This window comes from Symphodus melops, assembly GCF_947650265.1.
Source record: "Symphodus melops genome assembly, chromosome: 5".
NCBI classification, from domain to species: Eukaryota; Metazoa; Chordata; class Actinopteri; order Labriformes; family Labridae; genus Symphodus; species Symphodus melops.
Genome location: NC_136695.1, coordinates 9,334,178 through 9,581,900, shown reverse-complemented (window position 1 = coordinate 9,581,900; position 247,723 = coordinate 9,334,178). Strand labels below are relative to the sequence as shown.

The 247,723-nt window shown below is 39.0% G+C and overlaps 2 protein-coding genes and 2 long non-coding RNA genes across 12 annotated transcripts; 3 read left to right on the top strand and 1 right to left on the bottom strand.

Annotated features, from left to right (window-relative positions):
• Positions 1-22,266: 22,266 nt before the first annotated feature.
• Positions 22,267-127,468, top strand: oxr1a (oxidation resistance 1a). Of its 6 annotated transcripts, none has more exons than XM_079343449.1 (16): positions 22,267-22,377; positions 58,285-58,478; positions 78,078-78,160; positions 91,126-91,233; positions 91,545-91,658; positions 105,799-105,951; positions 106,968-107,152; positions 108,404-109,059; positions 111,793-111,949; positions 114,030-114,192; positions 116,961-117,041; positions 118,613-118,738; positions 120,726-120,878; positions 125,069-125,164; positions 125,854-125,927; positions 126,172-127,468. In XM_079343449.1, the coding sequence occupies exons 1-16, from the start codon at positions 22,361-22,363 to the stop codon at positions 126,305-126,307; spliced, it is 2,496 nt and encodes an 831-aa protein (XP_079199575.1). In that variant the 5' UTR covers positions 22,267-22,360; the 3' UTR covers positions 126,308-127,468. The 6 variants fall into 6 exon arrangements, with proteins under 6 accessions (XP_079199575.1, XP_079199574.1, XP_079199577.1 ...); XM_079343448.1 differs by lacking the exons at positions 22,267-22,377; positions 58,285-58,478 and adding exons at positions 72,956-73,287; positions 76,563-76,622; XM_079343451.1 differs by lacking the exons at positions 22,267-22,377; positions 58,285-58,478; positions 116,961-117,041 and adding exons at positions 72,956-73,287; positions 76,563-76,622.
• Positions 127,469-133,684: 6,216 nt separating this feature from the next.
• sqlea (squalene epoxidase a) lies at positions 133,685-143,882 on the top strand. Of its 4 annotated transcripts, XM_079343467.1 has the most exons (12): positions 133,686-134,065; positions 134,129-134,173; positions 134,855-135,113; positions 137,786-137,963; positions 138,256-138,352; positions 138,467-138,580; positions 138,770-138,941; positions 139,382-139,477; positions 141,038-141,180; positions 141,404-141,500; positions 141,648-141,735; positions 143,162-143,882. In XM_079343467.1, exons 1-12 carry the CDS (start codon positions 133,895-133,897, stop codon positions 143,352-143,354), a joined length of 1,653 nt encoding a protein of 550 aa, XP_079199593.1. In that variant the 5' UTR covers positions 133,686-133,894; the 3' UTR covers positions 143,355-143,882. The 4 variants fall into 4 exon arrangements, with proteins under 4 accessions (XP_079199594.1, XP_079199593.1, XP_079199595.1 ...); XM_079343468.1 differs by having other exon boundaries at positions 133,685-134,173; positions 138,842-138,941; XM_079343469.1 differs by lacking the exon at positions 134,129-134,173 and having other exon boundaries at positions 133,687-134,065.
• Positions 143,883-149,724: 5,842 nt separating this feature from the next.
• LOC306823908 lies at positions 149,725-151,003 on the top strand. The gene is made up of 3 exons (XR_013779070.1): positions 149,725-150,014; positions 150,246-150,365; positions 150,689-151,003. It is a non-coding gene; the product is annotated as an uncharacterized lncRNA (long non-coding RNA).
• Positions 151,004-158,356: 7,353 nt separating this feature from the next.
• On the bottom strand, positions 158,357-159,551 carry LOC306824533. Its single transcript, XR_013779153.1, has 2 exons — positions 159,493-159,551; positions 158,357-159,397 (listed from the first exon to the last, which is right to left on the bottom strand). It is a non-coding gene; the product is annotated as an uncharacterized lncRNA (long non-coding RNA).
• Positions 159,552-247,723: the final 88,172 nt, after the last annotated feature.

The following is a 247,723-nucleotide window of genomic DNA, read 5'->3' as shown; positions in this document are numbered from 1 at the left end:
ATACACACTCATGCACAAACAGGGTTCTAGTGACATGCATTAATGGAGAGGTCTCAGAGTGAGGGGGCTGCCCACAGCGAGCGCTCCAGAGCAGTTTTTTTGGGGTTCGGTGCCTTGCTCAGGGGCACCTCGGCAGTGCTCAGGAAAATGGACTGGCACCTCTCCAGCTACCAGACCAATTTCCGGACTTGGTCCGTGCCGGGACTTGAACCGGCGACCCTCCGGTTCCCAACCCAAGTCCCTACAGACTGAGCTACTGCCGCCCCACTAAGCTGTAAAGCGGGGTCTCCTGAGATGAGACGTGAAGTAAAAAAAACAACATGAAAGTCGCAGACAAAGTAACAGAGTCCGCGACAAGACGCTATAATGACAATATTTACCTTCATATTAATGCTACGTGTAGTTTAACAGAATGACAACATCAACAAAACGCCTGGGAGGGGTGCTGGATGGTACTCCGACTGCGGACTCCATTGTTTTACTGTGAGACTTCAACGCTCACGTGGGCAACGACAGTGAAACTTAGAGGGTGGCGATTGGGATGAACGGCCTCCCCGATCTGAACCCGACCGTTTTTCTGTTATTGGACTTCTGTGCCAGTCACAATTTGTCCATAACGAACACAACAAACACCATGTTCGAGCACAGGGTTGTCCATCAGTGCACGTGGCACCAGGACACCTTAGATAGACTTTGTGGTCGCTTCACCAACACTGTTTATAGTGGAGGTGGGGAGCTGCTGACCTCAACTAGGGATGTAGTTGGGCAGTGGAAAGAATACTTCAAGGATCTCCTCAATCCCACCATCACCGTTTTGAACACATACAACCCCTTAGCAAAACACTGGATTCACGCATGAGAAGGTGTACAAGAGAACACTGGCATCTTTGGACATTAATATTCACCACAAGGATGACGGCAGCAATAAAATGGCTATTTACAGGAAGCCCACCCGATCAGTACCTGCTCTGGATTTCAGAACACCCATCAATACAAAAACTCTCAGTAGTCAGAACACTATATGAAAGGACCAGTCTTATCACGGTAGAGGAGTTCAGACAACAGGAGGAGCAATACCTCCAACAGGCACTCACATGCTGCCAGTACCCCAAGTTGGCCATCAACAGAGGAAAACAAGAGCGCAAAAACAAACAGAACGTAACAAAAAAACAAAAGACAAAGAAAGCATTAGAAGTCCAGGACAGCAACAAAACTCTACCATACATCCGAGGGATCACAAAACCAATACAACGCATCATCAAAAACATTGGCTCTGCAGTAAAACCACACACAAAACTACAACTTCTGGTACAGCCGGAAGACTAAAACGTGGGGGAAGACAAGTGCAATGTCACCTACCATGCAAGTCTTACAATAACACATACATCGGGGAGACAGGAAGACCATTTCACACAAGAAAAAAAGAACATCAGAAGGAAGGCAAAAAGAAAACAGCAACGCGACTCACAAGATCACAAACCGACACAGCACTACAGAAAAATCTCAAATCTGCAATATCTGACCACTGTAAAAGAAACATACACGTTACGGACTGTGATGGGGTAAGGATCATCGGGACAGAAGAAAATAAATACAAACGTTGGATCAAGGAGGCAATAGAGATCAGGAAGTGTGTGAAGAAGGCCAGGGGCGAGGGGGGGTATGCCTGGGACACCCTGCTCCAGAAGAAATAGTTGGGGGTGCGGTACGCCTGGCGGGGCAGTCGGGTCTATTGGGCTCGCCATGACATGCCATTTTAGTGTGGGCGTGGCTGGCCTGGTGGATCTGACAGCTCGACTGTCAAAATCTGCCAACTGATTCGTCACATGCTGTCAGAGATGAGACGTCTACCCTTACACCTATGTCTGAACAAAAAAACGTCTGCAGTAGTAAGAAGACATGATTAAAATTTTTGAGCCACACATACAGCTCTTCCTGCAAATATCAGGGTTTTTTGAGGATTTTTCAGCAAGTGTCAAAGCTCTATATATGTTACTATTTGTTGAAAAGGATTTCTCACTTAAATGACGGAGATTTATTGTATGATAAGATAGGCACTCAAATTACATTCATGGAATACCCCTTAGTGTTATATTTTTTATCTTTTCTGTTTTATTTTGTATTTCCCTTCCTTGTGTTTCTGAATTTCTGTTTGCATTTCCCTGGGCTTGTTTTTCATGTTGGACTTTTGACTGATTATGAGTTTAAACTAGAAAAGTAAGCTTTTTAAGGTCTTTTTGTACCTTCAATAGTTTTGTCAACAACTCTCGGGTCCTCTTTTTTTTATGGACATAACAGAATAGACTGACCATAAAATAAAACTAGCAGGTTTTTGTAATTATGACTCAAATTTAACCTCTTGACCTCTGTTCAAATGAAGATTAAAAAGTTTCTTGGCAAGACAAAGAAATTGACCCCAAATTAAAATATGTGTTCTTGTTAGCTCCATGTTAGCATTCTGCATGTTTGGCTTGCTATACATCCACCCACATTAACGATATGGTATGATAAATTATTATCAAATGTACTTTCATACTGTTATCAAATATATTGCAGGGAACATTGAATGAGTTTGTAAATAAGTGGTACCCTCTTAGCTTTTATTTGGTAGTGAGTGGTCAACAATGTGAATAGAATAGCTTATATGCTAATGAACCTATATTTATTTTCCATTTACACATTTGTCCTAATTGTGTGTTTTGGTTCTTTGTAATCTATGTTGTGTTTTTATGTTTCATTTATTTATGCTTTGATAGCAGTTAGGAGGATCATTCAAAAATAAAAAATAAAAACATTTTAAATAATATTTATTAGTAAAGATTTGTTATGTTCTATATATTCTTGGAAGCAAGCAGGAAATTTCCTGTCTCTTTATTTATTTATGAGTACGCTTCGGGTTGTTCTGGTGGGTAAGCATTACAGGCATCAGTCTTCCATCCTCAGACTTAAGACTCCATGAGGCGCTCATTGATTTTAGCCCTTCGCTGTTGAAGTGCACCATCAATCAATACAGTAACAAGTCTTCATTTAGACTTGAGAAATGCTGTTTCCAACTCAATGGTCACAGACTCCTGATGTTGGAAATGGAGCTGTGAGACAGGCAATGGTATGCATTTGGCACTAGGCTTGATCTAACCAACAAGAAATTACACATTACTCTACCACCATCTTGACATTATCGGAACACTAAGATACAGTACACATCTTAAATGCTAGCAAAATAATGAACAGCACCTTTTCAAAATGCATGCATGTCCTTAAGGGGTCTCAGTACTGAACTTGTTCATGTCAACACTATGGGTCTTCTTCTGTGCACCAGCAATGACAACTTTATGTGGGAGGGTAATCTCTTGAAAAAGAAGCAGTGGTTTACAGGATGTGCTGCCACAAGGCAACAAAAGCAGTGCTTTTCCAAACTGTGCCTTGTGAAATTTAGGTATCTTTGTTGAGGCTTTATTATCTGTAAAATAGTTACCCCAGTAAATAGACTAATACATACTAGACTAAATAATCTTTACATTAAATCACTTTGGACATGCACTATACCTTAATATATAAGCCTGGATATTTTAAATACCTTTTAATGTTCAAAAATATACACCAAAACATTTTTTTTAACTGAAAATGTATGCTCCTAGGCTATTTGAAGTAAATGTGTTTAGTGGATATAGAAATGTTTAATAAATGCTGTTGATTATTGTGTTTGCAAACAAAATATAATTTGGAAATTAATTTGCACAATATGTTTGGTATTTTAAACATATTTACAAAGTATTGTTACCGTTTGTTCAGGTAGGTATAATAATAACGTGAAAATACACATACTAGAATTATTTACCTTGAATGGTGGATAATGTTAAAATTATTATAATAATCTATAGGGTTAAAAGTTCCTTAAAATCTTATATGGAGTCAGCAGCTTTGTTTCACTTCATTTCATACATGAGTTCACACACAGTTAAAAAAAAAATCATCATAAATAACATTAATGGTTTAAACATGTAAGCCCTTTACCTTTCTTGTTAAATCCTATTGGAATGTACCATGTGTGACAATTGGGTTTTCGATGATTACTGTTTTTACATCTTTTACAAAGAGATGCAAATAGCCTAGATTTCAGACCTCAGCATTTGTGTATGGGTATATCATGCTTTTTATTGATATACTCTTAAATCTCCCACTGGAACAAATTTTGCACGAGATTTTTTTATTATCATGACATAAATTATATGACACAGTAGAAACATTTAAACTGAATAAAATTGATAATTTAATTGCTGCGAAACTTGTTTTGCATTCTGTTACATCTTATCCTATGTTTTTGTCATATTTTGTTTTCACATTCATCGCCACACTTTACTGCAAAAGCGGTGCCGTGTTGCTGTCACCCGATTGGTACATCCAGGGATAACAGCTCTCACTTCTCCCTCCCCTCCCCCCTACACTCGGTGAAAAGCCTTCTTGGTATGATCGGCTCCTCCCCTCTCTACGTCTCAGTGATGGTAGTTTGTTTCCACAGCGAAAAGGTCAAATGACTCCGCATGTCTGCTGTTGTGTGCGCCCTGTGATGGTGCGCGTTTGATGAAGAAACGCTTATATACCAGACCATTTTCCTGAACTGGCTATTTTCGGGCATCCGAAGCGGCTTCTCGAATTGTGTTCTTGTGAAAGTAAGTACCAATATGCAATGACGTGTTTGTTATTCTCGAAACGATTAACCCAGTTTATGTTTTGATACAGCCGGATTAGTCGTTGATTTCTAAAGGTTTAATGTTTGTGAAGTGTTGTGTTTCATTGTAGCTGGTGCTGCACAGGAGCAAGTGTGTTTAAATACTGCTTTTTAGGATGATGATTGTTGAGATGTTTTCTAACCAGTGCAGGTGCAATTTAGGTGTAGGTCTTAAACTGGCCATGACATTTTTTTCTCATATATTTGACTATGTATTTGACTAAACCATCAGTTGTGCCATGCATATCAGTTTTTCCCTGTCCTTTGAAACAATTTAGTCGCTAAAGCACATCATATGCAGGCGGAGACTAAGCACATGAATATTATAGCAACATTCAGAGGCCCCATGTGAGAAACACGATGGCATTAAGGTCACTAAGGAGTCCCTAAAGGCATCAAGATTATAATTTCAGTACAGATCCAAATAAGGCTTCTTTTCACTCGTAAATTTTTTTTGTTTTTGTTTTTTTTAAAGTAATTGTTCTTAATCTCGGTTTTGTCAGCTGATAATGTATAGGCCCACCATCTACATTTAGCATTAACTCTATTTTTTATGGCACTTGAGCAGCGTTGTGGGGGAGTGGAAAGTTCTATGTACAGCAGCTAAGCTCTGAGGATAGGAGAATTATTAAAATGAGTCATCAGAGCCATCCCATAACTCCCCCCTTCATAGTAGCATGGACTAGATCTTAACCTATCCCACTGTTACATGCATGATGCATTAAGGTACAACTCCAAAAGGTATATGAGCAGCCTTTAGGAAAGTGGGTGGGCTACCTAACCTCTTATGAAACATCCTCATAAAACATTCCGGTCCTGAGCAGTTCAGATACTGTATCACTGCCTAGGGATGCACTGTGTTTTGCTGTAGCATTGTGTACTCTATACAAGGTCAGTTAGCTGTGCAAGGTCAGTTTAAAACCCATGGCGAAGTGGAGGAGTGGCAGAGTTGAAAAGGGTAATACTATTGAAAAGTAGGGATTGGCATTTTAGTCCATTTTAAAAGGCAAGTACTCTCAATATCTTATGGATGAGTAATGGATTACTTGCAAATTATATATTATTTTACTTTTGAAAAAAGTCATAAATGGGCCTTGCAAATAAACTTTTCATCAGCTGCTTTGATGTTTTACACTAAGTTTTCTGTACTGAAATGCTCATCAGTACTGTATTCTTGTGTGACAGTGGTATCCAAATACAAGTCCTGACTAAAATGGCAATTGATGCTAACTTGGGAGTTGGTTGTGAGAGCTATTTGCAAAACTGTAGTAACAACCATTTTGTCAGCATGTTGCCAATCAGCCCTCAATTCTGCAGTGCTTTCCTGACAGATCTTTTCCACTCTTGTAGCTGTTGTTTGTTGTGATAGTGGTTGTTCTACGATTCTGCAAATGCCATCAACTCCCCAAAACTTTCCCCTTTAGAGTTTACATGCTGTGTGTTGAAGCATGTAAAGGGAAATTCCGATATATTTTTTTTTCCACATTGCCTCTGCGATCATTAAATACAAATCTGAACTAATTTAATGAGACATAAGTTCACTTGTGTCTCAAAACACATCATGTTAGGGATAACAAGAACCGTCTTCTAAAGACTTTGAGACTTTCTCCAGACATCCCCGACGAAAGTCATCACTGTTCTTGAACTGTTTGGACTACAAGCATAAATAAGGTCTGTTTAGAAAGCTAAGACTCTGCAGATTCAGAATGTGTTAAAATAATCCTCAGAAATATAAAAACACGCAAACTACTGTTGAAATAAGATAGAGACGCTCCTATCTGCAGATTACAGTTCTCTATCACTACAATGGATTTCTGTCAGTTTCACAATCGTGAAACCGAAAAAAGTGGAGGACAAATGAGTCTCAAAATGCTCCAAAAAGCTTAATTTACATGTTACAAAGGTTATTTTGCACATGAAAACTTCTGCCTGAAAGCAGTCGAGAGAATTCATGATTTGGTTGGCTTATCATTCTTTTTGCTTTTTCCGCTACTTGTTCCTCCCAGATTTTACCCAACTCCCTCTGGTGAGCTCCAATAATTTTGGATCAGACTAAGATGGTGCTGTTAAGGCTGATCTTGCCTTTCATAGAAAGCCCATTATATCAGTAGATGAAGGTTTTCAATAAAAAAAAATGGTGAAACGTTGTAAAAAAAATTAAAAAAGTAAAATTGTGTCACAGACATTAAAATAATATAGCTTCCACATTAAATAAATTCTTTGTTGACCCCGTTTGGCAGTCAGCTCAATGGTGACGTTGAATTTATACATACACAGTGTCAATTTATTTTTAGGAGTCAACAATTTCAACCTTTTTCATTATGAATGATGCCTTCTTCTGGCATATCAATGTTCTGCCAAAAATCAATGTTTAATGCCTCACTTTTTAGTATATTTAAATCCAAGATTAAATGATAATCTTACATGATAAGATTAAATCTTCTCACCATTTCACAAAAGCAGGTAAGGACTGACCGTAATCAGAGTCTTGACCTTGAAGAAGACATTTTACAATATAGCTGCCTTCCTGTGATGTTCTACAGTTGTCTATGTATATAATAAAAAGCCTAAAGGTGACAGGTAGGGATGTAAAGAGTAATCATGAGGCTGTTAGAAATCGATTCAAAGTTGCCACAGTTCACACTGATACTTTAAAAAAGGAATCACAGTACCACGTGAGGCAGTTAAAAATCAATTCCAAGTTGCCATGGTTCACGTTGATACTTTAAAACATGAATCGCAGTACCAGTGTCCGAAATCAACACCAGCCAGTCTAATGTTGTCAAAGATCAATCAAGAGAGAACTTGTTTTTTTGGAATAATTTATTATTCTCTAATGGGTTTCACTCTGTACTGTTCAGAAGGGAGCAGCTGGGTCTGGGAACTACCGATTTTAATAAATAAAGCAGGGATTAAAGTTTTCCGTCTACATGACGGAATTCCGTCAAATTAAAATTATGAGACGGAACAAAAATTTGCATAGACTGGTGTGAATGTACAGGCTGCCGAAATTCGCAAGCATTCGTTTGCAGTGCCTGGTCTCCGTGAGTTTCTAGCTCCCTCTATCAGCTGTTATATAGTCTATGGCTTACAAACCAATGTAGCTCCTTTCCTCTTTGATTTTAAACTTTTAATGTTTGTTTTTAAAGCTCTTAATGGCCTCGCCCCATCCTATTTATCAGAGCTTTTAAATGTCCGTGATCCTGGTAGATCATTAAGGACAACTGACCAACTGCTGCTGGAGGTACCCAGGTCAAAATATAAGCACTGGGGTGACCAAGCATTCTCTGTTGCTGCTTCCAGGCTCTGGAATCGGCTTCCAGCTGAAATGCGCCTCATTTCTGAGCAAAGGCTTTTTAAATCCAGGCTGAAAACGTATTTATTTCATATGGCTTTTAATACCCAGTAGCATGGTGACACTTTTATCTTTTACCTTGTTTGACTTGGCTGTATTTTATTACTTTTATTCAACTTTGTTTTTATTGGATTTTTATTTTATTTTATTTAATTTTCGACTTGTTGTAAAGCACTTTGGTTCGCCGAAAGGATTGTTATAAAGGGCTGTATAAATAAAGTACATTGACATTTACATTTTAGCAACTTATCAGAAACAGAGTCCACCCCTGTGAGAACGGTGCGCTGAACGTCAAGCGTTTAGTTGTTTACATCGTGATATATGGCAGTAAATCTGTTGTAGGCCTAACTCAAAAGCAATAGCTGTGTGGATACAGACTAGAGCTGAAACGATTCCTTGAATAATTCGATTACAAAAATTAATTGAGGAATTTTTGCTGTCTCGAGGCCTCGTAAAGTTCTGGGGTTTTTTGCGTCCTCAAAACTATGCTTTGAGTATAAATCACGTTTAATGTAGCTGCAACTACTTGCTCCTCTCTCTGCTGCACGCTAAGTCTGACACACAGACACTTCAGCGCTAACGCATGCACGCACACACATCCACATACGAGCGCGGTGCACCCCTTTTAACTCTTAGTCAGCACACAGCTGATCCGTGATCCTTATGACCAAGTCGTAACATAACAATAGCAACGTTCTCTCACAGTCTCTGTCATAGACATGTCTATGGTCACTGTAGTTTCTGTAGTCTGTGAGCGCGCTGAATGCACGCGCTGCAGGAGCAGACAGAGATACGCACACTTTTAGTAATAAACAGGCTGATTATATTTAATGTCTAATGTTGTTAAAACCAAATCAAAAGAGAACTTGTTTTGTGGAATAATAATTTATTATTCTCTGATGGATTTTAGTTTTTAGTCTGCAATGTTAATGCGGGCGGGGGGGGGGGGGGGGGGGGTCGAAACGATTCTGTGATTGACTCAACATGACATAATGCTTTCTCGATTAAACGCACTGTAACAGATGTGTAGGCTACACAAAAACAATATTTGTTATTTCAGCCATTACAACATGTAATGGCCTGTATTTTTAATTTATCTGCCACCTTGACCAGTGAATCAAAAAGTTAAATTGTTACCCTGTTAGTAATATGGTGAGTGTCAGCAGCTGTAGAGCGGAGGTGGTTGGTTGTAACTATGGTTGTAACAAGCAGGCGTTACCATGGTAGCTGCAAAGAAGCAGGTTTGTAGGGACAACCCGAGACGAGTTAAACCTTAATCAAGCAAAAGTATGATATATTCGATTACTTGATTAATCGATCGAGATATTCGATAGAATACTCGATTACTAAAATATTTGATAGCTACAGCTCTAATACAGACCTGATATGGTTATGGATATGGTTGGGCCATGGATAAAGATCAGTTTGTAGGGTAAGTTAAAAAATGTCCTGCTTTTCATGTTGACATTTTGTCGTTCTGCAGTAGCCTAGTAGGCAGTGGTAGCAGGCTAAGCAGTTGAATGTGTAATCTCCAGTGTAGCAGTAGACATTTCGCTATTCTACCGTAATGTTTACGGTAGAATATTGTGCGGCCTTTCTCGTTTTGATTTGTTGTTTGTTTGGATTCAGCACGCGTAGTTCGTAAAACTTTCCCAGCTAACTTAAATGACTGAGCCGAATGACAGCATGGAGTCGTTTTTTGCTGAAGAGGGTGCTGACACTGGCCAAATCGACAGGACGATAAAAAACAAATGGAGATGGGCTTGGTTAGACAAAGCGGGGGAGGATGGAAAGCCATTTCGCACATGGTGCAAAAAGATGACTTTGTCAGGTTGTGTATGTGCGTGATTTGCCATTTAAAAAAAAAAAAAAAAAAAAAAAAAAAAGCCTTATGGCGACAATTGCAAGAAATTGTAAATTTCTCCGCTCGTGAGATGAATAAAGGATTATCTTATCTTAAATGGTAGCACACCACAGATGCTAAACACAAGGCTGCTAATTTACCAATGTAAATTAGTAGGAGAAAACAATGGTGCTTGTTGACAGTGAATTGATCCGTTCTCACCAACCTGAAAATGTTTTTGTTTCTGTCATTGATGCTGAAGTTTAGGCAATTGGTTCTGTGAGCTGAAAGATCTCCTAATAGTCATTCTGATTTATAGGTGTGTGCAGGTGCCTATGTGGCAACCGCTTGAGCCGGGAAAGCACTTTGGATGTAGAGGGCTACTGTTAAAGCACTATATAATGCACACCATGTGGGTTGGGCATGCCGAATCTTTTTTCAGTCAAAACATTTTTTTTTAACTTTAATCCCTGATAAAGGCAAGCAAATGTATTTTTTAAATTTCTCAAATTTCCTGATCTGATGAAATTATTGAATCTTAAATCTGTGATAGACAGAACATAATGCTTTCTCAATTAAATGTAGAGCAACAGATGTGTAGGCGAGAGAAAACACTTTTGTTCTGTTTGTTCTGTATTTTTCATCTACCTGCCACCTTGGCCAGTGAGTCAAAAGGTTAATTTGGGACACTGTCAGTAATACAGGTAAAAGCCAGTAAATTAGAATATTTTGAAAAACTTGATTTATTTCAGTAATTGCATTCAAAAGGTGTAACTTGTACATTATATTTATTCATTGCACACAGACTGATGCATTCAAATGTTTATTTCATTTAATTTTGATGATTTGAAGTGGCAACAAATGAAAATCCAAAATTCCGTGTGTCACAAAATTAGAATATTGTGTTAGGGTTACATTTTGAAGATACCTGGTGCCACAAACTAATCAGCTGATTAACTCAAAACACCTGCAAAGGGCTTTAAATGGTCTCTCAGTCCAGTTCTGAAGCCTACACAAACATGGGGAAGACTTCAGATTTGACAGCTGTCCAAAAGGCGACCATCGACACATTGCACAAGGAGGGAAAGACACAAAAGGTTATTGCTGAAGAGGCTGGCTGTTCTCAGAGCTCTGTGTCCAAACACATTAATGGAGAGGCAAAGGGAAGGAAAAACCGTGGTCAGAAAAAGTGTACAAGCAATAGGGACCACCGCGCCCTGGTCAAGATTGTGAAAAAAAACCCATTCAAAAATGTGGGGGAGATTCACAAGGAGTGGACAGCTGCTGGAGTCAGTGCTTCAAGATCCACCACCAAGAGACGCTTGAAAGACATGGGTTTCAACTGCCGCATACCTCGTGTCAAGCCACTGTTGACCAAGAAACAGCGCGAAAAGCGTCTCACCTGGGCTAAGGAAAAAAAGAGCTGGACTGCTGCTGAGTGGTCCAAAGTCATGTTTTCTGACGAAAGCAAATTTTGCATTTCCTTTGGAAATCGAGGTCCCAGAGTCTGGAGGAGGACAGGAGAGGCACAGGATCCACGTTGCCTGAAGTCTAGTGTAAAGTTTCCACCATCAGTGATGGTTTGGGGTGCCATGTCATCTGCTGGTGTCGGTCCACTCTGTTTCCTGAGATCCAGGGTCAACGCAGCCGTATACCAGCAAGTTTTAGAGCACTTCATGCTTCCTGCTGCTGACCTGCTCTATGGAGATGGAGATTTCAAGTTCCAACAGGACTTGGCGCCTGCACACACCGCAAAATCTACCCGTGCCTGGTTTACGGACCATGGTATTTCTGTTCTAAATTGGCCAGCCAACTCCCCTGACCTTAGCCCCATAGAAAATCTGTGGGGTATTGTGAAAAGGAAGATGCAGAATGCCAGACCCAAAAACGCAGAAGAGTTGAAGGCCACTATCAGAGCAACCTGGGCTCTCATAACACCTGAGCAGTGCCAGAAACTCATGGACTCCATGCCACGCCGCATTAACACAGTAATTGAGGCAAAAGGAGCTCCAACCAAGTATTGAGTATTGTACATGCTCACATTTTTCATTTTCATACTTTTCAGTTGGCCAACATTTCTAAAAATCCCTTTTTTGTATCAGCCTTAAGTAATATTCTAATTTTGTGACACACGGAATTTTGGATTTTCATTTGTTGCCACTTCAAATCATCAAAATTAAATGAAATAAACATTTGAATGCATCAGTCTGTGTGCAATGAATAAATATAATGTACAAGTTACACCTTTTGAATGCAATTACTGAAATAAATCAAGTTTTTCAAAATATTCTAATTTACTGGCTTTTACCTGTATGTTGAGCATCAGCAGCTGTAGAGCAGAGGTGGTTGGTTGTAACAAGCAGGCGTTACCATGGTAGCTGTGAAGACTGCAAAAAGGTTTTAGTCCTGCTCACCCAAACAAGTTTAAAAGTCAGAGATTATGTGGTGCATAGGTGTTTTCATAAAAAATTAAAGGAATCGGTGGTGCCGATAGCGCAGCGGCAGCGCGCGCGCACCATGTTGCGAGGCTTTGCTCCTCGCGCGGGCGGCCCAGGTTCGCGTCCGGCCTGTGGCCACTTTCCTGCATGTCTCTCCCCACTCTCTCCCTGTTTCCTACTCTATCCACTGTCCTATCAATAAAGGCAAAAAGGCCAAAAATAAACCTTAAAAAAAAAAAAATAATAATTAAAGGAATCTTTTTTTGATTCTAATTTTTTTTTTTACACATTTTTGAAAAAAAATCGTGAACGAATTGTATCGGGAACCCAATTTCGTGAATCATATCGCATCGCGAGTTGAGTGAAACGTTACATCCCTTGTGACAGGACACCCTGGGGTGATCCTGAAAGCCTGGTGCTGAACATTTGTCCGTTTATCCACACTTGCTGGATTCTGTTTGTGGAAAATTCTAAAACACTAATAACGGTGCAGGTGATATAAAATAAATGCATGGTGGTCAATTAAAATCTGGGGTTGTATCTTCTTAAAAGCAGAAGAGAAGTCAGCGTATAGAACCCTTACATGGGACTTTGGTTTTGGTGCTTTGGATCAACTAGTTCTTCGTGATTTTGATTTATGTATTTTTTTTAGTCTGCCTTTCCATAGTCCTGGTGGGATGTAGTTTACATGGTAGCAGGGCTTGTTTTGTCTTGGCCAATGATAGCTTTACCTATGTGAAATAAACAGTGCCATGGGATTGTTTTAAGGATTACAAAGGATTTTCTATGCTAAGCCACAGAAACCCAACCCAGTGACCCCCTCATGTCTCTTCTCTCTTGAGCACAGCAACAAGCACCTTATTTCTGTCTTTTCCTTGTCTACCTGTCCCATGATGCACCGGGTGTTGTCACGTTACCCAAATCATTGATTATTATGAGTGACAAATCTGCCACTTATTACCTGTGATTAACCTATGTTTATCCCTGCTAGGGGTTAAAAATAACTCAATGTATTTTCTCTTTTTTTTTTTTTGGGTTGGTGGTTAGATGCCTAAAAAAAAAGGTATTAAAGTTAACACAACCATTAGAGATGAGGGTGCAAAGATAGATCAGCATGTGACCAGACCTCACAAGTATAGCAGATTTAGTGCCCATCAGCCTTACGCTTAGCCAGCCATACCCCGCACATTGACACAAACATCAACATAACTGCACACAATGAGCCAACATGTCGGCAGTGTAGACGTAAGGGGCCCATCAGCAGACAAGAAAATCGTTTGAAATACAGGAGTAGAAAACCATGGCCGATCCGCACACCTGCGCTTTCCTGTATGTATGTGCTCAGGCAGGGGTTGTGCGTCAATTAACATATTTAATTAATATTCCCTTAATATTGTTTTGTAACGAAGGAAAACAAAGTGTATGAGCACCTTATTAAAAAAGTGGTGTGAGTGGGGCGGTGGTGGCGCAGCGGCAGTGCACGCGTCCCATGTAGCGAGGCTGCAGTCCTCGCGCGGGCGGCCCGGGTTCGCGTCCGGCCTGTGGCTCCTTTCCTGCATGTCTCTCCCTGCTCTCTCCCTGATTTCCGCAACTATCCACCTTCCTCTCTCTATCATAATAAAGGCGAAAGGCCAAAAAAAAAAAAAAAAGTGGTGTGAGCAGTATCACTTAACAGGAAATATTATTGATCAATATTGATAATTAACGGATATAAACTCCTTGCAAACATAAGTATACCATTTACAGAGGCAGTGAGAGATAGGATAGGATAGTACTTTATTGGTCCCCAATGGGGAAATTCGGGCGTTACAACAGCAGCATCAGCAGTGCAGAATCAAAACAAAAACTCAAAAAAAAAAAACCTGAATAAAAATAACAACATAAATACAATTCCAGGTAGTAAGGGGGGGATACAGAGGACTATAGTGTGGTGGACTCGGCAGGACAATGAAAAAGATAGTAATAATACTGTGCAGTGGATGGCATGTTAAAGTGACCAGTGAAGAATTTAAAGTGACATTTGTGATCAGATAGAGGCAGACAGGTAAAAGTGTGTAGGTGAGGATTTCTTTAGGAGTCGGGGAGAATTCTGCTGAAGAGCGAGAAGGAAATAGAGGGTTTGACTCTCAAAATGTTCGAGTGGAGATCAATTTGAGTAAGAATTAGAGTCAGACATGTATACTTTGGCAATTTTAAAGATTCTAACAGTCATACGAAGCTGGTTATCGTCATATCTAACAAACAATGAATAAATTATGTTAATAATATAAAGACGTTTGGGGTCGCTGGTGGCGCAGCGGCAGTGCGCGCGACCCCACGTAATGAGGCTCAGTCCTCGCGCGCGGGCGGCCCGGGTTCGTGTCCGGCCTGTGGCCCATCTCCCGCATGTCTCTCCCCACTCTCTCCCCCCCTTCCGACTCTATCCACCTTCCTCCCTCTATCATTAAAGGCAAAAAGGCCAAAAAGAAATCTTTAAAAAAAAGACGTTTAAGAAAAAACTGCCGGCTCCCAAATTCTAAAACTACAACACTGCAGAATAAAATACAGGAAGAACAATGGATAGCCTACAAGAATCTGCAATGTGCAAACTTATTATACTTTCTTCCAATCATCAGTTCACCTTCGAACTGACTATAACTCCTGTTTTTTATCTGAACTGAATGTGTTGCTCTGACTCTTTCATGCTGGGTGCATAACAGTTTGAGAAGTTGTCAGCTGCAAAAACACGATCTGACGATCACAAACGGAGCAGCATGGTGACACGAAACATTAATATGAAGATATCATTCAAAGTCATAAGAAGCTATTTGTGATTTTACTTCTATAAAACATAACTCATAGGCTCCAATGGCTTTTAATCTAGCTGAAGGATGAAGGATGATATAATGTACATCAGTGAAAAATCATTATTAGTTGATCAATTGTGCAATAGTTGATGACTCGTCCACAATCAAAATAGCCGTAACTTGCAGGCCTATTAAACAAGCAACTCAGGAAGATATGATATGCCTGATATTTTCATGACATTTCCAGGAGTGCTTATGTGAAAACAGCTTGTGTGGCTAGACAAACTGTGTGATAAAAGTAGAAGGGGGTTTACATAAAAAATGGAATAAAAACTGAAGTTAAAAGGATAATTGAAAGACTGAAATGAATTTGATGTAGATTACTTAGAAACACACTGCAATATTGTGAATAGACCTGGCTGATTAAATGATAACAATAATTATTGCGATACAATTTTGTCAATATATTTATAACAAAAGTTTGAAAAAAGTTCCATAGATTTAAACCTGCAATTACATCATCCAACAACTGGGGAAATGCAATTGCACCTTGAACACAAGCCAATCATGTTGCAGGGATATGGGTAAGGCTTGGAGTGGAATGGAATCACAGCTAAAATGAGTGACAGCAAAGAAAACGCTGAGTGTACCTGCTCAAAGCAGGAGAAAACATTGTTGACAAGGTGACAAGGTATGAGGTTCAGCAACAGGAGTATAGAGATATCTTGGCTATTTAAAGTCCAACAAAAAAAGAGTAAAGTGCTCCGTAAACTGTGCCGAAGACAAGTGTAGCTAAATCAGGCAATGCCAACCTTTTACCTATTTGAAACAATGCTACCCATATAAAACACTGAAAGAAAGAAATGTTCAAACTTCCCAACTGAGTGTAATTTTGGATCGTGTTGTACACAATATGTACGATATATGGTGTGGACCTCCAGTAGACTCCCCAGCAGCAAACTGTCATGTCAGCAGTTTCCAGCTATGTACGCTGAAATGCTCCTCTGTTTAATTATAGTCGATCATGTTCGATAAAGAATAATTAAACCATAATTAGCCATCTAGTTCTTCAACTGTTACTTGGGAGCAAAATTCAGCTTTTAAATAAATAAATAATAATTGACAATTATTATGATAATTATCAATATTGACTGATTACGACAAAATGTTTTATCATGATAACATTTATTGTCATATCACTCAGGCCTAATTCTGAAGCTCTCGCAATAACTTTAAAACACTTTGTTTTACTGTAATTCACTTCTTTTTTTTGTTATGCAGTAAAATCAGAGTCCTTAGCTTTTCTTACCTACACTACAAGGTAGATTGACCTAATGTTTTGAAAATTATGGTCATTTTACGAATCCCTAATAATAAATGCATCCTTTACAAATCACTTTTGTTATGTTTGTCCCAGCATTTGATTTTATCTGAGTTATGAATCATGCATTAATAAAACATCATATAATGTTTGCTACAACATCGTTGCTGTCAGTAAATTAAACTGATTTAGTTATATCAGTTTATTTGGGGGAACATTGCTTTTGGCTCCATTTAGTGACAGCTTGAAAGCTTATTTAGTCAAAGCAAGGGGAGGAGGTTACTTTACTGACACTCCATAGACATTTGTCTCTGTCAGCACAATATCATGCAGTAAAGTGACTCAGCACAGAGCAGTCCCTGATTCAACTATGTTGCCTTAACTCAAACTGACAGTGTTCTAGCTCCTGTACCTTGCCAATGGCTACTCTTTCATGAAGCCAGAAAGCCTTTTTATACCACCAATGTCATCTTCATGTATTGCCTCAATGCACTTAGAAACCTCAGGAGCTCTATAAAGGGCCTTTCAGACAGGACACGGTGGGCGCTGTGTGCTGCTGTCCAACCCACTTATTGTATGTTGTGTTGCTCTGTTGCATTGCTCCTCACCACCGAGTTGAGCACAGCGCAGGGTCATGCTTGCCGTTCTTGCACGCTGCACGAAAGATAAAACATTTTCTTCTTGAGTGCGGTGCTCCCTTTCAGCATCCAATAGGAGGGTAGCTCAGAACATAACAAAAGGTGTCTCACTTTCTGAGCTATAGTTTATACACCTACCAGGACATAGGCAAGAAAACTCTTGTTTGGAAAGATATTTCCAACAGTTTGGGCGTACCAGGTATGTATAAAACAGCAGCAGTAATGTGTGTCATGTTTGTGAAGCGGTCGTTTCAGCGCTGGAGCTCCTGGACAAGCCTAAACTCTTCCACATCCTGATATGTCCTGAGGATTTCACAAATACAAACCCTTTTTTTCTTTGCTGCTTGTTTCACCCTCAACAGCATAAGAAAAGTTTTGGATTTTTCTCAATAGTGGATAGTAGGTCTGCATTTTGCTGTAGCAAAAGCTATTTTCCCAACTAATTTCAGTTACCTAGCAATGCACACCGTTGAACTGTAGTCTCAGTTTCCTGTTCCTAGCTAACAGAAGTGGCCCCCGTTGGGGTCTTTTGCTGCTGTAGCCCATCTGCTTCGAGGTTTGATGTATTGAGTGTTCCTAGATGCTCACCTAGGTTGTAACAAGTGGTTATTTGAATAACTGCCATGTTTCTATCAGCTCAAACCAGTCTAGCCATTCTTCTTGGACGTCTGGCATCAACAAGACATTTGCATCAAGATAACTGCCGCTTGCTGGAGGCTTGAACCTAAATTGATGGTTTTATTTACATGCCTTTGCATTGACTTGCTGTCATGTGAAAAGAATGAGAAAATGAAATTGTGTTATGTGGCTTCATAATCATGGCTCTGAGGGAGGAGACAGAGAGAAATGTGGGGTTCATTGAAGAGAACAAGCTCCAAATGAGGTTCGGTTCACAGACTCTGTCGTCATAGTAACTGAATCAAAGCTAAAGTTACCTCGCTCTCTGGAATGGGCCTCTTTCTTGGGTTTCAGTGACCTCCCGGAAAATCAATAATTTTTTTGTGGAGCCTGAAGGTCTTGGCGGCCCCCGTGGACAAACTACTGTTGAACAACCAAGTGTCAACATGTGGTCTTGGAAAAATTAAGCCGATGCCAAAATGCAAAATTCTGCATTGACCAGAGGTCTTTTTAATGAAGTCAACTATGACGATGATGAGACTTATCTCTGCTTTTTGACCATTTTGTAAATATTACTTCATCATGTAATTGACAAAAATGTGACGAACAGAAAACTACATCACAAGTGATTGTCACATCCTTGATTAATAATTGTTGAACTGACGCAGCTGTTCTGAAGTCATTGTAAATCATGGCCTGCTACATCAAAGGTGTGGGTGCGAAATTGTGTGCCTGGAGCCTCTGGTCTAATGCCCCCTTGATCGTTCCTACTAATTTGTTTTTGGACTACAGGGTTACGGCAATCATATCATACTATTGAATTAATCTGCAATCAAAAAAATTCCACAGATGAGCAGATTTTAGTTCTGATTACATTTTATTGACCTATAGATAGAAGTATAGGTTGATACTTTATTGATCCCGAGGGAAATTCAAAGCATCAAGTAACAGCTTACAAAGAAGCAAATGTGTCATGAAACATTTCTTATCAAAATCTTTATTGTGATCTAAAATAATGCGTAACCTACAGGCTTATTGTTCCACTTTACAGTAAGTTAGTTACTTTACAAGATCATTTAGTGGAAATAGTAATTTAGGATTCATTTATAATCTTTTGGTATCTGTGCATCATTGCTGTGGTATTCCTATTGCCATAGTGGCGGTGATATTACACTTTAGTTTGCAATAAAATACATACATTTTGGAAAACAGCCTAAACTGAGTCTCTTAACACTGTGAAAAATAAATCAAAGATCTGTGGCACACTTAATTACAAATATTATGGTGCAGAGGAAGCTACAGGTGAAAAGCTTTTTTTTGCTCACAATAAAGTTTCAGTAAAGTAATTTTCAGTGTGCCATGAAGTTTTTATTTATTTTTCATGGCATGTTCACACCTAATAACTTATAGGCTGTGCATGCAGTACCCTGTTAATCATTTAGATTTCTCTTAATACTGTATTAGACATGGGGTCAGAATACACTTTGAAAACTGAATTTGATTTCTTTCTATAAACCACTATGTGTAAAATGTATCCTCTATTTTTCGTATTTTACTGTATATTTATATAACTTTGTCAGTCAAACATTCTATCTATTCTCTATATCTATCTATATCTTTATCCAAAAGCCGAATTGCCCTTCGGGGTAAATAAATGTGGCTGAATCTGAATTGTAATGTCTGGATAGGATGGGTATTATAAATGAATATAATTAGTTAGATAAGGTTTAATGACCTCGAACTTATTGCAGATTTCCTCTGGGATATGCATGTAAGATTACCCGAAGCAGAGAAAGACAGAGCATTTCAACAGGTCAACCACAATATGACTCCCGCAAATGACAGACAGGGTGTACATTTCTTGACAGGTCATTGACTGACTATTGTCTATTGTTGTGTGTCAACCTACTGCAATTAGATTGTCTCTGTTGCCAGACCAGGGTTGGAAATTAGCACCAGTTGCCCGCCAAATATGGGTAATTTTTTTCCAGGGACGGGTGAATTTGTCCAACCTACTGGGTGCTTTGTGACAACGGACGTTGTTAAATTAATCCTTGCGTCCGCTCTGTCTTTATGAGAAGTGTCCAGCAGTCTTTTGTAAGGCCCACACGGCTCCTCTCAGTGTTTACAATGATAGGCTATTGGTATAAATGGCTTGACTCAGTGTCTCTGTAGCCAAGCACAGAGCGGATTAGCCATTTCAATTTCAGCTGGTCTACCTGCTGAAGGTGTGTTTAAACGGATGCGAAAAGAAGTGGGCCGTATCAATGACAAGTGGTTAAACGAGTAGCTTTCAGTACTTTGACTCCTAACAGTCAGACTTATTGATAATCATAGCTCCACTGACACGGCTTCCACTAGATAATAAATACATTCTATATCCTACAAGGTCTGTACAATAACATTTTGTTGTTTAAATGTCGATGACAGACTTTTATTGTCAAACAGCAATATCAGGAAATGGGGTCTTTTCAGTGCTCTATACAATTTTGATGTCTTAAATACAAATGCAGGAGTGAAACAAAACCTTAAACATCAGATTCAGTTAGAAGCTATAATGTCCTGAGAAGTGAGCACAGTGATTAAATGACTTTCCTAATACAATTCTTTCCAGCAGAAACCTTTGATGATTGTGATGACTCTCCTCTTATAAACTATTCTTTTTAAAAAACAAATTGATTATCTTGCCTATCAGCTAAGCTTAGGTGCAGCGAAATTCAACATTTTTCAGTTTACAAGTAAGGTGAAGAGGCTGCCATTACTTTCTTTAATAGTTGAAGGAAATTCCCTTTTATAAAAAAATTTAAATTATTTGAATAAGCTTTGATTTGATATTATTCACCATGAAATTTTACTGCCAGTAATAAAGTACCAAATAAAAAAATTAGTGATCGGTAGATTTTTTAATCCACCAGTCACTGTGGCAGGTAAGCAAAAAACTTAATTTCCAACCCTGTGCCAGACACAGCTTGGGAATTAAATTGGGAAGAGAGGTGAGAGAGTATAAATGGTGAGTTGCAGCCAGTGTTCAAAAAATAAAGGGGAAAGGAGTGGAAAACGGTCGGGAGGATGACTCATATCATTGCAGCAAACAGGATCCTGTTTGAAATACCACTGCAGCTAGAGGACTTTGGATAAACTAATTTGGATTACAAATTCTATTAATCTTAGAATCATTTTGTTGTTTTAGACACTCACTGAGTGAGTGTTGGCCATTGTCTTCATTGTCTTATTTGGAATCCAAATTAAATAAAAAAACATTTTGCAGAACATTGATATGACAGTTAATAAGAATGACAAATACTGTGTATATGCTTCAACAAAGATATCTGAAAATTGAAGGCTTGATGTTATCTTCACAGAAATTAAAGCAACCTAGCATTAAACAAAAACAACTGAAGATTAATACTGGTATTAAAACCAGACATTTATCGTGACATTTAGAACAAGGGGCCTTGCTGTAAAAACTGAGACTTCCTAAATACCTGTAATTATAGGGGAGGCGGTTTATATTCTTATTTTGGGAAACTAAAAACTGATAAATACTGTCCTATCAGACTGATGGTGAAGTACTTCAAAATTGTTTTTTCATCCAACACACAACAAAAGACCACATATTTTTATGAATTGGCGCTATACAAATAAAGATGGATTGAGTGAATCTCATTACTCTAAACCAAAAAGATGTACACCAACAAATGTAAGGCCAAATCATCACAGAAATTAGAACATCCTCTATTTGCATGTCAACTGAATGAACAACTAGATGGTTAAACTGCTCGCTTTTCAGCTCTTTCAGACATGAAACATATTTCAAGTGCTATAAATGAGAGGTACATTGTATGTGTATGTAAATGATTGCACATCTAACCAATGGAGTACAAAGGAGGACGATTTGGCCGACCTATAGGTGCTTTAATCACCCTGCTCTCCTTCCATTGCCTACTTCCCTCCCTCGAGCTGTCCACTCATCTCATTAAAAACAGGACAGGATGATGGGTTGGGCCTGCATAGACCTTGGTATTAATTATTGAACCCTATCTTCTTTTACCCCCAGCCTCTCGTCCAGTCTCTGATAACCAATGCATAAAAGAGCAGAGACTAACTCCCAGTCATTACATAGTGTGGTTGCTATAGCACATCAATATTAAGACTCAATTTGTTGTTTTGTCATTCAGAGACTGTTTTACTTAATCCCTGAATGTGAACTGTTTTCCGACACAAAAAAATACTTTACTTTTCTTCCTGTTACTAAAGTAGAATCGAGTGCTTTTCAATTTCATGTTTTTTAAATTGGTTCTCTTCAACATGGTAAAGCAAACTATTCTCATAACTGGATTTGACTAAATGTATTGTCCTTAATGTTGGCTGAAATATGCTTTGCAATCAACTGGAATTGGGAAATAGAAGACAAACTCACAAAGGGTTGTTAAAGTCAATGGTCAAAGTATCCAAATTAGGGGTGACTTGACTTTGAAGATTATAATCTCACTGCTACCCTTTTTCTGTCCCCTTTGTTTTTTCTTGCATGCAGGTGTGTCTGCGTGTGCATGCTGCCTACAGGTTTGAAAAGTCAACATCAAACCTCAAGCTTCCAAAGCCTTCAAGCAGAAGAAAGAAGACACTGTCAGGATGTTTAGCACAAAAAGGTCAGCACAATGTCACTTTTGATCTACTTTTATTAAAACCATAAACAGAAAAAGGCAAAGTTTAAGGCAGTTTAAAATGTCCTGTGTTGTTGGAAAACATTTCTGATCAGCCATGTTCCACAGATGACTTGACATGTGAAATAAATTTACGGTATGTGACCGTTAACTTCAGGTTACATCACAAATAAAATGTCATTATATGTACACTTGTATTTCTTTGAAGTATATAACTTTGGATGCATTATCTTTACTATTATCAGTAAAGATAATGCATCCAAAATTATATACTTCAAAGAAGCAATGCCTGTCACACAAGAAGCAATGGTTATTAAAAAAGACATGGCTTCAAACTCAGATTAAGCCAGTATGTTTTGTCATTTTCCTGGTTGCTGTACTTATTGGAATATGTATGCAAAACTACTCTAATTTGAATACTAGCCAGTAGATCTGATTATATTGAGTTATTCTATGTTAGAGCTGAAAGATTAAAATCACATTTCCTGTGGTCCGAAGCAATTACCTGAGGTTTAGTTAGCACTGAGGATTCTCTACTTCACTATTTTCAGTGCACAGCTGTTTTTTTAATTTTTTTAAACTTTTTATTTAGTTTTTTTTTTTTATATAGAGACAGCAGGAACAAATAAACTATATAACATAAAGCAATACAAAAAGGGGGGGCATACAAATTCTCAGTCAGTTGAGTAAACATTGTCCTTGTTTTTGAATAACGTCCATTTCCTCCATTTTTGTGCAAAGTCACCCGCTTTGATTCGCAGATGAAAAGTCATTTTCTCCATTGCATAGATCTCCTCCATGATGACCATCCAGTGCCCTGTTTTTGGAGCATCACTTTTTAACCAGTTCCTTGTAATGGCCTTCTTATAGGCAACAATCATTATTTTGAAGAGGTGCCTGTCTTTTTTCATAATAACTCCTTCTGGGATCAAACCCAGATACAGAACCCATGGGTCCCTGGGAACCTTATATTTTAGGATGTCCTCCAAGAGTCCAATACTGTCGTCCCTGAAAGGTTGTAGTTTGGCGCATGACCAGAAAATATGACTGTGATTGGCATTATAGTTTCCACATTGTCTCCAACATTTTTGCTGTAATCCAGTCTGTTTGCTTTTAATTTGCGGAGTGACAAAGAAACGGGTCAGATTTTTCCAGCCGAACTCTCTCCAGCGTTTAGAGCTCGTAGAGCTGTGTTGTGTCTTGCATAATAAACGCCAATCACACTCTGAAATTTCGGTCTGTAGTTCGTCTTCCCATTTAGATTTTATATACAGAGAGTTATTACCATTAAATTTCTGTAGACATGCATATAGTTTAGAGACAGCTTTGGAAGGCATTTCCTCATAGGCATCCATCATCATTTTAACCAGCACATTGCTTTCTGATGATAAACCTGTTTTTACCTGTGTATCAAAAAAGTGTCTTAGTTGTAAGTAACGAAACAAGTCTTTATTTTCTAGTTTAAATTCATTTTTTACCCTTTCAAAAGACTTGAAAATGTTCCCTTCTGTCAGTGTGCATATGGCTGTAATACCTCTATCTATCCATGTTGTAAAGGTTTTGTCAATTTGTCCTGGTATGAAAAGAGTTGTCTGCGAGGGCCATAGCAATAACCTACAGTCTCCTTCAATTTTATATTTTCTAACTATATCCGTCCAGGTTTTTAGTGTTTCAGAGACAATAAAGTTGTCGTCTTCCTGGTGTCTGTAGTGCTTGTCTCCTAGTTTGGTCTGAGGTAGATTTCTGCTCTGGGTGAGCTCTATTTTCTTCCATTTGGCATAATATTCTGGAGAACACCAACATGCCATGTATTTCAACTGAGCAGCATAAAAGTATTCTCTTAAATTGGGCAATGCAAGGCCTCCCCTTTGTTTCTCCAGTTGAAGTGTTTTGAATTTGACTCTGGGCCTTTTGCCTCCCCAAATTAATCGTGATATTTGCTTATCCCATGCTGTAAATTGGGAGTCTGGGAGTGCACAGCTGTTTTACATGTTTTATTTTCAAGATTTTCAATTGATCCTTACCTGTGCCGTGTTTGCGCTTGACCCTTTGTTTTGTAAGACTCACATATACTGTACATACATTTACAGCACACACTAGCTAAGTTGTTACCTCTTGCTAAGCCCTTATGTAATAGAGCTTTATAATGATCTCAACTGGATCGACAGTATAAGAACATCATAGGCAGATTAGACTGAGATTTACCTTTCATGTCCTGATTTACATTAACACAGAGGACTCGCCACTGCATTAGGAACATATTTATTGCTCCTGATCTCGAGGCTCCATGTTGTTGCAGAGATTAAGGCAAAGAGAGGTTGACGAGAAGTAAAATAGATTTTTTTCACAGTTGGAAGTTCCTCTGTGTAAAAATTAGGTATACAATATGGTTAGGATATCATAAGTAATGAAAGGTGATTTCTGTTACAATGCTTCATACATCCATCCGTCTCTTTGCTGTGTGTGTGATCATCCGACTGTGGAGGGCGAGAGGATGATTAAACCCAGCCTGCTCTCCATCTCCAGGGAGCTGCGTCAGCACAGTTGGTGACATGGATCTGTTCATCGGCTATCTTGAAATTCAAGGAATCCAAAAGCTCATTGATTTTTTTGCAGAACACAGAACAAGTCATTTTTCTCCTTCCATACAACTTAATGGACATACATTAAAATTGAAAAGGAAACCAGTGCATCTGACAGTATTACAGTGTAATGTTGTTGCCGTGGGTTGGATTTACTCCAACCCATGAGTTCTCCTAAATTAAACACCCAAGTACAGGAAAAGTGTTGCAGTCACTGTATCAGTGTCTTAAGATAGTAGCTTACCTTTGTTTTACATTGAATTAAGTTTGTACTAAATGAGCAGTTAATCAATGACATTTTATGTGCATTGTGTGCTTTTTACTCTGTCCTGTGCGGTCTGTGTTTATTTGAACTTTCACTATGATACATTAACTAAGAATGTGTGTATCGAGTCTGATTGTTTTTGTCTACAGATAGTGATGAAGTGATGTGAAGGTGTTGGAACATACCTAGTAATAGCTTTAAAATGACCAAAATATTAAATCGATGAATAAATGAAAAAACAGATGAGAAGCCTGAAGAGTGTAGTTTACCCGATGCCAATGCTTTTACACATTTGGTCCTCACAGAACTGATGTGCAAGGTATCTTTACTACTAAGTTATAAACTTGTGTGTCATAATGTAGCACGCTTATCAATACAGCTATCAACTTGCTATATAATCCTCACGGTAGTTAAGCTTGTCATAAAACATAAGTACTTACAGTTGTAACAAAATATATGTTGCATCATATGTTAATTAATTAAGATTGTATCCCACTTATCCTGACCTTCACAAGGGGATATCTCTGTCTGCACTTCTGAGCTGCTGATCGACATCACTGGGCCTTGCACTTGATTACTTATGTATGCGAATGGTGTCTAGGGAGTAGAGTGCATTGCTGGGATGTGTTAACCCCCTGTAAAGCCTTGCAGATCCAATCATGATGAACAGGCTGCCCTCCACATGCATATTTTCTTTGGAGTAACCTTGACGGGTGTTGCAACATTGTGGCTGTGACTGAGTGCATAAAACCCACATATTCACAGACATCTTTCACTCGAAGAACTTTATTTACCTTTGAGTTGGGCTGTACATGATTAAAGTAGTTGGATAATAAAGGATCTTAGGCCTTTAATTACATTTTAAATTGGCAAAAAATGTACACTATCAGCATCAACAGATTTTTGAGAATTTTGAAATGCATTTATCAGTTGCAAAAGACAGTTTCCCTTGAGCTACGGATAGATGCTTTATAACTCTTTTGATTCCACATATTTCAAACAATGCAATCTATTGACATACTAGTTACTGATTATTTCAATGCATTTATGTTCTGAAGCATAAAGGAACATGTCCATAACCCCACATAAGATAAAGATTTTTTTTTTAATGCAGCACAAGTAAGTTGCTTTGTGCTCAACCCTATGTCAAACGCTCTTTATGGGGCGGCTGTGGCCTTCTCTCACGTCAGGGGTTCATCCCCAGTTCTTGCAGTTACCGTACATGACCAATGTGCCCTTGGGCAAAACACCTGATCATAAGTTGTTCCTGCTGCTTCGTCGGCAGTGTATGAATGTGTATGAATGAGATGAACTTCCACTTTACACTGCAACTGCATTGTGGATGTCATCATATGTGAATCAAGTGTTGCAAACGAGAAGGATTGAATTAGCGGCCACTTGAGTAGAAACTGGGGTAATAGCCTGTGTCTGGTTTGAAGATGATGGCTCTTTGTATCCAGACACAGGTTTATTTAAGCAAACTGCTTTGTGTCGCCATGATTTTGGTATGTAGTTTAACCTGGCCTACATTAGGAGGAAGGCATTTTAACAGGAACATTCCTCCTCTTTCTGTGGAATCTACGGGCTAAAGTGAAAGTGGAGGGGCTGCTCCAACAGCATTTTGCAGAAAAAGTGATAACCCTTATTTTACCAGATAATACTTACTCTTTTAATAGGGAAAACAGTACCATATACAATTAGAGGACATGCATTTAAAGCAGTGGTGTCCAAACTTTTTTTCTTGCGGGCCAAAATTGTCGCGTTAGAATCACATTTTTTTTTTGTTTGTTTTTTTTTTAAATATTGGAAGGAACTTTTTGTATTTTCACCTCTTCAAAAAATAATGTAAATACACAATAACTAATTGCAGTGGGAAACTGTTGTGTTCTAATTTTTTGGAAAGAATAGTCAGGCTTTTATAGGTCTCCCTCGCTAACATGAAAAAGAAAAAAAGAACGAAATATGCCATCTGATGAGGCCTGGGGCCAAAATCTTCAGATTCTTCGATTTGAAGTCAAGGGCCACAAAAAATCCACTCAAGGGCCACAAATGGCCCCCGGGCCGCACTTTGGACACCCCTGATTTAAAGCATCAAGTTTTTGTTATTGGTCAGTGCAGATGAAAGTGTTTATTTTTAATGGTGAAATACTCAGCTCATAAACCAATTACAACTATTAAAACTAAAAAAATGTTTGGCCCAACCAAAAACGAAGCCTTCTGATTAGGTGGGCCTGAATGCCAAGAAGATCTGCCCCTGTAGTGGTCTATACTTTATGCTGTGTCATGCTTATATCCGATTTTATATTAATATCAATATGGATCTTTTTATATTTCTGAAAATTATTTCTCACATCAGGTGCATGAAGTGGCTCATGTGCGAGTAAAATTGGCACTGAAACAGCTTGATTTTTGAGGACCGGATGGTCACATCTGCAGATTCTGGGCACATGCTGATCTATCGGTACTACTTCGCTACTTATTATTGTAGTAATATTTCAGCCATCTTTTTTTTGGACAGTTATAGATGATCATTCACTTTCTGGTTAGTATTCTGTAGTTTATGCCCAGAGTTTTCATAAATTCATGGTAAGTAAAGAGTCAAACATACATTAGGTGTAAGGTGATGTAGGAACCTCTCCAAAAATAAAATTAAACAGTTACAGGTTGCCTTTTTGGCATACTTTTTTCAATTTGTTTAATGTTATCATGGGCTCAGTGTGGGTAATGATAGCATTAAACGGCTCGTGGCCAATTGGGGACCACTGAGCATGATTGAATGTCTTGGATTGCTATTTTTGCTGCTGCAGCCATAGTCCTGATGAGCTATGTTGCCAAGAACACATCCATTGTGGCAGGATGTGCCTGCAGGAAAAAAATGTGATGTATTCGGTGTCACAGCTAAGAATGTTTAAATTAGTCTGTACCAACACAGCTTAGTTTAATAATGCACACCGCAGCAGCTTTTCGATCAGGCAGCCTTCGATGCAGCAGGTTCTGGACATTGTAAGTCAGCATAAGTAATGAAGCTTGGGAACTGCTAGACATTGCTGGAAAGTGATGGGGCTTTCTGCTGACAAAGGAATGAGGAAGGTATCAATTGTCAACAGTGCTGATTTTTTTTTCTTGGTCCTAAGTAGAGTAAGAGTAGATACAAATTCAGGGAAAGTTCGTTTTGTGTACTAAGACATGTGCATGTTCTCAATGTGTTAAATATCACAGAAATTGGTCCTGGGCCTTTTAAATATAGTTATAGTAAAGAAGTCATATCAAACTGCTGCTATTTTATTCTCATTGACAAGTGCATGTAGTTGTAATAATATCCCACTTTACCACTCCTCGGGATTAGTTATTGCCTATGATAGGTAATAACTAAACTTTACCATGTTATAAGACCACAGCTTTCGCTAGGCTGTCATTTACCATGACATCTGTCCAGTTGTCTGATATTTAAAGGGGCTGTATGTAACTTTCAAAAATACTCTGTGTAGCAATACTGCATGGCCGTAGAACTGCCTAAATTATTAAGTTGTTAATTGATTTTAAATCTTAGATGAGAACAATCTCCATTTTTACATGACATTTACATTTTTACCATCTCTTATATTATATCAGGCCAGAGTTAATTGGTTGCCACTTTTCTTACTACATTTTAAACAATGGATGTCTTTATCAAAAATGGTAATTTATATTCCATTTACTTACTAAACTAACTGAGAACCTATTGGCTTTGCAAGATTGAAGCTTTACAGGCAAAAATAAATTAAAAGAGCCTTATTAAGGACTTTCTCCAGCTACAATTCAAGTAACTTCTTCTATTTCCTGTAACATGGCTTAGGTTTAGGAACTTGTGGTGTAGTTGGGAGAGATGGCTTTTTATGACGTGATTAATACATTTGAATCAATTTTGAGAAAACAAATGCAGCTTTTTAACAGGAGTAATGTTTATTGACTTAGAAGCAAAATTGAAAAAGAATTGTATAATCCAGAGCAAGTGTCAATCACAACTCAAGCCAGAACATTGTGCAATATGTAACAATCACAGAGAAATCTAATAATTTAAACTACTGTCAAAGTGAGTACATGGGTGTTTTAAAGAATTCTTTGTATACAACAGAATAGTTGTTTGGACAGTAGGCCTATTGATTGTAAAAAAACAAAAAACAAACAAACCACAAGGACATGATATTTTGAACTAATGCACTGGTTTTATTGTTATCTCAGTTAAATAAAAAACATTGAATCACCTTTAAAGAAGAGATGCACAACCTTAATTTAAATCAACTGCTGCTGGTAATTGTCCATCAAGGCCCTTTAAACAGTTCTTAACAGATTTCACACTGCGAATGTGAGGAATTAATCTAAGTGTAAAAACTCATGTTAAAAAAAAAAAAAAAAAAGTACAAAATAAAGAGCTGTAATGCCAGCAGAATGTTAGTCAGGAAATGCACTCTTTGGGGACTACAATTTTCTGAATATCAGCGAAGGCATATTGTCATTGTTAATCACTGGTATATGTGAACATCTTGACAAGATAACAAAAAGCGAGTTTTAGATTTGCGTGGGCATGAGTGTTTAGTATTAGAGATCATGAAACAGCTTATTTGTCCCATTGAATATACAACAACCATCAGCTGTAATGAGCTCTGTTCTTCATGGAAAGAAGACTGCTCTGGAAAAAAAAGTGGTCAGACAAAGCTGTCTACTGATCTGCTACAAAAAACATAGGATAGTCTTATCTATGACTCTCAATGTTAAATTTTATTTCACTAAAGAGTGTTGCTCTGCTTCTTGTGTTTTAAATGAGTATGCTACTGTAAGTTGATTGCTTTTGTTCATAAGAATTCTTGTTGATCATAATGTAAGGATTAGGCACCAGAGAAAACTGCTGAAAAAATCAAATTATCCTAATTTGTCACGTAATATTATAATACCTTGTACCGATGTTAATTTCTTTTAAACGTGGGCCAGGCCAGCCCCTCCCGTACTGCACAATGTGTATTTTGTATAGGTAAAATGATAAAGCACATGCTCAGAGTAGTGGTGTATTTAATGTAAAACCCAGAAGACAAGGGGGGCTCACTTCTCATAGTTCCCTGGCCCAGTAAAAGGTTATGCATTCTTTCAAAATTGATTGACTAATTATTCAGTGTGGATTGGCTGAACAGTCTGCCTGTGACTATTATCAATGAATTAATCGACAAGAAGTGAGAGGTTTTGAAAAGCAAACACAGTTGTGAAAATGAATGAAGTAGATTTCTTTACCAAGCACAGCTTTGAAGCCTTGCATTTGCAGGAGAAGTTTGAGTTAGTGCTTTGGCTGACATCTTTCTGAGAGGATAACAAAACTTGAGAGCAGCGGGAGTCTTCTGGACCATGTGGTGAAATTGGGCTTACTTGGAAAAGTAAAAGTCGCTGCACAAATTGAGAGCGCTTTACAGGCTATCTAATGAGCAGCATAACAGACAGGTGGAGGAAAACAGGTACGTGCTCAGTTGGATTATATCTCGTATTAAACTATAAAAATTGTAAACCAGCTCTACAGGGCCACTATGAGTTGATGGACTTTCTTTACCCAGGGATATTCAGGTGCATTTTTGAGACTGAGTGAGGGCAAATAAAGGCTGCAGTGGCACTATGATGCCACTCCATCTTCAACGGCACATGCCACTCCATCATACAAAACAAACTTGTAGCCTGTATGTATGGAGTGTATAGGGCGGAGATGGCCAAACAAGTGGGCGAGACATCATTTGTCACCATACAAGCTGACGAGAAAACTGATGACAAATGGTGGTTGTGCTACGTGCCACTGAAGCTAGAAGATAAGCCAATCGACTCGACATATGACGTGTGCAGCTGTGAGGAGTGGAAACTCCCATGGTGTGTAGACTTTGCTGAGAGAAAAATACCTACATGCACAGTTTGTTCTTTGCTTTGCCCACCAGATCAACCTGACCTAACAGCAGCTATATTCAGTGAGGATTAATGTCCTAAGGCTCTTTTCGGCAGATTGAACTGCTCTTTTCACCAAAACGTGTTGCCTAAAGATGCAACATAAAGACATGTATTAAAAGGCCAACAGCAGTCAGGTGGAACTATAAGATCAGCTCAATTGTTTTGGTCTGAGTTGCCACCGATGGGACAAGCATGCAGGAGCCCTTGTTAAACTTACGCACTGCGCTCTGGTCCATTCATCTGGTGAAAGGTCCGCTCCCTGGCCAACAAACAGACTTTTACAGAAATGTCGCCCTGTTTTTCACTGAAACCCGGCTCAGTGAACACATCCCAGACAGCTCACTTCACCTACTAGACTTTTAGCTTATTAGAGCGGACTGCAGACTTTCTGGGATGACGAGGGGAGGCAGAATATGCTTCGACTTAAACAAAGGTTAGTGTACAGTCACAGTGAACATGAAGCCCTAATCTGGAGACTCTCTTCATAAAGTAACTTTTTATTCACCACGAGAGTTTTCCCTCATTTTGGTTGGTGTTTATATCCTTACTCAGGCTTGAGTAATAGCATACCAGAACCTGGCAGAACGGTTTACAGACATGGAGAAAAAACGTCCTGACTCCGTGCTCATCATTCTTGTGGACACACTGGATCACTGCTACGCAGTTTTAAAGGGCTCGTATTACTCCGTGCAGCTTTAGGACACTGTCTGATTCACCTCCTCCCGACCCATTGGCAGAAGTTGCTAAGAAAACTGCTAAGCCTGTAGTAAGGACTGTACAAAAGTAGAAAGGAATTACAGGCCTGCTTTGATTGCACTGATTTAAGTGTTTTTGAAGCTGCCTCTGCAAACCTCAACAAACTCACTGACACTGTGACATCTTGCATCAATCAATCAATCAATCTTTATTTGTATAGCGTCAATTCATAACAGGCGTTATCTCGAGACACTTTACAAAAGCAGATAAAGGACCTTACTGTTTGTCTGTTAACATTAACAAAAGAGCAGGTAACAAGACCATGCTCATTGTTATGTTTACAAAAAGCAGGTAAAGGACCTTACTTATGGCTATATTACAAGAGCCCAGCTGAATCCGTCATAGCGTGGCAAGAAAAAACTTCCTTTTAACAGGCAGAAATCTTCAGCAGACCCGGGCTCATGACGGAACAGCCATCTGCTAAACTGTGCTGGGCTTGAAAATGGGATGGGGGAGATGGGACAAGATGCAGAAAGAAGGATAGGATAGGTTGGGGGGGGGGGGGCAGGCCATCCTCACCAACAGTCCCAATGAACCTAAGAGAGCTCAGGGAGCTCAGGAGCTCCCAGAAAAAGGAGAGGTTAGAATATAAAGATAGTGACAAGCAGTAATAAGATATGAAAGCAGGGAGAGAAAGAGGGAGAGAGAGATAAGAGATCCTGGTGCCAGTTCCCCCGGTAGTCTCGGCCTATAGCAGCATAACTATGAGCTGGTCCTAAGCCAGCCCTAACTATAAGATTTATCAAAAAGAAAAGTTTTAAGTCTATTCTTAAAAGTACCTAGTGTGTCTGCCTCCCGGACCCCGACTGGTAGACGATTCCAAAGGAGCGGTGCCTGATAACTAAAGGCTCTACCTCCCATAGTACTTTTAGAGACTATGGGCACCACGAGCAGGCCTGCATTCTGGGAACGTAATGTTCTAGATGGATAGTACGGTACAATTAACTCTTTAAGCATCAGCTTCTATGAGGACATTTGTGCACACACAACACAACAAGCCTTTGTTTACACCTCATTTAAGGAGTCTGCGCCAGGTCAGGGAGGAAGCCTACAGGAGTGGGGACCAGGACCTTTACAAGGAGTTACACTGAGAAGCTAAAGCAAAACTATGAGCAGACAGACCCTACAGCAGACCATCCCCCAACCTGCACTTAACAATAGACTGGCTGAAGACCTGAACAGCTTCTACTGCAGGTTACTCGCAGGTGTTACAGTTCACTGTATTTCAATACAACTCGACATAGGAACCATTTATTCCCCCAGGCTTTCAGTCTGATGAATGCTAAACAGTCACAGCGTCAGACCTGTTGCTTTAAAATACAGGTGACAGCACTCTCTGTGATTGTGCATAATACTATTTATAATTTATTTTCACTATTTTAATCATGTGTATACTTTGATATTAATCAAATCAAATCATATCATAATCATCCCAGATTCTGAATCAACTATTGTATTAAGATGTGGTACAATGGTATGTCCTCTCAGGGAAGTCATGTTAAAATTTAATTTAGGCCAGAGTATCTTGTGTATTTTGTGTTTCCTTGGATATGAAGTTCAATAAAGGGGGCACTTCTCTGGAGATGTTATCTTTGACATTTTTGACATTTGACAATAACAGAGTTCCATGAGGTCATCCCAGTTACATAATATTTCCTTTTATGCGGAAAGCCGAAGGACATATGGCCACCATTATCATGAAAGGTCATTTGGTGTAGCAGATAAACAAGCATACACTGCATACATAATTCAAATGGCTGAAGGACACATAGGCACAATACCAGCAAACTTTTTCTCAAGGTAGACAAGGCTGGCCCTGAGGTTTTGAAACATCCCATTTGTTCTTGTACTACCCATTGCCTGTACTTACTGTTTTACAACCCTTGTCAAGGAAAAGCATAATTTTGACATAACCCGCACTATATTGAGAACAAAACCACACACACTTTAAGCACACATGAACCACACATTTGATATACTTTCTTCAAATAGAATTTTGTCTAGTTTTATATATAAAGTTATGTATGATCTGCATTTTGGGGTATACTGGGATGAAAGGCCATAATGTAAGCTGTCAAAAACCTGTTTATGTCAGTCCACTTAATTTATTCTAGGGGTCATTGTGAAGAGAATGAACATAGGACTTGTAAATGTTGACTTTTTGGTACTGATGCTGATACAAGCATGTGTTTTGTACATGCACACTGTAAAGTATTAACCTCGTTTGACATCACGATTTAATCCTTTCTAAATTTAAATCTACCGGGATTAAAATCTGGTCTGATAATGAATTTATATTCAGTGTAAAACTATTTATATAATTTCCCCCCCAGCCCACCTTTTATCCTTTACAGGCTTGGTCTTTCTGATAAATGCCAGCTGCAAACTTGTCACAGGCTTTGCTGAGTATCAGTAGTTGTCAATGGAGGTTTATTTTTTTCTGTTTACATATGATGCTCTCAAGTTGTTAAATATTGTCCAATTTGTTTTATTCCATTGCTTAATAAAGAGGAGAACACAAATACAAACACTAAATAACAAAGTATTAAGAGTAAGAAAAATGAATAAGTTGGCATTTAAATAACATCATTTACTTTGTTATGTTTTCCATGAAGGCATAAGGATGAACTTTGCAACTTTGGGCTGAAAGCAGAAAGAATGAATGTGTTATACTGTGCGACTGCTGTTGTGGCAGTTTTGACTTTACTAAACCAGTGAAGATGTAGACTGAAATAGTGATGGCCTATTTTTGTCAGCCAACCCGTAAGTAGCTTTGCCATAGGTTCGATCAAGAATTCGCCTATGGGATTTTTGCATTGGAGTTTTGATCACTGCACAAAATAAGCTTTGTTGCAAACACATGGTTCTGAAGCATAGCTGTTTTGTTCAGCTGTTCATTTTTACAGATGAACACCACTTATGAAATGTGAAGCTTTGATGCAGCTGAGAGAAGTAAAATGCCATTTTTATATTTCAAGCAAACTGCACTGTGGTCGATTTTTGATATTATGACAGTTATGCTTCAGCGATCTATTCAGTGGTTTTGTCAAGATAGCGAAACCGTAGCTTAATAAGTTGCTTATAAATCTAATATTTACAAGAGCACTGAAAAACATGACTAGAGGCTGTACGAAGAATTAGTGAGAGAGTTCCCAGCGTGATGACGCTTAATGTCTCTGACAACCACTGTAGTCTCATTTAGCCACTTGTTAGCAACAGCCATTTACAGTATGTGTACAAACTTTGAAATTCACAAGTGGGGGTCTTAGCTAACACAGTTTATTTCATCTAACAAAAGATCAACATGTCTTAAGCTTGTGATAACCACAGACCATATTTCAGGCGTCAAACCACAAATCCATTCAAAATCGGATAGGACAGCAAAGTCTGAAAGTAGAGGCTTGGCGTCGGGCAGTAGTTGAGGGAAGACAAAGTCAGATTGTGGTCACTGGGCGTCAGGCGATGGTTATGCAACAACATAAGTCAGGGAAGTCAGAGGGTAGTAGTGCCAGATCACCCTTTTGTTGATTCATCGTTAATTCATGGAGTTACAAATGAACTTACAATTGTGGCTTTACACAATCATGATGAGATAATTAGGGTCAAACGATTACTGTGCCACATGTCATGTTGCGCCTGTTTTGTCCATGGGATTTGTCATGTGCGGTAAATGTTTCAACATGGAATACGTTTATTTTTATTTATAAAATTAAATTTATATATATGTTTATTCTTGTCTTTCCAGGTTTTCCGAATGGTGAAGTGGTAAAAAAATGATGATGATAATAATAATTTAATATATGCATGTTCCAGATGTTGTAAAATCAAGAGGTTTAATTATTGTGATCTTAAAAGACATCAAAGTTAATATTGATAATGCTTTTTTAAATTATTGAGCCAAGCTAATTATCGAACAAACGCAGAGGTCTCAGCAACTTCACAGCAACTGTAGATCAAGGGGGTTTGATCTCCAGCTCAAGCCCCAGCTCCTGCGAGCAACATGTCCGAAGTGTCCTTGGGCACTCTGTAATTTTAGAGACTTTTAATTAAATGTTTATAGAGTATGACAGCAACAAACGTAAAACAGAACATGTAAGGTGCATGATACTGGCAAAAATCTTCCAAAACAGTTCTATGACAGGGTGCTACACTGAGTTACTCTACAAGGCCCAGTATAAACAACTGCATGTTTCCAAATGCAAGTACACGTACAATTAAAGAGAAGAAAAACGTGCCAAATGAAATAGTTCTGTTATGGTAAGAAGGTTTCAATGGCTTACTCCTCTTCCAGAAAAGAGAGAAAACTACTCCAAATCCTATCAAAGGTAGAATATTTACCCTTGCTTGCAAAAGTAAGTTTTTCAAGAGCAAGAGAGTTTGACAATCCAGCAAGCTGTTATTTTAGAGACTTGCTTCTCACACACACAGACCTGAATCACAAACATGCACACGCTTCCTCCCAAAAAAGCCCAGTGAGTCAGCTCAAATTTGGGTATAAAAAGGGGAATTCAGTTTGAAATTGGGTTCATATAGCAAGAAGACAATGAGCCCTAGCATACTTAAAAGCTTTGCAAAAAAACTATTTGAACAAGAAAAGGGAATCTGGAACACTGGAATTGATGGACTGGCCAAGTCAAAGTCCAGATTTGTTGTGTTTTCTAACTTGTCGTGCTTTGTACTTCAGGGCCACCCCACCATGAATTTCAATGTGTGAAAGGACACCATGACACACACGCTTACTGTAAGAAAAACTTAATGATGCAATCTCTTGCCCAGTCAAAGCAAACAAGAGCAGAGACAGGGTGACTCATCGCCAGATGGCTAAGTGTGGCAGCTCTCCGCCACCAGGAACCCTTATGCTTGTATGCGTTCACTGTCTTTGTGCCGAGCAAAGACCAGGCAAAATATTTCACACAACACTAGTTCATCTAATGTTCAAAAAGTCTGTATCTTTTCCCTCATTCGTTTCATGGCAACTTCTGCCTTTGCTTGCTTTTTCTATCTGATAGCTTTGAGAACTTTCCCATCCTTGTCTCGTCTGTCCTGTTAATCTCAATGTTTTCCTCTATCATCCCGTTCCTACTCACATGCACACATTTCCTCTTCCTCCTCCCACCCCTCAGGTCTTGGCTCAGCCATCAAAAACAGGATAAAATCGGCTTGCCTCACTCTGCTCCCTCCTACTGCTCCACTTTCTGTCTGTGTTTCTCTGCTTGTCTGGGATATATCGGGTAAATACATTAGCACAGTATCCCTCTCTCCTAATGAGGACACGGTCACATGACAGGCCTTTTCCTATGCTTAAGTTAAGCAGTTTGAGGGATCGATGCTATAATCTCCTTTGCAGTCGAGTCAATGGAACCTGTTCAGAAACATGCTGGGTACGTACAATCTGCTCCTTTTACTTGATACGTCTGTTTCCTAACTAAATTCCCTAGCCTGATAATGTTATATAGAAGTTTCTTTGAAATGGAGAGCTGTTTCAAATTTAGAAAAAAACCCAAGAGTAAGCCTAATCAGCATTATCTGCTTTGCTACCGACAACACTGTTGAAAGAAAATAGTTTAGTAACCCATATTGTATTTGGATTTTCTTTACGAAAATCAAAGGAAACTAATGTCAGGCGTACATTTTGAACCATTTAACTACAAACATTTTAACCTGTTTGATTATGGTCTAAGGACAGCTGTGCATCACTTTACACAACAGCTTTTTTTACAGACGCATCATCTATTTGCAATAATATTTCTCAGCTATTCTGTGATTTAAAAAAAAAACAAAAAAACATCTAGCTAATGTTAAGTTTCGGTGCGGCAACCCCAGCGTCAGAAGGAATAGTTTAAGACCATGGAGGTTACAAAATTCAGACACAGTTGTTTAAAAGGCATATGATGGCATACAATGAATAAAGCAGATTTATACCTATAGTGTCAGTAATAGAGACATGAATGTCCTTCACTTTTTTGGCAATTACTGTACCAGACACAGTCAGTATCCTTGTGACAATTTGCAACTTACAGTACCTTGGGATACATTTAAGAATATGGATCTTTCACAAGAACCCACATGAGAATGATATAGAAGAGACTTGATGAGATTTAAACTATTTGTTACAAACAATACAATAAGAAACCATGATTTGTTGTGCTGCATAAAGTTTGGTAATTTTGAACTGAATTTAGACTACCAACAAAAATGCACTGACCACCTTCAATGATAAGTTTTATCTAGAGAGAGGATAATGTTCAGAGTTTTTTTTTTTTCTCTACGTCCATTTGATTTGTTAATGTGTGAATGTCAAAGTTAACTACAGTCCTATTTATTCTTAGAAATTTGGTCGAAGACTGTTTATCTATGTCCATCTACATCAAGGAGCATATCAATAATGATCTGTATTTTATAAACACAGCTGGATTGTCTTGGAATACTGAAGATTATTTATTAAGTTCTAAATTATAGGGAAAACCGAACACAACATTTTACAAACACAAAGATGATCAATGGTCAATCAATATGAAACTTTATTTACATAAATAACTAATGTAAGGAGTGTTTATTTTACCTTTATTTAACCATACAGGTCTTTAAATACAAATTCTTATTTACAACGACGGACTGGAGACAAGTATTTTGAGGGGGAAGGGGGTGGGGGCTGACAGACACTGAGTTTTAAAGATAGACTCCCTCTCTGTCAGCCTGTCATTTTCATCATAATACATTAAAATGGGCAGTGTGAGTGTTCATGAAAAAAAAAGTGACACTGTACTGTGTGTCTGCAGCCTTTAAAGTCAACTTACCACCGCAACCATAGATAGATAGATAATTTTTTGACAACTTATCTATTTGGATTTTATGAAGGATCAACATTATTTAAAATGAAGGGCGTAGCTGACCGGATTGACAGGGTGGCGCAATTATACAGTTTGTCAAGGTGCTTAAAACCTGACTCAGCTTCAGTTTTTGACCTGTAACTGATAATTAATACTTTCTTCTTTCCTACTGTCTTGCCGACCCCTTTTGTGTTCTCTTGCAATAATAATAATGAAAAAAAAAACATTCACTGAACACGTGCTGATAAACAACAATACTTGGAACATGTCTTTGATTTTGCACTATCACAAGCCCACAGTTGCATGACGTTGCACCCAATACTTCTCCTGACCAATCATGTTGCTTCCTGATGCTGGCTGCAGCAAATGAGAGCAGGAGAGCAGGACAGAGGCTAGCAACAAGAAGGAGGAGAGCAGTGAAAGACTGCAGTAACAGAGAGGTGGACATGTTGCCAGAGGCTGTTTATGATTGAGCTTCTATTTCTGATGACAAAGAAAGTCCTTTTTTCAATTCATTTACCAGACTATATTATCCAATTGGATACAGATGCTGACAATCATTGCACAGACGGAGCACTTTTTTTGTTGGTATGATTTAACTTAATATGTCCTCATCAATAATGTCAAGATGGGAGACCAAACCTCCTCATTACCAGCGCTCAGTGACTTGTACATTGGCTTATCCAGAGGGGAGCCAACTATATTATAAAAGACCCTCCGTACTCTCTCTTCTTCCTCCCTCCCCTCTGTAAGGAAAGAGAGGACACTAAAAAAACAATAACAGACTGGGAAAATGTTTTTCAATATGCAGTCAAATTACCGTAAATTCCGGACTATAAGCCGCTACTTTTTTCTCACACTTCGAGCACTGCGGCTTCTACTCCGGTGCGGCTAATGCATGGATTTTTTATGGGGGACAATGAGCTTCTGCCGCAAAAACATTTGACTTCGTCACGTCGGATCTTAATATCAGTCATTTTGCGCTTCATGCACGCACCCTCATGATGGAAAACACACGGAGAAATACATATGATGCAGCTTTCAAGTTAAAGGCGATCGAGCTGGCTGTCAAAGAAGCTAACAGAGCTGCTGCACGTTAAGATGACACTGACAGCGACAACAGAGACTGAGGAAGTGAGTAATGAAGTCATTCTGAGGCAGTGAATGGATGGACTTTTTCTTGTGAAATATATTACGGTCATCTTTTTCATCAGCCGTGTTACAGACACCGTCGGCTAGGCTTCGTATTGTAATGGTTCATGTTGTAAAGTCAGTAGTTGATAATGTGTTCATAATTCCGATTATGTGGAGAGTCAGTGAATGCACCAGCGAGAACGTGTTGAGTGGCTGTATGAGAGAACGCTGGGGGAGAGAGTTGGATTGTTACGGCAAGTTATGTGTTGCTCTCGGCTGTAAACGGCGTGGTCACGGCCGACAGTGATCGGGTTATTAAAAGTTATTATTTGAACGCTCTCGTCGTCCTTTAACGTCCGTACGGACGCTACAGTATTTGCGGATGTTACCGGTAGCCTACGTCTGTGTAAATAGCTCTTGTTATAACGTGGACACCTGCGGCTTATAATCAAGTGCGGCTTATATATGTACAAATACATTTATTTACTTATTTTTAGCCGGTGCGGCTTATATCCAGGTGCGCTCAATAGTACGGAATTTACGGTATTTTTCTTAAGGGTGAAAAGGGTCAATGCAGATCTATTTGAGTTTGATATTTCGTTCCTCCGGATTGTATGAAGAATCTAGCTGGAGACTAAGGGCATGGTCAAACTTGCAATCCATACCTTGCCATACTCGAGCACAATTGGCCCCCTGCTGCGCCATTACCCAACTGGCCAGCATAGCCAGTGGGGGAATGCAGCAGGACTCGTCGTGCCTGAGCTATTATGAAGCGTGTACGGTTTACAAATGGAAAACAAAATTAAACATTGGAGAACAGAGCATCACAGCAACTTTACTGACCTCGCGGCTTATTTTGAGGAGTTTTAATCAGCTACTGCCATAAATTAATTAACACAATAAAGGAGATGTCAAGTCTGCATTTGCAAATCGGAGAAAAATCTGGCAAACTTGACAGCTAATTTATCACTTTTTTGTGATTTATTTTGAGTCATTTAGGTCAGATACGGCCTTAAAACTCTGGATTTCTCCTTAATGAAGGCTGTCAGTGGTGTGTACTTGCTCGTGCACAAAGTGTACTGTGGCGAATCCCACCCCTCTGAAGTGTGCCAAAGCCAAGGAAGCAGACAGTCACACTGACCAAACAAACTGCACTATTGGATTGAAGTGTGCTTGGGAACGGTACAGATGACCAATGTGACCGCGCCCTGATGGTTGGATTAGATGCCTTTCATTGGCAGGGCTTAGCGGATGTTAGGGAGTTTACACCTGGATGATAGAGTTTAGGCAAAGAGGAGCTGTTTTTTGTTGGTGTCCTGAAAATACTTTTTTAATTTGAGTGACATCTTGTTTTTGGTATGTTGAAGACCAGTCACGCTGCTGCATTTGGGATCATCTGCATTCAGAAAGGAGTTGCCATAGGCCTGTGGTCCTTAATATGCTTAATCCGAACTGTTATTCCTTCACTGTGTTTTGGTTGGGTCATGTGGCACGTATAAGGATAATGGGGGAAATTTGTATATAGGGACTGTTCTCCATGACAACAACTATACATGGATAGACTGTTACTGGGTCACTCACTGCTGTAAGCGCAGTTTTAACTTTCAGTTTTGTTTTTGGAGCAGTTGGCATATTGACGTTTTGCTGGCTGTAAGGGCCTGATTTACTGAAACGCCAATTAAAGATTAACCATCTAAATTGCGTGTTCACTCCAAAAGATGTTTGGTTTGTGGGTGTTTTACAGGTGATCTAAGAAAACTTGCTTGAATGATGATGATCTGTGTCCTCTGGGGCACAGACGCTCAGTCGCGTCACTCGGGCCATTGTTGCGCAACATCAGCTGGCCAGTGCAGTGTGAGACCGGCTAGATAAGCCCTTGAAAGAGGTATTAGCAGTGGTGAGGTCCCCCAATCCAAGCGTCTTACAGCATCAATGCAGCAGGCCAGGTAGAGAGAGGAGACGAGCATGATGGATAGAGAAGCGCACCAGACAGGATGAGATGGTGAGAGACGTGCAACACAAGAAAAAGGAAATGTCAAGTTTAAAATGTCATGTTGTATTAGCTTCATGAGCTGTGTCCCATTCCAGAGGTTGCAGCGGAGGGCGTGGCCTTCGCGGTCCACGAAGGTACGTCCTCCGTGGACCGCGAAGGCTGATCCACGCGGTCTCCGAAATGAGACGGTCTGGTCTTCCTACTTGCGTCACCAACTGTTCGGTCTCCTAGCAACCCTGAGAGTGTCCGTTTTTTTATTGCACCGTTTTATCAACACAACTCAACCGCAAACACCTAATTTTTATATTTATTTTATATTTACAATGGAGCCACGAGATATAATGAATTTATTTATTTTGATAGTACAGTTTTTTATGATTCTGAAAAAGAGAGAGAGGGAGAATTATATGCGCCGACGTGTGCTTTACGTGTGCTTTTCATCATCATACTTTATCACCATTTAACATTCAAACATGGGTGTCGTTAACTATTGGACAGAAATAAAACCCAATACTTGCATTTAAAAGTAAAATTCGTATCAGCTGCGGAGGTCTGGGTTGGGTCTGCCGTGGATGCCATTGTTGTTTACCGTTGTGCGCAATGCATCTTGGGAAGGGAAGGCTGCAAAGGATCCAACCATTGAAGCCTCAAAAATCGGGGAAAGGTAGGCTGCATTTCTCGGCTGCATTCGAAGGAGCCGCTGAATTGGGACAGCACTTGTCGCGCCGGTGTGACGTAATCGGTCTTAAAATGCAGCCCACGAAGGCTGCAACCTCTGGAATGGGACACAGGTATGGTGTTTTTCTTTGTTCACTATTATTGAAAAACAAATAAAAATAAATGTGCATCATTTAAGTTTAAGTTTCTATCATTCAAAACATATTAACCTGTGAGGGGCAAAACATTATCTTTACCCTTCATTTATTGTGCCTTTGTCTTCTCCTAACTGCAGCCTGTTGGCCGTAACACTGGGCTCCTGAATTAGCACGTTCTTTTCAAAGGTGTCAAATTCAGATCCCGTCATAATCACTGCAGTTTTTGCCATGCCTGGTAAATCACTATGCGTGCACTTCTTCTTTGCATTTTCTCCTCCCAGTATTTTGGACACTGGGGCAGAAACACCCCATATTGCATATTCATTAAGGCAAACGTACTAATGGACAATACATGCTTCACTGCACGCTGTTTGTCGATCAGTTGGCATACATAAGACACGCAAACCTTTAATTAATCAGGCCCATATGATACAACAAAAATGGAAATAACATTTTATTTTAGTATTTTTGTTGTTTTGAATGAAAATGACATTTTGTTTTTAATATTATAGTGTTATTGCAAGTGGCCTGATCAGCCTTAATAAATGGCCCTTTGAGTCATTGAAAAAATCTTTGTGCTCTGACAGGTACAGGGCAAATAGACCTGACAGGGCAATCAAGGTCACTTGAAGGTTAAATGTTAGCTGATGTTCAGTCGTGATACATAGGTTCCAGGCAGACTTCTGAGGTTGAGCTGAAGGTGGCGTTCATGCTTCCATGTCAGCAAGGCAGAATTCTTGCTGAGACTGTACTGTCATTGATTTGATTTATAGGACTTTATCATCAGACAGTAAAGTTTCAGACAAAGTCTGAAATTTGACATCTGTCGGAAATGACAAAGAGTTTGGTATCATAAGCATCGCAGTTGTAGAGTATGAGGTAAAAGGTATTTTGTCTGGAGATGTCAATACTGCTAGGGAAGGCAAGAGAGATATAAAATCTGGCCCTAACTATTAACAAACCATCAGTGCATGACCCTATTGTTCTTTAGGATGCAGTAAAGGGGTTTATTAGGGACAAAACAATAGGATTCTCTTCTTATTTACATCTAAATTGAAACATACTCATGAACTGGAAAGGGAAACTTGTACCATCGAGACTTGCATGGTTTTGAATCCTACCACTGATTTAGCTATGGAAATGCAATTATTGAATAAAGAACTGAACCAAGCTCTGAGATTCAGGGCAGACTTCCTTATCCATAGGAGCAGTGAAGAACAGAGTTAAGCCATTGCTGTCTCTTTCTTTTTCTTATTCTGTCGGTCCGTCTTTCTTTCTAGCCTTTCACAGCTACTCTTACCACTTTGATCCACAGCACTTAAAGCCTCATTTGCCAGTGACACATTAACCATTGACTAAGAATTGCTGCTCTGACATTTAGCAAGGGCAATGTAAGGCTCCTATTGTCTGAAAGAAGGCAGAGAGTGGTAAGGCCCAGCCCTTTTTACTCAGCTTCTGTATGCATTGAAGAACCTCATTTACTTGCATAAACACAGGTCGTTGCAGTGGCATAGCTACTGGTGTGCCGGTGCCACCCAAAGTAGCAGCTGGCACACCCCAAAAAAATTATATTCATTTTTTTTTTTTTTTTTAGCCCCACACTCACCTGGCCGACAGCCAATCTGTTCCACCTGACGGCAAATGTTTTTTTAGCCTACCTACTGTACTGCACCCAAATATTAAAAATAATGACTAATTTTAACGCTACAGCAACAAAACAGCAGAAATAACTCTTGTGTGCTGCTGTCAAAGGTGCAGATCCTGCAGCTAGAGCAAAAATACTGCCGACGGGTCTGTTTTCCCCCCATTGTACAGCAGAGGGAAGATCTGCTAAATTAACTCTTATTTTCCAACTGATGTTTTGTCTCTTGACATTTATTAAGTCCTGGTTTGAGGTTCAAGCCGTGTATCACTCAAACTCTCTATGCCTTAAAGCAAATAGTCTGGTACTTTTTAAACAGTTTGTTATGACTATCACTGTGTCCACCTAGCATTTTTCCCAGGCAGAAAAGGGCTGGCTGTGCACTCTGAAGTGTTTGCAAAAAAGCGGTTGTTAGCTGAGAAGACAAGCACTGCACGTCCATCCTGTCTCTATGACAACAGTGTGTTGACAAAAGCCACTGTTTGACAGACACTGGTCTTTTACTTTTTACTCGGTTTTATATATTATACATGTTAAAAATAAGTGTCCTATTTATATTAGAAACACATGGAAAATGTGATGTACCTTCACCTAAAACCTATCCCATGGCTCTATTTTGGTTTCACTCTCTATGAGCAGTTCTATGCTTCACTTACTACTTTCTGAGCTGCTTGTGGAAAACAGTTGATTTAAAATGTATTGCTATGTTCAGTTTCCTCAACTGTTAAAAGGATGAGCACAGATTTTTTTATTTATTTATTTTTCAGAAGAACGTCTGTGACATTAAAAATCTCTATTACAATAGCGTCCTGACCAAGAGGGGCAGCAGCACGATAAACAAGTCACAGACATAAAACACAGATCTACATGTCCTGAGCCACAAAGATGTCTAGCTCCTGTTGTGGAATTGTTTCCATTACCAAAGAGTGAAAATAAAGAGTGAGAAGATCTATTCAAAAAAGAACCCCAAGATCGATCTGGTCTCAATGAACATTTATTCGAAGGCAAGATAAGCGTTTGAAGACCCCTCTCTCACACGGTGAGGAGAGAAAGAGGCCCAGAGAAAAGGTAAACATGAAAACTTATACTGTACACTTCCATCACACTACCCAGAGCACTTCCCCATCACGCCACATAGAGCCACTGCCCACCTGGCAGGGCACAATCTATCCCCTAGTGTGAGAAAAGAGACTACATGACTATTTACCATCTCCCAAGGCAGAGAAGGAGATGGAGTCCAGTGAAAGAGTCTGGGTGACTCTTCCCACATGTACAGAGTGTGAGAAACAGAATAAAGGGAACAAAATGATGGAAAATAAAACACCCAATAGGCTGAGCATGTAGTATTCTAAGACATTTCAGATGCATTTTATATGACAGATTCTATGAGACCTTCGTACAACGCATATAGTACACATAAAATTTTCCATAACACTCCCCAGACATAGATCAACCTGCAGGAGATTCAAAGCCACGAGAGCACCTGAAATTCCTTATCCCTTTTCAAGATGCACTTCGGGAAATTATAACTACTAGTTTTGTGACTGTGTTGCAGAGCAAAAACTGTGCGTTTCAATTCTTGTGTGAATACAATCACACAAGTATGAGGTAAACAAACTAAGTATAGCCTTATAAATAAGAACAAGCTAGACTTTGTCTGCACAATGCAAGCCAGCCAGCTTAATCAAACCGTATACAATGATGAGTCAGGGCCTTAAGATTTGTTATGAACCATAGTGATGATCTCCAGCATCCAAAGATTTTGTTAAGAAAAAAACATTACTGTAATCAATCAGGGGCATGATAGTTTTTGGGGTTTTTTTGTAGTAAAAGCAAATGACACTTTATAAAAGAGGAATATAAAACCTAGCTGGAATATGATTTTTGAAAGACAGAGAATCATCAAATAAGAATCCAAGGTATTTAAAAGATGATGCAGACCTAATCACACCACCTTGAGATGTAACAATAGAAGGGTGGATTAGTGGCTTTTTCTTTGAAATGGAAAACATCATGAGTTCAGTTTTTTGTCAGGATTCAAAATAATTTTTAACTCTTGAAGAGTGACCTATACAGGGTAATAGGCCTCTTGTAACTGACAGAGAGCCTGATGCTGTGTAGAAGCGGAGCAATAAATAACAGCATTGTTTGCATACTGACCAATACTGTTAATATAAAATGTAAATAACAGGGCCCCAAGAGTGAACTATGTGGCACACCATTTTATTCTTTAAAAGGTCTGTAAGTAATGCCTTTTAACCTGCACACATTTTAATGTTTGATAAATAACATACAAATCAACATATACATTGATTAGACAGTCAAAGTGTGCAGTCTACATTTCATTATTGCATGGTCAACAGTATCGAAGACCTTCAACAAGTCGATAAAAAGGGCTGCTTGGTTTTCCTTATTGTCCAAGAAATCAACATAATCGCTGACTACTTTAAGAGTCACTGTTGTTGTATAGTGTTTTTATTTGACTGAAATATTTCAACAGAAACTCTTTAAGTTGGTCACTCACAAGACACATAGAGTCTAGCCAAGACGAAAAGTTTTTAAATCTGCCAGTTGTCTTTTAACAAGGAGAAAAGGGCAGATTTCCAAACCCAAGACCTTTTATTGGAGACCCAGGAAAGATTACAATGATAAGTTCAGGCTGGTTCACACACGGCAGGATAATTAGGCCAATTTTGGACCAGATTCTCCCCTTCAGATAATCTTAAAGACGCCCCGATCATCATAAAATAATCCTGCCATATGTGGTTTGTTTAGACTGCTCTCATCTGTTCCGAAGGATGTCGGGACCGTTCCAATCTCAAATCAGAGCTATTCAACATACTGGATTGTTTTGGCCCGATTTCTCATTGTGTATGGTGTCCCCCGAGGTTAAAATGAGCACAAGCCTGTTGACTGTTATGCGGAGCCAATCGGAAAGCGAGGTGACGTAAAGGCGAGGAAGTGCCGGGAGAATCCAAAAATCAAAACACGTTTGATCTCCAGAGGTTTTGCGAGATTTCCCTTCTGATCGGTGGATGGTCGCGAGTGAAATCTGTTCGTGTGGTGTGTTGATGTTGCTGAGTGGCCACACACCACACACTTTACGACCAAAACTGTCAAACCTCTGATTTATCGCCATGTGTGGTCTATAAGGTTGGTTAAATCAGCTGACAATGTTAAAATCCTGCCATGTGAACCAGCCTTTGAAGGTGATTCAATAAAATCAACAGCTAACTTTCAAAAATAAGGTTCAAAATTTCTTCTGCCTGCTTTTTGCTTTAGCAAATCTTGTTTCTGACTCTGACAATAGCACAGTGGTCACTGCTATCGTTGCAAAGATGGCCCCAGGAAATTATTTATGAGGAACATTAGTTAAAATAAGATCAAGCAATGATGATTTATCAAGACATTTTAGATTGGGTTGAGTTGGCTTATCAACAATCTGGGAAAAAAATAATTGAGTGACATTGTGCCTTACAGTCATCAGACACTAACAAAAGTCATCCAATAACAAATAACTAGTGTGATTAAAATAAGTTACAACGGTTTCATTATTATTTAAGTTTGATATGCGGTTTATTCAGGAAGGAAGTGCATCACTGACTGCTGAAGAAGTTTTAGAAGCCTACAACAGTAATTGTGTAAGCCTTTTTTGAAACCTCAAGATCAAGAGCCAGTAATCTAAATTGCTGACTCAGTGATTGGAGACAAAGACTTTCACAGGAAACTTACTTTTAACAAAAATGGCAAGACCTCATTCCCTACAAGGTTGATCAGTCCTAGACATTATAACCCTCAATTCCAATAATTCCAATTGTGATCAACAAGAAGCAAAGCAGAGAGTATAACAGAAAAGTAATTCAAAGTACCTCTTATCTGCCATCTTCTCCCCTGAACATCGACCCCAGGACGTGGACAAGTTGGCGGTGACTCATTGCTTCCCAGGAGGGAAGGCTACTGGTATTATTGCATAGCTTCCCAGTTTGTTTACACTCCACAATTGTTGTGCATGCTGGTACTGTTGTCATACCACGTAAACATCTACACTTGTGACCGATGGTCAACAGGGACTGTGAGAGTTTTAGCAGACTACACCAGGCTGTAATCACAATGCACTCATCTAAACTGTGTTTTATTGACAATTTTAACCTCTTCTGGGAACAGTCTTCTCTTTTAAGACTTGATGGTCTCCATCCTTATTAGAACGGCACACAAATGCTGTATGTAGTATATTTTACACCGTGACTTCTTAATCCCATGCTTCCAGTTTTCAAAATCAATCACTGATTGATGTCCCATGGGGTGAAGTGCCAATAATTCTGGTTCCAGTTTAATTTCAGAGCATTAAACTGTCTTAGTCCATTACACTATATTTCCTCGTATGATCTCACCCATATCAATATTCCACTTGTAATCAGGAAAGGCCCTAAGATGGTAAAAAAACACTAACCAAGCTCAACATGATATGCCACTCCTTATGTAAAAACTTCAAATAAAGTAATGACTCCCTTGCTGCCTTGTACTGCCTCTCCTGTTCCTTTTCCAAGACTCCCACTTAATCCAGACAACTTCAAAGGCAGAAAAGGCCTACGAAAATTTAATTTGAATATTAGGAGCCAAATGCAGATATTTGATTGCGGTGGCGTTTCTGTGTGTGAAAAATTGGTGGGGCACAACCGCTTTATGATAAGATAAACAAGGAAATTGACATTACTCTCTGGACTGATGGACCTTTTTTAATTTCACACATGTCAATGGGTCATTTATGGTCTAAAAAAAAAAACTATGCCGAGTGCCTTTTCAAATCTTACATTCCTACACAAACACACTCTCACACACACACACACACACACACACACACACACACCCTCATATACACACTCTTTCTCTGACACATCTCATCAGTTGTCTCGTCAGTCTGTACAGCACAAAGGATGTCTCGCCCATTTGTTTGACTATCTCCTCCCTGTACACTTAATACATGCAGTGTAACAGTTTATTTTGAATGGTGCTGGATGTCCCTTTAAATATGGGCTGAGCATCATTCTGCCTCTGAAGCCTCCAATTGCCCTCACTCATGGTCTCAAAAATACAACGGAAAAGGCCTGTCCGCCAACTCGTCATGGCCCCACAATGTACAAAGTTTAATACATGTGATTATCCGACTGAGCACATACCTGTTCTCCTCCACCTTTCGTTATGCTGCTCAAAGGATCGCCTGTCAACGCTGTCAAAAGCCACTGTCTGACAGACACTGGTCTTTTACTTTTTACTCTGTGTTTTATATATTATACATGTTAAAAATAAGTGTCCTATTTATATTAGAAACACATGGAAAATGTGATGTAGCTTCACCTAAAACCTATCCCATGGCTCTATTTTGGTTTCACTTTCTATGAGCAGTTCTATGCTTCACTTACTACTTTCTGAGCTGCTTATGGAAAACAGTTGGTTGTGGAAAACGCTGTACTGTTCCAAGTAATCCCAGTTTCACTCCCGCTGCTCTCATGTTTTGAGATCCTTTCAGAAAGATGTTTCAAATCTTTGAACTCCATCCTCGCCGAATAGCAAACACGAAAAACAGAAGAGTGCCTTCTTCTCGGTGGTAACTGTTAGCCACTTTTCCTTTGAGAACCAATCCACATTAAATCCGCAATTTGTTTTACCGGCAGTTTCGGTGATGACAATATCCATTGGTTGGAACGCTCCATTACACTTTACCTCCAACTTCTCCTGCATTCACGGTTTCAAAACTGTGCTCCAATAAGTAAAACCACTTTATTTATCTTCACAACTTTGCTAGCTTTTAAATCCTCCCGCTTGCGGAGTAATTCGTCGATACAGTCACAGACAGACAGCCAATCAGCCAGTCCCTTCTGAATAATCAGCCAATAAAATCTAAAAGAACGCAAGACGTTTCAGTGGGGCTACGATCTGTAAGCCCCACTTGTCATATTTTTAATCAGATTTACATTACATAGACAAACACTCTGCGCATGCGTATTAGCACTTTCCCCCGTGCAATACACATTGCACTGTGCCGGACGGGCTGGCCCGAGTTTGCCCCTCCGGCCAGCGTAGTTCGACTGCAGACACAAACCGGAGTATTTAAACTTTATTTTTAGTTAAAAATGAAATAAAGAAAAAATCCGATGCAAATGACGAACATGCTTATCATAGCTAATAACTTATGACATATGTAACAAATAATGATAACTTGATTTGTTTGCACAGTTCTTTCTGACGCTAATAGGTGGGGCTGAGCTTTACAATACAATCCTGACATGTTTGTTTTAAGTGAAACATGGCTAAAGAAAAGACTGTAATGTGCCTGTGATAGGCTACACTTTGTTTAGAGTGGACCGAGTTGGGAGAGGAGGTAGAACAGTTTATGTAAAAACTGGCTCATCTCTTTTGGATTTGGTCAACAGGCCTAAATGTTCTGAATGTAATGTTTTAAAGTTCTTGTTGGGGCCATCCTCTTTGGTGGTGATAGGTGTGTATAGACCTCCATAATTTAAAAAAAAATTGTTAAATAGCACCTTTTAACAGGTACTTTTATTTCTTTGTAGATAAATATGCTCCTGTGAAGAGACACATAAAAGATAGGATCATACCCTGGTTTTCACAAGAGCTGTTAGCTTTGTTCAGTGACTGGAGCAGAGCCTGGTCTTGTGCTAGGCGATCAGGAGACTGTCAACACTGACTGTACTATTTAGGAATAAATGTATATCAGCTATTAGAAGAACTAAATCAAAGTACTGTTTAGATTGTATCACTCGCTCCTCTTCAAAAGCAGAAATATTCTGGAGAACTCACATAGAAACAAGACTTCTAATTTGCTGCCCATTAACAGTTGATTCTGTACTTTCAAATCAATATGAAATCTGCTATGCCTTAAAAAAAAGCCTCAGATAGACAGACAGACAGATAGATTGAGTAGATACAATAGATAGAGTAGATAGATTGATATTGATCCCAGACTGGGGAATTGTTGTATTACAGCAGCAAGTTATCAGAGAAAATAAAACATGAATAAATACAAGGTTCTAAATCTAATTGATTCTAAGTGTGTTATTTCATTTGTTTTACTGTGCATGTAATCTGAATGGCATTGGAAATTAGTGAAAATCAACCATTCAATAGATGGTGAGCTACTTCACGAGTTTACATTCTTCTCTTAATTTTTGATCTATGAATGGCATATAAAAATCCCCATCCCTCCTTCAGCATTGTAAAAAAAATGCACAGAACCGCCAAAGTAAAGGACCTAAAACAGAACTCAGACAGTCAGTCTAACTATGCCATCAGTGTGTGAATGGGTAGGCGTGACATACGATGTCAAAGTGCTTTGAGTCGTCAGAAGACTAGAAAAGCGCTAAATAAGCTCAAGTCCATCTACTTGACTGTACCATCTACTGTAAAGGAAAATATGCAGCGGGATTGATGGTTAAGGTCTTGAAATCACCAATTATATGATTATCTCTTTCTTAAAGGGAACATATGAAAACTCGACTTTTACTGTGTTTTTGATTTATTGATTATTTGGATAATCTGAGTGCCTATCTATCGAACTATACAACTTAAAATAATCCATCCTGGTCTTTGTTTGTGGTCTGCATAAGTCTTACAACACTGAGTCCGTTTACATGGACGTGAGTATCCCGGTTTTTATTGGGGGTTTTGGTATTTGTGCATTTAAACATCATGTCCTGATTTCAGAAACGGTTTTGAGAAACCCAATTTTGCTACCTGGAGAACTCCGAAAGAAAACGGGATACGATGGCATGTATACGCATTACCCTGGGTTCGGACAGCTGCCAACACCTGCGCAGGCACAGACTCAGCCAAGTGACGTAAAACAAAAATGACGGCACCAACGAGAGCGTCTCATTCTGGAGAGAAGAATACATTTTAATGTTTCGCTAATAAAACATAACAAATAATTGAAGGTAGATAGATGGATAGATAGACACTTTATCCCAAGGGAAATTCAAAGCATCCAGCAGCAGTATGCAAGACATGCAGGACACAAGATATTAGTTATAATACACAACCGCTCCCTTCTGTATACAACAAGCCCGAAACGAGATTTAGCAGCCCCCTATGTGACTGAGAGTAAACCTCGTCAACATAATTACAGATTAAACCTGTGCAATTAAAACTAGACTTATGCTTATGTAACATAAATGTACATACCTGTGAAGGAGAGAACACGTGCTAATTAAAAGAGAACCGTAAACAGTTAAAGAGCCGCAGAACCAAAGTGCTAACCTTCTAGAAGTTTGTGTTGTTTGTGCATGGACAGTGGTGTTTGAGGTGGAGATAGTGCCAGAGGTGTGAGAACAGACATTAAACAGTCAATGCATACAGTTAGGGATGCAGATTAAAGTGCAGGTTGGGTCATTAGAGTAACCAGCAAAATAAATGAGCAATGATTAGCATTGCGTATCAAAAATAATAAGGTGAGACCAGCATTAAGTGTCCAAAACAACAAGGTGAAACAAGGAGTGATTAAGGTGATAATCTTTAAAGTGCCCAACTGTTAAAGGAGCAGATTAGCATTAAGTGTCAAAGACAATAGACTGAAACCAGACCTGATTAGGGTGATCATGTCAACCAATAAAGGTGGACCATAACAATACAATAGGGTGAAATCAGACATAATTATGGTGATTATCATAAAAGTGACCAGTGCTAAGTGAGGTGACTATCAGTATGCATTAAAGTGTCCAACTGGAGGCTGACTCTTAGGTCAGCAGTGCAATGAGAGGTGAGAAAAAAATAAGATAAAAATTAGTCCAGGATTCACTGTGTGCTTCTCACCTGCCGTGACAGTGAGGTGTTGTACAGTCTTATGGCCAGGAGGACAAAAAAGTTCTTAGGTTTGTCCGTGGAAGACGACTGTGACGGCAGTCTGTCACTGAATATGCTCCTCTGCCCAGTGAAGGTGCTGTGCAGGGGGTGGTGGGTGTTATCCATGATGCAGAGTATTTTGTCCAGAGTCCTCTTCTCTATCACTGTCACCAGTGAGTCCAGCTCTTTACCCACCACAGAGCCAGCCTTCCTCACCAGTCTGTCCAGGCGTGCCTCTTCTTGCAGCTACCTCCCGAGCACACCACGGCATAGAAGAGGACACTGGACACCACAGACTGGTAGAACATCTGCAGCAGCTTTTTGCAGATGTTGAAGGACCCCAGCTTTCTGAGGAAGTACAGACGGCTCTGTCCCTTCCTCCACGAATCTTGATATTTTACCTTTGTATCCGTCCCCTTCATTTAAGTTTCAAACAGTTTATGTAGTCCCAATAATACATAATGGAAGCTGCAGTGTAGCTTCCATTATGTTCTAAATCCTCTCCTCCGGCTACATGATCTGTTTTTCGACTTAAGTTATTCTGTTGTTTGCTAATTTTTAATCCTCCTTGATTTCTTAAGGCTTTCTGAATTTTAACAGTGATAGTCCATTAACTCTTTCAAAATAACCTCCAAGTTGGCCATGCTCCAGACGGTCCAGACCTCGTCCTCGCCTTGGCTGTCCGGGCTGGTCTTTCCCACTAGCCCAAATGGTTCTGACTCGGCTGGCTCCACACGTTTAGTTACCTCTGGTGTATAGCTTGTATAGCAGGCCTTTAATCGATGTTTAAAGGCATGGTTGTTAATTTTTGAAAAACTAGCATGATTTTGAAAGTGACATTTGCTCAGTGCTCCATCTGCAGCCCTCCCCTCCTCTCTGCGTTCCCTCAAAAGCCACGCTCCTCACTTACATCACACAAGCGCCATTGGTACAGAGGCTCATGCTTTGAGTGTGGGCTTGTGGATGCATAGGGTAGAGAATGATAAGGGAGACAGATGCATGATATATTCATTTTTGGTACATTGTAATTGGTACCTTGTGGCAGACATTTACCGAAGTGTTTACAATGCTTTCAACTTACAGATGACACATTTTCTTTGTTCCTTTTTCAGAGCAAATGAATTATAAATGTCTGTCAGGACCTAAAGATCCAAATTTTCTTTTTATTCCCCTAGGCACGCTCATCACCCCTTTGTTAGATTAATAACACGACACAAACTTTGAAACCCTGATTTATAGAGGCCTTTTATATCACATTGTGGTGGAGCCTTTTTTTTTTTAAAGTGAAATGAGTCATTCAAACGCCAAAGTGGTCAAACCTAAGACAGTGATTTTTGGAAGTCTCTTCTTCATCTCCAGATTGGCCAAACATACTTGTTGGTATTTTTCTTTGGCTAAAAGTGCATACTGTGCCCAGATGTTATTTTACTGAAGTTAACTAACTGCTCTTGTATATGAAAGTGCTGCAAATAGTTATAACAAATGCAATTAACAGCTCACAACAATAGGGAAATGTGAAATTAAACCAGCACTTTTTATGCAATTTACATCAGTACCTCAATAATCATGTACAGTACTCACTTTGCCCTTTAATATTTCAGCACTTTACATCCTGTTGCAGGCACTTTAAGCGCTTTATGCTCTTTTGTGTTGTATAACATTGCTCAGCCACTTGATATCATTGTAACAAAGTGCCTCTATTACCTAATGAACAGTTTATGTTGTTGTTTAATGATTAATGGTTGTTTGTTTTGTTTTTGCTTGCCATTGTGATTATGTACATTTGTATGAGTGACAACCAGCACCTGCAAAAGGACTGCAAATGGAAATTTGCCTATTGCTACAATCTGTTATATACGTTATACATTTTTATATTAATTAATGAGCATTTGTATTTTTTTTGATAAATAGATTAAATGACTACATAAACGATGCAAAGTTAAAAAAAAAATACAAACCAAGAAAATACATTTAAGAGAAAAACTCTGAATGTGCTAAAGAAGTAGCTGTGTACAATGTTTTGAAGAACTGCATTTATTGTTCTGGCAACTTGTACAGCTATATAGAAATAAACTTAGTATTACATGATTAAGGTTAACTGTTACTCGTTTTTTAATTAACTTATAGGACATTAGTGTCCCTTTACTTATTTGTTGCTCCACTAAAACCAAAGACAATCAGAAGTTGCTAAACATTGTATCTAAAGTTCACAGAGAAAATTGAAGCTTGAGGGTTAGCTGACTAAGTGTACACAGGGAAATTAGAAAGTTCAATACTGTTAACTCGTCTGAGCATGGTCCCACTTTTGGGCACAAGTGAACTTGTGACGGTGTTTGAAATAAAAAATAAGGGACACATTTGTATATTCTTGTTCTGGAGTTCATCAGTGCGGCGTAACATATGAGCTCACACAGCTGAACCTTGACAGCTAGGCTAGGACATTGTTACCACAGTACAGAGCCTGAGGCAGCCGAAATGTATGCATCACACAGCTTGTAAACAAAGGACAATGCTGATTTTACAATACTTAAATATACTGCAGCAATATCTTAAAACACAAGAGCATAAACTTTTAAGTTGAAAGAAGACAACATTGTTAAGCTTTAAAATGGCAGATAGACAGACATCGTCCTTCGAATATTCATCAGCAAAATCTGAAATATAAAGCGAAATGTACCTTTGTTGAGCTTTGTAACATTTCTACTACATGCAGCATTTAAAAGAAAAAATAACTGAGTGGAAATTTAAAATTCATATTTTTCCAAATAGAATGCTGTCCATTTAAACATGTTTAGTTTAAGTGTATATTTGTAGACATTTAAGGAAACATTTCTGTAAAGCAGTACATTAGTTCCCCTGGTATGTTTTGATTCACAGATTGGCCTTGGCAAGGAAAATCTGCCTTTAAGAGTAAGGTCTTCCTTTAATAAGTACCTTACTTACCTGCTTTTTGTAAACATAACAATGAGCATGGTCTTGTTACCTGCTCTTTTGTTAATGTTAACACACTAAGAGTAAGGTCCTTTACCTGCTTTTTGTAAAGTGTCTCGAGATAACATCTGCTATGAATTGACGCTATACAAATAAAGATTGATTGATTGAAGAGGCAGAAACCTCGAGCAGAACAAGACTCATGTTGCACAGCCATCTGCCAAAACTGTGTTGGGGTTTGTTATGGAAAATTTGACTCTGTGTACTATATGCGTTGTACAAAGGTCTCATATAATCTGTAATATAAAATGTATCTGAAATGTCTTGGAATACTACATGCACAGCCTATCCGGTGTTTTGTTTTCCATCATTTCTCACCCTTTATTCTATTTCTCACTGTCTGTACATGTGGGAATAGTCACCCAGGCTCTTTCTCACTAGATTCCATCGCCTTCTCAGCCTTGGGAGATGGTAAATAGTCATGTAGGGTCTTTTTCTCACACAAGGAGATAGAATGTGCCCTGCCAAGTGGGCAGTGGCCCTATGTGGTGGTGGGGAGTGCCCTGTGTAGTGTGATGGAAATGTATAAGTATTCAAGTTTGCCTTTTCTCAGGGCCTCTTTCTCTCCTCACAGTATGAGAGAGGGGTCTTCGAACGCTGATTCTGCCTTCGAATAAATGTTTATTGTTCATTGTTCTTTTTTGAATAGGTCTTCACACTCTTTTTCACTCTTTGGTATTGGAAAAAATTCCACAACCGGTTCAAATTGAGATAGATGGAGATTCAGGAAAGATAAGGATAAAAAGCATTATTCATTTATTCATTGGCAGGCAGCTGTGGCTCAGTTGGTAGAGTTTAGAGCTGCAGCTATCGAATATTTTAGTAATCGAGTATTCTATCGAATATCCTGTCGATTAATCGAGTAATCGAATAAATAATACTTTTGCTTAATTAAGTTTTAACTCGTCTTGGGTCATCCCTACAAACCTGCTTCTTTGCAGTTACCGTGGTAACGCCTGCTTGTTACAGCCAACCACCTCTGCTCTACAGCTGCTGACACTCACCATATTACTGACAGGGTCCCAAATAAACTTTTTGATTCACTGGTCAAGGCGGCAGGTAAATTAAAAATACAGGCCAAACATGTTTTAATGGCTGAAATAACAAATAGTGTTTTGTGTAGCCTACACATCTGTTACAGTACATTTAATTGAGAAAGCATTATGTTCTGTTGAATCAATCACAGAATCAATCATTATGTCAGATCAGGAGATTGAGAAACTATAAATATATATTTGCTAAATTATTATTCCACAAACAAGTTATCTCTTGATTTAGCTTTGAAGACATCAGACATTTCATATAATCAGCCTGTATATTATTAAAAATGTATCTCTGTCTGCTCCTGCAGCGCGTGCATTCAGCACGCTCACAGACTACAGAGACCATAGACGCGTCTATGACAGAGACTGTGAGGACGTTGCTATCGTTATGTTAGCTGCAAACACGGAGAGAGTGAACGGAGAAAAGCCGACGGTTTGACCGGATCACGTGTTCCCGACTCGGTCGTATGGATCACGGATCAACTGTGTGCTGACTAAAAGTTAAAAGGGGCGCGCCGCGTGTGTGTGTGTGCTCGCTCGCGTGTGCGTGTTGAAGTGTCTGTGTGTCAGAGAGAGGAGCAGGTAGCTGCAGCTACATTAAACGTGTTTTATACTCATACCAAAGTTTTGATGACGCAAAAAAAAAAAAACTTAACGAAGCCTCGAGGCAGCGAAAATTCCTCGATGAATTTTTGTAATCGAATTATTCGAGTTATTCGAGGAATCGTTTCAGCTCTAGTAGAGTTAGTCGTCTCCCAACCGGAAGGTTGGTGGTTTGATCCCAAGCCCCTGCAGCAACATGTCCGATGTGTCCTTGGGCAAGAAATTTAACCCAGAATTGCTCCTTTTGCTTTTTCGGCAGCATATGAGTGTGTTTAAATGGGAGTAGTTGGGAGTTGTCACTTTACATAGCAACTTTTGCTATGTACTTTTAGGGACATTTGCAGTGCGTTTCAGCCTTTGCATTTGTTTTGGGATTTTGCATTTATCAGTAATGTGTTCTGCTTTTGTGACTTGTTTTCCCCCACAGGCTGAAGAAGAAGTCTCAGTCTGTGGATATTGCCAGTCAAGGTTTTTCCCCAACTCTGGTGCCAGCCTCACCCCTTAACAAGACTGCTGATCCTGTTGCCAAGACAACCAACATTCTTGCCGTGCAGGAAAAAAACACTACCAACTCCCACCGGAGCCCCAAGTGTGGTGAGCTGAAGAGAGGCTATACCATAGGTAAATAACACAACTGGATACTAAAATGTCTTGTCTTTATGACTTAAAGACAAGTCCATGGAAAAACGTGAAGGTCATCGCATAAAGTTTGTGTAATCATAAGTTCGTCAGACAGAGCAGCGTCTGCATTCATCGAGACATGGGCTCTTTTTCTGTGGTCACTAATTGTCTACACTACTTGCCATACGCTCCTTGAATCATGCTGCTGGAACTGTGATTCCACTTTGTCCCTGTACCTCCGCTTAGCATCCTTTACTTCTCATTTCAGTTTGTAAGATGCCGCTTTGTATGCCTCCGTCCTGCCAGTGAGAAGCGATGAGTTGTATGAAGCTGTCCATTCGTTAACAGCAGTGTGAATAGATTTATCCACCTTTGGCTTCTGGTTCGGGAAAATCCTGACAGACACCATGGGAATGATGTTGTCTGCTAGCGTTACTATGAAGTCTGTCACAACTTCCGTAAACTCGTCTACGTCACTCGAGCTGGATTGGAACATGTCTCAGTCGACGTCATCCAGAGCATGAACCTGTGACTGACATCTCTTGGTATTTGCTGCTTCTGTCGGCAGATAAGATGGAATTTCACTATCAATATTTTTCATACATTCTGTTTTTTTGTTGTTGTTTTTTTTAAAAGGAGAGAGAAGGAATATTTTCAGTTGAATCTTGCTTGGTAAACCCCACCAGAGCAGAGTTTCTCTGGGGCTATGCCCTTACTGCCTATTGTGCAAAAACATGACTTTATAACATGTACAAAAAAACCACACAACTTTTAGAAATGCCCGGCTGCAGTATGGTTGCCAGGCATGAGTAAGGGACTTCAGACCACCAGGATTTTGAACTTGTCAGGCCCTGGGCAGGGGGTTCTTGGTGGGTAAAATTTGTTTGATGACTGAGAGTTATGTTAAATTGTAGCAAAGAGATAAACAGCCAGTTCAACGTGAGCTTTATCAACGGGGATGGTGAAAGCATGATGTTTGAGAGATTGTAGCTGGAGCTCATATGCCCCGGAGCTAGCACTTAGATCCAGGCATCCCGTAGCTTCAGCCAATTAACCCACACTGGACAGTCTAATCCCTGATGTCAAAATCTTGGTCAGGCTGGCTTTAACCTTCGTGTTTCTTTATCACTGATGTTTTTCTGTGTCTTTCAACAATACAACTTCCCTATCTAAACGTAACTCTTTACCTAGCTGTCTCTTGTACTCTGTAAATGAACGGTTCCACAGAGCACCCCTGAAGCCTGGAGCTCTTCAGATAAAGGCTACACTTGCAGCCTCTTCGCAGCGCGTTTTTTTCTTCAGCACCGTTTTCATATTTGCAGTGCATTTCAGCCTTTGCATTTGTTTTGGGATTTTGCATTTATCATTGAATTAGCAGCGACTCTAAATGTTTGCTGTTTCAGCAGTTGTTAAGCATATGAACCGTACCGGCCTAAAATGGATTAATTCTTATGATTGACTGTGAGACTGGCAGTCTACTGACAGTCGATGCTTCGACAAACAAATCATCAAGTAATCGACTACAATCACCTCTGAATTATATTATATACTGACTCTGCTCATTGCAAATATTTTTCATAAATAAAGAAAAATATGAAAAAACCTTTTTTATCGTTACTTTCTCTAAAAAAGCTTTTTCTTTGGATTTAGGTGAAATTGGGGATTAACAGTTGAATGGGTTTGACATTCAAAAAGTAAAGGTGACGCGATTCTCCAGACCATGTGTAGGAATAACTAAAGTGGGAAGGAATTTATGACACCTGTTATACTGTATATAATGGCTCCACTATGATCATTAAATTTAATATCTTTCAGCCTGCACAGAGTCTCAGTGTTGTCTGTTAGATTAGAACCACAGCTGTGATATGCTGCGTTAATATTATCCAGTCTGTCTATATTCAGATTTAGGGACATTTATAGGGACATTCAACCCATCAAGTAATCTTTCCTTTTCATGAAACACTACACACAGCAGTCATCTACTTTCTATTGTTAATCAATGAAGGTATTTGTAAAGCAAAACACGCTGATTTGCATAATTATCCAGGGACTTCATACAGAAGGGGAAATGCTGGCAACTAGGGCCGTAGGAACTATTTAGTACCTTGAAGAGAAGTTGTCCACTGGATCAAAAAGTTTGTGGGACATTTTGTCCAAAATGGGCTGAAAAGGAGGGAATGTAGCTTTAGTCTCTTTGGGCACGGTCACACTGGCAGTCAGTACCATGTCCAAGCATGCTTCAGCCCTAAAGTCCAGTTTGTTCTGCAACTGTGACTGCTTCGTTCCGTGCTTGGGTACACAACACTGACAGTCTTCATTATGAAGAAATCCAGAGTTTTATGGTGTTATCTGACTAAAAAGACTCAAAATAAGTCAGTAAAGTAGCTGTCATGCTTTCTGTTTTCTTCTCCGATGTTGAGACGTATTCAACTGTGGCCTCCCTTTTTATATTTTTCTCAAGTCTGCCTGTTTGTAAACTGAGCATGCTTCATAATAACAAAGGTATGCATGTGCTGTATTACGATGTTATGTGCAAGAGGTAATCGTACTCGGGCACGGTTAGTTCGGGTGCAGTGTGACCGCAGGCCCTGCTGGCCAGTTGTGGGGTGGCAATCGTGTTTGAGTACGGCATGGTGCGGATCGTCACTCTCAATTCAATTAAATTCCAAAAGGGGACTTCCCCTAAAATCCTCCTGATATTCTGAGGTTCACACATGCGCCTCATAGCGGGAGATTTATCCTGTCGGACAGAAGGGGGGGCAGGGGGTCTCCTGAGGCAAGACAAAAAGAACATGGCTGTGCTGCATGTACTGTATGTCCTTCCCTCTGGGTTTGTGTCCGTCTAATCATGTCCCATCCACAACACTTTCTTGTTGGTTATTCTCACATCAGCTCACTGGGAGGAACAGAGTAAAACATATTCAACGCTGTTTGCATTCACACATGCAGCTCCCTTTGGACGCACTCACTAATGAAGTTTTCCCGTAATGTGCTTAAGCACAATTCCCCCCCTCCCCCCCAATGGCCTGCACTCAGGCCCCGTTTACACGGAGACGCTGTGACAGAAATGCATCAAAATGACTCCACTCCGGATTCGAAGCACAGACCGTCTACACGGCAGTCTTGCCTGAGTGAAAACGATGTAGTTCTCATGCCCGGCCAGTAGTGGGCAGTGGAACTTTACAACGCGGCACTCACCAGTACAACCACTTCCTCCACAACATCCTCTTTAGCAGCTAGTTCTCCCAAGTCTTACCCAAATGCGTATGGTCGCCCTGTGCTTGGGTTAAGGTTGAACAATTTGCCGCAAGTGTTCGATGCTCTTTTGGCGGCGACATACACAGTGTATCATATAAAGGTTCTGTTTATACAACGCGAATAGCTGCTGAAGTACATAGCACAAGCGAATCTGCCGCCATTGTTGTTTGTTTGTCCTCGACTCCTGCGCATGTCCAAATGTATGAGGGGAGTTGTGGTGAGGTCATTGCAGCCAGAGAGTTCGCTCTGTTTCGTTCACATGGCTGCGATACGCCCCCCATATTCGTTTCGCTCCACTCTGGAAGTCGAATTCAAAAGCTTGCATTTTCACCCCTGTGAAACACCGACGCCGTGTGAACAAAAGGCCAATCCGATACTCAACTGTTTCGTTTACTGTCACAGCGTCTCCGTGTAAACAGGGCCTCAAACTGCTCCAGGACAAACGGGGCTTATCCACAGAGACCACATAAAATACCATGTCTATTTATATTACTTGATAGGAATGTAAAAAATAATGTATCAGTTAAAAATTGATTCAAAGGTCTCCAGTTACACTAATATACACAAAATAAAAACTTGCCAAGTGCCAAATGTGGGTTGATTTTCTGTTTGGTGAGTACATCCGCCACAGTGCGGGTAAATGTTTAACTATAAAGTAATAAAACTATGCGATGAGTATTCAGCTTGTTTTATGGAGCTGCAGCTATACTGCTCCTCTCTCTACTGTCATGACTGTGAGCATTGTACGGTGAGACACACAAACATACATTTCATTACAAGCACACTGTAGCACCAGCCGCCACATGCATCATGCCCCTTTTAACTTACAGTGCATCAGCACAGTTTATCAGTACGGACCATGTCAGTAACATGTGATCTGGTCTGTAGGTTGACAGTTCAAACAGGAGCCACACACCACCAGGAAACAGATTTTTAGTTCAGTTGAATCCTTTTATTTGTAAAATAAATTGCGCTTCATAGATGTACTGTTGATTGCCATGGTTCTAAAGAAAGAAAGAATTCATTACAGTATTTATTCAAACAAATCATATGCACAATCTTCAAATTAAGTAGTTCAATTGTTCAAATAATAATAAATGACATTTCTTTAAATATAATCCAAAAGTAGAAAGAAATCTTTAACTCACATTGGTGGTCATTCAAAAGACACATTTTTGATTCTGTTTCTCACACTCTGTACATGTGGCAAGAGTCACCCAGACTCTTTCACTGGACTCCATCTCCTTCTCAGCCTTGGGAGATGGTGAATAGTCATGTAGTCTCTTTTCTCACACTAGGGGATAGATTGTGCCCTGCCAGGTGGGCAGTGGCTCTATGTGGCGTGATGGGGAAGTGCTCTGGGTAGTGTGATGGAAATGTATAAGTTTTCATGTTTACCTTTTCTCGGGGCCTCTTTCTCTCCTCACCGTGTGAGAGAGGGGTCTTCGAACGCTTATCTTGCCTTCGAATAAATGTTCATTGAGACCAGATCGATCTTGGGTTTCCTTTTTGAATAGATCTTCTCACTCTTTATCTTCACTCTTTGGTAATGGGAAAAATTCCACAACAACTTTTTTGCCCATCCTATGTAGTTTACAATGTGGCTCACAGAGGAACATTTTGTTTTGTTTTTTCTCGATTTTTCTATATGTCCAGCACATGTTGAAAAATTCACAATAAAAATGACCTTGGCATTATTTACATCAAAACTGTTCAAGAATGAACATATTACTTTTTCCTTAATGGAATTATCACTTCTATTTTCTCTGTAATTGAAATTGAAAGCTGTAAAAGTGTTTCAGGGTTTATGGTATTACCCAACCTTCTAGCGAGAGGACAAGATTTCACCACATGGGTCATTGCTTTGGACATTTACTGGATGGCAGAGCTCTGGAAAACTGCCACTAAGAAGCCTAGTGGCAGAAGGGCTAGGGTTGGGGCTTGGCTTGTAGTGAAGGAGAGACAGCCTGCGAGAGTGGCACTTTGTGGTGTGGGTGCAAATGCAGCCTTGTTAACTGAGCATAAAATGTCATACTCACTGTATTCCTGTTTTTATAGTTTTATATTTCCTCCTCTTGCTCTTCACTTCGCTCAATTCAAACAACCACACCTACATAGCTAATCCAGGGTTTGTCCATCAGTATTAAACTTAGTAGCACATGGAAAGCATGCAGTACACTACCCACCTGAGCAGTGTGCTTCTATTGCAGACCTTTGTACTTTCATTTTTGCATTAATGTATGGGCGCTGGAGCGTTCCTACTTCCAAGGTAACGAGCTTCGCTCAAGCACTTCGGCAGTGCAACATATTATGGACATTACATCTCACGGGTCATGTATAATGAAAAGAGGCAAATTAGTGGGGTGAAATCATTCCACATGTGATACAGCGTCAGAGGTATACTAACAGAGGTGGAATTAGGGAAAGTTGGTGGCAATGTGTAATGTCTGCAAACAAACTGTGCCCCTTACATTTCAGCAATACCAATATTACGGATCCATGTTTAAGTACAAAGACATAATGACAGCTAAACTTTGTTACTGGGCTGTTGTGATCCAAGCCTGTAAAGGGCTTGTGAAAATTAAATATAGATAACTCAAGACAGCATGTGCCACACTAACAGACTGTGTGAATCAGCCTTTACCCTATTAGGGATTAGCGATATTGACTTTGCTTTAATTTCCAATTCCTCCCTACCATACAGTCAAATGTCATAGGCCCAGGAACATAAAACGATGAGCCCTCCAACACATAGATGTTTTTTTTTTCCGAAGCAATGGTCATTGGTTCATGGGGCCACCCAGCTTCCTTGGACAGTCTCAGACAGCCTGGCGTGGATAGAGGATGGATGATCTTAGGGGGTAGTGGAAGGGTTGCTAATAATAGCCTGCTCGGACACCACTGGTCATTGATCACAACTAGCCAACTTGTACAACTCTCCTGAGAGTGATGTCCTAGCATCAAACACTGCTGCAACAATTCAACCCCCAATAAGGGGGGTTGAATTGTTGCAGCAGTGTTTTACTGTCAGACCAAACGTCAAAACACCACCATAAAGCACCTGCCATAGTCCACTTGCTGTCTGTCTTTTTCAGTATCTCAAGCTACTGTTAAAATGAAAGAAGAAAAAAAAAAAAAATAATTATTGTTAATGCCTCTTTTGACCTACAAAAACAAACCATGAGTTTGAGTTTTTGACAAAAGGAAAGAAAAATAGTGTAACTTACTATAAATTATGAGTGTCTCTAATGACGTTTCCTGCTTGATGCTTATTTTTCCAATAGAAGGATAACGTTTATTGGTACATGGCCTTCACTTTTAAGAAGTATTTCTTCTCTTTAAATCAATTAAAGAGCCACAGCCACCCCTGTTGTAATTGATGGGTCAGTATTCTTTCTCTCTTAATTGACAGAATTTGATGCAAGATTTCAGCCAACCTTCTGCAGAGTGGATGATCCACTGCTGCCTCCATTTTTCCTTTGTTGTGGTTGCAGTGTACTAGTCTGTGATGGAGAGGATGGACTCAATGACGGCAGTGTAGAAGTGTTCCATCATGGTCTTTGGTAGTTTCATTTATTCAGCTGCTGCAGGAAATACATACTATGATGTCCTGTCTTGATGAGGGAGCTGATGTTGAGCTCAAACTTGAGGTCCAGGGTGATGGTGATCTCCAGGAAGCGGAAAGACTCCACAGTAGACTCAGTGGAATCACTGATGTGATGGATCTCCACTGTCTTAAGAGCATTAAACTCTAGGTTATCCTGCAGGCAGACTTGTCCCCACCAGAGATAAGTCCAATGTGGGTAGTGTCATCTGTGAACTTCAGGAGCTTGACAGACTGTAACTGGAGGTGCAGCTGTTAGTGTACATGGAGAGGTAAAATAACAGCCTTGGGGGAGTCAGTACTGATGGTCTTACTGTCTGAGACATGTTTCCACATCTTTACCTACTGTCTACTGTATGACAGGAAGTCTGTGATCCACCGGCAGGTGGAGTCAGGCACTTTCAGCTGGGAGAGCTTGTTCTGGAGCAGGGATGGGATTATTGTATTTAAAATAGAGTTGAAATCCACAAACAGGATCCTGGCATAGGTTCCTGCTGAGTCAGAGCGCAACACAACAATGTAGCGGATAAAAAAAAAGCATGACTGGAAGTCAAACACCGATATTATAAATTTTTATTTTTAGAATAAAACTGTTCAGAAAATTGACAGTATGTGTCTTTGTTTATGTGTTTATAAGGTTTATATAGAGTTTTATGCCACATACATAGTATTATCTTGTCGCGAGTGAATCTGTAAAATTATCGCGGGATTTCCTTCTTTCTGCACTCCAGCTTTTATCTCCATGCTACGAATGGAGAACGCAGCTGGTGAGTGTCATGCAACAGAGCGGTCCCGCAATGCACACGGATCTGGTGGAGGTTCAGGGTCAGCCCCTGGTGTGATGGTGAGTTGTGGAGGAATGCTTCCTGGGGTGTCTTCGTGTCTTTCAAAGTGAAAGTAGAACTCTTACAGGTTGTTGGCCAGGTGCATGTCAATCACAGAGTGGGGTGTTTTAGGCTCGTCGCTGTCTGCTACCCTCCCAGACTAAGCCAGCATCTTTCTTTGAAAGCTGTTGTGGTATTTTGTGAGATTAATGCCCGAAATATGCTCAACGTTAGATACGCAGCCGACAACGCAGGATACGCACTTGCGTACCTGGCGTTGGTGGTTGCACCAAAATGTGCGAGGTACAACTACGCGTCCGCAAGTTGCAGTATCGTCAGTCCCGCTAGAGGCGCTTGTGGGCTTAATATATACAGGTATATGGTTTCCCCGGACGTTTGGCAGTTGACGTGCATATAGGAGGCGTTTCTTGAAAATGACGGAACAGGACACTATGTTTGAGGAACATTTGATGGATATGGTTCGTGATTATAACCATCTTTATGATATCCGTTTCCGGACCACACAAACGGTAGACAAACTGAGCTCTATATGGCTGCCTGCCCCCTATAGGAGGCCTCCAGTAAGAAACGTACGTTACGTTTGGACTTTGCGAGTATAAGCAAAGACAACACGAGTGACAATCAGAATGCGTTCGTGTTTGGTACTAACGTTGAATATATTTCGGGCCTAAAGATGCTTGGCTTTTCTCACTGCTCTGCTGAAGGTGTATTTAGCCTCTTTAAACTCTCCCTGTCCCCACTCCGAAATGCCTCCTCCTTTTTCACACCGTAGTGCTTGATGTTACACACAAGTTCTGGCAGAAGCCAATGTATGATGTCACAGCCCCTGTTCACTCATGCAGACTGTTTGAGGCATTCCTAAGAGTATCCCAGTCAGTAGAATCTAAGCATAGCTTCACTGGTCCACTGCTTTCAAGACCTCACAACAGGTTTGCAGAGCTTTCATTTTTGCTTGTATGCAGGAATCAAATAGAACATGAGGTGGTCAGAGTGGGCCAGTGCAGCAAGGGGGGACGGTATGATAAGCGTTGCTGGTGGTGTAACAGCGGCGCCCACTTATCGGAGAACAACAGGGAGAACATGACAGCTACTTTGTAGCTTATTTTAAGTGATGTTTAGTCAGATACAGCCATAAAACTCCAGGATTTCTCCATAATGAAGGCTGCCAACATTGCATACCCACATCTTTATGCTTGTGCATAAACTGTTCCTTGCCGAAGCACACCCTTTCCAAGCATGCCAGGTCCAAGAAGGTTTTGTGTGCTTGAGCATGGTATACAGAGCAATCACACTGATCAAAAAGTATGGATTAGATAGATAGATAGATAGATAGATAGATAGATAGATAGATAGATAGATAGATAGATAGATAGATAGATACTTTATTGATCCCGAGGGAAATTCAGGGCATCCAGTAGCAGTATACAGACAGGCAGGACACAAGACAATACACGTTACAATACACACCCGCTGTCCCCCCTCCCCCCTGTATACAATAATCCCCCAAACAAGATTTAGCAGCCCCTATGTGACTGTGATTATCAGTGTGATCACGCCCTTAGGAACTTTTTACCCCATAATACTCCCCAACCTGCCATACTGGACTCATCTGAAGCAGCTCATTGGTTGGCTGATGCTGTTATCATGAAAGCTATTAGTTCAGTACGTATAGCCATACATACATACATATAGTAATTTACACTGGAGGTTGCCACTGCGATTAGAGGGGTACTGTCTTCTCTTAAGACAGAAATCCAAAGCGCCATCCTGGCCTTATAATATATCAAGTTATCTACACGGCTCGAACATATATTGACAGACTAATTATTAATGGACAAAGCATGAAGGATGCCACACATCTGTTACTGCTGGAAGTTTTTGGAAGCCAATTGATGGTAGTTGTCATACTGGAAATGATGTCTCACCCTAACTTTCAGCCACCTTATCTGGCTAAGAGCTGAAGCTGAGACAGATTTTTAGCCTCTTGACAATTGTTACATCACACCCACCTTTCAATCAGTTCAGCTACAGGACTTATTGTGAATATGGCTTATCCTTATAGACGACTTATCAAAAATTCCTCTCACAGTGTGTGCTAATCAAGACGCGCTATCGATTTTTAATACATGTTCATTTCATTGGGGCGGCAGTAGCTCAGTCTGTAGGGACTTGGGTTGGGAACCGGAGGGTCGCCGGTTCAAGTCCCGGCACGGACCAAGTTCGGAAATTGGTCTGGTAGCTGGAGAGGTGCCAGTCGATTTCCTGAGCACTGCCGAGGTGCCCCTGAGCAAGGCACCGAACCCCAAAAAAAACTGCTCTGGAGTGCTCGCTGTGGGCAGCCCCCTCACTCTGAGACCTCTCCATTAATGCATGTCACTGGAACCCTGTTTGTGCATGAGTGTGTATCTCGGCCTATGTGTGTGTCATTAGACAGAGTGTAAAAAACCGAATTTCCCCTCGTGGGATTAATAAAGTGTAACTTCTTCTTCTGCTCTAAAAACTTTTTTGAATGGCATGCATGTGACTTCCAGTGCATCTGAAGCTACTTCAAGCAGTGATTGAGGAACTGCAGGATTTGGGGTCATCAACATAAACCATCTCTCTATTACCAGTCACAGACAGTCACCTGTATTATATTTAAACATCTTTCGACGATCAAAGTTCTGTGCTATGAGAGAAGGGATGCTTTAGATAAGAATGTTCCATCTGGTAATTATTTGCTTTTTCCCATTATCACTTTTTCTTTAAGTTTGGGCAAGAAAAAAGCCTGATAGCTGCCACATAGACTGCCATGTGACTGTGCCATTTGTTGTTGTGTCCACTGCGTCAACACAAAGCACACAAAATCTGATTTAAAAAGCCTAAGAGAGACAGTTTTTTTATTAAAAAGGTTGTTTGACATCTGGGATAGCTTTCATCGGTTAGAACAGCTCACTGGTTTTTTGGTTGTTATCTTGGTTACATATATACATATATACGATACATAATAGACAGAGGAACACATTTAAGAAAAGAAAACATGCTCAGTTCTCTAAATTGAGTCCACCTCAAGAGATGCTTGAAAAATGATGTGATATTTTTAACTTCTGAGGAAATACCCTAACCTATATTTTAAGCTATATTAATTAATTTTCCCAGTAACCACATACTGATCCTGATTGTCTTTGTGTCTCATGAGTTTACTACAGTAATAGACATAGTGATGGAAAATATCTTGTACAAAAGAGCAGAGTCTGTTTACTGTATGTGTGCTGCATGTGGATGCCCGCTCACATGCTAATGCAGTCATGTGCACAATTGCGGGTGCTGCAGCTTTGCTTATGTAATGTGTTTATGTAGTCTGTCAGTTGACAGAGGAACAGTGGCAGCTTTCCTTTGGCCTTCATGTTGTTTGTTGTTCTGTAATGAAAGTAATTCTCTTTTTACAATCACACTGAAGTCTAAACTGTAAAAAAAAAAGTAAATGGACTTGAGCTTTCAGTGGTATTGCACTTTTCTAGTCTTCTGACCACTCAAAGCGCTTTTACACCGCAGGTTACACCTACCCAGTCACACACTGATGGCAGAGGTTGCTATATAGTGAGATCATCAGAAGTAGCTTATCCCATTCATTCGTTTTCATATGCCACGACAATGCAGCAAAAGCAACTTAGGGCTAAGTGTCTTGCTCAAGGACACACCACACATGTAGCTGGAGAAGCTGGGAATCAATCACCACCTTCCTGTTGACAGACGACGACTCTACCACTGACGGATACTGACAAATTATGGTAAATAACCATACAACAAAATTACATTTAATAAACTGAAAAAAATACAAATACAATTGCTACGGTCTCATTTCATCAAATAACAGTAAGTTATTGTTGATTGATTAGAAAAATATATACTGTATATAATGTCAAAATATATAAAACAAATTAGAGCTGCAGCTATCAAATATTTGTGTGTGTGTGTGTGTGTGTGTGTGTGTGTGTGTGTGTGTGTGTGTGTGTGTGTGTGTGTGTGTGTGTGTGTGTGTGTGTGTGTGTGTGTGTGTGTGTGTGTGTGTGTGTGTGTGTGTGTGTGTGTGTGTGTGTGTGTGTGTGTGTGTGTGTGTGTGTGTGTGTGTGTGTGTGTGTGTGTGTGTGTGTGTGTGTGTGTTAGCGCTAAAGTGTCGGTGTCAGAGAGAGGAGCAGGTAGCTGCAGATACATTAAACGGGTTTTATACACAGCAAAGTTTTGAGACGCAAAAAAAAAACAAAAAACTTAACTAAGCCTCGAGGCAGCAAAAATTCCTCGATGAATTTTTGTAATCGAATTATTCGAATTATTCGAGGAATCGTTTCAGCTCTAAAACAAATACAGGTATCTTTCAGGTAAATGTCTGTGAATTTAGGGCATTTTTTTAAGACTGCCCTGTAAATTAACAGTATTTTTCATTGTCACATGTAATTAAGAATGAATGTATTAAACACACAATCAATTATTTAAACTAAAAGTTTAAATAAATGGAAGGTGTGAATCTGTACACTAACCTTTGCACCCAGCTGTAACCATTACCGTGTACATGCAAATCACAGAAAATTGTTCCTTGAATTATAATAGAATTAATGCGTGGGCGGCATGCTATTTGTTTCATACTGTACATGCACACCGAATGTACACCCGAATGTACATTGTGCAAGTAGAACATGCAGCCTGACTAAAAGAGGGACATTGCTTTTTGGGGGTTCATTTTGTTTTCATTCACTTCAGGCGCTGTTATCTGTTTGAACAGGATGTTTTTGGTCAGTGTTCCACAGAGTTATTGGTGTAGAACAGTCCTATTAGAATGGTGGCCCGCATGCCAAATGCAGCCCAGGAGTAACCCCTTATTGGCCCAGTCCCTGGTCCAGCCACAAAAGCTGAGAAAACCCAAGAAAAATACATTTCACCAACCCTGTACAGCATACAGACAATGAACACGCTGCGTATAATCATCTTACAACTAGAGCTGCACTGTACCACAATGGTGCGGTCATGCACAGCCCAAGAGACAGCTACAGTAGCTTCCTTCTGTAGTAGCTTGGCAAAGAAAAAAAGACAAACTCTAACTGAAACTGTGAAAAACTGCATGCTGACTGTTGTGAATAAGGTGAAAAAAAATTAAACAAGTGTGACATTTGTTTTTATAAATATGACGTGTTTGAAATGCTGTTAGAGGAACTAAAGAAAGTTCATGTCTACATTATTAGATGAGACCATAGACAAAACTGATCTTGTGTATATGTCCTTTTTTTTTTTTTTTTTTACGTCAAAGGCTTCCGAGAGGAATTGCTTGAATTAGTGCCGTTAGAAGAAAACACTGCAAGCATGATAGTCTTTGAGGGGACTTTTCAAAGACAATGGTCTGGATATGGAGCATGTGTGCGTGCTTGTAACTGACATGGGCTCCATCCATGGTAGAGAAAGTAAGTTGTTTGGCTGCCCACTGTTGCACCTCAGATTACTTCCTGACACAGCATTGTGCGTCAGATGGTGTATGCAAAAGTGGGGTGCCTAAAGCGACAATGGAAGACATGATTGCTTTAATTAATTTTATTTGCAACACATCAACACATCGCTTTCTTCTCAAGCTGCTGTGAGAAATGTCAGCTACATTTTCTCCCCTAGTCATCTCTGCTCTCAAGCTGCAATCAAAAAGTTTCTTCCCCTCCCCTCCATTTTCAGGCATTGTCTGTTGTAGGGGAGGGGTTTAGGTTAAAGTGAAGAGATGAAGGATTGTGTGAAAGAATATAACCAATCTTCCTGCTTGAACTTACTCTGAGCTCCATTACAATCACACGTGGTGAAATATATGTTCTCTTCCTGCGCAGGAGGAGACGTAGTATTCATGTATGTTAGTTGGGAATGTATGTAAACTCGGGAATATAACAGTAGAAATAATAATTAATAGTACAAATTAGCCTTTTTATAGTGACTGAAATATAAATAAATTAGAAATACTTAGAATTCAAGCAACATCACTGGAATTATGCACAGGGAATTCATAGATACAAAGATAGGGACATTATAAAACAGGAAATTATAATAATATACTGAGATAAATCAACTGCGAATTTGAAAAAGCAGAAAATAAATGTGGGGTGTGGGGTATCAGAGTATTGAAGAATTCATGACATGATCAACAGATTATAAGATGATGTAAATAGTTGCTGCCTTTTGGTTTGAAAAGACGGTCACATTTTAATAACAATTAGTCATTGGGAATAGCAAGTTGACATGTTTAATACAACATAGATTCATTGTATATTATTTTATTCTTTAGGAATATATTTAATTATAAAATCTTAATATACAGTTTAGGATTGCTCCTGTTACTACTTTCCCCTTAACTTTAACTATTTCAAATGGAGCGACTGATACATGCACTACCCAATAAATCCAGCAGATGGAGCACATTAAGAAAGGATAAAACACAATGTGAAACTGGTTTATTGTACTCACAGCTCCCTTTTATCAGACATATCGATATCAGCACCATCCCCCCCCCCCCCAAACATTTTTCATATTGTGTTTCCAAATGTGATTCAAATGGTTTAAATAAACATAATAAGACCAGTACAGAAAAAAAAAAAAAAGATTGGGTCTCAGAAAAGTGCCTCAGATATTGTCTTGCCATGCATACAGGCTACTGTCTTGCTTGCAATGAACTAACTATCAACATTTAAAAAAATAAATAAATCTCCATTAATTTTGGAAATTAGAGTGGAGGAATTTGCATAAATGTTTGCCTTGCCCCCCAGTTGTCAGTTCCTGTTTTGGAATGTGTTTAGTACGTTACAATGCTAGACTCTTCACGTCACGAGAACTATTTTGTTTGCTAACACTACGCTTTGGGCAATGACTGCGGTCTTTAACAACTATCGGAAAGCTTTGTTTTTAGGCTTAATTCGCTTGGGCTTGCTGCAGTGAGTTGACGCTATGGACTTTATACTATCTGTTACGGGCAGCAGCGCAAGAGTTGTCCGGGAGGCTATTGGACAGAGGCTGTGGCCTGGACCCGGACAAGAGACAATTCAAAATCAACAGCCCCGTGCTAGGACATTAACGTTTAATGACATTGTCGGCTCCCAGACAGGTAAATTGCATATTTAACTTCGTTAATTTGTTATTTTGGGAATACATGCGAACTCGACAGGTTTTGACAGGAAAACAAATCTCAAACGCTCGCATGCTTTACTTCCGAGTCGAATGCCAAAGTCCCTTTTTAAACTTACTGAATTTAAAGGAACTGCAGTTTGTTCATACACGTTAGAACGATTGGTGGCCATAAACTCGGTCAAGATACTCAATTGAGATTGAATTTGTTTAATTAGGCTGTAGTTTATTTTTTGTTTAGCCTACTTTCGGACTTTATATTCGATGCTGTACGTGACTTGACGCAAACTATCAAGTGTTTTAGTTGAAGGCTCCACTCTCCCATCAGGATGGGAAGTGACGAAATAAATGGCAAAATATAATCGAGAGGGCGCCTCTAGACATAGATATAAACATGTTTATATATGCATGGCCTCAATATTTACAGGCCAGATAACAAAGAGTCACGTGATGGATGTTGAATCAACGTTAGAATTTTAAGTTGATTCAGTGTTGTTTTACACCCTCAAACTATATTGAAACAACATTAAAATCATAACTAAAGCAATGGTAGGCTCACTTAAACGGCATTTCAACTGTTTTTGAACCGTAACAAACTATAACCGTAGTACTCCTAATATATTTGGTTCTATATAGGCTACAGCTTGGATAAACGTTATCAAATCTAGCAAACTCTTTATTAAATATTAGGCTTTTAAATAATGAAGACATGACAGCATAGGACTATATATAAGATTCTAAAAAATGTGTTGATTTACATCATTTTTATCAACATTTTACTTTATACTTTATAAATATATTCCTGTTCTGTCTTGTGTTTATCCTCACACTCAGTCTGGAGTATTTAAGGGAGTCATTTCTTCACCACCTGGGCAAAGACAACTTAATAAACTGTCCAAGCTGCCATGATTTATTAAGTCTGATCATCACAACATAAAACAGAAACTAAAAATCTTAGTTTATTATCTTTCTGTATGCACATTTACTTTAACCTGAGCTGGGACAGCAGGGAGAGAGTTTAGTGTTACAACCAAAGTGTGTGTCCCTTTCAGGCCATTGACAGACTAAATGGAAAAAATGGACATTATGCAATGAGAATAGGTTTATGACGTGTCGACTGTCTTGCCAGCTGAATTAGTGCTTTGGCCTAATTTCTTTTTCAGTGTCTTGAAAACATGGAATTTAATTTCACAGGTTTTGTTATTTGAAATTGCACACCCAAAACTGAAGCCAGTAGATACAGATGAATTATTAAACATATAAACACAATTACACTGTAAATACAGACTTAGGTCATTCATTTGAACATGGGCTGACAAAACTTGCCGGCAAATAAAAGGGTAGACTGTCTTGATAGTGCAATTGAACAATCTCTGTATTTCTCTCCCTGTGTTACTGTATGTAATGTTAAAACCAGTATATTTAATTGTTTAATATAACAATGGTTGAGGAAGTGGTTAAAATTATCATGTTAGTTATTCCCTTGTTCTCTGTTCCCATGTTCCCTCTGCTATATAAATGAGAGCTGTCTAACTCACTGTTTCCAAAGCGTCCACTCCCAATGTGGGTGAAAACACAGCAGTAAATAGGAAAACACAACAAGCACCGTGACTTCAAACTACTGCGTAGCATTTTGTTATTCAAACTAGGGGTCTATGGCAAACCTCCGGTATGGCATACCCCGCCATTAAACAAACACACTGGCTGTAGTTCACACAAGAGGCAACACCAACAGCTAACTACCAGCCACAGTGCTTTGTAAATAAAATTAACCTTAAATAGTGATTTGTGACAGATAACAGATGGAGTCCTCAGGTCCTCTGCATGCTTGACTCTATAGCAGTAGAGACCAAGTGGTCTCACATGCTCACTGATTTTTTTTTTGGAGACAAAGAGGAGGTGATTTTGGTGAAAGCTGTTGATGCTGTGACAGTGCTTTGCTTCATCACCAAGTTCTGTGTACTATCAGCTGTGTGACCATGAGGACAATGACTAATCAGAATCCTTGTTTTTGGTACCAGGCCATAAACATGTTAATGTTTTCTGTAAAAAACAGGCTTTTTTAAATTGGGGATGTATGTGATTTACGGGGCTGTTGAAACCAGCCTCAAGCGGACCCTTGACAAACTGCAGGTTTTTGCACTTGGGTATAGGCTTCATTTTTCATCAATGGAGGTTTCAAGTTGGATTTAGCAAAGCTTTTCTTATGTATGTTAAAGGGTTGTAACTGTTCAAAGGGGTAATGGTTGGCTTCATACCTCGGATTTGGGGTTACTATATGGTACAAATTCTGTTCAACAGGAACAAAGCAACAGAGTCCTGGATGCATATTTCTAGGTTTCTCAAAATTATTTTTAAATGGCAGTCATAAAAGTTACAGTTTCCTCCCACTAGTGTTCTTAAAAGTTATCTGTGATAGTTGGTACAGCCTTGTATTAAGCAATAAACAATACAAAAAAGACAAACATGCAACTATTTGAAAGAAGCAGACAGGTTCTCTTGCTCCATTGTGTCATTCTGCTAGTCTTCTTCTTAGTTTGTTGTTTTAATAGGGGTTAGCTAACAGTTATGTGCAGATTACCACCACCTGAATTGGGGTGTGAATAGAGCTATGTGTGATTGCCCTTTGTCTAAACCTAAACATATTCGCCGTGTGACTGCATGCACCTAACCATGATGTGGTATGGTACTGTTACGTATGCCTAGTAATGAACATCACACACAAGCAAATCCCTGTGTTGATGGACCTTGTTCTTCTTGCTGTCGGGAAGCATTTGGATATGATCACGACAAGCAGCCTTCTCACGCATTCTTTGGTTGCATAGATAGGAATGACCTCTCATGACTGTTTACGTCCCAGGTTAGTCATACAGCTTCTCTTGCAGTTGACCTACTTTAATTGTAATTCATCCTATTAACAAGTCTAGTTAAATGTTTATAAGTGTCGAACGACAACACTAAAATTGGCCTAAATGTTGTTAACTATTTAAATTAATAGCTTTTATAACTAATTTATCTTATGTACATAAGTATTGCCATAGTCTCTTCATCTCCACACATGATCTTTTGAGACCTGTTGCCTATTTACAACAAAAGGCCAGCATATTAATGCTTTGTCCCAGCCAAACCTCCCTTTGCATATTTGTTCATGTTTTATTTTTATTTTTTATTTTATTTTTTTAAATTATGAGAAAAAGACAACCCTCAGTTTCTTTGTCTCTCCATTTGTCAACCATGTTTGTTTTTTCTGCACAGATGGTCATCAGCTGTCAGAAACCAGGGTGTGCATGCAAGCTGTCTTTCTGATTGCTTCAGGTATAAAAAAAAAAAAAGAGGTGCAAAAAAAATCAAGATAAGATGTTTACATTTAAAAAACGAAAAGGGGATACTTGTCTAAAAATGAAATTAAAAAATAATCAAATAATTAATCATCCATGATGGATGAACCTGTCGACTGTAAATATTATGACCAAGCAAATTACATTAATACTGAAATATAGTGCTTTCCAGTTGGGGTCTAAATCCAAATTGCTTGTTGTTTAGCATAGGAATGGCTCCAATTTCCCCCGCCTTTTCAATTTCTATTAGACAGTCCTAAGCCCCAGAAATAGCAACACTGTTGTATGACTCATGTTTTCAGCTATCTGAGATACCGGATGAGAAAGACATGAAAAAGTTGTCACTAGTCATTTAGTCACACAAAGAAATGGATTTCAGGGAAACATCATAAGTCAATGGTTCAATGCATATCCAATATAAATTCTTCACTAAAACACCATAACCTCTACCAGAGGTCATTGGAGACAATCAGACCAAACAGGAAATTTTATCACTATTGTTTGTGTTTTCTTTGTTTGGTTTTGGGTCGAGATTGATGTGGAAAAGATTTAAATCCTTAAGAAGTTACCTTTTGTATTAGAGGAAAGTTGAGCTCTGTCCTTCTCTTGTTGCCCCTTTGAACAGATTCCCCTGTTCTGCTGCTGGCCAACATAACACAACGTGACACAGACTCTTTTTTTGTTCACCCTTTCTGTCCCCAATAAGCATATCTACTTCTAAAATTAAAGTGTCTAAATATTTTATGGTATAATTTTCAATTGTGTAAAGTAAATAAATAATAAAAAAACAAACAGGAAAAAATGAAATGTCTTTTTTTCTAACTTCTTTTTAAGTAATATATTAAGTTGAGATTAAAGTGGGCAAAAAGAGTGCCTCTCTGAATTGCCCTCCCCTTTGTACCACGATTGAGTGAGGAAACATAGGAATGATCCCTCCCTACTCTTCCATTCACCCGCTTGTTCAGCCCCAACCCCCTCCTTCTCCATCTCTGTCTTAAGCACCCCTGCTTACCACTAGAGGACAGCAGTACCCAGATGGAAGCCAACTTGGTATCTGTCTGTCAAGAAAGGCAAGAAGGCAAGGTGGACTGGTTTTAACAGATATTTTTGCGCTATATATGTATGTGAGGGCAGGGAAGAGGAGTGTTTGTGTGTGCATGTGTTTTTATTTGAGAGAGAGATAAATAGAGAGAGGGAGGACAGTGTGGTACAGGGAGTAAGGCAGGGGAGAAGAAGCTGAGTTAAGTAGAGAGAGGGAGAGAGAGAGAGAAAGAGAGAAATCTGTCCGACGCTCACAGCTCATACTGCTGGCTGGCTCCCTCGCTGTTGACGAATGAGCTGTCTACCCACAGGGCTGGGAAACAGCAGCTTGTGACAAGCTGGGGAGAGAGGAACATGAATGTAATGCGTACCTTGCCTCGCTTGCTTTCAGATACCGGCCAGAAGAAGACTCCAGAAAAGAAGGATGGGAGGCGCATGTCGTTCCAGAGACCCAAAGGGACTATTGAATATTCTGTGAGTAATATGCAAGCAACTGTGCTCGGTGTGCTTTAAGGATGTTATTTCTTTGAGATGCTGTTCACCAGTATACTGCTGCTGCCTGCGTGTTGTCTTGTGCTTTTGGTTATATTCCAGCTGTAGCTCTTCTGTTTGTGTGCAGTAAAGTCAGTATCTCACCATGCTCGGTAGCTCATTAGTGAGGAAAGAGGTATTTTGTTGTTGTTTTTTTTACCAGTGTACAAAGACATCAAAGGCAGCTGATAGAAAGCTTATGGTAACAACATGTCCTCAGTTAAAGGTTCTCTGTGTACTAGCTTCATTTTCTTACTTTAGAAAGGAGAGAGGAAATGTATCAGCCCTGTCGTTTTCTTCTTGCATTATGGCAGAACAAGCAAGAAGGTTAGGACAGGTAGGTTATGTATTTGTTATTCTATTTATTCTCTATGCCATAATAAGGAGCATTCCACCACAGAGCTTGCTGTGCTCACAAATGAATGACCTTCCAACTGCGTTGTCATTTCTATTGATTTAGCTTTTGTGTCGGAAAGTGGGAGGGGGAATGAGGAGAGAGAGAGAGAGATAGAGAGAGATGGTGAGAAGGGGGGAGGGACAGGGCTCTGGTTCCCTAGTGTGAGCTGAAAATGGAGCTCGCCTCTGCTATGCCTGGTTGTGTTCTTCAAATGACCCTCAAATCTGGAAGCAGTCAGACTGCTTCAGATCGCCTCTCTCCCTGGCAACATTAACACATTCGATTACAGTCACACAGTGCCTTCTAACTCCCTGTCTGCTGAAAAGAAAGAAGGCAGAGAGAAGAAAGGATAAGGAAAATGATGTTTGGTTTAGTTAGACCAGGGCTTCTGGCTTTTTACTGACCTACCCATTAATTTTTTAACCGCATTTTATATTTGTTATCCTTTTTTGGACATTGGATCATCAGTTTTCTCCAGCTGTTGCTCTCAGTTCCAGAAGCTGCTGGAGCTTTCACTGCAATTAGCTTCCTCTGTATCGTCCAAGACAGCCAACGACAACCTTTATTTTGCTCTGGATTTATTAACCAAAGCACTACGACAAAGAAAGTGAAAAGAATGGAAATACTAGTTGAATGGGAAAAAAATACTTTGAAATGGTTTTGTTAGGGAGAAAAAAATGCATTTGTTATTCACATATCCTACCAGTCTTGTTCTTGTTTACCGTTACTCTCTTTTGGTCATTCTCCTTAACTAGATTACTTCTAGGTTGAGCACTGCACATTTAACCCTAACCGTCTAGCAAGGTGGTATAACCATGTCTAATCTACACTGTAAGAGATGCATAGTCACCATTTATCCGTTTCTGAGAAGCAATTTTATTTTCTAATTCATTTTTCATGCTGGGGTTACAGCAGACATTGTGAACTTATTTCACTGTTCAGCTCACAGGTTTATCATCTCTTGGCCTTGACAGAAGAAATGATGGTTTCTTCCTGTGTAACCTTATCAATACAATCTCACTCTCATCCTCAACCACTGTGCCTCACACAGGCTTCTTTCACTGCCATTTTTGTACTGAGAAATAGCCCGAGCAGCTGCAATTAGTCAGCCTTTACACTGAAAATGTTATTCCATTCAACCAAGTCCAGCTGGCTGACCTGCAAGCAATCATAGAGCCAAAGAAAGAGACAACAGCATTACTTAATAATAAATAATTCTATTTCAGAATTATTTGTTTGACTTAGAATAAGATAAGACTTAGAATAAGAAAATGATGAACTGAGGTCATGAAATCTACAAATAAAAATGTAAGTTAAGGCACTCTGGTTTAATGCCACCTCTAGCATGTGCTTTGTTTGGTGTTTGTTGCTAAAAAATAAAGGAAAGAAAATTCAGATCTATTCTTGTCAGTTCGGGCCACCATTGCCGGATTGTGTTAGGAAAACATTGCCATGTCCAAAGGAAGTAAGGGTAACTGATCTTGTGACTAGGTTGCATGACTAAAAGAAGTCACATGGGGCATGAACCCATTTGAGTCAGATTATGAGACAGGTTGTTAGAATATTACAGTCACAGTTGAGGCAGATTTAGTTTTTTTTTGTTTGTTGGTTTTGTGGGCCAACCAAATGCATATGCGTAGATAATTACTCCCTACACAATATATTTTGCTCAAAGGCAGGAATAGTGGCTTGATTTTTTTTCAAAAGTTAATAGATACTTTTGATAGATAGTATACATTTGAAACATCCTAGTAGCCCATGAATTTGTAAAATGCTGAGCATAAAATAACAATATTTTCTTTCAGTCACTTCTTTTCTCTTTTTGCTTGAGCTATCTCTAAAAAAGTTTTTCATTATATTAACCTTGTCTTATTTGCTCAAGGGGATTTAAATTGAGTGTTTTTACTTCTCACCATACAATAAATATTGAAGATGAAGGAGCTTGCAGCAACTTTATTTATAATCACAAACCATTAATATAATGACAAAAAAAGGGTAGCAAACAATATAAGAGGGGTGGCTTTGGTTCAATTGGTAGAGTCTGTCTCTCAACCGAGGGTTTGATCCCCAGCTCCTGCAGCAGCATGTCTGATGTGTCCTTGGGTAAGACTCTTAACCCAGTATTTTTTTTAATTTAACCTATATTTGTCCAGGAAAAGTCCCATTTGAGGTTAAAAACCTCTTTTTCAAGGGAGTCCTGCAAAAACATGTAAACAAGTAATGCTGCCTCTGCTTCGTCACCAGTTTATGCATGCTAATGAATGGGATTAGTTACTTCTTTATAGCCTCACTACATAAACTACCGTACTTAAAGCCTGGTTCACACGGCAGGATAGTTACGCCGATTTTGGCCCCGATTCTCCCCTTCCGATAATCTTAAGGACGCCCCGATCATCATAAGATAATCTTATAAAATCATCCTGCCGTGTGTGGTGTGTTAAGACTGCTCTCGTCTGGTCGGAAGAATGTCGGGACCGCTCCGATCTCAAATCTGGGATATTCAACATGTTCCCCAAGGAGAAAACAAGCACGAGCCTGTTGAATAGCCAATCAGAAAGCGAGGTGACGTAGTAGCGAAAACACCGGGAGCAAAACAACAACTACTCACCTCCATATCATGTAGCAAGTACAGTTCATGCTCCCGTTGTCTCCACTCCTTTGACCGAACCCTCTTTTTAAAACGTGTTTTTCAGATACGAACAGCACAAATGATCCCTATTACATCCTCTTCGTCCGTTTGTTGACTCTGGAATCACGTTTGATCTCGAGAGGTTTTGCGAGATTTCCCGTCTGATCGGGGGATGTCCGCGAGTGAAATCGGTTCGTGTTTGGTGTGTTGATGTTGCCGTGTGGCCGCACACCACACACTGTACGACCAAAACTGTAAAACCTCAGATTATTTATCGCCATGTGTGTGGTCTCTAAAGTTTGGAAAATCGGCCGAAAATGTTAAAATCCTGCCGTGTGAACAAACCTTTAGCCCCGTTTCCACACAGCAGTCGGGTACGGATCGGTACAGTTTGGTTTGGTTCGATTTAAGCCTGATCCCATTTGCGTTTCCACAGCCACCCGTGCCCTATTTGGTAGGCGGCGTGTAAACCGGATGACGATAGCCCCTATGTAAATAGTGTCATATGATAGCGGCTAACCGCTAACTAATAAATTTAACAAAGGAGAAAAACGCTACTAAAACAAAACCAAGGCTGAAAGACATCCAGCAGCTCATCCACTTTGTCATTGGCATGTGACTCTTTATTACAAAAACTCAATCAAGCTTTGTTTCAGAGAAGGCTGTGTGGCTCTAGGAGAAATACAGACGTAAACAATCAGCTGTCTATTACAGTCAATGGTTTAACAACGGTGGAGTTTTGTTTGCCAACGTAACACAGGAAGTGACGATTCTTTCAACAAATCAACGGACTGCAGTGTTTAGCTACACCTTTTTGGGTCGGCTTCACATTCTTGGCACCCCAACAGAAGGGTCCCAAAAAGTAGGATGGTACGGATCGGTTATTTGGGAATCTTTCCCGTGATTAGTCTATGGAAACGCCGCAAAATGCGCGCCATACCGAGCCGGACCGCTTGGTGGAAACGGGGCTATAGCAACTTCTGCCATCAGTGAATTATGTGTGAATGGGTGGGTATGACAAGCGATGTAAAAGCACTTTATGTAGTCAGAATACTAGAAAAGTGCTATATAAGCTCGAGTCCATTTATCATTTATAAGAAGCATGTCTTTTGGCAGTGTAACAGAGATGTAGTAACAAGGGGGAACCACACTTGCACAGTGAGAACATGCAAACCCCCAACAGAAAGATTACTGTGCGCTCACAGTGCTCTGTAGCCAAAGTCATATTGATTTTAGTGAGTAAATAGTAAAATGTGTAAATGGACTTGAGCTTATATAGCGATGTTCTAGTCTTTTGGCTACTCAAATCGCTTCTACACTACATGTCACACCTACCCATTCACACACTGATGGCAGTGATTGCTATGTTATTGGATCTAGAGCTGAAACGATTCCTCGAATAACTCGAATAATTCGATTACAAAAATTCATCGAGGAATTTTCGCTGCCTCGAGGCTTCGTTAATTTTTTTCCCCACTTTTTGCTATGTGTATAAAACACGTTTAATGTAGCTGCAGCTACCTGCTCCTCTCTCTGACACACACACACACGAGCGCGGCGTGCCCCTTTTCACTTTTAGTCAGCACACAGTTGATCCGTGATCCATACGACCGAGTCGGGAACACGTGATCCGGTCAAACCGTCGGCTTTTCTCCGTTCGCTCTCTCCGTGTTTGCAGCTAACATAACGATAGCAACGTCCTCACAGTCTCTGTCATAGACGCGTCTATGGTCTCTGTAGTCTGTGAGCGCGCTGAATGCACGCGCTGCAGGAGCAGACAGAGATGCGCACACTTCTAATAATGAACAGGCTGATTATATTAAATGTCTGATGTCTTCAAAGCTAAATCAAGAGATAACTTGTTTGTGGAATAATAATTTAGCAAATATATATTTAAAGTTTCTCAATTTCCTTATCTGACATAATGATTGATTCAACAGAACATAATGCTTTCTCAATTAAATGTACTGTAACAGATGTGTAGGCTACACAAAACAGTATTTGTTATTTCAGCCATTAAAACATGTTTGGCCTGTATTTTTAATTTACCTGCCACATTGACCAGTGAATTAAAAAGTTTATTTGGGACCCTCTCAGTAATATGGTGAGTGTCAGCAGCTGTAGAGCAAAGGTGGTTGGTTGTAACAAGCAGGCGTTACCATGGTAGCTGTAGGGACGACCCGAGACGAGTTAAACCTTAATTAAGCAAAATTAGGATTTATTACTCGATTAATCGACAGGATATTCGATAGAATACTCGATTACTAAAATATTCGATAGCTGCAGCTCTAGTTGGATCCATTCAAAGTAACTAATCCCATACGCATTCATACTCCACTACCAAAGCAATGGGGGAGCAGTGTCGGGGTACGTTGCTGCTGGGGATCCAACCTTCAACCTTCCTGTTGAGAAAAATCAGTCAAATAGTTTTGTTTAATGGTAGTCAAAGAACATCCAAGAAGCCTGCCCCAGCCTTTCAGTAAGAGAAAGTCTAGTATTGTGTTACCTATATTTTAAACATGTAAACATGTATCCAGTTTGATTGGTGTCTGTTTTTTTTAGATGTATTTCTGGAGATATGATTGAAAACATTCGTCATAGGAAGATTAATTATTGAAAGTTACTTTTCAGATACTTTCCACAACCTCTATCTTCTTTCATTTGATATAACAGGTCATTAACCATTAAATCGAAACAATTTTTTTTGGTAACCAGCCCTATTACTATCTATTAAATGATCCCAGGGCACAGCGTGCCTCAAATTCACTCATGATTATATTATTAGATATATTTCTGGCTGAAATAAATTATTTTTTAAGATAAATGAGCATATTTTTATCAAGATAAAGGGTATAAATAGTTTATATCAATATTTACGTGCAGTTACACATTCCTTCCATAGCGCTGCCAGTTTGCTTATTTTTCCAGACATTTTCTCTCTCGTTCTCAGCTGGACCAAAAGAATGCCTTAATAACATTCAACAAACTGTGGTGTATTTGTTAAGCAGTAAAGGGAAAAACATTTTATATATGTATTTTATATTGCTTTTATTTCACAAAGGTTTATTTTTATGTCATGTTGACATTGTGCAGCTTGCCGTTGGCTGCCTAATGCCAAGTCTCTGTGTGACATTTGGCATTATGCCCATTAGGACTTTGTTTTTTTAACACGTTGAAGATAAAAATATTAAGCTATATATATATATATATATATATATATATATATATATATATTTTGCATCACCAGTAAGCTCAAGTATATCAAGATATAGGGGCTACAGGGGCTGAATTTTCAGTTCATGCCTAATGTAAGGAAGCCAAAGGCGAGTGGCCAGGGTTGGAATTTCTAACATGTGGCTCATTTCCCAGATGTTATTCCCCATTCTGTCCCCTCACTGTTCTGCCTGCCCAAAAACAAATATTATAAAAACATGTGAGGTATGATTTTGGGTCCATATTGCTCAGCCCTAGCCTCAAAAACAATGTAAACGCCTTCTTAGCATGCAAAGATATAACCGCAGCAATCACTGGGGCTGACTCTTGTTTTAAATTGAATTAATCAACTTTATTTAAAAGAAACACAGAATTTCAAGCACTAACGACTTATTTTAAGATCCCCGAGCAATTGAAATCAAATAATTATAAAAAATGTATTAATGACAAACTAAATATTGTCGTGCTTAACAAAATCAAATAACTAATAACAGTAGGAACCGGCTAATTTTTACAAAGCAAAACTTTAAAAAAGTATATGCCTAAAATAATTGTTTAATTGAAATCCAGTTAGAAAATATGTATTACTTCCTGAATTGGTCTGAGGAGAGGACTTCAAATAAGACCAGGATGAGAGGACTTGGTTGTAGGTGAGTTGTTTGACTTTTTCTGGAAATATGTGGGCAGCATTTAAAGTCATACTCCTGACCTCAGAGTCCTTCGGGGATATTTCTTCCAAGTCTGGATTGACATAACCCTTTCTCTCACTGAATAACCTTTGGATGTTATGTCTGACATAACATCAAGAGAAATAATGGTTCTTTCTTGAATCTTTTCTTCAGGTTTAGTGTTTGTTATAAAGAAGAAGTAGTCTGATGAAGGAATGACCATAATCTAAGTTTTTGCAGATTTTAATATTTCCATGAAAATGTGTTCCATTTTAGTTCAATGTTTATTCTCATCCTTTGAACCACTGTTCTAAAAGCCAATCAAGTTTTATCACTGAAATCCTGTTGACACCAATGGTTGAATGGTTATAATCATCATCAGTTTTTACTCCAAATGGTCTGATAACTAACGTTTTTTTTTCTCTCATAAGGTCCATTTCCCACACTACTTGTAACTGTCAGTGCCTTCGGAAAAGCTGAACCAATAAGCAACTTCACCTCAGTGTGTTTTAGATAAGTTAACACTGTTCAAAGGAGGTCACTGGTCAATACAGGCTTGATTAAATCTTGAAGCTTAATAGATTTTACCTTTGAGTCCAGGCAGTCTTCTAACTGTATTTTCCAGAGAGTTTTATATTTTTATATCCTATATTATATATATAATATATATATTTCTTGACTACTCCAACAACCTCCATGTCTGAACCAATGCAAGATTCAACTACTTTCTTTGACCCATAGTTTTAAGAAGAATGGTTGACGTTCTCTAAAGATGAAGCTTATTTATTAGTCCCACTTCGCAGAATGATGCTGTGCTGCCTGGGTCAAGTATGCACTGCTGTATTTCTTTTCCTAGCCTTATCTATTGCAAGCTTAGAGTTATTCTACCCAATTCCAATGACTCAATTGGTCTTAATTTCTGATTGTTCTTTGTTCTTTGTGAAAGTTTTGAAATGCTCTTTGAAACAGTGCTGCCGACAGAATTTAAAGCCATTTTATTTATGGAGGGCTCTCCATAAGTGCTTGCTGTTGGCCAAACAACCATCTAGTCACAGCCAGGGGCTTTTCTTGCATCGATGCAGTGACAAATCATAATCGAGTGTCGAGTGCATAGTGAAGTTACTTTTAGGTCTTCTAGCCCGAGATTAAATATTTGTATTTGCATCTGGTCCTTAATTTTTATGTTGTAAATGGAGCAGCTGCAATATAAGACACATTTCAGTTTTCAGAAAAACTTGTCTGATCAAAATTCCTGTCAATCAATTAATCAAGTTAGGTTTGTATAGGCCTGCGAGATATGGCTAAAAATATTATCACGATAAAGAAAAACATATCAGTATGAATTCATAATTATCATGACTAATGTCCAATTATTTCTTAATTGAAATGCTGATTCTTGCTCTTGAAAAAACAGATGGTTAATTGCGTTTTTGCCTTCTTTCCTGTCTAAACGTGATAAAGTACTGGAGGAACAGAGGAACATTTTTGATGCTTGATATGACAGTTTGCTGCTGGGCAGTAATGTAATACCGTATAATAACCATCAATAAAGGTTATATTTATATTTAATCAACCTTTAGTTAATAGTTATATTAATATTAAAACAATGACATTATAGTTAATGTTTGCCAATTATTTTTAATGCTATAATTTATATTATGTTTACAGTTTATTGTCGCACATAACATTTCATAGAATATAAAGCCTTTGTTCATGATTACCAAATGATTTGTAAACCTTTAAGAGATCATTAAATATCTATTTGATGGCCCAAAATATTTGCTAATGTCAATCATTGGTTTGTAAACATCTATTAACATTATTCAGATGGCTAATTAATACTTGGTAAAGTGTCTATAAACCTTTTTTGATAGATAATGATTTATCAATGATTAATAATTGTTTTGGAAACTATCTACAATCATTACCTGGATGGTTATTAAAAGTATGATAAGAAGGCTCAAGAGGCACATTTGAACATTTTTCTTTTTCTTGTTTTATGTTTTGCCAAAAGTATGTGAACTTGGGACAGTCCCTTAAAATATGGGTGTGGTCTTCTACCAGATGTTTCCAAATTTGGAAGTTTTAAGAGGGGTCTTAAAAGATCTCAGCTTAACTTTCTATTTGTACTTCTTCCATGTGGGGCTATCTGTTACTTTGTGTCCCTCTCTACATGACAAGACCCATTTTCCCACTATTTGTGTTTTTGTAAATAGTTTCAAAGCTTGTAGGTATCTGAAAAAATGATGAGCTAAGAAGACTGAGTTTATTTAAGCTGTTGAAAGGACATTAGATCTCTCCCACCAAACAACTGGCCCAATACAGTCAAACTTTCCCCTTTCTTTTCATTTTTTAAACCCTATATCTCGTTTTGCTTCGAGAAAATGTGAATTACATGCAATCTTCATTGCTCTGGATCTTGATCTTGGAAGCATTAATTTCTTTCTCACTGTGTTTTCTTAATGTTTTCAGTTGTATTTTTTTAGATGGCTAAATCCAGCCCCCCCGTATCCCATCTAATAAGATCTCATATAATAGTTTAAACCGCTGCAATGTGTAAGAAGTATTGACAATACTAAGCTATCTGAAACCACAATCTGCTATTTGTTGAAGTCAATTCCCAAAAAAACATAATTGCCTCAGATTTTGATTGATTAATTTTGGTAACCTGAGAGTTTGCCGTATCCTTTTATATTTCTTATTAATGCAGGAACAGAGGCAATTGGCTCATTTTCCTTGCCGCTAAAGGCTTACTTCCTGTCTGACTCATTTTTCCAGTCAAAAAAATAATTCTGAGCAGCAACTGCTTACCAATTCAACAAATTCTGGATCCTATAGCCTTCAAGGTTTAATGTAAAAAAAAAAAAAAGTGCCAACTCACAGTATCAAAGGCTTTCTGTGCGTCAAACATAGAATGTTGACTACTTTTCTTTGCACAGGAAATTATCTTTAGTATTCTCCTGATATTGAGTTTTAGCAGGGTCAGGAAATAATATCCGCCAATCGCCATATGCGGGTAGATTTTCCGTTTTGCGACATTTCAGAGGGCTATGCCCGCCTTAGTGAGGGTTAAATGTTTTACCAAAAAGTCATAAAAACTATGCTATGCAAGTATTAAGTGTGTTTTTTTTTGTTTTTTTTTGGTTTTTTTTAATATTTTCACAAAAATTATATTGCGATAATTATCATTATCGTTTTATTGCCCAGGCCTACCGGGGCTTTACAGAGTTGGAAGGCTAGTAAGCGACGAGCCCTGTTATATACAGGGTCATAAACTTTCTCTGGGGTTTGATTCATGTTTCATTTAGACCACGGGACTGTTTTGAAAAGGCGTATAGTATGTCCTCTTTTAAAGCTGTTTGCAATTACGACATTGTTTCCTTTTCTTTTAATCCATGCTTGTACTCACTCTACAGCACTTTGGACAAAAGCATCTGCTAAATGAGTTGTAGAATTACAGAACTGAAACATTGTTTGTGATTCATACAGTATTGTAGACATTATCTTTTTAGAACTAATGTTGGTCTGTTAAAGAATTTGTAATATTGGGTTAAACTAAATGCACTTATATACAATTAGGGTAAGTGCTGCTAAAGAGTTTTAAGCTACCAACAAATTATCATGAATTAACATACATTCCTGTTTTTTATTGTTTAGAATAGGATTTCAGTACTATACATCAGAAACATGCTTTTTGTTAACCAGTCCTCAATGAAAACTGGGATAGTAGCTGAAAATGCTTGTTTACTTTTTGTGGTTGCTGCTGAAAAAATATCTGTTGATATTAACATGTCCAATTTTACTTTTGCCTGACATCCATGAAACTATTACCTTGTCAACAGTGAGCCGACCCATTCAGTCCATACCACACAATGCATTCCTGCCGTGCTTGTTTATTGTTGTCCAAACACAATTGCACAAACTGCTGCATCAGGGTGATTGTATCCAACCAGAAAAAAATGTCTTGATCGTTTTTTGTGGTTTAGCGCCACAGTTTTACTCAATCTTTTCGTTATGGCATAATAGCATTTTTAAAAGTATGAGGGTTGTAAAGTCACTACCATTTTATGAACATAACAAATATTAGCTGACACATCATACAAAAAGACAAAGTTGCAAAACAAAATTCTGCATGGCTAACTTTATAAACATATGTGGTGAGTAACGGTGTTCTCCGGAGTCAAACGGAGCGTGTGCCTTTTTAAACTATAAGAAAACTACAAACTCATAAACCAAGCAAGACTTTGAACATGAACAGCGGATTCCAGTTTTATCTGTTGATACTCAAAACACTAGACACAATGAGCCAAAAAGAGAGACATTTTTGCGCACATTTAATTTACTCATTATTAAATTGTTAAAAGCTCACTATTAGGATTGAACATCAAAAATCTGTCAAAATCCTGGTCAGATTGCTTCAATCTCCGTGTTTATTGATGTTGTTCTGTGTCTTTTAACGTTATAACTTTCTCATCTAAATAAAACTTTGTGTACCGAGCTGTCTCTCTTAGTCTCTCCCGTAAATAAACATCCACAGAGCTCCCCTGCAGGCCTGGAGCACTTGCATTGTGGCTGAACTTGCAGCACATTTCTGTATTTGCTGTTGTTTTCTGAATGTTTGTGTTTTTGACTTTTCAAAAACAAAGTTTTGTTTATGTACTTGCAGCGTGTTTGTTTTGCAACGCGTATGTGTTTTTGCAGGGCATTTGTGTCTTTGCATTTGCATGTGAAGATCTGAATATTAGTAAGTGACAAAAGACTTCTGACCAAGACTTTTTCTTTGAACATACTATAAAGCCAAATCATCCATGACTGCTTTTTTCTGCTCTTGCTCTCCACAAATACTGTTTTCCTTTTATACAGAAAGTGCCCACTGAAATGCTAGTAGAAGTAGAAATAATAGTAATAGTAATAATAGCTAGTAGAAATAATCATAATTTACCTTTGCTAAATCTGTAATGTTAACTGTTATTTCATTTCACAAAAGATCTGCTTCACTTTACTAGAGTTGGGTAGTGAAGGTAAATAAAGGAGTTAATTGACTTTAGGCTTTTTTTCTGGAAAAATCAGAAGGAACAAATCAGATTGGATCTTTGGTAATTTAATGAGGAACCCTCAGGATGCGAATAAAATGATAATCTTAGTTTTGTTTTTTTCATATTTAGGTTTTTTTTAATAATTTAATATTAATAATTTAAAATTTAATAACTAATTATTTTAACTGCAATGTAGGGTTGTCCCGTTCCGATATTGATATCAGATATCGATCCAATGTCAGCCAGAAAACAAATATCGAATTTTATCAGACTGCATCTAAAATCTCCGATATAAGCACTCCAATAAGCAAACCATTTAACAGACTTTAAAAGTATAATTTGTTTTTATTGGATTTATTTAGATTGCTTTTCAGGGTCTTTTAGTTTATTTTTTATTTATTTTATTCAATTGTAGAATACTGTAGATATCTTGAAGGTTAAAATGTATGTGACCAATTGGTTAATAATAAATGGGTCCGTTTTTCTCATATTGGTTATGTTGCTGACTATTCTCTGTTTGACGTCACTTGTTCAAGCATCTTTTAACATTCCACTCTACAAAATAAGTAATAAAAGTATATATGATTGTTGCTGATATATCGGATCGGTATCGGCCAATCCTCAAGGCTGCAATATTGGTATTGTATCGGAGGAGAAAAAGTTGTACTGGGACATCCCACTGCAATGCAATGATTTCAATCCACAATAAAATAATTATACAGCTTTATTTGGTCTATTTGTGCAACACCTCTGGAAAATGTTGTGATAAATCTCTCTGTTGCAATAGTTTTAAAAATGTCTTACTCAGTTTGTATGGCTTCAAAGCTGTTTGTTGTACAGTCTAGTAGGCAATAATAGCTGTCATTGTCATAACATTCCAAAATCTGTTCTGACAAAGTAAGGAAAGTTCAAGTTATGTTACAGACATGTAATTCTTTCTCTTTTCTTTTTGTCTTTTGATGCAGGTGGAATCAAGGGACACGTTGAACAGCATTGCGCTCAAGTTTGACACCACACCCAACGAGCTGGTTCAGCTTAACAAGCTGTTCTCCAGAGCAGTGGTGCCTGGCCAGGTGACTTTTTGTCAACATCCTTATCATCTAGCGTTAATTGTCCCTTTGGGATACAAATCAATTGCTAAAGACATTTTTTGTTTCCAAAAAGGTTAAGTGATGTGTGTAACTCTGCTCTTCCATGGATACATTAATTCTGACTACTGCTTGTTCTGGTGTAACAAGTAAAAACATGAGCCAATTAACACATGTTTTTGCTTGTTACACCAGAAGTTGACGCAGGAGGTTTTCTCTTTTGTCTCTCCCTGGGTTTTATGCATGGTATTCAATTTGTGTTTGCTCAAGGCAATGTCTGTGGATTGTGTTTGCAGGTTCTGTATGTTCCTGATCCCGAGTACGCCTCCAGTGTCGGAAGCTCCCCTTCCCTCAGTCCTATCAGCCCACTGTCTCCCACCTGCTCAGAGACTGATTTAGAGAAAGTAACGGTATGATAACTCCTGATGTACAATTTCACACTCAAAATGTGCATATACTGTGTAAATATATATATCATATATTTTAGAATTTTATGTAAAGCTATATATGAAAGTGTCTTTTTGGTTCATGTGGATGAAAGATAACAACTTCCAGAATGCATAGCACTGCAGGCGACTCCAGCTGAAGTAGAGGATTTATGGTGCATTCACGTAGTATCGGACACATCAGGAAAAAAAGAGTTTCCGAGTTGTAAAATGCTCATGAAACACTTGCTCAAGTTGGTTTTGTGTTTTGTTAATTTTTACATAGCTTTTATTCATGCACGTGTTGCACATACATTTCGTGCTCAAGTATATAACTTTTGACAATAAGGTTTCTCCGGATTGGGAAGTCAGAGGAACAAAGTCCCTGCTCTGAAACTTGCAGGGACCACCTGAGCAGCACCTGAATGCAGCATTATTTACAGACATTTTCTACAACACATACAGAAGTTTCCTCAACTGATTCCGGTATTTCTTACAGAAGGAATTGACATCTTGGAATTTCCGGCCAGAAAACAGACTATGTCTGTGTCCATAGGTAAACAGTGAGAGCGCTGACACCCCAGTATGCCTCGGCTCTTTGTTTTCATAGCCGCCAACCTACCTGTCGCACATCCACCAAGTGTCTGCAGATGCCAGCTCGTCGCTATATTGCAGCTCGTATAAAGATCCACGAGCATCCGATTCGATGCAAGACCTTCAAAATCTCCTTCATGTATATCACTTTGAAGTTGAAATATACTTTTTTTGCCATTCTTGGTTCTCATCAGCTTTCTCCACAAAGCCTCTTAGCATAGCTATGGCAATGGCTATAGCAATATGGCAGATGTTAAATTTCAATTCTGGGAGTGAAGTCCCTCCCACCGATCTGTAATAGGTCTATAGCTTCAGTGGTTACAAATATGAGGAACTACCTATGTAGTTTCACCCCTGCCAACCATAACAGCCTCCAATTACGAAAAATGACAATTATTGCGTCATTGAATGCTCCTTTTCAGTAAGGTGCTTTCTCGTCTCAGGGGGAAATGAGGGCGGGATGCACGACCATTCAAAAATACTACCAGGTTTCTAATGATACAAAGTTCAATGCAAATGGGTGAAGTATCCCTTTTAACTTAATTAATAGATTAAGGTGGCCTAATCTATTCAGATTTTTTGAAAACCTCTTAGTTGCTACAGTATGTACAGAATTAAGTCAATTTCACAAAGACCTGTCACCTCTAGAAAAAGAAGAGGGTTAACCTGAAAAACCTTTTTTATTGATAGATGCAGGGTATAAATTAAAGATCAACAGGATCAATACATTGCTTTTATATATGACCAAATGTTTCACATTTATTCAACTTTTTCCTTTTAAGCCTAGTTTATACTTCTGTGTCGCGTCGACGGCGTGCCTACAGCATAGAGTATTCGTAGTTCTTCATCGTGGGAATGCGTTGCTCTGCAATTCACCACCAAGCCGCTAGTAGTTCATTGACCTCTTCATACATTCGGCGACCTACAGCCCCTTGTTTTTTGATCTTTCCCTCCAGGAATTATTCGCAATTTGGCAGTCGTTAATAGTGTTTTGAGGATGAGTTGAGAGGTGGTCGCATTTCCTGACCTCTTTGATTATTCGTGTTTTTGTGTTGTGACCGGAAAGTACTAGAACTTCCAGAAATTGTGTTCTGAGCAGACCAATCACAGTCCTTGCGGTTTGTGTTGATGCAATGCATAGTCAGGATTTTTTTGACATGCAGGTAGGGTCCGAGTAGGGGCCATGTGGACTGCGTAGCTATGCCGTCGATAAGACGCAGATGTAGGCTTTAGCCTATGTGTAGCACAGAGAAACTCAGACAACTGGAGCTTAGATGAATGGTTGCATCTATATTAAATTCAGGTTTGGTCTATCAACCATTACACACCCTGTCCTTACAGCAAGAAGACAGTATTGCATGTTATCCTCTTCTGGTACTATGTACAGATGAAGCCAAAAAATATTCTCACTTTTTCCTGCCACAGTCTGTGCACGTTCCTGCACAGGGCCGTGCAGTCGTGGAGATCCCCCGCAGTGACGTAGTCAATGACATTGGCGGACTTGTAACTCCCCTACGCGTCACTTGTAAAAAAATAAGTTGCAACCATTGATCTAACCACCAGGGGGAGCAGTGATTGTGGAAGCTAAAGTGATTACTGAATCTGAAAACAGCTGCGCGTAATACTGTATGCATCAGTCTATAGCACACCTCGATCTCTCTCTGAGAAAAAGTCCACTGTATCAACATCCTCATAAAGTAATCCTAAACTTGTATTTTGTCTGATTCTTTACTACAGAATCGTTTTTTCTCCTCATTCTCCCTTTGTCCCAGCACTCCTCCGTCCGCCCTGTGTTTTTTCCCTTTAAAGTGCATGTGGATATTTTTATATATGTTATAGGTTTGAGATCAATTTAACAATAATAATATATCCCCAACTTTTCAACTAGAGTTGCATAGCTCTGCAAAGCGGCGGTAAATTTACCCGATAAAGTGTGATTTTCACAGTATCCCCAGTACAGAAGGTCGTTGATTTGTCATTCTTAAAGCATCTTGTAACTACATTTAGTCTGCTTATTCATATATTTTTTTATTCCAGGTTTACGAATTTACCTCCCCACACACATAAAGACTTACACACACCACTAAAAGGCTCACGCTGTTCCAGAGTAAAATGAATGAATAAACTGCCAAGTCTCCCACTGTACATTTCCATGTATACTCAGAACGTGACTGACAATGTGCACATATCTTTACCTTTTGAGCCTCTCATTAACGTCTGAGTTAATCATTTTATGTGCACCCGATTTGATCCAAAACATAGCGCGTATTAAAGCTCTTCTTTGTCTTGGTCCACTCTGCGTTTGAATCAAACCAACAGAAACATTTCTTGTGTATTTAAGTTTGGAAAGTTTGAATAAAGGGATTTCTTGTGGCTCCTCCACTCCTCAACATTGATGAGCTTATAGAAGTGATTTCATTTTTTTTTTAAAAACCTTCTTCCACTGCAGAAGGAATCAAATCATAAACGTGATCAGCTTGTACTAAATGTATAGGCTGTGGGAAAAAAATATATGAAAGATATGAGACAGGAAGAAACCCTATTCATGTCCTGGTCCTGATGCCCTACCCCGAGTTACATAAAAAAATCGGCACTTGATTGATAACAGGAATCAAATTATTAGCATTACATTGTGTCTTTTGTTCAGACAGAATGGCCCATCACACCAAGCTCACCTCGCCTTTTGTCAAACATTATCAGTTGGCTGCAGAGTAAAAAAAAAACAAGACACTCGTAATCAAGCAGTACAGCACAATAACACTGCTTCATTCTTTCGTTAGGTTAAAATGTAACTCGGATGGGGCCGCCGGTGGCGCAGTGGCAGTGCGCGCGATCCCATGTATTGAGGCTCAGTCCTCGCACGGGTGGCCCGGGTTCGCGTCCGGCCTGTGGCCCATTTCACGCATCCGGAGAGAATCTCTCCCTGATTTCCGACTGTGTCCACTTTCCTCCCTCTATAATAAAGGCATAAAGGCCAAAAATAAATCTGACAAAAAAATGTAACTCGGATTTTGGATTTGATTAGGATTATGTTTTACATTTACAGTAAATACATAGTAGATTCAGTATCCTGTATTTAATTTCGAGACCCTCAGCGTGTCTGAGTGCCTGCAGATGCAGAATTGCACAAAGAAGGACCTGTGCCCTTGTTGCAAACCCAAAAAAAAAAAATCATAACTGACCCATGTAATAGATATTCGGATCACTCAGTCACACTATAAGGGCATACATTCAGCGCATAGAGACACGTGATCTGTGACAGAGATGTGACCCGTGCACAGATTATCCCCTTCTCAATGATAATTACAACTTTATGATGAAAATTGTAAAATAACTGAGCAGCTTTTTGCACCCCGACCACGGTCACTGCATCGCTGATCATGCGCCATGACGCAAGCTGGAGCCATGCCAAGTGCGCCACATAAAATAAACTGACTATACGGTTGTGTCATAATGTACAGTAATGTGTGAGAGCTTCACCTAAACGGTTTGAGATTAGGCTACCTGTGTTGACTGTGAGTTTACGGTCAGTAAAAGTGATAAGCGCGTTTTTCCCCAAAACAAAAACATATTTTAACAACATATTTTAAGGCCAATGCTCATCAAATAAGTACATGTGTAAAAGGTTTGCACATTAAAATTCTAGTTATTGCACAGTAGAGGAGTAATTAATACATTTAATGTCATAGAGAGAGTCATATAGAATATATTCAATATCACTTTGTGCAGCAGCTGATGTGATTCAGGATTCACTAATGTCTGAGTTACAATGACCTAAGTCAACTCAATGATACTATAAGACTGACGCGTTCTTGTGAGGTAAGCGCCATCTACTGGAGGCACCCTACAAGTAGATCTATACATAGATAGATAGATAGATAGATACTTTATTGATCCCGAGGGAAATTCAAGCGCGTTCATGGACGTGTTTACAGTGTGATATAGGCAAGGAGGGGGGCTCTCTATTTGCACGGGAAGTGCCTGGAAACCAGCTGACAGCTGACTGGCTACTGCCATGGAGGGGAAAATCCTGGTGGCTGGAACTGTATGCAGTGTCTGTGCAAACAATTCATTAAGCACTGCAATAAACCCAGTGGTCCATTTGTGAATATAATTCACAAATGGACCACTGAATTGCAGTTTGTTGGTCTCCGTGGCAACTTCACTCTTGTTTTTGCCATCTTGAATTATTCTGTCTTCGCCATCACTGTAACAGCTGCTACACTTAAGTTCAGATACCCTCCAACAACATTCATTTGCTCTCTCACTGACGACCATCACCACCGTCAAAAGAATAGCCCCTGTTAATTTCAAACCCATCTAATTAGGTTCTGCTTGAGAGAACAGTATATTCTTAATGGGTGAGGATCAGAGAGAGTAACTTTGACGGTGGAGAAATTAAGCCTTTAAAAGTAATCCTGTATCTGCTATCTAGAGCAAAAAATGTATGGAGCAGTTAATATTCCCATCACGCAAAGGAAAGATGCTTGGAAGGCAGAGAGGTAGAAAAATTACTTCATCTGATGTGGACTTGGTAGATGGACTTCAGCTTGAATTTCTACATGTGCCAACTCTGTATATGTTTGTCGAGGTGTTGCTTTGCAACTTTGTATCATTAGAAACTTGGGACGTTGCGCATCCAATCCTCATTTTTCCCAGAGTCAGGAAAACTCTGTACATCTTGTCTGAAAAGGAGCCTCCAATGACGCAAAAATTGTCTGTGACGGAGTGGCTCCATCACTGAGCGCAGGCGCATACGCTAACACACATAAACCGACCGACACACACAAAACTTTTCCCTCTGCCAATGCTTCTAACCACTCAATAAACCACACCATCCTCCTCCTTCCCCTTCCTGTTTCATAGTGCAACAAAGGGTGCACACTTGAGAGCTCTTTTTTTGTCTTGCATACATTTATATCCATTCATAGCGCTCTTACCGTTTGGGGCATTAGGTAAGGTAACAGTATCCAAATCAGCAGGCAAAAAACAAGTTAAACAAGAACTAACAGGATAAGAACAGGAAAGGCTCGACAAAAGAATGCTGGAACACTGATACGATGAACGAGGCGAACTGGTTTGACTCATGAGAAAATGTGTTTTGTTTAAAAATGTTTTGTAATTCATAACGCCCAGTGGGAGGAGCTTTTGGTTACTAAAGATGGCTGCCTTTCCTTCCTTTGTCGTGAATTTCAAGCAGTCTTACATAGCAGATAACATGTTGGAGATTTTTGTGGGAAATACTCGCGTTTTGTTTGTTATGCTGGCTCGCTCATTTGGGATTTTGCCTTTTTGGAAATGTTGCTTGTATATAGTTTAAAAAATATTTTTCCTGTTTTTGCTTTTTTTGTAAATATTATTCACTGCACTTTGGAAGACTAGTTAATATATAAACATCCATCAAATTCTGTGACTACGCCTGTATTTTTACAACTTTGGGGTGTTTGGAAAGAGAACCCCGTCACATCGTCATTTTGCTTTGGTTAGCAGGGGTGAAACTACATCACAGGTTCCCCATATTTTCAACCCACTGAAGCTACAGACCTATTACAGATCAGTGGGTGGGGCTTCACTGCCAGAATCTAAAAGCAACATCCGCCATCTTGCTAGGAAGCTATGCTTAAAGGCGCTGTGGAGAATGCTGAGAAGAACCTTCAAAAGGGAAAAAATTATATTTCAACTTCAAACTGATATATGGATGAAGGGCATTTGAAGGTCTTTCAAAAGGAATTGGCTTTAAACATTGTATCACACAGGTCTTTACACAATTCTTTCTTCAGTACCTCCCATTAGATTGTTTTTAGTTTCAGATTAAATTTAATAAGATGTATTTAATGATTTTATTGAGAAAGGGCTTTGACATAAGTTTTTCTGAATATTGTTTTGGGGGTTTTTTTGCTGAAAGAAATTTAGTTGCTAATTGCTAGTGGAGCTTGTTTTTGTTTTGATAACATGAATTTCCCGTTCTAAAGTAAGAAAGAAAAATAGTGAATATAGTGCTGTGTTGTTTAAAAAACTCAATACTATTTACTAGAATATATACTGTATACAAATCATGTGTCTTCAGGCTTTTGTTTCACAACACGTACCATGAAGGTGAAAGTTTTTCACTATCAATCCATATTGTTTCTGTAAAAGAGCTAAAGGCCTGCTGGTATTGGCATAAAAAGGGACACATCTTGTGAGGATAGATCCTGGCTTAGCTGTCTGAATGACCGTGTGCTTTCATGGGTTGCTAGCTGTCAGACTTTCTGTCATGTGGTCTTGTTTTTTATAAATTGGCAGCTACCATTTTGCCTGCAAAATTGCTCCCTGGTTTTCTGTCTGGGCAGTAACTCCTTAAGTAAACAGAACCAGTTTACATGTTAATGCACTGTTTCTTTAACCTGACATGATCAGCACATGGGCTCATCTAGCTGACTGCATAGCATGTGACTACATATGGGTTGATAGCAGTAGAGGCTGCTTTTGGCTGTGCTTTACTGGATGGGAAATTGCAACCAATTTGGCATTCCTCTTGCAGTAAGCAACCACGGCCACAAGGTGGAGCTTTAGATTGATTTTAATTGTAGAATGTGTGACTGTCAAGATCAAAGCTGAGTCTATATTAATATAGCACACTATGATCTGGTAGCAGCCATAGTTTAAATGAGTCTTATGCATAGGTTTTCCTCTTTTTCTTCAAACTAAGAGATAAGCTGGACACACACTAAAACAATATTAATTATTTTTGTAACACCAAAACTGTTTGACACTGTGCCAAACGTGTCAAATTGACTTAATAATAATGCCTGTCTTTTTGTCTTATAGATACTGACAATAATCCCCTGTTGTCCAAAAAAAGACAAGGGCCCATTTGTCAACAGAACAAAAGCATGGATGAGTGCATAAGAATATTCTCGTGTTAAGAGTGGAATTTATCAACTTGTCCTTTGACTTAGAAATGTGGTTAAATATAAATACAGCTATGCAGTGGCCAGTCAGGGTCACATGCTTGGCAACTGCAGAAACAACATCATTTTAAAATAAGTACAGCATATTCAGATACGCTGTACAATTAAAAAGTAAACTCAGAGAAAAACATGCTGCAAAAAGACAAAACGACTGCATTGACATTAAATTTATGTTAATAGAGATTCAAAGTAGACTAACACAAAAACCACAACGTTGATACAGATTATTGTACAGTAAGACACAGAGTGCCTAAAGACACAGTGGTGGCTCTTTCACACATTTCACTTTTTCATTACTCATCACATCTACATCACCTGCACATATTTAGTGTGTATATGAGTATATTAAGTGGAAATTAAGTCGGGGCATCTCCCACACGATCATTGGGCCTACAATATATATCCTCGTGATTAGTATGGGTACAGAGAATGTACCAAGATAAAAATGCAGCCAACGGTTTAAAATTCTTGTTCATTGATAACTCCTGAGTTATGGTTGCCTTTCTATTTTGGTGAACCTGTGCAAATTGTTGCCTCAGTTTCCTGTTCCCAGCTGACAGGAGTGGCACACGGTGTGGTCTTCTGCAGCTGTAACCCATCTTCTTCAAGGTTCGATGTGTTGTGCATTCAGAGATGCTTGTCAGCATATCTGGTTTGTAATGAGTGGTTATTTGAGTGACTGTTGCTTTTCTATCAGCTTGAACCAATTTGGCCATTCTCCTCTGACCTGTGGCATTTACAAGGCCTTTTCCTCCCATAGAACTGTCGCTCACTGGATATTTTCTCTTTTTCTGACTATTACTCACGACTACTACTATTCTCTGTAAACCTTTAAGATGGTTCTTCAAACTACTATCCACCGGAAGCCGTTACAGATCACTGTGTGTATAAACCACAGTATCTTTTGCACCACTCACCACTGCACTTTTTTCTTGTACATATTACTTTTTGTTTATTGTTGATATTTAATATTATGCCTTGTACATACAGAGAAAAGTTTGCCAAAGTTAAATTCCTTGTGTGTGTAAGCATACCTGGTTATTAAAGATGATTCTGGTTCGGCATGAAGATCCTAGTAGATTAGCAATTGATGAAATACTCAGACTAGCCCGGCACCAACAACCTTGACATGTTCAAAGTCACTTTAATTAACTTTTTTCCCAATTCTGGTGCTCGTTGTTGGTAAACTTCAGAAGATCATCCCAACTATTTCTACATGCTTAAAGGCACTGATTTTCCATGTTATAGGCTGATGATATATTTGCAGTAACAAGCAGTTGAACAGCTATATTAGCATCATCATTATTTGTAATGTTGGATGTAGGATGTTTTGGTACTGCAGAAGGATTGCATATATGCAGCTGCAGGAACAGGATGTTATTTTCAGTTTTTGCTGCTGCAACAAACAAACAATGTTTTCTGGATCAGAAAGTTGCATTGTCACTGCGATCCAGTGCTTGAAACTTGCCTGTTTATGATTTTTTATTAATGTGATACTTTGCATTGACCGTTCATGGTTGAATGTGAGCGTGGAGAGGGCAGTAAGTGGGGCTGATCTACATTTCCAGGTGGATCCTGATGTATAAAGAATACATTGCAGGTTTGAGTACAAATGTTATATATATATATTTTTATTTTTTTTTATTTTGGGCGCACAAAATTTCTAGGGTTTTTACACCAAAGTCTTTTAGTATGGCCTCTGCACACTGTTTTATAAATGATACTACTGTATATATATGCAGAAGTTTAGTTGACGAAAGAACACATCACAAGCAGCTGATATGAAGAAGAAGTAGCGAGTAGCACATGTAGTCAGTAAGAGAAGGAAAAAAGGGTTGTCATGAATATAGGATTTTAATTTTGGATCATGGGAAGACTTGAAAACTTAAAATGGCTGTTTAAGTATAACTAAAGAGAATAAAAGTATACCTATATGTTTGACATAAATAATTTATAAATGATTACAATACGTGTGGTGTGCGGTGTACTACACATCAATACACTAAACCAGTTTTACTCGCAAACACAGAAGGAAATCAGAAGGGAAATCTCGCAAAACCTCCCGAGATCAAACGTGTTTTGATTTTTGGATTCCCAACTATGGACACACGATCCCAACGATTTTCTCCCCACTATGTCACCTCGCTTTCTGATTGGCTACGCGTTACAGTCAACAGGCTCGTTTTTCCCTCAGGAGACACTACACATGATGAGAAATCAGGCCAAAAACAATCCAACATGTTGAATATCCCCGATTTGAGATCAGAGCGGTCCCGACATCCTCCCAAGCAGACGAGAGCGGTCTTAACAGACCACACATGGCATGATTATTTTATAAAATTATCTTAAATTAATCAGGGCGTACTTATTATTATAAGTAAGATTATCGGAAGGAGAGAATTGGGAATAAAATCTGCTTAATTATCCTGCCGTTTGAACAAGCCATAAGTCTTTGCAAGTGATCTATCCACACTACAGCAAAATGAATAAATATAATTGCAAAATGTATTTTATTTTCTTGCCTATGCAGTATTGTTAAACATTATATACGTCACCTAGTGTTGTTCTATGAGCAAAACAGCAATTATGTTTGTTTCCCACCACTCTCATGAGAAATATGAGAATGTGAAGTGTGGTTGGTGTCCTTTTGTTACAGATACAAAACATCCTTCTTCTGATGTGTCAGATTTAATTAAGGGGAATGGGAGACAGTGTTTATGATGCACTTCATTGACGGAGTACGTGTTTTGACATTTTTACAAACTAATATCGCAAGTGTGGTATTCTCATGTAGACAGCGTGTTTGATCCTTGTAAGAGGTGTATTGTAGTCCCTTTTAACTTTCCTTTTTTTTGTAAATGCTGCTGCTTTTTTGTATAGAACTATTTAAGCAAAGGAGAGGCTAAAGTAAGGCATTAAGGAGTCTCTGTTTGACAGGGAGGCTGTTAATTTAAGTTATGCCAAGATGTATATGGTTATGGAAAGATGTATTTTGTGAAAGTGGATAGCAAGTATACATTTCCAGCAAACTTACTAATACAGTATCGAATGACAATTTAACAAAAACAGATGCTCTCCAAAATCAGGGATCCTGCTTATTTCTGTAATGTATGTTCCTGGATGTATGTTCTTAATTGTGTAAATTGTGAATTCCTAGGTTTCTCACTGCTCTGCTGATTGAAAGATGACTCTTTTGGCTGTAGCAGATCTGGCCAGCCCCCTCAGCTGTTCCTGGCTGCCAGTGTCTGTGCTGCTTGTGTAGGTTTGGGTTGTTTATAAACTAAGTAAGAAAATTGGCACGAGGTGTCAGGAGGACGGCAGACAGTTGTCTGTGTAGGTTTTTAGGCATTCAGGTCATGGACAGTAAATCGAAGCTTGATCCAAAAGCAACTGGCTTAAATTCCTAGCTCTGTCCACCAGATAGTTTTTACACCCCTATAGTGGAAATAAAACAAATCTGAGAAGCAGCATTTACATCACTGAAAAAAAGAGAAGAAAAAAAAACCTCTCCATGCAGAAAAGATCCTACTCACCCAGCAGTGTGAACCTTAAACCACACTACATTACAGGAATAGGAAACAATGGATATTGCAGCTCTGGTATCAAATCCAGCCAGAAAAAAACAACCCTGCCAAATCTTAAATTATCCGAATTCCGAAAATCTAATAAACCATCACTCATTGCAGACAATATAAAACCACCCACCTTAGCTGAGCCACTAGTTTAGTACACAAATTCCCCCTAACCACAATCACCCACAACCTCATCAAGAACCTCTTCAAAAAACTCAACCTTCTTTTTTTTTCAATTTAGCAAGTACACCTTTTTCAAAATTGGACCCACAATATTCCCCTCTCTATACCTTCTGCTTGTTTTTCAGACTATGTCAATTAAAAACTGCACAAATACCCAGCATTCAATTCCAGCATATGAACGAGAGTAAGAAGGGAATCAAAACCCCAAACTATTGCTCTTATTGTAATATACCCCGTCCTGCTCGGTACGGTGCACATTTTCCGGTATTTCCATAGACTAATCCCAGGAAAGATCCCCAAATAACCGATCCGTACCGTCTTACTTTTTGGGACCCATCCGTTGGGGAAGAATATTGAGCTGACCCAAAAAGGTGGAGCTAAACACTGCAGTCCGTTGATTGGTTAAAAGAATCGTCACTTCCTGTGTAACTATACAGTAAACAAAACCCCGCCGTGTTTAAACCATACACAGTCGATTGTTTACGTCTGTGTTTCTCCTCGCTGCACACAGCCTTCTGTGAAACAAAGGTTGATTGACTTTTGTAATAAAAATCCACATGCCAGTGACAGAGCAGATGAACTGCTGGATGCCTTCCATCGTTGGTTTTGTTTGTGTAGCGTTTTTCTCTTTTTGTTGAGTTTATTAGTTAGCGGTTAATGGTTAGCTGTTAGCGGTTAGCTGCTATCATATGACGCTATTTACGTAGCGGATATCGTCATCCGGCTTACATGCCGCCTACCAAATAGGGCATGAGTGGCTGTGGAAACGCAATCAGGTTTAATCCAACCAAACTGTACTAATCCGTACCAGACTGTTGTGTGGAAACGGGGCTATAGACCACTTCAAAACCCCAAACATTTTATGATGCACCAACCCAATCATCAATGAAATCCAAAAACTAAAATCCCAAACCTAACACCAAAAACTGGTTTACATGAGAAAATGCAACATTCCGATTTTCCCCAAAAGCATCCCCTCTTGAACACTTCACTCCAGACGAAGCATTTTATTGGAGCATATTATCCCCTCACATATTTGGAAATTAAACAGGAACTTCAAAAACAAGGCATTTCCAAAATCCCCAGAATAATCTCTTGTTAGTGTATTATTATTAGTATTTACTTGGTTTTATTCTGTACATAGGGAATCTATTTGTACCTATTACAGATGGTACTAAATCTGGACCCAAAAGCACAACACAGAACACATGTAGGCAGAGTTAAATAGCTCCAGATTTGATGAACATAGGGATTAACAAGTGCAAAAGGGAGGCGTTGTGCGTTTTGCCAGGACCCACAAGACATTTGAGGTGACGAGTCACTTTGACAGTGTTCAGTGAATCTATGTGTGGAGTCCACTTCGTGGTTGGGGTCCATTTGACATGGCCTCTTACAAAGCAAAGGTACACAGGAAAGCAAGTAGCAGGAAGACAGGTAGTGAAGCAAGCACAAGGCAAGCTATCACAACGAAGAACATTCTGGCATCGAGTATAGGGAAATCCTCAATCCTAGTTTGAGTTTTGATTCAGGAAAAGACACACCCACCACACAACAACACAAACTGGAAAGAAACATGAGGATGAGACAGACAGAATGACATACACAAAAATAGGAAAGGGAATGCTGCCAAGATGTGCATCATCTAAATGTATTACCTTCTGTACTGCATACAACGATTGCTGTTGGTATTCATTTGTATCTCCTCTCTAGTAACTTCACAAACACACGAAGATGAGAGAGGAGGACTAGCTTCATTACTTAAACTTCTTCAATTGAAGGACAATGTCTTGTTTTCTTACCGGACATGCACATTTTATTATATCTCAAGTTTACACTCCAAAAAACATATAAATGGAATTAGTTAGCATCCTTTGCCATCACAAATGGAAAATGGAAATATGACATGTTTGATTTCTAACAAAATACAAAGTTGCTGTGAAAGCAGTGCATTTATCATATGTTTGCAGTTACAGATTGCTACACATTTGAGGTTGACATTTATTTGACATACATTTTACATGTACAGTAAAAATGCAATTCTTGTTTTTTTGTTCAATCATGTTGTTTTGAAAAAGAAGTAATTAACCTTAGGGCAACATTAACCTCTCATATAAAATGATTGTTGTAAAACATTTTAAATGGATGACAATGAATAAACTTTGTTCATCAGGAACTATCTTTAAGTACTTAGGTTTCAACACACACGGTCTCCTTCTTGAACCTTATAGGTTGTTACTCTGGAACTACCCTTGTGGGGATTAGAATACTCTACCTGTCCAATCCAGCTTCTTTAAAATTGCTAGGTCTATTTGTATGGCAATCTGTATTTATTAAAAAGAATTATGTCGGAACCAAGTAATTAGTCCTTTGGTATTTCAGCTGGTGAGCCAAATAGAGGCCAAAGCTCTAGAACCAGTTGCTAGCATAATATTTTTAAGTGGTACAACAAGTGGTGCTGGTCAAGATGATAAATTACCCATGTTCCGTTATTTCAGAAATAATATCAAAAGAAGAGTCTTGAAACATCATGCTGATCTCTCAAAACTGAACAGTTAAAGTAATAACAGCAAATGACAAAAAATGGTTCAGGCCTAAGGTAGATTCATATGCTCTCAAGGGCCAACTTTACTTCTGCTTTCAACAAATCCAGTGTGTGGGGAATATCACAGTTCACAGTTATGTTCTTCTTTAAGAGCCTGCTACAGTACATCTTACTTTTTTTATTTATTTACTATCTACATTGTTTATTATTGTCAAGTATCTTAAAAGGTGCACACTGAAAAACTATGTATATTTTTGCACCTCCACCCATCATACCTCCAGGACTCAGATGTCCAGTACAGACCAGAAGGTTTTAACCCTCCAGTGTTCTCCAACCTGCACCAGTCCAGAGTGGTGTCATCCACCTCCGAGGAGGAAGAGGCCCTTACAGAGAAGTTCCTCAAGATAAACTGCAAATACATCACTGAGGGCAAGGTAAGAGAAAGCATAAAATATCATTACCCAATCAGAAGGGTATTTGTGTAAGATATTTTTTCCCACACAGTCATTTAACCTACAGATTCCTGAAATAGCTGTGTAACCTAAAAATATTGATGGACTATTGTTATATTGATGGAACCAAAGAAAATATATGAATATACACTGGAGTTGCCGGATTACTCTTCAAATGTCAAAATATTTGGCCATGAATTTTAAATTCAAGTGCCTCTGTTGGATTTCAATTATCACACCAACATTCTATAATAATTCCGAAAGAATAAATAAGCAATAAACAAACAATTGTTCCACTATAGTGTCAATGATGACCCTTGTTTAACCATAATTGACCCTATTTTAATGGCTTAAAGCTTGCTGTCTTAAGCGATTTGCACCGGGCACTATCTGGGCACAAACCCCACAGTGTACAAAGAAGTTGGGTTAAGGCACTTGATTCTACATAGTTGGTTTTAACGTGGCTGGATTAGACAAAACCCCAGCCAGACCATTTATCTTCTTTCCCTTCACTGTGCCTCTGAAATCACACAGAACAAACAGACTCAATATAGTACTAAGGTTGATGAACGATACGTGCTATCCATAGTTGGAGCTGACCTAATTGACAGGTGGGTCCAATGTACCGGTTTGTTAGGAGGTCTTCTTTTGCTGCAGGTCTCAGAATGTTCGATTTTAGGTTGACTGAAAGTTAGGCTGACACAGAATTTCCAGCATGGTGGTTGCTTCCGATGAGCCTCCAGAGCCCCCTTCTGTAACAGATGGGTGACTTTACTCAGTCTTAGTCCATTAATATTTACAGTCTATGGTACCAAATGAAAACTCTGAAAGGTTTGACACTGACAGTCAGTGGCGCATTTGTAACAATTATTCATTTTGCCTACAATTCCTCTATGGTGGCAGTGCTTTTGATTATCTTCTGGTAAATAAACAAAGCTGTTAAGCTGATTTACAAATTGATTCTCTTCACTGTCCCTCTCCTTCCTTTGTTTACTCAGGGTGCAGTAAGTGGTGTGTTGCTGGTGACACCAAACAACATCATGTTTGACCCTCACCGGATGGACCCACTGGTTCAGGCCCATGGGTGCGAGGAGTATGGTATTATGTGCCCTCTGGAGGAAGTACAGTCTGCAGCCATCTACAAGGAGATCACTGACCCCAAGACCAGAGAGGCTTTGCCTGAGTAGGAGAAACATTTTCTTTGTCACTTTGTTGTAATAAGATCTGTTTTCACAGCATATCTGGCAACAAACATCCACATTTTTTACTGTGTCTTTATGTGACTCTGAATCACTGTAATGCAGAATTCACTCTGTAACCAATCCTTTTCACTACTGAACCCATTATTATTTTACATCAACCACTTGACTTTACTTCCTGCACCCCCACCATCACACAGACACACACATGAACATATAAAATGTCATCAAGTTAGCAAGTTTTCATCCAAAATTCTTGATGTTCAACTTTTCTTTGAAGCGGTCATGTCTTAACTTCCTCAAGGGTTTTCTCATTGTTTGTTTTTTTGTTTGTTTGTTTTTGGTTTAATTTTAATATTTCATGTTGTTAAAGAAATATGTATGAAACGACAAATTATTTGCTGCATAAGAATGTAGAGTTAAAGTGTGCTGTTTCTGTTGTGGAGACAGAGTGGCATGGTATTAAATTGGTTGACTTTTGTCCATGGAACAGTTATGGTGCTTGTAAAAGACTCGTTTTCAATTTATAGATGAGTGTTTTAAATGGCCCACATTTGATGTTTCATCCAATTTATTTATTACTATTTAAAATTAAAGTTATATATATTTATCATCTTTTATTCTTTATATGTTTAGCCATTTGCTGAATAAAGACTCTGGGACAAGATACTGTTAAATACACTGGCAACAGTAGTATTGTTTGGCTGTATTACTGTTATTATATCTCCTCAACCAGTTTGACAAAGTAACGACTTTGCCCACCATTTTGGCACAATACCAAATCGGAAAATGGTGTATTACTTCTGTGAATAAGGGTCTTTAGTCTTTAGTTTACATTTCCCATTTTTTTATATAACAATATAATAATAATCATTTTTATATTTCCCATAAAATAACAATATACATTTTGTCATGAGACCCTGGCTGAGTTATTGCATTTCTTTAAAAAGTTTCTTAAAACACAAGCTCAGCTTTAAAATAATTAAGGTTTTAATCCCAAGTAAAGTTCAGGGCAATCTTTTTTTTTTAACTTGAGACAGCTTCTCTCTGAGTTAACATATTTGTCAGACTAATAAAAGCTAACTATAAAAACTTGCCTCTGTGAAATTGTAAAGGGCCTTCATGTCCCTATGAAATACACATTCAGAATGCTATGCACACTTTTTGCTATACTCCTTTATTATTAATACAGTTGCATGTGTCTTATCACTTTTTTTTTTTTTTTACGTTACCAGTGATCTGGAGCCTCTTCCTGCTGAAAGACATCCCTCCCAGCAGAGGGACCCAGATCTGCACCTTAGGGAGCCAGGTCCACATGACAGCAGCAGTGCCATACCACGCAGCACAGAGGGTTCCATTTCAGAAGATGTTTTCACTGAGCCAGAGCTTTCCCCCATTCGGGAGGAGGAGCAACCATCTAATGAGGACCAACACCTTGATAAGGCTTCTGCTGCTTCCACAATGTCTGTGAAAACTGTCACCCAGATGGAGATTATCAGTGATACCTCCCCAGCCCCAGGCAACACACACGGTTCAACCAGCCAGTTGGAGGAGCTTTCAACTAAAAGAGCTGATAATCCACCAGACACTGACACAGAACATGATCGCCAGTTCACCGTGGGATCCAAGCAGCACAGCATAGAGCCACCAAGCACAATAACTACCACAAGTAGCAGCGTTAGCGAGGCCCAGGGTACTAGCAGCACCTCAAGCAATGGTTCCAGAAGCTTAGTCAACCCCGCCACAGATGTCACCTCTGTTTTAGCCAGTCCACAGGAAGATGCCAGTAATGGGACAGATATCTCAAAAACAGACTCTATGCAAAAAGGCAAGGAGGAAATAAAGGATGAAGAGCAGTCGCATAAGGAAGGCATGCTGAACTCGACAGATGGTACAAAAGCTTAGTAAAGTTAGTTGTTGTCACTGTTAAACAACATTACATTTCAGGTGATGCATCTGTCACCACAATGTCTTTAAGAAGCCACCACACATCATTAATTGTAGTCATAAATAGAACTTCTCCTATCCAATTTCTCTCCTCTCAAAGTTCCAAAATCCTGTCTCTTTTGTAGTTTTCTGATAACCTCTCCTTTTTCACTTTGCCCTGGTGTAGGTTTTTGCAATATAAAGGTAAAAGGAAATAGCAACATGTTTTTTGTTTTCAATTAGCTAAACTAGCAGGGCAATGGCTAGCAAAGGTTTTTTACCGTCTCTGTAGGACTCGACCAGTCCTGCAAAAGCCTAGCAAACACTTGGACATCAAAAACACTTGAACTTGCTCAACACTCATTCTGAAATTTTCGAGCAAGCTTTCGGAAGTGAACACAAACGGCCCAAGTCATTTGTACGTTTTCCAACTGAAATCAGGGTGCGCTTATGTGGAAATGCAGCATAAAGGGGTCTGGAGTTTTTCAAAGGGGAAAGAAACATAGGAGAAGATACAGAGAGTACTAGTACTTGTCTCCCAGTTGGCAGAACGCTCCCAGATAGCAGGAGGCCATTTGAGAGATGGCTCGGGTCATCCACGATGCTGGAGGCTTTGTGGGTGAGGCCTGTGTTGTAGATGTCCAGGAGGGAGGAGAGTGAGACTCATTTCTGCCTGAAATGAGTGCATATGTCAAAATTGCTCCAAATACCAAGGGGAACAGAAGGCATGATAAACCCAACGTCCAAGGGCCTTTTGAAACAGCATTCAAAGTGGTGTTATTATAGCTTGCATCGTTGTAATTTTAGTTTTTATTTTGACTTGGACTAATACTTTATTCCCTATATCCCAATTTTTTTTTTGTTCAATACATCCCAAATATTTGGTTTGGCCCAGTTTGACTTCAGAGACAAGACAAAAACCTTGATGCCTTCAAACCCAAAACATTGTTTTATACTCATGCATTAGGATTTATAGGGTAGACGTCTCAGGGATATTATTAATGTGCTTAGTTTAGCTTGTGTGATCCAGTATTAAATCTAGCTAATTTGTACTTCAAAGGGTTATTTTACTTAAAAACAACTTAAAACAAGCTTCACCAAACAGAAGCTACCTCGTAGAGAAATTAGCTACAGCAAACAGTAAAAGTAGCTACAACATAAAAGCTAACCAGTACTTTTATTTAGATCACTCATTACAAACAAATAACTGATAACTTTACATCACAGAGTATTATGGGCTTTCTTAAAATGTTATTAATTGACAAAAAGTATGTACAATTGCCAAGAAACAGTGGGTGTTGGCAGCAGCAACAGCAGCGGTTTGGTCAATTTACAGTATGTTAAGACAAAGGCGATTTTGGTTGCCAGGACAGCCACTCACTCAACTTGTTTAGCTGTCCCCTCAAGTTTCACCTCTGTTACAATTTCATTACCTCTTTTCCTCCTATATGTTCTGTAGGTATCAGTTAACAAGTGGCTACCTGGTATAGACTGTACAGTAAATGGTTTACTTTTTTTTTTTTTATCTTTTCTGTTAACTAATTTAAGGGAACACCTGCATGTACAGTCTGTCCCCGTTTGGTGAATTCATGCTTGTGTATCTGCACATTCACCTGTAGCAGGGACATCTCAAGCCTCATGTAAAGAACTATTCAGTGATGTCACTATTGCACTACAATAGATCATCCACGACAAAATAAGCTACTGAAAAAACTACTAGCGCCACTATTTGTAGTCTTGTAACTGCTCACTCAGAACTCACTGTTCTTTACCATATAGATTTAATGTACAAGAATGCTGTTCCTGTTGATGCAGTAATTTTTTTCTTTTGATGGACATTTTTGTAGCTTGCCAACAGAACAGTTTTATTGTAAACATATTACCAGTTTTACTTTACATTATTTTCTTCCAAGTTTTATTTTCCTTACAAAACAACTTGTTTGTTTCACTTCACACTGATGTGTATGTATAACCTGCTCTTGTTGGAATAATTGTGACTGGAAAAACATCCATCTATTATATTCTTATCCTGTTAATGGTGGTGGAGACTGAAGCCAATCCCAGTTGTAATTAGGCGAGGGGAGAGGTACAACCCGGACAGGTCTCCAGTCAGTCACTAGCAGGGCCAACATATAGGCACTATTCACTTATAAACTATGAGAGTGATTTCATTCAGCTTCCTAGGGCTGCAACCATATTGCCATTGGCAGAAGACTCAATGTCACTGACATTCACATTAAAATTTACTGTACTTATATAACCTTTAACCAGTCTACAGTACTGACATATCATTAAATGTCAGATTCAGTATTGTCCAACCCCATTCTTAGGTAGACCTAAGAGCTGGGATTAAACCACCAACCTTCTGATAACTTACTCTATCACTGCCACAGCAAAATCACTGACTGTAAAAAAAATAGCAAAGTACAGTAGGTAGCATATATAAAAAATTATTGGTTTTAAGATGTTAGGCATTGATGTTGGTACAACATGTGAAGGCTGGATGAAAAGAAAAGATTAATACTTTCATGGCTGTTTGATAACATAAAGTTACAGCCATCAACTTGACCAATTATGTGCTCATATATGTACAGATATCATGGATGTATTAATTGCCTTAGCATTCAAAAGTGAATATGAGCATAAACCAATAATTCAGACTTGAGGTACTTTAACCATGTGATGATTTCTCTTATAGGTACAGAGAGCCGAAAGCACTACTCCCATAAGTTCCTATGTCTGAGGGTTGGAAAGCCTATGAAGAAGACGTTTGTTTCTAATGCAAGCGCCTCCATGCAGCAATATGCCCAACAGGGCAAGAAACACGACTACTGGTTTGCTGTACCACATGAGAGGTCAGTACCTTTGTTGCACATTTGACTATTTCCTGAGCAGGATACATTTGAATAGTAAAATGTATTGGTTGCCTCAATAATTCAAAGCAAATCTCACTCTTCACTATAGTCACTGATAAGTCCATGTAAAGCATAAAGAGTTTTCATATGAAGGGAAGATGGAGTTATTTGACAAACTAAACACAACCCAATAGATAACTGAGTATCTGGGAAATCTCACTTCCAGTCCTTTTAAAATTTTAAACAAATTAAATACTCAAACTTTGTCAAGTTGGACTTTCATTCTGGCTTCTGCCCATCCCCTTGTAATGCCTCTGCTAGAGCGCAAATTGGGTTTATTATATATTTGCTCTTTAGAGAAGGGTGGAAGACATTCTCCATCAGGGATGATAGCTTCTTCATCATCCTCACCACCTCCACAGGGTCCAGGGGGCAGCCCAGGACAGAGCTGGCCTTCTTCACAAGTTTGTTTAGTCTGCAGCCGTGGTGCTGCTGCTCCAGCAGACCACTCCGTAAAAGATAGCTGACGCTACCACTGAGTCATAAAAAGTCTTAAGGAGTGCTCCCTGCACTCCGAAAGACCGGAGTCTCCTCAGCAGGTGAAGTCTGCTCTGGCCTTTCTTGTAGAGAGCCTGTGTTATCAGTCCAGTCCAGTTTATTGTTTAGGTCAACACCCAGGTACTTATAAGAGTCCACTATCACATTCCCTGGATGTTCACCGGTGTGGGGGGGAGTGGGTCTGTGTCTGCGTCCACCACCAGTTGAGTTCTCTGTTCTCCCCCTTGTCCCCTTGGGAATGAGGCCGACGATGGCAGAGTCATCAGAGAATTTCTGTAGCTGACAGTTGGTCATGTTGTGGAAGTCTGCAGTATACAGGGTGAAGAGGAAGGGAGCCAAGACGGTCCCTTGTGGGGCCCCTGTACTGCAGATGACGAGGTCAGAAACACAGTCCCGTGTCCTCACAAACTGTGGCCGGTTGGTCAGGTAATCCAGGAACCATAATGTGAGGTGCAGGTCGACTCCTGTGAGCTGCAGCTTGTCCCTCAGAAGCATGGGCTTTATGGTGTTAAAAGCACTGGAGAAATCATAGAACACTGAATGAAAACAATTTTGCAAATAGCAATTATATTTGAGGGTTTGATTTTACATCTGCATGCTATATTATGATGTGTATATTCATGGAGCCCTGCGTTAGTTTAGGTTGAACACGGTAGTTTGCCTGCAAGCGGCTATCAGCTGCCATTGCCAAATAATCATTATCACACTCTGACAACAATTTAAACCGTTCTGCCTCTCAATCCTCTTGCATCACATCCACTCTACTGCTAGACACTGCTGTGAAATTGTCCTTCCACCACCCCAACCTCCATCAGCTTCAGTGAGTTTTATATTCTAGGATGAATTGTTTGCTTGTTATGTTTGCAAGATGTCAGTATCATTACATGTCATTCAGGTTCTTCTCTACATGTCACTATGGGGGGAATTAACACTCAACAAAATCTGTGGCATGCTGCACAGAAGGTGCTGAGAGCAGAACCAATACAACTGTACAAACCATAAGTGCAATAAATGATTGAATTTATGACGAGAGTATTCCTGACTGAACTATCTTTTAGTGCAAGTGTTTGATTTTCTCTGATAGCCTGCAGCAGTAACACCTCTAGTTTCCACTTCATCGATCTATTTATCAATCTATCGCCCTCAAAACGGACTTCCTTCATAATTCACTTTCCATATCTTAATCGTTTAGGAACAGAGGGTGGCTGTGGCTTACTTGGTAGAGTCGTCGTTTCTTTACTGGAAGGTGGAGGGTTCGATCCCCAGCTTCTGCAGCAACATGTCCGATGTGTCCCTGGGCTTGTCACTTTACCCCAAATTGCTCCTATTGCTTTGTCGGCGTCGTATGAATGGAATTACTTCCATCTGATGGCCTCACTACACAGAAGCCTCTGCCATCAGTGTGCAAATGGGTAGTTGTGACATGCGGTGAAAAAAACGCTTTGCTCATTCAGAAGACTAGTCCATTTACTTTTTAACACATCTATTCTTGCATTGTTTTTTTCTGTGCTTTATCCTCTAGGTCAGATCACCTTTACCTGTTCTTTATGCAGTGGAGCCCAGACATGTATGGTGAGGGTGTCAGGGGCATGGGACAAGACCCTGGATTTATGGTTGTCAAGAAGAATGAGGAATCAGAAACATGTGATGAGCTCATCACTGACCTCAATAATAAGGAATGGGAGGTAAGGTCTACACAGATAAATTGTTTCGTAACCTCACTTAGGGTGCACTCGTTTAGTTTTCTGAATCCTTGCAGAAATGAATTAATAGTACTTGTAGTAAGCCATGTTTCATCCATACCCTGTGAAACAAGTATCTGCCATGCATTGAATGACATGTTTGTGTATTGTGTTGATTTGCTTTCATTATGCCTTGCATAGTGAATTTATTATTCTTATCTTAATTTTAAACCATCTAAACTGTTAAGTTTTCAAGCATTAGTTTTGTATTGTGCTTCTGTGTTTTGCATTTTGTGTACTGCTATGTATTTCTTGATTTGATGGTTAAAAAAATGAAACTTCCTGTCACAAGTAACTTGTGTGAACACTCTTTGCTTGGATATGCACTTCATTGAGCTTCCAACCAAAGTATTTTGCATGTTTGTGTAATTGTTTAGTCTACTCAGTCATTGACTTTAGCTTCATTACATGGCACATGTGGCAGTTGCTAGTGTTTGTCAGTATTTGGTAACTTTTTTGCTGAATGGCAAAAGGCTCACACCATGAGTTTCTTATGTTCAACATATTCACAGAATGTGAGATTGAGAAACTGAACTGCTGGTTATAAAATTCCAGAATTTCACATTTCAATGGAGTTTTTTTTAAATCTATCTTCACTTTTCATCTACTAAACTCCCAAAGTATCTTTCTACCACATTAACAAACTCGGCGTAATAAAAAGCTGAGGGATAGTTGAGATAATTATTAAGGTTTTCAGAACTGAGAGTTCATTGCTGGACCACATAGGTCACGGTGTGGATGGATTTAGCAAAAAAAATATTTTTTAGAAGCTAGTGAGTAGAATAACAACTGAATTCGTTGTATAAAGGAATTCATATAATTGAATAAATGATGCAGAAAACAAAGTGGACTAATTTGTGTGTCCCTGGACTGGCAAAAAGAGGCTTTAAGTATTCCCATATATAACATTAAAACTACTGTTTCTATTGAACTTAAAAGTGCATAAGGTGAGCCATGCTGAAAAGGAACTCCTTCCTTTTTTTAAGAGCATCAGTCAAAATCTACAGAAATGACAACACATGGGACAACAACTGTACTGTATCTTTAAATTCTGTGGGCTGTAGAGTGCGTCATTCTTTTTAACCAACGGGGAGCCACTTTACATCATTTCCTGTACTGTTATTGGATTTCAACGATGTCACGTAAACATGCTTTGGAGATACCCCAATCGGGGAAGAAATATTGTTTTACGGTATTTAGTCAAGCGAGCAGGCGTTCTACTGGCTTTGTCTGCTTGTCCAAGCCATAGAGAAGGGGACTTATACATCTGTAATGTAAAGTTCACAGCTTCGACCTCGCCCAGAAAGCAAGACAATGTTTTCTTGGAGGGCAAAACACCATAACAAACGGCTGAACCCTAAGTATTCATGTGTATGTTGCTAGCGCATTTTGTTCGTTGTTTTTGGTCAGCGGCGATACTTATTATTTTCCTGTTTAAGATCTTATCTGATGATATACCGGGCGAGCTCGCAAACGTAGCTTACGAGCCTACCAGCCCTTGAGTCGGTCTTTTCTTGTTCGGTGACCGATGTTGAACAAAGTAGCCGTTATCCAAACACTTGTGTTTATTGGCATTTAGGGTACTGCTCTCATCTCTGGTCTCGTCTCCTTATTGCAGAGTAGACTAGAATAATTGTGTTTCTCCAAGCTGCCAGTCGTAACAATGCAAGTCATGGTCATTCAGTAGTTTGTACAATCTTACTTTGGCAGGGTTTTTTTTTCCAGTGATATCCTTTTGAGTCCACGTACTAACTAGCCCTAGATTTTTCAGACACTGTTAATGTGAGTACATTTACCGTATGACATTATATTTAATATACTACTAAAATTTAAATGATGATTGTTTCCATTACTTAAGATACAAGGTGTGATTAACCTGAAGCACACACCCAGGCTATGACGCTGATAGTTTAACCCCTTTCAATGGATAAGTTCCTTGAGCCAGTGATGAAATGAGGCATCAATGTGCATTGTATGTGGTTTGCTGTTAACCAGCTGTTTTAACACCAATAATTGTAGGGTTGGTGAAAGTTCAGATGTAATCAAAATTGTCAATGATCTGACATCACTGCCAGACAATCCTAATCCTTTGTTTCTTTTATACATTTCTTTTGTTACACTAAGCAGACTTTCTAAAAAAACATCTCTTTTAAATGACAGAGACTGCAGCTCTGGAGTGAAAATTGTGATTTGTAACGGTTGGAATGTTGCCACAGCATTAATTTGCCTGGTCTTCTGTTTTGTTCAAAGTCGTTTCTGCCAAATAGATGATTGTATTGCGTTCTTGATGCCTCTGTTAATGGCAGAATTTTCAGTGTGCGTTCCAGCATCAAAATGTTGAAGCTTTCTGAAGAGCTTCGAAGAACCTTTTTTTTTTTTTTTTTTTTCTATTTTATTAGTTTATGGAATTATATATACAATACAAGGCTTCTGAAGTCAACGTTATGCAGTAGTGTTGTTTCCATTCTATGGTCTAAGATAACTAAGTACTTTTGAAGCGTCTTTGGGTGGTATTATTAAACATATTACACAAACATGCAAGACAGCTTAGTACATTTAACTGCTCACGTCGACCTTTAGATAAAATCAGTGTTTAGTTTGTTGGAAGCACGACTAAGTGCACATAATACGATATTACTATTTTCTTCCCATTGCCAGCGATAGATCTGGCAGCAATTTATGTTCCACTGTTCCTGTCTTTGTACTACCAGGTAGTGTCTCTGACGGAGTACCACCGTCGGATTGATGCACTTAAAAGTGAAGATCTGCGCTCACTCTGCAAACGACTCCAGGTGCCCTGACCAGCCCTGTCTGCCCCCTTCTCTCTGCTCTACCCAGCCCAGCTGCTGTCTGCACCAACATGGTCTCCCATAGCATATACTGCAGGATATAGCTAATGCTGATGTTGCATACTTACCTCAGATGTTCCTTTTTACATTATTTTTGATCGGTTGAGTATTATTTATGGGTTGTTGACATAAAACCTCTTCAAAACATGAAATACAAGTTATTCTGAGAGTGACGTGACTTTTCACTTCATCCTAAAATGTTGGCTTGTTTGTTGTGAGGAGGTCCCTAGTGAACACAGCACAGTTGTTTCCTCTTAAACTAAAGTGGTGGTTACTGGCTGTTTGTTGCTGGTTGTATTTAGAAATTGGACTGATCCAATCTAATATCAGTATCGGGTCCAATATTGAAACAATTAACACATCAGCTATTCGGACTGACAACACCGATCAAGAAAGCTGGTTGGGCACTTTAAATATTCTCAACTGGCACAGCCCTCCAATAATATCCATGACAACATTCAGAAGAGATGGAACAGCTCCTTCAATTCTTGCACCTCAGTTTAAAAGATGGAATTTAAAAAGCTGTCAGTTGTTGCTGCCTCCTTTTTTGTATGTGAATATAACACAAAGCAAAGCAATGTCGGGTTTACGACAGCGTAGCTTAGCTTCACACATATAAGCAACAATAACACTGTCGATTATGATAAAAAATATCTGTACGTGTATCAGAATCTGTTTAGATCGAAACTGAAAAAAGTGTATCAGTGCCTCTGTAGTCGTATGATTAAAGGCAGGGTTAGTAATTTTCGAAAACTAGCATGATTTTGAAAGTAGCATTCCCTCCATGCTCCGCCTTCACCCACCCCTCTCCTCTGTAGTCCCTCAAAAGCCACGCCCCTCACTTGCTCTAGCACTATTGGTCCAGAAGCTTATTTCAGCTCATGCTTTGATAGTGAGCGAATTGCATGCGGCAAGAGAGCGAACAATGAGAAAGGGAGGCATGAGTGTTTCTTAAGATGCATACTGAATGCAGACATTGGTCGAAGTTTGTACGTGTTTACAACTGCTACAGATGACAGATTCCCCCCCCCCCCCCCCCCCCCGTTTCTTTTTCAACCAAAATCTTCAAAAGTGTATCTAGAGGAAATTACCTACCCTGCCTTCAATACTTTTTTACCAAATGATCTGAGAGAGAGAGAGACATGAGAGCATTTCCAGCCACCTATTGTTAAGAACTCTATAATCAGCCCCTGTTATTAGGAACATAAATAACGCAAAATAATCTATTGGCTAAATGGACTACAATTATTGAAGAACTTCCTATTCACCTTGCTTTCTCCTCTCCCAGAAAGCATCTCTGCCCATTCTCCCAGCCAAATTATAGACATTTGAAGTTACAAAACATTTCCCCAATAACATCCGATGGACTATGGTTAAAGCCCATTTTCCTCATGTTTACACTATAAATGTTATCATTGAGCTGTTAAATTAGACCTGTGCAATTATATAGAGTGCTGTGCTTAAGTTTATTACTCTTTGTCAATGTTTTTGCTCACTTACATTTTCTCCTATAGATCACCACCAAGGAAGAGGTAAACTCCAAGCATTGCACATCTCTCAAGACGGAGCTGGAGCCAGAAACATTCAAACCCAACCTGAGAGAACCAAGTGATCTCTTGGAAGTCGACCAGATAGAGAAGGTAAAGCCTTTACCGTAAATTTTATTGTGTAAAAAAGTTCATGAAATCATCACTTCTGAGGGCTAAAGGAAATCATACCTGAATGGAGCACTAGCTCTCTGTCAGCCTGGCTACAGTCCTGAAAAAGTATTAACGATTGTGTTTATTTTCTTCAATTAGAGAGGAGTAGTTAACAACTCAAGTGTGGAGTAGAGTGATCATATATTAATTATGACTATCTTGCCAAAATAAACTAGATTTACGCAATGTTAGTTTGAGAATACAGGTTTTCTTAGTTCTACCATGGAGGTAGTCTCCTCTGTGTTAAGAGGGCAATAAAATGAAGAGTAACTCTCAGTGAATCCACTGCACTATCAACAAACTGAGAAGGACTAAAGTTATTGTAAGAGTTTTCAACTGGGTTAAAACATGGTACAAAATAAAAAGCAGTTTTAATAGCTTCGTTACATTTATTTACAACACTATCAGATAAACTTCTAGAGAGCACATTGTTATTCTGGTAATAAAAAGTCAAGTGTTATTAGAAAAGGATCTCATAGAAGAGGATTTTCTGGTAAAACTATTAAGTTGCTGATATCAACGTCATAAGCCAAAACAAGTTCCAGGGTATGATTAAAACAAGTACTAGGTTTGTTTACACCCTGGGTGATGCCAATAGAGTCTAATACTGACATGAATTTGTGTTATGGTGTTTTCACTTCCTGAGCTCTACCGTTTTTACCAACAGTTTGGTCTTTATTACACATTTTTAGTAAAGCTTTTTTTTTTCTTTCAATGGAAGTATAATTCAGCTTTGGTTAAAGGCAGGGTCGGTAATTTTCAAAAATAGCATGATTTTGAAAGTAGCATTCCCTCCGTTCTCGTATATATCCGGGGTGGATTCATTTAAACTCACATAATTATTCATCTTGACACAGCCAAAATCAAATTTTTTGTTTTAATTTTAATCAGATGTATAATATTTACGCCTTTTTTATTTATGTTTGAATTACTTGCGACCACAGGTCTGGACCGGGAGACAGACACAGTAGGCCTACTTATAGTATATGTATAATTATAGTTAGATTTACAGTCATAAGGAGAGCTATAGTGGCTGGGAAACGGATCTAAAGGAAGCCCAGATAAGCGTGTAAGACTGCGGCATTTCTTATATGTACCATTACCAGTACAGGAGGATGAGGAGTAACTAAACAGCTGACAAATAGAGCAGGAGAGGGAGAGGCAGAAAAAGAAGCCATTGTAAATTAAGTTAACTAAGTTACAATAAACAAAACTGTTTTGCAGATTAGTTCCTGCGTTTTTTTTTATATATATATAATTCTGTTTGACAAAAAGTACGGTGTTTTAGATACAACTGTTGTAAGAAACAAGGAAAATTGAACAATTAAGCTTTAGCTCTGTTGATCCACAGAACAATCACAGTAGCAGTGGAGAACAGGAAGATATGCAATACACTCACCGTGGAGGACATGTACAAGTCTCATAAGTTCCAGTTAGCATATTTACTAATATATTGACAGTCGTTAGATTCCTTTAATCATTGTAAAGATTATACAAAGAACTCAAGCCCAATTGACAACCACAGAAAATTCATACCAAGTTTGGATTCATCCAGCATGCTAATAGCATAGCTGCTTTAGCTCGACCACAAGAAGATGTATCGAACCGACAAGAAAAGATTAAAGAGGCTTATGAATTATTGGAGACTGATCAGAACATTTGACTTGGTCTCTACAGGGATAATGGTACAGTATATTAGAAAAGGGGTCGCTTTAATTACATGTACGTTGAGTGTCTTATTTATATGTCCGTTATCAACAAGGTAGCAGGCCTTTGGACTAAAGAGATGCAGAGCTCAACACTCCAGTCAGTGGTCACCATGGATGTACACGTAACTCAGAACTAGTGGCTGGGCATTTTTGTGTTTACTTCATTCGTCTTTTTACCTTATTAATGATTTCATTTTGCTAATTATTTCTTCCAACAGCTGGCAAGGAATCTCCCACCCAGGACCATTGGATATCCATGGACACTAGCTTTTGGTACATCCAAGCATGGCATGAGCATTAAATCACTATACAGAGCCATGCAGGGCCAAGACACCCCAGTTCTCCTGGTTATCAAAGACGGTGATGGCCAGGTAAGCTTCAAATGTCTAGTTATGGCATGTTTTGCTCTGGCAGCTCATATTTTTATGCAGAAGCAATGCAGTCCAGCTTCTTTAGTATTACGTGCACAAACTCCCTTTGTCTCAGCTGTTTTTGTTGCTACCCTTACAGTGCTCAGTTAGACATACTGTAGTTCAGCTTTAGGAACACTGCGTTGCTCATGAATGTCCTTTCTCCCTCACCAACTTATGTAAATCAAAATGGAAAGAAAGGAGACTCTGGAGTGTTTGTAAGTTTATGTAATGAAGGTGGTCTTTGTTGGTGAGAAACAAATTAAAAAATGTGAAAATAAAAAAAACAGAATCTTCTTCTGGAAAAGGTAAAAGCCTCTTTTTAATTGGCTATTTCACTATGAAATTACTTTAAAGAGATGTTAAAAAACAAGGTATGCTACAACCTATGTTGCACGAACAGCCTTCTTCAGGGTGTAGCTCTCGCATGGTCTTCCCTTTAGTACATGCTAGTTAATTACAAGCACCTGAGCAAATGGGAACAAATGCAATCATTAGAGTTTATGCAATCACTTTCAAAATGTGATCAAGAAAAAAAACATTTATGCGCAAAGCAAAAGAAACAGGAAATGGAGCCACACTTCATACACTAAAAACAACTACAGAAGGGGACTGAAGTCAATATCTTAATTTTAACTCTGGATAAACTGTAGCCTTGATGTGGTAAAACCCTTTTGAATTCTAATTATTTTCAATATTGCTGTCAATCGATTTAAAAATATCAAATTAATTACAGGCTTTGTAATCAATGAATAAAAGTTAGATTTACATATAACACTGTTTTCTACTTGGTTGGGGGGGAACAAGCCAGAGGCATCTAAGAGAGATCAGGAACTCCCAGGAAAAGATGTGGCTAGTAACTGAGATTTACAAATGGTCACATGCAGCAATATGATATGAATGCACACAGAAAGAGAGGGAGAGATAGGAGCTCAAGGTGCCACTTCCCCCTGTAGTCTAAGCCAATAGCGGCATAACTAGGAGCTGGTCTATATCAGCTCAAGCCCTAACCATAACATTGGAGATTGATCAGATAAAAAGGATTTAAACCAACTTAAAGCAGTCCCTGTCATGCCATTTGATGCTCAATCATGTCAAATGCAGCAAAAAGATTTAACAGGTGAAGCACAGAGAGAAGCCCCCTGTCTGACACTAGATGTAGATCATTCGTAACTTTAACTAGTGCAGTCTCAGTGCTTAGTTGGACTCTAAATCCTACAGGTAGCCAGTGTTTCAGATACACTGTTGTAAGAAACTGGGGAAAATTAACAATTAAGCTTTAGCTCTGTCAATCCCCACAGAACTATCACAGTAGCACCAGAGAACAGAACAGGAAATGATGCAATACGTTCACAATCGTACATAGTACCGTTATTTTGAGTCAATCCACCATTTAATTTAATCTGATCAAGTTGCTTCCCTTCAGTCCCCCCATCACACGCTTGCACTCTGGGTGTACCTGTGTTCTCTGCAGTTTTCTCTATAGTTTTTGTGTAAAAAGTTTAGTTTCAAAGTAACATAATATATTGATCAAAAAGAACATGATTCTTACCATCAAAAAAATTTACAAGCTTTTGAAACAGCGACAGATGTTGATATACAGTATATTAAACAGAACATATTGCATAATTATAGATGCATTCAAAGGCATCCTTTAAGTAGTATACCTCAACAAGTCTGTGTGCGTGCTTGTGTATTGAGCACTTGGATGGATAAATTTAATAACAATCAAAATCCCATTACATTTTTAGCATGTGTTTTCTAGTTCACTACGCTGCTCTAGACTGTTGTATAATCAGTAATATATTCAGAATCGTTTCTATTGCCAAGTACATTTACATATACTAGGAATTTGACTTGGTGTATTGGTGCGAAAGGAAAAAAAAAAACTATTACGTCAGAATTTAATTAATTTCCGATATTTTAATTTTTTTACACATATTTTTGTAATAAATTAGCAAAATCAATCAAAATATTTTGTAAAAGTGCTCTTCATCTGTGTACTGCCTGTCAGCACCTGTTTCCAAATTGGACCTAAAGCTGTTTGCTTTGGATTTCTGTTAATTTGGATCAAAGTGTCGGCTAAATGAATTGAAATTAAATTTCTGGACTGTTTCTAAAGCTGAAGGTGGTTTTCAGACATTGAATAACATATTATGGACGTCGTTAGAGTGATATCTTATATTGGTTACTGAACGTTTTAATTTTTTTTCAATAACTGGCTTTTTGAGCCCTAGATTGAAACCTAAGGAACTGGAGGTCTGCATCTCCACATTGGCTTCAATTTTCAGCATCAGAGGCTTGGTTGTTACTATGATTTTTTTTGTGTTTGTTTTATATTATGACACGTTTTTAGCAATTGTTTAATTACACAGCCAGTTGAATGTAGGCTTTTTAACTTTAACAGAAGTTTGCCATGATATTTTCACCTTATTAAAAAAAAAGAGAATGGGACTTTGATTATCAACAATGTGGCTCCCAAGTTCCCAACCTTTTCCTTCACACTGTTTGTCAGGCACTAACACTAATTTTTCAAGGGTACTGTTTCCAGCTCTAGAGCTGTTGTTAATTCCAGGACAAATTCATGTCATTGTTTTCTTTTTAAAGTTTATTTGAAAGCAAGTGGTTATTAATATACAAGTCATGCCTGAGCAGAGTGATCAATCATGAAGGTTTTTGTTTTTCATTTATTTTTATTTTATTTTATTCGTAAATTTTGAGAGGGACAGCCTATTAGTTGTACCAGAGTAAGATATGAGCTCATTTAAATATAGTGCCTGGGCATGAGACAAAGACAATGTGTCTGTTAAGAAACGGAACATCTTCACAAAAGTACACAAAAACAGCTTGTACAACATATATGTCCACATAAAGACATCAACGATACAGTAATGACACATCTATACACTACAACATTGTCAATCGTCATGTGTTTGTGTGATGAGGACAGGATTGAGATGATTTGAGCCATGAGTTAATCTTAGATTTAAATTCAGCAAAGATACAGCACCTTCTGATTTTACTTGGATATGGAGTTCCAAGAATGTGTAGGTCTAATATAGATGGCTGATTTGCCAAACTCAGAAGACCTGTGCTCTATTACCCAATCCCTGTTGTTATTCCTCTATCTGTACTAACTCTGTGAACTCTTTTAGCGGGGAAGGAGCCAGACCCTTGCTCACTTTTTACTCTAGAAAAGCATCAGCAAGACCCACAACATTTTTAAAGGTTGGGAGGTTGTCGGACATTAGACATTTACAATTTCAATTTCTAGACATAGAGACATAGAGAGACTAAGACTGAACTTTATTGATCACTTTGGGATGACTCCCTCAGGGAAATTTAGGTTTCCAGCGGCATTTAAGACATAATACAATGTAGCAGGTAACAAAAAAAGTGACAATATAAAGAATAAGATAAAATAAATAATAGAACACTCTCCGTTGCAAAAAAGCAAAATATACAAGATATGCATATAGATAGATAGATAGATAGATAGATAGATAGATAGATAGATAGATACTTTATTGATCCCGAGGGAAATTCAAGTAAAGCAAAGCAAAATATGGCTAAAACAATTATTATTATTGCACTTTGGTTGAGATTATTGCACATACAAGTGAAAGTGTCCATGTGTCCTCTGGTTACTGATGACATTGTGTAGAGGGTGGCTGGTATTATCCATAATATCCAGTAGTTTGTCCAGTGTCTTTCTCTCTGCCACCGTTACCAGAGAGTCCAGCTTCATGCCGACCACAGAGCCCGCCTGATCAGTTTGTCCAACAGCTGAGAATATGTTACAGACATATGGTATTTTGTATTCTTTCAGTGTAGAGATTTTTGTCTAAACTTCTGGACAATATCTTAAACAAAACCAAAATGAAACATTTAACACAGACAGTCATTCATTTTATGGCCATTATATCAAAGGGATGCTCAGTTTTAAGTGACCAGGATTTCAAAAGCAAGAAAGCAGCAGCCTGTGTCAGTACCACAACGGTAAGAGCTTAATAAGTACAGTAAATTACAGCTGTCATGTTCTGCACAGGAGAGCTGGTTGCTGTCTAAGTATTTTGAAAAAAAAAAATCAGTTTCATCACACTAAATAATTGAATGCTATTTTAATTATTTCTTTTGTTCTGTTTTTCCAGGTGTTTGGTGCATTAGCATCTGAGCCCTTTAAAATCAGCGATGGCTTTTATGGCACAGGAGAGACCTTCCTTTTCACATTTAATCCAGAGTTTGAGGTACTACCAGCCTCTGTTTGAGGGTGCCTGTTTAAATCCCAAATTCATATGTGCTGTTTTGTTTGCATGTAGTCTTTAAATCTGTTTATACCTTGTGTTAACATGCTTCTTAGATTTTACTATTACAAGTTGTGTCGTCAAGTCCCTTCAGGAATTAAAATATATATTTGCCTGCTTCTTGACCAATGATCCGCTCCTTATACAAACAAACACAAACTTCATTGCCCTAAAAGAGGTAATGGAAAATACAGTGCAGACTCAAAGCAGAGAGAGGAAGAAACAGACAGCTTATGTGGATGAGTGAGTAAAAATGGACAAGTGGTTGACACAACTTTCTATTCAGACTACAGATGTGGTTTAATCGTCTCCTTCAGACTTGAGTCTCTGTTAACACCTTTCTCTCAGATTTAGTTGCTGTCTCGCCTTGATCCCATTCATACACATTCATACGTCCCTGACACAGCAAGGGGAGCAATTATTATTTAATACCTAAATTACGCAGGGCAGGTTTAACAGAACAGAAACCTGGCATCTGTTAAACGCTGTGTTTAATAGCTGTAACTGAATCATAAGATATGAATTCTGGATCCTCCTGCTAAAGTTAATTTGGGTTCTCATTACATCACGCTGGAGGCTGTTGGGTAGAAATAAATCATTTTCTAATATATGCTTTATTTTGTATGCAAAAGGTGTACAAATGGACAGGTGACAACATGTTCTTCATCAAAGGAGATATGGACTCCTTAGCTTTTGGTGGTGGAAGGTGAGCCCTAGCTTTTTCTCATAGACACTGTCTAGCAGAAGTCTCTCAGTTGTAGCAAAACATGTTCAAATGCCTTCTGTTGATGAAGTGCCACACAAAGGTTAGCCAGTGTATGTGATTATTCCAGAGTTGATGGCTAATTTTCTTAATCTATGTTTAGTGTGTTTGAAAGACAATTTTTGACCAACACACCTAGAATAATAGTTTTTGGACCCCTGTTTAATATGTGTTTTGTTTTCTTTAGTGGGGAGTTTGGCCTGTGGCTGGATGGAGACCTCTACCATGGCAGGAGTCACTCCTGTAAAACGTTTGGGAATCCAATGCTCTCAAAAAAGGAGGATTTCTATGTACAAGACATAGAAATCTGGGCTTTTGAATAGCAAAACAGTGCACCAAAGGGGATAACAGCAAGTCCTGAAAAAGGTTCCTTTCGAACAATGGCAATGTCCCAAACTTCACATAACTGCACATAACCAGGGCTCCTCAGGCCAGAAGCCAGCTATCGGATGCTTGTTGTGCATTACTACTTCAATTATTATGGAGCTTTTTCTCTTTGTGAAAAATTTCCTTTATGTGTATCTTGTTACAGCCTTTCGCATTGTCTTTTCAAAGTAGGGGGAGTGTGTCAAGATGTCATAAAATGATGGATAGTTGGGAGTTATAACAGAAAGATGAAGCAAGCAAGGACAATGGGGCCTTTATGAGGAAAGGCCCATGAGAGATCCTTTACTGGAGAGCTGGTGGAGATGATGTCTGCTGAGGTTGGGTCTGCTGCAAGAATAAAGACCTGCACTACAGGCCCAGATTATTCATCTGAACTTTACAGAACCTCCCTGGCATGCTCATAAGCCCCCTTAGAATTTTGTTCATTTGGTTGGATGTTACTTAATATGCTGTTAGCCTTGATTGGTGGAAATCCAGATAGAGAAAAGGAAAATTAAACGAAAACTAAACGCATTCCATTCTTCGTGATGTGTCAAAACAAATTTTGGGGTTTTGGTAAACACCAATATACCAAACTCTGTAGCTGCTGAATACAATGACAGAACTCAGAGAAAAGTAACTATTTCCTGGGATATTTGATCTTTTTACAGTACCATTTTGGGTTGTCTTCTGATGCTAAACTATTGAATATTGTGATTTGTAGCCCTCTTGTTGTTCACTGTCAACTGTCATAGCACACCATCTGAAAGCACATACAGTAGCTATAATCAGATTATCCATTGTCATAATGTTCTGTTCACTGGGTGTATGTGTGAGTCCAGCTCATACTAGCTCCTCTTGCTAGATGCTGGTTTTACTGTTTTGTAGACAGTAACGTGTTGCAATAGATTTGTGGAATATGCAATTAACTGTCCTGTGACCTCAAATACCTTCAGGTCATGGTACTTTTGCCACTGCTTGGCATTCTTTGGAAAGACAAAATTGTAAAGCTTTTATGTCTTATTACAAAATTGCTTTCCCTGGTATCAGTTGAAGAGCCTGAGAAATTGTGAACAGTCTAACATGCTTATAAGAAAATTAAATATTGGTATATATGATTGTGTGTGTGTGTATATGTATGTATGTATATGTATATATATATATATATGTGTGTGTGTGTATATATATATATATATATATATATATATATATATATATATATTGCTGTTAAGTGTGGCAGTAATCTATATGTGCTGATATTTCAGCTGCTAAAATAATGTATATTACCCTGTAAATTAATGTTAAATTTTTAGATTTGTCAACCCCCCTTCCCAACACATGTATACATGTCATTATATAAATATATATTTAATTATATCCATATATATAATTCTATATAAATATATATATATATATATATATATATATATCTAAATATATATATGTAATTTTAGTAGTGTGGATTGGTTTGCTTCTAGCACTTTAATCTGGTGTATAAAAGTGTTAAGGCCAGGTTCTGATCTTCTATTAGCAGTAGCTGTACAGTATTTTTGTGGGGGTCAGATCATCAAGAAGGCAAGTGTTGATAGACAATTTGATGCTACAAATATCGATAAGGGTAATCACTAATGCTATGTGTGTAAAAAAGAATTACTCAAGGTAGGAAGGGGGGATGAAATGTGGCTGAACATGGCACCAGGGCTCTGTCTCTAAAGTGAGTCTTATTTGTAAAGGTTGGTAAAAAGTGACTGGCCTCTGACATAGGGACTGGGGGACTTGTATACAGTATGTAACCCTCTCTTAGGAAGTTTTCGTCCCCCCTTTCTGGTCTTCCACACCAGTATTTGTGTCCTTGTGGAGAGTCACAAAAAGTAATGGATATTTCTTTCAACTAGTTCACCAGAATAAGATGTGTCAGTGATGTTTAAATAACAATAAAGCTGAATAAAATGTAACTTCAGGTATGACTTAATTTTTTATGCATATATTTTTTTCTATTTTGTTACACATAATTTTATTTTATTTTTTTCATTTATAATTTTTCTGAAAGTGTATTGGAACTAACGGGACTAAAGACAGTGGCCTAAGAGGTAATTAAAACCGCAAGCTGTGATGAAGGGCCCGAAGCACCCCGTGCGTGTCGGTTGTGTGTGTTGCCCCCGCGAGAATGCGACCGCGGGAGTGCATCGCGACACGTGGCTAAGCAGCAGGCCTTACAGTTTATTTTGTGTAACAGTCAAAGTTCGGCGGTACGCCGTGGCCACGGCCTTTTGTGCAGCATTGTGTGGAGCATAACGGGAAATCTTCAGCTTGTCTAGAACACACTGACATTGAGTTTGTGATGATCTGATGAACAGGGTCTCGGAAAAGCATGCTCCAATAGGAAGCTTGAAAACGTAAAATTGGGTAATTTTTTTATATATTCAAAAGAAAAAATCCTGGACTTCCTGTTCCTATTTTGACTATGGATGTAAGAGGATTTTGTGTAGGTCCTTACATGGTCAACATACAAAAAAATTGTCATGCATGTCAAAGAAAAAAACCTGTATGGGGAGGCCTTTCGGAAAGGTGAAAAAGGGGTCCGTCGAGTCATCAAAGTTTGATGGTAAGCCGCAAATAACGTGCGGAGCGCAACAAGAGATCTTAAACATGTCTAGAACAAACAGTTTACGATGATTGGATTAACGCTTTTGTAGGAGTTCGTTCAAATAGGTAACCTGTGAGAAAGTAATTTCCGCCATTTTTGTTGCATTCAAAAAAATATTACAGACTTCCTGTTTGGTTAAGACTATGGGTGTAAGAGGATTTTACGTAGCTCCTGACATGACTAATGTGCTTAATAATTATCATGTAGGACAAAAAAACTCGATGGGGAGGCCTTTTTGAAAAATTCAAGGGGGCGCCACTGAGTCATTTAGCCACGCCCACTTTCTCTACCCTAATGACTAGTTTAATTTTTCTACTGGGATCATGTGTGTGATGTTTGATGACTCTACACCTATAATAAGCCCCTTAACAAACTACTACGTCAAAGAGGTGGACCGAAGAAAAAAAAAGGAGCAGAAAAATAATCCAAGCTTTGGTCCCTAATCATACAAAATACTATGTGTTAGTGCTGCATTGCAACAATGTTATCCTCTCTTTATTATTCCGCCCTTATCTTAGTGCCACTATGTGTTGAGATATGAAGCATTTTCTTTTCAATTCAAGTAAATCGCAAACTATAAACCATAGGAAAATAATATACACACATTAGTGGCCTTGGTTTACGTATCTACTCTGTCAATCTGATACATGGCCGTTCAATTCCTAAGAAATGCAGGGTATCTGATTTATGATGGAAACGTGTGTAGTTTCTTAAGTTCTCCTCCTTTGACGATGATGTGTAGATGATGAAGAAATATCCGCTGACACTGACTTGCTTGTAATGTAAGAAATTTATTTACAAAGACAAGAAACAGCATCAGTCCAGGTTAGCCATGGTACCTGGGAGAGTCACCAGCCAAATGTGAACCCTCCTGAACAAAGAAAGACACTAGTATTTATACAGCATTGGTCAAAGAAAACAGAAAACCATCCATGTCCTTATTTGGACTTAAGACAACAACTATTACCCTCCTTAAACTTACTCTGAATTTATGGGCTTAAGATTTACAATTCCATGCAGGGTTGACTTTTATTATCTCTTTCTCGGGATCAACACCTGTTTACTCCTGTTTAGACCCAAATGTTATCCTACTCAGTCTTAAGGAAACGACCCCTAATAAACCACTTCATGCTCTTTGGTGTTAAACCAAGCTCTTCTTGAGACCACTAATTGCTTTAACATAAGTTCACATAACTATTCATATCACATTGTGTTGCATCTATAATACACTTCACGTGTACCTGGTAAGAGAGTTTCAGTTTTTTTAACTTTCAGATTATAACATTTAACCCACAAGGGGCAATGTGGTAATCATGTCATCATAAACATGAATTTCTGAGTGATATATTAATATGCGATGAAAACACTTTCTAAATAAAGTCGCGTTTTTTTAAGGTGGTTTTAACTACTGTGTTTTTTGCCTTCTTGTGTTTCCTTTTTGTTTTCATTATTTTCAACTGGAATTGCCCGTCATTGCTCTGTTTCGATTATTTGTGCTTTATCTTTCAGCCACTGAGCCACTACGTTTAGAGGCTATGTACCCAGGGTGAGGTCCCTCCACTTGCATGCCAGTGTTGGGGTTTTCAGGAGTGAATACCTGACCAACGGTTAGGTTGGGTTTTGTAACGTAAAATTTTGATTGTCAAAATAAATTTAATAAGTTTATTTAATTATTAATATAAATCAATAATTGTTATTAAACTGAGTTTAATAAGACCTCGGTGCACCACCCTGTAAACAGGGAACAACCAAAATATTACAAATATCAGTCTCAAGTTGATTAATTAAATACTAATATCATTAATAATTAATAACCTGTATTTAATTGAAGGTGTGAAATCCGAACACAAAGCCCTTTCACCCAGCCCAAGTCACAATGCAAATACACAGTAATCACAAACAACTGCTCTTTAAATTATAACAGAATTTATTTAACAAAGAAACATCAAGTAACAAACATAAACAAACAAATCTCTGAGATATATATAAATATGCACCATTGACATCAATGGCCACCACGTTGCTAAATCGCTCTCCATTGTCTAACAGCGCGGGTAAGTCCTCTAGTGGTTATTATATCGATACATTTTTATTTGTCAAGCACCTTACATTCGCGAATCTCAATGTGCTACAGAGTTTAAAAGGATAAAAGGGTAGTTAAAACAAACATAAAACATTTAAAAACAAAATTAGGAGAAAGCTTTCCTAAATAGATGAGTCTTAAGGTTATTTTAAAAAGCAGCTGTAGTCTGTGGGGCCTTCAGTTGGTCAGGGAGAGCGTTCCACAGTCTTGGGCAGCAACAGAGAAAGCCCTATTGCCCATGGTGCAGAGCTTGGTCCTTGGTGGTGCAAGGGGTGTGGATGTTGAACGGAGGGTGCGTGAAGTGGTCTGGGGGTGAGGAGCTCCTGGAGGTAAGGGGGGGCAGATCCGTGGATGCACTGATGGGTGAGGAGGGAGACCTTATACTCAATTCTGAGTTTGACGGGGAGCCAGTGAATGGATTTGAGGATGGGGGTGATGTGTTCGTGTTTGTGCACCCTCATCAGGATCCTGGCAGCGCTGTTTTGAATATACTGGAGCTTCTGGATGCTCTTGCCAGGATGTGCATTGCAGTAGTCCAACCTGGAGGAGACAAAACCGTGGACGAGCTTCTCTGCATCTGCCAGGGTGAGTGAAGGGTGGAGTTTGGCACTGTTTTTGAGGTGGTAGAATGCGGTCTTGAGGAGGGGATTGATGTGGGTGTCGTAGTTTTAGCTGCTGGTCCATTTTAACACCCTATGGTTATTATGATCCCCTTGGCGTTTATTCTGATACTTTATAGCGTCACTTCCACATGCCTGCTGAAAAAAGAAAACTAAAATTTTCAATATTCAATCCAAAAAGGAGAAAAGGAATAACCAAGATTGAAAAAATTGGCACCAATAATGCTTTGTTTATTCAGACAGTAAAATGGTTAGCTTGTTATTCATTTAAAAACAAAAGATTTGGTTAATTTGTATTGGAGCACAAAATGACTTACGGGTTGCCCAATGATACCAGGACCTATGGTAGTCTAACCAGTAAGCTACTTTTCATCTGATTAATGTGGTAGGCATTTTTTTATTTATGTAGATTTTTGGCAAACTCACTGAATGACGTGTACTGCCCTTTCTGCACGTTCTGATGTACAGGGTTAGACAGCCAGATAACATTTAAAGCCCTCCAATAAAAAACACAAGGTTTGTCTTTTGTTGATTTTACTCGAGTTTCTTCATTGTTTGATTTAAGGTGAAACTGCAATGTTACAAAGGGAAAAACAATACAGTCAGTACAGATAACAAATACTGTATATGTTTACAAAGTCTGAGCATTCCTGTCTAACACAGAACAACATAAAAACTATTGCTAAATAAACACTAAGCTACATGCTAGGGAAGCAGAGAGAAAACTGTGAGACATGTCAGACTAAAACAACCAAAACTTTCTAACGTGACTTTTGTGTGTATGTCTCAACAGTTTTATCATGAATTAAACATAAAACTTACAGACAAATGGTCTCCAAGGCACAAGCGTGGAGGAAGACCCCTATGCAGCAACATAGATCCTCTGTCTGTCTTTCTGACTGCTCCACTGCGGCATATGAATTTCTAAACAATTACCAACATTGACCAGTAGATGGCAGTATGAATCATGAGGTAATGCAGAAAATGAAACTTCTTTAGTCTTTTAACTCTAGATTATTATGACCACCTTTTAAAACATTTTTAACATAAATTTTTAATGACTGACTTTAAATTACAGGCAGCACAACATGTAATATGATTAATTATCAGAAGCGATATGAAATAAATGTTTCTTTCCAGCATATTAGTTGGCTTGTGTCTTAATGAAATGAATTCATGTGAATGACTTCTTACTTTACAGGATAGAAAGTTTACTAAGTGTTATAAGATCTCATCACAACTCTTCTCCTGTTTGTAAGTATAGATGGTCCTATTTATATAACAAAAATAAAATATAGAATGTTTATTTATCCTACTTTCTAATCATTGATAATTCAAAATAAAAATCAGAATCTTAATTCACAATTGTAAATGAATATTGCCTGTAAAAGTTAACCATGAACATATTGGTTGGTTGCATGCTACTGTGTTTTGGTTTTATTTATTTTTTAAAACATGTTTTTTGAAAATGTTCAAGAAAATGTACAACTGACAAAAATAGGCATTGATTATTTTAAGCAAGTCAAATTTTCCAACAAATAAATAATACTTGATAATGTATTTCTATAGTTTTCTTTCTTCATTTGATATTGCTAATTGATTATTTTTCTCATAGTATGTTATATTACATTTTTACACTTGTACTTACATATTTTTGATGGGTGTGTGATGTAAAATATTGAACATATCTGTACATGTATTTGAATGGTTAAGATGTAAATGTTTTTGTAACTGAATAATGAATGAAATAAAGTTCAGCAAAAACTGTAGGAGGAGGAAGCAAGCAGAAGGCATATTTTCACTGACATCATATCATACTACGTTCCTGCCAACCGACTGTCCAATCAGCGGCCTCGAGAGATTCTAGTGTCGAAGAAGCTGTCCAGTGCGTGGATAGCGTGAGCTCTGCTCACCGCCATGGCACTCCTGATTGGAGAGTTGAACTGTTGAGGAGGCGGGATTTAAAACCATCGAATCTGAAGTGGTGTGTGTCTGCGTCCCATCCATTTGACTTTGAAAATGTTTTAATGGAATGAGCATTTTGGAAGAGTAGTTGACTTATTTCTGGACCACCTGAGAAACAATATCACAATATTTATAAGAAATAACAATAGCCTTATGAAAATTAAAAAACACTGTTCTTCAACAGTGCTTTCAGTCGGCTAACAAATTATTATTTTATTTTTCCTGAAACATGTGGACTTTCCTTGGAATTGCGAGCTTCACATATCTGTATAAAAAATCAAACCCGTTTTTGACTTACTCTAACACAGAACTCGTGATGGTTACAACCTTATTTCTCATTTCCGTGCTGCTGCTTCAATACATCAGGTGTTTTCATGGTCAGAAGCTCACCTTCTCTCAGGTAGTTAATTTTATTTTGCGCCTCTTGTCTCTATTACCCGTTATCAACAACTTAATTCCCCAGATGCCAACACAATGGAAAGACAGATCAGTGACAAACAGTGAAAAGGTAGGTCTATTGCTTATAGATGTACATTTCCTCTTTTATTTTGTAAAGCACACTTTACATTACGATTGCAAAGTTAGACACAGACAGATGCAAATAATGAAAACGTTTCTTTTTCGCAGATTTATTAACAAAAAAGTGCTAATAAAAAAAACAGAAGGTTGAATGCCTAGAACTGCAACCAAAGTTAGAGGGACACAGCTAATTGTTTGATAAAGTATAACACTTGTACACTTTCTACTGTTTGCCTTCAAGAGGGCTGCAAAAATGTAAAGACAAGCTTTTGGAAATATAAGGCAGCATTGGCACTGAATTTCACGTTGGACAAAATAAGCAATTTTTTCACATTAGGCTGCAAAATATGCTTAACAATTATTCAGTGCAAAATAAAATATGCACACAACTGTGATCACTGTACAAAAATACAACATTAAATGTCAACAATAAACATAAAATAAGCAAACACTATGAGACGTGATTAGACAATAATGAGTAGTGCAAACATTCTGAGATAACATGATAATGATGTATGTAAATATTTAACAGTGGTTAATTTACATGAGGTAGAAACTGTTTACAGTATTTTCATTAAGAGTATGCATAGTGCAACCTTGCAGTCTGTTTCATTCTACAGTTTAGACTTTGCACTTTGTATAATATAAGTATTCACTTCCTTGATTACAGAGCCAGAGAATGAGAAAAACAGTAAAAGAAGAGTCCTCTACCCCAGAGAGTGCCTCAGACAGATGCCCAACATTGGCCACAGAACCTGATGTGGTGATCGTTGGGGCCGGGGTGCTGGGCTCAGCTTTGGCAGCTGTCCTAGCCCGGGATGGGAGGAGGGTGACAGTGGTGGAGAGGGACCTGAAGGAGCCTGACAGGATAGTAGGAGAACTGCTGCAACCTGGAGGATATGAAGCCCTGAAAAAGCTAGGACTTGAAGGTTGGTGATAGAAACTGTTCCTTGCAGAGACAAGCAAGAACCATTCGTGTGAAAGTTCTCTTTACCTCCACTGCAATTTCAAAGCATGCAGCCTTTGTTTACATTTCCTATTGCAAATACTCCAAGTAAGTCATATGCGAGACTTTCTTTGTCACAATTCAAGACTACAGTTTTGGTTCAGAGAAAAGTGGTACCATTTTTTCCACAAGCGGCGCAAGAATAGACAAAATAAAGTCCCTCTTAGCTTTAAGAAAGCACTACAAATGAAAAGAATTTCTAGCTATCATATGTAAAGTTTCCATCTTAAAATAACATTTTCAAAGTCTATCCAATTGTCATGGTTGTTGTCTGGTTTTGTTTCTGTATTTCATCTTGTTTTAGTTTTTATTCTTTCCCTCGTGTTCTGTATATGTTAGTCTTTAGTGTGTTTCCCTGTGTCCTTGTGTCCTTCTATGTTATCTGTAAGTTTGTTTCCTGTGTCCATGAAAGACTACATGGCTGTTTTAAGGTTCTTAGTTTGGTGTTTAATGTTTCTTAGTCTATTCTCAAGTGTTTCCTGTTTTATTTTGTATTATCTGGTTTAGGTTGTGTTTTCAGTGTCAGGTTTTACTTTGTAGTTGTCATCAGTGTTCTGAGGCCTATACTACGAAGCAACTTCAACATATCCAGGGTCTCTTTGGGTTATCTTGCTTGACAAGCCCTGACATACGAGATCGTGATTATCACTCCTACGATGCCGGTTATCAACCTGATCCGTCAACCTCCGTTGCCAAGAGCGCGTTCACGTAAAAAGGGCAGAGTTAGCGTCATTTAACCTATCACAATCATCTGCCGTCAGCAGATCGTCATATCTACAAACATTAAATTTACACAAACTACAAACTGTATTAAAAATATAAATAAGTTAAGACAAACAGGCTTCCAAGAGACACAGCTGAAGTAACAAATGCAGATAGGACAAATGAAAAAGGAAAATCTGCGAGTAAAAACTGCAGCTTATATTTGTCCCATCGTTAGTTCACCTTAGAACTGACTATAATAACTTGTTTCTTCTCTGAACTGAATGTGTTGCTCTGACTCTTTAAAGCGGAGAGTAGAAAATATTTTAGATGTTATATTTAAACTGTAGCTTTGACCATCACAAACAGAGCAACTTTGAGAAATTCAACTTTAATGAAAACACAATTCAAAGCCACAAGAAAATATTTGTAATTGTACATCTTCAACTAAAATGTTACGATGCTTTCTTCAGTGTCTGTTGAAGGATATCAGTGAAACATAATCATTAACTAAACGGACTATAGTCTAATGTAAAATCATGCGGGACACATGAAGTGTCCTCCCCCCTCTCAATCAGCTCCGGGAGCTCAACGATCTAAAGATCTGATTGGTCAGTGGGCGGAGATTTTCAAAGTTTGATCTCTTGTCTCCAACATAACCTGCTCCGGAGCAGGTTAGGTGTGCAGCATAAGTTACTGTGGTGATATACCCAGGTAAAAAGTAATTGACCCTCATAGGACTGAAAACCCAGGGTTAACCCTGAAGTTACCTCGCTAAGCTCAAATCCTGCTTCGTAGTATAGGCCTTTGGTCTTGTGTTCTTTGCTCTCTGTTTCCCTCCTGTCTTGATTACCCTGATTGTCCTCAACTGTCTGATTAGTCTGACCTGTGTCTGATTACCCCATGTCTATTTAGTCTCTGTGTTTCTTCCTTCCTGTTGTCTGTTCATTGTAGATTGTTTGTAGTCTGTCATTTGTTCACTCTGCTCCCTGGATTTGTTTGGTTTTGGGTTTTTCTTCTCGTGCCTTTCTGGATGTTTTTGGATTTAATATTTTGAGTAAGTTTTTGTTTTGTCTTTTTGTTTAAATAAACCTTTTGTTTTTACTCCTCCCCTGTTTTCTGCCTACACCCCTGACACCAAATAGTACAACAACTGTCCACAGGGAGATTAGCGTCCCTCACATCTTTACAGATTGCCACAGTCACCTCCTTATAGCACTGTGTAAGTTTAGCTGCAGGTTGCATTTCTTTTTTGAGAAGTGCATACATCTTTACAATGCCAGAAACGTAGTCCATCTTTGTACTGTTCGATATAATGGCTCCAAAGAGGACAAAGACAGATGAGTCTAAGTAGAGGAAAAGAGAGAGTGAAAGAGAGAGAAGCATAGTGTACATCCCCCTGCAGATTTTATTCATAACAGTTTGCAACGTCAGGCTGTACCGTAGGCTGGACTGTAATTGGTGTCATTTTTATCAGTGTCTTCGTCATATTTAGCAGCTTCTCTGGTTGCAGAATGTCAACTAACCCAAGTTATGTCTCAGGATTGCAAACAAATAAGCAAATCAATCCATTTTACACTAAAAGTTGTCTGCAATGGACTGAGTGCTTTTTTTTGCTCTTAAAAACTGTGCCTTGTCAGTCGACATGGGTCTTTGACTTCTCACAACTCCTTTGTCAACACATTCATGTTGTCCATGAGGAGCAATATTGTGAGAGGCATAACAGCAGTGACCCTTTGTCAAAACCTTTGGTATACCCTGATCTCACTTTTTATCAAAATTCTAAATCCCGATTCAAGTGTTTTCTCCTCATTCATTTATCTTAAAAATAAATTTTTAACAAACGGTGTAAATTTTAACAAGATGGAACTTGTTACATGTCTTCGGCCTTAGGTTCAGTGGACGGTATAGATGCTCATCTGGTCAATGGCTATGTAATCCATGACATTGAAAGCAATACAGAGGTAGAGATCCCCTATCCTCAGAAGGAGGACAGCATTCAGTGTGGACGCGCCTTCCATCATGGTCGCTTCATCATGGGCCTCAGGAGAACCGCGCTGGCTGAGCAGAAGTGAGCACTCACCCAAACAAATTGTTGTTGTTTTTTTACTTCTTATTTCAAAACAGTGGATTAGTTGCACTTTTTCCCTGTCAAGCGTACACCAATTAGATGTGACTGTTTGAGAAAATAAATCTTACTGGTGTTGAACCAGGGTTTACTTTCCATGAAATTTTAATTGTATATCAATTGAATTAGAATGTAGAGAAATGTTTAATTTCAGACCTTAATTGTTCATGTTGTCCATGCTAAACTGGAATGTGGTTCTGATATCTCTACCGTAACTCTCTTACTGTAACCCCAGTGTTAAGTTCATAGAGGGCACAGTAACACGTTTGCAGGAACAGGACGGCTGTGTTACAGGCCTCCAATACAAGGACAAAGAAACTGGGGAGATCAAGGTGAGAACTCTGCTGTTAATATAGCCATTTAATTACCTTTACAGTACCCTCTGGATATATATAATGTATCATTTTTCATTGTGTATGATAACTGGGTGAAATTGTGATCTGTAGGAAATTTATGCAGCGCTAACTGTGGTGGCCGATGGCTGTTTTTCCAAATTCAGAAGAAGTCTTGTCTCTGTGAAAGCTCACGTCTCTTCTCACTTTGTTGGATGCCTTATGAAAGCAAGTACCAGAAAGTGTTTCTGTGGTTATGACCTGGCAATGATTATATTTAATGTATGTGTGTTATATGTGTGAGTATGGTGTCTCCCTGCCTGTACAGCTGTGAAAATAAATTTCCCCGGGGGGACAATTTATTTTCTCAGCAAGTCAGGAATTTAGTCATCGTCTTTTTTTCTTTTTTTTTTCAAGGATTGCCCCCAGTTTAGAGACAACCATGCTGAGCTTGTGCTTGCTCACCCAAGTCCTGTGCTCATCTACCAGATCTCCTCCTCACATACCAGAGTCCTTGTGGACATCAGAGGGGAGATGCCTCGCCATCTTCCAGACTACATGGCTGAGAAGATACACCCACAGCTGCCAGGTAAAAAATAGATCCGAACTTTTTTTTTTTTTTTTTTTTTTCTCTAAGGTGTAAGTTTTCTGATTCTTGCTTATCAAATTGACCTTTGACCCTGTAGATTGGTAAATGATACACGTTTGTAATATGTAATTTCCTTCACAAGTTTTACATCAGACTGTGATGTCAAATGTGATGTAAGCACTGTAGGTACATTTTCAGATTACTTTCTGTTGTTTGTGCAGCCATGGCAGCTACATTTGAAGGATTTTACCTGAATGAGGCATCCTATTTTTCAGCTTATTTATCAAACTCACGAGGTCCTTTACCTTGACAGAAATTTACATTAAATGGAGTCAGACTTACTTATAAATGTCCATTCAGACATCAAAAGAAAAAGTATTTGCTTTTGCACCTTTGGTTAACATCCAATAAGCCAGCTGTGCTGTCTTTTTGTACTTCAGAGCATTTAAAGGACCCTTTCATGTTCGCGCTGCAGAACGATCGACTAAGGTCCATGCCTGCCAGCTTTCTCCCTCCCTCTCCAATCAGTAAGCCAGGTACTTGAGTGATATTTACATTTACTTGATTTTCAAAATAGGACCGTCTTCTAAGGTGAAATTAATACACAGTATATTGTTTTAATTTTTTACAATTATATATACTGTCAAAAATGTTTTGGTAACACTGGTTGATGATAACCATCATTGATAAAGTGTAAATTGATAGTTAATTAACCTTTAGTTAATAGTTATTTTACAAACAATGAAATTAAGATGTTAATAATGTTTACTAATTATTTGTAATGCTATAACTTGTTTATTGTTGCATCTATCCAGGTGATATGTAAGGATGTTTTATTAAGGCTCTCTTAAAAAGGTTTAAAAATCATTTGGTTATCATTAACAAACACCTAATATAGGAACTGATTTACTAAAGAAATGCAAAAAATGCACTATATGATCTACTAAAGGCACGCAGTGAGGATTACATCGTTTATATGAGCAAAACAATTCATTTAGTACATCTGCCTTAATAAATATGCAATATGGGGCATTTCTGCCCTTCCGTGAAAAATACCGAGAGGAGATAATGCAAAGAAGTGAAGTCAGTACATGCATTGTGATTTACCAAACCTGGCATAAATTGCAGTGATTCTGACGGTTTCTGAATTTAACACCTTAGAAAGGAACGTTCTAATCCAAGAGCCCAGTGTTACACACAAGTTTGGAAGATGCATAGGCACAATAAAAGATGTTGTTTGATAATACTTAACAAAGAGAAAAACCATGATTAAACCAACATAACTGAACATTCACAGCCTCTGCATTCTAATGAATTTGAACATTGACATTTAGTCTTCCTATTCCCCTTTTTTCACCAACAATATTTTAAAATGTTTTTTCATTTCTTCTTATGTTGTTCATTTCAGTCATTAAGCCCATAAAACATCTCTGAACAAACAAGAAAATATATTAAGTTAACCTGTTTTTAACGTTTAGCTCGACTGAAATGATTGTTTCTCCTTAATAGCTGTATACCAGCTACAACCGGGTCTCCGGTTAGCGAGATATGCACAGAAGCAGAGGTTGGAATTCCACATGAACTTTATAGAAGCTTAGTATGCATTATAACAGCTTCTTAACACAGGAATTTATGCTTCTATGTATGGTATAATGGTCATTCCTTGGCAGTCCAATGTAATCCAATAAGAGATCTGTGAGCACAAATAAAAGACATCAGACCTTCCTGAGTTGTCCGTCTAATTGGGCTGGCCTGTCTAATTTCCCTCATTTTCCTGGCTATTACTGCCCCCCTGTGGGAATTTAAAACACTATTATTTAGCTAATTATACAGTTGGTGGGCGTGTATTGCAACCTTTAAACAGTACTAGGCCATCCGTTTTCCCCATTCCCAGTCTTGTTTTGAAGCTCAGGTGCTTCATTAATTATATAAGTACAATAACTACATTTAGGTATGTTGTGCACAGACTCATGTCTGTATCAAAAGCAAAATAAGTACATGAAGTAATCCTCCGCATGTCATGCCATTCACTATGATAAGATAAGCACTAGACGTGTATATTAAAAGGGATACAATGAATATTTTTTGTTTTGCAGGTGTGCTTTTGCTGGGTGATGCTTACAACATGAGGCATCCTCTCACAGGAGGAGGGATGAGTGTTGCTCTCAATGACATTCTCATTTGGAGGAGTCTGCTTAACAACATCCCTGATCTGCACAATGATCGGGAGATGTTGCAGGTAAGCACACTGCTAAAAATTGCACTGAACTGTTTACTTTCTCCAGCTCTTATTATTCTTAACAGGAAAGACAGTATTTATTATTCATTTTTAAAAAAAACAGTTTTAGGATAAACTAAATTAGACCTGGATACTGCATTATGTTTGTCTTGCCATTTATTTATTTCTTTGTTGTCTTGAGTGAAATGGTAAAACTCTGAAAAAACATTTTCCTTTCCTATAGGCTAAGAAAAAATTCCACTGGAAACGCAAGTTATCACATTCGTTTGTGGTTAATGTTTTAGCCCAGGCCCTGTATGAGCTGTTTGCAGCCACTGACGGTGAGTCACTATCTCCACTGCCATTTACATTGACAACAACAAAACTTTAGCAAACATAATGTTTTGCATTTAATAATTAAAAAATGCAAAAACGTCAATTACTAATGACCATTTTAATCTTCATCATATTTGTTCTGTGTTTACCAGATTCTCTTCAAGAGTTGAGAAAAGCCTGCTTTCAGTACTTCAAACTTGGCGGCGAGTGCATTGCTGGGCCGATTGGATTACTCTCTGTGTAAGCTTTAAACCATGTCCACATGAACTGAAATTAAAAGCCATTTGTTGGGTTTTTTAGTGGGTGGTAGACATTGTCCAAGATGCAACGTAACTTACTTAGCAGCCTCCCTCTGAAACCACCATCAGAAAGTCCAGTTCCACTCCGATAATGTCACTGGCCTTGCGTATCATTCTGTTTAGGCCATGGCATTCTTAGACCAGTCCATTTTATTTTCAAAGTACACTCCCAGGTACTTAGACGTAGACGTGGTTAAGCAGGAAGGTGATAGCGTCCTCGACTCCCATTCAGGCCTGGTTTTCTTTCTTTTTCTAAACAATAAAATGGTAAATCAATGAACAATAGTAAAGAAGAAGAAACTGTTCGTGAAAAAAACACCATGATAATTATATGAACAAGACCAAAAGCGTTTGAGAGCCAGAGCTAAAACAGTATTTTGTTTATCCTTAAGGTGAGAGCCACAGTTAATCTTTTACAAAACACCCAGTTAAGAACACTGACTTTTTGCTATTGGCCTTGACAACAAATTGTCGTAGTCAAAACCCATTTACAATATCATCAATAAAATGGGCAAGGCCATTACATTACGTAACAGGAAATGGACTGCTCTTAATTTTACCCTTTTAACATTAGTCTGTTAATTATGTGCCATGTAGGGCAACTAATCAACTGGTCATTCAGTCACTTATTCATACAGGATTTGCCTTAAGGTGCAATCAGGGTTTAGTATTTAATGCTAGTTCAATGTTTAATCCAGAAGGCAACTGGACTTGGTTGAAGCCCTCTAAAGTTTCATTAGAAAAGCGATGCAGAAAATAATAATACTACAGCAATACTTCAATTATTATTATTTTAGCTTTATAGCAGACCATCATTGCTCAATCGTATTGCTCAATAATAAAAGTAACTACAGCCAAACCAAAACTTTTAGAAAAATCAGGGGAGGGGAAACTGTATTCTTAAAGGCTGGAAACACATTCATTTCCAAAAATTGGCAAAAGCAAAGCAAATAAGCCTCTTTGGATTTCATATTGATAGTTAAGCACAGAGTTCCTCGCTTTTGTCAGGAATTGGTAGTTTATTATGCACTGAATGTGTGAGTTTTTACTCATGAACAGTATTTATATGTGTGCCTTGTGTGTTATTTGTATTGACAGTGTTGGATAAAAGTGAGCCCCGGCTATTTTTCCCTAAACCCTTTTATACTCTAGACAGAGATTATCTAACCAAATTATGCATTTTCAGATGTGTGGTTTCCTTCTTCTGATTGGCACAGCTTTCCAAATTATGCATCTTTGTATGTGTGGTTCCCATTCTCATTATGTGCATGTTGATTTGATATGTGCAAATGTTTAATCTATGTATGGAGTAATGGTAAAAGAACAAACATAAAAATAATATTTATTGAATGTATGTCTGTGACCAGGTTGTCTCCCAAACCTATGAGCCTTATTGGACACTTCTTTGCTGTGGCACTGTATGCGATCTACTTCAACTTCAAGTCTGAGTCTTGGAGCAAGAAACCCCGAGCTTTATTCAAGAGTGGAGCAATCCTGTACCGTGCTTGCACAGTCATGTTTCCCCTCATCTTTTCTGAACTCAAGTACATGGTGTACTAAAAGAGGCCTGCATCACAGGACAAAGAAGAACCAAACTGGTTAGATTAGAGATTACGATTGGAAATCATCTCTATAGCTTCCACGTAAGACTGCAGAGACAAAATTGTTGTTGTTTGAACTGATTGTAGTCCCAGTAGTTTCTTTCCACTGGAATTTAAATTTATTAGACATCGGCATGCAAATGCATAGTGTATATTCCCTTGGTCTTTGTCTCTCACATCAAACTCAAAGACTAGAACAACTAGATGGAATACACTTGCCCTTGCACAATTTTTACACATCATCAGCAGTCTACCTGTATAAATGTCGTCTGCAGATAATTAAAATGCATTGCACAGCCATATTTAGCTGTATCATGATGACCGCAATTCAGTCTACTATGGTTTCATAATATATTGCAACATGTGCATCCGTATCCCCAACAGAAAATGGGACAGAGCTAAATAATATAGTTTGGTCATTTTTAATGCAACGTTTTGACAATGTGTCTTGCTTCAGCTATTCTATCAATAAACCTTTATAATATGAGTGAGTGTGTTACTGTTGCGTTCACTTATCAGTGATATTCCTGGTAAAGACTTTTTTTCAATAAAATCCCATCCCATCTTTATATCTTTGATCACTTATGCTATGATTGCACAGAGCTGAGCACAGTAATAGAGTTTTAGGATGGGTTAATCTTTAAGTTCCTTTCTTTACTGACATAAACAAATGTAACCGGATTCTTGTTTTGCCAGATCGTTTTCGATTAATTCCATTTCTAAGGCACTGGAAAAAAAAAACAACCTCTTGGTAGAATACAAACAGACTATTCTGCCATAGCCTCCATGGGGCCCTAAGCAAAATTTGATTTTGGGGCCCTCTATTACTGCCAATAATATTTATTGTTGATCATTCACACACCTATTATAAACTCCTTGAGGAGTGTTGTTTACATTATCCTACTGTTTGCCTGGCATGTCTTTACATATGACATGTAATTTATAAAGACATTGGTGGTGGCCCAGTTGAGAACATAAATAGTACCATCTATCTATCTATGTATCTGTCGTATTGTTCAAAATGAAAAACATTCAGCTACAAGAGTGGCCTGGGGTTGAACGTTCCAAGTGATAAAGTTTTGTATTTACTGTAAAAGTCATCTTGTCTCATCAGTCTTGTACATATTAGTCTTAAATTACCTGTTTTTATTTTTAGCTAATTATTATTTAATGTTCACTTTGTTCATAGAGAGCACATTCTATCAAAGTTAAATTACTTTGGCATGAATATTTTGCTATTTGAACGTCCAGTTAATAGATACATTTTCCTTTTTTTTTTAAAAATGCATTCATTTAAGATTTATTTTTGGGTGTTTTACAGCCTTTATTGCAGAAAAGGGTTGGGAGATATGCAGGACAGACTGCCACGAGCCGGACGCGCGAAGACTATGATATAAATAGATACAGGAGTTGTTCTACTACGCCATCAGCGACCCTGAAACACATTTGTCGTTTTCAAATGAGCTGGCTAATTTGCCAATTACGGCTACACAAATTTCTTTCTACTTTCTTTTCTCCGCACCCGAAAGATATGTCCTTTTTTTTTTTTTTTTTGGAGGTTTTTTGACTCTACCTGCGCTTTGGACGTACAGTGAAAGTTGGGGGGCCCCTAGTGGCAAGTGCTTAGTTCGCTTATGCCTTAGGACGGCTCTGAGAAAGAGTGACAAAGGGGCCGTCTACTTTTTTTTAATTAGGGACCGAAGCACTGACCAGTGCGAAGGACCCTATTGTTTTTGGAATGATTATTTTTATTAGGGACCGAAGCACTGACCAGTCCGAAGGACCCTATTGTTTTTCGAATGATTATTAGGGACCGAAGCACTGACCAGTGCGAAGGACCCTATTGAAACCCAAATGATTATTTTTCTCCTTTTTAGGGACCGAAGCACTGACCAGTGCGAAGGACCCTATTGTTTTTCAAATTATTAGGGACCGAAGCACTGACCAGTGCGAAGGACCCTATTGTTTTTCGAATGATTATTAGGGACCGAAGCACTGACCAGTGCGAAGGACCCTATTGTTTTTCAAATGATTTTTAGGGACCGAAGCACTGACCAGTGCGAAGGACCCTATTGTTTTTTGAATTATTATTAAAAAAAAATTTCTTCCGTCGCGTTGGAGCCATTTTTGACGGCTTGAACGTGAATGAAAACTCATCGAAATCTCCAATGTCATCGGGTCTGGTGAAAAATTTGATATTCTCGTCATTTCGTAACAAAAATGCGCACAATGGGTGGCGCCGATAGCGCAGCGGCAGCGCGCGCACCATGTTGCGAGGCTTTGCTCCTCGCACGGGCGGCCCGGGTTCGCGTCCGGCCTGTGGCCACTTTCCCGCATGTCTCTCCCCACTCTCTCCCTGTTTCCTACTCTATCCACTGTCCTATCAATAAAGGCAAAAAAGGCCAAAAATAAACCTTTAAAAAAAAAAAATGCGCACAATGACTCAGTGGCGCCCCCTTCAAATTTTCAAAAGGGCCTCCTCATTGAGGTTTTTTCATCGTACGTGCACGACAATTTTTTTTTTTTTTGGACGTTTTTTGACTCTACCTGCGCTTTGGACGTACAGTGAAAGTTGGGGGGCCCCTAGTGGCAAGTGCTTAGTTCGCTTATGCCTTAGGACGGCTCTGAGAAAGAGTGACAAAGGGGCCGTCTACTTTTTTTTAATTAGGGACCGAAGCACTGACCAGTGCGAAGGACCCTATTGTTTTTCGAATGATTATTAGGGACCGAAGCACTGACCAGTGCGAAGGACCCTATTGAAACCCAAATGATTATTTTTCTCCTTTTTAGGGACCGAAGCACTGACCAGTGCGAAGGACCCTATTGTTTTTCAAATTATTAGGGACCGAAGCACTGACCAGTGCGAAGGACCCTATTGTAATCCTTATGATTATTAGGGACCGAAGCACTGACCAGTGCGAAGGACCCTATTGTATGGACGTACAGTGAAAGTTGGGGGGCCCCTAGTGGCAAGTGCTTAGTTCGCTTATGCCTTAGGACGGCTCTGAGAAAGAGTGACAAAGGGGCCGTCTGCTTTTTTTTAATTAGGGACCGAAGCACTGACCAGTGCGAAGGACCCTATTGTTTTTCGAATGATTATTAGGGACCGAAGCACTGACCAGTGCGAAGGACCCTATTGAAACCCAAATGATTATTTTTCTCCTTTTTAGGGACCGAAGCACTGACCAGTGCGAAGGACCCTATTGTTTTTCAAATTATTAGGGACCGAAGCACTGACCAGTGCGAAGGACCCTATTGTAATCCTTATGATTATTAGGGACCGAAGCACTGACCAGTGCGAAGGACCCTATTGTAATCCTTATGATTATTAGGGACCGAAGCACTGACCAGTGCGAAGGACCCTATTGTTTTTCGAATGATTATTAGGGACCGAAGCACTGACCAGTGCGAAGGACCCTATTGTTTTTCAAATGATTTTTAGGGACCGAAGCACTGACCAGTGCGAAGGACCCTATTGTTTTTCGAATGATTTTTTTTTTTTTTTTCATTTCGTAAAAAAAATACGCAAAATGACTCACTGGCGCCCCCTTCAAATTTTCAAAAGGGCCTCCCCATTGAGGTTTTTTCATCGTACGTGCACGAAAATTTTTAGGCACATTCACCATGCGAGATCTCACATAAAATCCTCTTACACCCATAGTCAAAACCAAACAGGAAGTCCGCCATATTTTTTTTTAATGGCGAAAATTCGCATTTCACAGGTTAGCTATTTGAACGAACTCCTCCAAAAGCAATTATCCCATTGACACAATGAGAATGTCAGTGTGTTCTCGACATGTTGAAGATCTCTCGTTGTGCTCTGCACGTCATTTCCTCAAAGGGTGTGGTCATACGGACGCGTTGTTCGTCACAAACAGGAAGTAGTTTGTTATGGGCCTTAATATAGTCATACATTCATCAAACATGACACACATGATCCCAGTGGAAAAATAAAACTAGACATGTTGGCACAAAAAGTGGGCGTGGCTAAATGAGGGGGGACCGACGACCACAGGATCGTCCCGTCTTTGGACAGGAACGTGCGTCCGACCGGGGGCGCCTCCGCTTCTTCTTCTTCCTCTTCTTGTTCTTCCTCGTCTTCTTCTTCTTCTTCTTCTTCTTCTTCTTCCTCCTCGTCCTCGACCTCGACCTCTCCCTCCTCACCTTCCTCCTCGTCCTCTCCCTCGACCTCTCCCTCCTCATCTTCCTCCTCGTCCTCTCCCTCGACCTCTCCCTCGACCTCTCCCTCGTCCTCTCCCACATCCTCGTCCTCTCCCTCGACCTCTCCCTCCTCTCCCTCGACCTGGACCTGGACCTCTCCCTCATCCTCTCCCTCGTCCTCGTCCTCGTCCTCGTCCTCTCCCTTGACCTCTCCCTTGACCTCTCCCTCCTCTCCCTCGACCTCTCCCTCCCCGTCCTCTCCCTCCCCGTCCTCTCCCTCCCGTCCTCTTCCCCACCGTCCTCACCCTCGAGGGCCGGGAGGTACCTGTCCCGGGTGTGGGCCGTGCTGGCGGTCTCACGGCGTGACGCGTTGCTTACGCGTCACGACGCTACTTGTTGTCTTGTTTTGGGGGATTTCTTTTTTTTTTATTTCCTTCATTTCATTGGATTTATTAGTATTTCTCATATATATATATATATATATATATATATATATATATATATATATATGTATATGTATATATGTATATATATATATATATATGCATATGTATATATGTATATATATATATATGTATATATGTATATGTATATATGTATGTATATATATGTATATACATATACCGTAAATTCCGGACTATAAGCCGCTACTTTTTTCTCACACTTCGAGCACTGCGGCTTCTACTCCGGTGCGGCTAATGCATGGATTTTTTATGGGGGACAATGAGCTTCTGCCGCAAAAACATTTGACTTCGTCACGTCGGATCTTAATATCAGTCATTTTGCGCTTCATGCACGCACCCTCATCATGGAAAACACACGGAGAAATACATATGATGCAGCTTTCAAGTTAAAGGCGATCGACCTGGCTGTCAAAGAAGCTAACAGAGCTGCTGCACGTTAAGATGACACTGACAGCGACAACAGAGACTGAGGAAGTGAGTAATGAAGTCATTCTGAGGCAGTGAATGGATGGACTTTTTCTTGTGAAATATATTACGGTCATCTTTTTCATCAGCCGTGTTACAGACACCGTCGGCTAGGCTTCGTATTGTAACGGTTCATGTTGTAAAGTCAGTAGTTGATAATGTGTTCATAATTCCGATTATGTGGAGAGTCAGTGAATGCACCAGCGCGAACGTGTTGAGTGGCTGTATGAGAGAACGCTGGGGGAGAGAGTTGGATTGTTACGGCAAGTTATGTGTTGCTCTCTGCTGTAAACGGCGTGGTCACGGCCGACAGTGATCGGGTTATTAAAAGTTATTATTTGAACGCTCTGGTCGTCCTTTAACGTCCGTACGGACGCTACAGTATTTGCGGATGTTACCGGTAGCCTACGTCTGTGTAAATAGCTCTTGTTATAGCGTGGACACCTGCGGCTTATAATCAAGTGCGGCTTATATATGTACAAATACATTTATTTACTTATTTTTAGCCGGTGCGGCTTATATCCAGGTGCGCTCAATAGTACGGAATTTACGGTACATATGCATATACATACACACACACACACACACACACACACACACACACACACATATATATATATAGTTACATTTTTTATGGTCAAAAAATAATATTTTTTCTTCAAAACAAGTGCAAAATGAGCCTTCTAGACAGCTGGGATAATATTCAGATGTTGATTCATTTCTAAACATCATATAAATATGATTTTTCAGACTGTCAGTCTAATACCCTGACCTGTAATTCTGTGTATGTGTGTAGCGTCCAAGCCCCAATTCTAGATTTTTTTTTCTCTAAACTTACACACACACACACAGGCTGTGTCCCATTCCAGGGGTTGCAGCCTTCGTGGGCTGCATTCTAAGACCGATTACGTCACACCGGCGCGACAAGTGCTGTCCCAATTCAGCGGCTCCTTCGAATGCAGCCGAGAAATGCAGCCTTCCTTTCCCCGATTTTGGAGGCTTCAACGGTTGGATCCTTTGCAGCCTTCCCTTCCCAAGATGCATTGCGCGCAAGGGACGTTCAACATTAATGTAAACAATGGCATCCTCAAGCCCGACCTGCGGAGCTGATCTGAATTTCACTATTAAATGCAAGTATTTGATTTTATTTCATTTAAATAGTTAAACATATCCATGTTTAAAGAGGAAGGCGACTGAAAAGCCTAATGTTTGTTGATTCCTGCTAGCGATAAGCTAGGCTAAAGTTACAACTCGACCTGATGTTTGTTGAGTTAACGTTAGTTTTTTTCTTACTTTACTTTGTTTTTAGTGGAGTTAACAGACTTTGCTACGCACACAAATGATCAAGTTAAAAACATTTCGACGGTTTGATATGACTCCAGCAGCCAAACAGAGTAAAGCATCATTTAACGTCACATTTCTTCAACATGTTTTGATTTTAGGGAGCAAACTGCTTAGATGGTCCAGCTGCAGGGGAAACATGATCATCTGTTCACAGGAATGAAGAACACAGCCAGCTTAGCTTGGAGGTAACATTAAGGAAAACAACCATATTATCCATATTATCACCATTTAACCATCTTGTACTTAAGGCTATAATTAGTTCTCATCCCATGTAAAGCCCACAATAATATGGATAATATAATGGATGCAAACTGACTTTCTGTTTTTTAAATCCAAAATAGGGCATCCAAATAGATCATTTTTTAGGCCTGTGTGTTATTTTTCACCCTGGTGTAAACCTGCTTTCCCTTTTCTAGTGTTTTCTCTGTAATAGGAACTATTCTGGAGTCATTGGGCTGGGCTGGAGGTCTGTCCAGGGCCAAAAAAAAGGGACAACCTTAAAAAGAAATACATGTCATCTGTGCATTCACTTGAATGTATATAAGTTATATTCACACGAATGAATAAACTGACTTTTTTTTTTTTTTTTTTTTTTTAAGATTTATTTTTGGCCTTTTTGCCTTTATTGATAGGACAGAGGATAGAGTCGGAAAGGGGGAGAGAGTGGGGAGAGACATGCGGGAAGGTGGCCACAGGCCGGACGCGAACCCGGGCCGCCCGCGCGAGGAGCAAAGCCTCACAACATGGTACGCGCGCTGTCGCTGCCGCTGAGCTATCGGCGCCCCCTTGAATAAACTGACTTTTGATAACATTTCTGTTGCTGTTGTCGTCAACTGTCATGATTAATTTCATCTGCAAGTGTCCAGGATCAGGAGAAGGTGCGAGTTTGGCCCTGGTTTGTCCTCATGGATGAGGTGTTGGAAAAGAGGCAGTCCACCTCAACCCCTGTCCTCATCGCCTCCATCCCTGAGGACAGACCAGGGTCCAGCGAGGCGGGGGACCAGGAGGAGGAGAGGTCAGGGAGAGCCAGGCAGGAGAAAAGAGAGGGACTTCGATAGGCAGCTGATGGACCCCCATCAAAGAGGACTTGAGGTTTAAGAGGGAGGCAGCAGAGACGAGGGCGCAGGAGAGCGAGGAGCTGATGGAGAAGAAGTTCTGCCTGCTGCAATGTTTAATAGAAAAACGATATAAATAAAAAATTCAAATAGAAATGATTTATTTTGTTACATATTTGTAATGTTTGCTATGTTTAATATTATTTTAATCTATGTTTTAATTTTATCTGGACTATGAATGCATGAAAGTGATTGAACAAGATAAGAATTGAATTGATAACTTGTAATTCATTGATTAACTCATTTAGAGAAAAGCAGCATGATTCACTACAGGTGCAAACTAAATCACAAGAAAATAATCTGAGCTTCCTCACTGTCACACACTGCTTTAATCCTCCAAGAAAATATTTAGATTGCACACTATTTACTGTACTGCCAGCTACCTAACTTAGAGAGCAGACAATAAGCAGACTTGTTTCAATATTTAAAATGATCAATAAAAGGATGTGACATAAAGCTTCAGTCCCAGTGATAAATAAGTATCAAGGAGTCGCTGCTCGTACTTTGCCTCAGGAAAACAAGGTAAGAATATCAGAAATACAAGAGCAGGTTGGAAGCATCTGAGTTTTCTCTTCTTCCAGTCCTCATAGCTTCCAGACTGTAAACAGTTAGCCTGGCACAATAGGGAAATGGAATTACGAAAAATGATAACCTAATGATAACAGTATGAAGAGAATTATTACAACCTTGCTTCACAGTATCCTGTCTATTGTGGAGATTATCAACATGAACTAGTATAGCTATAATAAAAACAACCAGCAGAAATGAAATTAAACTAAACTTTGATTTATTTAACACAAAAAGGTAAAGTCTATTTCTATTATTTAAAAATCTATCGCTAATATTCTATATTTATTATATTGGGGTATTTACATTTAATTTTATTCAAAGAAAAAAAAAAACCCAGGCTGTCCCTGTGCTGGACCACAGCTGGACAGCCGGACTCTCAGCCTTATTCTCACGCTGCTGGGACTTCTCCACCATGAAACAAACCAACGTATTGATCTGTCAGAAACGGACGCTGTCAGGGTTGCTAGGAGACCGAACAGTTAGGGACGTAAGTAGGAAGACCAGACCGTCTCATTTCGGAGACTGCGTGGATCAGCCTTCGCGGTCCACGGAGGGTGTGGCCTTCGTGGACCGCGAAGGCCACACCCTCCGAAGGCTGCAACCTCTGGAATGGGACACAGCCACACACACACACACAAACCCGGAAATAAGCTGACGTCATTTCAATGTGGGCGTGTCTAAGATAGGAGTCGCGGGAGATTTTCCTGGCAATGAAAGTTAAGGTAAGCAGCTCATTTATATATTTTCTGACATGAGGTTTAAGTTTTAAATGAACCCGAGTTTTTCTGTGAAGTGGAAGTTTATTTTTTTAAGCGCTCTGGTAACTTGTTAATGTTACTTTCACTGAAAATCACGCGATATTTAATGCACGTTAAAATAAAAGGGGGATTTAAACGGTTACGTTACTGACAATGTGCAATTCCTATCACTAATATGGCGTCTTAATTTACAAAATCGTATTAGACCGTAACTCTGCTGATTTAACTTTAAATTAGCGAGAGCTGCTGCGTGTCTGCGCGTATCCGGTTAGCGTAGCTGCGCACCGACGCGCACGTGATGACGGCTCCGTGTGGCCCTTTAACTCAACAGGTAGACCTGCTGTGATCAGCTGGTAGCAGGACTGCGTGTTTCCGTGTTTCTGTTCATGGATGATGACGCTCCACCACGTCGTGCCAGGGCTATCTTTGTTATTGTCTCTATTGTTGGGGTGTTATATACTATTACTTATTTAATTAGAATTCAGACCACATAGAAAAAGCACTCATGTAAATAACAATGTCCCTAAATTATTGTGAGGCACAATGTAACTTTTCCATCAGCAGAAAATGTGTAAAGATGTACACTGGAATAAACACTAATATTATACATTGTGATATCAAAATTCAACTCAGTCACTAAAAATTAATTTTAAGTCACATAATGCATGCATGCAAGACAACTGTAAAATGTAAAGTTTCTGTGTGGAAATCACATTTTTACTGTAGTGAGCTTTCACATTGATGCATGCTTTTAAAGGTGCTATATAAATATAGTTATTAATATTATGTCTCTGTGTACCAGGTGATTATGTTAACCCTCCCTCTGTCTCTGGACACATAGGGTTACAGTACACACAGGAATGCAGAGGCGGAGGCGTTTAAACCCAAAGGAAGATGCAAGGACCTGTATTGCGTCAGGGAAGGACAAAGGTGACCTCGATGTCAGGTTCATCAGCTCTTTTAAGGGTAAGATAGGTCTGACTAAGGACTGTTGGCCTTATAAAATGTCCTGGTTCTCCTGACTTCATCACTTGTGTTTGTGTTTTAACAGGGCGGGGCGTCTTTCCTTGTGCTCCATTTGAAAAAGGAGACTTCCTGTTGGAGTATCGTGGTGAACTAATAAGCAAACAAGAATGTGGAGACAGCGAGTTTATCACAACAAGCTGAAGGTCTTCATGTTTGAGTTTCGCCATTATGGAACATTTTGGTGGTATGTATTAAAACTCAATGCTTTATGTCAGTGACTTAACACAGAGCATTTGATAGTCCAGATCTTAATAGGTTCTTAATCCAGAAAATATACACATGCATGTATTCAATATTGATCGTTTGTATTTGAAGTGTTGATGCAGCAAAAGAAGATGAGTCACTTGGAAGGTTATCAACGATGACCACATCAACCCAAACGCTAAAATGAAGCACCTAAATGTAGAAGGGAAGCCCCATCTGTGTCTGTTTGCAAGACGAGACATCGAGCCAGGAGAGGAGATCACCTATGACTATGGTGACTCGGACTGGCCTTGGAGAGGACAGGTGATTATATGAACATGTGCTGAAAGTGATCATTGTTCAGAGGGAAACAAAGGAGGGAAATAAGGCTGAATGCTTTACAATGAATCTGCTGTTTTTCAACAGTCAGGAGTGTGGTGAGGAGTCGTCCACTGAGCAGCGTGGTGACATATCCACCTCTGAGCTGACCTCTGAGGGGGGCACGTCTACAGCCACAGAGGACTGTGGGGAACTCTTTAAAAAGGTGAATATATGTAGAGCTTCAGAGTGCTCTTGAACAGCTCATAACTATGTTTTAATAATAATGATGAGTCAAAGGTCAGCCTAAACACCTTCCCAGTCAGGTGTGATAGTGTGCATATGTAAATATGTGGCTTTGGGGGCGTGGCCTCCTTGTCCCTTTAAAGTCGCCCTAAACCAGGTATGGTCAGTATAAACCATAACTTTAAGGTCGCCATAAACCACCATACAGTCAGGTGGGATATCTCAGCCTCTGAAGCTCCTAGAAGAGCGCTGAAGTGAGCCAAATTTTTTTCAATTTTTTTGAAGTGTGTTGGCCTTACTCCCAAGGCTCTAGGACCTTGGGAAAGGTGTGTCGGTCTAATCCACCAACATGCCCAGTTTGGGATTTTGTCGGTCTATACCCTATAAACCTGTGTGTGTGTGTGTGTGTGTGTGTGTGTGTGTGTGTGTGTGTGTGTGTGTGTACTTGTATTCATGACAAATCAGTACATTTTTATGATAGCACACCTTCACTATCAGGACACTCTGAAAAATCTGGACATTTTTGACGTCCTAATTTTTCTAACCTCTCTACAGTGTTGTAGGCCCCCCCAACATGCTCCTAGAACAAAAATCTCCAATGTCCTGACACATCACAATTTTAGGAAAATAAGTGTGTAAGTGTGTTTAGCATTTTTGATCATCTTCGAGTACGCCAACTAGTGGCCAGTTTTGGAAGTTAACACACTTTTAACACACTTTCAGTGACGTCACGCTGCTGGTCCTGATATGTCACTTTGTTCAGACACACTAACACACTTGAAGCATTACTGCAATATACATCTTCCATACAATTAGAGTCAAATAATAATAATTATAATTATCATCAACATCTGGGTCTTAGGTGCAGTAAGTAGTCTCACCAACAGTAGCCTAAAGCAGGTTAAGTGGGTGCAATGTATCGTGAAGGAACAACACTAAACGGCACTGGAAATAATCATATATTGCAATATTTATGAGAATTATTGCATTTTTAATAATCATAATCAATACACTTCAACTCTGTCGTAAATACATGTTACGCACACTAAGCAGTAGGGTTGCTAAGGGGTGGACAATTTCTGGAAACTTTCCATGCAAAGTTAAATTGGGGAATTAATGGGAAATTTGGGGTAATTCAAACAATTCATATGCAATCATAAATATAAACATTTTCTTTTGTCACCAGCAGACATGCATGCAATTGTTCACAGCCTTTCCTTCTGCCACTGGCTGGGGTAAAATGTATCCACATTGTTCTGTAGAATAAGATGAGAGAAAAGTTTGGAAAAAAAAAAATAGCTAATGCTATGCACAGATATATAAAGAGTAAACATTGGAATGGTCTTCAAAAAAAGGCATTTTTTTTAAAACATCTGTTAATGGCGGCAGAGTGATCACAGGCCTGGCGTTTGCTGCCTGACCATTTGTAACTTTAAACGTTTCTACCTTGATCTCAGCAGTAAGTGAAAACATGACTTCTCTTTACACATCAGGGTCACTCTCCTCCCTTTGTGAACCTATAAGTATTGATTGACACAGCCAACACTTCATTAGGGTAGGGTTACTTTTACAATACAGCCTTGTGTAAAGTGCAGATGTTTAACAACTATTAAAACACTATCAAAAACTGCACAATACACAATGTCAACTTCATTTAGTAATTAACTTAGCCATTTAAAGTGGGTCATTAAGTTACTTCATTCACTGAGCAACTGTAAAATCCTTCAGAACACCACATTATAGCCTTCTACTGAAAATAAAATAAAATAAAAAAAGAAATCTGTATTTTCATCTGGAGGTCCACAAGTGCTGCAGACATTTTTAAAACACACCTATATAACACACCACAGTCAGGACACTGGGAAAAATTAGGACATTTTCACATACATACTAAGTGTTGTTAAATACGTTTTTCATGCAAACGGAACCAAATTTAGAGAAGACAGCAAACAGTAGTTTGTAAAACATTGTTTTGACAACTCTCAACAACTTCGAAACATTGTTCTTGCCTGAACTCCGGTGCATGCGGCTGAGCTTCCAATGTAAACACGACAAGGAAAGTCTGTGACTTGTGAAGTTCCCGCATTAATCACTTCCTGTATGTCTTTCTTTCAAAATAAAAGCCATTTAGCGTTATATACACGGTTCAGTCTTATCCTAGGTTTTACTTTTGTTTCCGTTTGATCGTACAACTGCGGCTGGCATCCAACTTTACACAAAGATTTCATCTGAGATCAGCGTTGGGCTAGTCATTCAGTGATGCAGCATCTGGTTGGACGATAGACTCAACTTTATTGTGAAGCCTCTGAAACGGATATGACAGCAGTGGAGCGCTCGGTGAACGGCACATCCAGGACCTTCAGCGCTTCTGCGTTGACGCGCACCTCCGGAGGTAGAGTTGGCTAATTAGCTACTGAATCAACCTAAGTGTGAAGCCTTTGAAACGGATTCGAGCAGCGCAGCACTCGGTGAACGGCGCATCCGGTACCTTCAGCCCTCAGAAGACATTTAATCCTTCGACGTTGATGCCAGACACCCACCTCATGAGGTAAAGTTGGCTAATTAGCTAATTATCTAAACAGAATTCAAACACGCAGTGGACTCAAACAAACTGTAAGAGATGTATCATGAATGATAACGTTAATTAATTACTTTTGTTTAATCTTCAACAACCGATAGTAGAAGTTGTTGCTAAAAGTAAATGTTCATAGTAATTCAAACCTGAGTTAAAGGGACGATTCCCCAAACAAACTTTGACATCTTCAACTGCAGAGACAGTCAAAGTTGTTTTTTGGGGGTTTTTTGCACAACATATTATTTCTGGAATTTAGATGATATTTTCCTATTTAAAACACACAGATGATACTAGTTATTCAGAACAGGTAGAGTGCAGTTGTATAATGATTTTATGGCAGTATTTAATTTTAAAGGGATACTTCACCCATTTGCATGAAGCTGTGTATCATTAGAAACATGGTATTAGTGTTGAATGGTTCATTTAACCCTGAGACGAGAAAAATATGTGTTTCTTTGCCTGGAAGTTGTCTTCATGTGATGCAATATGATGCTTTTTGCAGACTTCGTCCTGAGGCTGAGGCCGCTCAGTTTATTTTAGCTGGAGGTGACAAGCCGTGTTTAAAGGTCCAGTGGATCAATGACTATAAAGATATGTTAGGTATTGAAGTGTATTTTACATGCAACATAATGTAATATAAATAAGTGTAAATGTGCTGCTGAAATATGTGAGCTATTGGTGGGACAAATGGTGTTTTTAAAGTTAGAGATTGGTTTAACATCAAAGACAATGTAGGGGTTTATTTATGAGGGCATTCTGTAAGACTGAGAAAGATAAACAATTTAGTATTGAAGTGAGAACAGACACTTAGGCTACATTGGGGGAGATAAGAAGTCACCTTATGGTGACCTGTGGTAACCTTTGAAGCCAGATGTTCTGAGGAACCACAGGGGGTGCAGGACTGTAGGAGCCTGAAATGATCAAAGCCTAAATGAAGTCGTAAATGTACTGATGTTGTTGACCAAAATTGTATAAATAAGAGGGTCTTGTCTTTGTTCGAGAGGATCACATTTGGCTGGTGACTCTCCCAGGAACATGACTAACCTGGACTGATGCTGTTCTTGTAAATAAATGTTTTATATTACATGCAAGTCAGTGTCAGCGGATATTTCTTCATCATCTACACATCATCGTCTAAGGAGGAGAACTTAAGAAACTACAGTATCATTCCCGATGTTTTACTTTGTGAACATTGCTAGACATCATGACAACATAATCGCTCAACACAAAAATTGCTGATGAACTTTGGGTGTTCAGAAATTTCTTTACAACATTATGGTTTTAGTGGAGAAAAGTTAGATATGTTTCCTTGTTTAATTTTAGCATTGATGCCTCCCATGAAGATGATTCACTGGGCCGGCTGGTAAATGATGGCCACAAGTCCCCACACTGCAAAATGAAAAAGTTGACAGTCCAGGGTAAACCTCATCTTTGCTTGTTTGCTGTTGAAGAAATCCAAGCAGAGAGTGAAATAACCTATGACTATGGAGAATCTCAGTGGCCATGGCAAGCTCTGGTGAGTAAATCTTAATAGACTTTACAGTAAACAATCTGTTAAGTATTCAAAGATAAAAACAAGATATATTAACTCTTTCCCCGCCAGAGAATTCTAGAATTGTTGCCAGCCAGCGCCAGCCTTTTTCACCATTTTCACCAATCTTTCAAGACCCACAGAATATTTTGTTCTTTGAATATGTAAATATTGAATACATCAAAAGAAAGATCAGAGTCTCTGCTTTCATACACAAAAAACTATTTTATTCAAACTTCATTCAGTCTTTTTTTATCAGCACTTGAATATCGGCCATTTTCACAAAAAAACAACATTCCGGACAAAAAGCTGAGAAAACAGCACTTTTGTAAAACACACTTATTTTCAAGAAAAAAAATGTGATTTTGAGTTTACATTTGGATTCTTTTTACTTTCATTTGACAACTACAGTTATATTTTAAAATAAGTAACTAAAATAAATAAAAATGATTACATAAAATTATACATTTTCTTTGAATAGTGTAGCACTACAACATTTACAAACTATATTATACATTTTTCTTCTCTTATACACTCAGAAATTTGTTTTTACAAACACTTAAATATTATTATTTTCAATAGTAAATCATTAGTTGAACAAAAACCTGATCAAGAAGAGAGACAATTGTGTCTTCCAGGGAAGCACCTTCTCTGCAATAGGGTTTCATGTTGTAACAGTACCCTGTGTCAGAATGGCAAAGGATGTAGGATTTGAACCCATATTTGACAGGTTTTTGGGGATTGTATACCCTGAACGCTCGCCGTCCACGCCACAGAAGCATACCCTCATCAATGCAAATGTTGGTGTTAGGTTGATACATTTGACTGAATTTAGATATAAGGTAATATAAGACAGGGCGGACTTTGTACAACCTGTCAGTGCTATTTGTTGGCCTTGATTCATAATCATTGGAGTGTAGAAATCTCCATATGATTTCAAACCTGTTGCGGGACGTGACCTTGTTGAAGTAGGGGGTGGCCAAAATGTCATCTGGAGACCAGTACATTTCAAGGTCAGGCTTAGGAATGATATGATCAAGAGCAGCAGCATCATTTAGAGGTCCAGGATTCTCAGTGAAAAGAAAGTATTTTGGCTGCCAGTTCATTTCTTTCCACATCAGATTACCTGGACCAGGACCTGCACCTGGCTGGTTTACAGAGCCTCTTGCTTGGTCACCAGGTGCTTGACCTCCACCACGCCCATGAGATCCACAGGTCCGACCTCTGCCTCTTTGCTGTGATCGACCTGTAAATAATTAGAATGACGACTTTTTTATTCAACAGTGTGATGTGCACAAAGAGAGGAACGTTATTTTTCAGCCTCTTCATATCATATCTTACCTCTTTCACCTTGGGTAGTTCTGTGTAAAGGACACCTGGGCCCTGAATCCCTGGACTCTGTGTGTAAAATGACAGTAAAATGTCATACAAATATTCATTTGGTAAATAGTTTGTGTACAAAATGAAAGCTAAATTATCTATTTTTTATCTTCTCTCACAAATTAGCAGGTGCTCTTGTCTTGTAGTATCTAATAATCATACAATCCAAGTAACATACTATCAAACTAAATAAAATATGTTATCATGACTCACCTCTTGCACCTACATGTATGTCTGGACCTTGGAGACCTGGACTCTGTGTCTGGAAATTACAAGAAAAAGTCCGTTAAAAAATTCGTTTGGTACATCGTTTATGTACAAAACTGAGGGATATGTTATTTCGACGTCACGTTATCTCATGAATTATCAGATGCATATGCTATCACGGTGAATCAAAAAATAACGTGATCATATCTTACCTCTTACACGTCCTGAAGGTCTGAATGTAGGTCCTGAATCCCTCCGCAGCTGACTTCATTCAGATCAGTTTCACGGAGGTCAAAAAATGAATTATCAGAGTCTGTATCGATAATTAACTCTGTAGCTTCCGCAGCCGAATATCTCCTTGCTGGCGCCGGCATGTTTGTACTGTTCAAGAGCTTTTATCTCATATCTATACGGATAATGTTGACTTTTTGACGCGCGTCAAACTCACATATAGACTGATCGAACTCCACCCGCTAGAAAATAAGGACGAAGAAGATGTTTGTTTTTTTTCTCTACTTTCCCGCGGGTGGTCTTGTTTGTTGGTTTTTGACCCCACAGTCCTGTAACTTTTTCACAACATCCGTCAGAGCGCCCCCTATCGTATTACACTGAAAACACCAATTGACGGAAAATTCCATCAATGGCGGGTAACGGTTGGGTTCCAAATGACGGAATTTTCCGTCAATGGCGGGGAATGAGTTAAATAAAAATTATTCATAGTAATTTCTAGTTACAAGATCAGTTCACTTCAGTGTGGGGTTTAGAGATTCTCTGACAACAACAGGAGAAATTAGAAGTCAGGACCATGAACATGTGTTCAGTCGTCATGTCCTCATATTGTTTTAGGCTATGAAAGACTTGTGTGTTTCAGGTGGTGTCCTCATATCGTCTGACCTATGGACTGTGAAGTGTGTGTGTCTTACATGTCCTCAATAATGTTGGGTAGCAGATGCTGTACAGTGTTAGCAGTTTCTGTAGAGTTTAGCATAATTAGCTTCGATCCTCCTGTGAATTATGTTTAACTGAAAAAAGTATGATCATTTGTTCATTAGTCAGGAACATGGACTCAGAATGTGTTCAGTCGTCATGTCCTCATATTGTTTTAGGCTGTGAAATACTTGAGTGTGTTTCAGGTGGCGCCCTCATATCGTCTGACCCATCGACTGTGAAGTGTGTGTGTATTACATGTCCTGATATTGTTGGGTAGCAGATGCTGAACAGTGTTAGCAGTTTCTATGGAGTTTGGCATTATGAGCTTATATCCTCCTGTGAATTATGTTTCACTGAAAAAAGTATGATCATTTGTTCATTATTCAGGAGTTATGGTACAGAATGTCTGACACTGTATTGTTTTGTTGCAGACACCAAGTGTTCAGATCCTGACTCAACCTTCTGCAGACCAAGAAGTGAGTGAGAGGTCCACTTCATCCTTCCAAGAGGTAATTACACATTCATTTATTCTATTTAGAATTAAGAATAGGTCTCAGTTGGCTCCAGTACATAACTAAAATGCCCTTTCACTGTATTAAAACAATCAGTTTGTGTGAAATGTTCACATTATCAATGTTAGCATTACTTGTTTGTGAAAAGCGTAGCAAAAAGATATTGGCTACACCATTTGTTAGCTCTAACTTCCCTTTAATGCATCCAATTGATCTTTTATTTCACTAAATTCTTTATTTTTTGTCTCTGTTGCTCATGTTTTTGTTCATTTTTTTAAATTTTTTTATTTTTTTTATATACTTTTATTAATCCCGCGAGGGGAAATTCGGTTTTCACTCTGCATTAATGGAGAGGTCTCAGAGTGAGGGGGCTGCCCACAGAGAGCGCTCCAGAGCAGTTTTTGGGGTTCGGTGCCTTGCTCAGGGGCACCTCGGCAGTGCTCAGGAAGTGGACTGGCACCTCTCCAGCTACCAGACCAGTTTCCGGACTTGGTCCGTGCCGGGACTTGAACCGGCGACCCTCCGGTTCCCAACCCAAGTCCCTACAGACTGAGCTACTGCCGCCTTCTTTAACATCTTTAACATCTGCTGATCAGTTTACATGATTGGATTTCAGGGGAAGTAGATCATTTCACATGAGTGTGGGGTTTAGAGCTTTCTTTGACAACAACAGAAGAATTTAGAAGTCAGGAACATGGACTCAGAATGTGTTCAGTCGTCATGTCCTCATATTGTTTTACGCTGTGAAAGACTTGAGTGTGTTTCAGGTGGCGTCCTCATATCGTCTGACCCATTGACTGTGAAGTGTGTGTGTCTTACATGTCCTCATAATGTTGGGTAACAGATGCTGTACAGTGATAGCAGTTTCTGTAGCGGTTAGCATTATTAGCTTCGATCCTCCTGTGAATTTTGTTTAACTGAAAAAAGTAATGAGCAAACAATCAATGAAACCATGACCAAAGTCAATCAGGTCCCTGAACTTTTTAGTTCTATGAAGAGAAGTCCCTGAACCTTTTAGTTCCTGAAGAGAAGTCTCTGAGCCTTTAGTTCTATGAAGAGAAGTCCCTGAACCTTTTAGTTCCTGAAGAGAAGTCCATGAACCTTTTAGTTCTATGAAGAGAAGTCCCTGAACCTTTTAGTTCTATGAAGAGAAGTCCCTGAACCTTTTAGTTCTGAGAAGAGAAGTCCCTGAACCTTTTAGTTCTATGAAGAGAAGTCCCTGAACCTTTTAGTTCTATGAAGAGAAGTCCCTGAACCTTTTAGTTCTATGAAGAGAAGTCCCTGAACCTTTTAGTTCTTTGAAGAGATATCCCTGAACCTTTTAGTTCAATGAAGAGAAGTCCCTGAACCGTTTAGTTCTGAGAAGAAAAGTCCCTGAACCTTTTAGTTATTTAAAGAGAAGTCCCTGAACCTTTTAGTTCTATGAAGAGAAATCCCTGAATCTTTTAATTCTATGAAGAGAAGTCCCTGAACCTTTTAGTTCCTAAAGAGAAGTCCCTGAACCTTTTAGTTCTATGAAGAGAAGTCCCTGAACCTTGTAGTTCCTGAAGAGAAGTCCCTGAACCTTTTATTTCTTTCAAGAGAAGTCCCTGAACCTTTTCGTTCCTAAAGAGAAGTCCCTGAACCTTTTAGTTCCTAAAGAGAAGTCCCTGAACCTTTTAGTTATTTAAAGAGAAGTCCCTGAACCTTTTAGTTATATGAAGAGAAATCCCTGAATCTTTTAATTCTATGAAGAGAAGTCCCTGAACCTTTTAGTTCCTAAAGAGAAGTCCCTGAACCTTTTAGTTATTTAAAGAGAAGTCCCTGAACCTTTTAATTCTATGAAGAGAAGTCCCTGAACCTTTTAGTTCTATGAAGAGAAGTCCCTGAACCTTTTAGTTCCTAAAGAGAAGTCCCTGAACCTTTTAGTTATTTAAAGAGAAGTCCCTGAACCTTTTAATTCTATGAAGAGAAGTCCCTGAACCTTTTAGTTCTGAGAAGAGAAGTCCCTGAACCTTTTATTTCTTTGAAAAGAAGTCCCTGAACCTTTTAGTTCTATGAAGAGAATTCCCTGAACCTTTTAGTTCGATGAAGAGAAGTACCTGAACCTTTTAGTACCTGAAGAGAAGTCCCTGAACCTTTAAGTTCCTGAAGAGAAGTCCCTGAACCTTTTAGTTCTGAGAAGAGAAGTCCCTGAACCTTTTAGTTCTGAGAAGAGAAGTCCCTGAACCGTTTAGTTCTGAGAAGAGATGTCCCTGAACCTTTAAGTTCCTGAAGAGAAGTCCCTGAACCTTTTAGTTCTGAGAAGAGATGTCCCTGAACCTTTTAGTTCTATTAAGAGAAATCCCTGAACCTTTTAATTCTATGAAGAGAAGTCCCTGAACCTTTTAGTTCCTAAAGAGAAGTCCCTGAACCTTTTAGTTCGATGAAGAGAAGTCCCTGAACCTTTTAGCACCTGAAGAGAAGTCCCTGAACCTTTTAGTTCTATGAAGAGAAGTCCCTGAACCTTTTAGTTCTGAGAAGAGAAGTTCCTGAACCTGTTAGTTATTTGAAGAGAAGTACCTGAACCTTTTAGTTCAATGAAGAGACATGTCCCTGAACCTTTTAGTTCAATGAAGAGACATCCCTGAACCTTTTAGTTCTATGAAGAGAAGTCCCTGAACCTTTTAGTTCTGAGAAAAGAAGTCCCTGAACCTTTTAGTTCTGAGAAGTGATATCCTTGAACCTTTTAGTTCTTTGAAGAGAAGTCCCTGAACCTCTTAGTTCTCTGAAGAGAAGTCCCTGAACCTTTTAGTTACTGAAGAGAAGTCCCTGAAACTTTTAGTTACTGAAGAGATGTCCCTGAACCTTTTAGTTCTGAGAAGAGAAGTCCCTGAACGTTTTAGTTCTGAGACGAGAAGTCCCTGAACCTTTTAGTTCTATGAAGAGAAGTCCCTGAACCTTTTAGTTCTGAGAAGTGAAGTCCCTGAACCTTTTAGTTCTATGAAGAGAAGTCCCTGAATCTTTTAGTTCTATGAAGAGAAGTCCCTGAACCTTTTAGATCTGAGAAGAGAAGTCCCTGAACCTTTTAGTTCTATGAAGAGAAATCCCTGAATCTTTTAATTCTATGAAGAGAAGTCCCTGAACCTTTTAGTTCCTAAAGAGAAGTCCCTGAACCTTTTAGTTCTGAGAAGAGAAGTCCCTGAACCTTTTAGTTATTTAAAGAGAAGTCCCTGAACCTTTTAGTTCTATGAAGAGAAATCCCTGAATCTTTTAATTCTATGAAGAGAAGTCCCTGAACCTTTTAGTTCCTAAAGAGAAGTCCCTGAACCTTTTAGTTATTTAAAGAGAAGTCCCTGAACCTTTTAGTTATATGAAGAGAAATCCCTGAGTCTTTTAATTCTATGAAGAGAAGTCCCTGAACCTTTTAGTTCCTAAAGAGAAGTCCCTGAACCTTTTAGTTCTATGAAGAGAAGTCCCTGAACCTTTTAGTTCTGAGAAGAGAAGTTCCTGAACCTGTTAGTTATTTGAAGAGAAGTACCTGAACCTTTTAGTTCTATGAAGAGAAGTCCCTGAACCTTTTAGTACCTGAAGAGAAGTCCCTGAACCTTTTAGTTCCTGTAGAGAAGTCCCTGAACCTTTTAGTTCTGAGAAGAGAAGTCCCTGAACCTTTTAGTTCTATGAAGAGAAGTCCCTGAACCTTTTAGTACCTGAAGAGAAGTCCCTGAACCTTTTAGTTCCTGTAGAGAAGTCCCTGAACCTTTTAGTTCTGAGAAGAGAAGTCCCTGAACCTTTTAGTTCTTTGAAGAGAAGTCCCTGAACCTTTTAGTTATATGAAGAGAAATCCCTGAATCTTTTAATTCTATGAAGAGAAGTCCCTGAACATTTTAGTTCCTAAAGAGAAGTCCCTGAACCTTTTAGTTATTTAAAGAGAAGTCCCTGAACCTTTTAGTTATATGAAGAGAAATCCCTGAATCTTTTAATTCTATGAAGAGAAGTCCCTGAACCTTTTAGTTCCTAAAGAGAAGTCCCTGAACCTTTTAGTTCTATGAAGAGAAGTCCCTGAACATTTTATTTCTATGAAGAGGAGTCCCTGAATCTTTTAGTTCTATGAAGAGAAGTCCCTGAACCTTTTAATTCTATGAAGAGAAGTCCCTGAACCTTTTAGTTCTGAGAAGAGAAGTCCCTGAACCTTTTAGTTCAATGAAAAGAAATCCCTGAACCTTTTAGTTCAATGAAGAGAATTCCCTGAACCTTTTAGTTCGATGAAGAGAAGTCCCTGAATCTTTTAGTACCTGAAGAGAAGTCCCTGACCCTTTTAGTTATTTGAAGAGAAGTCCCTGAACCTTTTAATTCTATGAAGAGAAGTCCCTGAACCTTTTAGTTCTGAGAAGAGAAGTCCCTGAACCTTTTAGTTATTTGAAGAGATGTCCCTGAACCTTTTAGTTCAATGAAGAGAAGTCCCTGAACCGTTTAGTTCTGAGAAGAGAAGTCCCTGAACCTTTTAGTTCTTTGAAGAGAAATCCCTGAACCTTTCAGTTCTTGAAGAGAAGTCCCTGAACCTTTTAATTCTATGAAGAGAAGTCCCTGAACCTTTTAGTTCTATGAAGAGAAGTCCCTGAACCTTTTAGTTCTTTTAAGAGATGTCCCTGAACCTTTTAGTTCTATGAAGAGAAGTCCCTGAACCTTTTAGTTCTATGAAGAGCAGTCCCTGAACCTTTTAGTTCTTTTAAGACATGTCCCTGAACCTTTTAGTTCAATGAAGAGACATCCCTGAACCTTTTAGTTCTATGAAGAGAAGTCCCTGAACCTTTTAGTTCTGAGAAAAGAAGTCCCTGAACCTTTTAGTTCTGAGAAGTGATATCCTTGAACCTTTTAGTTCTTTGAAGAGAAGTCCCTGAACCTCTTAGTTCTCTGAAGAGAAGTCCCTGAACCTTTTAGTTACTGAAGAGAAGTCCCTGAAACTTTTAGTTACTGAAGAGATGTCCCTGAACCTTTTAGTTCTGAGAAGAGAAGTCCCTGAACGTTTTAGTTCTGAGACGAGAAGTCCCTGAACCTTTTAGTTCTATGAAGAGAAGTCCCTGAACCTTTTAGTTCTGAGAAGTGAAGTCCCTGAACCTTTTAGTTCTATGAAGAGAAGTCCCTGAACCTTTTAGTTCTATGAAGAGAAGTCCCTGAACCTTTTAGATCTGAGAAGAGAAGTCCCTGAACCTTTTAGTTCTATGAAGAGAAATCCCTGAATCTTTTAATTCTATGAAGAGAAGTCCCTGAACCTTTTAGTTCCTAAAGGGAAGTTCCTGAACCTTTTAGTTCTGAGAAGAGAAGTCCCTGAACCTTTTAGTTATTTAAAGAGAAGTCCCTGAACCTTTTAGTTCTATGAAGAGAAATCCCTGAATCTTTTAATTCTATGAAGAGAAGTCCCTGAACCTTTTAGTTCCTAAAGAGAAGTCCCTGAACCTTTTAGTTATTTAAAGAGAAGTCCCTGAACCTTTTAGTTATATGAAGAGAAATCCCTGAATCTTTTAATTCTATGAAGAGAAGTCCCTGAACCTTTTAGTTCCTAAAGAGAAGTCCCTGAACCTTTTAGTTATTTAAAGAGAAGTCCCTGAACCTTTTACTTCTATGACGAGAAGTCCCTGACCCGTTTAGTTCTATGAAGAGATGTCCCTGAACCTTTTAGTTCTGAGAAGTGAAGTCCCTGAACCTTTTAGTTCTATGAAGAGAAGTCCCTGAACCTTTTAATTCTATGAAGAGAAGTCCCTGAACCTTTTAATTCTATGAAGAGAAGTCCCTGAACCTTTTAGTTCTATGAAGAGAAGTCCCTGAACCTTTTAGTACCTGAAGAGAAGTCCCTGACCCTTTTAGTTATTTGAAGAGAAGTCCCTGAACCTTTTACTTCTATGAAGAGAAGTCCCTGAACCTTTTAGTTCTGAGAAGAGAAGTCCCTGAACCTTATAGTTCTTTGAAGAGATATCCTTGAACCTTTTAGTTCTTTCAAGAGGAGTCCCTGAACCTTTTAGTTCTCTGAAGAGAAGTCCCTGAACCTTTTAGTTCTATGAAGAGAAGTCCCTGAACCTTTTAGTTCTGAGAAGAGAAGTTCCTGAACCTGTTAGTTATTTGAAGAGAAGTACCTGAACCTTTTAGTTCTATGAAGAGAAGTCCCTGAACCTTTTAGTACCTGAAGAGAAGTCCCTGAACCTTTTAGTTCCTGTAGAGAAGTCCCTGAACCTTTTAGTTCTGAGAAGAGAAGTCCCTGAACCTTTTAGTTCTTTGAAGAGAAGTCCCTGAACCTTTTAGTTATATGAAGAGAAATCCCTGAATCTTTTAATTCTATGAAGAGAAGTCCCTGAACCTTTTAGTTCCTAAAGAGAAGTCCCTGAACCTTTTAGTTCTATGAAGAGAAGTCCCTGAACATTTTATTTCTATGAAGAGGAGTCCCTGAATCTTTTAGTTCTATGAAGAGAAGTCCCTGAACCTTTTAATTCTATGAAGAGAAGTCCCTGAACCTTTTAGTTCTGAGAAGAGAAGTCCCTGAACCTTTTAGTTCAATGAAAAGAAGTCCCTGAACCTTTTAGTTCTATGAAGAGAATTCCCTGAACCTTTTAGTTCGATGAAGAGAAGTCCCTGACCCTTTTAGTTATTTGAAGAGAAGTCCCTGAACCTTTTAATTCTATGAAGAGAAGTCCCTGAACCTTTTAGTTCTGAGAAGAGAAGTCCCTGAACCTTTTAGTTATTTGAAGAGATGTCCCTGAACCTTTTAGTTCAATGAAGAGAAGTCCCTGAACCGTTTAGTTCTGAGAAGAGAAGTCCCTGAACCTTTTAGTTCTTTGAAGAGAAATCCCTGAACCATTCAGTTCTTGAAGAGAAGTCCCTGAACCTTTTAATTCTATGAAGAGAAGTCCCTGAACCTTTTAGTTCTATGAAGAGAAGTCCCTGAACCTTTTAGTTCTTTTAAGAGATGTCCCTGAACCTTTTAGTTCTATGAAGAGAAGTCCCTGAACCTTTTAGTTCTATGAAGAGCAGTCCCTGAACCTTTTAGTTCTTTTAAGACATGTCCCTGAACCTTTTAGTTCAATGAAGAGACATCCCTGAACCTTTTAGTTCTATGAAGAGAAGTCCCTGAACCTTTTAGTTCTGAGAAAAGAAGTCCCTGAACCTTTTAGTTCTGAGAAGTGATATCCTTGAACCTTTTAGTTCTTTGAAGAGAAGTCCCTGAACCTCTTAGTTCTCTGAAGAGAAGTCCCTGAACCTTTTAGTTACTGAAGAGAAGTCCCTGAAACTTTTAGTTACTGAAGAGATGTCCCTGAACCTTTTAGTTCTGAGAAGAGAAGTCCCTGAACGTTTTAGTTCTGAGACGAGAAGTCCCTGAACCTTTTAGTTCTATGAAGAGAAGTCCCTGAACCTTTTAGTTCTGAGAAGTGAAGTCCCTGAACCTTTTAGTTCTATGAAGAGAAGTCCCTGAACCTTTTAGTTCTATGAAGAGAAGTCCCTGAACCTTTTAGATCTGAGAAGAGAAGTCCCTGAACCTTTTAGTTCTATGAAGAGAAATCCCTGAATCTTTTAATTCTATGAAGAGAAGTCCCTGAACCTTTTAGTTCCTGAAGAGAAGTCCCTGAACCTTTTAGTTCTGAGAAGAGAAGTCCCTGAACCTTTTTGTTATTTAAAGAGAAGTCCCTGAACCTTTTAGTTCTATGAAAAGAAATCCCTGAATCTTTTAATTCTATGAAGAGAAGTCCCTGAACCTTTTAGTTCCTAAAGAGAAGTCCCTGAACCTTTTAGTTATTTAAAGAGAAGTCCCTGAACCTTTTAGTTATATGAAGAGAAATCCCTGAATCTTTTAATTCTATGAAGAGAAGTCCCTGAACCTTTTAGTTCCTAAAGAGAAGTCCCTGAACCTTTTAGTTATTTAAAGAGAAGTCCCTGAACCTTTTAGTTCTATGAAGAGAAGTCCCTGAACCTTTTAGTTCTATGAAGAGAAGTCCCTGAACCTTTTAGTTCTATGAAGAGAAGTCCCTGAACATTTTATTTCTATGAAGAGAATTCCCTGAACCTTTTAGTTCGATGAAGAGAAGTCCCTGAACCTTTTAGTTACTGAAGAGAAGTCCCTGAAACTTTTAGTTACTGAAGAGATGTCCCTGAACCTTTTAGTTCTGAGAAGAGAAGTCCCTGAACGTTTTAGTTCTGAGACGAGAAGTCCCTGAACCTTTTAGTTCTATGAAGAGAAGTCCCTGAACCTTTTAGTTCTGAGAAGTGAAGTCCCTGAACCTTTTAGTTCTATGAAGAGAAGTCCCTGAACCTTTTAGTTCTATGAAGAGAAGTCCCTGAACCTTTTAGATCTGAGAAGAGAAGTCCCTGAACCTTTTAGTTCTATGAAGAGAAATCCCTGAATCTTTTAATTCTATGAAGAGAAGTCCCTGAACCTTTTAGTTCCTAAAGAGAAGTCCCTGAACCTTTTAGTTCTGAGAAGAGAAGTCCCTGAACCTTTTTGTTATTTAAAGAGAAGTCCCTGAACCTTTTAGTTCTATGAAGAGAAATCCCTGAATCTTTTAATTCTATGAAGAGAAGTCCATGAACCTTTTAGTTCCTAAAGAGAAGTCCCTGAACCTTTTAGTTATTTAAAGAGAAGTCCCTGAACCTTTTAGTTATATGAAGAGAAATCCCTGAATCTTTTAGTTCTATGAAGAGAAGTCCCTGAACCTTTTAGTTCTATGAAGAGAAGTCCCTGAACCTTTTAGTTCCTAAAGAGAAGTCCCTGAACCTTTTAGTTATTTAAAGAGAAGTCCCTGAACATTTTAATTCTATGAAGAGAAGTCCCTGAATCTTTTAGTTCTATGAAGAGAAGTCCCTGAACCTTTTAATTCTATGAAGAGAAGTCCCTGAACCTTTTAGTTCTGAGAAGAGAAGTCCCTGAACCTTTTAGTTCTTTGAAAAGAAGTCCCTGAACCTTTTAGTTCTATGAAGAGAATTCCCTGAACCTTTTAGTTCGATGAAGAGAAGTACCTGAACCTTTTAGTACCTGAAGAGAAGTCCCTGAACCTTTAGGTTCCTGAAGACAAGTCCCTGAACCTTTTAGTTCTGAGAAGAGAAGTCCCTGAACCTTTTAGTTCTGAGAAGAGAAGTCCCTGAACCTTTTAGTTCCTGAAGAGAAGTCCCTGAACCTTTTAGTTCTGAGAAGAGATGTCCCTGAACCTTTTAGTTCTATTAAGAGAAATCCCTGAACCTTTTAATTCTATGAAGAGAAGTCCCTGAACCTTTTAGTTACTAAAGAGAAGTCCCTGAACCTTTTAGTTCGATGAAGAGAAGTCCCTGAACCTTTTAGCACCTGAAGAGAAGTTCCTGAACCTTTTAGTTCCTGAAGAGAATTCCCTTCACCTTTTAGTTCTGAGAAGAGAAGTCCCTGAACCTTTTAGTTCTATGAAGAGAAGTCCATGAACCTTTTAATTCTATGAAGAGAAGTCCCTGAACCTTTTAGTTCTATGAAGAGAAGTCCCTGAACCTTTTTGTTCTGAGAAGAGAAGTCCCTGACCCTTTTAGTTATTTGAAGAGAAGTCCCTGAACCTTTTAATTCTATGAAGAGAAGTCCCTGAACCTTTTAGTTCTGAGAAGAGAAGTCCCTGAACCTTTTAGTTATTTGAAGAGATATCCTTGAACCTTTTAGTTCTTTCAAGAGGAGTCCCTGAAGCTTTTGGTTCTCTGAAGAGAAGTCCCTGAACCTTTTAGTTCTATGAAGAGATGTCCCTGAACCTTTTAGTTCTGAGAAGAGAAGTTCCTGAACCTTTTAGTTATTTGAAGAGAAGTACCTGAACCTTTTAGTTCTATGAAGAGAAGTCCCTGAACCTTTTAGTTCTGAGAAGTGAAGTCCCTGAACCTTTTAGTTATATGACGAGAAGTCCCTGAACCTTTTAGTACCTGAAGAGAAGTCCCTGAATCTTTTAGTTCCTGAACAGAAGTCCCTGAACCTTTTAGTTCTTTGAAGAGAAGTCCCTGAACCTTTTAGTTCTATGAAGAGAAGTCCCTGAACCTTTTAGTTCTGAGAAGGGAAGTCTCTGAACCTTTTTGTTCTTTGAAGAGAAGTCCCTGAACCTTTTACTTCTATGACGAGAAGTCCCTGACCCGTTTAGTTCTATGAAGAGATGTCCCTGAACCTTTTAGTTCTGAGAAGTGAAGTCCCTGAACCTTTTAGTTCCTAAAGAGAAGTCCCTGAACCTTTTAGTTATTTAAAGAGAAGTCCCTGAACCTTTTAGTTATATGAAGAGAAATCCCTGAGTCTTTTAATTCTATGAAGAGAAGTCCCTGAACCTTTTAGTTCCTATAGAGTAGTCCCTGAACCTTTTAGTTATTTAAAGAGAAGTCCCTGAACCTTTTAGTTCTATGAAGAGAAGTCCCTGAACCTTTTAGTTCTATGAAGAGAAGTCCCTGAACCTTTTAATTCCTAAAGAGAAGTCCCTGAACCTTTTAGTTATTTAAAGAGAAGTCCCTGAACATTTTAATTCTATGAAGAGAAGTCCCTGAATCTTTTAGTTCTATGAAGAGAAGTCCCTGAACCTTTTAATTCTATGAAGAGAAGTCCCTGAACCTTTTAGTTCTGAGAAGAGAAGTCCCTGAACCTTTTAGTTCTTTGAAAAGAAGTCCCTGAACCTTTTAGTTCTATGAAGAGAATTCCCTGAACCTTTTAGTTCGATGAAGAGAAGTACCTGAACCTTTTAGTACCTGAAGAGAAGTCCCTGAACCTTTAGTTTCCTGAAGAGAAGTCCCTGAACCTTTTAGTTCTGAGAAGAGAAGTCCCTGAACCTTTTAGTTCTGAGAAGAGAAGTCCCTGAACCGTTTAGTTCTGAGAAGAGATGTCCCTGAACCTTTTAGTTCCTGAAGAGAAGTCCCTGAACCTTTTAGTTCTGAGAAGAGATGTCCCTGAACCTTTTAGTTCTATTAAGAGAAATCCCTGAACCTTTTAGTTCCTAAAGAGAAGTCCCTGAACCTTTTAGTTCGATGAAGAGAAGTCCCTGAACCTTTTAGCACCTGAAGAGAAGTCCCTGAACCTTTTAGTTCCTGAAGAGAAGTCCCTTCACCTTTTAGTTCTGAGAAGAGAAGTCCCTGAACCTTTTAGTTCTATGAAGAGAAGTCCATGAACCTTTTAATTCTATGAAGAGAAGTCCCTGAACCTTTTAGTTCTATGAAGAGAAGTCCCTGAACCTTTTTGTTCTGAGAAGAGAAGTCCCTGACCCTTTTAGTTATTTGAAGAGAAGTCCCTGAACCTTTTAATTCTATGAAGAGAAGTCCCTGAACCTTTTAGTTCTGAGAAGAGAAGTCCCTGAACCTTTTAGCACCTGAAGAGAAGTCCCTGAACCTTTTAGTTCCTGAAGAGAAGTCCCTTCACCTTTTAGTTCTGAGAAGAGAAGTCCCTGAACCTTTTAGTTCTATGAAGAGAAGTCCATGAACCTTTTAATTCTATGAAGAGAAGTCCCTGAACCTTTTAGTTCTATGAAGAGAAGTCCCTGAACCTTTTTGTTCTGAGAAGAGAAGTCCCTGACCCTTTTAGTTATTTGAAGAGAAGTCCCTGAACCTTTTAATTCTATGAAGAGAAGTCCCTGAACCTTTTAGTTCTGAGAAGAGAAGTCCCTGAACCTTTTAGTTATTTGAAGAGATATCCTTGAACCTTTTGGTTCTTTCAAGAGGAGTCCCTGAAGCTTTTGGTTCTCTGAAGAGAAGTCCCTGAACCTTTTAGTTCTATGAAGAGATGTCCCTGAACCTTTTAGTTCTGAGAAGAGAAGTTCCTGAACCTTTTAGTTATTTGAAGAGAAGTACCTGAACCTTTTAGTTCTATGAAGAGAAGTCCCTGAACCTTTTAGTTCTGAGAAGTGAAGTCCCTGAACCTTTTAGTTATATGACGAGAAGTCCCTGAACCTTTTAGTACCTGAAGAGAAGTCCCTGAATCTTTTAGTTCCTGAACAGAAGTCCCTGAACCTTTTAGTTCTTTGAAGAGAAGTCCCTGAACCTTTTAGTTCTGAGAAGGGAAGTCTCTGAACCTTTTTGTTCTTTGAAGAGAAGTCCCTGAACCTTTTACTTCTATGACGAGAAGTCCCTGACCCATTTAGTTCTATGAAGAGATGTCCCTGAACCTTTTAGTTCTGAGAAGTGAAGTCCCTGAACCTTTTAGTTCTATGAAGAGAAGTCCCTGAACCTTTTAACTCTATGAAGAGAAGTCCCTGAACCTTTTAATTCTATGAAGAGAAGTCCCTGAACCTTTTAGTTCGATGAAGAGAAGTCCCTGAACCTTTTACTACCTGAAGAGAAGTCCCTGACCCTTTTAGTTATTTGAAGAGAAGTCCCTGAACCTTTTACTTCTATGAAGAGAAGTCCCTGAACCTTTTAGTTCTGAGAAGAGAAGTCCCTGAACCTTATAGTTCTTTGAAGAGATATCCTTGAACCTTTTAGTTCTTTCAAGAGGAGTCCCTGAACCTTTTAGTTCTCTGAAGAGAAGTCCCTGAACCTTTTAGTTCTATGAAGAGAAGTCCCTGAACCTTTTAGTTCTGAGAAGAGAAGTTCCTGAACCTGTTAGTTATTTGAAGAGAAGTACCTGAACCTTTTAGTTCTATGAAGAGAAGTCCCTGAACCTTTTAGTACCTGAAGAGAAGTCCCTGAACCTTTTAGTTCCTGTAGAGAAGTCCCTGAACCTTTTAGTTCTGAGAAGAGAAGTCCCTGAACCTTTTAGTTCTTTGAAGAGAAGTCCCTGAACCTTTTAGTTATATGAAGAGAAATCCCTGAATCTTTTAATTCTATGAAGAGAAGTCCCTGAACCTTTTAGTTCCTAAAGAGAAGTCCCTGAACCTTTTAGTTATTTAAAGAGAAGTCCCTGAACCTTTTAGTTATATGAAGAGAAATCCCTGAATCTTTTAATTCTATGAAGAGAAGTCCCTGAACCTTTTAGTTCCTAAAGAGAAGTCCCTGAACCTTTTAGTTCTATGAAGAGAAGTCCCTGAACATTTTAATTCTATGAAGAGGAGTCCCTGAATCTTTTAGTTCTATGAAGAGAAGTCCCTGAACCTTTTAATTCTATGAAGAGAAGTCCCTGAACCTTTTAGTTCTGAGAAGAGAAGTCCCTGAACCTTTTAGTTCTTTGAAAAGAAGTCCCTGAACCTTTTAGTTCTATGAAGAGAATTCCCTGAACCTTTTAGTTCGATGAAGAGAAGTCCCTGAACCTTTTAGTTATTTGAAGAGAAGTCCCTGAACCTTTTAATTCTATGAAGAGAAGTCCCTGAACCTTTTAGTTCTGAGAAGAGAAGTCCCTGAACCTTTTAGTTATTTGAAGAGATGTCCCTGAACCTTTTAGTTCAATGAAGAGAAGTCCCTGAACCGTTTAGTTCTGAGAAGAGAAGTCCCTGAACCTTTTAGTTCTGAGAAGAGAAGTCCCTGAACCTTTTAGTTATTTGAAGAGATGTCCCTGAACCTTTTAGTTCAATGAAGAGAAGTCCCTGAACCGTTTAGTTCTGAGAAGAGAAGTCCCTGAACCTTTTATTTCTTTGAAGAGAAATCCCTGAACCTTTCAGTTCTTGAAGAGAAGTCCCTGAACCTTTTAATTCTATGAAGAGAAGTCCCTGAACCTTTTAGTTCTATGAAGAGAAGTCCCTGAACCTTTTAGTTCTTTTAAGAGATGTCCCTGAACCTTTTAGTTCTATGAAGAGAAGTCCCTGAACCTTTTAGTTCTATGAAGAGCAGTCCCTGAACCTTTTAGTTCTTTTAAGACATGTCCCTGAACCTTTTAGTTCAATGAAGAGACATGTCCCTGAACCTTTTAGTTCAATGAAGAGACATCCCTGAACCTTTTAGTTCTATGAAGAGAAGTCCCTGAACCTTTTAGTTCTGAGAAAAGAAGTCCCTGAACCTTTTAGTTCTGAGAAGTGATATCCTTGAACCTTTTAGTTCTTTGAAGAGAAGTCCCTGAACCTCTTAGTTCTCTGAAGAGAAGTCCCTGAACCTTTTAGTTACTGAAGAGAAGTCCCTGAAACTTTTAGTTACTGAAGAGATGTCCCTGAACCTTTTAGTTCTGAGAAGAGAAGTCCCTGAACGTTTTAGTTCTGAGACGAGAAGTCCCTGAACCTTTTAGTTCTATGAAGAGAAGTCCCTGAACCTTTTAGTTCTGAGAAGTGAAGTCCCTGAACCTTTTAGTTCTATGAAGAGAAGTCCCTGAACCTTTTAGTTCTATGAAGAGAAGTCCCTGAACCTTTTAGATCTGAGAAGAGAAGTCCCTGAACCTTTTAGTTCCTAAAGAGAAGTCCCTGAACCTTTTAGTTCGATGAAGAGAAGTCCCTGAACCTTTTAGCACCTGAAGAGAAGTCCCTGAACCTTTTAGTTCCTGAAGAGAAGTCCCTTCACCTTTTAGTTCTGAGAAGAGAAGTCCCTGAACCTTTTAGTTCTATGAAGAGAAGTCCATGAACCTTTTAATTCTATGAAGAGAAGTCCCTGAACCTTTTAGTTCTATGAAGAGAAGTCCCTGAACCTTTTTGTTCTGAGAAGAGAAGTCCCTGACCCTTTTAGTTATTTGAAGAGAAGTCCCTGAACCTTTTAATTCTATGAAGAGAAGTCCCTGAACCTTTTAGTTCTGAGAAGAGAAGTCCCTGAACCTTTTAGCACCTGAAGAGAAGTCCCTGAACCTTTTAGTTCCTGAAGAGAAGTCCCTTCACCTTTTAGTTCTGAGAAGAGAAGTCCCTGAACCTTTTAGTTCTATGAAGAGAAGTCCATGAACCTTTTAATTCTATGAAGAGAAGTCCCTGAACCTTTTAGTTCTATGAAGAGAAGTCCCTGAACCTTTTTGTTCTGAGAAGAGAAGTCCCTGACCCTTTTAGTTATTTGAAGAGAAGTCCCTGAACCTTTTAATTCTATGAAGAGAAGTCCCTGAACCTTTTAGTTCTGAGAAGAGAAGTCCCTGAACCTTTTAGTTATTTGAAGAGATATCCTTGAACCTTTTGGTTCTTTCAAGAGGAGTCCCTGAAGCTTTTGGTTCTCTGAAGAGAAGTCCCTGAACCTTTTAGTTCTATGAAGAGATGTCCCTGAACCTTTTAGTTCTGAGAAGAGAAGTTCCTGAACCTTTTAGTTATTTGAAGAGAAGTCCCTGACCCTTTTAGTTATTTGAAGAGAAGTCCCTGAACCTTTTAATTCTATGAAGAGAAGTCCCTGAACCTTTTAGTTCTGAGAAGAGAAGTCCCTGAACCTTTTAGCACCTGAAGAGAAGTCCCTGAACCTTTTAGTTCCTGAAGAGAAGTCCCTTCACCTTTTAGTTCTGAGAAGAGAAGTCCCTGAACCTTTTAGTTCTATGAAGAGAAGTCCATGAACCTTTTAATTCTATGAAGAGAAGTCCCTGAACCTTTTAGTTCTATGAAGAGAAGTCCCTGAACCTTTTTGTTCTGAGAAGAGAAGTCCCTGACCCTTTTAGTTATTTGAAGAGAAGTCCCTGAACCTTTTAATTCTATGAAGAGAAGTCCCTGAACCTTTTAGTTCTGAGAAGAGAAGTCCCTGAACCTTTTAGTTATTTGAAGAGATATCCTTGAACCTTTTGGTTCTTTCAAGAGGAGTCCCTGAAGCTTTTGGTTCTCTGAAGAGAAGTCCCTGAACCTTTTAGTTCTATGAAGAGATGTCCCTGAACCTTTTAGTTCTGAGAAGAGAAGTTCCTGAACCTTTTAGTTATTTGAAGAGAAGTACCTGAACCTTTTAGTTCTATGAAGAGAAGTCCCTGAACCTTTTAGTTCTGAGAAGTGAAGTCCCTGAACCTTTTAGTTATATGACGAGAAGTCCCTGAACCTTTTAGTACCTGAAGAGAAGTCCCTGAATCTTTTAGTTCCTGAACAGAAGTCCCTGAACCTTTTAGTTCTTTGAAGAGAAGTCCCTGAACCTTTTAGTTCTGAGAAGGGAAGTCTCTGAACCTTTTTGTTCTTTGAAGAGAAGTCCCTGAACCTTTTACTTCTATGACGAGAAGTCCCTGACCCATTTAGTTCTATGAAGAGATGTCCCTGAACCTTTTAGTTCTGAGAAGTGAAGTCCCTGAACCTTTTAGTTCTATGAAGAGAAGTCCCTGAACCTTTTAACTCTATGAAGAGAAGTCCCTGAACCTTTTAATTCTATGAAGAGAAGTCCCTGAACCTTTTAGTTCGATGAAGAGAAGTCCCTGAACCTTTTACTACCTGAAGAGAAGTCCCTGACCCTTTTAGTTATTTGAAGAGAAGTCCCTGAACCTTTTACTTCTATGAAGAGAAGTCCCTGAACCTTTTAGTTCTGAGAAGAGAAGTCCCTGAACCTTATAGTTCTTTGAAGAGATATCCTTGAACCTTTTAGTTCTTTCAAGAGGAGTCCCTGAACCTTTTAGTTCTCTGAAGAGAAGTCCCTGAACCTTTTAGTTCTATGAAGAGAAGTCCCTGAACCTTTTAGTTCTGAGAAGAGAAGTTCCTGAACCTGTTAGTTATTTGAAGAGAAGTACCTGAACCTTTTAGTTCTATGAAGAGAAGTCCCTGAACCTTTTAGTACCTGAAGAGAAGTCCCTGAACCTTTTAGTTCCTGTAGAGAAGTCCCTGAACCTTTTAGTTCTGAGAAGAGAAGTCCCTGAACCTTTTAGTTCTTTGAAGAGAAGTCCCTGAACCTTTTAGTTATATGAAGAGAAATCCCTGAATCTTTTAATTCTATGAAGAGAAGTCCCTGAACCTTTTAGTTCCTAAAGAGAAGTCCCTGAACCTTTTAGTTATTTAAAGAGAAGTCCCTGAACCTTTTAGTTATATGAAGAGAAATCCCTGAATCTTTTAATTCTATGAAGAGAAGTCCCTGAACCTTTTAGTTCCTAAAGAGAAGTCCCTGAACCTTTTAGTTCTATGAAGAGAAGTCCCTGAACATTTTAATTCTATGAAGAGGAGTCCCTGAATCTTTTAGTTCTATGAAGAGAAGTCCCTGAACCTTTTAATTCTATGAAGAGAAGTCCCTGAACCTTTTAGTTCTGAGAAGAGAAGTCCCTGAACCTTTTAGTTCTTTGAAAAGAAGTCCCTGAACCTTTTAGTTCTATGAAGAGAATTCCCTGAACCTTTTAGTTCGATGAAGAGAAGTCCCTGAACCTTTTAGTTATTTGAAGAGAAGTCCCTGAACCTTTTAATTCTATGAAGAGAAGTCCCTGAACCTTTTAGTTCTGAGAAGAGAAGTCCCTGAACCTTTTAGTTATTTGAAGAGATGTCCCTGAACCTTTTAGTTCAATGAAGAGAAGTCCCTGAACCGTTTAGTTCTGAGAAGAGAAGTCCCTGAACCTTTTAGTTCTGAGAAGAGAAGTCCCTGAACCTTTTAGTTATTTGAAGAGATGTCCCTGAACCTTTTAGTTCAATGAAGAGAAGTCCCTGAACCGTTTAGTTCTGAGAAGAGAAGTCCCTGAACCTTTTATTTCTTTGAAGAGAAATCCCTGAACCTTTCAGTTCTTGAAGAGAAGTCCCTGAACCTTTTAATTCTATGAAGAGAAGTCCCTGAACCTTTTAGTTCTATGAAGAGAAGTCCCTGAACCTTTTAGTTCTTTTAAGAGATGTCCCTGAACCTTTTAGTTCTATGAAGAGAAGTCCCTGAACCTTTTAGTTCTATGAAGAGCAGTCCCTGAACCTTTTAGTTCTTTTAAGACATGTCCCTGAACCTTTTAGTTCAATGAAGAGACATGTCCCTGAACCTTTTAGTTCAATGAAGAGACATCCCTGAACCTTTTAGTTCTATGAAGAGAAGTCCCTGAACCTTTTAGTTCTGAGAAAAGAAGTCCCTGAACCTTTTAGTTCTGAGAAGTGATATCCTTGAACCTTTTAGTTCTTTGAAGAGAAGTCCCTGAACCTCTTAGTTCTCTGAAGAGAAGTCCCTGAACCTTTTAGTTACTGAAGAGAAGTCCCTGAAACTTTTAGTTACTGAAGAGATGTCCCTGAACCTTTTAGTTCTGAGAAGAGAAGTCCCTGAACGTTTTAGTTCTGAGACGAGAAGTCCCTGAACCTTTTAGTTCTATGAAGAGAAGTCCCTGAACCTTTTAGTTCTGAGAAGTGAAGTCCCTGAACCTTTTAGTTCTATGAAGAGAAGTCCCTGAACCTTTTAGTTCTATGAAGAGAAGTCCCTGAACCTTTTAGATCTGAGAAGAGAAGTCCCTGAACCTTTTAGTTCTATGAAGAGAAATCCCTGAATCTTTTAATTCTATGAAGAGAAGTCCCTGAACCTTTTAGTTCCTAAAGAGAAGTCCCTGAACCTTTTAGTTCTGAGAAGAGAAGTCCCTGAACCTTTTAGTTATTTAAAGAGAAGTCCCTGAACCTTTTAGTTCTATGAAGAGAAATCCCTGAATCTTTTAATTCTATGAAGAGAAGTCCCTGAACCTTTTAGTTCCTAAAGAGAAGTCCCTGAACCTTTTAGTTATTTAAAGAGAAGTCCCTGAACCTTTTAGTTACATGAAGAGAAATCCCTGAGTCTTTTAATTCTATGAAGAGAAGTCCCTGAACCTTTTAGTTCCTAAAGAGAAGTCCCTGAACCTTTTAGTTCTACGAAGAGAAGTCCCTGAACCTTTTAGTTCTGAGAAGAGAAGTTCCTGAACCTGTTAGTTATTTGAAGAGAAGTACCTGAACCTTTTAGTTCTATGAAGAGAAGTCCCTGAACCTTTTAGTACCTGAAGAGAAGTCCCTGAACCTTTTAGTTCCTGTAGAGAAGTCCCTGAACCTTTTAGTTCTGAGAAGAGAAGTCCCTGAACCTTTTAGTTCTATGAAGAGAAGTCCCTGAACCTTTTAGTACCTGAAGAGAAGTCCCTGAACCTTTTAGTTCCTGTAGAGAAGTCCCTGAACCTTTTAGTTCTGAGAAGAGAAGTCCCTGAACCTTTTAGTTCTTTGAAGAGAAGTCCCTGAACCTTTTAGTTATATGAAGAGAAGTCCCTGAACCTTTTAGTTCTGAGAAGAGAAGTCCCTGAACCGTTTAGTTCTGAGAAGAGAAGTCCCTGAATCTTTTAGTTCCTGAACAGAAGTCCCTGAACCTTTTAGTTCTCTGAAGAGAAGTCCCTGAACCTTTTAGTTCTATGAAGAGAAGTCCCTGAACCTTTTAGTTCTATGAAGAGAAGTCCCTGAACCTTTTAGTTCCTGAAGAGAAGTCCCTGAACCTTTTAATTCTTTGAAGAGAAGTCCCTGAACCTTTTAGTTCTATGAAGAGAAGTCCATGAACCTTTTAGTTATTTAAAGAGAAGTCCCTGAACCTTTTAGTTCTATGAAGAGAAGTCCCTGAACCTTTTAGTTCCTGAAGAGAAGTCCCTGAACCTTTTAGTTCTTTGAAGAGAAGTCCCTGAACCTTTTAGTTCTATGAAGAGAAGTCCCTGAACATTTTAATTCTATGAAGAGAAGTCCCTGAACCTTTTAGTTCTATGAAGAGAAGTCCCTGAACCTTTTAGTTCTGAGAAGAGAAGTCCCTGAACCTTTTAATTCTTTGAAGAGAAGTCCCTGAACCTTTTAGTTCTATGAAGAGAAGTCCCTGAACCTTTTAGTTCTATGAAGAGAAGTCCCTGAACCTTTTAGTTCCTGAAGAGAAGTCCCTGAACCTTTTAGTTATTTAAAGAGAAGTCCCTGAACCTTTTAGTTCTATGAAGAGAAGTCCCTGAACCTTTTAGTTCCTGAAGAGAAGTCCCTGAACCTTTTAGTTCTTTGAAGAGAAGTCCCTGAACCTTTTAGTTCTATGACGAGAAGTCCCTGAACATTTTAATTCTATGAAGAGAAGTCCCTGAACCTTTTAGTTCTATGAAGAGAAGTCCCTGAACCTTTTAGTTCGGAGAAGGGAAGTCTCTGAACCTTTTTGTTCTTTGAAGAGAAGTCCCTGAACCTTTTACTTCTATGACGAGAAGTCCCTGACCCGTTTAGTTCTATGAAGAGAAGTCCCTGAACCTTTTAGTTCTGAGAAGTGAAGTCCCTGAACCTTTTAATTCTATGAAGAGAAGTCCCTGAACCTTTCACTTCTATGAAGAGAAGTCCCTGAACCTTTTAGTTCTGAGAAGAGAAGTCCCTGAACCTTTTAGTTCTTTGAACAGATATCTTTGAACCTTTTAGTTCTTTGAAGAGAAGTCTCTGAACCTTTTAGTTCTATGAAGACAAGTCCCTTAACCTTTTAGTTCTGAGAAGAGAAGTCCCTGAACCTTTTCCTTCTATGACGAGAAGTCCCTGACCCTTTTAGTTCTATGAAGAGAAGTCCCTGAACCTTTTAGTTCTTTGAAGAGAAGTCCCTGAACCTTTTAGTTCTATGAAGAGAAGTCCCTGAACCTTTTAGTTCTGAGAAGAGAAGTCGCTGAACCTTTTAATTCTTTGAAGAGAAGTCCCTGAACCTTTTAGTTCTATGAAGAGAAGTCCATGAACCTTTTAGTTATTTAAAGAGAAGTCCCTGAACCTTTTAGTTCTATGAAGAGAAGTCCCTGAACCTTTTAGTTCCTGAAGAGAAGTCCCTGAACCTTTTAGTTCTTTGAAGAGAAGTCCCTGAACCTTTTAGTTCTATGAAGAGAAGTCCCTGAACATTTTAATTCTATGAAGAGAAGTCCCTGAACCTTTTAGTTCTATGAAGAGAAGTCCCTGAACCTTTTAGTTCTGAGAAGAGAAGTCCCTGAACCTTTTAATTCTTTGAAGAGAAGTCCCTGAACCTTTTAGTTCTATGAAGAGAAGTCCATGAACCTTTTAGTTCCTGAAGAGAAGTCCCTGAACCTTTTAATTCCTGAAGAGAAGTCCATGAACCTTTTAGGTCTATGAAAGAAGTCCCTGAACCGTTTAGTTCTGAGAAGTGAAGTCCTTGAGCCTTTTAGTTCTATGAAGAGAAGTCCCTGAACCTTTTAGTACCTGAAGAGAAGTCCCTGAACCTTTTAGTTCCTGAACAGAAGTCCCTGAACCTTTTAGTTCTGAGAAGAGAAGTTCCTGAACCTTTTAGTTATTTGAAGAGAAGTACCTGAACCTTTTAGTTCTATGAAGAGAAGTCCCTGAACCTTTTAATTCTGAGAAGTGAAGTCCCTGAACCTTTTAGTTCTATGACGAGAAGTCCCTGAACCTTTTAGTACCTGAAGAGAAGTCCCTGAATCTTATAGTTCCTGAACAGAAGTCCCTGAACCTTTTAGTTCTCTGAAGAGAAGTTCCTGAACCTTTTAGTTATTTGAAGAGAAGTACCTGAACCTTTTAGTTCTATGAAGAGAAGTCCCTGAACCTTTTAGTTCTGAGAAGGGAAGTCTCTGAACCTTTTTGTTCTTTGAAGAGAAGTCCCTGAACCTTTTACTTCTATGACGAGAAGTCCCTGACCCGTTTAGTTCTATGAAGAGAAGTCCCTGAACCTTTTAGTTCTGAGAAGTGAAGTCCCTGAACCTTTTAATTCTATGAAGAGAAGTCCCTGAACCTTTTACTTCTATGAAGAGAAGTCCCTGAACCTTTTAGTTCTGAGAAGAGAAGTCCCTGAACCTTTTAGTTCTTTGAACAGATATCCTTGAACCTTTTAGTTCTTTGAAGAGAAGTCCCTGAACCTTTTAGTTCTATGAAGAGAAGTCCCTGAACCTTTTACTTCTATAAAGAGAAGTCCCTGAACCTTTTAGTTCTGAGAAGAGAAGTCCCTGAACCTTATAGTTCTTTGAAGAGATTTCCTTGAACCTTTTAGTTCTTTCAAGAGGAGTCCCTGAACCTTTTAGTTCTCTGAAGAGAAGTCCCTGAACCTTTTAGTTCTATGAAGAGAAGTCCCTGAACCTTTTAGTTCTGAGAAGAGAAGTTCCTGAACCTGTTAGTTATTTGAAGAGAAGTACCTGAACCTTTTAGTTCTATGAAGAGAAGTCCCTGAACCTTTTAGTACCTGAAGAGAAGTCCCTGAACCTTTTAGTTCCTGTAGAGAAGTCCCTGAACCTTTTAGTTCTGAGAAGAGAAGTCCCTGAACCTTTTAGTTCTTTGAAGAGAAGTCCCTGAACCTTTTAGTTATATGAAGAGAAATCCCTGAATCTTTTAATTCTATGAAGAGAAGTCCCTGAACCTTTTAGTTCCTAAAGAGAAGTCCCTGAACCTTTTAGTTATTTAAAGAGAAGTCCCTGAACCTTTTAGTTATATGAAGAGAAATCCCTGAATCTTTTAATCCTATGAAGAGAAGTCCCTGAACCTTTTAGTTCCTAAAGAGAAGTCCCTGAACCTTTTAGTTCTATGAAGAGAAGTCCCTGAACATTTTAATTCTATGAAGAGGAGTCCCTGAATCTTTTAGTTCTATGAAGAGAAGTCCCTGAACCTTTTAATTCTATGAAGAGAAGTCCCTGAACCTTTTAGTTCTGAGAAGAGAAGTCCCTGAACCTTTTAGTTCTTTGAAAAGAAGTCCCTGAACCTTTTAGTTCTATGAAGAGAAGTCCATGAACCTTTTAGTTCGATGAAGAGAAGTCCCTGAACCTTTTAGTACCTGAAGAGAAGTCCCTGACCCTTTTAGTTATTTGAAGAGAAGTCCCTGACCCTTTTAATTCTATGAAGAGAAGTCCCTGAACCTTTTAGTTCTGAGAAGAGAAGTCCCTGAACCTTTTAGTTATTTGAAGAGATGTCCCTGAACCTTTTAGTTCAATGAAGAGAAGTCCCTGAACCGTTTAGTTCTGAGAAGAGAAGTCCCTGAACCTTTTAGTTCTTTGAAGAGAAATCCCTGAACCTTTCAGTTCTTGAAGAGAAGTCCCTGAACCTTTTAATTCTATGAAGAGAAGTCCCTGAACCTTTTAGTTCTATGAAGAGAAGTCCCTGAACCTTTTAGTTCTTTTAAGAGATGTCCCTGAACCTTTTAGTTCTATGAAGAGAAGTCCCTGAACCTTTTAGTTCTATGAAGAGCAGTCCCTGAACCTTTTAGTTCTTTTAAGACATGTCCCTGAACCTTTTAGTTCAATGAAGAGACATCCCTGAACCTTTTAGTTCTATGAAGAGAAGTCCCTGAACCTTTTAGTTCTATGAAGAGAAGTCCCTGAACCTTTTAGTTCTATGAAGAGAAGTCCCTGAACCTTTTAGTTCCTGAAGAGAAGTCCCTGAACCTTTTATTTCTTTCAAGAGAAGTCCCTGAACCTTTTCGTTCCTAAAGAGAAGTCCCTGAACCTTTTAGTTCCTAAAGAGAAGTCCCTGAACCTTTTAGTTATTTAAAGAGAAGTCCCTGAACCTTATAGTTATATGAAGAGAAATCCCTGAATCTTTTAATTCTATGAAGAGAAGTCCCTGAACCTTTTAGTTCCTAAAGAGAAGTCCCTGAACCTTTTAGTTATTTAAAGAGAAGTCCCTGAACCTTTTAGTTCTATGAAGAGAAGTCCCTGAACCTTTTAGTTCTATGAAGAGCAGTCCCTGAACCTTTTAGTTCTATGAAGAGAAGTCCCTGAACCTTTTAGTTCTAAGAAAAGAAGTCCCTGAACCTTTTAGTTCTGAGAAGTGATATCCTTGAACCTTTTAGTTCTTTGAAGAGAAGTCCCTGAACCTCTTAGTTCTCTGAAGAGAAGTCCCTGAACCTTTTAGTTACTGAAGAGAAGTCCCTGAAACTTTTAGTTACTGAAGAGATGTCCCTGAACCTTTTAGTTCTGAGAAGAGAAGTCCCTGAACGTTTTAGTTCTGAGACGAGAAGTCCCTGAACCTTTTAGTTCTATGAAGAGAAGTCCCTGAACCTTTTAGTTCTGAGAAGTGAAGTCCCTGAACCTTTTAGTTCTATGAAGAGAAGTCCCTGAACCTTTTAGTTCTATGAAGAGAAGTCCCTGAACCTTTTAGATCTGAGAAGAGAAGTCCCTGAACCTTTTAGTTCTATGAAGAGAAATCCCTGAATCTTTTAATTCTATGAAGAGAAGTCCCTGAACCTTTTAGTTCCTAAAGAGAAGTCCCTGAACCTTTTAGTTCTGAGAAGAGAAGTCCCTGAACCTTTTAGTTATTTAAAGAGAAGTCCCTGAACCTTTTAGTTCTATGAAGAGAAATCCCTGAATCTTTTAATTCTATGAAGAGAAGTCCCTGAACCTTTTAGTTCCTAAAGAGAAGTCCCTGAACCTTTTAGTTATTTAAAGAGAAGTCCCTGAACCTTTTAGTTACATGAAGAGAAATCCCTGAGTCTTTTAATTCTATGAAGAGAAGTCCCTGAACCTTTTAGTTCCTAAAGAGAAGTCCCTGAACCTTTTAGTTCTACGAAGAGAAGTCCCTGAACCTTTTAGTTCTGAGAAGAGAAGTTCCTGAACCTGTTAGTTATTTGAAGAGAAGTACCTGAACCTTTTAGTTCTATGAAGAGAAGTCCCTGAACCTTTTAGTACCTGAAGAGAAGTCCCTGAACCTTTTAGTTCCTGTAGAGAAGTCCCTGAACCTTTTAGTTCTGAGAAGAGAAGTCCCTGAACCTTTTAGTTCTATGAAGAGAAGTCCCTGAACCTTTTAGTACCTGAAGAGAAGTCCCTGAACCTTTTAGTTCCTGTAGAGAAGTCCCTGAACCTTTTAGTTCTGAGAAGAGAAGTCCCTGAACCTTTTAGTTCTTTGAAGAGAAGTCCCTGAACCTTTTAGTTATATGAAGAGAAGTCCCTGAACCTTTTAGTTCTGAGAAGAGAAGTCCCTGAACCGTTTAGTTCTGAGAAGAGAAGTCCCTGAATCTTTTAGTTCTATGAAGAGAAGTCCATGAACCTTTTAGTTATTTAAAGAGAAGTCCCTGAACCTTTTAGTTCTATGAAGAGAAGTCCCTGAACCTTTTAGTTCCTGAAGAGAAGTCCCTGAACCTTTTAGTTCTTTGAAGAGAAGTCCCTGAACCTTTTAGTTCTATGAAGAGAAGTCCCTGAACATTTTAATTCTATGAAGAGAAGTCCCTGAACCTTTTAGTTCTATGAAGAGAAGTCCCTGAACCTTTTAGTTCTGAGAAGAGAAGTCCCTGAACCTTTTAATTCTTTGAAGAGAAGTCCCTGAACCTTTTAGTTCTATGAAGAGAAGTCCCTGAACCTTTTAGTTCTATGAAGAGAAGTCCCTGAACCTTTTAGTTCCTGAAGAGAAGTCCCTGAACCTTTTAGTTATTTAAAGAGAAGTCCCTGAACCTTTTAGTTCTATGAAGAGAAGTCCCTGAACCTTTTAGTTCCTGAAGAGAAGTCCCTGAACCTTTTAGTTCTTTGAAGAGAAGTCCCTGAACCTTTTAGTTCTATGACGAGAAGTCCCTGAACATTTTAATTCTATGAAGAGAAGTCCCTGAACCTTTTAGTTCTATGAAGAGAAGTCCCTGAACCTTTTAGTTCAGAGAAGGGAAGTCTCTGAACCTTTTTGTTCTTTGAAGAGAAGTCCCTGAACCTTTTACTTCTATGACGAGAAGTCCCTGACCCGTTTAGTTCTATGAAGAGAAGTCCCTGAACCTTTTAGTTCTGAGAAGTGAAGTCCCTGAACCTTTTAATTCTATGAAGAGAAGTCCCTGAACCTTTCACTTCTATGAAGAGAAGTCCCTGAACCTTTTAGTTCTGAGAAGAGAAGTCCCTGAACCTTTTAGTTCTTTGAACAGATATCTTTGAACCTTTTAGTTCTTTGAAGAGAAGTCTCTGAACCTTTTAGTTCTATGAAGACAAGTCCCTTAACCTTTTAGTTCTGAGAAGAGAAGTCCCTGAACCTTTTCCTTCTATGACGAGAAGTCCCTGACCCTTTTAGTTCTATGAAGAGAAGTCCCTGAACCTTTTAGTTCTTTGAAGAGAAGTCCCTGAACCTTTTAGTTCTATGAAGAGAAGTCCCTGAACCTTTTAGTTCTGAGAAGAGAAGTCGCTGAACCTTTTAATTCTTTGAAGAGAAGTCCCTGAACCTTTTAGTTCTATGAAGAGAAGTCCATGAACCTTTTAGTTATTTAAAGAGAAGTCCCTGAACCTTTTAGTTCTATGAAGAGAAGTCCCTGAACCTTTTAGTTCCTGAAGAGAAGTCCCTGAACCTTTTAGTTCTTTGAAGAGAAGTCCCTGAACCTTTTAGTTCTATGAAGAGAAGTCCCTGAACATTTTAATTCTATGAAGAGAAGTCCCTGAACCTTTTAGTTCTATGAAGAGAAGTCCCTGAACCTTTTAGTTCTGAGAAGAGAAGTCCCTGAACCTTTTAATTCTTTGAAGAGAAGTCCCTGAACCTTTTAGTTCTATGAAGAGAAGTCCATGAACCTTTTAGTTCCTGAAGAGAAGTCCCTGAACCTTTTAATTCCTGAAGAGAAGTCCATGAACCTTTTAGGTCTATGAAAGAAGTCCCTGAACCGTTTAGTTCTGAGAAGTGAAGTCCTTGAGCCTTTTAGTTCTATGAAGAGAAGTCCCTGAACCTTTTAGTACCTGAAGAGAAGTCCCTGAACCTTTTAGTTCCTGAACAGAAGTCCCTGAACCTTTTAGTTCTGAGAAGAGAAGTTCCTGAACCTTTTAGTTATTTGAAGAGAAGTACCTGAACCTTTTAGTTCTATGAAGAGAAGTCCCTGAACCTTTTAATTCTGAGAAGTGAAGTCCCTGAACCTTTTAGTTCTATGACGAGAAGTCCCTGAACCTTTTAGTACCTGAAGAGAAGTCCCTGAATCTTTTAGTTCCTGAACAGAAGTCCCTGAACCTTTTAGTTATCTGAAGAGAAGTTCCTGAACCTTTTAGTTATTTGAAGAGAAGTACCTGAACCTTTTAGTTCTATGAAGAGAAGTCCCTGAACCTTTTAGTTCTGAGAAGGGAAGTCTCTGAACCTTTTTGTTCTTTGAAGAGAAGTCCCTGAACCTTTTACTTCTATGACGAGAAGTCCCTGACCCGTTTAGTTCTATGAAGAGAAGTCCCTGAACCTTTTAGTTCTGAGAAGTGAAGTCCCTGAACCTTTTAATTCTATGAAGAGAAGTCCCTGAACCTTTTACTTCTATGAAGAGAAGTCCCTGAACCTTTTAGTTCTGAGAAGAGAAGTCCCTGAACCTTTTAGTTCTTTGAACAGATATCCTTGAACCTTTTAGTTCTTTGAAGAGAAGTCCCTGAACCTTTTAGTTCTATGAAGAGAAGTCCCTGAACCTTTTACTTCTATAAAGAGAAGTCCCTGAACCTTTTAGTTCTGAGAAGAGAAGTCCCTGAACCTTATAGTTCTTTGAAGAGATTTCCTTGAACCTTTTAGTTCTTTCAAGAGGAGTCCCTGAACCTTTTAGTTCTCTGAAGAGAAGTCCCTGAACCTTTTAGTTCTATGAAGAGAAGTCCCTGAACCTTTTAGTTCTGAGAAGAGAAGTTCCTGAACCTGTTAGTTATTTGAAGAGAAGTACCTGAACCTTTTAGTTCTATGAAGAGAAGTCCCTGAACCTTTTAGTACCTGAAGAGAAGTCCCTGAACCTTTTAGTTCCTGTAGAGAAGTCCCTGAACCTTTTAGTTCTGAGAAGAGAAGTCCCTGAACCTTTTAGTTCTTTGAAGAGAAGTCCCTGAACCTTTTAGTTATATGAAGAGAAATCCCTGAATCTTTTAATTCTATGAAGAGAAGTCCCTGAACCTTTTAGTTCCTAAAGAGAAGTCCCTGAACCTTTTAGTTATTTAAAGAGAAGTCCCTGAACCTTTTAGTTATATGAAGAGAAATCCCTGAATCTTTTAATCCTATGAAGAGAAGTCCCTGAACCTTTTAGTTCCTAAAGAGAAGTCCCTGAACCTTTTAGTTCTATGAAGAGAAGTCCCTGAACATTTTAATTCTATGAAGAGGAGTCCCTGAATCTTTTAGTTCTATGAAGAGAAGTCCCTGAACCTTTTAATTCTATGAAGAGAAGTCCCTGAACCTTTTAGTTCTGAGAAGAGAAGTCCCTGAACCTTTTAGTTCTTTGAAAAGAAGTCCCTGAACCTTTTAGTTCTATGAAGAGAATTCCCTGAACCTTTTAGTTCGATGAAGAGAAGTCCCTGAACCTTTTAGTACCTGAAGAGAAGTCCCTGACCCTTTTAGTTATTTGAAGAGAAGTCCCTGACCCTTTTAATTCTATGAAGAGAAGTCCCTGAACCTTTTAGTTCTGAGAAGAGAAGTCCCTGAACCTTTTAGTTATTTGAAGAGATGTCCCTGAACCTTTTAGTTCAATGAAGAGAAGTCCCTGAACCGTTTAGTTCTGAGAAGAGAAGTCCCTGAACCTTTTAGTTCTTTGAAGAGAAATCCCTGAACCTTTCAGTTCTTGAAGAGAAGTCCCTGAACCTTTTAATTCTATGAAGAGAAGTCCCTGAACCTTTTAGTTCTATGAAGAGAAGTCCCTGAACCTTTTAGTTCTTTTAAGAGATGTCCCTGAACCTTTTAGTTCTATGAAGAGAAGTCCCTGAACCTTTTAGTTCTATGAAGAGCAGTCCCTGAACCTTTTAGTTCTTTTAAGACATGTCCCTGAACCTTTTAGTTCAATGAAGAGACATCCCTGAACCTTTTAGTTCTATGAAGAGAAGTCCCTGAACCTTTTAGTTCTATGAAGAGAAGTCCCTGAACCTTTTAGTTCTATGAAGAGAAGTCCCTGAACCTTTTAGTTCCTGAAGAGAAGTCCCTGAACCTTTTATTTCTTTCAAGAGAAGTCCCTGAACCTTTTCGTTCCTAAAGAGAAGTCCCTGAACCTTTTAGTTCCTAAAGAGAAGTCCCTGAACCTTTTAGTTATTTAAAGAGAAGTCCCTGAACCTTATAGTTATATGAAGAGAAATCCCTGAATCTTTTAATTCTATGAAGAGAAGTCCCTGAACCTTTTAGTTCCTAAAGAGAAGTCCCTGAACCTTTTAGTTATTTAAAGAGAAGTCCCTGAACCTTTTAGTTCTATGAAGAGAATTCCCTGAACCTTTTAGTTCGATGAAGAGAAGTCCCTGAACCTTTTAGTTCTATGAAGAGCAGTCCCTGAACCTTTTAGTTCTTTTAAGACATGTCCCTGAACCTTTTAGTTCAATGAAGAGACATCCCTGAACCTTTTAGTTCTATGAAGAGAAGTCCCTGAACCTTTTAGTTCTGAGAAAAGAAGTCCCTGAACCTTTTAGTTCTGAGAAGTGATATCCTTGAACCTTTTAGTTCTTTGAAGAGAAGTCCCTGAACCTCTTAGTTCTCTGAAGAGAAGTCCCTGAACCTTTTAGTTACTGAAGAGAAGTCCCTGAAACTTTTAGTTACTGAAGAGATGTCCCTGAACCTTTTAGTTCTGAGAAGAGAAGTCCCTGAACGTTTTAGTTCTGAGACGAGAAGTCCCTGAACCTTTTAGTTCTATGAAGAGAAGTCCCTGAACCTTTTAGTTCTGAGAAGTGAAGTCCCTGAACCTTTTAGTTCTATGAAGAGAAGTCCCTGAACCTTTTAGTTCTATGAAGAGAAGTCCCTGAACCTTTTAGTTCTGAGAAGAGAAGTCCCTGAACCTTTTAGTTCTATGAAGAGAAATCCCTGAATCTTTTAATTCTATGAAGAGAAGTCCCTGAACCTTTTAGTTCCTAAAGAGAAGTCCCTGAACCTTTTAGTTCTGAGAAGAGAAGTCCCTGAACCTTTTAGTTATTTAAAGAGAAGTCCCTGAACCTTTTAGTTCTATGAAGAGAAATCCCTGAATCTTTTAATTCTATGAAGAGAAGTCCCTGAACCTTTTAGTTCCTAAAGAGAAGTCCCTGAACCTTTTAGTTCTATGAAGAGAAGTCCCTGAACCTTGTAGTTCCTGAAGAGAAGTCCCTGAACCTTTTATTTCTTTCAAGAGAAGTCCCTGAACCTTTTCGTTCCTAAAGAGAAGTCCCTGAACCTTTTAGTTCCTAAAGAGAAGTCCCTGAACCTTTTAGTTCTATGAAGAGAATTCCCTGAACCTTTTAGTTCGATGAAGAGAAGTCCCTGAACCTTTTAGTACCTGAAGAGAAGTCCCTGAACCTTTTAGTTCCTGAAGAGAAGTCCCTGAACCTTTTAGTTCTGAGAAGAGAAGTCCCTGAACCTTTTAGTTCTGAGAAGAGAAGTCCCTGAACCGTTTAGTTCTGAGAAGAGATGTCCCTGAACCTTTTAGTTCCTGAAGAGAAGTCCCTGAACCTTTTAGTTCTGAGAAGAGAAGTCCCAGAACCTTTTAGTTCTATTAAGAGAAATCCCTGAACCTTTTAGTTCTATGAAGAGAAGTCCCTGAACCTTTTAGTTCCTAAAGAGAAGTCCCTGAACCTTTTAGTTCGATGAAGAGAAGTCCCTGAACCTTTTAGCACCTGAAGAGAAGTCCCTGAACCTTTTAGTTCCTGAAGAGAAGTCCCTTCACCTTTTAGTTCTGAGAAGAGAAGTCCCTGAACCTTTTAGTTCTATGACGAGACGTCCCTGACCCTTTTAGTTCTATGAAGAGAAGTCCCTGAACCTTTTAATTCTATGAAGAGAAGTCCCTGAACCTTTCAGTTCTATGAAGAGAAGTCCCTGAACCTTTTTGTTCTGAGAAGAGAAGTCCCTGACCCTTTTAGTTATTTGAAGAGAAGTCCCTGTACCTTTTACTTCTATGAAGAGGAGTCCCTGAACCTTTTAGTTCTGAGAAGAGAAGTCCCTGAACCTTTTAGTTATTTGAAGAGATATCCTTGAACCTTTTAGTTCTTTCAAGAGGGGTCCCGGAAGCTTATGGTTCTCTGAAGAGAAGTCCCTGAACCTTTTAGTTCTATGAAGAGATGTCCCTGAACCTTTTAGTTCTGAGAAGAGAAGTTCCTGAACCTTTTAGTTATTTGAAGAGAAGTACCTGAACCTTTTAATTCTATGAAGAGAAGTCCCTGAACCTTTTAGTACCTGAAGAGAAGTCCCTGAATCTTTTAGTTCCTGAACAGAAGTCCCTGAACCTTTTAGTTCTATGACGAGAAGTCCCTGAACCTTTTAGTACCTGAAGAGAAGTCCCTGAATCTTTTAGTTCCTGAACAGAAGTCCCTGAACCTTTTAGTTCTTTGAAGAGAAGTCCCTGAACCTTTTAGTTCTATGAAGAGAAGTCCCTGAACCTTTTAGTTCTGAGAAGGGAAGTCTCTGAACCTTTTTGTTCTTTGAAGAGAAGTCCCTGAACCTTTTACTTCTATGACGAGAAGTCCCTGACCCGTTTAGTTCTATGAAGAGAAGTTCCTGAACCTTTTAGTTCTGAGAAGAGAAGTCCCTGAACCTTTTAGTTCTGAGAAGGGAAGTCTCTGAACCTTTTTGTTCTTTGAAGAGAAGTCCCTGGACCTTTTACTTCTATGACGAGAAGTCCCTGAACCTTTTAGTTCTATGAAGAGAAGTCCCTGAACCTTTTAGTTCTGAGAAGTGAAGTCCCTGAACCTTTTAGTTCTATGAAGAGAAGTCCCTGAACCTTTTAGTTCTATGAAGAGAAGTCCCTGAACCTTTTAGTTCTGAGAAGAGAAGTCCCTGAACCTTTTAGTTCTATGAAGAGAAATCCCTGAATCTTTTAATTCTATGAAGAGAAGTCCCTGAACCTTTTAGTTCCTAAAGAGAAGTCCCTGAACCTTTTAGTTCTGAGAAGAGAAGTCCCTGAACCTTTTAGTTATTTAAAGAGAAGTCCCTGAACCTTTTAGTTCTATGAAGAGAAATCCCTGAATCTTTTAATTCTATGAAGAGAAGTCCCTGAACCTTTTAGTTCCTAAAGAGAAGTCCCTGAACCTTTTAGTTCTATGAAGAGAAGTCCCTGAACCTTGTAGTTCCTGAAGAGAAGTCCCTGAACCTTTTATTTCTTTCAAGAGAAGTCCCTGAACCTTTTCGTTCCTAAAGAGAAGTCCCTGAACCTTTTAGTTCCTAAAGAGAAGTCCCTGAACCTTTTAGTTCTATGAAGAGAATTCCCTGAACCTTTTAGTTCGATGAAGAGAAGTCCCTGAACCTTTTAGTACCTGAAGAGAAGTCCCTGAACCTTTTAGTTCCTGAAGAGAAGTCCCTGAACCTTTTAGTTCTGAGAAGAGAAGTCCCTGAACCTTTTAGTTCTGAGAAGAGAAGTCCCTGAACCGTTTAGTTCTGAGAAGAGATGTCCCTGAACCTTTTAGTTCCTGAAGAGAAGTCCCTGAACCTTTTAGTTCTGAGAAGAGAAGTCCCAGAACCTTTTAGTTCTATTAAGAGAAATCCCTGAACCTTTTAGTTCTATGAAGAGAAGTCCCTGAACCTTTTAGTTCCTAAAGAGAAGTCCCTGAACCTTTTAGTTCGATGAAGAGAAGTCCCTGAACCTTTTAGCACCTGAAGAGAAGTCCCTGAACCTTTTAGTTCCTGAAGAGAAGTCCCTTCACCTTTTAGTTCTGAGAAGAGAAGTCCCTGAACCTTTTAGTTCTATGACGAGACGTCCCTGACCCTTTTAGTTCTATGAAGAGAAGTCCCTGAACCTTTTAATTCTATGAAGAGAAGTCCCTGAACCTTTCAGTTCTATGAAGAGAAGTCCCTGAACCTTTTTGTTCTGAGAAGAGAAGTCCCTGACCCTTTTAGTTATTTGAAGAGAAGTCCCTGTACCTTTTACTTCTATGAAGAGGAGTCCCTGAACCTTTTAGTTCTGAGAAGAGAAGTCCCTGAACCTTTTAGTTATTTGAAGAGATATCCTTGAACCTTTTAGTTCTTTCAAGAGGGGTCCCGGAAGCTTATGGTTCTCTGAAGAGAAGTCCCTGAACCTTTTAGTTCTATGAAGAGATGTCCCTGAACCTTTTAGTTCTGAGAAGAGAAGTTCCTGAACCTTTTAGTTATTTGAAGAGAAGTACCTGAACCTTTTAATTCTATGAAGAGAAGTCCCTGAACCTTTTAGTACCTGAAGAGAAGTCCCTGAATCTTTTAGTTCCTGAACAGAAGTCCCTGAACCTTTTAGTTCTATGACGAGAAGTCCCTGAACCTTTTAGTACCTGAAGAGAAGTCCCTGAATCTTTTAGTTCCTGAACAGAAGTCCCTGAACCTTTTAGTTCTTTGAAGAGAAGTCCCTGAACCTTTTAGTTCTATGAAGAGAAGTCCCTGAACCTTTTAGTTCTGAGAAGGGAAGTCTCTGAACCTTTTTGTTCTTTGAAGAGAAGTCCCTGAACCTTTTACTTCTATGACGAGAAGTCCCTGACCCGTTTAGTTCTATGAAGAGAAGTTCCTGAACCTTTTAGTTCTGAGAAGTGAAGTCCCTGAACCTTTTAATTCTATGAACAGAAGTCCCTGAACCTTTTAGTTCTCTGAAGAGAAGTCCCTGAACCTTTTAGTTCTATGAAGAGAAGTCCCTGAACCTTTTAGTTCTGAGAAGGGAAGTCTCTGAACCTTTTTGTTCTTTGAAGAGAAGTCCCTGGACCTTTTACTTCTATGACGAGAAGTCCCTGACCCGTTTAGTTCTATGAAGAGAAGTTCCTGAACCTTTTAGTTCTGAGAAGTGAAGTCCCTGAACCTTTTAATTCTATGAAGAGAAGTCCCTGAACCTTTTACTTCTATGAAGAGAAGTCCCTGAACCTTTTAGTTCTGAGAAGAGAAGTCCCTGAACCTTTTAGTTCTTTGAACAGATATCCTTGAACCTTTTAGTTCTTTGAAGAGAAGTCCCTGAACCTTTTAGTTCTATGAAGACAAGTCCCTGAACCTTTTAGTTCTGAGAAGAGAAGTCCCTGAACCTTTTCCTTCTATGACGAGAAGTCCCTGACCCTTTTAGTTCTATGAAGAGAAGTCCCTGAACCTTTTAGTTCTTTGAAGAGAAGTCCCTGAACCTTTTAGTTCTGAGACGATAAGTCCCTGAACCTTTTAGTTATTTAAAGAGAAGTCCCTGAACCTTTTAGTTCTATGAAGAGAAGTCCCTGAACCTTTTAGTTCCTGAAGAGAAGTCCCTGAACCTTTTAGTTCTTTGAAGAGAAGTCCCTGAACCTTTTAGTTCTATGAAGAGAAGTCCCTGAACCTTTTACTTCTATGAAGAGAAGTCCCTGAACCTTTTAGTTCTGAGAAGAGAAGTCCCTGAACCTTTTAGTTCTTTGAACAGATATCCTTGAACCTTTTAGTTCTTTGAAGAGAAGTCCCTGAACCTTTTAGTTCTATGAAGACAAGTCCCTGAACCTTTTAGTTCTGAGAAGAGAAGTCCCTGAACCTTTTCCTTCTATGACGAGAAGTCCCTGACCCTTTTAGTTCTATGAAGAGTAGTCCCTGAACCTTTTAGTTCTGAGAAGTGAAGTCCCTGAACCTTTTAGTTCTTTGAAGAGATGTCCCTGAACCTTTTAATTCTATGAAGAGAAGTCCCTGAACCTTTTAGTTCTGATACGATAAGTCCCTGAATCTTTTAGTTCTTTGAAGAGAAGTCCCTGAAACTTTTAGTTCTATGAAGAGAAGTCCCTGAACCTTTTAGTTCTGAGAAGAGAAGTCCCTGAACCTTTTAGTTCTGAGAAGAGAAGTCCCTGAACCTTTTAGTTCTTTGAACAGATATCCTTGAACCTTTTAGTTCTTTGAAGAGAAGTCCCTGAACCTTTTAGTTCTATGAAGACAAGTCCCTGAACCTTTTAGTTCTGAGAAGAGAAGTCCCTGAACCTTTTCCTTCTATGACGAGAAGTCCCTGACCCTTTTAGTTCTATGAAGAGAAGTCCCTGAACCTTTTAGTTCTGAGAAGTGAAGTCCCTGAACCTTTTAGTTCTTTGAAGAGATGTCCCTGAACCTTTTAATTCTATGAAGAGAAGTCCCTGAACCTTTTAGTTCTATGAAGAGAAGTCCCTGAACCTTTTAGTTCTGAGAAGAGAAGTCCCTGAACCTTTTAATTCTTTGAAGAGAAGTCCCTGAACCTTTTAGTTCTATGAAGAGAAGTCCCTGAACCTTTTAGTTCTGAGAAGAGAAGTCCCTGAACCTTTTAATTCTTTGAAGAGAAGTCCCTGAACCTTTTAGTTCTATGAAGAGAAGTCCATGAACCTTTTAGTTCCTGAAGAGAAGTCCCTGAACCTTTTAATTCCTGAAGAGAAGTCCATGAACCTTTTAGGTCTATGAAAGAAGTCCCTGAACCGTTTAGTTCTGAGAAGTGAAGTCCTTGAGCCTTTTAGTTCTATGAAGAGAAGTCCCTGAACCTTTTAGTACCTGAAGAGAAGTCCCTGAACCTTTTAGTTCCTGAACAGAAGTCCCTGAACCTTTTAGTTCTGAGAAGAGAAGTTCCTGAACCTTTTAGTTATTTGAAGAGAAGTCCCTGAACCTTTTAGCACCTGAAGAGAAGTCCCTGAACCTTTTAGTTCCTGAAGAGAAGTCCCTTCACCTTTTAGTTCTGAGAAGAGAAGTCCCTGAACCTTTTAGTTCTATGACGAGACGTCCCTGACCCTTTTAGTTCTATGAAGAGAAGTCCATGAACCTTTTAATTCTATGAAGAGAAGTCCCTGAACCTTTCAGTTCTATGAAGAGAAGTCCCTGAACCTTTTTGTTCTGAGAAGAGAAGTCCCTGACCCTTTTAGTTATTTGAAGAGAAGTCCCTGTACCTTTTACTTCTATGAAGAGGAGTCCCTGAACCTTTTAGTTCTGAGAAGAGAAGTCCCTGAACCTTTTAGTTATTTGAAGAGATATCCTTGAACCTTTTAGTTCTTTCAAGAGGGGTCCCGGAAGCTTTTGGTTCTCTGAAGAGAAGTCCCTGAACCTTTTAGTTCTATGAAGAGATGTCCCTGAACCTTTTAGTTCTGAGAAGAGAAGTTCCTGAACCTTTTAGTTATTTGAAGAGAAGTACCTGAACCTTTTAGTTCTATGAAGAGAAGTCCCTGAACCTTTTAGTACCTGAAGAGAAGTCCCTGAATCTTTTAGTTCCTGAACAGATGTCCCTGAACCTTTTAGTTCTATGACGAGAAGTCCCTGAACCTTTTAGTACCTGAAGAGAAGTCCCTGAATCTTTTAGTTCCTGAACAGAAGTCCCTGAACCTTTTAGTTCTTTGAAGAGAAGTCCCTGAACCTTTTAGTTCTATGAAGAGAAGTCCCTGAACCTTTTAGTTCTGAGAAGGGAAGTCTCTGAACTTTTTTGTTCTTTGAAGAGAAGTCCCTGAACCTTTTACTTCTATGACGAGAAGTCCCTGACCCGTTTAGTTCTATGAAGAGAAGTTCCTGAACCTTTTAGTTCTGAGAAGTGAAGTCCCTGAACCTTTTAATTCTATGAACAGAAGTCCCTGAACCTTTTAGTTCTCTGAAGAGAAGTCCCTGAACCTTTTAGTTCTATGAAGAGAAGTCCCTGAACCTTTTAGTTCTGAGAAGGGAAGTCTCTGAACCTTTTTGTTCTTTGAAGAGAAGTCCCTGAACCTTTTACTTCTATGACGAGAAGTCCCTCACCCGTTTAGTTCTATGAAGAGAAGTTCCTGAACCTTTTAGTTCTGAGAAGTGAAGTCCCTGAACCTTTTAATTCTATGAAGAGAAGTCCCTGAACCTTTTACTTCTATGAAGAGAAGTCCCTGAACCTTTTAGTTCTGAGAAGAGAAGTCCCTGAACCTTTTAGTTCTTTGAACAGATATCCTTGAACCTTTTAGTTCTTTGAAGAGAAGTCCCTGAACCTTCTAGTTCTATGACGAGAAGTCCCTGAACCTTTTAGTTCTGAGAAGAGAAGTCCCTGAACCTTTTCCTTCTATGACGAGAAGTCCCTGACCCTTTTAGTTCTATGAAGAGAAGTCCCTGAACCTTTTAGTTCTTTGAAGAGAAGTCCCTGAACCTTTTAGTTCTGAGACGATAAGTCCCTGAACCTTTTAGTTATTTAAAGAGAAGTCCCTGAACCTTTTAGTTCTATGAAGAGAAGTCCCTGAACCTTTTAGTTCCTGAAGAGAAGTCCCTGAACCTTTTAGTTCTTTGAAGAGAAGTCCCTGAACCTTTTAGTTCTATGAAGAGAAGTCCCTGAACCTTTTACTTCTATGAAGAGAAGTCCCTGAACCTTTTAGTTCTGAGAAGAGAAGTCCCTGAACCTTTTAATTCTTTGAACAGATATCCTTGAACCTTTTAGTTCTTTGAAGAGAAGTCCCTGAACCTTTTAGTTCTATGAAGACAAGTCCCTGAACCTTTTAGTTCTGAGAAGAGAAGTCCCTGAACCTTTTCCTTCTATGACGAGAAGTCCCTGACCCTTTTAGTTCTATGAAGAGAAGTCCCTGAACCTTTTAGTTCTGAGAAGTGAAGTCCCTGAACCTTTTAGTTCTTTGAAGAGATGTCCCTGAACCTTTTAATTCTATGAAGAGAAGTCCCTGAACCTTTTAGTTCTGAGACGATAAGTCCCTGAATCTTTTAGTTCTTTGAAGAGAAGTCCCTGAAACTTTTAGTTCTATGAAGAGAAGTCCCTGAACCTTTTAGTTCTGAGAAGAGAAGTCCCTGAACCTTTTAGTTCTGAGAAGAGAAGTCCCTGAACCTTTTAGTTCTTTGAACAGATATCCTTGAACCTTTTAGTTCTTTGAAGAGAAGTCCCTGAACCTTTTAGTTCTATGAAGACAAGTCCCTGAACCTTTTGGTTCTGAGAAGAGAAGTCCCTGAACCTTTTCCTTCTATGACGAGAAGTCCCTGACCCTTTTAGTTCTATGAAGAGAAGTCCCTGAACCTTTTAGTTCTGAGAAGTGAAGTCCCTGAACCTTTTAGTTCTTTGAAGAGATGTCCCTGAACCTTTTAATTCTATGAAGAGAAGTCCCTGAACCTTTTAGTTCTGAGACGATAAGTCCCTGAATCTTTTAGTTCTTTGAAGAGAAGTCCCTGAACCTTTTAGTTCTATGAAGAGAAGTCCCTGAACCTTTTAGTTCTGAGAAGAGAAGTCCCTGAACCTTTTAATTCTTTGAAGAGAAGTCCCTGAACCTTTTAGTTCTATGAAGAGAAGTCCCTGAACCTTTTAGTTCTGAGAAGAGAAGTCCCTGAACCTTTTAATTCTTTGAAGAGAAGTCCCTGAACCTTTTAGTTCTATGAAGAGAAGTCCATGAACCTTTTAGTTCCTGAAGAGAAGTCCCTGAACCTTTTAATTCCTGAAGAGAAGTCCATGAACCTTTTAGGTCTATGAAAGAAGTCCCTGAACCGTTTAGTTCTGAGAAGTGAAGTCCTTGAGCCTTTTAGTTCTATGAAGAGAAGTCCCTGAACCTTTTAGTACCTGAAGAGAAGTCCCTGAACCTTTTAGTTCCTGAACAGAAGTCCCTGAACCTTTTAGTTCTGAGAAGAGAAGTTCCTGAACCTTTTAGTTATTTGAAGAGAAGTACCTGAACCTTTTAGTTCTATGAAGAGAAGTCCCTGAACCTTTTAGTTCTGAGAAGTGAAGTCCCTGAACCTTTTAGTTCTATGACGAGAAGTCCCTGAACCTTTTAGTACCTGAAGAGAAGTCCCTGAATCTTTTAGTTCCTGAACAGAAGTCCCTGAACCTTTTAGTTCTCTGAAGAGAAGTCCCTGAACCTTTTAGTTCTATGAAGAGAAGTCCCTGAACCATTTAGTTCTATGAAGAGAAGTCCCTGAACCTTTTAGTTCCTGAAGAGAAGTCCCTGAACCTTTTAATTCTTTGAAGAGAAGTCCCTGAACCTTTTAGTTCTATGAAGAGAAGTCCATGAACCTTTTAGTTATTTAAAGAGAAGTCCCTGAACCTTTTAGTTCTATGAAGAGAAGTCCCTGAACCTTTTAGTTCCTGAAGAGAAGTCCCTGAACCTTTTAGTTCTTTGAAGAGAAGTCCCTGAACCTTTTAGTTCTATGAAGAGAAGTCCCTGAACATTTTAATTCTATGAATAGAAGTCCCTGAACCTTTTAGTTCTATGAAGAGAAGTCCCTGAACCTTTTAGTTCTGAGAAGAGAACTCCCTGAACCTTTTAATTCTTTGAAGAGAAGTCCCTGAACCTTTTAGTTCTATGAAGAGAAGTCCCTGAACCTTTTAGTTCTATGAAGAGAAGTCCCTGAACCTTTTAGTTCCTGAAGAGAAGTCCCTGAACCTTTTAGTTATTTAAAGAGAAGTCCCTGAACCTTTTAGTTCCTGAAGAGAAGTCCCTGAACCTTTCACTTCTATGAAGAGAAGTCCCGGAACCTTTTAGTTCTGAGAAGAGAAGTCCCTGAACCTTTTAGTTCTTTGAACAGATATCCTTGAACCTTTTAGTTCTTTGAAGAGAAGTCCCTGAACCTTTTAGTTCTATGAAGACAAGTCCCTTAACCTTTTAGTTCTGAGAAGAGAAGTCCCTGAACCTTTTCCTTCTATGACGAGAAGTCCCTGACCCTTTTAGTTCTATGAAGAGAAGTCCCTGAACCTTTTAGTTCTGAGAAGTGAAGTCCCTGAACCTTTTAGTTCTTTGAAGAGATGTCCCTGAACCTTTTAATTCTATGAAGAGAAGTCCCTGAACCTTTTAGTTCTGAGACGATAAGTCCCTGAATCTTTTAGTTCTTTGAAGAGAAGTCCCTGAACCTTTTAGTTCTATGAAGAGAAGTCCATGAACCTTTTAGTTATTTAAAGAGAAGTCCCTGAACCTTTTAGTTCTATGAAGAGAAGTCCATGAACCTTTTAGTTATTTAAAGAGAAGTCCCTGAACCTTTTAGTTCCTGAAGAGAAGTCCCTGAACCTTTTAGTTCTTTGAAGAGAAGTCCCTGAACCTTTTAGTTCTATGAAGAGAAGTCCCTGAACATTTTAATTCTATGAAGAAAAGTCCCTGAACCTTTTAGTTCTATGAAGAGAAGTCCCTGAACCTTTTAGTTCTGAGAAGAGAAGTCCCTGAACCTTTTAATTCTTTGAAGAGAAGTCCCTGAACCTTTTAGTTCTATGAAGAAAAGTCCCTGAACCTTTTAGTTCTATGAAGAGAAGTCCCTGAACCTTTTAGTTCCTGAAGAGAAGTCCCTGAACCTTTTAGTTATTTAAAGAGAAGTCCCTGAACCTTTTAGTTCTATGAAGAGAAGTCCCTGAACCTTTTAGTTCCTGAAGAGAAGTCCCTGAACCTTTTAGTTCTTTGAAGAGAAGTCCCTGAACCTTTTAGTTCTATGAAGAGAAGTCTCTGAACATTTTAATTCTATGAAGAGAAGTCCCTGAACCTTTTAGTTCTATGAAGAGAAGTCCCTGAACCTTTTAGTTCGGAGAAGGGAAGTCTCTGAACCTTTTTTTTCTTTGAAGAGAAGTCCCTGAACCTTTTACTTCTATGACGAGAAGTCCCTGACCCGTTTAGTTCTATGAAGAGAAGTCCCTGAACCTTTTAGTTCTGAGAAGTGAAGTCCCTGAACCTTTTAATTCTATGAAGAGAAGTCCCTGAACCTTTCACTTCTATGAAGAGAAGTCCCTGAACCTTTTAGTTCTGAGAAGAGAAGTCCCTGAACCTTTTAGTTCTTTGAACAGATATCCTTGAACCTTTTAGTTCTTTGAAGAGAAGTCCCTGAACCTTTTATTTCTTTGAAGACAAGTCCCTTAACCTTTTAGTTCTGAGAAGAGAAGTCCCTGAACCTTTTCCTTCTATGACGAGAAGTCCCTGACCCTTTTAGTTCTATGAAGAGAAGTCCCTGAACCTTTTAGTTCTGAGAAGTGAAGTCCCTGAACCTTTTAGTTCTTTGAAGAGATGTCCCTGAACCTTTTAATTCTATGAAGAGAAGTCCCTGAACCTTTTAGTTCTGAGACGATAAGTCCCTGAATCTTTTAGTTCTTTGAAGAGAAGTCCCTGAACCTTTTAGTTCTATGAAGAGAAGTCCCTGAACCTTTTAGTTCTGAGAAGAGAAGTCCCTGAACCTTTTAATTCTTTGAAGAGAAGTCCCTGAACCTTTTAGTTCTATGAAGAGAAGTCCCTGAACCTTTTAGTTCTGAGAAGAGAAGTCCCTGAACCTTTTAATTCTTTGAAGAGAAGTCCCTGAACCTTTTAGTTCTATGAAGAGAAGTCCATGAAGCTTTTAGTTCCTGAAGAGAAGTCCCTGAACCTTTTAATTCCTGAAGAGAAGTCCATGAACCTTTTAGGTCTATGAAAGAAGTCCCTGAACCGTTTAGTTCTGAGAAGTGAAGTCCTTGAGCCTTTTAGTTCTATGAAGAGAAGTCCCTGAACCTTTTAGTACCTGAAGAGAAGTCCCTGAACCTTTTAGTTCCTGAACAGAAGTCCCCGAACCTTTTAGTTCTGAGAAGAGAAGTTCCTTTACCTTTTAGTTATTTGAAGAGAAGTACCTGAACCTTTTAGTTCTATGAAGAGAAGTCCCTGAACCTTTTAGTTCTGAGAAGAGAAGTCCCTGAACCTTTTAATTCTTTGAAGAGAAGTCCCTGAACCTTTTAGTTCTATGAAGAGAAGTCCCTGAACCTTTTAGTTCCTGAAGAGAAGTCCCTGAACCTTTTAGTTATTTAAAGAGAAGTCCCTGAACCTTTTAGTTCCTGAAGAGAAGTCCCTGAACCTTTCACTTCTATGAAGAGAAGTCCCGGAACCTTTTAGTTCTGAGAAGAGAAGTCCCTGAACCTTTTAGTTCTTTGAACAGATATCCTTGAACCTTTTAGTTCTTTGAAGAGAAGTCCCTGAACCTTTTAGTTCTATGAAGACAAGTCCCTGAACCTTTTAGTTCTGAGAAGAGAAGTCCCTGAACCTTTTCCTTCTATGACGAGAAGTCCCTGACCCTTTTAGTTCTATGAAGAGTAGTCCCTGAACCTTTTAGTTCTGAGAAGTGAAGTCCCTGAACCTTTTAGTTCTTTGAAGAGATGTCCCTGAACCTTTTAATTCTATGAAGAGAAGTCCCTGAACCTTTTAGTTCTGATACGATAAGTCCCTGAATCTTTTAGTTCTTTGAAGAGAAGTCCCTGAAACTTTTAGTTCTATGAAGAGAAGTCCCTGAACCTTTTAGTTCTGAGAAGAGAAGTCCCTGAACCTTTTAGTTCTGAGAAGAGAAGTCCCTGAACCTTTTAGTTCTTTGAACAGATATCCTTGAACCTTTTAGTTCTTTGAAGAGAAGTCCCTGAACCTTTTAGTTCTATGAAGACAAGTCCCTGAACCTTTTAGTTCTGAGAAGAGAAGTCCCTGAACCTTTTCCTTCTATGACGAGAAGTCCCTGACCCTTTTAGTTCTATGAAGAGAAGTCCCTGAACCTTTTAGTTCTGAGAAGTGAAGTCCCTGAACCTTTTAGTTCTTTGAAGAGATGTCCCTGAACCTTTTAATTCTATGAAGAGAAGTCCCTGAACCTTTTAGTTCTATGAAGAGAAGTCCCTGAACCTTTTAGTTCTGAGAAGAGAAGTCCCTGAACCTTTTAATTCTTTGAAGAGAAGTCCCTGAACCTTTTAGTTCTATGAAGAGAAGTCCCTGAACCTTTTAGTTCTGAGAAGAGAAGTCCCTGAACCTTTTAATTCTTTGAAGAGAAGTCCCTGAACCTTTTAGTTCTATGAAGAGAAGTCCATGAACCTTTTAGTTCCTGAAGAGAAGTCCCTGAACCTTTTAATTCCTGAAGAGAAGTCCATGAACCTTTTAGGTCTATGAAAGAAGTCCCTGAACCGTTTAGTTCTGAGAAGTGAAGTCCTTGAGCCTTTTAGTTCTATGAAGAGAAGTCCCTGAACCTTTTAGTACCTGAAGAGAAGTCCCTGAACCTTTTAGTTCCTGAACAGAAGTCCCTGAACCTTTTAGTTCTGAGAAGAGAAGTTCCTGAACCTTTTAGTTATTTGAAGAGAAGTCCCTGAACCTTTTAGCACCTGAAGAGAAGTCCCTGAACCTTTTAGTTCCTGAAGAGAAGTCCCTTCACCTTTTAGTTCTGAGAAGAGAAGTCCCTGAACCTTTTAGTTCTATGACGAGACGTCCCTGACCCTTTTAGTTCTATGAAGAGAAGTCCATGAACCTTTTAATTCTATGAAGAGAAGTCCCTGAACCTTTCAGTTCTATGAAGAGAAGTCCCTGAACCTTTTTGTTCTGAGAAGAGAAGTCCCTGACCCTTTTAGTTATTTGAAGAGAAGTCCCTGTACCTTTTACTTCTATGAAGAGGAGTCCCTGAACCTTTTAGTTCTGAGAAGAGAAGTCCCTGAACCTTTTAGTTATTTGAAGAGATATCCTTGAACCTTTTAGTTCTTTCAAGAGGGGTCCCGGAAGCTTTTGGTTCTCTGAAGAGAAGTCCCTGAACCTTTTAGTTCTATGAAGAGATGTCCCTGAACCTTTTAGTTCTGAGAAGAGAAGTTCCTGAACCTTTTAGTTATTTGAAGAGAAGTACCTGAACCTTTTAGTTCTATGAAGAGAAGTCCCTGAACCTTTTAGTACCTGAAGAGAAGTCCCTGAATCTTTTAGTTCCTGAACAGATGTCCCTGAACCTTTTAGTTCTATGACGAGAAGTCCCTGAACCTTTTAGTACCTGAAGAGAAGTCCCTGAATCTTTTAGTTCCTGAACAGAAGTCCCTGAACCTTTTAGTTCTTTGAAGAGAAGTCCCTGAACCTTTTAGTTCTATGAAGAGAAGTCCCTGAACCTTTTAGTTCTGAGAAGGGAAGTCTCTGAACTTTTTTGTTCTTTGAAGAGAAGTCCCTGAACCTTTTACTTCTATGACGAGAAGTCCCTGACCCGTTTAGTTCTATGAAGAGAAGTTCCTGAACCTTTTAGTTCTGAGAAGTGAAGTCCCTGAACCTTTTAATTCTATGAACAGAAGTCCCTGAACCTTTTAGTTCTCTGAAGAGAAGTCCCTGAACCTTTTAGTTCTATGAAGAGAAGTCCCTGAACCTTTTAGTTCTGAGAAGGGAAGTCTCTGAACCTTTTTGTTCTTTGAAGAGAAGTCCCTGAACCTTTTACTTCTATGACGAGAAGTCCCTCACCCGTTTAGTTCTATGAAGAGAAGTTCCTGAACCTTTTAGTTCTGAGAAGTGAAGTCCCTGAACCTTTTAATTCTATGAAGAGAAGTCCCTGAACCTTTTACTTCTATGAAGAGAAGTCCCTGAACCTTTTAGTTCTGAGAAGAGAAGTCCCTGAACCTTTTAGTTCTTTGAACAGATATCCTTGAACCTTTTAGTTCTTTGAAGAGAAGTCCCTGAACCTTCTAGTTCTATGACGAGAAGTCCCTGAACCTTTTAGTTCTGAGAAGAGAAGTCCCTGAACCTTTTCCTTCTATGACGAGAAGTCCCTGACCCTTTTAGTTCTATGAAGAGAAGTCCCTGAACCTTTTAGTTCTTTGAAGAGAAGTCCCTGAACCTTTTAGTTCTGAGACGATAAGTCCCTGAACCTTTTAGTTATTTAAAGAGAAGTCCCTGAACCTTTTAGTTCTATGAAGAGAAGTCCCTGAACCTTTTAGTTCCTGAAGAGAAGTCCCTGAACCTTTTAGTTCTTTGAAGAGAAGTCCCTGAACCTTTTAGTTCTATGAAGAGAAGTCCCTGAACCTTTTACTTCTATGAAGAGAAGTCCCTGAACCTTTTAGTTCTGAGAAGAGAAGTCCCTGAACCTTTTAATTCTTTGAACAGATATCCTTGAACCTTTTAGTTCTTTGAAGAGAAGTCCCTGAACCTTTTAGTTCTATGAAGACAAGTCCCTGAACCTTTTAGTTCTGAGAAGAGAAGTCCCTGAACCTTTTCCTTCTATGACGAGAAGTCCCTGACCCTTTTAGTTCTATGAAGAGAAGTCCCTGAACCTTTTAGTTCTGAGAAGTGAAGTCCCTGAACCTTTTAGTTCTTTGAAGAGATGTCCCTGAACCTTTTAATTCTATGAAGAGAAGTCCCTGAACCTTTTAGTTCTGAGACGATAAGTCCCTGAATCTTTTAGTTCTTTGAAGAGAAGTCCCTGAAACTTTTAGTTCTATGAAGAGAAGTCCCTGAACCTTTTAGTTCTGAGAAGAGAAGTCCCTGAACCTTTTAGTTCTGAGAAGAGAAGTCCCTGAACCTTTTAGTTCTTTGAACAGATATCCTTGAACCTTTTAGTTCTTTGAAGAGAAGTCCCTGAACCTTTTAGTTCTATGAAGACAAGTCCCTGAACCTTTTGGTTCTGAGAAGAGAAGTCCCTGAACCTTTTCCTTCTATGACGAGAAGTCCCTGACCCTTTTAATTCTATGAAGAGAAGTCCCTGAACCTTTTAGTACCTGAAGAGAAGTCCCTGAACCTTTTAGTTCCTGAACAGAAGTCCCTGAACCTTTTAGTTCTGAGAAGAGAAGTTCCTGAACCTTTTAGTTATTTGAAGAGAAGTACCTGAACCTTTTAGTTCTATGAAGAGAAGTCCCTGAACCTTTTAGTTCTGAGAAGTGAAGTCCCTGAACCTTTTAGTTCTATGACGAGAAGTCCCTGAACCTTTTAGTACCTGAAGAGAAGTCCCTGAATCTTTTAGTTCCTGAACAGAAGTCCCTGAACCTTTTAGTTCTCTGAAGAGAAGTCCCTGAACCTTTTAGTTCTATGAAGAGAAGTCCCTGAACCATTTAGTTCTATGAAGAGAAGTCCCTGAACCTTTTAGTTCCTGAAGAGAAGTCCCTGAACCTTTTAATTCTTTGAAGAGAAGTCCCTGAACCTTTTAGTTCTATGAAGAGAAGTCCATGAACCTTTTAGTTATTTAAAGAGAAGTCCCTGAACCTTTTAGTTCTATGAAGAGAAGTCCCTGAACCTTTTAGTTCCTGAAGAGAAGTCCCTGAACCTTTTAGTTCTTTGAAGAGAAGTCCCTGAACCTTTTAGTTCTATGAAGAGAAGTCCCTGAACATTTTAATTCTATGAATAGAAGTCCCTGAACCTTTTAGTTCTATGAAGAGAAGTCCCTGAACCTTTTAGTTCTGAGAAGAGAAGTCCCTGAACCTTTTAATTCTTTGAAGAGAAGTCCCTGAACCTTTTAGTTCTATGAAGAGAAGTCCCTGAACCTTTTAGTTCTATGAAGAGAAGTCCCTGAACCTTTTAGTTCCTGAAGAGAAGTCCCTGAACCTTTTAGTTATTTAAAGAGAAGTCCCTGAACCTTTTAGTTCCTGAAGAGAAGTCCCTGAACCTTTCACTTCTATGAAGAGAAGTCCCGGAACCTTTTAGTTCTGAGAAGAGAAGTCCCTGAACCTTTTAGTTCTTTGAACAGATATCCTTGAACCTTTTAGTTCTTTGAAGAGAAGTCCCTGAACCTTTTAGTTCTATGAAGACAAGTCCCTTAACCTTTTAGTTCTGAGAAGAGAAGTCCCTGAACCTTTTCCTTCTATGACGAGAAGTCCCTGACCCTTTTAGTTCTATGAAGAGAAGTCCCTGAACCTTTTAGTTCTGAGAAGTGAAGTCCCTGAACCTTTTAGTTCTTTGAAGAGATGTCCCTGAACCTTTTAATTCTATGAAGAGAAGTCCCTGAACCTTTTAGTTCTGAGACGATAAGTCCCTGAATCTTTTAGTTCTTTGAAGAGAAGTCCCTGAACCTTTTAGTTCTATGAAGAGAAGTCCATGAACCTTTTAGTTATTTAAAGAGAAGTCCCTGAACCTTTTAGTTCTATGAAGAGAAGTCCATGAACCTTTTAGTTATTTAAAGAGAAGTCCCTGAACCTTTTAGTTCCTGAAGAGAAGTCCCTGAACCTTTTAGTTCTTTGAAGAGAAGTCCCTGAACCTTTTAGTTCTATGAAGAGAAGTCCCTGAACATTTTAATTCTATGAAGAAAAGTCCCTGAACCTTTTAGTTCTATGAAGAGAAGTCCCTGAACCTTTTAGTTCTGAGAAGAGAAGTCCCTGAACCTTTTAATTCTTTGAAGAGAAGTCCCTGAACCTTTTAGTTCTATGAAGAAAAGTCCCTGAACCTTTTAGTTCTATGAAGAGAAGTCCCTGAACCTTTTAGTTCCTGAAGAGAAGTCCCTGAACCTTTTAGTTATTTAAAGAGAAGTCCCTGAACCTTTTAGTTCTATGAAGAGAAGTCCCTGAACCTTTTAGTTCCTGAAGAGAAGTCCCTGAACCTTTTAGTTCTTTGAAGAGAAGTCCCTGAACCTTTTAGTTCTATGAAGAGAAGTCTCTGAACATTTTAATTCTATGAAGAGAAGTCCCTGAACCTTTTAGTTCTATGAAGAGAAGTCCCTGAACCTTTTAGTTCGGAGAAGGGAAGTCTCTGAACCTTTTTTTTCTTTGAAGAGAAGTCCCTGAACCTTTTACTTCTATGACGAGAAGTCCCTGACCCGTTTAGTTCTATGAAGAGAAGTCCCTGAACCTTTTAGTTCTGAGAAGTGAAGTCCCTGAACCTTTTAATTCTATGAAGAGAAGTCCCTGAACCTTTCACTTCTATGAAGAGAAGTCCCTGAACCTTTTAGTTCTGAGAAGAGAAGTCCCTGAACCTTTTAGTTCTTTGAACAGATATCCTTGAACCTTTTAGTTCTTTGAAGAGAAGTCCCTGAACCTTTTATTTCTTTGAAGACAAGTCCCTTAACCTTTTAGTTCTGAGAAGAGAAGTCCCTGAACCTTTTCCTTCTATGACGAGAAGTCCCTGACCCTTTTAGTTCTATGAAGAGAAGTCCCTGAACCTTTTAGTTCTGAGAAGTGAAGTCCCTGAACCTTTTAGTTCTTTGAAGAGATGTCCCTGAACCTTTTAATTCTATGAAGAGAAGTCCCTGAACCTTTTAGTTCTGAGACGATAAGTCCCTGAATCTTTTAGTTCTTTGAAGAGAAGTCCCTGAACCTTTTAGTTCTATGAAGAGAAGTCCCTGAACCTTTTAGTTCTGAGAAGAGAAGTCCCTGAACCTTTTAATTCTTTGAAGAGAAGTCCCTGAACCTTTTAGTTCTATGAAGAGAAGTCCCTGAACCTTTTAGTTCTGAGAAGAGAAGTCCCTGAACCTTTTAATTCTTTGAAGAGAAGTCCCTGAACCTTTTAGTTCTATGAAGAGAAGTCCATGAAGCTTTTAGTTCCTGAAGAGAAGTCCCTGAACCTTTTAATTCCTGAAGAGAAGTCCATGAACCTTTTAGGTCTATGAAAGAAGTCCCTGAACCGTTTAGTTCTGAGAAGTGAAGTCCTTGAGCCTTTTAGTTCTATGAAGAGAAGTCCCTGAACCTTTTAGTACCTGAAGAGAAGTCCCTGAACCTTTTAGTTCCTGAACAGAAGTCCCTGAACCTTTTAGTTCTGAGAAGAGAAGTTCCTTTACCTTTTAGTTATTTGAAGAGAAGTACCTGAACCTTTTAGTTCTATGAAGAGAAGTCCCTGAACCTTTTAGTTCTGAGAAGAGAAGTCCCTGAACCTTTTAATTCTTTGAAGAGAAGTCCCTGAACCTTTTAGTTCTATGAAGAGAAGTCCCTGAACCTTTTAGTTCCTGAAGAGAAGTCCCTGAACCTTTTAGTTATTTAAAGAGAAGTCCCTGAACCTTTTAGTTCCTGAAGAGAAGTCCCTGAACCTTTCACTTCTATGAAGAGAAGTCCCGGAACCTTTTAGTTCTGAGAAGAGAAGTCCCTGAACCTTTTAGTTCTTTGAACAGATATCCTTGAACCTTTTAGTTCTTTGAAGAGAAGTCCCTGAACCTTTTAGTTCTATGAAGACAAGTCCCTGAACCTTTTAGTTCTGAGAAGAGAAGTCCCTGAACCTTTTCCTTCTATGACGAGAAGTCCCTGACCCTTTTAGTTCTATGAAGAGTAGTCCCTGAACCTTTTAGTTCTGAGAAGTGAAGTCCCTGAACCTTTTAGTTCTTTGAAGAGATGTCCCTGAACCTTTTAATTCTATGAAGAGAAGTCCCTGAACCTTTTAGTTCTGATACGATAAGTCCCTGAATCTTTTAGTTCTTTGAAGAGAAGTCCCTGAAACTTTTAGTTCTATGAAGAGAAGTCCCTGAACCTTTTAGTTCTGAGAAGAGAAGTCCCTGAACCTTTTAGTTCTGAGAAGAGAAGTCCCTGAACCTTTTAGTTCTTTGAACAGATATCCTTGAACCTTTTAGTTCTTTGAAGAGAAGTCCCTGAACCTTTTAGTTCTATGAAGACAAGTCCCTGAACCTTTTAGTTCTGAGAAGAGAAGTCCCTGAACCTTTTCCTTCTATGACGAGAAGTCCCTGACCCTTTTAGTTCTATGAAGAGAAGTCCCTGAACCTTTTAGTTCTGAGAAGTGAAGTCCCTGAACCTTTTAGTTCTTTGAAGAGATGTCCCTGAACCTTTTAATTCTATGAAGAGAAGTCCCTGAACCTTTTAGTTCTATGAAGAGAAGTCCCTGAACCTTTTAGTTCTGAGAAGAGAAGTCCCTGAACCTTTTAATTCTTTGAAGAGAAGTCCCTGAACCTTTTAGTTCTATGAAGAGAAGTCCCTGAACCTTTTAGTTCTGAGAAGAGAAGTCCCTGAACCTTTTAATTCTTTGAAGAGAAGTCCCTGAACCTTTTAGTTCTATGAAGAGAAGTCCATGAACCTTTTAGTTCCTGAAGAGAAGTCCCTGAACCTTTTAATTCCTGAAGAGAAGTCCATGAACCTTTTAGGTCTATGAAAGAAGTCCCTGAACCGTTTAGTTCTGAGAAGTGAAGTCCTTGAGCCTTTTAGTTCTATGAAGAGAAGTCCCTGAACCTTTTAGTACCTGAAGAGAAGTCCCTGAACCTTTTAGTTCCTGAACAGAAGTCCCTGAACCTTTTAGTTCTGAGAAGAGAAGTTCCTGAACCTTTTAGTTATTTGAAGAGAAGTCCCTGAACCTTTTAGCACCTGAAGAGAAGTCCCTGAACCTTTTAGTTCCTGAAGAGAAGTCCCTTCACCTTTTAGTTCTGAGAAGAGAAGTCCCTGAACCTTTTAGTTCTATGACGAGACGTCCCTGACCCTTTTAGTTCTATGAAGAGAAGTCCATGAACCTTTTAATTCTATGAAGAGAAGTCCCTGAACCTTTCAGTTCTATGAAGAGAAGTCCCTGAACCTTTTTGTTCTGAGAAGAGAAGTCCCTGACCCTTTTAGTTATTTGAAGAGAAGTCCCTGTACCTTTTACTTCTATGAAGAGGAGTCCCTGAACCTTTTAGTTCTGAGAAGAGAAGTCCCTGAACCTTTTAGTTATTTGAAGAGATATCCTTGAACCTTTTAGTTCTTTCAAGAGGGGTCCCGGAAGCTTTTGGTTCTCTGAAGAGAAGTCCCTGAACCTTTTAGTTCTATGAAGAGATGTCCCTGAACCTTTTAGTTCTGAGAAGAGAAGTTCCTGAACCTTTTAGTTATTTGAAGAGAAGTACCTGAACCTTTTAGTTCTATGAAGAGAAGTCCCTGAACCTTTTAGTACCTGAAGAGAAGTCCCTGAATCTTTTAGTTCCTGAACAGATGTCCCTGAACCTTTTAGTTCTATGACGAGAAGTCCCTGAACCTTTTAGTACCTGAAGAGAAGTCCCTGAATCTTTTAGTTCCTGAACAGAAGTCCCTGAACCTTTTAGTTCTTTGAAGAGAAGTCCCTGAACCTTTTAGTTCTATGAAGAGAAGTCCCTGAACCTTTTAGTTCTGAGAAGGGAAGTCTCTGAACTTTTTTGTTCTTTGAAGAGAAGTCCCTGAACCTTTTACTTCTATGACGAGAAGTCCCTGACCCGTTTAGTTCTATGAAGAGAAGTTCCTGAACCTTTTAGTTCTGAGAAGTGAAGTCCCTGAACCTTTTAATTCTATGAACAGAAGTCCCTGAACCTTTTAGTTCTCTGAAGAGAAGTCCCTGAACCTTTTAGTTCTATGAAGAGAAGTCCCTGAACCTTTTAGTTCTGAGAAGGGAAGTCTCTGAACCTTTTTGTTCTTTGAAGAGAAGTCCCTGAACCTTTTACTTCTATGACGAGAAGTCCCTCACCCGTTTAGTTCTATGAAGAGAAGTTCCTGAACCTTTTAGTTCTGAGAAGTGAAGTCCCTGAACCTTTTAATTCTATGAAGAGAAGTCCCTGAACCTTTTACTTCTATGAAGAGAAGTCCCTGAACCTTTTAGTTCTGAGAAGAGAAGTCCCTGAACCTTTTAGTTCTTTGAACAGATATCCTTGAACCTTTTAGTTCTTTGAAGAGAAGTCCCTGAACCTTCTAGTTCTATGACGAGAAGTCCCTGAACCTTTTAGTTCTGAGAAGAGAAGTCCCTGAACCTTTTCCTTCTATGACGAGAAGTCCCTGACCCTTTTAGTTCTATGAAGAGAAGTCCCTGAACCTTTTAGTTCTTTGAAGAGAAGTCCCTGAACCTTTTAGTTCTGAGACGATAAGTCCCTGAACCTTTTAGTTATTTAAAGAGAAGTCCCTGAACCTTTTAGTTCTATGAAGAGAAGTCCCTGAACCTTTTAGTTCCTGAAGAGAAGTCCCTGAACCTTTTAGTTCTTTGAAGAGAAGTCCCTGAACCTTTTAGTTCTATGAAGAGAAGTCCCTGAACCTTTTACTTCTATGAAGAGAAGTCCCTGAACCTTTTAGTTCTGAGAAGAGAAGTCCCTGAACCTTTTAATTCTTTGAACAGATATCCTTGAACCTTTTAGTTCTTTGAAGAGAAGTCCCTGAACCTTTTAGTTCTATGAAGACAAGTCCCTGAACCTTTTAGTTCTGAGAAGAGAAGTCCCTGAACCTTTTCCTTCTATGACGAGAAGTCCCTGACCCTTTTAGTTCTATGAAGAGAAGTCCCTGAACCTTTTAGTTCTGAGAAGTGAAGTCCCTGAACCTTTTAGTTCTTTGAAGAGATGTCCCTGAACCTTTTAATTCTATGAAGAGAAGTCCCTGAACCTTTTAGTTCTGAGACGATAAGTCCCTGAATCTTTTAGTTCTTTGAAGAGAAGTCCCTGAAACTTTTAGTTCTATGAAGAGAAGTCCCTGAACCTTTTAGTTCTGAGAAGAGAAGTCCCTGAACCTTTTAGTTCTGAGAAGAGAAGTCCCTGAACCTTTTAGTTCTTTGAACAGATATCCTTGAACCTTTTAGTTCTTTGAAGAGAAGTCCCTGAACCTTTTAGTTCTATGAAGACAAGTCCCTGAACCTTTTGGTTCTGAGAAGAGAAGTCCCTGAACCTTTTCCTTCTATGACGAGAAGTCCCTGACCCTTTTAGTTCTATGAAGAGAAGTCCCTGAACCTTTTAGTTCTGAGAAGTGAAGTCCCTGAACCTTTTAGTTCTTTGAAGAGATGTCCCTGAACCTTTTAATTCTATGAAGAGAAGTCCCTGAACCTTTTAGTTCTGAGACGATAAGTCCCTGAATCTTTTAGTTCTTTGAAGAGAAGTCCCTGAACCTTTTAGTTCTATGAAGAGAAGTCCCTGAACCTTTTAGTTCTGAGAAGAGAAGTCCCTGAACCTTTTAATTCTTTGAAGAGAAGTCCCTGAACCTTTTAGTTCTATGAAGAGAAGTCCCTGAACCTTTTAGTTCTGAGAAGAGAAGTCCCTGAACCTTTTAATTCTTTGAAGAGAAGTCCCTGAACCTTTTAGTTCTATGAAGAGAAGTCCATGAACCTTTTAGTTCCTGAAGAGAAGTCCCTGAACCTTTTAATTCCTGAAGAGAAGTCCATGAACCTTTTAGGTCTATGAAAGAAGTCCCTGAACCGTTTAGTTCTGAGAAGTGAAGTCCTTGAGCCTTTTAGTTCTATGAAGAGAAGTCCCTGAACCTTTTAGTACCTGAAGAGAAGTCCCTGAACCTTTTAGTTCCTGAACAGAAGTCCCTGAACCTTTTAGTTCTGAGAAGAGAAGTTCCTGAACCTTTTAGTTATTTGAAGAGAAGTACCTGAACCTTTTAGTTCTATGAAGAGAAGTCCCTGAACCTTTTAGTTCTGAGAAGTGAAGTCCCTGAACCTTTTAGTTCTATGACGAGAAGTCCCTGAACCTTTTAGTACCTGAAGAGAAGTCCCTGAATCTTTTAGTTCCTGAACAGAAGTCCCTGAACCTTTTAGTTCTCTGAAGAGAAGTCCCTGAACCTTTTAGTTCTATGAAGAGAAGTCCCTGAACCATTTAGTTCTATGAAGAGAAGTCCCTGAACCTTTTAGTTCCTGAAGAGAAGTCCCTGAACCTTTTAATTCTTTGAAGAGAAGTCCCTGAACCTTTTAGTTCTATGAAGAGAAGTCCATGAACCTTTTAGTTATTTAAAGAGAAGTCCCTGAACCTTTTAGTTCTATGAAGAGAAGTCCCTGAACCTTTTAGTTCCTGAAGAGAAGTCCCTGAACCTTTTAGTTCTTTGAAGAGAAGTCCCTGAACCTTTTAGTTCTATGAAGAGAAGTCCCTGAACATTTTAATTCTATGAATAGAAGTCCCTGAACCTTTTAGTTCTATGAAGAGAAGTCCCTGAACCTTTTAGTTCTGAGAAGAGAAGTCCCTGAACCTTTTAATTCTTTGAAGAGAAGTCCCTGAACCTTTTAGTTCTATGAAGAGAAGTCCCTGAACCTTTTAGTTCTATGAAGAGAAGTCCCTGAACCTTTTAGTTCCTGAAGAGAAGTCCCTGAACCTTTTAGTTATTTAAAGAGAAGTCCCTGAACCTTTTAGTTCCTGAAGAGAAGTCCCTGAACCTTTCACTTCTATGAAGAGAAGTCCCGGAACCTTTTAGTTCTGAGAAGAGAAGTCCCTGAACCTTTTAGTTCTTTGAACAGATATCCTTGAACCTTTTAGTTCTTTGAAGAGAAGTCCCTGAACCTTTTAGTTCTATGAAGACAAGTCCCTTAACCTTTTAGTTCTGAGAAGAGAAGTCCCTGAACCTTTTCCTTCTATGACGAGAAGTCCCTGACCCTTTTAGTTCTATGAAGAGAAGTCCCTGAACCTTTTAGTTCTGAGAAGTGAAGTCCCTGAACCTTTTAGTTCTTTGAAGAGATGTCCCTGAACCTTTTAATTCTATGAAGAGAAGTCCCTGAACCTTTTAGTTCTGAGACGATAAGTCCCTGAATCTTTTAGTTCTTTGAAGAGAAGTCCCTGAACCTTTTAGTTCTATGAAGAGAAGTCCATGAACCTTTTAGTTATTTAAAGAGAAGTCCCTGAACCTTTTAGTTCTATGAAGAGAAGTCCATGAACCTTTTAGTTATTTAAAGAGAAGTCCCTGAACCTTTTAGTTCCTGAAGAGAAGTCCCTGAACCTTTTAGTTCTTTGAAGAGAAGTCCCTGAACCTTTTAGTTCTATGAAGAGAAGTCCCTGAACATTTTAATTCTATGAAGAAAAGTCCCTGAACCTTTTAGTTCTATGAAGAGAAGTCCCTGAACCTTTTAGTTCTGAGAAGAGAAGTCCCTGAACCTTTTAATTCTTTGAAGAGAAGTCCCTGAACCTTTTAGTTCTATGAAGAAAAGTCCCTGAACCTTTTAGTTCTATGAAGAGAAGTCCCTGAACCTTTTAGTTCCTGAAGAGAAGTCCCTGAACCTTTTAGTTATTTAAAGAGAAGTCCCTGAACCTTTTAGTTCTATGAAGAGAAGTCCCTGAACCTTTTAGTTCCTGAAGAGAAGTCCCTGAACCTTTTAGTTCTTTGAAGAGAAGTCCCTGAACCTTTTAGTTCTATGAAGAGAAGTCTCTGAACATTTTAATTCTATGAAGAGAAGTCCCTGAACCTTTTAGTTCTATGAAGAGAAGTCCCTGAACCTTTTAGTTCGGAGAAGGGAAGTCTCTGAACCTTTTTTTTCTTTGAAGAGAAGTCCCTGAACCTTTTACTTCTATGACGAGAAGTCCCTGACCCGTTTAGTTCTATGAAGAGAAGTCCCTGAACCTTTTAGTTCTGAGAAGTGAAGTCCCTGAACCTTTTAATTCTATGAAGAGAAGTCCCTGAACCTTTCACTTCTATGAAGAGAAGTCCCTGAACCTTTTAGTTCTGAGAAGAGAAGTCCCTGAACCTTTTAGTTCTTTGAACAGATATCCTTGAACCTTTTAGTTCTTTGAAGAGAAGTCCCTGAACCTTTTATTTCTTTGAAGACAAGTCCCTTAACCTTTTAGTTCTGAGAAGAGAAGTCCCTGAACCTTTTCCTTCTATGACGAGAAGTCCCTGACCCTTTTAGTTCTATGAAGAGAAGTCCCTGAACCTTTTAGTTCTGAGAAGTGAAGTCCCTGAACCTTTTAGTTCTTTGAAGAGATGTCCCTGAACCTTTTAATTCTATGAAGAGAAGTCCCTGAACCTTTTAGTTCTGAGACGATAAGTCCCTGAATCTTTTAGTTCTTTGAAGAGAAGTCCCTGAACCTTTTAGTTCTATGAAGAGAAGTCCCTGAACCTTTTAGTTCTGAGAAGAGAAGTCCCTGAACCTTTTAATTCTTTGAAGAGAAGTCCCTGAACCTTTTAGTTCTATGAAGAGAAGTCCCTGAACCTTTTAGTTCTGAGAAGAGAAGTCCCTGAACCTTTTAATTCTTTGAAGAGAAGTCCCTGAACCTTTTAGTTCTATGAAGAGAAGTCCATGAAGCTTTTAGTTCCTGAAGAGAAGTCCCTGAACCTTTTAATTCCTGAAGAGAAGTCCATGAACCTTTTAGGTCTATGAAAGAAGTCCCTGAACCGTTTAGTTCTGAGAAGTGAAGTCCTTGAGCCTTTTAGTTCTATGAAGAGAAGTCCCTGAACCTTTTAGTACCTGAAGAGAAGTCCCTGAACCTTTTAGTTCCTGAACAGAAGTCCCTGAACCTTTTAGTTCTGAGAAGAGAAGTTCCTTTACCTTTTAGTTATTTGAAGAGAAGTACCTGAACCTTTTAGTTCTATGAAGAGAAGTCCCTGAACCTTTTAATTCTTTGAAGAGAAGTCCCTGAACCTTTTAGTTCTATGAAGAGAAGTCCCTGAACCTTTTAGTTCCTGAAGAGAAGTCCCTGAACCTTTTAGTTATTTAAAGAGAAGTCCCTGAACCTTTTAGTTCCTGAAGAGAAGTCCCTGAACCTTTCACTTCTATGAAGAGAAGTCCCGGAACCTTTTAGTTCTGAGAAGAGAAGTCCCTGAACCTTTTAGTTCTTTGAACAGATATCCTTGAACCTTTTAGTTCTTTGAAGAGAAGTCCCTGAACCTTTTAGTTCTATGAAGACAAGTCCCTTAACCTTTTAGTTCTGAGAAGAGAAGTCCCTGAACCTTTTCCTTCTATGACGAGAAGTCCCTGACCCTTTTAGTTCTATGAAGAGAAGTCCCTGAACCTTTTAGTTCTGAGAAGTGAAGTCCCTGAACCTTTTAGTTCTTTGAAGAGATGTCCCTGAACCTTTTAATTCTATGAAGAGAAGTCCCTGAACCTTTTAGTTCTGAGACGATAAGTCCCTGAATCTTTTAGTTCTTTGAAGAGAAGTCCCTGAACCTTTTAGTTCTATGAAGAGAAGTCCATGAACCTTTTAGTTATTTAAAGAGAAGTCCCTGAACCTTTTAGTTCTATGAAGAGAAGTCCATGAACCTTTTAGTTATTTAAAGAGAAGTCCCTGAACCTTTTAGTTCCTGAACAGAAGTCCCTGAACCTTTTAGTTCCTGAAGAGAAGTCCCTGAACCTTTTAGTTCTTTGAAGAGAAGTCCCTGAACCTTTTAGTTCTATGAAGAGAAGTCCCTGAACATTTTAATTCTATGAAGAAAAGTTCCTGAACCTTTTAGTTCTATGAAGAGAAGTCCCTGAACCTTTTAGTTCTGAGAAGAGAAGTCCCTGAACCTTTTAATTCTTTGAAGAGAAGTCCCTGAACCTTTTAGTTCTATGAAGAAAAGTCCCTGAACCTTTTAGTTCTATGAAGAGAAGTCCCTGAACCTTTTAGTTCCTGAAGAGAAGTCCCTGAACCTTTTAGTTATTTAAAGAGAAGTCCCTGAACCTTTTAGTTCTATGAAGAGAAGTCCCTGAACCTTTTAGTTCCTGAAGAGAAGTCCCTGAACCTTTTAGTTCTTTGAAGAGAAGTCCCTGAACCTTTTAGTTCTATGAAGAGAAGTCTCTGAACATTTTAATTCTATGAAGAGAACTCCCTGAACCTTTTAGTTCTATGAAGAGAAGTCCCTGAACCTTTTAGTTCGGAGAAGGGAAGTCTCTGAACCTTTTTTTTCTTTGAAGAGAAGTCCCTGAACCTTTTACTTCTATGACGAGAAGTCCCTGACCCGTTTAGTTCTATGAAGAGAAGTCCCTGAACCTTTTAGTTCTGAGAAGTGAAGTCCCTGAACCTTTTAATTCTATGAAGAGAAGTCCCTGAACCTTTCACTTCTATGAAGAGAAGTCCCTGAACCTTTTAGTTCTGAGAAGAGAAGTCCCTGAACCTTTTAGTTCTTTGAACAGATATCCTTGAACCTTTTAGTTCTTTGAAGAGAAGTCCCTGAACCTTTTATTTCTTTGAAGACAAGTCCCTTAACCTTTTAGTTCTGAGAAGAGAAGTCCCTGAACCTTTTCCTTCTATGACGAGAAGTCCCTGACCCTTTTAGTTCTATGAAGAGAAGTCCCTGAACCTTTTAGTTCTGAGAAGTGAAGTCCCTGAACCTTTTAGTTCTTTGAAGAGATGTCCCTGAACCTTTTAATTCTATGAAGAGAAGTCCCTGAACCTTTTAGTTCTGAGACGATAAGTCCCTGAATCTTTTAGTTCTTTGAAGAGAAGTCCCTGAACCTTTTAGTTCTATGAAGAGAAGTCCCTGAACCTTTTAGTTCTGAGAAGAGAAGTCCCTGAACCTTTTAATTCTTTGAAGAGAAGTCCCTGAACCTTTTAGTTCTATGAAGAGAAGTCCCTGAACCTTTTAGTTCTGAGAAGAGAAGTCCCTGAACCTTTTAATTCTTTGAAGAGAAGTCCCTGAACCTTTTAGTTCTATGAAGAGAAGTCCATGAAGCTTTTAGTTCCTGAAGAGAAGTCCCTGAACCTTTTAATTCCTGAAGAGAAGTCCATGAACCTTTTAGGTCTATGAAAGAAGTCCCTGAACCGTTTAGTTCTGAGAAGTGAAGTCCTTGAGCCTTTTAGTTCTATGAAGAGAAGTCCCTGAACCTTTTAGTACCTGAAGAGAAGTCCCTGAACCTTTTAGTTCCTGAACAGAAGTCCCTGAACCTTTTAGTTCTGAGAAGAGAAGTTCCTTTACCTTTTAGTTATTTGAAGAGAAGTACCTGAACCTTTTAGTTCTATGAAGAGAAGTCCCTGAACCTTTTAGTTCTGAGAAGTGAAGTCCCTGAACCTTTTAGTTCTATGAAGAGAAGTCCCTGAACCTTTTAGTTCCTGAAGAGAAGTCCCTGAACCTTTTAGTTCTTTGAAGAGAAGTCCCTGAACCTTTTAGTTCTATGAAGAGAAGTCCCTGAACATTTTAATTCTATGAATAGAAGTCACTGAACCTTTTAGTTCTATGAAGAGAAGTCCCTGAACCTTTTAGTTCTGAGAAGAGAAGTCCCTGAACCTTTTAATTCTTTGAAGAGAAGTCCCTGAACCTTTTAGTTCTATGAAGAGAAGTCCCTGAACCTTTTAGTTCTATGAAGAGAAGTCCCTGAACCTTTTAGTTCCTGAAGAGAAGTCCCTGAACCTTTTAGTTATTTAAAGAGAAGTCCCTGAACCTTTTAGTTCTATGAAGAGAAGTCCCTGAACCTTTTAGTTCCTGAAGAGAAGTCCCTGAACCTTTCACTTCTATGAAGAGAAGTCCCGGAACCTTTTAGTTCTGAGAAGAGAAGTCCCTGAACCTTTTAGTTCTTTGAACAGATATCCTTGAACCTTTTAGTTCTTTGAAGAGAAGTCCCTGAACCTTTTAGTTCTATGAAGACAAGTCCCTTAACCTTTTAGTTCTGAGAAGAGAAGTCCCTGAACCTTTTCCTTCTATGACGAGAAGTCCCTGACCCTTTTAGTTCTATGAAGAGAAGTCCCTGAACCTTTTAGTTCTGAGAAGTGAAGTCCCTGAACCTTTTAGTTCTTTGAAGAGATGTCCCTGAACCTTTTAATTCTATGAAGAGAAGTCCCTGAACCTTTTAGTTCTGAGACGATAAGTCCCTGAATCTTTTAGTTCTTTGAAGAGAAGTCCCTGAACCTTTTAGTTCTATGAAGAGAAGTCCATGAACCTTTTAGTTATTTAAAGAGAAGTCCCTGAACCTTTTAGTTCTATGAAGAGAAGTCCATGAACCTTTTAGTTATTTAAAGAGAAGTCCCTGAACCTTTTAGTTCTATGAAGAGAAGTCCCTGAACCTTTTAGTTCCTGAAGAGAAGTCCCTGAACCTTTTAGTTCTTTGAAGAGAAGTCCCTGAACCTTTTAGTTCTATGAAGAGAAGTCCCTGAACATTTTAATTCTATGAAGAGAAGTCCCTGAACCTTTTAGTTCTATGAAGAGAAGTCCCTGAACCTTTTAGTTCTGAGAAGAGAAGTCCCTGAACCTTTTAATTCTTTGAAGAGAAGTCCCTGAACCTTTTAGTTCTATGAAGAGAAGTCCCTGAACCTTTTAGTTCTATGAAGAGAAGTCCCTGAACCTTTTAGTTCCTGAAGAGAAGTCCCTGAACCTTTTAGTTATTTAAAGAGAAGTCCCTGAACCTTTTAGTTCTATGAAGAGAAGTCCCTGAACCTTTTAGTTCCTGAAGAGAAGTCCCTGAACCTTTTAGTTCTTTGAAGAGAAGTCCCTGAACCTTTTAGTTCTATGAAGAGAAGTCCCTGAACATTTTAATTCTATGAAGAGAAGTCCCTGAACCTTTTAGTTCTATGAAGAGAAGTCCCTGAACCTTTTAGTTCGGAGAAGGGAAGTCTCTGAACCTTTTTTTTCTTTGAAGAGAAGTCCCTGAACCTTTTACTTCTATGACGAGAAGTCCCTGACCCGTTTAGTTCTATGAAGAGAAGTCCCTGAACCTTTTAGTTCTGAGAAGTGAAGTCCCTGAACCTTTTAATTCTATGAAGAGAAGTCCCTGAACCTTTCACTTCTATGAAGAGAAGTCCCTGAACCTTTTAGTTCTGAGAAGAGAAGTCCCTGAACCTTTTAGTTCTTTGAACAGATATCCTTGAACCTTTTAGTTCTTTGAAGAGAAGTCCCTGAACCTTTTATTTCTTTGAAGACAAGTCCCTTAACCTTTTAGTTCTGAGAAGAGAAGTCCCTGAACCTTTTCCTTCTATGACGAGAAGTCCCTGACCCTTTTAGTTCTATGAAGAGAAGTCCCTGAACCTTTTAGTTCTGAGAAGTGAAGTCCCTGAACCTTTTAGTTCTTTGAAGAGATGTCCCTGAACCTTTTAATTCTATGAAGAGAAGTCCCTGAACCTTTTAGTTCTGAGACGATAAGTCCCTGAATCTTTTAGTTCTTTGAAGAGAAGTCCCTGAACCTTTTAGTTCTATGAAGAGAAGTCCCTGAACCTTTTAGTTCTGAGAAGAGAAGTCCCTGAACCTTTTAATTCTTTGAAGAGAAGTCCCTGAACCTTTTAGTTCTATGAAGAGAAGTCCCTGAACCTTTTAGTTCTGAGAAGAGAAGTCCCTGAACCTTTTAATTCTTTGAAGAGAAGTCCCTGAACCTTTTAGTTCTATGAAGAGAAGTCCATGAAGCTTTTAGTTCCTGAAGAGAAGTCCCTGAACCTTTTAATTCCTGAAGAGAAGTCCATGAACCTTTTAGGTCTATGAAAGAAGTCCCTGAACCGTTTAGTTCTGAGAAGTGAAGTCCTTGAGCCTTTTAGTTCTATGAAGAGAAGTCCCTGAACCTTTTAGTACCTGAAGAGAAGTCCCTGAACCTTTTAGTTCCTGAACAGAAGTCCCTGAACCTTTTAGTTCTGAGAAGAGAAGTTCCTTTACCTTTTAGTTATTTGAAGAGAAGTACCTGAACCTTTTAGTTCTATGAAGAGAAGTCCCTGAACCTTTTAGTTCTGAGAAGAGAAGTCCCTGAACCTTTTAATTCTTTGAAGAGAAGTCCCTGAACCTTTTAGTTCTATGAAGAGAAGTCCCTGAACCTTTTAGTTCCTGAAGAGAAGTCCCTGAACCTTTTAGTTATTTAAAGAGAAGTCCCTGAACCTTTTAGTTCCTGAAGAGAAGTCCCTGAACCTTTCACTTCTATGAAGAGAAGTCCCGGAACCTTTTAGTTCTGAGAAGAGAAGTCCCTGAACCTTTTAGTTCTTTGAACAGATATCCTTGAACCTTTTAGTTCTTTGAAGAGAAGTCCCTGAACCTTTTAGTTCTATGAAGACAAGTCCCTTAACCTTTTAGTTCTGAGAAGAGAAGTCCCTGAACCTTTTCCTTCTATGACGAGAAGTCCCTGACCCTTTTAGTTCTATGAAGAGAAGTCCCTGAACCTTTTAGTTCTGAGAAGTGAAGTCCCTGAACCTTTTAGTTCTTTGAAGAGATGTCCCTGAACCTTTTAATTCTATGAAGAGAAGTCCCTGAACCTTTTAGTTCTGAGACGATAAGTCCCTGAATCTTTTAGTTCTTTGAAGAGAAGTCCCTGAACCTTTTAGTTCTATGAAGAGAAGTCCATGAACCTTTTAGTTATTTAAAGAGAAGTCCCTGAACCTTTTAGTTCTATGAAGAGAAGTCCATGAACCTTTTAGTTATTTAAAGAGAAGTCCCTGAACCTTTTAGTTCCTGAACAGAAGTCCCTGAACCTTTTAGTTCCTGAAGAGAAGTCCCTGAACCTTTTAGTTATTTGAAGAGAAGTCCCTGAACCTTTTAGTTCTATGAAGAGAAGTCCCTGAACATTTTAATTCTATGAAGAAAAGTCCCTGAACCTTTTAGTTCTATGAAGAGAAGTCCCTGAACCTTTTAGTTCTGAGAAGAGAAGTCCCTGAACCTTTTAATTCTTTGAAGAGAAGTCCCTGAACCTTTTAGTTCTATGAAGAAAAGTCCCTGAACCTTTTAGTTCTATGAAGAGAAGTCCCTGAACCTTTTAGTTCCTGAAGAGAAGTCCCTGAACCTTTTAGTTATTTAAAGAGAAGTCCCTGAACCTTTTAGTTCTATGAAGAGAAGTCCCTGAACCTTTTAGTTCCTGAAGAGAAGTCCCTGAACCTTTTAGTTCTTTGAAGAGAAGTCCCTGAACCTTTTAGTTCTATGAAGAGAAGTCTCTGAACATTTTAATTCTATGAAGAGAACTCCCTGAACCTTTTAGTTCTATGAAGAGAAGTCCCTGAACCTTTTAGTTCGGAGAAGGGAAGTCTCTGAACCTTTTTTTTCTTTGAAGAGAAGTCCCTGAACCTTTTACTTCTATGACGAGAAGTCCCTGACCCGTTTAGTTCTATGAAGAGAAGTCCCTGAACCTTTTAGTTCTGAGAAGTGAAGTCCCTGAACCTTTTAATTCTATGAAGAGAAGTCCCTGAACCTTTCACTTCTATGAAGAGAAGTCCCTGAACCTTTTAGTTCTGAGAAGAGAAGTCCCTGAACCTTTTAGTTCTTTGAACAGATATCCTTGAACCTTTTAGTTCTTTGAAGAGAAGTCCCTGAACCTTTTATTTCTTTGAAGACAAGTCCCTTAACCTTTTAGTTCTGAGAAGAGAAGTCCCTGAACCTTTTCCTTCTATGACGAGAAGTCCCTGACCCTTTTAGTTCTATGAAGAGAAGTCCCTGAACCTTTTAGTTCTGAGAAGTGAAGTCCCTGAACCTTTTAGTTCTTTGAAGAGATGTCCCTGAACCTTTTAATTCTATGAAGAGAAGTCCCTGAACCTTTTAGTTCTGAGACGATAAGTCCCTGAATCTTTTAGTTCTTTGAAGAGAAGTCCCTGAACCTTTTAGTTCTATGAAGAGAAGTCCCTGAACCTTTTAGTTCTGAGAAGAGAAGTCCCTGAACCTTTTAATTCTTTGAAGAGAAGTCCCTGAACCTTTTAGTTCTATGAAGAGAAGTCCCTGAACCTTTTAGTTCTGAGAAGAGAAGTCCCTGAACCTTTTAATTCTTTGAAGAGAAGTCCCTGAACCTTTTAGTTCTATGAAGAGAAGTCCATGAAGCTTTTAGTTCCTGAAGAGAAGTCCCTGAACCTTTTAATTCCTGAAGAGAAGTCCATGAACCTTTTAGGTCTATGAAAGAAGTCCCTGAACCGTTTAGTTCTGAGAAGTGAAGTCCTTGAGCCTTTTAGTTCTATGAAGAGAAGTCCCTGAACCTTTTAGTACCTGAAGAGAAGTCCCTGAACCTTTTAGTTCCTGAACAGAAGTCCCTGAACCTTTTAGTTCTGAGAAGAGAAGTTCCTTTACCTTTTAGTTATTTGAAGAGAAGTACCTGAACCTTTTAGTTCTATGAAGAGAAGTCCCTGAACCTTTTAGTTCTGAGAAGTGAAGTCCCTGAACCTTTTAGTTCTATGAAGAGAAGTCCCTGAACCTTTTAGTTCCTGAAGAGAAGTCCCTGAACCTTTTAGTTCTTTGAAGAGAAGTCCCTGAACCTTTTAGTTCTATGAAGAGAAGTCCCTGAACATTTTAATTCTATGAATAGAAGTCACTGAACCTTTTAGTTCTATGAAGAGAAGTCCCTGAACCTTTTAGTTCTGAGAAGAGAAGTCCCTGAACCTTTTAATTCTTTGAAGAGAAGTCCCTGAACCTTTTAGTTCTATGAAGAGAAGTCCCTGAACCTTTTAGTTCTATGAAGAGAAGTCCCTGAACCTTTTAGTTCCTGAAGAGAAGTCCCTGAACCTTTTAGTTATTTAAAGAGAAGTCCCTGAACCTTTTAGTTCTATGAAGAGAAGTCCCTGAACCTTTTAGTTCCTGAAGAGAAGTCCCTGAACCTTTCACTTCTATGAAGAGAAGTCCCGGAACCTTTTAGTTCTGAGAAGAGAAGTCCCTGAACCTTTTAGTTCTTTGAACAGATATCCTTGAACCTTTTAGTTCTTTGAAGAGAAGTCCCTGAACCTTTTAGTTCTATGAAGACAAGTCCCTTAACCTTTTAGTTCTGAGAAGAGAAGTCCCTGAACCTTTTCCTTCTATGACGAGAAGTCCCTGACCCTTTTAGTTCTATGAAGAGAAGTCCCTGAACCTTTTAGTTCTGAGAAGTGAAGTCCCTGAACCTTTTAGTTCTTTGAAGAGATGTCCCTGAACCTTTTAATTCTATGAAGAGAAGTCCCTGAACCTTTTAGTTCTGAGACGATAAGTCCCTGAATCTTTTAGTTCTTTGAAGAGAAGTCCCTGAACCTTTTAGTTCTATGAAGAGAAGTCCATGAACCTTTTAGTTATTTAAAGAGAAGTCCCTGAACCTTTTAGTTCTATGAAGAGAAGTCCATGAACCTTTTAGTTATTTAAAGAGAAGTCCCTGAACCTTTTAGTTCTATGAAGAGAAGTCCCTGAACCTTTTAGTTCCTGAAGAGAAGTCCCTGAACCTTTTAGTTCTTTGAAGAGAAGTCCCTGAACCTTTTAGTTCTATGAAGAGAAGTCCCTGAACATTTTAATTCTATGAAGAGAAGTCCCTGAACCTTTTAGTTCTATGAAGAGAAGTCCCTGAACCTTTTAGTTCTGAGAAGAGAAGTCCCTGAACCTTTTAATTCTTTGAAGAGAAGTCCCTGAACCTTTTAGTTCTATGAAGAGAAGTCCCTGAACCTTTTAGTTCTATGAAGAGAAGTCCCTGAACCTTTTAGTTCCTGAAGAGAAGTCCCTGAACCTTTTAGTTATTTAAAGAGAAGTCCCTGAACCTTTTAGTTCTATGAAGAGAAGTCCCTGAACCTTTTAGTTCCTGAAGAGAAGTCCCTGAACCTTTTAGTTCTTTGAAGAGAAGTCCCTGAACCTTTTAGTTCTATGAAGAGAAGTCCCTGAACATTTTAATTCTATGAAGAGAAGTCCCTGAACCTTTTAGTTCTATGAAGAGAAGTCCCTGAACCTTTTAGTTCGGAGAAGGGAAGTCTCTGAACCTTTTTTTTCTTTGAAGAGAAGTCCCTGAACCTTTTACTTCTATGACGAGAAGTCCCTGACCCGTTTAGTTCTATGAAGAGAAGTCCCTGAACCTTTTAGTTCTGAGAAGTGAAGTCCCTGAACCTTTTAATTCTATGAAGAGAAGTCCCTGAACCTTTCACTTCTATGAAGAGAAGTCCCTGAACCTTTTAGTTCTGAGAAGAGAAGTCCCTGAACCTTTTAGTTCTTTGAACAGATATCCTTGAACCTTTTAGTTCTTTGAAGAGAAGTCCCTGAACCTTTTATTTCTTTGAAGACAAGTCCCTTAACCTTTTAGTTCTGAGAAGAGAAGTCCCTGAACCTTTTCCTTCTATGACGAGAAGTCCCTGACCCTTTTAGTTCTATGAAGAGAAGTCCCTGAACCTTTTAGTTCTGAGAAGTGAAGTCCCTGAACCTTTTAGTTCTTTGAAGAGATGTCCCTGAACCTTTTAATTCTATGAAGAGAAGTCCCTGAACCTTTTAGTTCTGAGACGATAAGTCCCTGAATCTTTTAGTTCTTTGAAGAGAAGTCCCTGAACCTTTTAGTTCTATGAAGAGAAGTCCCTGAACCTTTTAGTTCTGAGAAGAGAAGTCCCTGAACCTTTTAATTCTTTGAAGAGAAGTCCCTGAACCTTTTAGTTCTATGAAGAGAAGTCCCTGAACCTTTTAGTTCTGAGAAGAGAAGTCCCTGAACCTTTTAATTCTTTGAAGAGAAGTCCCTGAACCTTTTAGTTCTATGAAGAGAAGTCCATGAAGCTTTTAGTTCCTGAAGAGAAGTCCCTGAACCTTTTAATTCCTGAAGAGAAGTCCATGAACCTTTTAGGTCTATGAAAGAAGTCCCTGAACCGTTTAGTTCTGAGAAGTGAAGTCCTTGAGCCTTTTAGTTCTATGAAGAGAAGTCCCTGAACCTTTTAGTACCTGAAGAGAAGTCCCTGAACCTTTTAGTTCCTGAACAGAAGTCCCTGAACCTTTTAGTTCTGAGAAGAGAAGTTCCTTTACCTTTTAGTTATTTGAAGAGAAGTACCTGAACCTTTTAGTTCTATGAAGAGAAGTCCCTGAACCTTTTAGTTCTGAGAAGTGAAGTCCCTGAACCTTTTAGTTCTATGAAGAGAAGTCCCTGAACCTTTTAGTTCCTGAAGAGAAGTCCCTGAACCTTTTAGTTCTTTGAAGAGAAGTCCCTGAACCTTTTAGTTCTATGAAGAGAAGTCCCTGAACATTTTAATTCTATGAATAGAAGTCACTGAACCTTTTAGTTCTATGAAGAGAAGTCCCTGAACCTTTTAGTTCTGAGAAGAGAAGTCCCTGAACCTTTTAATTCTTTGAAGAGAAGTCCCTGAACCTTTTAGTTTTATGAAGAGAAGTCCCTGAACCTTTTAGTTCTATGAAGAGAAGTCCCTGAACCTTTTAGTTCCTGAAGAGAAGTCCCTGAACCTTTTAGTTATTTAAAGAGAAGTCCCTGAACCTTTTAGTTCTATGAAGAGAAGTCCCTGAACCTTTTAGTTCCTGAAGAGAAGTCCCTGAACCTTTCACTTCTATGAAGAGAAGTCCCGGAACCTTTTAGTTCTGAGAAGAGAAGTCCCTGAACCTTTTAGTTCTTTGAACAGATATCCTTGAACCTTTTAGTTCTTTGAAGAGAAGTCCCTGAACCTTTTAGTTCTATGAAGACAAGTCCCTTAACCTTTTAGTTCTGAGAAGAGAAGTCCCTGAACCTTTTCCTTCTATGACGAGAAGTCCCTGACCCTTTTAGTTCTATGAAGAGAAGTCCCTGAACCTTTTAGTTCTGAGAAGTGAAGTCCCTGAACCTTTTAGTTCTTTGAAGAGATGTCCCTGAACCTTTTAATTCTATGAAGAGAAGTCCCTGAACCTTTTAGTTCTGAGACGATAAGTCCCTGAATCTTTTAGTTCTTTGAAGAGAAGTCCCTGAACCTTTTAGTTCTATGAAGAGAAGTCCATGAACCTTTTAGTTATTTAAAGAGAAGTCCCTGAACCTTTTAGTTCTATGAAGAGAAGTCCATGAACCTTTTAGTTATTTAAAGAGAAGTCCCTGAACCTTTTAGTTCTATGAAGAGAAGTCCCTGAACCTTTTAGTTCCTGAAGAGAAGTCCCTGAACCTTTTAGTTCTTTGAAGAGAAGTCCCTGAACCTTTTAGTTCTATGAAGAGAAGTCCCTGAACATTTTAATTCTATGAAGAGAAGTCCCTGAACCTTTTAGTTCTATGAAGAGAAGTCCCTGAACCTTTTAGTTCTGAGAAGAGAAGTCCCTGAACCTTTTAATTCTTTGAAGAGAAGTCCCTGAACCTTTTAGTTCTATGAAGAGAAGTCCCTGAACCTTTTAGTTCTATGAAGAGAAGTCCCTGAACCTTTTAGTTCCTGAAGAGAAGTCCCTGAACCTTTTAGTTATTTAAAGAGAAGTCCCTGAACCTTTTAGTTCTATGAAGAGAAGTCCCTGAACCTTTTAGTTCCTGAAGAGAAGTCCCTGAACCTTTTAGTTCTTTGAAGAGAAGTCCCTGAACCTTTTAGTTCTATGAAGAGAAGTCCCTGAACATTTTAATTCTATGAAGAGAAGTCCCTGAACCTTTTAGTTCTATGAAGAGAAGTCCCTGAACCTTTTAGTTCGGAGAAGGGAAGTCTCTGAACCTTTTTTTTCTTTGAAGAGAAGTCCCTGAACCTTTTACTTCTATGACGAGAAGTCCCTGACCCGTTTAGTTCTATGAAGAGAAGTCCCTGAACCTTTTAGTTCTGAGAAGTGAAGTCCCTGAACCTTTTAATTCTATGAAGAGAAGTCCCTGAACCTTTCACTTCTATGAAGAGAAGTCCCTGAACCTTTTAGTTCTGAGAAGAGAAGTCCCTGAACCTTTTAGTTCTTTGAACAGATATCCTTGAACCTTTTAGTTCTTTGAAGAGAAGTCCCTGAACCTTTTATTTCTTTGAAGACAAGTCCCTTAACCTTTTAGTTCTGAGAAGAGAAGTCCCTGAACCTTTTCCTTCTATGACGAGAAGTCCCTGACCCTTTTAGTTCTATGAAGAGAAGTCCCTGAACCTTTTAGTTCTGAGAAGTGAAGTCCCTGAACCTTTTAGTTCTTTGAAGAGATGTCCCTGAACCTTTTAATTCTATGAAGAGAAGTCCCTGAACCTTTTAGTTCTGAGACGATAAGTCCCTGAATCTTTTAGTTCTTTGAAGAGAAGTCCCTGAACCTTTTAGTTCTATGAAGAGAAGTCCCTGAACCTTTTAGTTCTGAGAAGAGAAGTCCCTGAACCTTTTAATTCTTTGAAGAGAAGTCCCTGAACCTTTTAGTTCTATGAAGAGAAGTCCCTGAACCTTTTAGTTCTGAGAAGAGAAGTCCCTGAACCGTTTAGTTCTGAGAAGTGAAGTCCTTGAGCCTTTTAGTTCTATGAAGAGAAGTCCCTGAACCTTTTAGTACCTGAAGAGAAGTCCCTGAACCTTTTAGTTCCTGAACAGAAGTCCCTGAACCTTTTAGTTCTGAGAAGAGAAGTTCCTTTACCTTTTAGTTATTTGAAGAGAAGTCCCTGAACCTTTTAGTTCTGAGAAGTGAAGTCCCTGAACCTTTTAGTTCTATGACGAGAAGTCCCTGAACCTTTTAGTACCTGAAGAGAAGTCCCTGAATCTTTTAGTTCCTGAACAGAAGTCCCTGAACCTTTTAGTTCTCTGAAGAGAAGTCCCTGAACCTTTTAGTTCTATGAAGAGAAGTCCCTGAACCTTTTAGTTCTATGAAGAGAAGTCCCTGAACCTTTTAGTTCCTGAAGAGAAGTCCCTGAACCTTTTAATTCTTTGAAGAGAAGTCCCTGAACCTTTTAGTTCTATGAAGAGAAGTCCATGAACCTTTTAGTTCCTGAAGAGAAGTCCCTGAACCTTTTAGTTCTTTGAAGAGAAGTCCCTGAACCTTTTAATTCTTTGAAGAGAAGTCCCTGAACCTTTTAGTTCTATGAAGAGAAGTCCCTGAACCTTTTAGTTCCTGAAGAGAAGTCCCTGAACCTTTTAGTTCTTTGAAGAGAAGTCCCTGAACCTTTTAGTTCTATGAAGAGAAGTCCCTGAACATTTTAATTCTATGAAGAGAAGTCCCTGAACCTTTTAGTTCTATGAAGAGAAGTCCCTGAACCTTTTAGTTCTGAGAAGATAAGTCCCTGAACCTTTTAATTCTTTGAAGAGAAGTCCCTGAACCTTTTAGTTCTATGAAGAGAAGTCCATGAACCTTTTAGTTCCTGAAGAGAAGTCCCTGAACCTTTTAATTCCTGAAGAGAAGTCCATGAACCTTTTAGGTCTATGAAAGAAGTCCCTGAACCGTTTAGTTCTGAGAAGTGAAGTCCTTGAGCCTTTTAGTTCTATGAAGAGAAGTCCCTGAACCTTTTAGTACCTGAAGAGAAGTCCCTGAACCTTTTAGTCCTGAACAGAAGTCCCTGAACCTTTTAGTTCTGAGAAGAGAAGTTCCTTTACCTTTTAGTTATTTGAAGAGAAGTACCTGAACCTTTTAGTTCTATGAAGAGAAGTCCCTGAACCTTTTAGTTCTGAGAAGTGAAGTCCCTGAACCTTTTAGTTCTGTGACGAGAAGTCCCTGAACCTTTTAGTACCTGAAGAGAAGTCCCTGAATCTTTTAGTTCCTGAACAGTAGTCCCTGAACCTTTTAGTTCTCTGAAGAGAAGTCCCTGAACCTTTTAGTTCTATGAAGAGAAGTCCCTGAACCTTTTAGTTCTATGAAGAGAAGTCCCTGAACCTTTTAGTTCCTGAAGAGAAGTCCCTGAACCTTTTAATTCTTTGAAGAGAAGTCCCTGAACCTTTTAGTTCTATGAAAAGAAGTCCATGAACCTTTTAGTTATTTAAAGAGAAGTCCCTGAACCTTTTAGTTCTATGAAGAGAAGTCCCTGAACCTTTTAGTTCCTGAAGAGAAGTCCCTGAACCTTTTAGTTCTTTGAAGAGAAGTCCCTGAACCTTTTAGTTCTATGAAGAGAAGTCCCTGAACATTTTAATTCTATGAAGAGAAGTCCCTGAACCTTTTAGTTCTATGAAGAGAACTCCCTGAACCTTTTAGTTCTGAGAAGAGAAGTCCCTGAACCTTTTAATTCTTTGAAGAGAAGTCCCTGAACCTTTTAGTTCTATGAAGAGAAGTCCCTGAACCTTTTAGTTCTATGAAGAGAAGTCCCTGAACCTTTTAGTTCCTGAAGAGAAGTCCCTGAACCTTTCAGTTATTTAAAGAGAAGTCCCTGAACCTTTTAGTTCTATGAAGAGAAGTCCCTGAACCTTTTAGTTCCTGAAGAGAAGTCCCTGAACCTTTTAGTTCTTTGAAGAGAAGTCCCTGAACCTTTTAGTTCTATGAAGAGAAGTCCCTGAACCTTTTAATTCTATGAAGAGAAGTCCCTGAACCTTTCACTTCTATGAAGAGAAGTCCCTGAACCTTTTAGTTCTGAGAAGAGAAGTCCCTGAACCTTTTAGTTCTTTGAACAGATATCCTTGAACCTTTTAGTTCTTTGAAGAGAAGTCCCTGAACCTTTTAGTTCCATGAAGACAAGTCCCTTAACCTTTTAGTTCTGAGAAGAGAAGTCCCTGAACCTTTTCCTTCTATGACGAGAAGTCCCTGACCCTTTTAGTTCTATGAAGAGAAGTCCCTGAACCTTTTAGTTCTGAGAAGTGAAGTCCCTGAACCTTTTAGTTCTTTGAAGAGATGTCCCTGAACCTTTTAATTCTATGAAGAGAAGTCCCTGAACCTTTTAGTTCTGAGACGATAAGTCCCTGAATCTTTTAGTTCTTTGAAGAGAAGTCCCTGAACCTTTTAGTTCTATGAAGAGAAGTCCCTGAACCTTTTAGTTCTGAGAAGAGAAGTCCCTGAACCTTTTAATTCTTTGAAGAGAAGTCCCTGAACCTTTTAGTTCTATGAAGAGAAGTCCATGAACCTTTTAGTTATTTAAAGAGAAGTCCCTGAACCTTTTAGTTCTATGAAGAGAAGTCCCTGAACCTTTTAGTTCCTGAAGAGAAGTCCCTGAACCTTTTAGTTCTTTGAAGAGAAGTCCCTGAACCTTTTAGTTCTATGAAGAGAAGTCCCTGAACATTTTAATTCTATGAAGAGAAGTCCCTGAACCTTTTAGTTCTATGAAGAGAACTCCCTGAACCTTTTAGTTCTGAGAAGAGAAGTCCCTGAACCTTTTAATTCTTTGAAGAGAAGTCCCTGAACCTTTTAGTTCTATGAAGAGAAGTCCCTGAACCTTTTAGTTCTATGAAGAGAAGTCCCTGAACCTTTTAGTTCCTGAAGAGAAGTCCCTGAACCTTTTAGTTATTTAAAGAGAAGTCCCTGAACCTTTTAGTTCTATGAAGAGAAGTCCCTGAACCTTTTAGTTCCTGAAGAGAAGTCCCTGAACCTTTTAGTTCTTTGAAGAGAAGTCCCTGAACCTTTTAGTTCTATGAAGAGAAGTCCCTGAACATTTTAATTCTATGAAGAGAAGTCCCTGAACCTTTTAGTTCTATGAAGAGAAGTCCCTGAACCTTTTAGTTCGGAGAAGGGAAGTCTCTGAACCTTTTTGTTCTTTGAAGAGAAGTCCCTGAACCTTTTACTTCTATGACGAGAAGTCCCTGACCCGTTTAGTTCTATGAAGAGAAGTCCCTGAACCTTTTAGTTCTGAGAAGTGAAGTCCCTGAACCTTTTAATTCTATGAAGAGAAGTCCCTGAACCTTTTCCTTCTATGACGAGAAGTCCCTGACCCTTTTAGTTCTATGAAGAGAAGTCCCTGAACCTTTTAGTTCTGAGAAGTGAAGTCCCTGAACCTTTTAGTTCTTTGAAGAGATGTCCCTGAACCTTTTAATTCTATGAAGAGAAGTCCCTGAACCTTTTAGTTCTATGAAGAGAAGTCCCTGAACCTTTTTGGTTCCTGAAGAGAAGTCCCTGAACCTTTTAGTTCTTTGAAGAGAAGTCCCTGAACCTTTTAGTTCTATGAAGAGAAGTCCCTGAACATTTTAATTCTATGAAGAGAAGTCCCTGAACCTTTTAGTTCTATGAAGAGAAGTCCCTGAACCTTTTAGTTCGGAGAAGGGAAGTCTCTGAACCTTTTTGTTCTTTGAAGAGAAGTCCCTGAACCTTTTACTTCTATGACGAGAAGTCCCTGACCCGTTTAGTTCTATGAAGAGAAGTCCCTGAACCTTTTAGTTCTGAGAAGTGAAGTCCCTGAACCTTTTAATTCTATGAAGAGAAGTCCCTGAACCTTTCACTTCTATGAAGAGAAGTCCCTGAACCTTTTAGTTCTGAGAAGAGAAGTCCCTGAACCTTTTAGTTCTTTGAACAGATATCCTTGAACCTTTTAGTTCTTTGAAGAGAAGTCCCTGAACCTTTTAGTTCTATGAAGACAAGTCCCTTAACCTTTTAGTTCTGAGAAGAGAAGTCCCTGAACCTTTTCCTTCTATGACGAGAAGTCCCTGACCCTTTTAGTTCTATGAAGAGAAGTCCCTGAACCTTTTAGTTCTGAGAAGTGAAGTCCCTGAACCTTTTAGTTCTTTGAAGAGATGTCCCTGAACCTTTTAATTCTATGAAGAGAAGTCCCTGAACCTTTTAGTTCTGAGACGATAAGTCCCTGAATCTTTTAGTTCTTTGAAGAGAAGTCCCTGAACCTTTTAGTTCTATGAAGAGAAGTCCATGAACCTTTTAGTTATTTAAAGAGAAGTCCCTGAACCTTTTAGTTCTATGAAGAGAAGTCCATGAACCTTTTAGTTATTTAAAGAGAAGTCCCTGAACCTTTTAGTTCTATGAAGAGAAGTCCCTGAACCTTTTAGTTCCTGAAGAGAAGTCCCTGAACCTTTTAGTTCTTTGAAGAGAAGTCCCTGAACCTTTTAGTTCTATGAAGAGAAGTCCCTGAACATTTTAATTCTATGAAGAGAAGTCCCTGAACCTTTTAGTTCTATGAAGAGAAGTCCCTGAACCTTTTAGTTCTGAGAAGAGAAGTCCCTGAACCTTTTAATTCTTTGAAGAGAAGTCCCTGAACCTTTTAGTTCTATGAAGAGAAGTCCCTGAACCTTTTAGTTCTATGAAGAGAAGTCCCTGAACCTTTTAGTTCCTGAAGAGAAGTCCCTGAACCTTTTAGTTATTTAAAGAGAAGTCCCTGAACCTTTTAGTTCTATGAAGAGAAGTCCCTGAACCTTTTAGTTCCTGAAGAGAAGTCCCTGAACCTTTTAGTTCTTTGAAGAGAAGTCCCTGAACCTTTTAGTTCTATGAAGAGAAGTCCCTGAACATTTTAATTCTATGAAGAGAAGTCCCTGAACCTTTTAGTTCTATGAAGAGAAGTCCCTGAACCTTTTAGTTCGGAGAAGGGAAGTCTCTGAACCTTTTTTTTCTTTGAAGAGAAGTCCCTGAACCTTTTACTTCTATGACGAGAAGTCCCTGACCCGTTTAGTTCTATGAAGAGAAGTCCCTGAACCTTTTAGTTCTGAGAAGTGAAGTCCCTGAACCTTTTAGTTCTGAGAAGAGAAGTCCCTGAACCTTTTAGTTCTTTGAACAGATATCCTTGAACCTTTTAGTTCTTTGAAGAGAAGTCCCTGAACCTTTTATTTCTTTGAAGACAAGTCCCTTAACCTTTTAGTTCTGAGAAGAGAAGTCCCTGAACCTTTTCCTTCTATGACGAGAAGTCCCTGACCCTTTTAGTTCTATGAAGAGAAGTCCCTGAACCTTTTAGTTCTGAGAAGTGAAGTCCCTGAACCTTTTAGTTCTTTGAAGAGATGTCCCTGAACCTTTTAATTCTATGAAGAGAAGTCCCTGAACCTTTTAGTTCTGAGACGATAAGTCCCTGAATCTTTTAGTTCTTTGAAGAGAAGTCCCTGAACCTTTTAGTTCTATGAAGAGAAGTCCCTGAACCTTTTAGTTCTGAGAAGAGAAGTCCCTGAACCTTTTAATTCTTTGAAGAGAAGTCCCTGAACCTTTTAGTTCTATGAAGAGAAGTCCCTGAACCTTTTAGTTCTGAGAAGAGAAGTCCCTGAACCGTTTAGTTCTGAGAAGTGAAGTCCTTGAGCCTTTTAGTTCTATGAAGAGAAGTCCCTGAACCTTTTAGTACCTGAAGAGAAGTCCCTGAACCTTTTAGTTCCTGAACAGAAGTCCCTGAACCTTTTAGTTCTGAGAAGAGAAGTTCCTTTACCTTTTAGTTATTTGAAGAGAAGTCCCTGAACCTTTTAGTTCTGAGAAGTGAAGTCCCTGAACCTTTTAGTTCTATGACGAGAAGTCCCTGAACCTTTTAGTACCTGAAGAGAAGTCCCTGAATCTTTTAGTTCCTGAACAGAAGTCCCTGAACCTTTTAGTTCTCTGAAGAGAAGTCCCTGAACCTTTTAGTTCTATGAAGAGAAGTCCCTGAACCTTTTAGTTCTATGAAGAGAAGTCCCTGAACCTTTTAGTTCCTGAAGAGAAGTCCCTGAACCTTTTAATTCTTTGAAGAGAAGTCCCTGAACCTTTTAGTTCTATGAAGAGAAGTCCATGAACCTTTTAGTTCCTGAAGAGAAGTCCCTGAACCTTTTAGTTCTTTGAAGAGAAGTCCCTGAACCTTTTAATTCTTTGAAGAGAAGTCCCTGAACCTTTTAGTTCTATGAAGAGAAGTCCCTGAACCTTTTAGTTCCTGAAGAGAAGTCCCTGAACCTTTTAGTTCTTTGAAGAGAAGTCCCTGAACCTTTTAGTTCTATGAAGAGAAGTCCCTGAACATTTTAATTCTATGAAGAGAAGTCCCTGAACCTTTTAGTTCTATGAAGAGAAGTCCCTGAACCTTTTAGTTCTGAGAAGATAAGTCCCTGAACCTTTTAATTCTTTGAAGAGAAGTCCCTGAACCTTTTAGTTCTATGAAGAGAAGTCCATGAACCTTTTAGTTCCTGAAGAGAAGTCCCTGAACCTTTTAATTCCTGAAGAGAAGTCCATGAACCTTTTAGGTCTATGAAAGAAGTCCCTGAACCGTTTAGTTCTGAGAAGTGAAGTCCTTGAGCCTTTTAGTTCTATGAAGAGAAGTCCCTGAACCTTTTAGTACCTGAAGAGAAGTCCCTGAACCTTTTAGTCCTGAACAGAAGTCCCTGAACCTTTTAGTTCTGAGAAGAGAAGTTCCTTTACCTTTTAGTTATTTGAAGAGAAGTACCTGAACCTTTTAGTTCTATGAAGAGAAGTCCCTGAACCTTTTAGTTCTGAGAAGTGAAGTCCCTGAACCTTTTAGTTCTGTGACGAGAAGTCCCTGAACCTTTTAGTACCTGAAGAGAAGTCCCTGAATCTTTTAGTTCCTGAACAGTAGTCCCTGAACCTTTTAGTTCTCTGAAGAGAAGTCCCTGAACCTTTTAGTTCTATGAAGAGAAGTCCCTGAACCTTTTAGTTCTATGAAGAGAAGTCCCTGAACCTTTTAGTTCCTGAAGAGAAGTCCCTGAACCTTTTAATTCTTTGAAGAGAAGTCCCTGAACCTTTTAGTTCTATGAAAAGAAGTCCATGAACCTTTTAGTTATTTAAAGAGAAGTCCCTGAACCTTTTAGTTCTATGAAGAGAAGTCCCTGAACCTTTTAGTTCCTGAAGAGAAGTCCCTGAACCTTTTAGTTCTTTGAAGAGAAGTCCCTGAACCTTTTAGTTCTATGAAGAGAAGTCCCTGAACATTTTAATTCTATGAAGAGAAGTCCCTGAACCTTTTAGTTCTATGAAGAGAACTCCCTGAACCTTTTAGTTCTGAGAAGAGAAGTCCCTGAACCTTTTAATTCTTTGAAGAGAAGTCCCTGAACCTTTTAGTTCTATGAAGAGAAGTCCCTGAACCTTTTAGTTCTATGAAGAGAAGTCCCTGAACCTTTTAGTTCCTGAAGAGAAGTCCCTGAACCTTTTAGTTATTTAAAGAGAAGTCCCTGAACCTTTTAGTTCTATGAAGAGAAGTCCCTGAACCTTTTAGTTCCTGAAGAGAAGTCCCTGAACCTTTTAGTTCTTTGAAGAGAAGTCCCTGAACCTTTTAGTTCTATGAAGAGAAGTCCCTGAACCTTTTAATTCTATGAAGAGAAGTCCCTGAACCTTTCACTTCTATGAAGAGAAGTCCCTGAACCTTTTAGTTCTGAGAAGAGAAGTCCCTGAACCTTTTAGTTCTTTGAACAGATATCCTTGAACCTTTTAGTTCTTTGAAGAGAAGTCCCTGAACCTTTTAGTTCCATGAAGACAAGTCCCTTAACCTTTTAGTTCTGAGAAGAGAAGTCCCTGAACCTTTTCCTTCTATGACGAGAAGTCCCTGACCCTTTTAGTTCTATGAAGAGAAGTCCCTGAACCTTTTAGTTCTGAGAAGTGAAGTCCCTGAACCTTTTAGTTCTTTGAAGAGATGTCCCTGAACCTTTTAATTCTATGAAGAGAAGTCCCTGAACCTTTTAGTTCTGAGACGATAAGTCCCTGAATCTTTTAGTTCTTTGAAGAGAAGTCCCTGAACCTTTTAGTTCTATGAAGAGAAGTCCCTGAACCTTTTAGTTCTGAGAAGAGAAGTCCCTGAACCTTTTAATTCTTTGAAGAGAAGTCCCTGAACCTTTTAGTTCTATGAAGAGAAGTCCATGAACCTTTTAGTTATTTAAAGAGAAGTCCCTGAACCTTTTAGTTCTATGAAGAGAAGTCCCTGAACCTTTTAGTTCCTGAAGAGAAGTCCCTGAACCTTTTAGTTCTTTGAAGAGAAGTCCCTGAACCTTTTAGTTCTATGAAGAGAAGTCCCTGAACATTTTAATTCTATGAAGAGAAGTCCCTGAACCTTTTAGTTCTATGAAGAGAACTCCCTGAACCTTTTAGTTCTGAGAAGAGAAGTCCCTGAACCTTTTAATTCTTTGAAGAGAAGTCCCTGAACCTTTTAGTTCTATGAAGAGAAGTCCCTGAACCTTTTAGTTCTATGAAGAGAAGTCCCTGAACCTTTTAGTTCCTGAAGAGAAGTCCCTGAACCTTTTAGTTATTTAAAGAGAAGTCCCTGAACCTTTTAGTTCTATGAAGAGAAGTCCCTGAACCTTTTAGTTCCTGAAGAGAAGTCCCTGAACCTTTTAGTTCTTTGAAGAGAAGTCCCTGAACCTTTTAGTTCTATGAAGAGAAGTCCCTGAACATTTTAATTCTATGAAGAGAAGTCCCTGAACCTTTTAGTTCTATGAAGAGAAGTCCCTGAACCTTTTAGTTCGGAGAAGGGAAGTCTCTGAACCTTTTTGTTCTTTGAAGAGAAGTCCCTGAACCTTTTACTTCTATGACGAGAAGTCCCTGACCCGTTTAGTTCTATGAAGAGAAGTCCCTGAACCTTTTAGTTCTGAGAAGTGAAGTCCCTGAACCTTTTAATTCTATGAAGAGAAGTCCCTGAACCTTTTCCTTCTATGACGAGAAGTCCCTGACCCTTTTAGTTCTATGAAGAGAAGTCCCTGAACCTTTTAGTTCTGAGAAGTGAAGTCCCTGAACCTTTTAGTTCTTTGAAGAGATGTCCCTGAACCTTTTAATTCTATGAAGAGAAGTCCCTGAACCTTTTAGTTCTATGAAGAGAAGTCCCTGAACCTTTTTGGTTCCTGAAGAGAAGTCCCTGAACCTTTTAGTTCTTTGAAGAGAAGTCCCTGAACCTTTTAGTTCTATGAAGAGAAGTCCCTGAACATTTTAATTCTATGAAGAGAAGTCCCTGAACCTTTTAGTTCTATGAAGAGAAGTCCCTGAACCTTTTAGTTCGGAGAAGGGAAGTCTCTGAACCTTTTTGTTCTTTGAAGAGAAGTCCCTGAACCTTTTACTTCTATGACGAGAAGTCCCTGACCCGTTTAGTTCTATGAAGAGAAGTCCCTGAACCTTTTAGTTCTGAGAAGTGAAGTCCCTGAACCTTTTAATTCTATGAAGAGAAGTCCCTGAACCTTTCACTTCTATGAAGAGAAGTCCCTGAACCTTTTAGTTCTGAGAAGAGAAGTCCCTGAACCTTTTAGTTCTTTGAACAGATATCCTTGAACCTTTTAGTTCTTTGAAGAGAAGTCCCTGAACCTTTTAGTTCTATGAAGACAAGTCCCTTAACCTTTTAGTTCTGAGAAGAGAAGTCCCTGAACCTTTTCCTTCTATGACGAGAAGTCCCTGACCCTTTTAGTTCTATGAAGAGAAGTCCCTGAACCTTTTAGTTCTGAGAAGTGAAGTCCCTGAACCTTTTAGTTCTTTGAAGAGATGTCCCTGAACCTTTTAATTCTATGAAGAGAAGTCCCTGAACCTTTTAGTTCTGAGACGATAAGTCCCTGAATCTTTTAGTTCTTTGAAGAGAAGTCCCTGAACCTTTTAGTTCTATGAAGAGAAGTCCCTGAACCTTTTAGTTCTGAGAAGAGAAGTCCCTGAACCTTTTAATTCTTTGAAGAGAAGTCCCTGAACCTTTTAGTTCTATGAAGAGAAGTCCATGAACCTTTTAGTTATTTAAAGAGAAGTCCCTGAACCTTTTAGTTCTATGAAGAGAAGTCCCTGAACCTTTTAGTTCCTGAAGAGAAGTCCCTGAACCTTTTAGTTCTTTGAAGAGAAGTCCCTGAACCTTTTAGTTCTATGAAGAGAAGTCCCTGAACATTTTAATTCTATGAAGAGAAGTCCCTGAACCTTTTAGTTCTATGAAGAGAACTCCCTGAACCTTTTAGTTCTGAGAAGAGAAGTCCCTGAACCTTTTAATTCTTTGAAGAGAAGTCCCTGAACCTTTTAGTTCTATGAAGAGAAGTCCCTGAACCTTTTAGTTCTATGAAGAGAAGTCCCTGAACCTATTAGTTCCTGAAGAGAAGTCCCTGAACCTTTTAGTTATTTAAAGAGAAGTCCCTGAACCTTTTAGTTCTATGAAGAGAAGTCCCTGAACCTTTTAGTTCCTGAAGAGAAGTCCCTGAACCTTTTAGTTCTTTGAAGAGAAGTCCCTGAACCTTTTAGTTCTATGAAGAGAAGTCCCTGAACATTTTAATTCTATGAAGAGAAGTCCCTGAACCTTTTAGTTCTGAGAAGAGAAGTCCCTGAACCTTTTAGTTCTTTGAACAGATATCCTTGAACCTTTTAGTTCTTTGAAGAGAAGTCCCTGAACCTTTTAGTTCTATGAAGACAAGTCCCTTAACCTTTTAGTTCTGAGAAGAGAAGTCCCTGAACCTTTTCCTTCTATGACGAGAAGTCCCTGACCCTTTTAGTTCTATGAAGAGAAGTCCCTGAACCTTTTAGTTCTGAGAAGTGAAGTCCCTGAACCTTTTAGTTCTTTGAAGAGATGTCCCTGAACCTTTTAATTCTATGAAGAGAAGTCCCTGAACCTTTTAGTTCTGAGACGATAAGTCCCTGAATCTTTTAGTTCTTTGAAGAGAAGTCCCTGAACCTTTTAGTTCTATGAAGAGAAGTCCCTGAACCTTTTAGTTCTGAGAAGAGAAGTCCCTGAACCTTTTAATTCTTTGAAGAGAAGTCCCTGAACCTTTTAGTTCTATGAAGAGAAGTCCATGAACCTTTTAGTTATTTAAAGAGAAGTCCCTGAACCTTTTAGTTCTATGAAGAGAAGTCCCTGAACCTTTTAGTTCCTGAAGAGAAGTCCCTGAACCTTTTATTTCTTTGAAGAGAAGTCCCTGAACCTTTTAGTTCTATGAAGAGAAGTCCCTGAACATTTTAATTCTATGAAGAGAAGTCCCTGAACCTTTTAGTTCTATGAAGAGAACTCCCTGAACCTTTTAGTTCTGAGAAGAGAAGTCCCTGAACCTTTTAATTCTTTGAAGAGAAGTCCCTGAACCTTTTAGTTCTATGAAGAGAAGTCCCTGAACCTTTTAGTTCTATGAAGAGAAGTCCCTGAACCTTTTAGTTCCTGAAGAGAAGTCCCTGAACCTTTTAGTTATTTAAAGAGAAGTCCCTGAACCTTTTAGTTCTATGAAGAGAAGTCCCTGAACCTTTTAGTTCCTGAAGAGAAGTCCCTGAACCTTTTAGTTCTTTGAAGAGAAGTCCCTGAACCTTTTAGTTCTATGAAGAGAAGTCCCTGAACATTTTAATTCTATGAAGAGAAGTCCCTGAACCTTTTAGTTCTATGAAGAGAAGTCCCTGAACCTTTTAGTTCGGAGAAGGGAAATCTCTGAACCTTTTTGTTCTTTGAAGAGAAGTCCCTGAACCTTTTACTTCTATGACGAGAAGTCCCTGACCCGTTTAGTTCTATGAAGAGAAGTCCCTGAACCTTTTAGTTCTGAGAAGTGAAGTCCCTGAACCTTTTAATTCTATGAAGAGAAGTCCCTGAACCTTTCACTTCTATGAAGAGAAGTCCCTGAACCTTTTAGTTCTGAGAAGAGAAGTCCCTGAACCTTTTAGTTCTTTGAACAGATATCCTTGAACCTTTTAGTTCTTTGAAGAGAAGTCCCTGAACCTTTTAGTTCTATGAAGACAAGTCCCTTAACCTTTTAGTTCTGAGAAGAGAAGTCCCTGAACCTTTTCCTTCTATGACGAGAAGTCCCTGACCCTTTTAGTTCTATGAAGAGAAGTCCCTGAACCTTTTAGTTCTGAGAAGTGAAGTCCCTGAACCTTTTAGTTCTTTGAAGAGATGTCCCTGAACCTTTTAATTCTATGAAGAGAAGTCCCTGAACCTTTTAGTTCTGAGACGATAAGTCCCTGAATCTTTTAGTTCTTTGAAGAGAAGTCCCTGAACCTTTTAGTTCTATGAAGAGAAGTCCCTGAACCTTTTAGTTCTGAGAAGAGAAGTCCCTGAACCTTTTAATTCTTTGAAGAGAAGTCCCTGAACCTTTTAGTTCTATGAAGAGAAGTCCATGAACCTTTTAGTTATTTAAAGAGAAGTCCCTGAACCTTTTAGTTCTATGAAGAGAAGTCCCTGAACCTTTTAGTTCCTGAAGAGAAGTCCCTGAACCTTTTAGTTCTTTGAAGAGAAGTCCCTGAACCTTTTAGTTCTATGAAGAGAAGTCCCTGAACATTTTAATTCTATGAAGAGAAGTCCCTGAACCTTTTAGTTCTATGAAGAGAAGTCCCTGAACCTTTTAGTTCTGAGAAGAGAAGTCCCTGAACCTTTTAATTCTTTGAAGAGAAGTCCCTGAACCTTTTAGTTCTATGAAGAGAAGTCCATGAACCTTTTAGTTCCTGAAGAGAAGTCCCTGAACCTTTTAATTCCTGAAGAGAAGTCCATGAACCTTTTAGGTCTATGAAAGAAGTCCCTGAACCGTTTAGTTCTGAGAAGTGAAGTCCTTGAGCCTTTTAGTTCTATGAAGAGAAGTCCCTGAACCTTTTAGTACCTGAAGAGAAGTCCCTGAACCTTTTAGTTCCTGAACAGAAGTCCCTGAACCTTTTAGTTCTGAGAAGAGAAGTTCCTGAACCTTTTAGTTATTTGAAGAGAAGTACCTGAACCTTTTAGTTCTATGAAGAGAAGTCCCTGAACCTTTTAGTTCTGAGAAGTGAAGTCCCTGAACCTTTTAGTTCTATGACGAGAAGACCCTGAACCTTTTAGTACCTGAAGAGAAGTCCCTGAATCTTTTAGTTCCTGAACAGAAGTCCCTGAACCTTTTAGTTCTCTGAAGAGAAGTTCCTGAACCTTTTAGTTATTTGAAGAGAAGTACCTGAACCTTTTAGTTCTATGAAGAGAAGTCCCTGAACCTTTTAGTTCTGAGAAGGGAAGTCTCTGAACCTTTTTGTTCTTTGAAGAGAAGTCCCTGAACCTTTTACTTCTATGACGAGAAGTCCCTGACCCGTTTAGTTCTATGAAGAGAAGTCCCTGAACCTTTTAGTTCTGAGAAGTGAAGTCCCTGAACCTTTTAATTCTATGAAGAGAAGTCCCTGAACCTTTTACTTCTATGAAGAGAAGTCCCTGAACCTTTTAGTTCTGAGAAGAGAAGTCCCTGAACCTTTTAGTTCTATGAAGACAAGTCCCTGAACCTTTTAGTCCTGAGAAGAGAAGTCCCTGAACCTTTTCCTTCTATGACGAGAAGTCCCTGACCCTTTTAGTTCTATGAAGAGAAGTCCCTGAACCTTTTAGTTCTGAGAAGTGAAGTCCCTGAACCTTTTAGTTCTATGAAGAGAAGTCCCTGAACCTTTTAGTTCCTGAAGAGAAGTCCCTGAACCTTTTAGTTCTTTGAAGAGAAGTCCCTGAACCTTTTAGTTCTATAAAGAGAAGTCCCTGAACCTTTTAGTTCTGAGAAGAGAAGTCCCTGAACCTTTTAATTCTTTGAAGAGAAGTCCCTGAACCTTTTAGTTCTATGAAGAGAAGTCTCTGAACCTTTTAGTTCCTGAAGAGAAGTCCCTGAACCTTTTAGTTATTTAAAGAGAAGTCCCTGAACCTTTTAGTTCTATGAAGAGAAGTCCCTGAACCTTTTAGTTCCTGAAGAGAAGTCCCTGAACCTTTTAGTTCTTTGAAGAGAAGTCCCTGAACCTTTTAGTTCTATGAAGAGAAGTCCCTGAACCTTTTAGTTCTGAGAAGAGAAGTCCCTGAACCTTTTAATTCTTTGAAGAGAAGTCCCTGAACCTTTTAGTTCTATGAAGAGAAGTCCCTGAACCTTTTAGTTATTTAAAGAGAAGTCCCTGAACCTTTTAGTTCTATGAAGAGAAGTCCCTGAACCTTTTAGTTCCTGAAGAGAAGTCCCTGAACCTTTTAGTTTTTGAAGAGAAGTCCCTGAACCTTTTAGTTCTATGAAGAGAAGTCCCTGAACATTTTAATTCTATGAAGAGAAGTCCCTGAACCTTTTAGTTCTATGAAGAGAAGTCCCTGAACCTTTTAGTTCTGAGAAGAGAAGTCCCTGAACCTTTTAATTCTTTGAAGAGAAGTCCCTGAACCTTTTAGTTCCTGAAGAGAAGTCTGTGAACCTTTTAGGTCTATGAAAGAATTCCCTGAACCTTTTAGTTCTGAGAAGTGAAGTCCTTGAGCCTTTTAGTTCTATGAAGAGAAGTCCCTGAACCTTTTAGTACCTGAAGAGAAGTCCCTGAACCTTTTAGTTCCTGAACAGAAGTCCCTGAACCTTTTAGTTCTGAGAAGAGAAGTCCCTGAACCTTTTAGTACCTGAAGAGAAGTCCCTGAACCTTTTAGTTCTATGAAGAGAAGTCCCTGAACCTTTTACTTCTATGAAGAGAAGTCCCTGAACCTTTTAGTTCTGAGAAGAGAAGTCCCTGAACCTTTTAGTTCTTTGAACAGATATCTTTGAACCTTTTAGTTCTTTGAAGAGATGTACCTGAACCTTTTAGTTCTTTGAAGACAAGTCCCTGAACCTTTTAGTTCTGATAAGAGAAGTCCCTGAACCTTTTCCTTCTATGACGAGAAGTCCCTGACCCTTTTAGTTCTATGAAGAGAAGTCCCTGAACCTTTTAATTCTATGAAGAGAAGTCCCTGAACCTTTTAGTTCTGAGACGATAAGTCCCTGAACCTTTTAGTTCTTTGAAGAGAAGTCCCTGAACCTTTTAGTTCTGAGAAGAGAAGTCCCTGAACCTTTTAGTTCTGAGAAGAGAAGTCCCTGAACCTTTTAATTCTTTGAAGAGAAGTCCCTGAACCTTTTAGTTCTATGAAGAGAAGTTCATGAACCTTTTAGTTATTTAAAGAGAAGTCCCTGAACCTTTTAGTTCTATGAAGAGAAGTCCCTGAACCTTTTAGTTGCTGAAGAGAAGTCCCTGAACCTTTTAGTTCTTTGAAGAGAAGTCCCTGAACCTTTTAGTTCTATGAAGAAAAGTCCCTGAACATTTTAATTCTATGAAGAGAAGTTCCTGAACCTTTTAGTTCTATGAAGAGAAGTCCCTGAACCTTTTAGTTCTGAGAAGAGAAGTCCCTGAACCTTTTAATTCTTTGAAGAGAAGTCCTTGAACCTTTTAGTTCTATGAAGAGAAGTCCCTGAACCTTTTAGTTCGGAGAAGGGAAGTCTCTGAACCTTTTAGTTCTTTGAAGAGAAGTCCCTGAACCTTTTAGTTCTATGAAGAGAAGTCCCTGAACATTTTAATTCTATGAAGAGAAGTCCCTGAACCTTTTAGTTCTATGAAGAGAAGTCCCTGAACCTTTTAGTTCGGAGAAGGGAAGTCTCTGAACCTTTTTGTTCTTTGAAGAGAAGTCCCTGAACCTTTTACTTCTATGACGAGAAGTCCCTGACCCGTTTAGTTCTATGAAGAGAAGTCCCTGAACCTTTTAGTTCTGAGAAGTGAAGTCCCTGAACCTTTTAATTCTATGAAGAGAAGTCCCTGAACCTTTTAGTTCTGAGAAGGGAAGTCTCTGAACCTTTTTGTTCTTTGAAGAGAAGTCCCTGAACCTTTTACTTCTATGACGAGAAGTCCCTGACCCGTTTAGTTCTATGAAGAGAAGTCCCTGAACCTTTTAGTTCTGAGAAGTGAAGTCCCTGAACCTTTTAATTCTATGAAGAGAAGTCCCTGAACCTTTTACTTCTATGAAGAGAAGTCCCTGAACCTTTTAGTTCTGAGAAGAGAAGTCCCTGAACCTTTTAGTTCTTTGAACAGATATCCTTGAACCTTTTAGTTCTTTGAAGAGAAGTCCCTGAACCTTTTAGTTCTATGAAGACAAGTCCCTGAACCTTTTAGTTCTGAGAAGAGAAGTCCCTGAACCTTTTCCTTCTATGACGAGAAGTCCCTGACCCTTTTAGTTCTGAGAAGGGAAGTCTCTGAACCTTTTTGTTCTTTGAAGAGAAGTCCCTGAACCTTTTACTTCTATGACGAGAAGTCCCTGACCCGTTTAGTTCTATGAAGAGAAGTCCCTGAACCTTTTAGTTCTGAGAAGTGAAGTCCCTGAACCTTTTAATTCTATGAAGAGAAGTCCCTGAACCTTTTAGTTCTGAGAAGGGAAGTCTCTGAACCTTTTTGTTCTTTGAAGAGAAGTCCCTGAACCTTTTACTTCTATGACGAGAAGTCCCTGACCCGTTTAGTTCTATGAAGAGAAGTCCCTGAACCTTTTAGTTCTGAGAAGTGAAGTCCCTGAACCTTTTAATTCTATGAAGAGAAGTCCCTGAACCTTTTACTTCTATGAAGAGAAGTCCCTGAACCTTTTAGTTCTGAGAAGAGAAGTCCCTGAACCTTTTAGTTCTTTGAACAGATATCCTTGAACCTTTTAGTTCTTTGAAGAGAAGTCCCTGAACCTTTTAGTTCTATGAAGACAAGTCCCTGAACCTTTTAGTTCTGAGAAGAGAAGTCCCTGAACCTTTTCCTTCTATGACGAGAAGTCCCTGACCCTTTTAGTTCTATGAAGAGAAGTCCCTGAACCTTTTAGTTCTGAGAAGTGAAGTCCCTGAACCTTTTAGTTCTATGAAGAGCAGTCCCTGAACCTTTTAGTTCCTGAAGAGAAGTCCCTGAACCTTTTAGTTCTTTGAAGAGAAGTCCCTGAACCTTTTAGTTCTATAAAGAGAAGTCCCTGAACCTTTTAGTTCTGAGAAGAGAAGTCCCTGAACCTTTTAATTCTTTGAAGAGAAGTCCCTGAACCTTTTAGTTCTATGAAGAGAAGTCTCTGAACCTTTTAGTTCCTGAAGAGAAGTCCCTGAACCTTTTAGTTATTTAAAGAGAAGTCCCTGAACCTTTTAGTTCTATGAAGAGAAGTCCCTGAACCTTTTAGTTCCTGAAGAGAAGTCCCTGAACCTTTTAGTTCTTTGAAGAGAAGTCCCTGAACCTTTTAGTTCTATGAAGAGAAGTCCCTGAACCTTTTAGTTCTGAGAAGAGAAGTCCCTGAACCTTTTAATTCTTTGAAGAGAAGTCCCTGAACCTTTTAGTTCTATGAAGAGAAGTCCCTGAACCTTTTAGTTATTTAAAGAGAAGTCCCTGAACCTTTTAGTTCTATGAAGAGAAGTCCCTGAACCTTTTAGTTCCTGAAGAGAAGTCCCTGAACCTTTTAGTTTTTGAAGAGAAGTCCCTGAACCTTTTAGTTCTATGAAGAGAAGTCCCTGAACATTTTAATTCTATGAAGAGAAGTCCCTGAACCTTTTAGTTCTATGAAGAGAAGTCCCTGAACCTTTTAGTTCTGAGAAGAGAAGTCCCTGAACCTTTTAATTCTTTGAAGAGAAGTCCCTGAACCTTTTAGTTCCTGAAGAGAAGTCTGTGAACCTTTTAGGTCTATGAAAGAAGTCCCTGAACCTTTTAGTTCTGAGAAGTGAAGTCCTTGAGCCTTTTAGTTCTATGAAGAGAAGTCCCTGAACCTTTTAGTACCTGAAGAGAAGTCCCTGAACCTTTTAGTTCCTGAACAGAAGTCCCTGAACCTTTTAGTTCTGAGAAGAGAAGTCCCTGAACCTTTTAGTACCTGAAGAGAAGTCCCTGAACCTTTTAGTTCTATGAAGAGAAGTCCCTGAACCTTTTACTTCTATGAAGAGAAGTCCCTGAACCTTTTAGTTCTGAGAAGAGAAGTCCCTGAACCTTTTAGTTCTTTGAACAGATATCTTTGAACCTTTTAGTTCTTTGAAGAGATGTACCTGAACCTTTTAGTTCTTTGAAGACAAGTCCCTGAACCTTTTAGTTCTGATAAGAGAAGTCCCTGAACCTTTTCCTTCTATGACGAGAAGTCCCTGACCCTTTTAGTTCTATGAAGAGAAGTCCCTGAACCTTTTAATTCTATGAAGAGAAGTCCCTGAACCTTTTAGTTCTGAGACGATAAGTCCCTGAACCTTTTAGTTCTTTGAAGAGAAGTCCCTGAACCTTTTAGTTCTGAGAAGAGAAGTCCCTGAACCTTTTAGTTCTGAGAAGAGAAGTCCCTGAACCTTTTAATTCTTTGAAGAGAAGTCCCTGAACCTTTTAGTTCTATGAAGAGAAGTTCATGAACCTTTTAGTTATTTAAAGAGAAGTCCCTGAACCTTTTAGTTCTATGAAGAGAAGTCCCTGAACCTTTTAGTTGCTGAAGAGAAGTCCCTGAACCTTTTAGTTCTTTGAAGAGAAGTCCCTGAACCTTTTAGTTCTATGAAGAAAAGTCCCTGAACATTTTAATTCTATGAAGAGAAGTTCCTGAACCTTTTAGTTCTATGAAGAGAAGTCCCTGAACCTTTTAGTTCTGAGAAGAGAAGTCCCTGAACCTTTTAATTCTTTGAAGAGAAGTCCTTGAACCTTTTAGTTCTATGAAGAGAAGTCCTTGAACCTTTTAGTTCGGAGAAGGGAAGTCTCTGAACCTTTTAGTTCTTTGAAGAGAAGTCCCTGAACCTTTTAGTTCTATGAAGAGAAGTCCCTGAACATTTTAATTCTATGAAGAGAAGTCCCTGAACCTTTTAGTTCTATGAAGAGAAGTCCCTGAACCTTTTAGTTCGGAGAAGGGAAGTCTCTGAACCTTTTTGTTCTTTGAAGAGAAGTCCCTGAACCTTTTACTTCTATGACGAGAAGTCCCTGACCCGTTTAGTTCTATGAAGAGAAGTCCCTGAACCTTTTAGTTCTGAGAAGTGAAGTCCCTGAACCTTTTAATTCTATGAAGAGAAGTCCCTGAACCTTTCACTTCTATGAAGAGAAGTCCCTGAACCTTTTAGTTCTGAGAAGAGAAGTCCCTGAACCTTTTAGTTCTTTGAACAGATATCCTTGAACCTTTTAGTTCTTTGAAGAGAAGTCCCTGAACCTTTTAGTTCTATGAAGACAAGTCCCTTAACCTTTTAGTTCTGAGAAGAGAAGTCCCTGAACCTTTTCC

Bases quoted from the DNA above. Each gene is read 5' to 3' on its own strand.
- sqlea (XM_079343466.1), top strand. From the start codon at position 133,895: ATGTGGACTTTCCTTGGAATTGCGAGCTTCACATATCTGTATAAAAAA. The intron at 135,114-137,785 runs GTTGGTGATAGA...CTTCGGCCTTAG, and splicing joins GAAAAAGCTAGGACTTGAAG to GTTCAGTGGACGGTATAGAT. The intron at 141,736-143,161 runs GTAAGCTTTAAA...GTCTGTGACCAG, and splicing joins CCGATTGGATTACTCTCTGT to GTTGTCTCCCAAACCTATGA.
- oxr1a (XM_079343448.1), top strand. From the start codon at position 73,131: ATGGACTTTATACTATCTGTTACGGGCAGCAGCGCAAGAGTTGTCCGG. The intron at 91,659-105,798 runs GTATGATAACTC...TCATACCTCCAG, and splicing joins CTGATTTAGAGAAAGTAACG to GACTCAGATGTCCAGTACAG. The intron at 109,060-111,792 runs GTACAAAAGCTT...TTTCTCTTATAG, and splicing joins CATGCTGAACTCGACAGATG to GTACAGAGAGCCGAAAGCAC.